The sequence below is a fragment of the Myotis daubentonii genome, chromosome 18, assembly GCF_963259705.1.
Source record: "Myotis daubentonii chromosome 18, mMyoDau2.1, whole genome shotgun sequence".
NCBI lineage: Eukaryota > Metazoa > Chordata > Mammalia > Chiroptera > Vespertilionidae > Myotis > Myotis daubentonii.
Genome location: NC_081857.1, coordinates 16,797,378 through 17,085,735, shown reverse-complemented (window position 1 = coordinate 17,085,735; position 288,358 = coordinate 16,797,378). Strand labels below are relative to the sequence as shown.

General features: G+C 39.8%; 1 protein-coding gene and 2 pseudogenes across 5 annotated transcripts; 2 read left to right on the top strand and 1 right to left on the bottom strand.

Annotated features, from left to right (window-relative positions):
- The first annotated feature begins 21,424 nt into the window (after positions 1 to 21,424).
- LOC132221098 (ribosome biogenesis protein BRX1 homolog) lies at positions 21,425 to 26,880 on the top strand (annotated as a pseudogene).
- A 91,387-nt stretch (positions 26,881 to 118,267) lies between these two features.
- On the bottom strand, positions 118,268 to 269,081 carry KCNK2 (potassium two pore domain channel subfamily K member 2). 5 transcript variants are annotated; one of them, XM_059675621.1, is made up of 8 exons: positions 210,030 to 210,157; positions 206,551 to 206,861; positions 190,648 to 190,765; positions 161,354 to 161,514; positions 158,945 to 159,131; positions 146,087 to 146,226; positions 120,064 to 120,415; positions 118,268 to 119,557 (listed from the first exon to the last, which is right to left on the bottom strand). In XM_059675621.1, exons 1-7 carry the CDS (start codon positions 210,073 to 210,075, stop codon positions 120,098 to 120,100), a joined length of 1,281 nt encoding a protein of 426 aa, XP_059531604.1. In that variant the 5' UTR covers positions 210,076 to 210,157; the 3' UTR covers positions 118,268 to 119,557; positions 120,064 to 120,097. The 5 variants fall into 5 exon arrangements, with proteins under 5 accessions (XP_059531604.1, XP_059531605.1, XP_059531608.1 ...); XM_059675622.1 differs by lacking the exon at positions 210,030 to 210,157 and adding an exon at positions 268,983 to 269,081 and having other exon boundaries at positions 118,268 to 120,415; XM_059675625.1 differs by lacking the exon at positions 210,030 to 210,157 and adding an exon at positions 210,900 to 211,192 and having other exon boundaries at positions 118,268 to 120,415.
- LOC132221360 (5-azacytidine-induced protein 2-like) lies at positions 137,620 to 139,072 on the top strand (annotated as a pseudogene).
- Positions 269,082 to 288,358: the final 19,277 nt, after the last annotated feature.

The following is a 288,358-nucleotide window of genomic DNA, read 5'->3' as shown; positions in this document are numbered from 1 at the left end:
AATGATGCTGCAGAATCTCACACATGCCTCTTTGCACACTTACTAGTTAGTTCTGGAGTGGATTTCTAGGACTGGAAGTGACAAGACATAGAATATGTGCAATCAAAAATCTAACAAATGCCACAAAACTGCTTTCCAAAGTAACTGCACCAATTCACTACTAGCAATTATGGAGAATTTTTCCCCCCGTTTAGGCTCAGCAGCATTAGACATTATCACATTCCCTCCCCCCCGCCCCCCCACATTGGATTGTTTAAAAAATGGTATTACATTCTTGTTTTAATTTCCTTTTTTTTCCCTGATCAGTGAGGCTGCAAGTCTTCTCATGTTTACTAGTTATTTGGGTTTCCTTTTTTAGAATTGCCTATTTACATTCTTTTTCCATTTTTGTGGACCTTTAGAATATAAATTTAGAAGAGTTGTTTTTAAATGCTGGGTACTAACTTTATGCTTGTTATATAGAATTTAAATACATTTTCCTTTTCTGTTGTTTGATTTAAAAGTTAATTTATGTCATCTTTTAGCAAAAAGTTTTCATTTTGATGTCAAATTAATTTGTTCTTTAATATTTTGCTTTCATTTCTTATCTAAGATGACCTTCTTTATTCCAGAATTATAGATATATTTATAATTGTCATACACATTTTCTTATATTTTTAATTAATATAAATATTTAATTATAATTAATTCTAAATTGAAAAATTCATATTTTTAATTAACTTGTTTTGTCATTTCTATGAGGTAGGTATTACCTTTATTACTTTTTAAAGCTAATACCCAGATGATCCAACTCCACTTATTGAATATGAATCATTCACTCAGTGGTTTGAAACACCAACTTTCTTCTTTATTTTTTAAATAAAATCTCCATGTATATGGATCTATTTCTGGTTTCTTCTGATTTATTGATATGCTATTCTATTCATATTTTAATACCAGTCAGGTTTAATTTCCCTGTGTTGTTAATATGTTTAGATATGTTTCCATAAACTCCTTTCTTCTTTTTCAAAAATGTCTGTGATATTCTTATGGTTAAGGGCTCTTTTATTCTACATTCACTTTTGCATCGATCTATAAAATTCCTTCAAAAATCCTGCTGGAATTTTGATTTGGATTATATTAAATGTAAGACTAACTTTTGGAGAATTATAATAAATTTCTTCATTTATTCAAATGATCATTTTTGTCATCCTGGACAATTTTATGGTTTCCTTAAGAAAAGTCTTCCACATTTTCAGTTTATTTCTATTTTAGAGGGTTTTAAAAATATTTTTTTCTTATTGTCTTAATGCTCTGGCAAAACATTCCATTACAGTGTTTCAATTAAGAAGTGATAGCAAAGAAAAAAAAGTTTTGCCTTGTTTCTGATTTTCATCAAACATTAAGTATGATGTTTACTCTTGGCTCTTGGTTGTTTGTGAATACCTTTTATCAGTTAATGAAGTTTATATTAATTTTCCTGTTGACTTGGGTTGTAATAATTTGTTTAGGCATATATATATGTAGTTGTGTCATGGGCTTTTAACTGCTGCGGCCTCAGGGAGAAACTTTAAGCCTTGGGCTATGTGGTCTTTTGGACTTGATGGATGTTGCCACATCCTTAAACTATCCTGCTTCTCTGAGTCATCTGCCTATATTCTTGGTCCCTAACTGGGGAAGACACCTCAGTGGCTTGCTCATTTGTCCATGATAGATGTGACGATGGAGAGTTGAACTGCCTGGCTAGTTGGATCACTGGAGAGCTTTTGAACCTGGCCCTTCCCTGTGAGGGTTTAAAATTCTGGTCTTTCTTGAATTCTATCCTATTTGTCAAACAAGGAACGCCTTTGGATAGTTAAAAATGGATTAAAAGAAAAAAGTCCCTTTTGTTTTCTTCTGTCAGTGATTCACAGATTTTTTAAAATTCCATTCTCGTAATTAATGGTGGGAAGAGGTCTAGCAGCACATTTTCTGTGCTTAAATAAAAGCAGAGTTCAGGAGACCTGTGAAAGGGTTTTATTTTTATTTTTCAAATATGTGCACAGCGCATGCCCTAAAATAGACCACGTGACCATGCAGCAAATACCTAATTGCCCTCTGAGAAACTGGTAAGCATCTTTGTTCTGCTAAAATCACATTCCCCTCACTTCTGTTGTCATTCTGTTAGCTAGAACGCAGTCATGTGTGATCTATAATAATAAAAGCATAATATGCTAATTAGACCAATAGCTGAATGACCTTCCAGATGTCCTCTGGAAGACCTTCCCCGATGAAGCCAGGGCTGCAAGGGCTGAGCCCCTTGCACAAATTTCGTGCATGGGGCCTCTAGTATGACTATAAGAAACGCTGCGAAATGCAACCCAACTGGTTGTCGGGGAAAAGAGGAGACAGGTTTTGGTGAATAGCCAGCAGACCCAGAATTTAAATTTAAACTCAAGTTTTACATGCTTTTTAAATTTATACCTTAATTCCCTTTATTACTTACTAAATAGAATCCGAATTTAATTTGGCACAGAATAAATGCTGCCACAGAGCGAGGCCGACCCGGAGCTCATCCTGGCCAGCCTTCATTATTTCTCCACCTTGCAGATGACTGCCAGTCTCCCTCCCAACTGCCTGAATCCCCAGGCCTCTGCCATATTTCTGTTTTATTCTCAGTGTTCCTGCATCCAAGACCTGAGTCGGAGCCTTGTCTTGAGCCAAGTTCGCAAGATTAAGTTTCCCTTTGACCTCCATTTTAGCCTCCCCACGGCTCTCCTCAGCCAGAGGCAAGGCCGCTGCTTCCAAATGGGCTCCTCGGAGGTCACTCTCGGCCGATGGTGACTGGAGGTTGCCAAGACCACATGGGAGTGTGCCCCTCCCCCCCGCGATGTGGGCAGGTGTCCTGTTCCAGTCCTTCCTCATGCCTCCTGCATCATGTTTTGGATAAACTGCTAGACCCTGCTGGGAAGTCCTAGTTTACAACAGCCTGCTAATCTCGGAAACCTGATCTTAGAGAGAGTCTGGAAAAGCTGTCGCTTTTTAATTTTGCCAAGGTGCAAAGCACGCCAGCTCACACGGATCACAAGTGAATGGTTTATTGCCCTCCAAGATAACCCCACCATGACCTTGGCTAGCTTGCACTTTGTTCAGTTAAAGATACACCAAGGTCAACTATGTTTATGAACTAGCTGAATAAAAAGTGTCAGTAAGTACATACTTAAATATTAATATTTACTAACCACTGTGCTACTGAACTAGCTACATTTTTTTTAATCTTGACTGTCTTTTCAGTCAATCTCGTGGTTATTACTAGTTATTCTTGTCATTTTAACTTTTTGAAATTGTAGCACACACCCTCAATTTCCTCTACAATCTTTTCACTGACTATAAAAAATGAGATATATGAAATACCCATAAGATGTGAAAGTTTTCTATTTGTTTTCATTTTTTTGTTATTGTTGTCATAAACTCTCATTTGGGTACATTGAAACAGGGAGCAAAAATTAATCTAAATGATTATCTCACACAATTTGAGATTGGGTGCATAATAGGACTAATTCTAAACATAGAAATTTCTTTGCAACTTCTAACATCTTACAGTTTGAGTTTAGGAGAACAAATCTCTTGGTTTCTAGGAGCCACAGTAAACCAAGAGGCAATGTCATCAACTGTGTGTTGCAAAACTGGGAGGTAAAAGCATCCCAAGTACTGTCCAGCGCTTAGAATGAAGCCCTTGTTGGATACAATTTAGGGTTAATATTTTACATTCTCAGACAGTCACTTAGGTACTCTTCTTATGCAGCATGGTGCATATTTTTGGTCTCAGCTATGCCTATGTTACTATTAAAACCAGGGGCTATGCCCTAGCCGATTTGGCTCAGTGGGTAGAACATTGGCCTCTGGACTAAAGGGTCCCGGGTTTGATTCCATCAAAGACATGGGCCCTGATTGCAGGCTCAGTCCCCAGCAGGGGGCGTACAGGAGGCAGCAATCAATGATTCTCTCTCATCATTGATGTTTCTATCTCTCTCTCCCTCTCCCTTCCTCTCTAAGATCAATAAAAATATATATAGTTTTAAAAATCAGTGGCTATGGCCCTGGTTCTTGCCCAATGAATTGCCATTTGTCTTCTGGGTGCTTACCATGTGCCGGGTGGCATTTTCCTGCTGTCACATGCCCCATCCATCTGTAAGGACTGCTCACTAAGTGATAGTTAGTTCAGCTCTTTTATGAGGTTGGCTTTGGTATCATTTATTAAAGACATACTTGGCTTTAATGTTTCTTAAAAAAACAACTGACCCTGGTCAGACATCGCAATTTGAAAAGAAAGATCCAGGTGTGACGTAATTTGGAGGTAATTGGCTTTAGGCAATTAGAATAGTAGGTGCCACGGCTCTAAGGGAAGAACAAACTTGGCATGTTCTATGAACAGAAAAAAGGCCATAAGGCTTGAGTTAATGCCCGAATCAGAGAGAGAGACAAGGTTGGAGGGCTTGTCGGGGACTAGCACACTTTAGGGCTTCTAGACTAAGGTAAGGACTGTGGGGATTCATCTCAGTATAAGGGGAAGGCACTGGAACAATGCTATGTGTCTCAGTGATGACATTTTTTCCAAAACATCAATTCCTGATAACATAGCTTTGTAAACCATTAAGTTGTCTTGGTAAGGAAAATATACTCCGAGCCAGTATCCAACATTTAATGGTAAAACTGTAGGCCTTGATTGCCACTATAGTCAGAGACGAGACAAGGACATTACCATCGTTATTTAATTTTATGTTGGAAATTTTAGCTGCGTTAGGACTTCATCTCCAGCAACAGCCTCAAAGGGAAGACCCAGCGGATTTGGGGAGCATGATGTCTGATAATGCCTTTCTGTCAGGTATCCGGCTCTGCAGACTCACTCAGTGCAGCCTCCTCTTCTGTTAGCGTTGAGACACTTATTTTCTGTGTGGGGTTCCCCTCCTTGCACTGTGACCGAGAAAGTGCCTCCAGGCCAAAAGCTGTGGTGATCTTCGGGCTCACCTTGCTTGTTTCTTTTTTCTCAGGTGACTTGGTCCTGCATTGTCTGTTCTGCACCGTCCATTGTATGGAAAAGAAGTTGTTTAACATATTTGGTCATTTTTTCGGGTGTTTACTTGGGGAGGGTAGGTTTCATTTTAGTTACTCATCATGGCCAGAATCAGAAATTAACACTAAGTTTTTAATGAAGGGTAGTAGTATTCTATTCTCTAGAGCACAGACCCTTTAATGATGCTCAAGGTGTGGTCCACAGCTTATCTACATCATTATCTCCACAGTGACCTATTAAATGCAGATTCCTGGGCTCTAACTCAATCTTGGGTATTGAGATATCTGATTTTGAAAGCATCCTACGTGATTCTGGACATTTTGAGACTCTGACTTTGGTCTGTCCTTTACCTTCTGCAAGAGACATTTCCACCATTAACCCATCTTGCTGAGGCAAGGCATGTAGAATATAGAGCTGGATTTGATTTATTTATACATAAAATTAAATTTATTGGGATAACATTGGTTAACAACACTACATGAGTTTCAGATATACAATTTTATGATATATCATCTTTATATTCCATTGTGTGCTCACCACCCAAAGTCCAGTCTCCTTCTGTCACCATATATTTGACTCCCTCCACCCTCTTCATCCTTCCTCTCTGGTAACCACCATATTATTGTCTGTGTCTATGAGTTGGTGTTTTTTTGTTATTGTTGTTCCTTTGTTGCTTTTTATTTTATATCCCACACATGAGTGAAATCTTTCAAGGTTCATCCATGTTATCGCAAGTGGCAATGTTTTATTTTTTTATGGCAGAGTAGTATTCCATTATATAAATGTACCACATCTTTATCCAATCATCAGTTGAAGGACTCTTAGGTGGTTTCCATGTCTTGGCTATCTTGAATAATGCTGCCATGAACATACTTACACATGTCTTTACGAATAAATGTTTTCAAAGTTTGGGGGTAGAGCTGGGCTTTTGAAGAGCTCAGGCAAAGCTGCTCATTTCCATAGAAAACAGTGCTCTGAATGCCATGGCAATGGGTTTATTTCTTGAACTTCCAGAACTATGGACACTGACTGTGTGTTAGATGTAGAGGTTACATTTTTTCATTCATAAAAGACAGCACATATTCACCAAGATCACCTGCTCACCGTGACACTGAAGAAAAATGTCCTCAAAGCAGCATGGGGTGCATCGACTTCTGAGTGGTGCACAAGATGATTGCAGAAAGTGCCCACTGGCGTTTTAGAGGTGATGATATGGGAGAAAAACTTGGTGCGGGTGAAAAGAACCGCTCAGAAGACCCTTCTAGTGCCAAAGCTTTCTCTTCTGCCCACTGCATTTTCCTTTTCTGTTCTTCTTTACCCCGTTTTAGTCAGTTACAGCGTTATTGCCTCAGGGCTCCTCCTTTTGAACAGAACATGCCCAGAAAGAAGGCATTTCAATAACAAAGAAATAGTGATAGAGTTTCCTAGCAGCAGTAACAGGCTTATGAGGGATATTTCATCTGTGAGTGAGTGTGTGTGTTTGTGTGTGTGCTCTAAAGTAGCTTCTTGAGGTAATTCATGAGAATTACATTATTAGGCGTATTTCCATAATAGAATACTAAACATGAAACAGAAAAAAGTACAAAGAAAATAAAATTGAAAACATGAAGTGCATCAATGCTTATATGTTTGTACACAAATAAATAATAGCAATAATAGCATATCTGGAGAAGATGGAAAAAATGACATGCTATATCCTGTTAACACTGGTCATCTCTGGAAGGTAGAGTTTTGGTGGGGAGGATGTTCCTCTCTATAGTTAGTTAGTTCTGTAATGTTTGAATTTTGTATAATTTGGATAATCAGAAAAATGAATAATGAAACTCAAGGGGACTGTCAGCTTTGCCTAAGTGAAGACTGGTGATCATAAATCAAGAAACATAAAACACATCAGCTTAAGTGTTGAAGTATTTTCAACACTTAATGTTGAATTTGCTTTTTATTTTAAGATTGTGAAGCTGAAGAATCCAAGTTATATTTTCTGTTTTATAGACATTGATCATCTTCCAGTGACTTAAGGGGAATTTCACAGAGAAAGGACACTTGTAGAGCGATGGATGTGGGAGAGAAAGGGAAGAGATGATAAGACGCAAGGGTGTGTTCCAAGAAATGAGTATAGGATTGGACTAGGGTATTGAACAGTTTTGACAAAGGGATCAATAATGATGACAGCAACAAGAGCAATCACTGTTGCTAAACAGTGTGTGAAGCACTTCCCTCATTTAATCTTCACAGCAACTGTCTGTGGACCCTTGACCTCTTTGAGTCTCACATCTTTCTTTGTCAAACGGGTACCTTAGCTGTCTAGTGCACAGGCTTGCTGTGAGAACTAGATGACACGATGGGTATGCAACACTTACCATAGTATTTGAGACTCAGTAGGACTTGTTAGCTATGGTTAGCATCCCCATTTTATAGAGGTGGGAATACAATCTGCAGTTCAAGAACTAACAAGCGGCAGCGCTGATACCTGAATCTGGGCTTGTCTGTTCCCAGGTCTGCTTCAGCATTCATGTAAATGGTCTACATTTTGGAGTTCTGTACACACTCCCCGAGTATCCCACCAGTTTGGACGCTTGTTTTCAGAGTAGTGATGTACAAGCCTGCCCCAATAAGACCTGGGTTGTAGTAGATATACATATTGGTGATGTGTGCGTGATTGGAAACATCAACAAAAACAGATCCCACATTTTCTAAAGTCAAGACCATGTTCTGTAGGTCGAGTTTTTAGGTTGAAGTGCATTTTTATTAGAATGATACCCACGCATACAGTGTGCCCATCGGGTTTCAAATGCTAGAAGGAGAGAACAGCATGCTGCCCCTGTAGTGACTCTGGCACCAGAGTGACAGATGGCTCAGTCCAGGCCCCCGACGTCCTGGCATAGTCTGTTGCTTTCCTGGTGTAGTAACTTTGCCAGTGAAACGGGAACTGCTCCAAGGAAAAGCTTATGAGATGGGGCAGGGCAAGGTGTTGCCTTTGCTGCTGCTGATTTGAAAGGATGAGTCAAGAAAAGTCACCTTGACCAGGGAAGTTCTGGGAACTGAAGCGGAAACCGAAGAGACAGAAGCAAAGGGGAAAAGGAGGCCTGGCCTGTCTTTGGTCAGAGGTCAATGATCCTGAAAGCTGGGCTGCCTGGCCAGGAAGCAGATTTTAAACAGGCAAATCCATTGTCCTGTGTGCTTTGATGGGAAATGCAGAGCTCAGACTAGCTGTGTAGGGTGGTGCTGACTGTAGTTCCGCTTGTCCTAAATGAAATTGATTTCCTGCCTTTGCGTGCTAGAGAGAAAGTCCTGGTTAAGTTATTCAAACTGAGAGAGAAAAAAAATGTCCCCTGAAGGAGCAGGGAGTGGAAATGAGGGTGTGTTGAAAGGGGAGCAGGAATGGAGCACACAAAGCAGATATTTCAGAATCAGGCCCCTATACCTGGCCTAGAGCGAGAATCATGATGGGAAGATAAGCTTTACTTGGTTGGTTGTAACTCAAAAGCCAGAACAGGTTAGTTTAACCTACTTACCTCTTATGTCTGGCGCCACCATCTGCTCTGAGCCATACTTGCTGTGGGACACAGTGGTTGATATATCACTTGGTATGTACCGTACCTGTCTGTCCATAGTTAACAGGATGGAATTTGAGGCAGAAAGCAAATTCTTAAATTCCAGTCACCTATCAGGTGGGCTTCTGTTTGTTTGCTTGTTTTTACCAAATCTCTGGACAAAGGAAATCTTGAACTTGTAAAAATCACAGGGGGATGTTTATCCACTTAACCAATAGGAAGAACCTGGTTCTCTCACCTCCAGGTTGCAGCCTAGAGGAGGGCCCTCAGTGGAGCCCAACTCTGTTGCCATCCTGATCTCAGATGTCCAGCCCCCAGAACTGTGGGAAATAAGTCTCTGTTGTTTATATGCCACCCAGTCTACAATATTCTGTTACAGCAGCCCCAGACTGACTCTTTGTTGTTGTTAATCCTCACCTGAGGCTATTTTCCCATTGATTTTTAGAAAGGGAGGAAGGGAGGGAAATGGCGGTGTGTGTGGAGAAATAGAGAGAGAAACATCGATATGAGAGAGACACATTTATTGATTGCCTCCTGCACCACCGCACCCCCCTCCCTGACCAGGCCTGGGGATTGAACCTGCAACCAGGTACATGCCCATGACCAGAAATCTAACCCTTTGGTTCAAGGGCTGACACTCTAACCAATGAGCAACAGCATCCAGGGCAAGATACTCCTATTATGCCAACACGTAACGATGAGTGTCTATGCAGGTAGGGTAATCAAATTATTTGGGTAGGTTGCCAGCTATTTTCACTTTTCTATATGTTCTAGTCCAGTAATGGCGAACCTAGGACACGCGTGTCAGAGGTGACACGCGAACTCATTTTTTTGGTTGATTTTTCTTTGTTAAATGGCATTTAAATATATAAAATAAATATCAAAAATATAAGTCTTTGTTTTACTATGGTTGTAAATATCAAAAAATTTCTATATGTGATACAGCACCAGAGTTAAGTTAGGGTTTTTCAAAATGCTGACACGCTGAGCTCAAAAGGTTTGCCATCACTGTTCTAGTCATTTTACAGTAAACATGTATTAGCTATATAAGTAAATAAATGAAAACCTCAAAATAACTTGTACTAAGGGGTGCCTATAAAGAACAAAAACAACCATGAGCAGTTGTCCATGTCTCTGGACCTTAAAGAAATCTGAGACCTCATTCCCCTCCCTCTCCATCCCCCTCTAATGCCTCCCCCCCCCCCCCCCCGCCATAGTAACACCCTGTTTCCAGTCAGCTCTCAAAGAGCACACCTATGCAAAACATGAGAATGGAAAGGATGGTCATGGATCTCACTTTGATTTTATAGGAGGTTTCTGTTCACAAAAGGCATTATGATGAGAATGATGAGACATGATGAGAATGACCTAACATAAAAGAGGGTCTTAGGGTCTGTTAATCCATGGCATGTTCCAAGAAGTTTGGAATAATGTTTCAGAATGTCGTTTTGCTTCTCCTTTGACGCAGCGGACTAAATCTTTGCTAGAGTGCAGGCCCCTGAGTTGGCTGTCCTTGAGGGGAATGAGGACTGTGCCAGAGGCCAGTGGGAGCATTTTGCTTAGACATCTTAACACAACTTTACAATTATTTGCTAGGTAGCATCCTTGAGTAACATATAATATGACTGTCTCCCAGCACTGAGTAAGGAACTAGGCAGCTTGCTGGCAGCATGGTCCAAACCACACAGAGCTTGTGAGGGGTCCCTGTGTGCAAGATCAGTATGTGTCTGTGTAGTGCATATACGGTACTCTTGACTTCATATAAAAAGAGTACATTCATATCAAAAGACAGATAGCACTATTGTTTGTCTTTATTAATTGTGTCTTATAAACTTTTTGATTTTGTGGTAACTTGAAGCATCAAAAGATACTGATAGAAACAAGATTTCTTATACCATCTAAGAAACCTAATCTATGGCAAATTAAACTAGTTATTTCTCTCTGAGACTTTTCTGAATATTACAGATGTATAATTTCACTTGAAATGAAACAAAAACCCATTTTCTAGAACCTCTCGAATTCTAGGTTTTCTGGCTGCTTTGGTCTTATTTCTTGTAGGAAAATAAGATCACCATTGCTGGAAATGAACAAATAGATGAATCCATTAAAACTCTTTCAGTCTGACTGGCATGGCTCAGTGGATGAACACTGACCTATGAACCAAAGGTCATGGTTCAATTCCCGGTCAGGGCACAAGCCCAGGTTGCCAGCTCAACCCCCAGTAGGGGGTGTGCAGGAGGCAGCCGATTAATCATTCTCTCTCATCACTGAAGTTTCTTTCTCTCTCTCCCTCTCCCTTCCTCTCTGAAATCAATAAAAATATATATTTTAAAAAATCTTCCATGGCCGAAACCGGTTTGGCTCAGTGGATAGAGCGTCGGCCTGTGGACTGAAGGGTCCCTGGTTCGATTCCGGTCAGGGGCATGTACCTGGGTTGCGGGCATGTCCCCAGTGGGGGATGTGCGGGGGGCAGCTGATCGATGTTTCTCTCTCATCGATGTTTCCAACTCTCTATCTCTCTCCCTTCCTCTCTGTAAAAAAAAAATCAATAAAATATATTAAAAAAAAAAAAATCTTCCATGAAGCAGAGTGACATTGTTTCTCTATTACAAACAGATAACTAGGTACAGCACAAATCGCCATGCTTTTTGCCTCGCTCGCCAGTGGTGTGGAGAAGGCACCATCCCTCATCCGCTCTCTCAGGTAGCAGCTTGAATCTTTCCATCTTATTAAGACCACAGAGAAAGGCTTCACTTTGGAAGATTCTGAGAGAATCACTGTTGAAGAGCTGAGTTTGAAGAGCTTTGGAGACCAAGGATGTCATCACTGTCAGCCAATGGAAAACTCATTTGATCCTCTAGAAATATGTATTTATTCTCTTTGACTCTTCTTCTCCAGTGGGTCATTTGTAGCAAAAGACAAATTCGTGGGTGTCTAAGAGAACAGAGAACAAGGAAGGATACTAATCCATGCATTAATGCATTGCTTTCATCTGGCTCTACAAACGACTTACCATCCCACTCGATTTTCCCTCTGGGAAATGGGAAAAATGCTTCCGCTGGCCTCTGGCACAGTGCTGGGCCCCTTCAAGGACAAGCATCTCAGGGACACACCTGCACTCTAGCAAAACTGTGTTCACCGGAACAAAGGGGAGGCGGAAAGACATTCGGGAACATTCCAAACTGCTTGCAGCACGCCATGTGTTAACAGACCCTCTTGTATGTTATATCATTCTAATCAGCATGCCTGCCAACGCCTTTTGTGAACAGGAACCTTGGTAACTTTAGCAAGGGGAAGTAATGACATCAACAGCTTTTACTAGACCTCAAAATATATAATTGTTAGCAGCATGACAATTTTTTATATCAGTAACAAAATGGATATTTTTTGGTAAATAAATACAGGAAACTGCTTTTACATTTATGGGCAAAACAAGAATTAAAGCAATCAGAGATATGCCAAACATTTTCCTGGAAGATGGATTTTTAGTTGTATGGACAAAGGTCATGCAAACAAAGCAAAATGAACATAATATTAAGGCAAATTTCTAGTGGAAGGAGTTGTCAAGAAGGGTCTGAGGTTTTTACCCTACTTACAAGCTAACAAGTTTGCCTGACACAATTTCATGGATGCTGCCAGAAATTCCTGGGTCAGAAATGAAGGCCTATTTATTACTTACAGCTAAGCAGTAGTCAGAGTATCTGCACTTTTGTGCTGATTCTTTGAGGCCCTGTTCCTATAGGGTGATGCAAAGAAGCCAGGGTTCAGAGCTAATCTGTCTTACTTCCCACTGATCTACACTACAGTACAGTAATCTGATGAGAGAGACCTAAGGAATTAATGATGTTCACGCTCTTGGAATATCTAAAGCAGCTACCTGTCAGAGCACAGCCTAAGTTGGGGCTAGTAATCTGCCATGGATGTGCATTCAGTACCTCCACATTGGCCAATAGGATCATATGAGTTTCAAGTGTACATTTCTATGATACATGATCTGTACATTGCATTGTGTGCCCACCACCCAGTATCAAACCATCTTCCATCACCATATGTTTGATCCTCTTTACTCTCCCATTTCCCACATCCTCTGGTAACCACCATACTGTTGTCTGTGTCTATGAGTTTCAGTTTTATATCCCACATATGAATGAAATCATGTGGTTCTTAGCTGTTTCTGTCTGACTTTTTTCGCTTAGCATAATATTCTCAAGGTCCATCCATGTTGTAACAAATGGCAATATTTATCTTTTGTTATAACGGAGTAGTATTCCATTGTATACATGTACCACATCTTCTTTATATCTTGGCCATGGTGAATAATGCTGCAATAAACAGGGGCACATCTATTTTTGCAAACAGATGTTTTGAAGTTTGCTGGGTCATATGGTAACTCTACTCTTAGTTTTTTTAGGAACAGCCAGACTATTTCCATAGTGGCTGTACCAGTGTACATTCCTACCAGCAGTGAATGAGGATTCCCTTTTCTCTACAACCTCTCCAACATTGTTATTACTTGTCTTTTTTATAATAGTCAATTTAACAGGTGTAAGGTAGTAATTCACTGTTAGTGGTTTTTTTAAATCCTCACCTGAGGATATTTTTTCCATTGATTTTCAGAGTGGAAGGGAGGAGGAGGGGGTGGGGAGAGAGAAATAGATAGAGAGACATCGACGTAAGAGAGACACATCAATTAGTTGCCTTCTGCACTTGCCCCAACCAGGGCCAGGATCGAACCCACGACCCTCTGACCCCTGGGCTGATGCTGTAACCACTGAGCAACTGGCCAGGGCTCATTGTAGTTTTGATTTGCATTTCCCTAATAGCTGGTAAAGTTGAACATCTTTTCATATATCTGTTGGTTGTTTCTATGTCTTCTTGGGAGAAGTGTCTATTCAGGTCCGCTGCCCACTTTTTAATTAGATTATTTGTTTGTTTGGTGTTGAGTTTTATGGGTTCTTTATATATTTTGGGTATTAATCCCTTGTTAAAGCTGTTGTTTGCAAATATCATCTCCCAGTCAATTGGTTGCCTTTTTGTTTTGTTGTCAGTAACAAGGTTTGAAAATGGTACAATTAAGTCAGTCAACTGGCTGTTATAGAGAAGTCAACTAGCCAGTTTTGGTTTCATGGAATGAAGTGATTTGAATCATGGTTTGCTCAGTTACAACCTCCCCAAGATGAAAGCCAATAGAGGGAATTAAATAGTGATCCCAAACCTTTACTCTCTTGGCGGTTGCATTGCCTAGGGCAGTACTATCCCTTTTAGAACTCCCCTGATTTCTTTGATGAGAGAGATTCATTGTCAGAGGATGAGGCTGAATCAAATTTTTGGAAAATATTTATTATCTCGCTTTGTTAAAATCTGAAATTATAGATCCAAAATTGTATTTGTTCAAATATGTTATACTCTCTAAACCTAAGAAATACATTAGTTTGTAGTAAATTCCAGAAGTAACATTTAAAGTCAGGGAATTAAATGAAATGGATAGTGACATTTACATCCATGCTGGGAAGCTGAAAGAATGACAATAGAAAAGGCTGGGTACAGATTTCCTGGAAGGTACCTGGAGCATCACAGTGAGCACTATTCAGCAATGGAAAGTGGTCATAGACTATAATGTACAGCAAATGAACAGAATTTATAACATGGACCTGGCTGATGCTCTCTTTTCTCTGCCTTCACGACGGTATATCTTCCTTCTGCAAGGCACTGCTTGCTCACTCCAAGTTTTCAACCTTGATGAGTTTCAGGTTAAAGTGGCCCATCCAGTCCAGCATTATGCATTCACACAGCTGACCATTGAAGGGACCATTTCTGCTGCCACGAACACACTTTTCTCAGAAGAATTCTTTGGGCTGGGAACATGGCTGAAAATGACCCCCCAAAAAGCTTTTGTGCATTTTGTGGCTTAGAGGTGGGACCTACATGCCAAGTGCAAGCCCTTGACTGAAAGAGGCCAGATTCCTCATTGAGTCCTAAGCCGTCTCTCAAGGGGATTTACCCAGGTGTTTGGGGGATTGTGCTGATTCACTATAAAGAGGCAGAGAGCCTGAGAGCCATCCTTGTTTCAACATCTGCCTTCTTGTGTGGTCCAAGTGTACTGTCTGTTCATTTTTCCATCTTCACTTGTGCTTCCTGGAATTTGAGTTCTGATACTTGCTTGGTTAACTCCCTGTTTACTGATCAGGACAGTATTCTAGAAGTGTGTTATATGCTTCAACTTTATCTGTGGTTCTGATTCTAAATATTAATTATCAATAATAATTAGAAATAAGTAAATCTGCTTTGAACACTACAATTCTGTAATACAATTTAATACACTTATTAGCATCCTTAGAAATCTTTTAAACACATAATAATTGGTAGTATTCTTTCAAGTCTATAGCATAGGATAACATATAGACTTAGAAATGTCCAGCCTCTTCCATGGCCACCAGGCCCCCACATTCTATTTTTCAGCTGTGATGATCTCCTTTAAGCTCCTCAAACAGGTTTTATTTCATCCATCTTAGAGGGTTCTTCCTCTGAAAAACCTTTCCTGACCATCTACCCATCTTTCAGATCTGATTTTTCTCATGGCCCATACTGTGCCCATCATAGACTTTATCACTGTGTATTATGGTAGTTTGATTTATTTTCTTCCTCCCTTATGCTTCATAAGCTCCATGAGGACACTGCCCACTTGCATTTTATTCTTTGCATTATGCCTCCTATCACAGCTAATGCTCATCATTGGTAAGTATCATTACATATTGGGAGATAGGGTGAATGTTTGAGAAGACCTGTGTTTGAGCCCAGGTCTCCCTACTTGTTGACTCTGTCAGAGAGTTTCCTCATCAGTAATAGTGTTGAAAATATACCTTGCTCTGAGGGCCACATGAGATCACACTTGTAATCTCTAAAGATGTTATTACTCAGTCCTCTTGTGTTTTGCATTCATTTGCAATGTTAATTTGTACTGCATTTTAGCACTTGTTTGAAATTATTTCATGTGTAAATGTTTTCCCCCCTAAGGAAACTATAAGTAATAGATAATTTCATTTATTATTTTTATATAAAATGTCACCATCCAAAATTAATAGGCATGTCATAAAACAGGACCAAGTGAATGGAAGCTAAGAGATAAAGGATGGTAGAAATAGACTCATAAATGATCCAGGTATTTGAATTGCCAGAGAGTCTCTAGTCTTTAAAATAATGGTAATGGATACATTCATAAAGATGGGGGAAATCTTGAAGCTGTAGGTAGAAAGTTGGAAAATATGAAAAAAAAATCAAATAAAAAGTTTAGAACTTGAAGTGATAATAACTGAATTTTAAAATGTAGGGATTTAATAACTGATTAAACACAGCAGAAGAACTGATTAGTGAACTAGAGGATAGTTTTTAGAAAATATTCATATTGAAGCATCCTGGAAAAATTAAGGACAAATGGGATGTGGTGAAAAGATCTAACATATCAGAGCCCCATAAAAGAAGAATGAGAAATGACCAAATTTAAAGAGATAATGGTTAAGAATATTCTAAACCTGATTACAAATATCAAGACAGATTAAAGTTCACAAATCCCATATGGAAGAAAAATCAAAGAAAAGCATACATAGGCACATCAGAATACAGCTGCTTTAAGAAAAAATACATTCTTAACAGCATCTAATCCCAAGAAAACAAAGACACATTATCAAAGGAATGTAAGAAGACTTAAAGAAGTCTTCTCAGCAGAAATTATTAAAGCTTGACAACAGCAGATATAATTTAAAAGTCCTAAAAAATGATTGCTGACCCATAAGTACATTTTTAAAAAAATGATGGCGAAATAAACCACAACAAATAATTTTGAGGGAATGTGTCATCAACAGCCACATACTAAAAGAAATATCAAAGAAAGTCCTTCATCAGAAGGAAAATTTTCCCAGCTGAAATCATGACAATGCAGGAAGGGATGAAAAACAATGGAACAAGTAACTATATGAGTAAATCTATATGAATATTGACATTTTAAGACAATTAAAATGGTTTTAGGCGCTTTCAAATAAATGTCGAATTTATATATATGAAAACTACATCATTTTAGGAGTGAGGAAAATGGAGTTAAGAAAAGTGAAAAGTACAAATTTTAGACTCTAATAAGCAAAAGATGTCTTTTGTGATAATTAAGGTAAACACGAACAATATAAACATATATCATTACAAAGTGAATAACAATTAAACAAAGAAAGCAATACTTTATTAATTTAAAAGATGTAAGAAATTAAAACAGAGTTTCAGAGAAGCATTGTGTGTAATAGCCCCAAGCAACTCAAATGCCCGTCCATGGGATAAGATAAGTAAATTTGCATATATTTCCACAAGCGAGCTATGAACAATGAAAACTTCTGTGATACCATAGTTAAATCTCACGAACTATTGAGTGAAAGAAGTCAGACATATACGTATATGAGCCCCTCGAATGACTCCACTTATTTCAAGTTCAAAACCAGTGGAAACTAATTTATGGTGATAGAAGTTAGATGAGCATTACCTTCAAAGTGGTAGTTACCGGGTTGTGACACAAAGGATGCAGGCAGTATTTCATATCTTGATCTGTGTGGTAGTTGGCTGGGTGTGTTTCCTTCTGTAAAAATTCTTTGAGCTGTATATTTAAGATTTTTGTATTTTTTGGATGTATGTTGTACTTATAAAAAAATGCAGGTTATCCTTTCTATGTTAGTCATACCTGCAGGAATAGGCTTACTAATCTCTATTTGTAATGGAAAGTGGTTTAGCATTTCTATAAATAATAAATGGGCTTTGTTAACGTATGGTAGTAGGATTTGTGTCATTTTAAGATATGACTAAATCTAGTTCATTAGAATATTCATCAAAGAAATAAGCAGAAATATTTAATGCAGTGCACATATTTTCTCCAATAATAAAAGGAGCAATTTATGGGTTTGGTTTTTTTTAGCACATGAATTGTTCACTTGTTTCCCATATGTCTGTCAAATTTATTTGATTACTTCAAACTTATGCAGGGTTGCTTCAAGTTTATTTATTTTATAATGCCTACAGGAAAATGCAATAATCACAACTCAACTCTAAAATGATGGTTTTTGTCATCTGTGGGTTAGTGGCTGGCCATCATTTTGCCTCTGTGTTATGGCATGCACGGGTCCCCGCATCCGAGCTCTGTGTCACAGTGACCCAGAGGACCAGATGTCTTCACTCTTGCATAAGCTGCACTCCGGCTGAGCACCTGCTCCTGTCATTTTGTTCAGGAAAGTTGGCCATCCAGATAATTAATTATGTAATTGGTAATGTGAATACTGCTTTCTATAGAAAGTGATAGGAAGAAGTGAAAAGGGAGGGAGCAAAGTTTTGGTTGACTTTAGGAGGGAAGAAACTCCCAAAACGCATTTTTCCTTAGAGCATAAATCATCTCCCACCCACAATCTGCTTAGTTACCGCCCCCCTTTATTCTAGAACTCCCATCTAATTTAGACTTGATGGATTTTGTGGAAGTCTCCTCTAATCAGGATGGTTTCTCTGATTTACAATTCTGGCTGTTGCAGGCTTTGCTCCAAGATTCCAAGAGAGACAAGACTGAATATATCAGAAAAAGGAGGGTGTGTCTCAATTAAATGAAATCTTTGCTCCTTCTACACTCCGTTATAAGAAAAGACTGTGTAGTCAAATATGAACTCTCCAAGATTATTTTTTTGCTGCTTTTTTGGCATAGATCAATTTAGCAGCTATCACGATGCCCAAATGTATATTTATCTTACAATTCTAAGTTTTGGGTTTTAGTAAACATTTTTTTCTAGATGAGTGTTAAAATAACATGTAACAGAGAATATTACAGAATAGTCATTGAGCCACAAAATTCAGCATAAATGAAATACGGTTCACAATTCTCCTCCATCCTTTAGACAGATACACACAGCAGTGGCATAGGGAAATTGTTTTCTTATATATAATGCTGTGGTCAAAAAACATCTCACCCAGCCGGCATGGCTCAGTGGTTGAGCATCGACCTATGAACCAAGAGGTCAGGGTTCAATTCCTGGTCAGGGCACATGCCTGGGCTGTGGGTTCAATCCCCAGTGGGGCATGTGCACGAGGCAGCCAATCAATGATTCATCATTGATGTTTCTTTTTCCTTTTTTTAAAATATATTCCATTGATTTTTTTTATAGAGAGGAAGGGAGAGGGATAGAGAGTTATTAATATCGACGAGAGAGAAACATTGATCAGCTGCCTCCTGCACACCCCCCACTGGGGATGTGTCCACAACCAAGGTACATGCCCTTGACCAGAATCGAACCTGGGACCCTTCAGTCCGCAGGCCGACACTCTATCCACTGAGCCAAACCGGCTAGGGCTCATCATTGATGTTTTTATCTCTCTCCCTCTCCCTTCATCTCTAAAGTCAATAAAAATATATATTAAAAAAAAAACACATCTCAACATCTCATCACAAGCAACACCTCATTGCCTTTGTTAATGAAACTGAAATTGAACTGTAGGATAAAGATTTCCGTCTCTGTTGTAAGGCTAAACCTGCTGCACACTCTTCTTCACCAAGAAGACTATCAATAGAGCTGCCTTAAGCTTCCTTCTGTTCCCTTAGATGTAATTAGACACACAAGTGGAGGAGCCTAAAATTGAGCTTTAATGCATCAGAGGCAACTTTTAAAACCAGCTTCTTCTTTTCCTCCAAGGGCTAATTTCAGTGTTCTCTATTATGGGGTAGAAATTCGGCTCATGAGCAAGTTAAATTCACTTGCAAAAAAATAAAGCTGCATTTTTGCATTTCTCTCTTGTGACTTTAAATTTCAGACCTTTGTACTTAGTAAGGAAGAGAGGCCACAGAAGAAAAGAAAGGGAAATACGGTTAATGTTTTTGAAAATCAAGTAATCACAATAAGCTAATAACAACCCTATGATCATCAGCATTTTATACTCAGAGATTAAGTAACTTGCTGGAGGTCCCACTGCTAATAGGAGGTAAAGTCTGCCTGCAAACCCAGGAAGATGAGCAGCAGGCTGCCTACTCAGGACCCCGAACTGTCCTGCTTCTATAGGAGAAAAAGGAAATGGGTAGAGTCAAGGGTAATTTTAAAAATATAAGGAGAACGCACATTTTTGGAAATAGAGAGAAAGAACTTAGAGATGAAGGAAAAAATGGGAAGGGCCATGGAGAACTAATGAATGAGGTTCCCAAGAGGCAGGAAAGGAAAGAAATAGAAGCTGGTGAGAAGCCACGGTACCTCTTCCCTTGGGACAGAAAAGAAGAAAACACAAAACATGTGTGAAGACAAAAGTGCTTGGAATGATGAGAAAGCATCATGTAAGGGCCTTTTTTGGTTTGTTTGTTAATCCTCATCCAAGGATATGTTTCCCAATGATTTTTAGAAAGAGTGGAAGAGAGAGGGGGAGATACAGAGAGAGACACGTTGATTGGTTGCCTCCTGCACCCTCCCTGAGAACGGCCAGGGAACCTGCAATCAAGGTACGTGCCCTTGACTGGAATTGAACCCGGGACCCTTCAGTCCGTGGGTGGATGCTCCCAGTGGTCGGCAAACTCATTGGCCAACAGAGCCAAATATCAACAGTACAACGATTGAAATTTCTTTTGAGAGCCAAATTTTTTAAACTTAAACTATATAGGTAGGTACATTGCTATTAACTTAATTAGGGTACTCCTAAGGCTTAGGAAGAGCCACACTCAAGGGGCCAAAGAGCCGAATGTGGCTCGCTAGCCGCAGTTTGCCGACCACTGCTCTATCCACTGAGCCAAACTAGGTAGGGCATGTAAGAGCCTTTCTTTAAACGGCTTCCACTTTTGTAATAAGAAGGGAACGTGCACTTTCTGAGAGGGAGATAAAGGGTGACAGAGCTGGAACAAAAATATGTGGATGGGGGATGGGTGGGGGGAATAAAGTCCTATGTGACATGTTTGTGAAAAGCTGCATTTTTGTGGGTATATATTGCTATTTTTAAAAGTCTGACATCTTAGTAATTTACTTTTTTTCCTGCAAAAAGCTTTATGTTTCTATTTGGTCCAATGCATGGGAGAGGGCTTCAGGGTGGTTTAAAGAATGGCCAGTAGTTTCGGGGAGAGGTTCAGGCACCAGGGGAGGCAGAGGGGCCCCTCACAGGCCTCGGGGCTCCCCAGGCTCCTAGTGTTGCTGGAGGCTGAGCCTTTCCTAGAGCCACTTGCCACCCGCCCCCCCCCCCCCCCCCTGGGGCGCAGCCTGCGGAGGGAGCCAGGTGGGGCCCATCTTCCTGATGAGCTCCCCCTCCTCACCCGGAAGCAGCTCTGCAGGACTTTAAAGCTGAGCGTCCCCGGGGCAGAACCAGGGCTTGCAGGTCCACCAGGGGCCTGGTCAGGTTCCTCCCCAAGGCCGGGGTGGCCTCCCTGGCGCCCCGAGTTCTGCCCACTCATCTGGGGAGGCCTCAGCGCGTCCTGGGGGACAGTGCGGCCACCACGCCGGGTTTGCAACTTTAAGAGACACTTGGAGTCCTCGTGCTTCTCCGCCATCTCGCCCAGAGAGAGGTAGGTGTGGGGGGCCGCAGGGGCAGGTTGGCCAGGCCTCCACCTCAGTGGAATAATTCTGACGAATTTGGGAGCTCATGGTTGTTCGGCAATAAATAAAATTAAGTCAAGAGTTAAGGAGTTAAGGTAGAAAAGAAATCGGTGTGTTGGCCGGTCTTGGAGGTGGTTCTGAAGGTGGAGAAGAGTCTGTTCTGTCCAAACACGGTTGAAGCAAGAGACTGACCAGGGCACTCAGTAATTTACATGTTTAGATTGAGTTAAATGATGGGGTTATTATTAAGTGTTTATGCAACGGTAAAAATGTGCCAAGTGAGAGCTGAGGTGTGCTGTGAGTATTGGATTCCTAACACTTTGATTTTAAAAAAGGAACGTTAATAACTTTTTTATATTTAATACATATTGAAATTATAGTATGTCTGTTGGAGTCAATAAAATATATTGTGAAAAATTTAAAAAATGATACGCAGTCCGTAGTTTTCGACACATCCCAGCCTGTATGAGGTTAAGCAGCCATATTAGGGAGCTAGACAGCTTCTGTTGAAAAACAAATTTTATTTTAGTGAGAAGAATTTCTAAACAAAGGAAATATGACAGTATCCAAATCGATACTGGTAATTATAATCAGAATGTCCGTCTCTACACAAGGAAACTAAAGAAGAGAACAAGTCAGAAATGTTTTCTTTAAACAAGAACATCTCACTCTCATTATAAAGATTTCAGCCTCAAATCTCTTTCCCCAATCCCAAGTAAAAGTCTTCAAAAGATTTCTTTAAAATTATAAGAAAAGTCCTGGCTGGTGTGGCTCGGTTGGTTGGGCATTGTCTCGAGTACCGAAGGGTTGCCAGTTGATTCCTGGTCAGGGCACATGCCCGGCTTTCAGGCTTAATCCCTGGTGGGGGGTCAGCAGGAGGCAGCTGATAGATGTTTAGCTCTCACGTTGATGTTTCTCTCTCTCCTTCTCCTTCCCCCCATCTCTAAAATCAATAAAATATCTTTAAAAAATAAAAATAATAAAATTAGTCAAGAGAAAGGATTATTTGAAGCTGAATGAGTTAGAGGAAAATGTTTGAATTGACATAACATTATCACCTCAACATTCTACTTACAGGGACAGTTCAGAATTTTTAACTGAGGCTTAAAATATTTGGCACAAAATAACTACATGTTCATGCATGAATGCTTGTTGCACTTTGTCTTCTAAGGCTGCATTTAAAAACATATCTGAAGTGATGTTTTATTTAAAAATTCTCACTATATATTATCTTTATCTTATATTAGTGTCCATCTTACTATTTTATAATAGTAATTTTTGTATTCATTTAATCCTCCAATAGTTAATCAGAATGTGATTAATATTTAAATATGCATTCATTTACATTTTTACTTATTTTTTAAATTTAAAATCGATTATATTTTTAGTTCCATTTCAGCCTTAAATATACTCTGAATACTGAATACTTTTAAAATGAAATACAGGTTTTGGCATAGTATTTCAAAATTATAATTACTGAAATGCTAGTTTATCATTTTACTGCAGTAATGTAATCAGAGCAGTTGGAGAGACTAGCACTAAAACGACTGATTGTGATTTTCTGTCTCTGCTTGAAGTTAATTAAAGACCAAGGGATCTAATAAACTGAGGGCAGAGGGAGGGGCATTGAGGCTGGGATCTAGTTAAAACATGCTATCACTCTCAGCTGGTGAATCAGCCAAGAGCCAGATGGAGGAATGAGGAACACGTTGAAAACTTGATGTGAATAGTGGTTTGTGACAGAGAATTAAATGCTTAAAAAATGATGGCGGAGGTTGAAGGAATGTATATTAATCAGGGTCTCTATGAAAGGCTCCTAGAATAAAATAGCTAAACTGGCCTGTAGGTGAAGCAATCATCCTCTACCATGATCAGGAAGCTGATGGACCAGGATGGGCCCCTAGAACTGGGGACATCAGGGCAACCTGCTGTAGCTGCAGCCTAGGATCAGCAAGTGCCTGTCCCTACTGATCAACTGCCTCATGACTGCCCCGTGACTGGATAAGACACAGGAGAGTGGCCGGAGGCTGGAAAAGGGGGCATCCCTGGGCCTGTTCTGTCCAAATACTGTTGAAGCAAGAGACAGATCCGGTGCTGGAACAGGGATTCCAGTTGCCACAACCACTACCAGTTGCTTTCAACACCCACAAAGAAAATGACTGGACATGACTAAGCCCTTGCAGAAACACCTATGTCTTCATGTCTTTGAAGCACAGGAGCATGGCCTCTAGCTCACTTCTGCTTCATAATCTTACATGAATGGATCAGAGGCAGAACCAAAATCACGTCCAGAACTCGGCTGTGAGTATGGGAAATCTTATTTTTAGTTCTGAACTCTCTATAATTCAAGAAGACACAACTAGCAAGAAACACAGTAGAGCAAACCAGTCATCATCACTAAACTGGATGATAAAACTTCACCATAATGAGTTCATGTTAAATATGGATTGGCATGACATAGTGGGAAGTTACAAAAAGAGACCTATGTCCACTTATATATAGTATCTAAAGTAATCAGACTCATAAAAACAGAAAGTAGAATGGTAGTTGCCATGGTGGAGGGGCGGAGACAGTGGAGAGCTGCTCAGTGGTATAGAGTTTCAGTCCTGCAAGATCAGTTCTGGAGACTTGCTGTACTGCACTGTGCTTCTAATTAATACTGTAATACACACTTAAAAATTGTTAAGAGAGTATAATTTATGTTTTGTGTTCTTACCACAATAAAACACAACAAACATTTTCAAAAAGGAAAAAGAGATTTATATAGTTCAAGAACTTTGCAGTTTCCTCCAAATTTGGGCATTGATGGTCATTACTTGATATGATGTATGCCAGTTTTCCTCACCTAAAATTCATATGTCAAATGTATTAGATTTATCTTGTGATCATTTGTTAACCAGGGAACTTATATGCATATATGCATAGCCCATGGACACAGACAGTAGTGTGGTGAAGGCCTGGGAGGGCGGGTGCTGGATGGAGGGGGGCAATGGGAAAAAAGGAGAGACATCTGTAATACTTTCAACAATAAAGTTAAATTTTAAAAAAGGATAAAATCACCTAAAATCAATATCTATAAAAGGCAATATTGGATTATCTCATAATTTTAAATAATTGTCCTCAAATTCAATTAGAATCCCTTCCCTAGAAGTTCTGGTTGGAAAAACACTGAGTGCTAGTATCATAAATATTTTACCTAAACAGTTCCGGTTATACAGAATTTAAAAGATTGAGATAATATTTCCACAATAAGTCACCCTACTAGACAGATACAGCAGAAGAGTCTTTAAACTATTTGCAAGATCACTAATCCATTGTGAAATTTGCCATCCTCTTCTTTGTGTTTTACAAACATGTTTGAAAATTTAAATTACACAAAGAGTGGAGAATGGCTACAACAGAAAAGCCATATTTGATCTTTGTACATAGATACTTATTGTATGTGTAAAGGGCCACCTATAGCATAAAATTAGAACCCTTCTGGAGATTAGAAAGGGCTATAATTCCTGCAATCTGCTGCCAGCTCCAGGAAAATAAAAGCCCTTGTAAGTTTCATATCAAGAATTGTTTTAGCATTTTGTGGGTTTGTTGTCTGTAGGCTTGTGGGTTAATTTTTGAAGCGAGAATAAGGGTAAACAATTTTGTTCATTGTATTGTGAAATTTAACAAATATCAAGGACTTGAATTACTCTGACATTCATAAACCTTGCTTAAATTTCTTAGAATTATTTGTTTTCAATTTGTGATTGATTTCTTGAGTTTCTGCTTTTTCCACGGATTCATTTAATGGCTTTTAAAGAGAAAGATTATCTTCCTACCCGTCTCTGGGATAAAAGTTCTTAGCGTACTACAAAGGAGAAATGACTCCCCAGCTGTTTCCTGACCTCACCCCCTCAGAAGTTGGGTTTCTAAACAGAAGGTGTTTCAGTATGAAGACATACATTTTGTACGTGTTTCTTATCTCAGCAAAAACTGACTGCAAAGGTCAACTTCAGGGCGATCTCTTCAAACCCACTGGATTCCCTCACCCTCATGTTTTTTTCATTCTTCTTTATAGATAATTTGATCATTTCCAGAGCTGAGCCAGACAATACAGAGGCTCTGTTTGAATCACAGGCCACCTCTTGGAAAGAAAATGAAAAATTCTGTTCACTGTATGGCATCCAGATATCTGGGTGTGTGATATGGGGAAGCAATCCATCTGGATGGTGCTCTCCGTGCCAGGACTGTGGGTGGCAGCAGAGACAGAGAGAGAAGAACCAGGACACGGAGGTCAGGGATGAGAGGTGGGGCATATGAGGAGGAGGGAGGCAGCGCACAGCCAGTTATTCAGTCTAATAGTTGGGTTTTGCTTTGCTGAAGTGCAGGCTAGATGCCTGCAATGTTATCAAGCACACACGAAGGATTTTCAACTCTTTTTTTAACAAATGAAAAGTCAAGAAACTACTTTATCGTCAGTTTTGTTCGGTATTTCTTAAGAGTCTTCATATTTTCCTCAAAAATCAGCCAAAAGGTAAATTTGGTAATTTTTATCTTCAGGGAATTGGCCCACTTCAGCTAAGTTATCAAATGTGTGGGCATAGGGTTGTTCATAGCATTCCTTTACTATCCTTTAAAAAAATGTACTAACAGCAAAGGCAGTGACGCAAGACGGTGGCCACCAAGAGGGAATGACCTGGAGCCTTGGGGTGGGGTTCAAAGGAAGAAGCTGGAAAGGAACAAAAAAAGATGACCAGCCACAGCTAAGCAGCTGGACTTGGCAGAGGAGGTGGAGGGAGAAGACGGAGACTGCACCCCAGGCCCCATTTGCAAGGGCAAGTGCAAGTGCAAAAAGAAGGAATGGATTCTCCTCTTTTTTTCCAGAGGAATACATTTCAGAACAAGACGTTTAATGCAAGACTTAAGAATGTGGATGCCTCAATCTAAAGCAGATACTAAAATGGATCGTAAAGATAAGTTATTTGTGATTAATGAGGCCTGTGAAATGTGAAACTACATTAAATGTTTCTATTTTGAAGCTAAGAAGAAACAAAGATCTCTATATGTGGTTTTCAAATTCACCTCATAGACCATCTGTTAAGTTTCTAGTTCAAAACATCCATACCCTCACTGAACTAAAGATGACTGGAAACTGTTTGAAAGGTTCTCAGCCCCTTTAGTCTTTTGACCTTGCTTTTGATGAATTACCGCAATAAGCTTTGATAAAAGAACTCTTAAGTCAGACCTTCAGTACACCCACCGCACTGCCATCCCCAAAGCCAGTCATTTGCAAGCCACGTGTTTACTTTCACTGTTTTGGATAATAAGATATCATTTCAGAACTTTCAGATCATAGGAGAAGATGCTGCTCTTATAGAAATAGGGTTTCATTTTGTCTTAAATCTCATAAAGATTTTCCAGGGAAGTTTTGGAGTACCAGCTTTATATGAAAATCCTCACTACCAGTCACCAAACATCCATCGGTGTGGCATAAGACCCATCACAGCTGCAAAATACAAAGGGAAACAGCAAGTTAAAGAGGCAGAGAAACTGAGGGAGAAAGAACCAAAGATGATTCTTCCATATGAACCCACTGCAGATGTTTTTGTTACACCAGCTAAGGAACAACAGATAAAAGTACAGTGGGTAAAACCAGAGCCAAAAGTTGATTGGAAAGCAAGAAAGAGAGGGGTTTTCAAAAGGCAAAGAGAGATGAAACAAGCTGAACAGTGGGAATGCAAAATGAATCCCTGGATAACTAATTTTTCATTTATTTTACATTTATTTTGTATTCAATGTATAAATAGTTTCATTGTTCAGGACTCCCATGCATCTAGTTAGTGTAGCAGTTAAAAGAAAGAAAAAATTAAAGTCTCGTGGCTTCCAAAAAAATAAACCTTTACTGAGGAATAATTGACAAATGTAATTGTATATATTTCAAGTGTATATTATCCTTTTAATGTCTATGGACTCAGTAATGACGATCCCTCTTTAATTTCTGATGTTGGCAATGTGTGTCTTCTCTCTTTTTTTCTTATTTAGACTGTCTACAGGTTTATCATTTTAATTGATTTTTTTCCAAAGAACAAGTTTTTGATTTTATTAATTTTTCTCTGTTGTTTTTCTGCTTTGAATTTCACTGGTTTCTGTCCATATTTTTATTCTTTTCTTGCTTTAAAATTAAAATGTTCTTTTCTAGTTTCCTAAAGTGGAAAGTTAGGTTACTCATTTTATCTTTCTTCTTTCTTAGTGTGTATGTCCAATGTTATCAACTTTCCTGTAAGCACTGCTTTAACTGCATCTTCCAAATTTTGATAAGTTGAGTTTTCATTGGATTAAAATATTTTATACTTTCTTTTAAAACTTCTTTGACCCACCCTAGTTAAAGTTATAAACTTTAAAATTTAATACTCCTCATCTCTTTCCTTGCTTTACTTTTTCTCCCCTCTCCACTACTTGTAACCTGCTAATATACCATGTAATTTTTTATTATGCATTTTTGTTGTCTCTCTGTTAGTATTTGACTTCCACAAGGGCAGAGTTCAGGAAGCTTTCTCAGTTTTGTTTAACGATGTAGTTCAAGTATCTAAGCCTGTGCCAGATATACAATAGCACTTAATACATGTTTGTGACTGAAGTGGGGAGGAATTTTAGTACAAGCTTGACATATAGAATGGGAGAGGAAGAAACAGTGCCTTTGACCAGGATTTATTTAGCTTTGGATATTGCAATTTTTAAAATCTTTCTTGTTGAAAGTATTACATAGGTCCTCCTTTTTCCCTCATTAACCTGTTCCAGCCGGCTCCCATCCTCCCCCTCTCCCAGCCCCAAGCCCTCACCACCCTATTGTATGTGTCCATGGGTTTTGCATATATGCATGCAAGTTTATTGGTTGGTCTCTTCCCACCCACTCTCCCTTGCCTTCCTCTGAGGTTCAACAGTCTGTTTATGCTTCTGTGACTCTGAGTCTATTTTTGATCATCAGTTTATTTGGTTCATTAGATTCCACATATGAGTGAGATCATGTGATACTTATCTTTCTCTGACTGGCTAATTTCGCTTAGCATAATTCTCTCCAGGTGCATCCATGCCGTTGCAAATGGTAAGAGTTCTTTCTTTTTTACAGCTGCATGGTATTCCATTTTGTAAATGTACCATAGTTTTTTGGTACATTTACACAAGTGCCATCTGCTGATGGGCACTTAGGCTGTTTCCAAGTCTTAACTATTGTAAATTGTGCTGCTATGAACATAGGGGTGCATATATTCTTTTTTTAATTTTATTTTTTTGTTTAAAGTATTGCAAATAGTAGTACATATGTCTCCTTTTTTTTCCCATTGACACCCCCCCCCCCCCCCGCCAGCCTCCCTTTACCCCCTGGCTATATATTCTTTCTGATGAGTGTTTCAGGTTTCTTAGGATATATTCCTAGAAGTGAGTCAAATTGGAGTTATATTTTTAATTTCTTGAGGAAACTCCCCATACTGTTTTCCAGTGTGGCTGCACCAGTCTGCATTCCCAACAGCAGTGTACTAAGGCTCCCTTTTCTCCACAACCTCGCCAACATTTGTCGTTTGTTGATTTGTTGATGATATCCATTCTGACTGGTGTGAGGTGATATCTCATTGTCATTTTGATTTGCATCTCTCAGATGATTAGTGACTGAGCATTTTTTCATATGTCTCTTGTCTGTATGTCCACTTTGGAGAAGTGTCTATTTAGGTCCTTTACCTATTTTTTAATTGTTTATCTTCCTTTTGTTAAATTGTATGAGTTCCCTATAAATTTTGGAGATTAATCCCTTATCAGATGTATCTTTGGCAAATATGTTCATGTAGTGGGTCTCTTGTGTTGATGATGGTTTCTTTTGCCATGCAGAAGGTTTTTCTTTTCATGTAGTCCCATTTGTTTATTTTCTCCTTAGTTTCCATTATCCTAGATGTACCCGTAAACATATTGCTATGAGAGATGTCTGAGATTTTGGTGCCTGTGGTTTCTTCTAGGACTTTTATGGTTTCATATCTTACATTTAAGTCTTTTTTTTTTAATCCATTTTGAGTTTCTTCTTGTATATGGTGTTGGTGGTTGGCATATTTCTTAATATTTTTTGCTCTTTAAATACTACATGGATTTGTGATAAATTAAACTCTGATGTTTGTGTGAAGATTTTGTGCCCATTTGATATCATCTGATCACAGCAGAATATCCCTTTAATAAAGTCCATCAGGCATGTCCTTGTGTCTCTAGAATCTAACTGATTACAAATTCTGGCAACTCTGAGTTAGAGGTCTGTAATTTCCAGTTAAACCAAAAAGTTATGTACTTTGTGAATCACTGCACAGAAATCATATTCTTATGTCTATAAAGAAAGGAATTTATATAGTGTGATTGATCAAGGTATTAATTATGTTTGGGCACACACAAAAAATGACATGAATTTTCTCAGGTGATGTGGCTGGCCAAATCCATTAGGATATGGGATGCCTGACTGAAATCCTGAATGGCCAGAATTTGAAGCAGAGGCTTATGCTTTATAAAAGTCCATCTATTGCACCCATTTTGCTTCATTTCTCTGCCACAAAATTCCATTTCATGGAAGAATATGCTTTAGTGGATATCCAATAGATATTCATCATCACTACAGGTCCTTACCCCCTGGCTGGTGTGGCTCAGTTGGTTGAGCATCAGCCCATGTACCAAAGGGTCACCGGTTTGATTCCTGATCAGGGCACATGCCTAGGTTTTGGGCTCGATCTCAGGTTGGGGTGCGTGCAGGAGGCGGCTGATCGATGTTTCTCTCTCACATTGATGTTTTGCTTTCTCCCTCCCTCCCTCCCTCCCTCTCTTTCTCTCTCTCTCCCCTTCTCCATCTTCTTTCCTTTCTCTGTAACATCAATAATAAAATAAAATGAAGGTGCTTATCTAAGGCATTGTACCGATGCTGTTGATGAAGAGTATCCTGGCTATTTACAGGCATACATTTAAATAGAAAGGTTATAACCTGAGAAAATACCAAAGCATCTTATACTTTCATACAACTTGCTCAACTAACTCTACTCTTCTATCTTGCCTTGCTCCAGGCAGAGACTGTGGGAAAGTTGAAGATAAGCCTTTATAGCAGGGGTCTTCAAACTATGGCCCGTGGGCCACATGCAAATACAAATATTGTATTTGTTCCCGTTTTGTTTTTTTACTTCAAAATAAGATATGTGCAGTGTGCATAGGAATTTGTTCATAGTTTTTTTTAAAACTATAGTCCGGCTCTCCAGCGGTCTGAGGGACAGTGAACTGGACCCCTGTTTAAAAAGTTTGAGGACCCCTGCTTTATAGAATCCAGGATGGATATGGTCAGGGGAAGGAAATGAGCTTACGTATATGGATAGAATTCCTGTTCTACTGGTCATGATCTCAGCTCCATTTCCAAGAGTCTTGCTCATGGATGGATGTAGAGGATGCTGTAGAAGACTGCACATTGCAAAACTCTATTTCCAAGACTCTTTTGCAAGGTCGCTTCTAGTTGGGTCCTGCAAAGAGGGGGGGTTGATAAGGAAAACTGGATGCTGGGAAGAAGGAAAATGCCTCCCTCCCCCTGCTTCTGGTGGTGTTCGGACAACAGCTGCTGTGGCATGGGGAGTGTGGCTCTTCAGCGGTAGTGTAGGCGCCTGGATTCCTGTTCAGCTGTAGTTGCGCCCTGTTGATGTGCAGCAGCCCGTAGGCACCTCTGTTCACACCAGATTGTGGTTTAGAAGCAATAGTAGCATCCTGACTTTTAATAACCCGTTTCTTTCTACTCTTCCAGCCCCTCAAACGCCTTTGTAGCCAACTTTCTTCACTAAATCATTTTCTTTTTGACAAATTGAACACAATTTTTATTTTCTGATTAGTCTAAATTTAAGAACACATAGTATGGATAGTGATCCTAGAACACAAGTCCTCAAAAGTGGAATCTGGGATTTTTTATTGACCAGATTGTGCTTGATCATGAAATAACCTCCAATGACAGAGGAAAATGAAATACTCAGAATCTATGGCTTATGGTGGCCTGGAATAAATTGCCTCTTACATGAAAGACTTCAGGAGACCAATTACCTGCTGAGACTAGAAGTGATGATTGCAAGGATTCTAGGTTTGCTGGCTGCTTCTGACTTCACCTGAGAGTTACAGAGAAAACCTAAAATGCTAAATATTGTAAACTCTTAGCTCCATGCTTAGTCAGACAACCACAGATCTTTACTGATGGCTCAGGAAGAATCTCTAGCTACTATAGCCTCTAAACTCAGGACAGATGCATTTGAGAATCAGACCCAAAATTTGTTCCTGGCTGCTGTAGGATTGCAATGTAAACAACATTCACTGCTTTACCAGGTCTCTTACATAAAAGTTAGGGTGCTGGTTGGTAAGGGATGGGACCTTGGGAACTGGACTAGTAGTGGGGACATTTGAGAGTACTCAAATGAATCTAAGAAACTTGAACCCCTAAAACTACCTGAGGGTCCTTTGCTTTCAGAAGCAATGCCGTCTCCCCTTTCTGAAGAATATCTTTCCCTTGCTTGAAAAGCCAGCAATTACCTCACAGGACTTAGTTGCTCTTTCTCCTCCTGATCTTTTCTTAACACCCATGTTTGCCTCTAGTCCAGGGGTGGGCAAACTTTTTGACTCGAGGGCCACAATGGGTTCTTAAACTGGACCGGAGGGCCGGAACAAAAGCATGGATGGAGTGTTTGTGTGAACTAATATAAATTCAAAGTAAACATCCTATCTAATAAAAGAGAAAAATGGTAATTGGTGTACGACGATACCCTTTTCATTGGCTAATCAGGGCTATATGCAAATTAACTGCCAACTAAGATTGGCAGTTAACTGCCAACAAGATGGCGGCTAATTTGCATATGTAGGCACAATGCAGGGAGGCGAAAGGGAAAGCAGGAAGAAGCCCCCTGCCACTGACAGTGATCGGAAACCCAGGGGGGAGCTAAGAGCTGGGGGGGCAGGGCAAAGGCGGCCCTGGGGCCGCCTTTGCCCTGCCCCCCAGCCATGATCGGAGAATCAGGTGCCTTTTCCGCCCTGGCCAGTGATAGCAGGAAGTAGGGGTGGAGCCAGCGATGGGAGCTGGGCACGGTCGAAGCTGGCAGTCCCGGGAGCTAGGGGTCCCTTGCCTGGGCCTAAAGCGAAGCCCACGATCGCGGGGCCGCTGCAGCTGCGGGTCCCCGCTGCCCGAGCCGGACACCTCAGCCAGAGGCGTTAGGCCTGGGCAGGGGCGGAGCCTGCAACCGCGGGGAGCTGGGGGTCCCCTGCCCAGGCCTGACACCTCTGCCGGAGGCCTCAGGCCTGGTCAAGGGGCTGATCCGGTGATTGGTGATCGGACGGTGATGAGGGGCAACTCCTCTGGCCGAGGCATCAGGCCTGGGTGGGGGGCGGAGCCGGGGATTGGGGGGATATGATGGTCCCCTTGCCCAGGCCTGAAGCCTGGGTCAGAGGCATCAGGTGTGGGCGGGGGGTGGAGCCAGCGAAGAGGGAGATGGGGGTCCCCTGCCCAGGCATGATTCCTGGGCCAGAGGCCTCAGGCCTGGGTGGGGGCCAGAGCCAGTGATCGGGGGGAGATGGGGGTCCCCTGTCCAAGCCTGACACCTCTGGCGGAGGCGTCAGGCCTGGGCAAGGGGCCGATCAGGCGATCGGAGGGTGATGGGGTTCTACGCCTCTGGCCAAGGCATCAGGCCTGGGCTGGGGGCAGAACCAGTGATGGGGGGAAATGAGGGTCCCCTGCCCAGGCCTGACGCCTCTGTCAGAGGCGTCAGGCCTGGGCAAGGGGCCGACCCTGCGATTGGAGGGTGATGGGGGTCAACGCCTGAGGGCTCCCAGTATGTGAGAGGGGGCAGGCTGGGCTGAGGGACACTCCCCCCCCCCACACACACACCCAGTGCACGAATTTCGTGCACCGGGCCCCTAGTCATTACATAAAAGGGTATGGTCTTTTATTTTTTTAGTTTTATTCATTTCAAATGGGCCGGATCTGGTCCGTGGGCCGTAGTTTGCCCACGGCTGCTCTAGACCCACAATTAGAAGTAGACCCCAGAATATATCAAGGGATTAACATTAAAAGAATGAAAATATTTTGCCAGTTTATACTGGAAAAAAAACAACCCACAAAAAACAGTAACAAAAACTCAGAGCATATGTGTACAAATGGTTTTTCAGTGGGACTGAATGTAATGGGCCCTCTTGTCCAGTGGGGTCATGGGATCCCAAATGGCTGAGGCAGAGGCCAAATAGCAGGGCTTAATTGCAACGTATATTTGCATGTGGGGCTACAGTGACAATCAGTACAATTTAAGAACACGAAAACTTCCAGAGCAAAAGGCATTGTTAAACGAACAAAGCTTAGGACATTTCTCATCTGTCCAGTGGCTCTTGGTCTTCCCCTCGAAGACAGTGGCATTCCAGAAGCTGAACAAGCTTATTGACTTGAAATAAAACATGATGTTCTCTTCCAGAATTGTAGAAAAATGAATGAGTACAGAATATCATTTATTTGGTCTTTGATATTTCTTAAATCTTTGAGATTTGCTACCATCTGTCTGCTGTTATCAGGGACAAAAAGAATGACTAATAGACAAAAATATTAAAGTAAATACTTGAAAATTTGATATCTTCAAATATTATATTGTGCTAGTCTGCTTGAGCTATGATGATCAAATATCACACACTATGTGGTTTATTTTTTAATAGTTTTTGATTTTTTAAAAAACAGGAAGGGAGAGGGAGAGAAACGTTGATGTGAGAGTGCAACATCCATTGGCTGCCTCCAGCATGCTCCCTCCCTGGATTGAACCCACAACCTAGGCATGTGCCCAAATCTGGACCAGCAACCTCCTGGTGTATGGGGCAGTACCCAACCAACTGAGCCACACTGGCCAGGGCACAAACTAGGTCGTTTAAACAATATAAATTTATTTTCTCCCAATTCTGGAGTCTAAGATTAAGGTAAGAGCTCTCTTCTGGCCTGTAGATGGCTGCTCTGTCCTCACACGGCCTTTCCTTTGAGCTATCTGGGGCCTCTTCTTCTGAGGACACTCATTCTATCAAATGAGGACTCTACCTTTCGGACCCCATTTAACCTTAATGACTTCCTATCTTCAAATACAGCCACACTGCGCATTAGAGTTTCAACATATGAAGTTTGAGGGTACACAAACACTTAGCTCATAACGTATATCTATTATCAGGTTTGTTGAGCGGTTTAGATATACACACACAATGCAAGTATACTTTCTGAGAGTAAATTTTGTCCTACCTTAAATGACATCCTTGTCTACATCACTGTTTCATGATGTTCTGAGACATATATAATCATTTTCAGGGTTTGGATCTCCTCATATGTAAAAGACACTGGCAAAGTACATCTCCAGTCCCTTGGTGGTTATGACAAATTATGTTACTGTCTGTTTGAAGATGCTCAGCCCACTGAGCATTTGTTCTAATATTCATTTCACATGTTCCTTAGAAACATATGCAAGGTCTGTATCTTTCCCATTTTTTTTCTCCCTGTGGAAGCAGCAAAGTGTTGACTTTGCAACCTAATTTATTGACTCCAAATAAGTTTATCAAATTTATTTACTCCACATAGGTAAAATTGGTAAAATTGGATAAATTATTTAACAGTTCTGTGCCTTATTGGCACAACGGGAATAATAATAGTCCCCACACTGTAGTACTGTTGTGAGGCTAGAGATAATCCATGTTGAACCCTTAGTCAAGGGCCTGGCACTGTCTACCACTAATGTAAGGGCACAGACATAAGATGTAGTTGAAACCATTCACACCAATTAAAGTATTCTTTTTAAACAAGAAAGCTTTGAAAATGGAATAGGGCTTAGTGAAGCCAAATTGCAAATTCAGATTTTGATGCTCTATTATGGTATTTCATCCAAGTTAGCTGCTTTCCCCCATTCATGGGGATTTCAAATTTAAGATCTTTATTTGTTCCTAAGTCACCTAGCTTTGACCTCTTACACAGACCTTTGTCTGAACAGGCCAAGGAATAAGAAGATCAAGGTATTGTTGTAGATTTATTTGTGATTCTAAATCCAATGGCCATTAGGCCTCCTTCACCCTCCCCTCTTTGCAGGTGAAGTCACAACATTCATCACCCACTCCACTAATTTTTAGGGCAGGTCATGACTTTCTCACTAAATAATCTGGATTCGAAGGCCAGGATGTGGTTGTTTTCAGGTGATGGCTGAATCGGCTGCTGGCCCGCGCCAGCCTGGAGGAACTGCAGTGTTACCAGTCTCGACCTTTTATCCCCAGCAAATTAATTCTTTTCTCTGCTAGTGAAATTGAAAAACCATAGCTACTAAAATAAAGAGTTCCCAGTCAAGCTGCCCTTCTGTCAAGTACCTTAAATTTTAGCTTTGCTCTGCTAACAAGGTGACAGGCAAGGTATAATTAGCACTAATCGCATGCTTATACAGCCCCGTCCCACCTCACCCCTGGATAAAAGTCCACGGAGTCCACATTTTAATAATGAGCAGTGAGTAGTAAGGTGTGCAACTCCATTTAGGGAGTCAACGGTTTAACTCAGATCACTCCTTCGTAGCTTTCAGGTCCTGCTTCTGGGAAAAGACTTGGAGCAGGCTAGCATTTGAAACTGTTTTGAAAATGACCTTGTTTCTGTCTCCTCGCTCAGATCTCTCCAGGGAATATTTTGTTCTAGGACATCATGCGCAAGCCCATGGTGGGTACTCCCGAAAAAAAAAAAAAAAAAAAGAATGGCCTTCAAATTAGAATTCTCAATTTCCCAGAAAAAAAAATCTAAAAATGAGTAAATAAAGCAAAAACTTTTAAAAGGGGAGAGTTTTCTTTCTAACACTGTAATGTAGCAATGCTAAAAACTTCTCCTTAGCCCACCTGCATTCCCACCCTACTTCCCCAATGGAAAATCTATTAGAGAAGAATTCAGATCTGGTTGATGTTGGATCAATGACCTCAACTCCATCTGGGGACCTCCATGAACTCAGTTTCACCTCCCAACTGGCTTCTGTGTATTACTAATACAGGGTTGCTCTGTGTCCAGGATGTCTTTAGCCAATAGATCTTTTTTTTTTTTTCAGTGCAAATGCATAACCACTAAACACACTGTTGGGTGTGGGGGGATAGTGATAATAAAATGAGTATGACACAGTTTCTTCCTTTAAGGAGCTTAATCCAGAGGAAAGCAAATCCTAAGTGACTGTCCAATTGGTAGCTATAATGTGCACTGACCACCAGGGGGCAGATGCTCAATGCAGGAGCTGCCAAGCTGTCATGACGTGGCAGCAGCAGTTCTCTCTGGGTGAGGCACCCAGAACCAGAGATGAGGGAGCCCTCTTGCAATCCGGGACCCTGAGGAGAATGTCAGAGAGCCTGTTTAGGCCTGATCCCGCAGGCCAGGCTGAGGGACCCCACCAGTGTTGACATAAAGTCCTTGCTTTCCTAGAGGTTACATTCTATTAAATGAAAAAATTATTTATTTGACCAATTATTTCTATTTCTGTGGTTGTTCTGAGTCCATATAAATGGAGAACATTGGATATTTAATCTTACCTAATAATAGACAAACATGTAAATTGACCGTACCTTCGCTATGCTAACCACCCAATCAGGAGAGTATGCAAATTAACCTAACAAAGATGGCGATTAATTTGCATATTTAGGCCTGGGGGGTGGGAGCAGCAAAGCCTCCCAGCCTTGGGGCTGGCGGAGCAGTGAAAGCCTCATGGCTCCGGGGCTGGCTCCAGCTGGAGCCCGGCCAGAGCAAAGGCCTGGGTGCCGGGTGCCAGAGGGAAACTGGTGCCAGCAGCCAGGGGAAAGGAAGGCCTATTGCACAAATCTCTTCATGCAACAGGCCTCTAGTATTCTATAAAAAGCAGAAATAAATGCTATGTCTTTATGATTCATAATTGATACATATGTTAGATTAGTTTAGATACTCAAGGAAATCATCTGAAATGCATTATTAGCCTCTGGCCAAAATCGAGGTTACCATGAAGGTATACATTTCTACTTGGTCTTAGGTAAGTGATAAAATAATACACCTTAGACCAGGTAAACAAACATTCCTGTTATGGGCTGATTTGTGTCTACAAACTCATATGCTGAAACCCTAATCCTCAGTAACTTAGAATGTAACTATATTTGGAGGTAAGGCCTTTAAAGAGGTAGTAAAATAAAAATGAGGTTATTAAGTGAGCCTTAACCCAATATGACAGGCATCCTTATAAAAAGAGTCGTACAGAGGGAAGACATGTAAAGAAACAGGGAAGAAACCAACCCTGCCAATGCTGTGATCTCAGACTTCTAGCTTCCAGATTTGGGAGACAATATATTTCTGTTGTTTAAGCCACCTGGTCTGTGGACACTGGTATGCAGCCCTAGCAAACTCATACAATTATGTGAATAAGGGAAGATTATGTGTTTTTTGTGTTTTTTTTGTTTTGTTAATCCTCACCTGAGGACATTTTTTCCAATGGTTTTTAGAGAGAGAAAAAGGGAGGGGAGGAGAAAGAGAGAGAGAAACATTGATGTGAGAGATACACATCAATTGATTGCCTCCCCAATGTGCCTGACCAGGGCCAGGGATCGAGCCTACACCAAGATACATGCCCATGACCAAATTCGAACCTGGGACCCTTCAGTCTATGGGCTGACCTCTATCTACTGAGCCAAAACAGCTAGGGCAAAATTATGTTTTTAATAATTCAAAAGACGCTAGACTGTGCTTTGGTAATAATCCCCTGAATAGCTATATGAAAAGGGGCAACCCCACCAAGGTATTTACCAGTTGAGCACTTTTATGTGAGCATAAATTAAAAAGAAAACCTCTAATGTGTTTGAGTCATTATGCATCTCAGAGTCTATTCCTTATAGCATATAGGCTACTGTAATGAATATAAAATGGAAAGGAACATTCTAAATAAAGAAACTAGTTAAGGTAAAATCTATGACTAGTTTCTTTCAGTGAAAAGAAATCGTTTCCAGGAGATAAAATTTGACTTACTGATTCCCTATTGATGTCTTCCCTGAAGCTTTATCAGACTCTTGCAGTGGTTCTCAACCTTCCTAATGCCTTGACCCTTTAATACAGTTAGTTCCTTATGTTGTGGTGACCCCCAACCATAAAATTATTTTCATTGCTACTTCATAACTGTAATTTTGCTACTGTTATGAATCGTAATGTAAATATCTGATATGCAGGGTGTATTTAGGCGACCCCTGTGAAAGGGTCATTCGACCCCAAAAGGGGTTGCGACCCACAGGTTGAGAACCGCTGTTTTAGAGGCTTCTGTTACATTATAGGTCAGTGATAGTGAAATGATGGTTAAGGATTAACAGAAAATGCATTTAAGTATGAGAATGGTATAATGTGTTCTCAAAGAACCCAATTCAACATGCCTGAGCTTGTATTTGGCTGGACATGTCTGCTATGAGCAAGAACAAAGTGATTATTAGTTCTCAAGAGTATTATTTTCAGGTCATGGAAAAAGTCAAGGGTGACGGTCCAACTCTCAGTGTGCTTTCTTGTCCCATGAAGTGTTTTCATGGCCAGCATGCTCTCCTGGTGATTTTGACAATACTTACTTTTTAAAGATGAGGTCATTTCAAAACTCATTTGCATAATAGAATCAACTTTCAAGATCATTAATGATAAATAAAATTTTAGTGATAAAAATCCAATTTCAATAATAAGGGTCCAAATTGATCAAATTATGATTCCTGTTATAAAACACACACAGGGTTGTTTTTTCTTTAGATTTATAAAAACACTGGATGAAGAGGCAGAGCTGCCTCAAACAGATTGTCAAACTGCAGCGGGAAGGCCGGGGAGGGTTGGGGGGCAGGAGGGAGGGGGGTAAGAGATCAACCAAAGGACTTGTATGCATGCATATAAGCATAACCAATGGGCATAAGACACTGGGAGATAGGGGAGGCTAGGGGACTGTCAAGGGCGGGGGGGGGGGAAATGGACACATATGTAATACCCTTTGTAATACTTTAAGCAATAAAAAAAAAACAAAAGAAAAAACAAACACTGGATGATAATTAAATTCATTTATTCTTCCTAATGAGAACATTTTATACTTTGGCTTTGAATAGCGGGTTATTACTGTCATCTCACTCATGCTCTGCAATCTGCCTATAAACGGAGAAAAGTGGGTGGGTTAATTTTATAGATGAGAAAGCTAAGCCCTCCAGAAGGGCTTTCCCAAGGCCCCACAGCTGGTAAGATGTAGGGGCCTTTTTCTACTTATATCATTGCTTTATATATTCGTCTGTGCATTTTATACCTTTCAAACAAAATATCTGCCAAACAAAATAAAGAATTAAGGGAGCTACATACATGTCCATTGGATTTGGGAACTTGAGATTGAATCAATAAAGCATATTAGGAAGCAGAACTCAATTGTAGCTTTATAGCTCACCGAAATATACACGCGGCATGTGTTCAGAAGCTGAGACAGTAAAATGAGCTAATACATGTAAAAGCATCTGACACAGTGCCTGCCATCTCTTAGGCCCTCGATAAAGACTAGTTGGAGCCAAGTCCTGATAAAATATTGTGCATAAAGCCATCTCATCAATTCCTTCACTTTCTTAAGTAACTCATTTGCAGAAGATAGACTTTTTGATTGTTTATCACTCCAGGTTCATTATTCAGTGTGAGGAGAAGTTAATAAAGTGAAGCTAAAGGCGGAAGAAAGAAGACAACCTCAGACAATAGGGTTATTTTCTAGGTCCAGAAATATAAACAATGACCAGGCAGCTTTTATAGTGTGAGAAGCAAAGAGAAAAATGTTTCTCTGGAAACAGCAAAATGTTAGGAGGCCCTATTATTAACTCAGAATTGTGAATTGTGACAGAGGTATTTCTAATTGTATGGTTCTGTTGGAATTTGAAATATTTTAAAGAAGCAAGAATACAAATGTCTTTCTCATTCCCCAGTGACTATTTTCTTCCAGAAACTGATTTTTATTTTATCTTTAAACATTTTTATTGGTATCTTCATCTCATAGCTACTACTAAACACTCACTAATCATTGCAATTACAACGGCATTGGAGCAGAGTAGAAGCCCAGGCATCAGAAAGGGGGACTTGTAATCCTGGCTCAGCTATTTACCTGTGTTACCTTCTGTAATTCCTTTACTTCAAGGAGGTTTCGGCTTTTACAACTGAAAAATGAGGAGCTTAGATAAGGTGACTTCAAATGATTCTTCCCAAAGGCTAATATTTCCAGACCAACTACATTTCCTTATTTTGTGTCTGCATTGTTTTACAAATATTTTGAAGGCTTTGAAAGGTCTTTCTTTTATGGCATTAGATCCTATAATCAACAAAAACTTAATCATTTTCTTTTTATTGACTCAGAAGTGAAATGTCCAGGGCATTTTTGGATGGCTTTTTGCTTCCTCCCTCCCCTCCCCCAGCCCCTCCGTCTCTTGATCTTGCTTCTCAATCCTCTAATTTCTGAAGGTTTTTTCATTTTAGCGCAATAGCAAAATTTCTTAGTATCTTCTGTTTTATTTCATTTGTGTTTCTCTGATTTGGCCTTCATAAGTCCCCAGCCCTCAAAGAAAAAAAGGGGAACCCAGTAGGGAGCAAGGGTGCCCACTGAGTATCTATACAAATGGAAGGCTTGGGGAAATGCCACTGTACACATCCCATGTAGCATACTCTCCCTGTAACTCTTTGAATTCACAATCCAATCTCTTGGGATAGATCACAGGAATGCTGGTGCTATGCTCCTTTATGGGTGAGAGTAGCACAGCATACTCAACTGCAATGAAGAGGATCTCTAGACTTTGTCGTTGTTTTTCTTCTTGTATTAAAACAGTAGCTGTCTGATCACTTATTATTCAATGTGAAATTCAGTCCTGAGGCTATTCAGGTTTGATCTAGGACCTCTTCCTGCAAGTGGTTAGGGGCAGAAAGCTCCTGCCTCTTCCATTGTTCAAGGATCTTCTTTCAGTGACTCATTTTCATTTCAGTGAGGTAATAATTCTGATAAATACCTCGAAGAGTGTAGCTTCCATTCTGAATTTGTATGCTAGGTTAAATGCTAATCTCAAATCCTCCAATTGCTGCCTATAAAAATACAACTCCTTTGTTGAAAAAGGGTTCTGAAGGGTTGCTGGAATCCACTAATACTGAGAAGTACTCCACTGCAGCCCTACTTTTTTACAGCACTCCTTTTTCTTTCACCCCATCACTCACACTAAAATGAAGATTTAACATAAAGATAAGACTTTAAAATTATGTTTTAAAATCAGAAAATCTAGCCACACCGGGCTCTAATTTCCACATAGCAGTCAACTGTGGCTAAGAAGTAACTACTTCCTTTAGTCAAAGAATCCATTCTTTTGCTTACTATATTCCCACCGAGCTGCCTACATGCATTTATGCTTTGGTTCTTGCTGGCATTTATTTATGTTTACAGCTTCTCTTCTACAGCATAGACTACAAACTAAAATGAAAATCCAATGGTACTAGTCTAGCATAGGTGCAACTATCAACCAATGGGCTCCTAGTAATGCTAGAATGAAATAGTAGAGTTTTAAATTTTATTTATGTATTTGTTCATCCATTCACTCAACTGTTATGTGCAAACAGCTGTGTTAGCTGTTGGAATAGTGGTGAACAAGATTCACAATCTTCTTGGTGTAAGATTGTGAAACTAGTGGGAAAAGCTAGATGTGTAAATAAGCAATTAGAGAAACTAGTGGGATAAGCTGGATGTGTAAATAAACAACTAAAATGTGATAAGTGCATTGATAAGAAAATATGAAAAATGTACTTGCAAAGTGTTCTTAAGTCTATAGGAAGCTTTCAGAAAATAGAAAGAAAATCATGCAGTTGTGACAACCCAAAGGAAGGGGAAAAGGTGTTTCAAAGAATGAGGAACAGCAACAAAAGATGCTGATTAATTAATTATTAAGTAATTAATGAAATGTGTTGATTGAATTTAGCAAAAAAGATGTCTTCTTAGGAGAACTTGTTGAGACTGGATTCTGTGGAATTGTATAAAGACAAATCAGATTATAATGAAAGTTGAATTGAAAATTAGGAAATGAAGACAAAAAGTGTAGAAAACGCTTGCAATTCTGTCACGGTCATAAACCAGTTCATACTGTCACCTTGGCTCTGGGAAAAAGATGAAAGCTAACAGTTTTGAAAATTTATTTCAAATTAGTGAGGCTTCAAAAACATATTTATTATTTCAAATCATTTTTCTGTCCTATTGATTATGCTAAGTTAATTGTTTTTGTAATCAAGAGCACTCCTAAAGAAAATATTTTCTTGTCTAAATAATTTTAGTGAACCTCAAACTGTACAATTTGGCTTCACTTCACAGATTTTAAAGAACATCAAATCTCAAAGCAAATTTTCCTTTGAAAACAAGCAAGAAAAATTACAGACGACAGAATCACTCCCAACACCTGTAGTGTACACCAATTAAGTAGATGTTCCTTAGTGTCATTTGAACCTCCTGTGAATGATGTTGGACTAGGTAGATGCTGTCTTTATTGTGGTAAAACTACAGGGAAAATAAGTTATCCTCATTTTCCATGCTTTTCGATCCCCACCTTCTCCTTCCCTTTTTCATAATTACTTGCCAAATGATCTCCAGTCAACCGAATTATCTTGTCTTGATCATGCTGTCCTTTTTATCCAGTCTTCTCCACCGATTCATGCCACTTCCTTCTTCAAAGCCTTCCTTCATCTGGGATTGCTCATCTGGGAAACTATCAATAGATTAACTCCACCAAATCATATGTATGCTTCTGCTTTCTGGTGCTTTAATCATATTTGGAATTCAATGTTCTAATTTTTGTGAATTTTATCCAGACTTTTTAACATATTAGCACATGGTGTCATTATTATTATATCATAGAAAATTCACATAGATTAGTTCATTGAAGCCATTCAAAAAGATAGCTAGGTAATATATACATATATATATTTAAAAGCTACATTTTATTTTATAAGTCACGTCATGGTTTTATGTTATGATCCTTGCATAGATTTAAAATACATACATAGAATAAATATAAATTGTATATATACAATGCAGGAAAAATTATAATTAGGAAATTTCATGTCAAATCAATTTGTCACTAATGATGAATCTTTCAAAGAATATTTTAATATAAAACCTGAATCAAAAAATGAATAGTTAATTAACCTATGTATTTGAGGCAAAGTATTGATTTTATCAGTTTGCTGAAATTTAGGCAACTTTTCAATTAGCAATTTGCAGTTAACACTAAAATGGAAGAAATATTGAATTTGGACGATAATTTTTACATATGTGTTTTAATGGAGTATATTTTACAAACTGCAAAATTACCCATTGTAACAATTCAGTGACATTTAGTTATTTGTTTTATATTTATTTATCTTTTGTTGTGGTTCCGTTCTTTCTTTTTTACATTCTTTGTGTTAAGCAAATATTTTTTAGTGTTTTCACTGTTGAGTTACTCTGTTGATATGTATTTTTTTATGATATCATTTGACTCATTTGCTTACTAATTGCTCTAGGGATTACAGTATGAATCATGACTTACCAAAATATAATTCCAATTATACTAACTTAATTCTGATAAAAAACATTCTTTAATACAAGATATCTTCCTCCCCCAACTTTCAGTAACTATTATTGTAAAATATATCCATATATGTTAAAAGCTCAATAATACAGCACTGCAATTACTGATTTACATCTATCTTTTAAAGAAATTAAGAAAATAGGAAAATATATTTGTTACAACCTCTATTACAACCTACATATTACACCAGGTGGTAACCTATTTCTTCCGTATAGGTTACCACCTGGTGTTACCTCCTTGAGGATTTAAGGATTAATTTCAATATTTCTTATAAGCCAGGTCTGCTAGCATTTGGGAATATCTTTATTTTCTTTCACTGTTTTTTTGTTTTTTGTTTTGGCTTATAAACAACAAATGAATTTCTCACATTTTTGGAGAGTGGAGGTCCAGGCTCAGATGGCCTCCTTGTTGTATCCTTGCAAGGCAGAGGGCAGGGAGAGCTGCTTTCACTTTTGAGGAGTAGTTTTGCTATCCAGAATTCTTCCATGACAGTTTTCCCTTATCAGCATTTTAAAAGATAAGAATTTTATTGATATATAATAACATACCACAAAGTGCATCATCTTGAAAGTACCATTCAAGTGGTTTTTAGTATGTTCATAAACTTGTGACTTGATCACTACTATCTAGTTACAGAAAGTTTTCACACAAACCTATGCCCTATGGTCCACTACACACCTAGGCTAAAAACCTCCATATTCATTAGCAGTCACTCCCCATTATCATTGTTCCCCAACCCCTGGGAACCACTAATCTACTTTCTGTTTTTTTTTTTTCGATTTGTTTATCCTGGATAGTTGATGTAAATGCAACAATGCAACAGACGGCCTTTTGTGACAAGGTTCTTTCACTCACCATGATGTTTGCAAGTTTTATCCATCTTGTGGAATATATAAGAATTTCTTTCCTTTTTATATACCCACTAGAGGCCCAGTGTACGAATTCGTGCACAGATGGGGTCCTCGGCCGGTGACTGAGGCTGATCGGGTACAGTGTTCATACAGTCTACAGTTGTGTATAGTATTGTCCTAGACCTTCACTCTCCACTCACTCAGTGACTCAGCCAGAGCAACTTCCAGGCTGGCAAGCTCCATTCTTGGTCAGTGTCTTATATGTAGGTGTACCATTTTTTTCTTTTATACTGTACCTTTTCTATGTTTAAATATTTATCATCGTGTTACAATTGCTTATAGGTTTTAGTACAGTAACATGGTCTCCAAGTTTGTAGCCTCGGAGCAATAGGCTGCGCCATATAGCCTGAGTGTGCAGTAGGCTATCCGGCCTGGGTTTATGTCAGCGCAGTCTGTGATGTCCACACAATGATGGACATATACCATCAATACTGTAGTATGAAATATGCTGTTATGAATATTCATGTAAAAGGTTTTGTGTGGATATATAGTTTAATTTTTTCTGGGTATCTAACTGGGAGTGGGATTTCTGGGTCATATGGTAACTGTATGCTTAGCTTTTTGAGAAATTACAAACTACATCCTAGAAGTGTGCCCACCCCCCTCAGGACTTTGAATATATTATTCCACTGCCTCTGACCCCCATTATTTCTGATATTACATAGTACAGGTAGCTAAGTTGTAATTTTGCTGGTTTTATTGTTGTAAAGATTTAATGTAGTTGATTAATTCAAGAAGTTTTGTTGGCTAATCTAAACAGAACTGGGAATAACAAGGTGCATAATGAGTGTAAGTGGTTAGTTGAAATGAACTGAAATTAGCCAGAGTGCTGAATTAGATGAAACAAGTACACAACAGAACACTTTGTAGGCATAGAGTGCCATATTTAAGGAAAATTACAGCACTCCACAGCCTGAGGGTTTTTTTGTTTTTTTTCCCCCTTGACTTTCCATCATTGGGAACTTAGTCATCAGAGGTCAGTCTAAACAGGAGAAAATTTAAATGCATACTTGGTGGATCTGAGGCAGAGTGGTGTTAGAGAAGAACTGAATCACAATTTCAAATAAGAATAATAACTGGTTACTCCAGGGTTACATTTGTGGTCCTCTCTCATTGACGGAAGCAGATAATTTATGTTGCCTTCTGGGTCTACCATCCTGTTCTAAAATCCAAGGGGAATAGTTCCTCCTGGTGCTTTTAGATGTTAAAAAGGGGACCTCAAGACTTTAAATTCCAAGGTAGTTAAGCACCTATTTAAGTTGAATGGAATATTTAAAACATACTAAAATTAGAAAACATCAAATAATTAGAAGAGCCCTAGCCGGTTTGTCTCAGTGGATAGAGGATCGGCCTGTGGACTGAAGGGTCCTGGGTTTGATTCTGGTCAAGGGCACATGTCTGGGTTGTGGGCTTGAACCTCAGTGGGAGGCAGCTAATCAATGATTCCCTCTCATCATTGATGTTTCTATCTCTCTCCCTCTCCCTTCCTCTCTGAAATAAAAAAAATAGAAGAAAAGCCTAGGTTGTGTAGTACTGACAATAAAAGAAACCAGATCATTCAAAGGTCAATGGAATTGCTGACAGCACCGTGATATAATACAGCCCGCCTACCGGCACCATTAAACACTCAGGGGAGCAAAACTCCTTTGAGGGAAGCACATGAAGACAATAGATCACAGCCAGCTTCTGAAGCTGCAGCTGCTTTCAGTCTTCTAGAAACTTTGAAGTTACCTTTGATTTTTTTAAGTCTTCTTTTTATTTTTAGATTCCCCCCTTCATAATATCTCTGGTGTTCATCCTTTCTATATTAAAGTTCTCCAGAGACTTGGAACGAATAGGGTATACACATAGAGCAATTTTAAGAAATCAATTGTGTGATGGTGGGGACAGGCAAGCCCCAAATCTGTAGGGCAGACCAGTGGGCTGGAAATTCAGGTCAGAGTTGACATTGCAGCCTTGGGTCTGAATTCCACAGGGCACCAGGCTAGAAACCCAGGCACAGTTTCTATGTTTTCTGCTTGAGGACAATTCTTCTTTGGTACATCTCAGTCTTTGATCTTGAGGCCTTCAACTGACTGGATGACGCTCACCCACATCATATAGAGTCATCTGCTTTCCTCAAGGCCTACTGATGTCAATGTTTTAAGTGTTATTCACACCTAAAAATATCTTAACAGCAACTCTAGCCTAATGTTTGACCAAAGAATTGGGTACTATAGCCTAGCCAAATTAACACACAAAATTAACCATCAGACTTTACTTCCTATTTCTATATCTATCTTCAACTTAGGCTTTCATCACCTCATACGTGAAATTATTAAATCAGACCCACACCCACTGCAGGCTAGTTTTCCTCCATTTTTCAACTCACCTTTCTTACGGTATTGCCATATTCCTATAATACTTTTTTTCTTAAAGTTCTTCATTATCTCACCCAGGCTACTAACCTGATTCCCAGCTACTCATGGACTCTCTCCTCACTCTATTCATGGTGATTCCTTCTCTTCTCCATGTGAGTGGCTCATTCTGTGCTGGTCTCATTATAGTTGGGCTGCCATGTTTCCTCCTTTAACTTTCTAATACTCTCTCTACTATGGTTTATTCAAATTATATCTGCTCCAATTCCCCTGGTGATCTTGTGTCTCTGGAGCATGTTATCCATTTGTCACTAGTAGCTTCTGGTTCGGCAGTTAGTTGTCCTCTAGTTGTTTGATATATGTTATTTTTGTCCTCTTAATGAAATTGTAAGATACTTGAATTAGGAATTGTGTTTCATTTTTCTTGTATGCACCACATCACCTGGCACAGTGCTAACCAGTGGTTGCATGAAGGATATCATTTGGTCATTAATTGATTTTGGCAAAAGAAATCTGTAACATTGTACAATTTAAGCTTAAATTATACATTAAAAATTGCAGCTGGGAACTAAAATAATATATAATTCTAGGTCCTACCTTTGGATTACTGAATTAGAACCTCTGAGGGTGAGTCCAGGAAACTGTATTTTAAACCATATTTTTAAAAACTTTCCCAAGATGAATTTGATTTTGCAAGTGTGAACACTGGTATTTAGGAATTACTAGAAATATTTAAAATTAGTCTTTTTAAAGACTGGCCCCAGAAGGCAACTAGGTCGCTGAGATTGAAGCTTCTGATATTGAAGAGTTGGGGCTCTATTCTGATTCTTCCAGAAAGCTCAACCAGGTTCTAAATAGAGGAGTGCCTGGGATATATTAACCTCCAAGGGAAAACTAAGCAAGCCTATATAGGAAAGCCTTCCTTCAGACAAAGTTCCTGAAGTTTTCAGGATGTCCAAGGAGAAATATCCACTCTAAGAGAGCACATCTATCCCTAATTAGTCAGGAACCCTTTAAAATTCTGGAGTTCTACACAAGGTAGCTCTTGGTACAAATTTAATGTCCATTAAAGGAACATATCTACATAATTTTATTAAAATAGTCTAAACACTAGGCATTTGCAAAGTATAACTGATTTAATAATCTTTGAAAGTGAAATTGACTTGGTATTATGATTTAAAACTTTATTTAATGTTTTAATATAAAACTTTTTAATGTTTTATTCAAGATACGCCATTGAGTTATGAAAAATGGCATATATTTTATCTTGAATATTGAGTTATTCTAATCAATAAAATTACTTTTATTAATTACTCTATTGAGAATCATATAGGATGTCAATTTATTAAACTAAAGGTAAGTCAATAAAAATTAGATAATTAATGATATATGAAACAATAAATGAAAATTTATGACTTCACATAAGTGGCAGCTGATTTTGATTACAAACATGAGTAAGAATGAGACCTAATAATTAACTTGTCTTAACTGTAGTGTAATATGATAAGCTTACCATTAATATGTTGAAATGTGATTAGGATTTATTACATTCATTAATAGTTCAGTTACATAATATAATTTATAGAGGACAGCTGGAGCAATGTTATTAAAGTAAGAGAGAGGAAAATTATATATATCCAAATGCCAGCATTGGAATTGAAGCTACTAGTAATAACATTATACACTTCTCCATAAGGGATTTCCACTGGCTAGCTATTTTAGAATAGCATTGTTATAGTTAGCTATAACACCATCTCTGCTGATCTCTTGGGCTAATGTTTATAGCTTTTTTTCTTTTCCTTTACTATATCATTTCACTCCTTTAAAGAACATGCATGGCAATTTTAATATTAGAAAGATATAGGCTTTGATTATAATAAACATATGTTACTGGTAATATTTAAAAAGACATATATATGTACACACGGTGGAACAAAAGTAGATTTATAGATGTGAGTATGCAAAACAGATTATTCTTATTTATTAATTATTGTATCATTTTCCATATGATCAACTGTAAACCTACTTTTTCCACCCCTGTTTGTATATTCCCTACTATATATTAAGTAGATACAGAGAATTAAAGTGAGTCAGGTATTTTGGACCTGTATTATGAGAGGAGGAACTGCTTTGCACTGGGGTCACAATCAATGGCCCTATGGAAAATGTACAGTAAGATGACTGACTCTCCAGAAGTTTCAAGAGGGAGTCTGTGGATCTTCCATCTTCTGGGAGATGATGTGACCTCACCCTTTATGCTTGGATATTATTGAAGCACACTAGGGAAAAAAGTGACCTGACATTAGACAAGACAGAAATGGAGAGGTGTCCAGGGTAGAGTTAAAGGGGGAGAAAAGAGATAAACAAACATGTGGGCACATATATACATATATAGTTCATCATGTGATAAGGGCTATGGAGAAAAAACAAGTCTCTAAAGGGGTTTAGGGACCTCGATGTTGTTATGTACATAGTTTTTTATAGGGTGGCTAGGGAAGGTCTTTCTGGGAGGATGGCTTTACAACAAAACCCTGAAGGATGTGAGTAAAATAAGGCATGCAGACAAGAAGCAGAATTTACTGGTAGAGGCAACAGCAAAATGTCCTGCTTAACATTGAGGAACTCCACCAGCCAGTGTGGCAACAGCAGAGAGAGCAAGGGGGAAAGTTGAAAGAGATGAAATCAGAGAGGTAGCATGATTCTAGATTGTGTAGGACCTTGGGAGTCAGCACAAGGACAGAATTCTGGCTGCAGTGGGAAGCCATTTATAAGGTACGGGGGCAGCAGGGAGAAAGTTATCTGACCTACAGTTAATAGGATCACTCGGTGCTGTGTTGAGAATATCTACACTAATAAAAGAGAAAAATGGTAATTGGCGTACGACGATACCCTTTTCATTGGCTAATCAGGGCTATTTGCAAATTAACTGCCAACTAAGATTGGCAGTTAACTGCCAACAAGATGGCGGTTAATTTGCATATGTAGGCACAATGCAGGGAGGCAAAAGGGAAAGCAGGAAGAAGCCCCTTGCCACTGACAGTGATCGGAAACCCAGCCATCGGAAATACAAGCCCCCCAGCCATGATCGGAGAATCAGGTGCCTTTTCCGCCCTGGCCAGTGATAGCAGGAAGTAGGGGTGGAGCCAGCGATGGGAGCTGGGCACGGTAGAAGCTGGCAGTCCCAGGAGCTAGGGGTCCCTTGCCTGGGCCTAAAGCGAAGCCCACGATCGTGGGGCTGCTGCAGCTGCGGGTCCCCGCTGCCCGGGCCGGACGCCTCAGCCAGAGGCGTCAGGCCTGGGCAAGGGGCCGATCCTGCGATTGGAGGGTGATGGGGGTCAACGCCTGAGGGCTCCCAGTATGTGAGAGGGGGCAGGCTGGGCTGAGGGACACTCCCCCCGCCCCAACACCCAGTGCACGAATTTAGTGCACCGGGCCCCTAGTGTTATAATAACAAGGAAGGGCAAAGCAAAAGCAGAAAGAGCAGTCAAAAATTTCTTGAAATAATTTGGTGAGAGATTAGAAGGGCGTAGATTCTGGTGGAAGTAGTGAGAGGTGATAGTTTCAAATGGTTTACTGTCTGATTGAATGCAGGGTGAGAAAGAGAATGACCCCAAGATTCTGTCCTCAGCAATTAGAAAGATGTAATTGCCATGAACCAAAATGGAGAAGGCTGCAGTGAAAAGTTATGAAGGAAGATCAGAAGCTGAGTTTTAGGACATGTCCATTTTGAGATACCTGCTAGGCATCCAAGTAAAGAGAGTGAATAAAGAATTGAATTTGAGACTAGAGTTTATGAGTGATCAATAATAAATGATGTTTTTAAAAGCATTTCAGCTTGCCAACTTTTTATTTTACCTATTTTCTTCAGCCATTTATAGAAAAACACATTAAAAAATTTACTATTAGTGGAGGCTTTTTATGTACAAACAAATTTACAAGTACAAGTGCATATGCTCATCATGATACCCTCCTGTGGCTACCATTTACTAGCCAAGCATCTCCAGGCAAAGTATGCAGTATTCATTGCATTGCACTCAGTTTACCAAGTTAGTCCTCACGTGGTATCCATCAACTCCCCCCCCCCCCACTTCTTGCCAGAGGACTGGAATCTTAAGGTTTTTCTTATTAACATTTTCGTCTTACACATGGACAGTGCTTACTTTAAAAAAAATCACAGATGAAGAATAGTTTCATTCCTTAGTCCTGGACTGTGGCACTAACTCCTGTCATAAAAGCATTTATTGTACCTTGAAAATGGTAGGAATCCTGCTGCCAGATTTTGGTTTTTTATACTGTTGAATTTCCAATGTGCGTTTGGATGGTTCTCTCTCTTAATAATACCTATTAATAATTCCATCTCAAGCCAAGTCCCAGAAATTTTGCCAGCTTCCTCTTCTGTTCCTTGGACTTTAATTTTAGTTGTACTTTAAATAAATTATTAATGGAAAATTATTTTCTTGGAAAGAAAATTGGTATGCCGATCTATGCCTAAATTTGCCATAACTATTTCAGAGCACACATTGCTACACAGATGATGCTCCAGCCAGGGTTGACTTACTCAAGTTAGAGTAGCTGGTCTAGAAGGCTCTGAAAACTTCTATTTAGTTTTTTATCTGCTTTGAAAAACAAAGAATTCTATCATGGTACCAATTATCCAATACATTTTTATGGACTATTAGGGGTGAAATATTCCATACTCTTCATCTTATAGATGTGAAAGATAAGATGCTGATAAGTTAAATTATTTATAAAAGAGAACAATTTTTCAATAGAACTACATCTCTGACTATGACTCAATAAATGAGGCCCCTACCTTGCATTGGCTTTAGAACCTTTTTTGGATGCTATAGAGATAATTTCTAAAAAATAAAAAAGGGGGGGGGGATTGAAAAAGAAAAAGATGCCTGAAGATGAGGCTATGATTTCATTCCTCTTCCAGATTTGCTAACATTCCAACTGAGTGATCTCAGCAGTGTTTATTATTTAAAGGACCTCTTGTTGTTGACATTTTTTTCTTTGTTGAGAGTCATTTTCTGAACCAAAATAGAATAAAATAGGATATCTACATCATGTGTATTTATGTGCGCAAGTGGCATTTTAGAGTTCTTTTGAAAAGGCTGTTTTTAAATGTTTTTCAAGAAGTCAGAATGGTCATGAAGGAAAGTCAGGAAGCAGATGGTATATTCATGGAGACCACAAAGGAATGCAGAATTAACATAGGGTAAAGGGAAAAGTATGCATACATACATACAACTGTAGAGGTAAGAAAAATGGTTATATATTCTCTGTGATAAAGTATATATCTCAGTCAAAACATGGGGCAGGGCAGAATTTCTCAGCCCTAGACACACAGGAGAATCATCTGGGGAGCTTTAAAAAATCTAGTACCTGAACCGCCCTCTACCCAAATACATCACTGTGAGATAGGGATGGGATTTGGGCATTAGAGCATTTTTTTAAAAAAGTTCTGCAGGTGACTCTGACAGGCCAACAGGCTGACAGGCTGAGAGCTAGCAGAAAAGGGCAATAAAAGAAACACAAAAGTGTAAATGTTTGGAATGAAAGAATAGCAGCTCATTCCTCAACTGCAAAGATAAAAATGGGCCTGTCTTAATCTCCAGAGAAGGACTGAGTTTCTCTCTTGATTTTATAGGATATATTATTTTTCCTCACCAAACAGAAAACCTAGAAGATTTTGAGCAAGTGAACAGGCTCTCTGGGGGCAGTTAATTCTGTACCACTTTGGGGAGAAGTCCTTTCCCAAACTACCTCCTCTTTTATTCCCAATAGCATGGTTCTTCTCTGTTTTCTAGGCTTTTACCCCCTTTAACACCCTTAGCACAGGCAGGATTTACAGTCATTGCATTCTTTTGGTATCTAGTCTAGAATATCATTCATAAACCACTTTTGCTTTACCTGGGCATGTATTGCTTTTAGCTTTGCTGAAGAAAGCATTTTCATTCATTCATCAAATATTTAATGAGTACTTACTATGCGCCAGGCACTATTCTAGATGATGGGGTGTAACAGTGAAGAAAATAGAGAAAAATTATCATCATGCAGCACTTAACATTCTATTTATTCTTTTACTTATTTGATTGACATATGCATAGGTTTGTACTTTTATAGCTACCTGGAGAAAAATCTCTCAATAGTTGCTCCTGAATATCTTACGGTGGTTGTTTTTTTAATCAGAAAACTTTTCATTTTGTTTGTTGATCAAAAAGTGTTTCCTTGGTGATATGTGGGCCAGAGTCACTCAGGTCACCTCCCATCACCCATAGCCAAGGAGGTAGAAGTGGGTAAAGTAGGATAGTGATTGAAGATTTGACTTTGGGTGTTGAACACACAATACAATATACAGATGATGTATTATAGAATTGTACACTTGAAATTTATATAATTTTATTAACTAATGTCACCCCAATAAGTTCAATAATTTTTTTTAAAAGAGTCTATGCCCGACTGGTGTGGCTCAATGGTTGAGCATCAACCCATAAACCAGGAGATCATGGTTTGATTCCTGATCAGGGTGCATGCCCTGGTGTGGGCTCGATCCCATGAGGACATGCAGGAGGCAGCCGATCGATGATTCTCTCACCATTGATGCATCTCTCTCTTCCTTCCTCTCTCTGAAATCAATAAAAACATTTTTAAAAATTAAAATTAAGAAAAGAGTCTTTGGCAGAGAGAATCAGACAAGGTCTGCTTAGACAGGCTTGAGTAATTTCAAATTCTAAGCTAGATCTTTCAGGGAAAATGAATTTCCAGAAAGGGATTTTCCTAGAAGTGGCATTACTTTAAATCATACTTACATTTACATGCAGTAGGCAAGAAAATGTTACATAGCCAACAGACTTTTTTTTTAAATTTCTGAAACTATTGCAGCTAAATGTGAACAGGCATTTTTTGAAGAGTCGTGTTGTGTTTTAGCTGCAGGAAGGGGAAAGCTTTGAAATAGAAATGGGGCAAATTAAACCTCTCAGATTCAGGGTTTTAAAATATGCTATGAGGATAGTGGTTCTCAGCTGGGCACCTCATCCCGCTCCACTCAGGTCCATGGAAATAAATAGTCCCTGCCCTTATACAGAAGGCAAGGCAGAGAGCAGGGCAGCCTCACTGTAAAGGCGAGTTGAATTGAACAACTTGACCCCAGCAATCAAGGTAGCAAGGAAGATGACATGACAAGGAAGGAAGGAGGGAAGGTCGCTGATTCTGCTGCCACCTGGTTGGCTCCTGATGATGGGGGAGGAGGACGATGTCTGTGAGGCCTTTGGGTGACCTGGACCTGTATTAGAAAGTGTAAGTTCAGGGCAGTGAGTATAGCAGCTTTGTGGTATGAGGGAGAGCTGAGCTCAGAATAATGTAGTGAGATGTAAATTGTGAAAAAGCTAGAGATAAAAGAAAGCAAGAAAAAATAATTACCATGAAAATGGTGCCTCTCCACTGAAAATGCCTTGAATTCAAGAGTGTTCTTTTATTTACCTTTGAGTTTTTGCATAGTGCACAAAACAAAGGTGCACAGTGAATATTCACAGAATAGATGAAGAGCAGCAGCAAAGATGGCAAGAGCTGAAACAAGCTGCACTCTGAACATGGCATAGTATTCGTGCAGCTCAATATTTGGACACCAGAATGAATGGCAAGCCCCTGGCAATGGCAGGGTGGCCCCATCCTAATGACCCTTGAGGGCAATTTTGAATGTTATGTACGAGGTACTTTCCATCTTACTTCCCAACCTAAACCCTCCATTTACAATGTGGCTCACCTACAGGGAAGAGATAGACACTGACTTAATCTGCGTAGTTAGAGTTTGCCTCCCAAAAGGTGATGAGTTCCCAGAGAAACCTGAATGCGTAATCTTGTTTATTTGTGCATCTTTCAAAGAGGTACCAGGCTCCTTGAGTTGGGGGTCAGATCTCATTTATCCTTATCCTCCTCCAAATGTTTTGAGCAATTTTGAGTACATAGCAAGCATACTTATTGAGTGAATTGGTAAATAATGAATAATTGACTCTAAAACAGGAATAATGACTATAGTGAACTTATTATAATTTTTAGTACATTTTTATGTTTACCCATGGTATGATTGATTTTTCCTAAAAACTATTGTTACAAAGATTTCAAATAGAAAGTCCTATCGTGTAGTATTATAGTAGAATAATGATCTGAATCCAGAAAGGCCCATGTAGGCATTAATCAAAATGCTGGTTTGCTGCAACTGGGCTGAAAAACAAAAGCCCTGGTGGAATAGCTACACAAAGATTTTAACAACAGGGACTCTCATATTAACAGCACCAGAAGAATAGCAGGTCATTAAAAAAGTGCCTAAATTGGCTTTTCCTGCCTCTTACCCATTGGTTAGAAATGTGAGGATGCTATATAAAAACTAGAATTTCATCAGGAATGAAAAGCCAGAGTGTCCCTTTCCAATTACCCAGGACAAAAAAAAGGAGTTCAGCTTTCATTTCTGTTTTCCATGTTTTCAGCCAGTGAAGGTACAGGACAGCTCAGAGGACACATGCTTTAATGCTGTCTTGGGTAACTTTTTCTCATGTATAGTATATGTAGTATAGTGAAGTAAGCATGATATAGCATAACAGCACAGCATAGCATAGTGCAAATAGTGTAGTAAAGTATAGCATAGTGTACGATAGTGTAATATAGTATAGTATAGCATAAAATAGTATAGAATAGTGCAGTATCTTATAAAAGGCTAATATGCAAATTGACCAAACGGCAGACCAACCAGTTGCTATGACACGCACTGACCCAGACACTCAATGCAGGAGCTGCCCCCTGGTGGTCAGTGTGCTCCCACAGAGGGAGTGCCGCTCAGCCGGAAGCCGGGCTCACAGTTGGTGAGTGCAGCAGCAGTGGCAGGAGCCTCTCCTACCTCTGCAGCAGCACTAAGGATGTCCGACTGATGGCTTAGGGAACAGGTCTAAGCCCATCAGTTGGACATCCCCCAAAGGCTCAGCCTGTGTGGGGCTGAGGGACCCCCCACCCGCTGCCGAGTGCACAGATTTTGTGCACTAGGCCTCTAGTTGTATAATATAGCATAGGATAGTATAGAATAGTATAGTTTCAGTTTTCCCTCTATATTAAGTGGAGGCAGGTGATATTTAATCCTCTCTCATGGTCAGTATGTTTATGACAATTATGGTTTTACTTTTGAAAAATTAATCAGATAAAGTATGTTGGCTTTTTAAATTCTTAGTTTGTCTTCCTTCTTATGGTTCATCAACATACCTAGTGGTGAACTGGTGGAAAAAGGAGTGATATTCTAGAACTTGACTGATTTCCTTTGGAAGCATCAATAAAGACCAGTATTGGCTATCCACTGCACTGAGGCAATACACTAAGTTCTTCAGTAAAAGTGGAAAGCAAATAAGAAAAAACTTCAAGGAAGTTTGGAAATCTATAATTATCAAAAACAATGCCGTGTAGTCCAAGTACATGCATATTAAGAGGCTTCATAATTAACACCCGATTTGGGATAAGATAGACTTAGTGAGGGAAAGACGCGCTGGTAGAGGTATCCTGTGAATCCTCTTTTGACGAGGTCAGGAGTATGCATTAGGCAAGAAGAGGGACACAGTTTTGCTAGGTAGAGGCATTGCATGTGCAGAGGCACAGAGGCACATACATTGCATTTAAAGATGACGAGGGGAGGAGTAAATTTCAGCCATTGCTCAGTCATTTGGGAAAATATAAGAAATGTTCTAAGCCAGACAGAGCTCCCTCATTCCCTGTGCCCGGTGCTGGCACCCCTAGCATTCCGGACGGATATGCAGCAGTTACAATGATGTCATCTCACCCAAGCTGCCCTTTTCAAAGCATCTTCATGACTGGACAAGAGAATGCACTTACCACTGCCAGGGCTCAGCCAGCCCCAAATCCCCTCACTGATCGCGCACACTGTCTGCAAAATATGCAAACAGATGCCCCGGTTCTTTCAAAATAAACACATGTCGGAGACAGAACCCTTATCAACTGCTCCAAAATTGCATTTTCACCTGAGTCTGTGGAGTGTGTTCCTCTTGTTTAGGAGGAAATTATTCTGAATATTGTTTAGGGGCTGTCTGTCATCAGAACCAGTCTTTCCTTTCCTTCCTCCCTCCCCAATGATCTCATTTGCTACCTCTACCAAGAATTCACCGCATAAGTGACCAAGTTACTGATCTAGTTCTGCCTGCTTTCAACACGATTGATCAAGAGTTGTTTCTCAGCTGTGCCTCCTCTGCAAGGAAGTGGCTCTAGCTCTGTAGGTTGCTTGCTTGGAGCACCAGAATTTGCTCTCTCCAATAGTGTCAGGAATCAGGATCATCTTCTCCAGAGGATTCTGAATTGTAGCATCCTATCTCATTACAGAAGATCTTGTTGGGGGAGGAAGGGAAGCAGTGAACAGAAAATGTATGGAGCCAGAGTCAGGGGTTAGTAGAAGGAGCTCTGAGCTGAAAAGGGCACTTGCAGTCCATTACTAACAGTAATAACTAGCTGCCAGGCAAGTCCATTCTTGTCTCTGGATCTTATTAAAAAGTCTGTAAAATGAGAGATTTGGACTACATAATTTTTTTAAAAATATGTTTTTATTGATTTTAGAGAGGAAGGGAGAGGGAGAGAGAGCTAGAAACATTTTTTTATGATGAGAGAGAATCATTGATCAGCTGTCTCCTGTGGACTGAGCCTGCAACCTGGGCATGTGGAAATGAACCTTGACCTCCTGGTTCATAGGTTGATGTTCAACCACTGTGCCACACTGGCCGGGCTGGACCACATAATTTTAAAAAGATGTTCCACCTCTAAAATGTTATGACTTGACTTCTTTCTAGGTAACAAGAAAGCTCCCAGAAAACAGACTCATTGAAAACATGTATTTGTTCTGAAGTTGTTTTTGAATTTTCCCATTAGTGCCCTACAGGTACACGAAGGAGCAAAATATTTGGAAAGAGGAGACCCAGGGTCCCTCATAAAGGTCTTGTGATTTGCTCTAAATGGGTCCTATTTAACATGCTTTCTGTCTCTCCATAGAGGCAAAGTTATAAAGAGAGGACTCAAACAATATAGTACAATTTCTTTTTAAATATGCCTCATTGTTTTCTAACTGTTCTGTTGGAATCATATGCCTTACCTGGAAATTGAAGTACTGTTATCGTTAAGAAAAAATGCTGCTTTTCTATCCTCTGACAAATGTTTAAGAAAAATAGTTGTTTACCCAATCAGCAGCTGAATTCATTATAAAATGGCATGAGTAATTATGGCAATTTAGGAATCTTTCTTTCTTCCTTTCTTTACTTATTTTTAGTTCAGTGGTAATTGCAGATAAACTGGTATAGAAAATGTAACATGGAACCAAAACAACTGATACAGTGCTACATGTACGGGAGGCCACGCTGAGTTAGAAATGGGAATAAAAAATCTGCTAATAGAAGTGTTTTTTAGAAAAGATATATGTTTTTAATGGACTTTGAGCCAGCTGTAATGAAATATCAGGGGGAAAAACACTTAACCTCATTACATCTCTAAAATTAGTCTCAATTTGTCCTAAGTATAGCTAAATATTCTTAGGTATTGGTGCCATCTTTCTCTGTAAAATAGGAACATGGAACTGATTAACTTTATACAGTCTATACAAGAAGACGGTTACAAAATGTGCTAGTAACTATTTATGAAAAGAAATACTGACCAATGCAAGCATTTACAAACAAGAACAAACAGAATCCCAAGCAGGTTGAGTTCTATCCAGTGATAGAACCCTTACGTTTATCTGAGTTAAGCCAATTGCTGGTTACTAACATCAGCCATTCACAATAACGTAAAGCCAGTTGGGTGGTTTTTCCAATGGGACACTAAGTCCTAGGTCTATTAAGTGATGGCTGGTGTGTCCTAGCTTTTGTTACTTTAGCTATGTCTTTGCTATTGCAAATCATAAAACTCAAAGAAAATCTCAGATATGTTAAAATAAGTTACTTGATTAAGTTTAAATCATTTGAAATATTTAATTGTTTAATTAAATAAATGAATAGCTAATATACATTCATTTCATATAAGAACAAAAATATACAGTGAGCCCCTCCCCCATCTGCCCAATTCCTAGCTCCACTTTGTCTCCAAGTAAATTCTGAAGCTTAACCAATTTTTAACTGAATTCATACAAACCTGCTTATGTGCTTAGACAACTCACTTTGTCCTTTTAAACTTGTTTTTATAGAAATGTTGCTTTCTAGTGAGTATGGGAGAGAAAAAATACTGCAGAAATAGAAAATATCTTGCCCTGTTAGCAGTGAAAATATATTTATTTTTATAAAGAAAAGAACAATTCTCTATTAAAAAATACCTCAAACATTGTCTTCTTAGCAATTACACAGTTGGAAATAACTGACTTAACAGGATAACAGGAAATTACTAAATCTTGGCAGAGGAGTCAATCACTATAATTGATTTTATTGTATATCTGTTATGTTATTTTTATAATGTTTAGTAATCATTTACAATTAGAAGCCTATTATGAAATTAACTTTAGCTGTTGGGAAAACTGTAGAATGATATCCGAAAATACAAACAGCTATAAGCATTTGTATTCCATGATTTTTAAAATGCACTGCGATTAGTCTTGATAAGGAATAGGGTTGTGTCTTTGTTTTTGAGGAGCCAGAAGTCGAAAAGACTTGAGCTAAACATGGTTTTAGAGGTATGGTGTGGTGTGTATTTGCAGTGTGGACGGTTTAAGGTTATATAAAAATTGGTTCCAGTGCCTTTATTTTGAAGCAGGCAAAAGGTAGTCTACCGGTTTGAGGATAGTGCACCTTTCCTGGAGGTGCCTCTTGCCTGATTCTGGAGAATTCATGCCCATTGGAGATTGTCTTGGCTTAGATAAAAATACATCTTAAAGTTCAAATTGATGAACCAGAAGGTTAGGTTTCTTCTCTATGATGGACCTGTTTGCAGAGGACTTTCATTCTCAGGAATCATTTGAGAGAAATCCTGTTGACACCTTTGAAATTAAATAAAAAATCTGCCTCTTCCCTGCTTCCACCTCAGGCCAAGGGAATGGGTTTGATCCACTTGAATGTTTTCCCCTTTGCTTATTCTGCTTTGGAATGTCCTTTAAGTTAATTCTTCACAAAAATAAGATCTTTTTGTTTATTCTTGCCTTGTTCTGTATTTAGTCATAAATCTTATTGATCATTTATTCTTAGATTTTATTTATCCTTCTAGATTTATAGCTAATTTTTACTGATAATGCACTTGCCTTGCCTTTTATCCTGTATATTAATACTTTATATTATTTAACATTTTTATCTCACTTCATCGTTCTTTGCTATTCTCCTTTTTATTTTTCACATTGTATTTATTTTTCCTATTCTTTATTTTATATTTTTATGTTGGTTTTATAGTATTTGATCTTACTGTTTTAGGTAGGATTTTTTCTAGCCAATTAGACTTATTTAATGTTTAATAGATTCTTTGATATTTAAGCAGGAAATTAAAAGTAGGGACTTCTTTTCTTTCATTCCACATTTGGCACTGAACAGATAATCTAAAATTGTTGTTTTACCTAATTTCTTATTATATATAGCCTAAAGACTAATTAGACTAGCTCAGTAGATATATTTAGTCTCACTTTTTTGATTCATGTTTCAAAAATAACTATTTACTTGGAGATTAAAAATATTATGACAACTGAATTGCGGTTTTTGTTAAATAGTTGTTTTTGGTGTATTGTTGTTTTGCTTGGTACCATTATTCAAACTGAAAAACAAGTTTCAATTCTGGAAATGTTTGAACATATGGCCTCACCAGAATAATTCAAGTTTATTATAATAATCTATGAAATTGTGAGCTAATGTGATAAAGTGGGGGAAAATGGTTACATTGTCAAAATTATAATATTTAAGCATTTCCCACAAGAAAAAAATGAAAACTCTTACACAGTCAGGGAAACTATGTAGATTTTGTTTTTTAAAAAAATAGAGTTATTGAAAAATGGTTCATGGACCAAGGATGGCACATGGACCCTTTCTCAAGGGTCAGAGTTCTCATTTTTTCATACAGTAAATAAAATGCTTAGCATACTGTTGAGATTCTAGCACTATAGCAATCTCAAATAAGTATATAGAGTATACAATACTTTCAGCTCAGCCTTTGATTGTCCAAACAGATTTTTAAATGATTTTATCTTTATTTTAATAAGGATTTTATTGCCAGCTTTATAGGATATTTTAAAAAAATAACTGGGAGTTGGATTTTTTTGTTTCTAACATTTATGTCAATTTCTTGGGAGTTTAACTTACCAATTGCATATATGTAAGTAAAGATTTAAAAAAAATATATACAGTTGTGTAGTCACCATCACTATCATGATATGAAACACATCTATCATCCCCAAAACTTTTCAGTCAATGTTCTCCAACCCCTCACTCTCCCATTAATCACTCACTCACTTTCTATCATTGTAGTTTGGCCTTTCTAGAATTTTATATAACTTGAATCATGTGGAATGAAGTCCTTTTAATTTAATTCTTTCACTGAACATTATGATATTGATAACCGTTCATGTTGTTGATGATCAATAGTTTACTTCTTTTCCTGCATGAAAATGTGAAAAATAAGTCAACAGAGAAATGTAAAAATGCATACTTTTTATTGACAGTAAACATTTTTGAACAACTAAACTGAAGAGTCCAGAAGTGTTAACTCATAGTCCTTTCAGCTAAAGCATTGACAGAAACATGAGCTCATTGTTATGCAAGGAAATAACCAGAAAGTTTAATTGCACTTAAACAAATTCATCTTAATTTCTATTATTCCTCCAGCATAGACCTGTTTGTTTTTTGGCACTAAATTCATTTTAAAAGGTCTCTAATGCTTCCACTATGTGTATGTTTTGCTTCTAAAGTAGTTAAATAGCTTTTAATAAATTCTTCCTGGAAAAGAATGGAAAAATGCTCTTCCTGGGACTATTGACAGAAACTCAGTCACCCTTTTCATTGTGTATCCTGCTGTTCTTATTAAGTAGTAGAGACAACTATGCTTACCTACACTGTATTTGTTTTATAGTATAACATTTGCTGCTGCTATTGACTTAACCTACAGTGAAGGTACATGTCTGGATTTCATAGGGAATGAAATTGTTAGTCAAGCTGCACAAATGCTATTAAAACAAAAACACACAAAGTTATTACAATGAGAAAACAATAGGCAAGTGTTTATTCTTTCATTCTTAAGTATACTCAAGAGCAATAATAGTGTATGTTCAGCCCTAACCGGTTTGGCTCAGTGGATAGAGCGTTGGCCTGCAGACTGAAAGGTTCCAGGTTCCATTCTGGTCAAGGGCATGTATGGTGGTTGTGGGCACATCCCCAGTGGGGGGTGTGCAGGAGGCAGCTGATCGATGTTTCTCTCTCATCGATGTTTCTGACTCTCTGTCCCTCTCCCTTCCTCCCTGTAAAAAATCAATAAAAAAATAGTGTATGTTCACACAAAATCATGTGTACATGATTGTTCAAAGCAGTTTTATTCATAATAGACCCCAAATGAAAATGACTTAAATGTCCATCAATGGTTGAATGGATAAATAAAATGTGAACACTACTCAGCAGTGAAAAGGAAAAGAAGTGAAGTAACAAGACACAAAGAGTACATAAGACATGATTCTATTTATTTTAGAGAATTCAAACTAATTTATACTGGCAAAAATCACATCAGTGATTGTCTGGGAAGGGGTTGAAACATGAGGAGTTGGCTACAAAGAGCCATGAGGATCCTTGTATGTGTGATCAATATGTATTCTGACTGGAGCATTGATTTCATGGGTGCATAAATCTATCAAAATGTATCTGATTGTACAACTTAAATGGATGCAGTTTATTGTATGGAGATAATATCTCAATAAAATTACCTCCTTCATGTTTTAAAAAAAGTAGTGTTTAAAAACAAGAAAGGGTTGGAGCTCCAGTGGCGCAATCGGTTAGCGCGCGGTACTTATAAAAACAAGAAAGGGGAGCCTTTGCATATGAGAAAATGAGAAGTCTTGACAACAAACAAGTAAAACTTATAAGAGAAACAAATGGGAACCGATAATGGTAATCCAGGGACAGGAACAATAGTTCACGGTGAGAGGGAGGCTGTACTGGATGCATGCCATCCATGTAGCATCACGACTAGGGTCTCAATGTCTGTGTAGGTGGAACCACTCTCTCCGTGATGCCCACCTGGCATCACACAGTAAAGGTACTATAAAAGTACAGTTGAAGTGTGATCTTCTAACACCTTGCGAAAAGGAGCCAGCATTGGTTGCCTGGAAACAACCATACCCAGTTGCTCAAATTTGCAGCAAGATATGAGGCTCCATTCTACTGCAGGGGGAGGAGCAGATTACTCACGCACAGTGGGATTCAGGCCTATGCCGCCGGTGCAGGTGTAGGCCACAGAATTGCACCAGCAGCAAGGAACCGGAACCCTAAGTGTGGATACCCAGAACATGTCTAGTTCAGAGCTGTGTCCCAAGCAGACTGTCAGATTCACTTACAAGTGAGCTACAAATGTAGAGCAGATTTCCAAAATAATAATAATTTTAAAATGAACAGAGTAAAAGTACACAAGATTATCCCTAGGGTATGTTTAGGGTGTGAGTGTGTGTGTGAGGGTCAGTGTGGGATGGGGATGGCGGGGGGGTAATAAAATAGTAATAATGAGATGCCTTAAAGAAGAGGAAGAAATAACCCCCAAAAATATGGAGAAAAGAAAAATAATAAGGTCTTTTTAAAAAAGACTTAAGTAAGAGAGAATTTAAGAAAGAAAAGAGTGGCCAGATGTTGACATTTTCCTGGGCTCAGAATTGAGTAATATTTTCTCTAATATACCTCTCTAAAGTATGTTTTCCATTAATATGTCTTTATTACCATCTACATAATGATGATTCCCTTATTTACATAAATTCTCATATATTTATATACATGCTTATATACAAATAAATTTTAATATTTATTATATCTGGCTTCTCCTCTGAGTCACTATATTAATTTACCTGTGATTTGAATCTATCTGCAAAATATGTCCACTTTTCTTCCCTCCACTGCTCTTTCCTGGGTTAAACCACCATCACCTCTTGCCTTGATTCTTACAATAGTCTCCTCACTATTTGCCCAGTTTCCACTCTTGCATTTCCTGTCATTCTCAACACAGCAGCTAGCGAGGACCTTTAAAAACATTAATCAGAACTCTCCTCTTTTGGGCTTACAACCCTCCAATGTCTTACTTAGCAAATATTTCTTACGAAGGAATAATTCATTTTCAGTGTAAGAAGGTCCTTACTGGCTCTCAGAAGACAAAATTATACAAAGCGAATCCATTAGGTTGAACTCAAGAGATTGAAACAATATTTTAAAATGTCCTTTTTTTATATCTATGAATAGTAATTTAGGGTTATGTGAGGTAAGCAGGAGAATAGCTTTTTCTGCTGTCTTCTTTGGGATTTGGGATAGGACTGGGTGGTGGGTGTGGGTGTTGTATTACTACCATTGAATGCAGCTCCAAATTCTGAAACAATACATTGAAAAACCTGTGTTGTTTTTTTCTTGGCAACTCCCAAGTTAGAGAGTGTGGGTGGCAGTTGATTTCCCATATTCGTTCACTTGGTGCCAAATTCCTCTGGGTTTGATTTGATCAGATAGCAGTTTAATTGAGGAGGGATAAAATCAAGTAAGGACAGAGGCACCATCAACCTGGTGTGTTTTTGTTTTGATTTGTTGCAAATATAGACATCAAAATATTTATTTGAGAAAATGTTTTATTTGTGGTGTGATTAGTATCATTTGTGGCTCTTTTAGAGTCTCTTTAACCTCTGGGGTCTTGTGAGAAACTCTGAGCTCTGATTTACTTCTTTACAGAAAGTTCAAGGTCAATATGTCATAGAGCAGAAGACATTTTGGTTGAATCATTGACTCCTTATGTTTGACACTGAGAAAAGTGTCATGCAGGGGCGATTTGTTGTCCAGAAGGTGTCCTAGGAGACGGAAGAAAAGAGAGTAGTCGGTGTGGCGAATTGATTGCAGTAATGGCCCCATTTTTTTTTTTTTTTTTTTTACCAATTCTTATAACCTTGCTCTTTGGCAGCACCCTTCCATAATGACTCACTTGACTTGTTTTGACCAATGGGACAAAACGATAGAAAATGTGACAAGGAGAGACTTGAAAAACACGGCCTAGCTGCTCTTAAACTTTGCCGCTATATGAGTATGCCCAGAGTAGCCTCCTGGAGATCAAGAGACCATGTGGAAGAGATTGCACATGCCCCAGCCAACAATTAGCCAACCTCTAGCCAAACCGGAAGATGACACCCGACTGCAAACACGAGTGACTTAGATCCGCATGATAGTAGAGCTGAACCCTTCCCCTCCCCCCCCAGTTGTACATCCATTCTAAGGAGGGGGAAATAATCCAAGGTCCACAGAATCGTTTATCTACTACTATAAACCATCATATTGGTAGGCATTCTATAAGTTGGAAACCAGATTTGTCTGTGGGAACATCCAAGTGCTTGGGAACTATTGTAACCCTCTGCAGGGGAGCTCCCTAAATACCTCTTTACTGACTGATGCGAAAGAGCTGGGATTGTTTCAAAGCTGTTTTAATTAAAGTGCCTTTATCTTTTCTAAGTTTAGTGGGAAGCTCTTTACCATGAGGCTCTTTCCATTGTGGTCTAATTTTTGCATGGCCTATTTTTTCTAACAGTATTAGAATGACTCCCTCCAAGACCTCACTATAGATGACAGAAATAACCTCTACTGAGAAGACGAAATGCTGAGTTATAGCTTACAATTTGATGCAATATTTACTAAGAACCATCACAGTATTTTAAATTCAAGAAGTCAGGTCTGAGGTTATGGAGGTAACTGGAGACCAAAAGAAAAACTTTATTAACTCTGAAATTGCAAATACCTTAAATCGTGTTATCTAACAACACAGTGGAGCACGGGTTGCTGGGAGAGCAGTGGCTGATGGATCAGCCTGGCACCCAATAAAAAGGAATCCCACAAAATGGAAATAATAGTTCTCATAAGCTACTTTGAGTGAGCCACCAGTAGTTATTTTGTTTTTCAGTGAAATAAAATGCAATAAAAACCTTTAAAAGAGTCACACCCAAGCATCTTATAGACATACTAGAGGCCCGGTGCACGAAATTCATGGACGAGTAGGGTCTCTAGGCCTGGCTGGCAATCAGGGCCAATTGGGGCCTTCCGGCTACCAGCCGGGGCCTTTCTTCCCTGGCTGCCAGCTGGGGCCTTCCTTTATTCCACGCTGCCCCCTGGTGGTCAGCTCATGTCATAGTGAGTGATTGAACTCCTGGTCTCCATGTCGAACTCCAAGGGGACACTTTGCATATTAGCCTTTTATATATATAGAAGGTACTGTACACAATGCATAGAAGGTAATCTAGAAGTGACAGGTATTTTCCATTAATCTAAAAACTCAGTCTAGGAGGTCAAAATAACAGAAGGCGTTGTGACATGATCTTCCATGTCACATAGGACTGAATATGTGGCTCATGAGCCTTTTCATCCACAACTGTATACGCTGACTGGGTAAAAGTCAAGTGTGTTAGGAAATTAGCTCATTATTCAGACAACTGTCTGGATGGTGACTACTATGATACTGGAAATAGTACAAGTCTTTCATAGTCAGCCTTTCTATGGAAGGAGTTTTCAAATCCCAACTTTTATGATCAAAAGCTTCTGTTTCAGAGATGCCAAAATGATCCAAATCATGTCTGTTCTCCCAGGGCAGTGGTTGGCAAACTGCAGCTCACGAGCCACATGCGGCTCTTTGGCCCCTTGAGTATGTCCACGAAGTTTCAATCACACTGTACGTGCACGGCCGCACGTGGTATTTTGTGGAAGAGCCACACTCAAGGGGGCACAGTTTGCTGACCACTGGTCTAGACTCTAGAAGAGCCACACTCAAGGGGCCAAAGAGCCGCAGTTTGCTGACCACTGTCCCAGGGCATAGGAAACTTTGCTGGGATTCACTGGGCTCAGACCATTTACTTAGGGACTCTTTAAGCCTCCTCTGAAGGGAAGATATACTTTAAAGCAGCGGTTCTCAACCTGTGGGTCGCGATCCCTTTAGGGGTTGAATGACCCTTTCACAGGGGTCGCCTAAGACCATCGGAAAACACATATATAATTACATATTGTTTTTGTGATTAATCTCTATGCTTTAATTATGTTCAATTTGTAACAATGAAAATACATCCTGCATATCAGATATTTACATTATGATTCATAACAGTAGCAAAATTATAGTTATGAAGTAGCAACGAAAATAATTTTATGGTTGGGAGTCACCACAACATGAGGAACTGTATTAAAGGATCGGGGCATTAGGAAGATTGAGAACCACTGCTTTAAAGAGTGATGCTTCCCATGCTGTCCTTTAACCACTGAGCATTTCATTTTTAATCTTCCTTACTATTTCGGTGAATTTTGTTTTGCCAAACCATTTCTCAGTGTTTTTTTTGTTTTTCTTTGCTTTTTGCTAGTTTTGTTTTGTTTGGTATTGCAGAATAGAGAGAATGGCCAAAAGATGAAGGAACACGCTAGTACTTATTCTTGCTCGCTTGTTGTTTGATCAGATCTCAAGTGTTCTCTTGGTCTCTCTTCCTTCCTTCCTCCCTCCCTCTCAAGTGAGTGCATTCTCTCTCTGGGAGATAATATGGGAAATTAATGAAGCAGAGGAAACAAATCTTTAAAAATCCAGAAATGTCCAATTTTGTGTATATATTGAAAAGTTGGGAAGAAGGACAAAAGACAGGAAAGTTGTGGGTAGTCTTAAGAATTGGAGAGAATTTGGGGGAATTTCTCCATGTTGAAAGGATACAGAGCAGCTGTGACTATGATACTTGCTTGGCAAGGGGTTTGGGAATTGTGGGGGGAGCAAAAACATTTTTGAAAAATGTCACTATGCTTTATAAGCTGGATATTTTTAATTTTCTTTGAGGGATGCCAGGACACTAGGAATTCTTTTTTATTTACATTAGGTTGTACCTATTTAAAAATGACTTTACACAGTGATTGACATGCCCGGTGTAATCTGGTAATTGTTGAGAGGCAACAAATAGGAAATGGTTTTAATTCTTTGTCCACTAAAATATTTAAATTCATTTCTGCTGACTTTCATAGTCTTTAATTAATTTAATTATTTAATTTGATTTAAACTTCATTAATGACCTTTTAGGCTGATTCCATAGATTTCTACTCTGTTATTAAAACATCTAGGCTAATTTTAGTCCTGCTGAGCATGTCAATCCTATATCTACATTAGGGCTCATTTCTTTTCTTTTTTTCTTTTGGCGTTTAGCTTCTCCAGAAAAGGAGAATTAATTAGGAGGAAAAGAAGTACCAGTCACATTCCAGCAAGAAACAGATACTACATTCAAAATAGTATACATAAAAGAGAATTTATTCATGAGATATTTACAAGGGTGGCTTTAGGGAACCTCAAAAAAGGATAATGCATCTGGCTTAGTGGCAGCTACGCCTTTACCATTCCTGCAGGGACAAGGGAGAGTCCAGTGTAGTTACTGGGGACTAGAAGGAACGAGTTATCAGGCATTAGATTCATTCTGAAGTATTTCTATTTCCTGAGACCTTTGGACTTTTTCCTGTCTATATCATGAAAGGGAAATTCTGGTAGTTTGATCTCTAGAAATTTAGGCCCTGATTGAGTCCACATTTTGATTATTTAACCCAGCAAACTATTAACCCACTCCCTGGGTCACAAAATAACTCTGAATCTCTGGTAGAAGGGACATATGATAATGATTTTTTCTCAGTCAAATATATGTTATATGTCAGTTGAATTAACACCATTGGAATCTACCTTCACACATGCTCCTTGGGGACTTATTGACATTGATTGGTACTGTCTTGTGGTTATATTGATGTAAGGATTGTCTTCTTCCAGAATAGGCCAATCACTCAGACCAGGCAATGTCTTACAGGCTAGAGACAATGAAAGGGAGCAAAATGTGTCCAGACAAGAATGGGCATCAACTCAAGAGTCTGCTCATTAACGTAATTATATCTTAACAGTCATTCTTCTCTCCCTTCTAAGGCAGAGTGCTTCTGGACAATCTGGATCATGAGATGATTGAGGCAATGTCTTCAATGTTGCTCCATAGACAAATCTGGGTCTCCCTTTAAACATTGTTACAATAAGGTCAACTGGAGGTGAATGTCAGGAGGAGGCTTATTGCTTTCCAGAATAATGAAACTCAAATTCCAGATGTTTCTGGAAAGCTAGATCATGATAACAGACTTTGTGCTTCTAAAAGTATTGCTCAGTCTCTGCTTTTGTGCTTTTCTTGTAAAAAAGACGCCCATCATACTTTGGTTTCTCTTCAGATCGTAAAAAGACGCCCATGTGTTCAAACATACAGGCTTTAGCAGTTGGCACAAAATCAAAAGGAAATGTTTTCATTAGTATGTGACCTCATAGAGGCAAAGATTAGGCAATCATTTTCATGCTATGGGAATTCTCAAGGTGCCTAGAATTTCACCAGGAACACAACGGGTTTTCAACAAATAATGACAGTTGATAAGCATGGCAGGCTGAGCAGAGAGATGGTTCTTGGATTTGCACTTGAGGACTCCTGGGTAGTCCAAGTAGCTGTGATCACTCCTCGTGTATTCTCTATTATATGTTCTCCCCTCCTGGTGCTCAGGTTATTATGAGGGTCATTCATCTCCACACTGCAAAGGGACCTTTAAGTCCTGATATTATCAGTTTAGTTCATAATTATGTTTGTAATCCAGGAAAAGCCTAATTAGCTCACTCATCCCTCCATCTGCTTCCTTCCTATAGTTAATTCATATACTTCTACAGTTCCTATTGCCTATTGCTCATCCTGGTAGCCAAGCTTTTCCACTTTCCCACCCACCTAGCATTTTCAATTTGATCCTCTACATCTCATTATAAGTCTTTTAACCCACTAGATGGGCCACAGTAGAGGCAGTTCGCCATCTTGGCCTTTATTACCTGCTATTGCTTTATTATCTATTTGATTTGAATTTGACAGTTTGTTCATTGAATTCCCTGATCATTTCCTGACTTCTCTTAGCTTTGGATCTGTAACTCTTCAGTTTTCCTCCTTGGATTTCTCCCCCTATTCTTTTCTTTTCTTTGTATTTCAGTTTGGGAAAATTTTACCAACATATCTTCAAGCTCATGGATTCTTTTCTCAGACATGTCTAGTCTACAAATAAGACTGTTCAAGGCATTCTTAATTTTAGTTACAGTGTTTTTAATTTCCAGCATTTCCTTTTGATTTTTTTCCTAGAGTTTCCATCTCTCTGCTTACATTACCCATCTGATCTTGCATGTTGTCTACATTTTCCAGTAGAGACCTTATAGTCTACTTACATTCCCTGTCTGATAATTCATTTTCAAATGATGAAATTCATTTCAAAAATTTCAAATGATATATTTTTTTTATCTGAGTCTGGATCTGCTGATTCTTTTGTCTCTTCCAATTGTGCTTTTATCTGCTTGTTAACATGCTTTGTAATTGTTTCCTAAAAGCTGGACATGACTTATCAGGTATTAGGTACTGAAGTAAGTTGACCTTTAATGTGAGATTTTATGTTAATCTGGGAGGAGTTGAGCTATTTAATTTTTGCTGTAGCTATAAGTTCCTGAGACTTCCAATTGCTTTATGGCTTTATTTTCTTATTTCCCCTGTTGTTTGGAGCTTCTCTAGAAACTCTTAAAAAGAGGTGATGTCTCACCTGGCCAGTGTGGTTCAATCGTTGAGCATCAATCTATGAACCAGCAGGTCACAGTTCGATTCCTGATCAGGGCACATGCCTGGGTTCTGGCATCCATTCCTGGATGGTCAGGCAGGAGGCACCCAATCAATTATTTTCTCCCATCATTGATAAACATCTCTCTCTTTCCCTCTCTCTTCCTCTCTGAAATCAATAAAAATATATTTTAAAGAAAAAAAAAAAAGAGGTGATGTCTTGCTGCTTTTCTACCTGAAATCCACTGGAGCTACTGAGGTAGTGTAAGGTGTGAAGAAGAAGTGTGCTGGTCTATAATCTTGTGATTCAATCTCAGTCTTTCCCTGGGCCTGTGGCCCTGGGCTGTGACCATCAGAAGCTTTCTTACTCCACCTCACCTGAGCAGAGACAGGAAGGCTAGAAGAGGCTAGAGCTGGGTTATTCCTCTTCCCCCAGGGATAGTCCTCTTGTAAAAGTCTTTCCCCTTCATAGTAGGTCTTGGTTATGGAGAATGGCCTGGGCATATTTCAAATATGGGTCATATTCTCCACCCACTACCAGAACCACTAGGGGTTTGGGATTTTTGTTTTGTTTTGTGTGGTTTTTTTGTTTTGTTTTGTTTGTTTGTTTTTGTGTTTTTGGCTCTTCACCATGAGAACCTGGTGGTATTTCCTGAATATAAAACTCATGAAGAGGTGGTTCCTCCTGAAGACTATGCTCCCCAGGAATGTTTGTTCTCACACTAGCTTCTCGTTCTCAACCTCTACCAAATTTGACAATATTACCATTCAGGGGTTTCAGTATATGGCTCCTGCAGTTTTAGGTCCAGGTAAACAGATATCAGCAGTGATTCTCCATGTTCTCCTATCTTTCTAGATTTCAGAGTGGCAGTTTGCCCTATGACCTCAGTTCTGTAGTGCGCCCAAGAAAAGACATTGATTTCAGTTTAACTTTTTTCTGGTTGTAAGTGCAGGAATGACAACTCCCAATCTGTTTATGTGTGAGAGCTTGGTAAATGAGAATACCCTATCCACAGAGCTTTGAAAGCTCCCTCCTGCCCCATGATCTTGGTTTAGTGTTTGGGTACTTTGTGATCCCTCTTTTATGGCAATATCAAAGTTAGTTCAACTAGGTTTGCTTGCTTTTTTTTTTTTTTTTTTTTTTTCCTCCTGGAAATATTTGCTGAATCTCTACTGCATGCCAGACACTGTTTCAGGTTATGGAGACATAGTGTGAACAAATATGTGAGATCATCTATTTGTCCTTTTGGCCAGAATTCTTACATAGCCCTGTTCCTACCAGCTCTTTCAGGTTAGATCTTGCCACATTGTCACAAAAATATATCACTTGTTCCTCCTGACTCCATCCACCAGGGTATTTACTTTCCTCTGTTCTTCACAACCTACCCAGCCTTTGGGGCCCAATGCAAAATCTACATTGCTTAAGAAAACAGACCTTTTCTACATAAAGTGACCTTTTCCTCTTTTGAATTCTTATCACTTTGTATTTATTTATACATTATCTGTTGGGAGATTAATAATATCTTGAATTGGGAGTTGCCTTTTTAAATATCATCTGCATCTCAGACTTCACATAATTTCTAAGCACTTGGGATGCAAGAACATGGTTGTTTTGTAATATAGAGCACACAATGGGCTACCATTGAAGCATTCAGTCATATCCATCCTTGTAGGTCATAAAGGCCAAAGGTTTGATTGGGGTTCTGTGCTGTATGCTGATGGCCATAAAAGTGTGAGCCTCTCCTTTTTCTTCGAGAGCATGCACTTTTTACAGAGATCAAGCTCCATGCTTGTTACATCATTTTGAACAATTCCTCAGCCTTTTGCCATGTACAAGAAGTACTTGATGATGAAGCTATCAGATAATATCTGAAAGTATGGATTGTGTCTCAGTCAATCATTTCATTTGCAAGACAATTTATGCATCTGCACTAAACAACTTCAACTCGTTCTTGTTAAAAATAACTGTATATTTTATAGGCATTTCTATAAATACACCCAATTTTATAATACTTCCTGTAAATAACCAGTGCGGTTTCTGCACTATCAAACATGGAGACACATATGTGTCCTGTACCATTGCCTTGGATTTGCTAAGAAGTGTTCTTGATGAATGTGTGGAATGCCCTTTTTCCAGAGTCAAACATCTGGTTTTGGCACCCATTTTCAGGCCAGCCCCATGCTCAGCACAAAAATGGAATGTACTGGATTTGCTTGAGTAGAAATTGCTCACGCAACCCACATTTCCAAATGCAAAGGCTATTGCAAAATTCATTTAAGTTGATACTAGGTGTGACATGGAATCAAGAACAATATCCTTTTTGCTAGCTCTAGATTTTTTGCTAGTGCTACCATCCCATATTAATCATTGTGTCACAAGTCTCTGTGTGTCAAGGGAAGACCTAATTTACCAGCACTATCAAAAATAGCAATTTCCATGTCAACAATCAGGAGAACACTGGCATATTTTAAAAATTGCAGCAGCAGCTAAGCTTAAATTTTTAAACTGTTGAATGTTATTATTACTATTAAATTATAATACTAGTAACATTATTTTAATATTATTTAATATTTTATTAACCCGTGGTTAGATGTAAATATAGAAAAGGCAGCCATTTGGGGTTTATGCTTAACTGTACTATACATTAGACAACTGTTTACTTAAAGGGTAACATTATTAAACCCTTTAGCTTACTATAGTGTAGTACTGAGTTGTAAGTTGCTGGAGGAGAGTTTCAGCTGTATCCTAGAGCTCCTACCTCCTACTGTAACTTTTTCATTTTTCAATAAATATTTATTGAGGACTAACTATGTGTCAGTCACTATAGTAAGTGCTAAGGATATAGCCATGAATTAAACAAAGCCCATATAAAAGTCAAGCAGGAGCAGGTGAGACAATACAAAATAAATGAACAGATAAATATTTAATAAGTAATGTAAATCAAACTAGAGTGAGAGTCCTGGCTAGCATTGCTCAGTGGTTGAGCATCAGTCTATGAACCGGGAGGTCACAGTTCAATTCCCAGTCAGGACACATGCGGGGATTGCAGACTGGATCTCCAGTGGGGGGCATGCAGGAGGCAGCCAATCAATGATTGTCTGTCATCACTGATGTTTGTATCTCTCTCTCTCCCTCTCCCTCCTTCTCAGAAATCAATAAAAACATATTTTAAAAAAATAAAGTGAGAGGATAATGACATATGGGTGACATCTTAGCACACACCTGAATAAAGAGAGAGAGAGTGCAGAGCAAATGCTCTGGTTCAGAAACTTGTCCAACCTCTTCCACCAGAAGCCAGGAGAGAAGTGTGGCTTCAGCAGAAAGAGCAGGGGCAAAGGTGATGGTTAGCTGGACAGCTGTGATGAGATCTCGTAGACCAAAGTAAAGGCTTGGATTACTCCTAAGTGTGATGGGAAGCTATTGAGGGCTATATCCCTAGAGCTTAGCAGATCCTAGCAGAGTCACCCTAATAATAAACGTTCATTGAATGGCAAAAAAAGAGATGAAAACTCAATGGAACATTATTCAAATCAGCACTCAATAAGGACTTTAGCAGGACAAAGTGAATAGGATTATAATATCGCATTCTTTGCTCTATATCCTCTACATTTCTCTTTTACTATGTATTTGATCTTTCTATATGTCTAGTAATTTTCACTGCCTGAATAGTTACACTAAATTCCCCCTTTCAGCTACAACAGTGAGACAAGATTTTACCAGCATCAGTCCAGTTGACTTGCTATAGAAGGACTTGGACTCTGTTCCCATGTGTGCTGTAACACTGGCTTATAGTTTAAGCCCATTATTCTTTTTTCTCTATTCTTTGTTCTCTAGGACACAGCAGAAGTTCTCTGGAGTCAAAGAGGATGCAAGTTGTCTATTTCCCTTTGTCCAAACCAGAGGGCTTGCCATGTTATTCCTGTTATCAAAATTGATTTTTTAGTTTTAATTTTATTCTAGGTATCTAAAACAGAGCAGGCAGCCAAAATATATTTTGACATTCTTACCCAACCTACAGAGGAAAATATAGGCATGTAATTTAGACAGACAAAGGCTGTAATTGTGACTGCTGGCTCATGTGTGTGGGGAGGCATTAAGTGTGCGAGCTCTGTAGTGACTTAGGTGACTTTGGGAAATTTGCTTACGTTTTCTGTACTTTAGCTTCCCAAGTGGCAAAACATGGAAAATAAAAGTACTGTATTTACTTCAGAGTTGATACAATAATTAATGAGTTAATGCTGTATGTATAAAGTACTTAGGAAGTACCTAAATTACAATCAGCACAAAATAAATATTAGTTATTACTATTATTATACTACCCATGTGCCTTTAGAAATTGCTTAGTGTCTGTGACCCTCATCTAAAAATTAGGGATTATCCATAGACCTACCTTACAATATTAATAAGAGCAATCAATGTGATGATATGTGAAACAGCTAGCATAGTACCTGACACATAACGGTAATAGTAATACTAAAATTATTTGAGGTGGTTTTTAGAGAAACTTATATTCAGGATATGGCTCTTATGGTTCTTTCATATATAACAGTAAAGCTCTTCTGATTTAGAATATTATTAAACTAGAGGCCCGGTACACAAAATTCATGCATGGGTAGGGTCCTAGGCCTGGCCAGCGATCAGGGCCGATCTGTGGGGCAGTCGGGGGGCCCCTGCTGGCACCCGCCTTGGCTGGGCTGGGGGAAGCTCCTGTTTTGAGCGTCTTCCCCCTAATGGTCAGTGCACATCATAGTGACCAGTCGTTCCACCGGTCATTCTGCCATTTGGTCAATTTGCATATTAGGCTTTTATTACATAGGACACTAGACTCTAAAACCTACACCATAGGCTCTTGTCCCTATTTGATAATGTATGTTGAATGGTGGATGCAGAAATGGTTAAAATGCATTTGTTTACAATTTAAAAATATCTGACTCAATATATAAGAACAAAAGGAATTACCTCCCAGAATCGGCCATTGTCAGGAAAGTGGGTTCGGCATTGCTGCATTCTCTAGCTCATGGAAATGGTCAGGGATGCAGGATCCTTCTCCCTTCCACTTGGGTATTTGCCAGACTTATCCTCAGGTCAGCTATCCTTGTGTCTAGAAGATATGTCACATCTAGAAAGGAAGCTGGGAAATATATCTCAGAAGTCCCCAGTAGACTTACCTTTATATCGCATTGGTTGAAACTGGGTCATCTGCCCTCTGATAAGTTCATCACTAGCAAGAAGAAAAGGCTCACTGTGACTGGTTTATACCAAATCAGGATTTGCCTCTGGCGTTGGGGTAGGGTCATTCTCTAGTGAGTCCTAGGGGTAAAGTGGTAGACCCCTGAACAAAACCAAGGCTCTGCTCTCAAGGAAGAAAGGAGAATAGGAGGGAGGGTTGACAACAGTGTCTGCTATAAATGACCAACAAACCCTGCAAAGCTGCTTGACTATCTTCTAAAATGCACTCATGCTAAGACCCTCTGTTTTTATGAATTCTAAGCACTGACTGACTGAGTATACAGTAGCTATTCTGGTGTTTATCATTCCAGACTATTACACAGAGATGGTTTCCAAGCCTTGGATATCTTCAAAGCAACCTTGTCTTTTTAGATACCCCAACACAACCAGAAGTTGCAAAGAATCTTCCGTGTAGATCAAGAGTTCTGGGTCAGAGACTTTCTTATAGCCGGTTGAGTTGGATTTTACCTTCAAATCACGTTTCCACAATCCAGGCTGCCAGTGGAACGTGGATGCCAATGTGGAAGGGAGAATTTGTTGTGAAGCTTGTCCTTTTTGCATTTGTAGTAATAGTGCTTTAAGTGGCCAGGAAAATGCTAGCCTCGCTCTTTCTTTATTGAATGCAGCCTGCTATAAACTAATTTTACTTTCCCCAGAGCTGTGTTTGATTTTCATCTGTGTTGGTGCCTCAAATAAATGTCCAGCAGGACCAGCTGGAGAGGATTTGATACCAACAGAGATGACTTTCTAAAAGAGTAGTTCATTGTGAGAAGCAATGAAAGAGTTAAAAACTAAATAAGGAACTCTTCTTGCTGAGAGTACAAATTGTACTATCAGCACCAACCATGCACTGCTAAAAGAACACATTTAGCAAGAGAGCATGAGAGAACGAGAGAGAGAGAGAGAGAGAGAGAGAGAGAGGGAGCGCCTCCAGTTGAAATTTCTATTATAAATCTTTTACCAAAGGTGTTAAGTAAGATGCTGAATAAAACCCATCTTAAGTGGGATTTTTTTTACTTAGTACTTAAATAGTAAGTAGTGGGTATTAATACTTGCTTACATGGACCTAATTTCTGTAAATGAGAAACTTATTCTTCCTTATCTACTATAGTCTTTCTTCTGCCATCAACATTCTAGTGTCTTTTAATATCCATTATTTGTTACCAAGTACAATAATCCTTTCTCTGTTATCTTTCTCAACCTCTGCAGTATTTGATTACTTTTTTCCTTCTTGAATTTTTCTCTCTCATCCCCCTTTGGATCTGGACTAAATATATTCAAACTGAAAATGTCAATTCTGCATTATAAATGGAGTGTTGGAGCCCGTGGCCACTGTAAGCCAGTAGAGGGTCAGAAATAAGGGGTGATTTCTTTTTCTTTCTTTTTAAAAATATATTTTTATTGATTTTAGAGAGGAAGGGAGAAAGAGATAGAAACATCAATGATGAGAATTATTGACCAACTGCCTCCTGCACGCACCCTACTGGGGACTGAGCTGGAAACACAGGCATGTGTCCTGACTGGGAATCGAACCGTGACCTCCTGGTTCATAGGTCAACACTCAATCACTGAGCCACACTGGCTGGGCAAGGGGTAATTTCTAATTTATATATAGGCATAAGCAATGTGAGTCTACTCCTATGCCCATCGTCCTAAAAAACAGACTCTTTTTCTTAGGACCGTAGGCATAGTAGTCAGAGATGTAGGCAGCAAGACTGGAGTTTTGTTGAGCTCAATCCGGAGAAGAACAGTTGGATCAATGTAATGATCAAGTGCCCAGGGTAAAGACATAAGAAGGATGAAGGTAGATGGACCAGAGGAACTAGACGCAGTGGTTCTCAACCTTCCTAATGCCACAACCCTTTAATACAGTTCCTCATGTTGTGGTGACCCCAACCATAAAATTATTTTCGTTGCTACTTCATAACTGTAATGTTGCTACTGTTATGAATCGTAATGTAAATATCTGATATGCAGGATGTATTTTCATTGTTACAAATTGAACATAATTGAAGCACAGTGATTAATCACAAAAACAATATGTAATTATATATGTGTTTTCCAATGGTCTTAAGCGACACCTGTGAAAGGGTCATTCGACCCCCAAAGGGGTCACGACCCACAGGTTGAGAACCGCTGAACTAGAGGGTAATCAGTAAAGCAGAGAAATCTCCCAAGTCTCAGCAAGAAATAGACACGAGAGAAATATGAATATAGTTCAATTAATTGTCAAAATACTTACTTTTCTAGAGCCAGAGAGAAAGAAATTCTTTCATCACAGTCCACGAGTGTTTTCTCTGTTTATAAAACTGGCAGCTCAGGTGTGTAGGAAAGTTCTGAAGAGTCAGATGCCTGGGAAACACAAGTGGTTAACAAGCCTGGGAGTTGTGCCGCATGGCCCATGAGATCCTGGCCTCTCCGATTTTACTCAGCCTATTATTCCTGAGGATTAATCATTCATTTTCTATGCCTGACTTGTGTCATCTTTTCTCTGCCATGATATAATAGCAGGTCTTCTGCCCTCCTCTCTGCTTGGTAATTTCATTCACTTTTCTGATTTCAAATCTACGTATCTGCTTCCAGCTTCACACCTAAGCTCCAGTTCTGCACTCTGAAACGGCTATCTCCACTGAGCTGTATCTAGATACCACCATCTCAAGGTGAGTTACCCTTCTTCAGCAAAGCTAAACTTCCTGATTTTCCTATTTCTTTCATTGTCAGTCACCATGTCATGAAACCTCACTAGTCTTGGAATACCTTCATTCTTACTCTTATGCAAAGATCCTGCTGAATCGTAGACATTCTGACTTCTCCACCTCTCTCATATCTGTTTCATCCTCCATCCCCAAAGCCATTACCTTAGTTCAGGCCCTTAGTTCTCATGTAGTCTTATTATTCCAGCTTCCAATTGTGTTCTTTTTTTCCTGCTCTGTCCTCCATAGCCCTGTCATATTAATTTTCCTAAGGTATATTTCTGATCATTCCCACTAATGTTCAGAAAACTTCACTATCTCTTCATCACCTCTGTCCATATTGTAATCCAGGCCATCGGTTCCTCACATCGGTTACTGCAGTAGGCTTTGAATACACTGTTTGCCACCTCCCGTCACCCTGACTCCAATCCAGGTGGTAACCTGTGACCAGAATGATTATTTCTAAGATCAGGGGTAAACTCGTTCGTTTCCTGCTTATAGCACTTCATGATTTTCTGTTTTAACATAGTTTTGAAGGCCTTTCACAATCTAGCCCCTATTTTTATCTGATTTCACCTCTTATTATCAGTGGACAACTGTCCCATCCCCTGTAACCTTTTTAGAATACAGAACAAAGACGTAACTAGTAGCAGATGGTTCCCCCGTATCAGACAGGGCAGCTCATGTGGGTAGGCACCCGCTTCCTCTTTAGAAATGGGCTCCAGGCCACTGTGTAAACAATGCCTGATGCTCTTTTTCCATGATGCCAGAAACCATGTCGGATGAAAATGAAAAATTCAGTCAATCATCTGGAGGCATCCCAAATATCCAGATGTTTGGCATCCTGGAGACAAAACAGCCAGATGATTCTAAAATAAATTTTCACTTTCCCAGTTAGAATGTGTTTTGATGTCCGGTAGTTATCAAAGGAGCAAACATGCCCAAGTGACTTTCTTGAGAAAATGAGTTCCAGGTGGAATTAAAAACACCAAAAGGCTGAAGAGGAGTGAGAACTGTGGTTATTGCACTTGTAAGACTCTATGAACAATAAAATCATCTGAATTTGTTGTAAATCGTTGTTAACAATGATCCGCTTTGGTACTGGTTGATGCTTCCAGCTCTAACTAACTGTGTCAGTAGCTCCCACAAGAACTTCCACAGACACTCACATTCATTAGGCATGAGTCCACATACAGTGCTCTAATATGACTTGAATGCTTTGTGTGTACAAGCCAGTTTAGTTACCTGGGAGAATAAACATTATATTAAGGGTTATTATGACTGAAGCCGACATTTCTGGACCTGTGTTCCATAGCCAAGACAATCTGAAGTGCTAAAGAAAGGCTGTGGCAAAATAAATAATTGTTTTTGAGTCACCTGAAGAAGAAAAATAAGGAACAATTTAATATAACTCACAAATTGATAAGAAAGCAGGAAGATGTGTTTCAACTTCTCCGAGTGGTGTTGGGAAGAGGCTTGAGAATTGTATGCAGGAGGTTTATCAAGCACAAGAAACACTAAGAAGTTAGTGAACAACCCCAGGGAGAACCAGTGAAGGTAGTTTAGAATTTGTGTCTGAATGTATTAAAAGTGAAGTTTATTTAAAATTTAAGTTTACAAAGTCAATTACTGAAGCCCTTTAATGTTCTACAGCTATTTATTAGTGATTTAATGCTATCTGGGCAAATACACACTATTAAGGGAATCAGTTGTAACCATTTGTGACTTGGAGAACCCTTGGTTAAAAAATGACTGCTGTCGCCCTGGCCAGTTGGCTTAGTTGGTTGGAATGTAGTCGCGTACAGCCAAAGGTTGCGGGTTTGATCCCTGTTCAGGGCCTGTGCGGGAGGCAGCCAATCGATGTTCTTCTCTCACATCCATGTCTGTCTGTCTGTCTGTCTGTCTCTCTCATCTCTCTCTCCCTCCCTCCCTTCCTCTCTCTTTAGAATTAATGAAACATATCTTCCAGTGAGGATAAAAAACAAAAAAATAAAGAGGTTGCTGTCTTATATGCATGGTCTCCAAGCAATGTGTGTGCAATTACTCAATGTTTAAATATGAAAAAGTTTCCATTGCAAAATTATCACCAGTTGCTTGAATTTCATGGTGAGAATATCTTCATCAAGCAGAAAATTAATGGGCACATTTTTGAGGTAAGAGATTAGTGATGTACATTAACGTGGAAAATCAGCAAACACAAACAGAGGAGCCTATATAGGGTGTCCCAAAAATAACTGAATAATTATAAAGACAGTGTTTATTAAAATACATTTCATTTTCAAAATTGAGCTATCAGCGGTTAAAGTGTGTTTACATTTTGGGGGGACACCCTGTATTATGGTTGAGCAGCAACGATAACAGCAACAAAAAACCCCTCTCAAAGTATAATATAATCTAAGCAGAGAAGTGGTAACTCATTAAATTGCTTTCTACTTTATAAATGTTAGGTTGTGTAGGAAATCACATTATTGTGCTGTTTAAAACAATGTAGTATTTTTTTTCTTTCCTACATAGAAAAAATGGTTGAACAAATATATCTTGTGTGGCCATTGCTACGATTGCACTTGTAATAGCATCAGTCATATATCCTTTGGCATTCACCTGGCAAAGGACCTTTGGATATTCTTTCAGCTGTAGAACTGCCTGGTTATGGTGGAGAGTCTGCAGGTCTGTCTAATCTATGTATAGAGAAAAGCTAGTATTCGTGGAAACAGAACCCTTGTTTTATTAAATCTTTACAGCCTTAGGTCTTGCAGAATTTTGTAAATTCTAAGAAACAACATGTAGCTCTGCTTCTATGAGAATAGAAATAATATTTTATTCTTTTAGAGGCAAGGCAAAAGTTGATGGCTTCCTATGGGTACAACTTGTTCCTTGGGAATCAGGATGTAACTGGGAGAGCTGCTAGTTTCCACAGATATTCTGTCCACTCACGCACATGCACAGGAGTAATTAAGGTTCTCTGTGGAAAATTCTTTAGCACATGATGTTGAGACCAAGCCTACGGAATATATACTCAAACATTTGGTTATGATTAGCTACCACTAGCATACAATAAAAATTCATTCAAAGAACTAGGGTGCGTGCTGAGCACAAGACTGATAGTTCTTTAGAGTTCTGTTCTATTATTAAATTTCTTCTGCTTCCATATTAAACTTCAATTAAATAGTCTCATTGGTTCATTGGAGTAGGTTTCCATTCAAAATGAACATTTGTCAGCAGATGCCTTTATAAACAGCTGTGGTTTTCTTTGGGTATATACAGCGTCATTATCCAGACCATCTGGCCATTTTGCTGATGGTGTTTCTTATTTAGTCCCTCTCTCTGACATATAGTTTATTAACTTTAATCTCCTTGATTTCTTTACAGAGAACTCTCTCACACCTCATAGAACAAAAAAAAGTAAACTGACAATTATAAAGGTTACAGAAGATGAATAGACCTTCCTAAGGGTTGCTCTATAGCATGGTTACTTTTCTTCTTTCTCTTTTTATTATAAAAATGTAGCCTGGTTATAGAGAAAGGTCAACTTAATAACAGAGCAAACTGCATTAATATTTTTAAAAGAAATTCTTTCCAAATTTAAATATTTTCTGGGATTTATTTGTTTGATTTATTGTTTCTTTGATTTTAGAAACCTTGGCCACTTCTCAAATGATTAAGAAACAACAGCTTTATTTTTTCAGTGCTTATCATGCTAGCTCATGCTTTTCTTACCAGTGTTTTTATTCAGAATGGTATAACAATGGGGAAAAAAGAGAGGAGAATGAAGGTGTTTGCTTTAAAAGCTCCATCCATGAGTAGCATAGGAACCTAAGAGTTGTACCCTTTTTAAATTCAGATAAAATAAGTAAATATTTTAAATGCAGGAAGGTATAAAGAAGTAGAATTCACCTTAATGTGAACCCAATATACAACAAGTATGTTGGTAGTCAAAGAAAAATGTGTGTGTGTGTATGGGGGGGAGGGAGAGGATGTAAGTCACATCCTTATCATCCTCTTACTATGAATACATAAATTATTATTAAATTTTTATATTAAAATAATATAAAGTTTTTAGCAAAATTATATTAGAAAGCAAATAATCAGCAGGGGAGGTGAATTAGACAGAGGTGGTAGTCATTCTCATTAACAAGCAACATTATGACAAGTTGGTTTGCAGCATCAAAACTGTCCATTTAAGTTTCTTTTTTCTTAATGATCAGAGGTGCCCTGTTATCTCCAGTCTTTATTGTGTTTTGTGAAGTCCATCACAGAATAAGAACTTTTGACTTCCAAAAGCAAGTCCACAGCTTTATCTCCCCAAATCCTCCATATCAAAACCATGTGCTATCTTGGGATTGTCTTTCTAGATGTGAAGGCTCATCATAGATTTGCTGTGATGATCTCTAACATAAAATCTTTTGTAAGCCAAGCAACTATGGTATCTGCTGCGATCTGTCCACAAAAGTATGCTGGAAATTTTACATTGAAATAGTGACAAATTCTACATGTAAAAAGTGTTATCTTGTTACTGATGTTAAAAAAAAATGAACAGAAATTTAATGAAAGATAAGGTGATATGGAGCCAATGGTAATTTACATCTTCTCTTCAGACAATAGATCTTAAGTGGAAAACTTTTCATTCATTTAGGGATATGACTCTGCATGGCCCTGAATTGTTCTCTAGGAAAGGCTCTCTCCTGATAGAAGAGAAATCATGAGCTAAGGGACTAACATGCCAACTTTTCAAATGGATGGTTCTATCTAGACCAGCCGTGGGCAAACTATGGCCCGCGGACCGGATCCGGCCCGTTTGAAATGAATAAAACTAAAAAAAAAAAAAAGACCGTACCCTTTTATGTAATGATATTTACTTTGAATTTATATTAGTTCACACAAACACTCCATCCATGCTTTTGTTCCGGCCCTCCAGTCCAGTTTAAGAACCCATTGTGGCCCTCGAGTCAAAAAGTTTGCCCACCCCTGAATTCTAGACTCTTCATGATACTGTGATTTAGGATAAGAAACATACATGATCTTTGTCTGGTTTCTGGAACTGAGCTCCTAAAACCCTTGGAATTTCTTAAATGGTGAGAACTCCAACCATGTCTTTTGTTGTGTTAATGAGTCACCTTTGGAAAATACTTAAAATAGGGCTGGTTGCCAGGAGAACCAACCTGTGATTGCAAGGTTGGGACTATCAGTTCCACCCCCAAACCTCCAGGAAGTTGGAGGGGATACAGATTTGGTTTAATCACCAGTGGTCAATGATTTAATCAATCTTGCATACATAATGAAGCCTCCATAAAGAAACCACAAGGACTGGCTCCCGGGAGTTTCTGGGCTGGTGAACACATGGAGATTTGAGGAGAGGACATAAAAAACTGTGCTCTTTCTCCACACCTTTCCTATGCATCACTTCCATCTGGCCGTTCCTGAATTATATCCATTTATGATAAGTAACCTAGTGAGTAAACTTGTTTCCTGAGTCCTGTGAGCTGCTCTAGCAAATTAATTGAACTCAAGCAGGGGGCTCATGGGAACCCATGATTTATAGTCAGAACCATAGGAGACAACTTAGGCTTGCAACTGATTTCTGAAGTAGAGGGCAGTCCTGTGGGACTGAGCCCTTAACCAGTGGAATCCGATGCTTTCTCCAGGTAGGGTCAGAATTGAGTCAAACTGTAGGTCACCCAGCTGGTGTTGAGAATTTTTGATGGTGTAGGAAACCCTCCCACCACCAGAATTGGAGTCAGAATCATCACTCCTTACAGATCTTTTCTAATTCCCTTATTCTGTCAATGGCTCACAATTCTTTAGTCCCGCAGGCTTCAAATTGTGCTATAATTTTTAATCCTTTTAATTTCAGTTGCAATTAGTTAACAATTCCTAATGAATCTTGTTGTCATTGTGTCATGCATTGCCCTTTCCTAACTTTGCTTTCCAAACCTCACATCTGAGTCCTACCTAATTGCTGAATCCTCCTCCTACTGCAATATGCGCCCCACCCCCACCCCCCATTCACGGGTGAATGCCTGAAGCCGCAGATAGTACCACACTCTATATAGAAAGTACTATTTGTTATATACCTATGATAAAGTTTAAACTACTCTTGTGCTTTGGGGAGCATTAATAAGTACTTGAACACAAATACTGCAATACCTTGACAGTTGATCTAATAACCGAGATAGCTATTAAGTGTCTAACAGGCAGGTAAAGTATACAGCATGAATACGATGCACAAAGGGATGATTCACTTTGGCGTGGAGCAGGACTTTATGAGATTTCATCACAGTACTCAGAATATGCACAATTTAAAACTAATAAATTGTTTATTTCTGGAATTTTCCACTTAATATTTTCAGATCACAGTTGATTACAGATAACTGAAACCATGGAAAGCAAAACCATGGATAAGGACACTACTGTGCTGATAAAATGCTAATTTATCACATCACCCTGTACTCAAGAACCTTCAATAGTCCCCTGTTGTGTGATGGCAAGTTTTATTTCTTTGCCTAGCCATCCACATTCTCCTAAATTTGTCCTCAAATAATCTACAGCCATTGCTTCCATCTCCTCACAGTGAAGTTTTGCTCTGTATTCAAGCTCCACTTGTCAGCCATTCCCACTGTGTTCTCTAAGGTGACCTCACACGATCCCTTGTTCTCTGACTGTTGGGTTTGGCCTACAGGGAGTACTATTAAGGAGTTTAGTGTAAAAGACACTTGCCTTTAAAATAGATCCCAAATAAAATTGGGTTTTCTCTATCCTAACCAGAATCACAGTGAATTATATAGAATTTCAGAGTAAAAAGAGTTCATAAAATTGATATATCACAACCCTCTTCCAAAGCAAAGCACCCTTTAGAGTGTCCCTAGCTTATGTTCTCTCTTTTCCAAGAATTTCCTTGCAGCCTTCAGCAGCTTCCACTTTTAGAAAGTTCTTTTTTATATCAAACTTTCAATCTCTTCAGAGTTATATTCACTGTCCCTATCTCCTACTATAGACCTTTAAAGCTAAAAGTCCAATTTCGCTCCTTACTTCAAACATTTTATGATAGCTATTACTTTTCCTTCTCTTCTCGAAGCTGGAAATTTTAAAAGTTGTGTCTGAATGTATTTTTAATCTCCACAGAGCATGTTGACTCAGTCTTCCTTCTGGTGCTCATATGAGAACACTAGTTTGGTAGGTGCCCTTGCTACTGTGTTAGGTGCCTGAACCCTCTGTCATTTGTGAGCTCCTTAGAATCAGGGGCTATGTCACTGATCTTTGTATTCCCAGTGCCTTGCCCAGTTATTTCATATTATTAATTTTTAAACAAATAAATCTATGAATCCAGTTACTCCTCTTTTAATGCTTTGAGTGTACACCTTCCTCTCAGAAACAAATGCAGCAGTTCAGATGACATCTGAGCAGTGTTGAAAAGACTGAAGCCAAACTTGTTCAGGATGGAATATCATACTCCCTGTAATGCAGTTTGAGATTACATTAGCATCTTCCCGCAACCATACCCACTCTTGACTCATGTGAAATGTATCTTAAATTAAGTTTAAGTTCTTTTTTTTTTTTTTTTACATATTATATCCAAATGATAACCTTCCTAATATGTATTGGTGCAGGAGCTTTTCTTTTTCTTATCCAAATGTAAGAATTGATTTTATCTATGTTAAATTTATTCTTGCGGAATCTATCAAACCATTCTTTTAGATCATCTTGGATTCGGATACTATAATTCATTATATTTGTTATCCCTCCTACTTTTTTCTTTGCTAATTATGAGCAAGTCTTTATGATTCTTTCCCCAATGTACTGATAAAGGTATCAATTTATTCATTCATTTATTCAGTGACTATTAATTGAGCATTTAATAAATGCAAGCACTATTCTAAGTGCTGAGGATTCAGTGGTGAGAAAAAGATGGTCTCAGCCCTCATAAAGCTTATATTCTAAGGAGGTAGTTTTCCAATGTTAGCATATATCAGAATAACTGGGAAGGCTTATTAAAATATAGATTGTTATACATATAGATGTTAAATATAGAATGTTACAATATAGATTATTAAAATAGTGCCCACCCCCAAAGTTTCTGACTTACTAGGTATAATGTGTGTGCGAAGTGAGATTTTGCATTTCTAATAAACTTTTAGATGATGATGATGCTGTGGCCTCAGGGCCCACACTTTGAGAACCACGGTTCTAAGGAGAGATATACTTTTAAATACTGGCCGGGCCAGTGTGACTTAGTTGATTGAGCATTGTCCTGTGTACCAAGAGGGCATGGTTCAATTCCCGGTCAGGGCACATGCCCAGGTTTCAGGTTTGATCCCCAGTAGGGGGCATGCTGGAAGCAGCCAATCAATGTTTCTCATCAATGTTTCTATCTCTCTCTCCCTTTACCTTCTCTCTCTAAAAAAACAGTAAAAACATATTTTAAAAAAATTTTAATGCTGACTTACTTGTAAACAAATATGAGTTCAAGAACTGAGAACAGGTCCTTGCTTATGGAATATCCCAATGTTTCTTTCATTTTATATGGTATTTGTAAATATAACAAAAACAGTAGGTTGACAATTAATTATGGTAAAAGCAATTATCTACTACATTGGGGAGGGGTCAAGGGCATACTAATAAAATAGTCAAACTTCTCTTGGATAAATCATTCAGTTAATTTGATTGAAATTATTTAATTTTATTAACAAGAATACTTTTTAGAAATGACTATTGTATTGATTAGATAATAATCTCTCAAGTGTTTTGTTCAGGAACTAGTAAATCTTGAACATTCTACTAATATAACTATAAATAAATAAATGAGGATCAGAATGACGAGTGATTTTCAGATAAGTGATCCATTGATAAGTGGCAGAATCTGGACTTGAACTCAGATCTCCAAAGGGGTACAGATTCAGCTGCATATTTAGAGCAGTGACGGCTTATTTCTAAGTCATTATCAATCTCCAAGTTGAATATGTGAGTTGCCCAAAGTTTGAGCACTGGTGTTGCTTAGTTGTTGAGCTTCGACCCATGAACCAAGAGGTCACTGGTTGCTTCTCGGTCAGGGCACATGCCCGGGTTTTGGGCTTGATCCCCAGTGGAGGGGGTGTGGGAGGCAGCTGATCAATTATGGTTCACTCTCATCAATGTTTCTTCTATCTATTCCTCTCCCTTCCTCTCTAAAAATTCAACAAAAACATAATTTAAAAATAAATAAGTAAAGTTTGACCACTTACTTTCACAAGCGCAATAAGGCTTAAGCAGCTTGTGAGATATGGAGAATGATACATCTGAATCCCTTGGGAATTTCCCTAAACCTCAGATCCTTAACTATTTTTTGTCAGAAAGCCAAAGAATTGAACAAACTCCTGTTAACAGCTGGGATTTGGCCGACTGATTTAATGAAAATTCATGGGCTGGCCCACCCAGATAGGATCAGTTTGGCCCAGCTAAAATGTGCTCCGTCGCTGCGGACTGCCCAGATAGAAGAGGCACTGAAGAGATGCGTGGTGATTTTTAAAGGTTGCAACACAGGGTCCTTCCTATTGCCTGCATTCAGGTGCCATGCGTCCAAAGCGATGATATCACAGACCTACCACAATGGTTTGTTTGAACCATCCAGTGTGGTATTCTGGGGATAAGCCTAATAATTTGTAAATCCGCTTACTAACCAATGACCTAAAACCTGCCTACACACTGTCAAAACTTCTAACATTTATTACTTCATCAGATGAATATTTCAGTTCTCAAACACCCAAATGATTTGGCTTTCTTTATGTCAATTCTTACATTTTTTTGAAGTAGAAATATTGTAAGTTTTTGTGGTTTTTAGTCCTTGCCTATTTTGAGCCTGCTAATAGCTCTTCCTCCATTATTTTACAGATAATTTATCTACCTTGGAAGTCTCTTAAGTTCCACAAGGATGAGGCTTCTTACTATATATTGTTTAAATTAAAGTGAAGTGAAATCAATGTTACGTTAAAACTGTCGCACCCCTAACTAAATGACTGTAAGAGTCTGGATGGTTGTATACATTCAGAGGGGGAAGAAGTGGTTTATATGCGCAGTGACAAAGTAGGCTGCTATGGACTGAATTGTGTTCCCCCTAAATTCGTATATTGAAGCCTGCCTCCCACCCCCCAATGTGGTAGTGTTTGGAGGTGGAACCTTTGATAGGTAATTAGGTTTAGATTAGTTCGTGAGGGGTGAGCCCTCTTGATGAGATTCGATCCCTTATAAGTGTAGACACCAGAGAATTTGCTCTCTTTCTCTTTCTCTCTCTCCCTGACCTGTGAGGACACAGCAAGAAGGCAACTGTCTATACGCCAGGAAGAGAGCCCTCATCGAAACTAACTATGCTGGCACCTTGATCTTGTGCTTCTAGCCTCGAGAACTGTAAGAAAATAAGTGTTTGTGTTTTAAGCCACCCAGTCTGTGACATTTTATTATGGCAGGCCAAGATGACTAAGACACAAAGTTCTTTAAATTAAACTTTTAAATGAATTAAACCAGGGGTCCTCAAACTACGGCCGGCGGGCCACATGCAGCCCGCCGAAAACATTTATCCGGCCCGCCAGGTGTTTTTGCCGCCGCTGCCTGTCCTGCTTAGCAGCCGACTCATCTCGGGCCCACAGTGCGCATGTGTGGAATGTCTGAGGGACAGTGAACTGGCCCCTGTTTAAAAAGTTTGAGGACCTCTGAATTAAACCATCTCAACTAATAACACTCTTAGAATTTTTCTGCAAATAAAACAGACTTCATTTGATTTTTTTTAAGAGCCTAATTGTTCTTGAACTTTGGAGAGTATGAAGACATGATCTGATTGTTAATTTTTATTGTATATCATTACAGATACAATCTTTAGAAATAAACAAGATGACTCTAAAAGCAGTGTCCAAACTCACTAGCAGTGAAAAAACAGTGGGAAAACATGCATCCCTTCTCCTTTCTTCTGCAAGAAAATCATTGACATCCAGAACAATGCCCAGAATCATAACTAATTAACTTGGACATGCCATTCTTGAAGTATATAATTGAAATGCTCTAAGTACTCCCCTGAACTACAGCTGTGTCTTGACAGAACACGATAGGAAACTAAGTTGTGTAAAAGATTCCAAGGGCTTAGGAAGATATTGATTGGCAGAGAACCAAACAAAGCCATCCTCTGAGTCAGTCAGATGTTCAGATTTCCAGTAAAGGTCCCACAAACAGCTACCCCGAGTGCACTGACAGTCAACTGCCAAAACAACAGCTCCTCTGTTTTCCAAAGCAGTACTTGTGTACAATCCATAAACAAACTGTCAGAGACGTTGTACATCTGGACAACACAGTTGCAAAGTTAAATTTGGTTGGAAAAAAAGCTATACCCCTGGTTTTAATTTGGGTGGAATTTTGATCAGGGAAAGAATCCTATTGTGGGCACTTCTAACGTTTCTATGGACATGTGCAACAATGCTACGAACTGCCAAACAAGAGAAGGTTCTGATAAATAAAAGTGACACTTGGAATGAAGTCAAGGAGAGATAGAAGGCTTTGTTTCATGGGCCGTTTAGCAACATGGACAAGCAACATTCATTGTCACTTATAGACTTGGGGTTTTAAGATTCATCTTATAGAAATAACGTTCTTATGCATGCTCCTAAAACTTAGGTCGGCTGCTACCAAGGGGGTGATGCTGCCTGGTCCATAAAAAGCACTGAGCTGTTCCTCCTGCTTCACAGAACAGTGGCCAGTTTCTCACTGTTAGAAAGGAGTAGCCACCATTTCCAAAGAAGTCCAGATCCTCTAGCACCTTCACTAATCCAGAGCATCTGGAGCATGAAAACTATCTACTGAATCCTTCTCTTATTCCTCATATCATTGAGGTCCATTTTTTTAAATCCAGTGTCTCCAAAGCAATGATATCAGAAAACCAAATATCTCTTTCCACCCCAATCCTTTCTAAGTGAAAAAATTAGCTTATTCATAATGACAGGACTCACTGGAGAATATTTGTAATTGAGGAGAAAAAGGAAAGTGAATAACTTTTATGATGTTGCATAAATGAACCCATATAAAAATCAGATTCTCCCTACCATGCTCTTAATCTTTCCTACTTCTCCCCTGAGTAGGCCATGGTCCACTTCATAATACAGCTGCCTTCTACTCTGTTGTTGAAATGGACTCTTGATAGCTTCCATCTGCAGTTAGGACCACCTCTGAAGTTGCAAGTTCAGGTTATTGTCCGGGGAAGAGTCGAAGGAACCTTTAACACTCAACTACTAGGTGTCATCCCTGAACACCTATCTTAGCAGCTTTCATCACCATTCTGACATGTGGCTAGGCTAATGTGTTTCAATAACATGGGGAGGAGGGAGTATGCTTGGGGTAAAGTTGGAAAGATAAACATTTTAATAATTTTGATGATAATGATATCTAAGACTTATTGAGTGCTACTCTGTTCTAGCCTAAAATTAATAAGTGTTAATTAATCTAATGATGCAAATACATATTACGAGGTAGGTCAGATTGGGAAATTGAGAGACAAAAAGGTTAAGTAACCTGTTCATGGTCACACAACTCTTAATAGTGGACTTAGCATTCAAACCCAGGAAATTTAACTCCAGATTCTGTGTTCTTCATCTCCACAATATATTGTTTCTTTTTAGTAGTATATTATTAATTCACAGAATAAAGCAAGTGACTTAACAAAATGACTCTAAGACGTTCTCAGCATGGTTATTGAATTCTATAAACTCAAAAAATCCTTTTTCTTTTGGCAAATTTACAGTGAACACTTGAGATAAGAGGACTTGGAGAAAGAGAGAGAGAGATCAAGCTGAATGACACATTTCTTGTCCAGACACGATATAAACTAATAAATCACAAACAATTCAGAGGACATCCTCATGCAACTCTGAGGGTATTTCAAGGAACCTCCCCATCTGGAATCGGTGCTGATTCTTTTCATATTGTATTTCCCTAAGGATGACTCACAGGAAATTGAGGTTTCAGAAATATGTTGTGTTTTTTTATGGCATGTTTCTACCTTCACTGCAGAAGTTTTAAAGATAGTGATTTTGTGGTTGTGTTTTTCCCCATTATGTTTAAAGAAAATAACTCACTTTTTCAATTATTTTTTACAACTTCTCTAATCATAAAAACATTTACGCTTATGTGACAATAATAATGATTGATGGTGATGATAATCCTGTTGACTGTGGTAAAAATATTCCAATAACTGAGGGTAAAAAGATTACAAAAACAATAACTCCTGGATAATAGATAAAATTGCAGTTAAAAAAATAGTTTCTGGATAACTGTTTTTTATAGAGCTATGCTACATATTCTGAAGATTATAAAGATACATGGTCTGCTGGAATAGTTGGAGGTAGACCAGTTGTCTCCAGCAGTGTGTAAAGGTGATAGTCATGAAAGCAGACACAAGGTGCAGTGATCATATATTCATTCGGAAATTATTGATTCCAATTGGAGGCTCACTAGAGCCCTATGGAAAGGCAGCATTTGAAATAGGTCTTACGAGATTGTATAGACTTTGTAAAAAAAAAAAAACACAACGAAGAGTAAAGAAGATACTTGTAAAAGTGGAGAAGGTGGAGGAGGGTGCGTGGAGAAAGCAGCCAGCTTGGAGGTCTTCCTGTTTTCCCTCCCTCCCTCCTTCCCTCTTTCTGTCCCTCTTTACCCTCCCTCCCTCCCTCCCTCCCTCCCTCCCTCCCTCCTTCCCTCCCTCCCTCCTTCCCTTCCTTCCTTCCACACCTTATACACCACTAAATATGTAAAGAACCAAAGAAGAGGTTCACAGATTTCTCCTCAGTACCTAGGGTGGTGCCTGGTGCATGTGATACTCAATAAATATTGTTGAAAAAATTGGGTATATTGGGTATAAATGGGAGCTGAGATAGGTGAACAATTCTAATTTGTGGATTAAGGAAAAAAATTGCTATATCACTTACCACATGGAAGTCAGTTAAAAAAACAATTACGAGGGCGGGAGGAAACCAAGATGGCGGCATAGGTTAACGCCGGAGATTGCTGCCTCGAACAAACACTTCAAAAAACAACTAAAAGACGGAATGGACATCATCCAGAACCACAGGAAGGCTGGCTGAGTGGAAATTCTACAACCAGGAGGAAAGAGAATATCATACCCAGACTCAGAGGAGGCGCAGTGCTGAAGTGAAATACTAAGGTGCGGAGTGCACGCGGAGCGGGCTGGAGGCGGAGGGCGCGGTTGTTGTTTTCAATCGGGAGGGAGTTTCAGACTCTGAGCTCCAGATCCGGGCGAGTCTCTTGGGACCCAGACTCAAACGGGAGAAGCGGGACTGTCTGGCTTCGGTCGGAACTCGAAGGCAGCTTTCTTTCCGAGGTTTGCAGCGGTTGCTGGGACTCTGTGAGGCAGAGCCCCTAGGGACGGAACTGAGAGCAGCCATAACTGCTCGCTCTGGCCCGCCCTGTAGATCCCCGGGGACCCGCCTCGCCCAAGCCCCGTGCAGAGCTATTTGCCGGATAGCCGCAGGCAAACGCTAGATTAGCACCGCCCTAGAGATCCAGCACAGAAGCTCTCCCACTGCAGATACAGCTGACTCTCATAGCCAGTTAGCCTGGAGGTCAAATCACCCCCGGTATTGCAGACAAAAATCAAGGCTTAACTACAACAAGACTGCGCACAAAGACCACTAGGGGGTGCACCAAGAAAGCATAAAAAATGCGGAGACAAAGAAACAGGACAAAACTGTCAATGGAGGATATTGAGTTCAGAACCACACTTTTAAGGTCTCTTAAGAACTGTCTAGAAGCTGCCGATAAATGTAGTGAGATCCTCAAGAAATCTAATGAGACCCTCGATGTTATGATAAAGAACCAACTAGAAATTAAGCATACACGGACTGAAATAACGAATACCATACAGACTCCCAACAGCAGACCAGAGGAGCGCAAGAATCAAGGCAAAGATTTGAAATGCGAAGAAGCAAAAAACACCCAACCAGAAAAGCAAAATGAAAAAAGAATCTGAAAATACGAAGATAGTGTAAGGAGCCTCTGGGACAGCTTCAAGCGTACCAACATCAGAATTATAGGGGTGCCAGAAGATGAGAGAGAGCAAGATATTGAAAACCTATTTGAAGAAATAATGACAGAAAACTTCCCCCACCTGGTGAAAGAAATAGACTTACGGGTCCAGGAAGCGCAGAGAACCCCAAACAAAAGGAATCCAGAGAGGACCACACCAAGACCCATCATAATTAAAATGCCAAGAGCAAAAGACAAAGAGAGAATCTTAAAAGCAGCAAGAAAAAGAAACTCAGTTACCTACAAGGGAATACCTATATGACTGTCAGCTGATTTCTCAACAGAAACTTTGCAGGCCAGAAGGGAGTGGCAAGAAATATTCAAAGTGATGAATACCAAGAACCTACAACCAAGATTACTTTATCCAGCAAAGCTATCATTCAGAACTGAAGGTCAGATAAAGAGCTTCACAGATAAGGAAAAGCTAAAGGAGTTCATCACCACCAAACCAGTATTATATGAAATGCTGAAAGGTATCCTTTAAAAAGAGGAAGAAGAAGAAAAAGGTAAAGATATAAATTATGAACAACAAACATGCATCTATCAACAAGTGAATCTAAGAATCAAGTGAATAAATAATCTGGTGATCATAATAGAATCAGGGACATAGAAAGGGAATGGACTGACTATTCTTGGGGGGGAAAGGGGTGTGGGAGATGCGGGAAGAGACTGGACAAAAATCGTGCACCTATGGATGAGGACAGTGGGTGGGGAGTGAGGGCGGAGGGTGGGGTGGGAACTGGGAGGAGGGGAGTTATGGGGGGGAAAAAGAGGAACAAATGTAATAATCTGAACAATAAAGATTTAATTTTAAAAAAAACAAAACCAATTATGAGCCACCTATTGTGTAACTGCAAGAGATAAAAGGATGACTCTTAATAGACTCTGAGACATCTAGGACAGGAACCATGTTTTTATTCATTGATAGACATTTTATTTAGTACCTATGCTGTGTCAAATGCTGCATTAAGGATTGTGGCACAAAAATAAGAGATACAGTCCCTGCCAATGCTGTGCTTATGATTTATGGGGAAGAAAGATAAATTAATGTGTATGCTGCTGCTGATTATTAGATAATACCTACTGTACTATGCTAGGCAGTACAAATATATTATCTGGTGTACCCACCCTCTGAGGCAGATATTACCACCATTTTACAGAGGAGGATATGAAGCTTAGATAGGCAAAGCAACTTGCACAAGAACAGATAAATAGCTTGTATAAATGGTAGAGTTGAGATTAAAATTTTCAGACTCCCAAACATGTGCTCTTAACTGTTCATTACAAACTTTAGTGGTTGGGAACAGTCACTTCCCAGATTGGTGCCTATGTTGAGCCTTAAAAGATGATGAGGAGTTTATAAGGAAGAGAAGGAGTGCGAAGGATATTTGAGGCAAGTAAACTAGTGGTTTATAAAGACTAGGGCACATGATGATTTGGGAAAAGCTCTGAAGATATGGTTAGAGAAACAGAAATGAGCATTATATAGGAAGCTGGATATGTAGGCTCAAGCCATGGCTCACAAACTTTGCTGAACATTAGAATCAACTGGGAAATGTCTAAAAAATATAAAAGACTGGGCACCTGTCCAGACCAGGTGAAATGAAGTCTCTAGTGGCAGGGTCGGAATCCATATTTTTGAAAGGTCCTCTGGTGATTCTAGCACAGTGCTAGGGTACAACCATTGAGCTGAAGTGGTAGGAAGCACTGAAGGACTTTAAGCAAGAAGTGTGGTAGAAGGGTTAGAAGGGCCTAGGGCACAGGCAGGGAAGTCCGATAAAAGGGGGCTAATGAGAAATGATGAGGGCCAGTTAGGGGCTATGGAAGGAAATGAGGGGCATTATGTGACAGATGACTAGGGAGTAAGTAGAACACTCGGGTTTAGTAAGTATAACACTCAGGTTTTGGTATCCATTGGGATGCCCAGGCTGGATAAGGTAGGAAAGTGACTCTTCAATTTCTAGCTGGAATGACTGTATGGAAATTAATGCCATTTATTGAAATAGCAAATACAGGAGGAAGGGCCAGATTAGGGGAAAGATGCTGAAGCCAAAAGCCTGTGAATGAGACTAACAGGAAACAGAAAAGTTACAGAAAAGCCAGGGGATGTGACACCACAAAGGCCAGGAGAAGAGGAGCAAGTTGCCCATATGCCAAATGCCTCTGCAGTGGGGAACAACATGATTTAATAGAATTCATCGGACCTAGAATATTCTGTATGTCTAAACAGATTCCTGCTCTGGATTTATAAAAGGAATGGGGACCAGAGCAGTCCTAGAAGAAGTACCAGTTATAAAGTCAGTGTCCTCAGCTCCAGACCCATCCTTCTACACTCTGCTTTGTGAGCCCTGGGCTGAGCTCTGCAGACCACACTGACTTTGCCAGCTGCTCCCTGTGAGACTCTATCAACAAGCAGCAAGCACTGGAGGGAGACTGCAAGGCTGCAGAGGAACAAGCCACACTCTGTTCCTCCTGAGGGCAGGCACTCTGAACATCACTTCATATTGTTTCTTCACCCCGCATAGCAGTAGCCAAAATTTGTTTCTAGGTTTTCCTACACTTGGAGAATCAGCTTTAGCAGGTCTTCTCTTAGAAACACCATCGAGAATGTTCTGATGCCCCCTCTCCAGAGTGGAGTCCCATGCCCAGAGGGCCCTTTCTCTGGGCTCAGATATACCAGCACTAGCTACGCATCATCTCCTTTTCTAATGTCTGCATTTCAGGTCCTTAGAGTCCCTACCTATGTTTTAATAATTCCAACCTCTTCCCTTTGTCACCTCAGCCCGAGGGGTGGTAGCTACATTCTATAATAGATATCTTAGTGTTCTACTGCCAAGCTTTCCTTTACCTATGTACGAACTTTATAACTAGTTAACAGTTCTTTATATGTAATTTTCTTGGTTCAAATAGTAGTGTTGTGTCTGTTGCCTGAATGAACCCTTACATAGAAATTGGTTCTAGGAGTCAACTTAGGAATCAGATCCTCAGTTATTTTTGGATTAGTTGGTCATGTTCTTAAGCTTGAATGTAGTATTGAGTTCCTTGCCCATCGGAAATAGGACTCTGATAGCCCATGGCACGTAGTCTCATTACAGTTAATCAAGTCGCTACCTGTGATTGATTGTGATGAAGTATTTACTGAAACAAGTGCCTTGGGAAATGGGGACTCAAGTTGTTACTACACTTGACTCTTATGGGAACAAGAACACCTACAAGGAGTGTGGAATGAGAGGATTTTAGTGAGTGCATTGTTTACAGAATGGAAATGATAAACAGGTCTTTAAACTTTCATCTCAAGTCATGGTCAGAGAACACATCACATGCAAACTGTACACAAATACTCTAACTGCACCCTCCCAGGAGGGCCCATAAGACAATCCTTTCACTAAGCTTTTGAGAAACACAGACATATAAAAAGTACCTGCAACTTTGTAAAGATCTGTGATGATTCTCTTCAGTAAGAGAATGCCTAAACTGCCAAAAGCAGAGACCAACACTCCGTATCATTAAAGCATCATCCCCAGAAGATACCCAGCTACCTGGTAACAGACTCATGACATTGAACTCCTTCCCACATAGCTACAGATTTGTCCTCACTGGCATAGACATGTATTCTGGACATGGATTGTCTTTGCTCTCCATCATGCTTTTCCTAGAGCCACCACCACTCATGAACATACAGAAGGGTTGTGTTTGTTTGTTTGTTTTTCATCGGTCATGGTATTCCACACGGAATTTCTACAAAAAAAGGAAAAAAAGAAACTCAGTTTTCCAAGGGGAAAAAAAAGGTAGCAGTGAACGCATACCTATTGGATTAATTGATTTTGCAATATTCCCTCATCACTCCGAAGCACTGGCTTAATATAATGTTGGAATAGCACATGGAAAACTCAGCAGTGGCATCAGCTGGAAGGCACTGCTTTGAAAGGAATGGGGCTTTATCTTGCAGGATACAGTGTGTGATTTGTATCAGAGTCACTTTAGGGTGCCATAGCCAGAATACACAGATCTGGGAACCAAGGGATGAAAGTTGGAGTGACTCCTCTCATTGTTACACTAAATAAGCCACTCACAGAGTTACAGAGTTTTTTATTCTTTTCCCTATAACTTTGAGAACTGATGGTTTAGGAATTTGGTTCCTAAGCAAGATATTCTTCCACCAGAGGAACAATGGTTCCACTGAATTGGAAGGTCAGACTGTCACTTCACCATTTTAGGTGCCTTGTGCCACTGAATCAACAGACACAAGCCAACATTACTCTACTGGCTAGGAGGCTGGGGTGATTGAACTCAATTTCTATGATGAAATTGGACTGTTCTACAAAGGGGGCATGAAAGATTATGTCTGGGACATAGAAAATCTTGGAACACCTCTTAGTAATTTTAAGTCCAATCATAAAAGTTAATGGAAAACTATTACAATAATGGAAGACAAATTCACTAAGGATTTAGATCTTTCAGGAATGAATTTAATCCCTTAACCAGGGAAAGAACCTTGACCAGCTGAGCTGAATCAGTGGAAATATGGAATGGATATTAGAAGAAGGAAGAATAGAGTATTTGAATGGGACCATGGAAATATGGAATGGATATTAGAAGAAGGAAGAATAGAGTATTTGAATGGGACCATGACTGAATTCAAGGAATAATATGTAGAGCCCCCAAATGAATACACTAGTTATTAGACTTTGTATCTTTTCCTTTTGAGGAGAGGATGGTAATGTCTCCAATTGTAAGAAAGATAGTTGTGTGCTCATGGGGGGGGGGGGGGCATCTTTAGATGTATAAAAGTGAAAATATGTGTAGAAGGTGGAGTGGATGCTAAGCAGCCAGAGGGGTAGACTGTGTCAGTTACTGCCCCTCAGCTCCAAATCCACACTTGCACAATCTGTTCTGTGATGCTGGGCAAGGGCCTCCATGAACGACATTTCTGCTTTGTCATGGGGCTCTATGTTAGGCTCTGCCAATAGAGGGCGCCAGAGGTAAATTATGAAATTACTAGTAGGTAAAGAAATGGAAGAGAGTTGCTCTTCCTGGCCGCTTCCTGTGGGCTATTTATCTGCTTGTCATTTCCGTGAGAGTTACCCCAGAAAAACTTCCTATCCCAGAGTGGGAGTTCCTTCAAAGAGCAGCAGCTGGACTCAGTGTGCTGTCTCTTGGAGACTCACAGAACCAGCTCCCTCGTGCCTCCCCTCAGAAACTTCATCTGCCAAGCTGCTCCTCCTCAATGGAGCTTCTTTTTCAGGTTTCTAAGTTTTAAGAATTTCATCATTATCCTTTTAGGTGTCAGTGCTGGGGTGGTGGCAGTGACTCCTTATAAAGTTCTCTTTTTACACTTTCTTTTTCTTTTCTTTTTTTTTTTTTTTACCTGATTTTGAGAATCATATAATATGTTAACTTCAACATGCAACTACATTCCAATCTACACTAATAAAAGAGAAAAATGGTAATTGGTGTACGACGATACCCTTTTCATTGGCTAATCAGGGCTATATGCAAATTAACTGCCAACTAAGATTGGCAGTTAACTGCCAACAATATGGCGGTTAATTTGCATATGTAGGCACAATGCAGGGAGGCGAAAGGGAAAGCAGGAAGAAGCCCCCTGCCACTGACAGTGATCAGAAACCCAGGGGGGAGCTAAGAGCTGGGGGGCAGGGCAAAGGCGGCCCTGGGGCTGCCTTTGCCTTGCCCCCCAGCCATGATCGGAGAATCAGGTGCCTTTTCCGCCCTGGCCAGTGATAGCAGGAAGTAGGGGTGGAGCCAGCGATGGGAGCTGGGCACGGTCGAAGCTGGCATTCCCAGGAGCTAGGGGCCCCTTGCCTGGGCCTAAAGCGAAGCCCACGATCGCGGGGCTGCTGCAGCTGCGGGTCCCCGCTGCCCGGGCCGGATGCCTAGGCCAGAGGCATCCTGCAGGGGCAGGGGAGGAGCCCGCGCGGGCAAGGGGCCGATCCTGTGATTGGAGGGTGATGGGGGTCAACGCCTGAGGGCTCCCAGTATGTGAGAGGGGGCGGGCTGGGCTGAGGGACACTCCCCCCCGCCCCACACCCAGTGCACCTAGTATAATTATATTGAATGTAAAGAAACAGATCTTACAAGACCAAAATAACCCACAGGCTATGAGGTTGGTTTTACTTTTTTGTTTAAACAAATGTTTACCACGATGGCTTATCAAGTAAGGCAAATGCTGTGAATATAAAAGCAGCAGTTTGCAACATACCACACCTAGAACCCAGAGAGGGTGAATTAGACAGAAAGGTATTCATTCTAATTAAACAATACAGACAAGTTGGTTTGCAGCATCAAAAGTGTCCATTTAAGTTTCCTTTATCTTTTTTGTTTTGTTTTTAAATATATATTTATTGATTTCAGGAAGGGAGGGGGGAAGAGAGAGAGAAACATTAACGATGGGAAAGAATCATTGATTGCCTGCCTCCTGAATGACTCCTACTGGGGATGGAGCCTGCAACCCTGGCATGTGCCCTGACTGGGAATTGAACCGTAACTTTCTGGTTCGTAGGTCAACGCTAAGCCACTGAGCCATGCAGGCTGGAAGAAGTTTCCTTTATCTTAACGATCAGAGGTCCCACATTGTCTCCAGTCTCTTCGCTGTGTTTTGTATGAGCTGCGTCATAGAATGGGAACTTTTTGGACTTCCAACAGTGGCAGAGCACATTATCTTCCAGGTCAAAAGCATCTATGATATTGGGGTTGTCTTTCTGAATGTGAAGGTTAACCATAGCTTTGCAGAGATGATCTTTAGCATAAAATCTTTTTTATCCTTTTTTTATTGTTTAAAGTATGACAAATAGTAGTACATATGTCTCCTTTTTTTCCATTTGACCTCCCCCCAGCCTCCCCTACCCCCCGGCACATGCCCTCACCCCCCTCCCAGTGTCTTGCACCCATTGGTTGTGCTTATATGCATGCATCCAAGTCCTTCGGTTGATCTCTTACACCCCCCCCAACCCTCCCCAGCCTTCCCGCTGTAGTTTGACAGTCTGTTCGATGCTTCTCTGCCTCTATATCTATTTTTGTTCATTAGTTTATAATGTTTTTTATTATCCATAAATGAGTGAGATCATGTGGTATTTTTCTTTCACTGACTGGCTTATTTCACTTAGCATAATGCTCTCCAGTTCCATCCATGCTGTTGCAAATGGTAAGAATTCCTTCTTTTTTATAGCTGCATAGTATTCCATTGTGTAGATGACACACAGTTTTCTAATCCACTCATCTGCTGATGGGCATTTAGGCTGTTTCCAGATCTTAGCTATTGTTAAGCTGTGGTGCTATGAACATAAGGGTGTATATATCCTTTATGATTGAAGTTGGGGTTGTCTTTCTGAATGTGAAGGTTAACCATAAAGTTGCTGAGATGATCTTTAACATAAAGTCTTTTGTAAGCTAGATAACCGATTGCAGCTGTCCCAGCACAATGGTAACTGCTGTGATCCATTCTGCTGAACGCTGAAGGTTAGACTCATGGTCTCATCACTTGCAAGGCACATGGACAGGGCACTGAACACAAACAGACTAGTGGGACAGACCAAGTCAAGGTGCAAAAGCACCCTTTCATTTTCATATTTATCCACTTTATTAGATAAAAATTTGTATTGGGTTTTCTTTGCTCTTGTTTTTTTGTCTCTTGAACGGGCCTCTACTGATATGAAACCTTAGAAAGTCTGCACTGAATTCTACTAGGAAGGGCAGGGAAATATGGAAAGGAAAATAAGATAAGGGAAGCTGAGAGAGAGGAAGACCCATATTGGGATAAATTAGAATAGCTGGGAGAGACAAAGAAACTCGGGGGCTGGGGTAAACATTCTGTGATTTTTTTAAAAAAGCCTTTGAGGAAGGAGGCAGATGTATCTAGTTTTGCTGCATGAAATCCCTCTCTATGCCCTTTCATCCAAGACTGCAGTAGAGATTATATTACAGTTCATCTTGGCCATTTGGTTATGTATGTCGTCTCTATGCAGCACTTAGCTGAGCCGGAACAGATGAGACAGCTTTATAGTGGTTATAGTTTGGAGCTACTATGTGGGAATTGGACCTCATGTCTATTCTCTGCAGCATCCCAGGCACAATAATGACCCCAGAACTGAGCCAAGAGGGAACTTCCACTGTTATTCTGGCTCCTCCACTTTTGGAGCAAGGGGGCAGGGATAGAGGCAGCATGGAGTGGAATGGTCCTCTGAACGCTAGAGGCACATTGCAAAGGCAGAATTATTTCAAGTCAGGGCTTCCATCGTGTGGTAATGGAGTACGGAGAATTTGACTGTTTAGTGTTATATGTGAGTTCAGTAAATTAACCAACTCCCAAAATGTGATTGAGATGTAAATTTTTCTGGTTAGTTTTTCACCCAGATTTCAACAGATTTATAAGTTTCTTAAGAAATTGATCACCTCTGGAGAGAACGAGAAGGTTTTTGGCAAACATGTTTCAATTAATTAATTTCAAGATTTTCCTCCTGTTTTACCAACTGAAATGGACCTCATGAATGTGCAGCTAGTCTAACCAAACTTTGGATCCCTTAGTAGAGGACACTTGTTATAAAAAACTGACAATCATGGAAGGAATAAAACACAGGATGTAAGTAAAGGTTGAGAAGTTCTATAATGGCAATTAAACCATGAGATTAGAAAAATACGGGAACTTCAGTAGACTGTTGCAGTGTCCAGAACTAGGAATTTTTCAAAGCCATAAAAATCTCAGTTTTGGGGTGGCTAGCATGACCCTTTTTAGAAGAGACTATGGTTGAGTAGAGGGTTTATAATTACACATCAAAAAAGACAGCCCTGGCCGGTGTTTCTCAGTGGTTAGAGTGTTGGCCCCAGCACCAATGTTGCAGGTTCAATTCCAGGCTATCATCCAAAAGACCCTCGCATTTCTCAATACCTAAACTATGTCATGAGCTATGCTTGCTATAGGAACTGAAAAGGATTCCTGACTGCAAAGATCAAGGTGCCAAGTGCAAAGACCAAGGTGCTGAGTGCAAAGAGCAAGATGGCCATGAACCATAATGTGCAAAAAGGGCCAAGTGGAACAGAAGACTAACTATCATGTCTAAAAGGATTTAATCACTCCAGCCACAGCCTATAAGTACAGAAGACTCCTCCCAGTCACGAAGAAGTCACCCTTCTCCACTCCTTGATCAAAGAATAAAGTTCCTGCTCCGCTTTTCCAAACTCAGTCTAAGGCTGAGGGTGAAAATTGGGCTCCTTCTTGATGTAGGGCCGGATTAAAGAAGCAGCAGGAAAGCTTCACTACATGGTCTGTGTTGAGTGGTCCTTGTATGTCTGGAAGAGCCAGAGCTACCCTCCAACAGCTCTACTTCAGATCTGCTAAAAGAGTAGGAATTTGGGCTCTGGAAGGATCTGGGTTATTCTCCATGGGTAGTTCCCCTGAGGCATTTTTGTAAAAAAGCATTGCTGGCACCCCCTGAGACTGGTGTACCACAGGAGTACCATGACTCAGCAGCAGGGCTTTCTGGAATTAGCTTAGTACCGCGGGACAGCCAGCTGCTGTGGAGTCTGACAGATCTGGCATTGGTATGTGGCTCTCCTGGTACATTTTAGGCATTCATTTGTTATTACTATCCTGGCAGTAGCTATTGAATGATGAGAATGTAATCCTGGGTGAGGAGAGGCAAGACTATCTGTAGACACCCAGGCTTACCAAGGAACTTGACCTGTGGAATCTGATGCTCATTTGTAAACTGGACTTTTGAAGAAAATATTCAACCCAACAGGCATTTGGGGACAACCTACCCTGGTGAAGGCCCCTTCCAAGCCTCTGAAGCATAACAAAAATTAATAACTGTGACAGTTTTTTCCTGCACATCATTTTTAAAAATCTGTATCAGCTCCTTTAAAAGTCTGCTACATCTACTTCTTCCACCTGCCCGACTCCCTCTCTTCTCTACCCCACTTCCAAATGTATATTGTTGTAGATGAACAAAGTAAAACAAAGCACCTGTCTTCAAGGAACTATAATTCAACACCTGAAGAAAATATGCACTATTTAAATTATGTGTGGACTCCCAAGTAAAGAAAAACATGTTCTCTGTGAGAAAATTAGAAGATATTCCTATCTCAGAGCATCATCACAGGACACATATCAGTAGACCAAGATTGTTTAAGATCTTTTCCCTTTTCTCTTTGTAGATCTCAAATATAAACATCTCTTATTTCCAGTGACTCCTGGCTTATACACAGGAAACTCAATCAATCTTGACTCTGTTCTTTGGACAAGGTTTGAGGGGTCATTACTAAGTATACTCAGCTCTTAAGGTAGACTCAAGACTGATAGAGCTTTAGGATGGAGTCACAAATATTTAATCAACTACAGTTATTTTTAGCTAGCCAATGTTTTCCATTCAACAGCATTGGATCAACCTTAGGTTTCTCCCTAAAATTTCAGAAAGACTTATGAAAGCCTTGTAACTCTGGAACTCTATGAGCAAATATGAATTGTTTCACTCAATCGGATAGATTAGGGATTTGCCTCTTACTCTTACCTAAACATTTATTGGACTGTGTAATTTAAGCCAGACCTGTGTGTTTGCTCTAATGTCATTTATTAAATATAAGTGCATGCTTGCCAGATGCTGTACAGCTGTAATGAGCATACAGGTATTTACAGGGAGAAGAGTTAAAGCATTGAGAAGCTCTGAGAATTTAAATAAGTTAGAGCAAGCACAGAAATCAATGTAAAAATTGTGAAAGTTTGCTTTAGCTTCTGAATAAGGCCCCTGGCCATTTCATTATGACAGTCTAAGAGGAAACAAATATTGAAGTCTGGATCAGCCCAAAGCATAACCCAAAAGGAATTAATGTACCCCTGGCATCCTCTTTCCAAGATCATACCATTTTCCCCCATAAGTCAAGATTTCTGCTGCCCCCAGGCCTTACCCCATGTGGTATCCCACCTTGGCCAGCTCCTATCCTCTGGACTGGAATTACTTTCCAGGCTATGACAGAATTTCTGTCTGCTCTCCCTTTCCCTTTCCCTTTTCCTTTTCCTTGGAATCTTAGTAGATTCTTTAATGGGCTTTTCAAGTGTTAGTGGATTATTACTATATATGTTTCTCTCTGCTCCACTCAATAGTTTTGGGGAAGTATATAATTTTTTTCTTGAATATGATATCTATAATAATAAAAGGGTAATATGCTAATTAGACCAGATGTCCTTCCGGGCGTCATTCTGGAAGTCATTCCAGACATCCTTCTGGATGAAGCTGGGGCTTGAGGGAAACAGCCCAGGTCCCAGGTGCCGGAGGGAAGCCGGTGCCAGCACCCAGGGGAAGGAAGGCCTACTCTTGCATGAATTTTCATGCATCGGGCCTCTAGTAAATATAAGAACAATGCACTATGTATGTTTTTATATGGCTTGTTTTTTTTCATATAGGCTTATTACTATAAATTTGGGGTATATGATACGTGCTTGTTAAATAATGATTTTTTTATATTTAACATTCAAATGTGTACTGTCATATTTTCCCATATATTTGCAATGCTTTAATATTTATAATATTCACATCATATTTGACTGAACTTTTCTACTTATAATCTACTAAGAATATATTTTATTTCCAGTTTTTTAATAATAGCATTGTAGCAACAGTTCAACTTTGAGCCTCACCTGAAATTTAGGGGGGTCTAGTCGTGTCTTGCTCACTGGTGTTCTGTGCCCCACAGAAGCCTGTCTGGATGGGGGCCTGGGAGAGAGGTGCAGCATGATGATTTTAGCATAGCAATAGAATGCCAGGATCAGAAAGGAATACTGACTTCAGTTCAGCTTGTTGGCTGTCACTCAAAATCTATACCCAGCTCAGCCAGTGTGGCTCAGTGGTAGAGCACTGACCCATGAACCAGGAGGTCAGCATTCGATTCCCAGTCGGCGCACATGCCCTGGTTTCAAGCTTGATTCTAAGTAAAAGCCGGGCAGAAGGCAGCTGATTGATGATTCTCTCTCATCATTGATATTTCTTTCTATCTCTCCTTTCCCTTCCTTTCTCTAAAATCAATAAAAATATACTTAAAAAAGAATCCATACCCAATCAAAATGTGGACTCATTTTTGTATATGGGAAGTAAAGGGCTGTAAGTAAAAACTAACATAATTTTTAAAAAATTCAATTTCTCAGTAAACTATTGAGGTCTTGAAGTAAAATTACTTTTTGGGATATTCTCCATTTTGCTACCAAAAAGTGTCACAACTTAAAGAAAGAGTCACAGATGAGTGTTTCATAAAAGCAGCAGAGGTAACACCTAATGAGAGATAGTGGCGCCCAGTGAGAGACACATAAAGCAAAGACGAGGCTCTCCTGGACACTTGTTTGTGGGCACATGGGAGACACCTCTGGGAATAGCATTTGCCAGAAGGTGAAGAAAAGACCCCCAGAATTTCAAGTTCTTACTAATGATGGGACCCCATTAGCTCCTGTGATCTAATGGTGACTGGGGAATCTGGTTACATAATCAACACTTCTAAAACATCTTTGTATTTACCTATTTTTTTTCTCCCTAAAATTATTTCCCCGGGCTAATATCCCAGAAGTGAGAAGAATGTGTAAGCCCTGGGGTCACATTTTGTCTCTCATGAAAATACATTTACTTCTGGGGTTTTCAAGAGACAGTTCCTGTAGGAGACCAATGGGAAATATATTTTGGGGTAAATGAGACTTCTGAAACCACTAATATTCCACGCTATATCAATCTTCATATTCTTCATTCTCAGAGGGCTGGCACTAATTAAAGTCTCCCCTTACTAACTTTAATGGATCAAAGGAAGAAATATGGCTTCTGAATAGATGTAATTGGATACGCTGTAATTACACCAACGTATTTGAGATGGTTGCATTTAATTTCGTTTCAGAATCAGTAGACATATAGATTCACTTGAAAGATAGAGGTACATTTTATTTATAGTCAGCATCACCCTTGGGCTATCCCAGAACCTTCTCTGCCTCTGGGTCAGTCTTGACTTGTATAGTTTTTTCTTCTCTAATAATATAGTCCCTTGGGATCTGAAATGCCTTACTTGCAACTGAGCAATGAGATCAAGTAGAATATGATTCTTAGCCAAAGCAAAACTCTACAAATAATCACACAGAGATTTTAATCCATGCACTTTTTTAATTTAAATTCTTTATTGTTTAAAGTATTACATGAGTCTCCGTTTTCCCCCATTGACCTCTCCCCAGCCACTCCCACCCCCCAGCACATGCCCTCACACCTCTACTGTCTGTGTCCATTGGTTTTGCTTATATGCGTGCATTCAAGTCCTTTGGTTGATCTCTTACCCTCCCTCCTCCGGTCCCCCACCAGCCACCCCTGTCTTCCCTCTGAGGTTTGAGGGTCTGTTCGATGCTTCTGTGTCTCTGGATCTATTTTTGTTCATCAGTTTATATGTTGTTCATTATATTCCACAAATGAGTGAGATTATGTGATATTTATCTTTCTCAGACTGGCTTATTTCACTTAGCATAATGCTCTCCATGTCCATCCATGCTGTTGTGAATGGTAAAAGTTCTTTCTTTTTCACAGCAGTGTAGTACTCCATTGTGTAGATGTACCGCAGGTTTTTAATCCACTCAACTGCTGATGAGCACTTGGACTGTTTTCTAACCTTAGATATTGTAAATTGTGATGCTATGAACATAGGGGTACATATATCCTTTCTGATTGGTGTTTTTGATTTCTTGGGATATATTCATAGAAGTGGGATTACTGAATCAAATGGGAGTTTCATTTTTAATTTTTTGAGGAAATGCTATACTGTTTTCCACAGTAGCTGCACCAATCTGCTTTCCCACCAGCAATGCACAAGGGTTCCTTTTTCTCCACATCCTCGCCAGCACTTGTCATTTGTTGATTTGTTGATGATAACCATTCTGACAAGTGTGAGATGCTACCTCATTGTTTTGATTTGCATCTCTCAGATGATTAGTGATTTTGAGCATGTTTTCATATGTATCTTGGCCTTCTGTATGTCCACTTTTGAAAAGTGTCTATTTAGGTCCTTTGCCCATTTTTTAATTGGATTGTTTATCTTTTTGTTAAGTTGTATGAGTTCCCTATAAATTTTGGAGAGTAAACCCATTGGCAAGTATGTTCTCCCATGCAGTAGGCTCTCTTGTTTTGTTGATGGTTTCTTTTGCTGTGCAGGAGATTTTAATTTTGATGTAGCCCCATTTGTTTATTTTCTCCTTAGTTTTCATTATCCTAGGAGCTGTATCAGTAAAGATATTGCTGTGACATATGTCTGATATTTTGCTGCCTATGGATTCTTCTGAGATTTGTATGGTATCCTGTCATATGTTTAAGTTCTTCATCTATTTTGAGTTTATTTTTGTGTATGGTGTAAGTTGGTGATCTAGTTCCATTTTTATTGCATGTATCTGTCCAATTTTCCCAACACCATTTATTGAAGAGACTGTTTTGACTCCATTGTATGTTCTTGCCTCCTTTGTCAAATATTAATTGAATATAATTGGTTGGGTCAATCTCTGGGTTTTGTGTTCTGTTCCGTTGGTCTGTATGTCTGTTCTTATGCTAGTACCAGGCTGTTTTGAGAACAGTAGCTTTGTAATATAGCTTGATATCTGGTATTGTGATCCCTCCAACTTTGTTCTTCTTTCTCAGTATTGCTGTGGCTATTCTGGGTCTTTTTTTATTTCAGATGAATTTTTGGAGAGTTTGTTCTAGGTCTGTGAAATATGCCATTAGTATTTTGATGGGGATTGCATTGAATCTATAGATTGTTTTGGATAGTATGGACATTTTAATGATGTTGATTCTACAAATCCATGAATGTGTAATATTCTTCCATTTATTTATGTCTTTATCTATCTCTTTTTCAACATACTATAGTTTTCTGAGTACAAGTCTTTTATCTCCTTAGTTAAGTTTACTCCTAGATATCTTAATTTATTTGGTGCAGTGGTAAATGGGATTTTTTTGTTTGTTTGTTTCTCTTTTTGTGATTTCATTATTGGTGTATAATAAAGCCATAGATTTCTGGGGTTAATTTGTATCCTGCTACATTGCCAAATTCATTTATTAAGTCTAGTAGTTTTTGGATGGAGTCTGTAGGGTTTTCTATATACAATATCATGTCATCTGCAAATAATGACAGTTTTACTTCTTCTTTTACAATTTGGATGCCTTTTATTTCTTCTTGTCTGATCACTATAGCTAGCACTTCCAGAACTATGTCAAACAGGAGTAGTGAAAGTGGGCATCCCTGTCTTATTCCTGTTCCTAGGGGAAATGGTTTTAGTTTTTGCCCATTGAGTATGATGTTGGCTGTAGGTTTGTCATATAAGGCTTTTATTATGTTGTGATATGACCCCTCATTCCCACTTTGCTGAGAGTTTTTATCAAGAAAGGGTGCTAGATTTTGTCATGCTTTTTCAGCATCAATTGATATGATTATGTGATTTTTATCTCTCAATTTGTTTATGTGATGTATAACATTTATTGATTTGTGGATATTGTACCAGCTTTGCATCCCCAGAATAAATTCCACTTGGTTATGTGTATGAACTTTTTAATGTAATGCTGGATCCCATTTGCAGAATTTTGTTGAGGATTTTAGCATCTGTGTTCATCAGGAATATTGGCCTGTAATTCTCTATCTTTGTAGTGTCTTTATCTGGTTTTGGGACTAGGGTAATGCTGGCTTCATAGAAAGAGCTTGGAAGTGTGCCTTCCTCTTGAATTTTTTGGAATAGCCTGAGGAGGATAGGTTTTAGTTCTTCTTTGAATGTCTGTTAAAACTTCCCTGTGAAGCCAACTGGACCAGGGCTTTTGTTTGCTGGAAGTTTCTTATTTTATTACTGCTTCAATCTCATCAGTAGTTATCTGTCTATTCAGGTTTTTTTTATTCTTCCTGATTGAGTTTTGAATATTGTATTTTTTTCAAAATATGTCCATTTCATCTATGTTGTTCGGTTTGTTGGAGTAGAGTTATTCGTAGTATTCTTTTACAATCCTTTGTATGTCTGTGGGGTTGGTTGTTACTTTACCTCTGTCATTTCTAATTTTGTTTATTTGGGTCCTCTCTCTTTGTTTCTTGGTGAGCCTGACTAGAGGTTCATCAATCTTGTTCATCTTTTCAAAGAACTAGCTCTTGGTTTTATTGATCTTTTGTATTGTTTTTTTTGGTCTCTATATCATTTATTTCCCCTCTGATCTTTATTATTTCCTTCTGCTTACTCTGGGCATTTCTTGTTGCTTGCTTTCTAATTCTTTAAGTTGTAGGGTTAGATAATTTATTACCAGTTTTTCTTGTTTTGTTTTGTTTGTTTTTTTTTAGGTAGGCCTGTAGAGCTATGCACTTCCCTCTCAGGACTGCTTTCACTGTGTCCCATAGGATTGACACTTTCCCTATCCAATTAGAGCAATGCAGCTGTATTCCCTCCCCACCATTAGCATTTTCACCCACCAATCAGAGTCGCTTCATTATGACCACTCAGGACACTGTTTTTTGGCCAACAAAGCTATAAGGATTTGGAGTCCGCATTTGCATAAGGACAACCAATCAGGGGTGAGGGCAGGGTCTTCTCTCTAAATAAGTTAGCTCCCCTGTGGCTCAGGGGGCACACTTTACCATTCCATCAAAAACTAAAGACTGTGTTTATGGGCTACAGCCGTGGGCAAACTAAGATCCGGCCCGTTTGAAATGAATAAAACTAAAAAAAAAAAAAGACCGTACCCTTTTATGTAATGATGTTTACTTTGAATTTATATTAGTTCACACAAACACTCCATCCATGCTTTTGTTCCGGCGGTCCGGTCCAGTTTAAGAACCCATTGTGGCCCTCGAGTCAAAAAGTTTGCCCACCCCTGGCACTAGAACATCAAAGACATCTCAGCAGAGCAGAGTTGTCTAGCAGGAGAGGAACCTTGCCCCAGGGCTCCCTCATCTCAGGGCCACCTCACAGCTATGCTGTTCCACAACACTGCTGTTTCATAATTGACCTGTAATACTAGCTGTGCCACAGCCATGCTGATGTCACAGCCATGCTGATGTCACAGTCATGTTGCTTCACAATTGAGTTGTCTACACTGAATAAAGTTTCATTCTTCACCACACCCCCAATTGGGTACTCCTGTTGGCATTGAGTTGATGCCAACAACCATAGTTGATATAAGTATTGTTAGAGCTTTAATGGTTTCCACTCAAAAGAAATGTTGAAGTTCTAACCCCTAGCATCCATAAATGTGACTTTATTTAGAAATTGGGTCTTTGCAAATGTAATCAAGTTAGGATAAGATCATTAGGGTAAATTCTTGACCCAATAGGACACCGCTATCCTTTATAAGAAGAGCAATTTGGAAGGCAGTCAGGTGAAGACAGAGACAGAGATTGGAGTTATTATACCACAAACCAAGGAGCACCTTGGTTTACCAGGAGCTGGAGGGGATGTGAAAGGATTTTTCCCTAGAGGCCTTGCAGGCAGCATGGCTCTGCCAACACCTTGATTTCAAGCTTCTTGCCTCCAGAATTGTGAGACAATACATTTATGTTGTTTTAAGCCACCAAGTATGTGATACTTTGTTATGGGAACCTTAGGAAACTATTACCAGTATCTCCCCAGATAATCTCTTGTACATCTAACCTCATTTTCACATTTGATTGGAGGAAAGAGGAAGAGCAATAAAATGACTCCAAATATTTTCACCTCCTCCTTAATATAAAAATCTCATTACCCTTACTGGTTATATCACATGTATTAGTTCTTCCATTGGTCTTCTGTGAATCTGAAGATGAAAGAGATCTGACCTCCTCCAAATCTAGCAGTTTCTTGACATCCATTGTTTTATGTCTTGCATTCTTTTTTTGGTATATATCTTAATGAAATTCCAGTTAAAAACTGATATGTATTATTTTTAAAGTGATACTAGACTATATCTGATTCCTTTTTTTTATTGATTTGACAGAGAAAGGGAGAGGGAGATAGAGATTGAAACATCAATGATGAGAGAATCATTGATTGGCTGCCTCCTGCACACCCCTCACTAGGGATGGAGCCCATAATCAGGGCATATGTCCTGACTGGGAATTGAACCGTGACCTCCTGGTTGATATGTCAAACACTGAACCACACCAGCCAGACTAGATCTGAATCTTTATAATATTTTCCATAGAACTTAATGTGTGACATCCAGCAAAAGAAAGATTTATCTGTTTTCAAGTAAATGAGAATGGCATTAATATGAGGTTCTGGGATTCTGGGATGGTAAAATGTGAGAGAGTGGAGCAATCTGTTTAAATCTATGGTAAAATTTGGTACATTATATATATATATATATTGGAATATGGGAGGATGAATTTATAGATTCTTTAAAATAAAAATTTAAGTTATATATATATGGTTAATTCTTTTGTCTTACTCAATCCAGTTATGCCTTATTTTGACTTGTGGTTTTTATTGAGCTATCCACATTCTTCACATAATTTCTTAATTATTTCAAGAAAATATCTTTAAAATGACTGGCCAAGAATTCTAGACTGTGCCCATGAAACAGAGGGCAACTCCTTGGCATTTACATTGTCATTATCACTATGCCTTGCCCATCTGAGCAAACTCACCCAAACAAAATTTAAACACCATTCTTGATGTGTTTTCTCTGCTAAGAGCAACTGTCACAATTTCACCTGAAAGCTAGAGAAGCATTTAACACTATAATATCTGGCTCTGCAGATTTGTCAGAGTTTATGTTTAAGGTGCATACCAACCTCTCATAGTACAATTGACACACCCTTGTTTTTTTACATTGGACAAAAAGGAGTTGTAGATCTTTTTAGAATTGTATATCTAGTCATAGAAAATATTTCCTGATGATAAAGTATATGCATATAGCATGTAAGAAAGTCATACTTAAATATTGAGCAAGGCAGAATGCATTTCACTTATGGGAAATCAATATAAGCTATACCTCTAATGACCAGTTTTCCTTTCTTTTTAGAGATTTACATTTTTTAAGTACGTATAATGGTTATGAACTATCTGAGAAGATCTGTCCAAAAACTTTTTAATATATTTTCATTGATTTCAGAGAGGAAGGAAGTGGGAGAGAGAGATAGACACATCAATGATGAGAGAATCATTGATTAGCTGCTGCCTCCTGCATGCCTCTCACTGGGGACTTAACCCGCAGCCCAGGCATGTGTCCCGACCAGGAATCGAACTGTAACCTCCTGGTTCATAGGTTGATGCTCAACCACTGAGCCATGCCGGCTGGGCCAAGAATTATTTTATTAGTTCACATTGTGAAAAGCTTGAACTTCTACCTGAAACCAAAAATGATTTTCTTAAATATGCAATGACGTCCAATTGGTTTAATCATGAGAATTGTTGTCTAACAGATCTGTGCATATATTGCCTTCTGCTTTCATTTTGAAGATTCATATACTTATAATTCCTCAACAATTGTCCAAGGGAATGCTGTCCAGAGGTTCCTCGAGGGGAAATAAAAAGAGTATAACATAGCAATTCCCCAATTATGTTTCATTCTACAGGATTATTAGCTATGGTAATAGGTATTATGCTCAAAGCTTCTGTGGTCAAGTAAAGAAAATGATGGATTAAAACCATTTGTGATTTTTATTCAAAATATGTCCAAAAATAGCACTGTACCTTCCTGCTTGCTCTCTTTCTCAGGCTACCCATTCTTTGGGAAGCGAGCTGCCATGTTATGAGGACACTCAGCAGTGCTGTAGAGAGGTAGGTGTATGTCCTGAAGAACTGACTCCTCCTGCCAACAGCCATGTGATGGAGCCATCTTTGAAACAGATTCCCCTGCCCCAGCCAAGCCTTTATGTAACTGCAGCCCCGGCCAGCAGCTTGACTGCAACCTCTTGAAAGACCCTGAGCCAGTCTATGCAAGGCAGGTAAGTCATTCCTTGTCTTTAGAAACTTGATGCGATAACAAATGTTTGTTTTAGGTTGCTAAGTTTGGGGGTAATTACCTATCAACAATAGGACTTCTCAAAGCCTTTATAGTTTACTGATGTTAGTTGTGGATCTTTAAGTGAGTTGGATATACTGTATGATGTATCCCTTTTTTGTTTGTTTTTTTACCACAAAACATTCTTCCCCTCCCCCTCCTGCCCCCAAAGAATCCTGAAGGGTAGTGTTTCACTAAATACTTTTGGGAAAGACTGATATAGAGCTTTGATTCTTCACAGTCATGTTAACAAGAGATCAGATTCACTTGGTTACGTAACAATTTCAGAGCAGTCAATTTAGAGAAATTTGGAAAAGCCCAGATGCACTAGACTGAGTGGTGCACTGAAGTGAAAAGCATTTCCAAATCTTTGATCTTTGGAGCATTTCCTGCAGTGTGCAGAGGGCATTGCTACACGTAATTGGCAGAAAATTATCAAGATTTGATTAAATAGATATTTTTCTGCAAAGAGCTGTTGCCAAAATAACTCATGGCAATTAGAGTCCCTCATTGTAATGTTGGTCATGTTCCACTGCCCATTGCAAGAAATTTTCAAACTATAAATGTTAAGCTTTTATAATTCAGCCTTGCCATGTGGAGGGCATTCACAAATTAATAGGAAATGTACTTAATTCCTCCATGGAAACTCAGCCTCATTTTACTGCAGGAAATTGCTATTTGGATTTGGATGAGAATAGGACCTATTGACTACCTTATTGCAGGAGGCTTCTTCAGGGAACTAGGGGGAGAAAGGCTCAAAGAGGATTTACAGGAATCTCAGGGTAAAAGGGTTTTCAGAAAGGCTTGTTCTTAGGCCACTGACCCCCAAAATGCAGACTTAGCTAATGCAGGCTTGTGGCAAGCATAGCAGATGGAACTGCTTACTAGCTAACCACTTCCATTGGCTATGATGGTTGCCCACAGATGGACACTGTAAGAATTTCAGACCACAATGTCAAAAATGGCTTTGATTCCGTTTAATCTAATCATGGGAGCTCTCTAGTGCTTGAATTCAAGTCCATTCAGAAGGAATTGCAGGCAACTTACCTACTTCTCCTCATTCTTTGGTTTCATTTCCTTAGTTTGAACAAATTTTGGGGCTAAACTGAAAAAGTTTCACTTTTCACTTTGGCTGCCTAGAAACTAAGCCATTGGGGTGTCCCAAAAAATGTATACACAGCTGATAGCTTTAGATTCTATTACATTTTGAAAATGAAATGTATTTTAATGAACGCTGCCTTTATAATGTGTATACATTTTTGGGGACACCGTGTGTGTGTGTGTGTGTGTGTGTGTGTGTGTGTGTGTGTGTGTGTATAATCGATTTTAGAGAGAGAGAAACATCAATGTAAGAGAGAAACATAGATCAATTGCCACCGTACCCAGGGATCGAACCTGCAGTACTTATATATGTGCCCTGACTGGGAATCAAACCAGCCACCTTTTGGTGTACAAAATGATGCTCCAACCAACAGAGCCACTTGGCCAGGGCTGCATTAACGTTTAGAATATTATCATCAACACTGACTGTGAAGACTTCACTTTGTCATTATTAATGTGCAGACTTCTAATGTCAGTAATTCCCACATTCATTTCCCTACATGGGATTCCTGGCCTGAGTGCATTTGAGTATTCTAATTGCCCACTGAGGGTTTTCACTTGGGTGACTCCATAGGTGTCTTAAATTCAAAGTATCAATCTCCCCTTCAAACTTTCTCCTTTTCTTTCTGTAGCCCATGCCCCTAATGCTAACAAAAGGCCCCAGCATCCATCCAGTGCCCTGGTATGGTTCAGACCGAAATTCCTCTCTCGGGGACCCCACAGGTCCCCCGACTTTCTGCCGTGTGTCTCAGCTTTCCCCTCGGCACCTATTCCACACTTTCGCCAGAGTGGTAAATCTAAAAGCACCAATCCATCCACATTATTCCCTATTTTAAAGTTGGAGATCATTACAGGCCAAGAGCTATACATGATCTTTCAGGCCCACCCATATGCAATGTCATGAGGGAAATTGGTATCATGGGGGAAACTGCCCTTCTCACAGTCGACATGCTGGGATTTTCTGAATGGAGTTGCAGGCTAGAGCTTAGACACAGGTGCTAGCACTTGGAGGCCTCCTTACTAGGGCCTATTGAGGCACTTTTCTCCTCCCTGACTCAGCAGCTTTCTGCTGCTAGCCCCGCCCCCTTTTCTTTCTGCCTCAGCCTCCTGTCCATAAAAAGGCCAGAGCCTTTTGTTCAGAGCTCCCTGCAGTTAGCAGACTCCTCCATGTGTGCTGCATGTCACTGTCCCACCCATGCCTGCCATCTCCTTGACAGCAGATGTTTATTTGGCTGAGTATATCTAGTGATTGGCACATTAAAGGCTCTTAAAAAATATTGACTTAGTAAGCCATTTGTTTGCACATACAATGTAATCATTGAAGAGACTCATATACTTGGCTAATCTGCTTGTACATATCTAGGCCGGGGCAATATTAAAGTCACCTTTCTCAATGCATGTAGAAACCCTGAGTTGGTGCACCTGACTGAGAACCAAGATGGGTTCGTTAGATGTAACTCTGAAATATTTGGGCATGATAAAATTTGAATATGGACCAGACATTACCACTTACAGATGCCTGTTTTAAAAAAAATTTGTTATAAATACTACCCTGAGGATATTTTTCTAGTGATTTTTAGAGGGAGTGGAAGGGAAAGGGAAAGACAGAGAAACATTGATGTGAGAGAAACACATCGATTGGTTGCCTCTCGCACACTCCCCCACCAGGGCTGGGGAACCTGCAAACGAGGTATGTGCCCTTGACCGGAATCGAACTCAGGACCCTTCAGTCAGCAGGCCATCCTCTACCCACTGAGCATACCAGCCGGGCTTATTTAAATTTTTAAATAAAAATACAGAAACAGCCTAAAACAGTCTAATGCCATAATATTTAAAAGTCTAAAGTGTTTTCAAAACAGTATAATACAAATCATCTACATATTACTCAGTATTAATGGGATAGTGTGAAAGGGATACTATCTACAAAGTCAGGAATCAACTAAATGAAAACCAATGTTTATTCTATGAGTTAATTTCAAAATTATACCATGTAAGTGACTAACATTCTCTGTTGGATACAGTTCAAAATATTCCTAATAATGGATTTCTTCCCAGACGCTTATAAATTTGTTTAAGCGTGAAAAAGCTAAATTTTATTTGGCAAGGATAATAAATGTGCATTTTGCTCTTTACTAATAAAAGACATACATTTAGTACTATTAGCAAATTTGTTTTGCAATTAATTTCCAAACAGATTTTCAAGATTAGATTATGCTTGAAAAGCTCTGATAGTATATATTGTGAGCCAAAAGTTGGAAGTAAAAAATAATGAAACCCTTGCTCATAAGGAGTAAGAGTATATAATGACAAACTGCAAGTCTGTCTAGTTAAAGAATTGGCTTTGACTTTTTTGGTCAGCTAATAGGAGAAATAATTGCTGTTTGTATCCTATTTACTACTAAGCCAGTAGAAGAGGACAGATAAATGTTTGTGGAACAGAGAAAATTTGGGATATGCATACACAAGAATTCTTCAGATGGTCACAATATTTAAATCCCTGTTTTCATCTTCATTCCTTTGTTCATCAAGTATTTTTTGATCATGTACTATATGTATAATTTTGCTAGTATCTGGAAATAACTTAGTAAATTAAAACCAATGAATTATGTTCTAGTGGGAAAGACAGATAAAAATCAAATAAGAAGAGTGATGAACATCTAATCGTGACCTAAGGAAAGGAGCAGAGTTTTTTAAAAGAATATTATAAAGGTACCTGAATTTATATCAGGGATGGCTTATCAGAGAAAGTGACACTTGAGCTGGGTTCTGAAGGGATAAGTAGGAGTTTAAGTGAAAAAGGAGCAAAAGGAGAACAAGTATTCCATACAAAGCATCAGCATAACCTTGTGATAAATGAGAGAAATCCAGTGGGACCGCTATACAGAGCACTGGAGAGTAATACGAGTCTGAAAGGATGGCATAAAGTAGACGAAAGGAAGGCCATGTGAAGGACTTTGTCTTACTCCTAAAAAAATGAAAAACTAATAGTGGATATAAAACTGAAGGGTGTCCGGCCAGTGTTGCTCAGTGGTTAAGGGTTGACCCATGAACCGAGAGGTCACCAATTCAATTGCTGGTCAGGGCACATGCCTGGGTTGCAGGCTCTATCCCCACTAGGGGGCATGAAGGAGGCAGCCGATCAATGATTCTCTCTCATCATTGATGTTTCTATCTCTCCCCTCTCCCTTCCTCTCTGAAATCAATAGAAATACTTTTTTAAAGAAGATCCTGCATGTGTTTAGTGAGTGTAGTAATACTGCATCAAAAATATTGAAATTTTTGAATAAAGGAGCCACTCAGCATAGAAAGCAACGTCCTGCAGTTCTATTTAGTCAGAATCAGATCTAAATTCTCAGCAGCAAGCAGGAGACTCAGAAAATGCTGACTTTAATTACAAACTTTATTTGTCAATACAATTCACAGTTTATACATGGTGCAGTCCACCATATGAACTTTCAGAACAGTTACTGAGGAAATGGGTGTAGCTTTCTTTCTTAAAGAGCCTGACCTTCTAAAATTTCAGTTAGAATTTAAGTTTATAAAAGTACCTTTAACAAATTAACTGAATATTTACATTTTGTAGCTTAAATTTAAATTTTGGAAAATAAGCATCTATTAGGATTTTTTTAAAGATCCTGGGTTTATTATTAAGACTCTAATATGAATGCCAGTTATTTAGATACGCCCCCCACAATAGTAAAAGAAATGTTTTGCAATTATATTTAGGGAAGTCATTTTCTTTCTGCATTTTCAAAAATTATATATACAATGTACAGCAGATCTAAGTATGAAAATAAAAGAAAGAGTAGCAAGCTATTGGGTGCCTTTACCGAATTTCTTCCGAATTTTGGAAACATCCAAAATGTTACAGGCTATGAAATGAAATTAAAAGGATTACTGGCCTTTCCTATCTAAACAAAAAACTCTCAAGATTTAAATTGTGCTATAACAGCCTTTTCTCTAATGTCAGAGATGAATTATGCCTGCAATCTGCATTTTCCTTGTGCAAAATCACAGTGATCCCAGTTTCAACTTCAGTCACCACTCCAGAGATACACCCAGGGGAGGCCAGGCCTGTGCCCAGCCCTGCCGGCTGCTTCGCCTCCCCTTGTCTGGCAAATGTCACCCAATGAGAAATCATACAAGCTTTTCATACACCAAAAAGCAAATGGATGCTGGCAGTGTAATGTTTATTAGCAAGTGCTCAGAACACATGGTTTTGCTCTCTTCATCAAAATGGTAATTCACATCAATTGTCTTAAATTGCCTCCAATAATATCCGTTTTTAACAGTTTTCTTCTGTCAGATCACATATATAGATATATATTTTTCTTCTTCCACCTTTAAAAATGTAGTTATTAATAAATGATAAATTCCAAATACTGCCAGGAAAAAAGAGACTGGGAACAGCCAAATGTACTGGCCTGGTAATCATTACACTGTGTATATGTACCACTGGTACCTGAGACAAATAAATACTCAGAGGGGCCATCTGTGCACCTCTTTTGCTGCAGTGCCTTCTACGCTAGGGTTTCTGAGTGTTGCTTCAATATCCATCTAATTTGGCATCTAGTCCTTCTTCGGGCATCACCACTTCAGTCATGTTACACGCTGTTTCCAGCAAGGTATGGCATTCAAATGGGAGTCGTGGGGTAAAGGACTGCAGGTGAGCCTAGGGGTGGGGCGGGGAAGGAGAAACCACATATTAACTAGAGAGGTTCTGTTTCTTCGTAAGATAAGGCACTGACAGAAAATTTCTTAGGTAAAAGGCTGCATAAGAATTTCTTGCCATTTACAAAAAGAAATGTTGTCATCCATACATGGTCCGTATCTAGGCTCAGTTAGGTAGACCCTGAAAAGTTAAGGACTCATCCCTCGAAGCTACATTATGACCAGAAACAATTATAATTCATTCTGAAGCCTTATGGCACATTAGGAAAAAGGGAGAAAAACAGTCTGGGCACAGAAAGGCATCAGACACTGCTTGTTTTATTCCACTGGTCAAAGAAAATAGACCGTACAAGCATCATCAAAAAGATAGTGCTGGCTCGGAATTCCAAATTCTCTTGATGGTAGATGACCGTGATGGGTGTATCTATTTTCCCCCTTTTGGAGTTCATGCACAATTTTTAAAAATGCTACCAGCAACAGTCTTAAAGAGCATATAGAAGTCCTCACCTATGGCTATGCCTAAGGCTCTTCAAAGAGAGGGCTATTTAATGTTTTCAATAACGGCAATTTCCTCCCCTGCACAGTGTGGCGTCAATCCATTCAAATAGATACTTTCAGTTTTCAATAAGGGAGGCAAGACGTCCCTCTCGGTGGCTAGGTGGTTCACGGACAGGGTCCTCCTACAAGGGGTCAGCTCCTGGTTGTGGTTCCCAGCCAGTTCTGCAGAGAGCTTCCGCTTAATGGAAGTGGCGCGCTGGAACTTGTCATATATCTCCACACTCAGCCGCCTCCTGGTTTCCTTGAACTCAGCCGTGACATTGGCTGTCCACTCGGCAGCATGGGCTCGGAACTCTCCCACCTGGAGCACAGAGGCAGAGACAAGACAGAGACACCAACATGAGGGTGAACAGTGTGTGTGCTTTATCTTCTGGCCGTTGGATTTGGAGGGAGGGTTGTTAAACAAAAGACTAGCCTGTTGTAATGCTGGAGGTCTGAGAACTGATGTTATAAGACAAGATGTGCTGACCAAAGTTTCATTTTATATAGTACGGCTCTAAAAAGGAATCTACTAGTATGAATATAAACTCTTTCAATGAAGTTGTGCATGAATCCTGTCGTTGAAACTTCAGATAATGTAACAAAAGCAATCTCTAACCTTTTAAAACTTTAGGAGTTTTGTTTTTTTATCTGTAATTTCAGGAAGTACTTGGATGTAGAATAGGCAGGAGCAGCAGCAGGGCAGAATAAAAGCTTGGGTGTGAACCCAGGCGACCTGGCTGATTCTGAGAGCACGAAAGCTGTTTACTCGGGATACAAATTCAGGTTTTAGAGACCAGAAGTGGTGTGTGCAAAAGCTTCGTATCCACCTCATACTGCTCATCTATGACATGTCTACTTCCTAAATAAGCAATAAAATATCTTGTTTTTGTCTTCAGGGGAAGCGAGACTTGGCAGGGCCATTTAGAGAAAGAGCAAGTCCAGGGAACCGTTCCTCCGTGAATGCTTGTGGAGTTGGTGAGGGTGCTCAGCCTGTCTGAGCTCTTGTTCCCTCAGCTGTAGAGCAGCATCGTCACGGTGCACACCTACCAGGATGCTGGGCTGATGGGCTTCACCCCTTGTAAGAGCCTGTGGAGTCATCACTGTGCACTTCTCTTTCAAGGGGTAAAGAAAAAACATTGCCCTGCCAGTCGGTGTGGCTATCTGGTTGGAGCATATTCCCGGTCAGGGCACATACCTAGGTTGCGGTTCAATCCCCAGATGGGAGGCAACTGATTGATGTTTCTCTGACCTCTTTCTCTCTCTTCAGTAAAACATATCCTAGGGTGAGGATTAAAAAAAGAAAGAAATTGCCAAGGCCTAAGCTTGTGCACAATGTTTCCTCACAACTCTGTAAAATTGTCTGCACTCTTGTGACTTAAAAAGAACAGTGCCTAACCTCCTGGAAATTTTATAATCCTTTTCGTAGCCAACTAGACTTTAACAATCTAGACTAACTTCTGCAGGAACCTCCTATTGTGGAACAACTCTCCCATCCCTCTGTTGCTGGCATTTCTGCTTTCAGCTTAAGGAGCCCCACAGAACTCATTTTCTAAGTGACATGGGCTCTTCTTTACTTGGTGAGCACATAACTATAGCTCTGTTTTCTTTGTGTTGTTTTAACCTCTGATGATTTTTGTTTTAAGCTTTGATATAGCTGCTGGTTTCTGCTATGGTCCGAATGTTAGTGTATGCTCCGATGGGAGGGTGGGGCCCTACTGAATGGGATGAGTGCCCTTATAAAGGAGGCTCCAGAGAGCTCCCTAGCTCCTTCCACCTGGTGAGGACACAGCGAGGAGGCTCTGGCTATCAACTGGATCATGCTGGTGCTCTGATCCTGGACTTCCTGCCTCCAGAACTGTGAGAAATAAATGTTTTCGTTTATAAGCTACCCAGTCTGTGCTATTTTGCCATAGCAGCCTAGTCAAACTAAGCTGGTTTCTAAATATTTATTTACTGAAGATTTGAATTTTAAGGGAATATTCATGTGCCCTGGTCAGAATGGCTCAGTTGGTTGGGTGCCATTCTGGGCACCAACAGGTTACAGGTTCAATTCCCAGTCAGGGGGCACATGCAGGGGTTGCAGACTTGATCCTCCATAGGGGGCATACAGGAGGCAGCTGATCCATGTTTTGCTCTCACATGGATGTTTCTCTCTTTCTCCCTTTCCCTTCCTCTCTAAAAATCAAACATTTTTAAAGAGGGGATATCCAGGTACATATATTTCAACATGATCAGTGTACATGCACTTAGGTAATCATAGATGTGTGTGTACACAAAAATGAAATGGAAACTGTTCAAATATCCTTAGAAGCTGGCACACAGCAGATCAGCTCTTCCTCATCTATCCATAATCACATATACACACACATTTGATGATACACTTTATTTTAAAGAGGTCTTTTATTTTCTACTTGTATTCTCTTAACAAGAAATAATTGCTTGTTGTCTGCATCTGGTTCTAAAAGCAAAGCTGGAAAAATGAGAACTTCATGGCACACATAATTGGAAAGATCAAGGGAGAATGCAAAGAAAGAGGTGTTAAATTTATAGCAATTTAGCCTGAAGATTCTCACTGCTCCTGTAAGGGACCCTGTCCCACTATACTTTGGCATAGAAGAGATTATTGAATGTTTCTTCCTACTTTTCAGGGACTCTCTGGTTAGAAAAGCATAGGCAGTATCAGTCAGTATTAAGAAACACTGAATCACTCCATACCCACTTATAAATACCCCCCAAACATTTCTATTGTTTTCTTGTTTACCTTGCTGTCTGCTTAGAGTACCAGTTTTTGAGTCCAGAGTCTAGAGCAGTGGTTCTCAACCTTCTGGCCCTTTAAATACAGTCCCTCATGTTGTGACCCAACCATAAAATTATTTTCATTGCTACTTCATAACTGTAATGTTGCTACCGTTATGAATCGTAATGTAAATATCTGATATGCAGGATGGTCTTATGCGACCCCTGTGAAAGGGTCGTTTGACCGCCAAAGGGGTTGCGACCCGCTGGTCTAGAGCATATGCAATGATGTGTCTGGTACTGAGAAGGCCCTTGGTAGAAAATTGTTGAATTGCACTGAATAAATAAATGCTATCTATAGAATTTTAAAATAATACCTTTGCTATAAAAAGTTAAGTGATTCAGTTGTTTCTCTACCATAGCAGCTTGGTCAAACTAATTATTAAAGACTTATAATTGTAAATTGGGCTCAAATACCAAAAGAAAACCTGATTGATGTGGTCTTGAACAAAAGTTACTTTTGGACATGTTATTAAATTTTCCTAGTTTACTCAATAAGCAGACAGTCCTGACTGTGAAATTTGAAGTTTATAATTAATAATTAATGAAAAATTTTAAATCCCAACTAACCTTTATTAGCACCTTACCAATGATTTTTAAAGAAGGAATTAACCTGTTTTATTTGAAAATTCAGGATTTTCTCAATGTAAAAAGAACAAATGCTAATTATGACTATTATTTGCATTTTCTATGAATAGCTTTTCCTAATAGTAAGGTTAATATAATAAAGGGAACAGAAAAGAATATAAATTTTTGTTTAAATAGGACTCTGGCCCAGCCAGCATGGCTCAGTGGTTGAGCATTAACCTATGAATCAAGAGGTCACAGTTCAATTCCTGGTCAGGGCATATGCCAGGGTGTCGGGCTCAATCCCCAGTGTGGGGTGTGCAGGAGGCAGCTAATCAATGATTCCCTCTCATCATTGTTGTTTCTGTCTTTCCCTCCTCCCTTCCTCTCTGAAATCAAAATATATATAAATAAATAAAATAGAGTGTGAAAAGTATAAGAACCAGCTACTATATTCAGTTTCCACCCACAAACAAGTGGTATACCAAAAATAATCTCTGGCCTGAAAGACATCCATCAGAGTAAGCCCCTACATCAGGGCTTAAGTCCTGGGCACTATTAGAACTGATAGACCGAAAATTAGGTCTCCTGCATTGGTTTTATGTGGTTACCAGCCTTTACCTCCATGTTCTGAAAGGCCACTGACATTCCCTGGCTCTGCCTCCCTTTTTTTTTTGTTCATGGTCTCCTATCTTTTTACCTTAAGCATATCTTCTTCTTATTCATAGTAACAGACTTTGCTTATCTAGAATTCAAATGTGAATCTATTTATTTGAAGGTTTTCTATCTCCTCTAACTAAGTTTTATGTGTATCCTCAGCAACTGGAATACACCTTGTATGAAGCAGACTCATAAAATCTGTGAAACGCATAAACACATCATTGAAAATGCATGTTGTCTGTAATCTCACACCTCAATGAAAAATTAGCAATAGTGTTGGCACAATTGGTTTTCTTCTTCGTATACTAACCTTTCTTCCTCTTCAATTTTAATTGTCATTATTTTTTCAAAAGTAGTCTTATAATAAACATTGTTTTGCAAATGCACTACCCCAACCAATTTTAGTCTTTTCCCCCTGTTAGTACCCCTTATTCTACCTCACAGTTGATGTCAGCGGCCTAGCATTGCACAGGATGATGGCTATAGCATGCTACTATTGGTGAACTTTTTGGTGGTTTCTGTTGTTGACATTGGGGTGTATTTATTTTTGCTATTGATAATAAAACTTCAGTGGATATTCTTGCACCCATATCTTTGCTAACGTGTCCACGTATTACTAGAAGTAGAAATGCTGGTTCAAAAGGCAGAAATATTTTCAGATTTTGAGTACAATGAAATTTCTATCTAACTGTCATTGTTTTCTAACTCAGTGTTTGTAGTAGCCCCAATATTTCCTCTTTCTCTCCATGCTGATGCTTCCCACCCCTTAGTCACTTAGTAGTTGTCTCGGTTATCAGATTGACTGTTGTGATATAACAGTGCCTGTGTTCAAGTAACCCTTATTTTACTACTAATGGTCCCAAAGGACATGAGTAGTTTAAACTTAACACAGGTATGTATATGTAGGAAAAAAATTGTACATATAGGGCTCAGTCCTATCTGTGGTTCAGGCATCCACTGGGGGGTTAGAACATATCCATCAGGGATGAGGGAGGAGTGCTGTATTTGGTTTACACTTGAAAGAGCTTCAACTTTTCTTTTAAAAAATAATCTATTTTTATGCAGATCTCATCATTGTCTTTGATGTGAGCTGAATAACTTGGATAGAGTCTTTTCCCTAAGGGACATTGTCAAGAGAATCTGAAACAAAACTGAACATTTAGGATTTCATGGCTACTAAGTAATTTTCTTCACCAGAAATAAAACTAAGGAAAATAAAACTGAGGTTTATCTCATCTTTGACCAATGCTGTTTCCTGTACCTTTGACAGTGGGATTTTAATTTACTTTTCTCAGATGCTTATATACCTTAATGACTTGAAGAAAGTTAAATATTAAAAGCAAGCGGGATAATTATCCCATGTTCATGGATTGGAAGAATCAACATAGTTAAAATGTCCATTTCACTCAAAACAATATACAGATTTAATGCAATCCCTAACAAAATCTCAATGTCATTTTTTAAAGAAATAGAATGAGAACTCATCAGATTTGTATGGAACCACAAAATATTCAGAATAGCCAAAGCAATCCTGAAAGAAAAAAAAAATGAAGCTGGAGGTATCATGCTATCTCAACTCAAAATATACTACAGAGCTATGATAAGCAAAACATCATGGTATTGGCAGAGAAACAGATACACAGGTCAATGCAACAGAATAGTGGGCCCAGCTATAAAACCACACATATACGGACAGATAATTTTTGACAAAGGAGCCAGAAATGCACATTGGAGTCAAGATAGTCTCTTCAATAAATGGTGCTGGGAAAACTGAATTGCAGTTTGTCCCCACATACAAAAATTCAAATTAAATCAAAGACCGAAACATGAGATCCGAAACTATTAAGTCACATAGAAAAAAAAAAAGGTACCAAACTTATAGACCTGGGTGGGAGAGAACATTTTATGGGCTTGACCCCAAAGGCAAAGGAAGTAAAGGCAAAAATAAATGAATGGGACTATATCAAACTGAAGAGCTTCTGCAAAAGAAATGGACAACAAAACAAACAGGCAGTCAAACAGATGGGAGACAATATTTGTGAACAGTAGCTCTGACAAAGGTTTAATTTCCAAAATATATTAAGAACTCATAAAACTCAACACCAAACAAATAATCCAATCAAAAAGTGGGCAGAGGACCTGAAAATACACCTCTCCCAAGAAGACATACAGCCAATAGATACATGAAAAGATGTTCAACCTCACTGGCAATTAGGGATATGCAAATTAAAACTACAATGAGATACTACCTTATACCAGTTAGAGTGGCCATTATTAACAAGACAAGCAATGCAATAACAAGCATTGGAGAGGTTATGGGGAAAAAGGAAACCCTCATTTACCCTTGGTGGCAATGTAGACTGATACAACCACTATGGAGAGGAGTCTGACAATTCCTCAAAAAATTAAAAATAGAGCTACCATATGACCCAACAACCCCACTCCTGGGTATATACCCAGAAAACTCGAGATCATTTATACACACAGATATATGCATCCCTATGTTCATTGCAGCATTATTCACGGTGGCCAAGACATGGAAACAGCCAAAGTGCCCTGTAATAGAGGCCTGGATAAAGAAGACGTGGTACATATACACAATGGCGTACTACACGGCCGTAAGAAAGGATGAAATAGCGTCATTTACAACAACATGGATGGACCTGGAGAACACTATGCAAAGTGAAATAAGACAGAAAAGCTAAGAACTATATGATTTCACTCAGATGTGGAATATGAAACACAAACAGCGGTGTGATGTTGCCAGAGGGAGAGGGTGAGGGGATAGAGGGGTCCTCAAAGAGGTGACAGGAGATTTGACTTTGGGTGGTGGACACAACAGTGCAATATTCAGATTTGTAACTTAGTAATCCACACATGCAGCCTATATGTTCATGTTAACTAATGTCACCCCAATAAAATTTCAAAAAATTTAAAAAAATAAAAGCAAGTGATGAGTTGGAAACATTAAATCTGTAAAAGTAATTTGAAGCCTACTTTGCATTCTACTTTCAGTGGTTGACTAGACTATAATTCTTGATAATTATCATTAATTCATTTTCTGAAGTATTGACATTTCATTGTATTGTTGAACTGTGCTGTTAAAAAGAACAATTCAAACTATTCTCTTTACCGACCAGGTTAATAAAAAAAACCCACTAAAATAATTACTAAGTGCCACATTATCTTGACAGAACAGTACATGATGTTTTTCTCTGGTATTCTGGAAAGTATATGTAATATTCATAAGGTCTTAATCTAAACTGCTTTTTTTAGTTAGCAATTTCTCTACTTCTTAATGCTACACATATTAACATAACTATATAAAGATTAAGCACAATAGTTTTAATAAAAACAATACTATTAATACCATGATTTTAAATAATATCTTTTAAAATTTGAAAGTATTATGCACCATGTGGATACACAATATTATGAGGCAAAGCGGCAAAATCAAACATCCACTTGTTGTAAATGCAACGTCTTAATTTTTGTCATTGTAGTAACACTGTCACTGTGTCACTAAACATCCTTGAAATTCTCCCCACTGGTCTGGTTTGGGATTACTTTAACAATCCATTTTATGGAGCTCAGCTACCTTATACAGCAGCTTACTGTATTGTAAAGATGGGAATATTAAAATTCATGAAGCAATATAAAATAATTTATATACTTTTTATGAAATTCCACATACGCTTATGTAATTGAGTTATAGTAACTAGATATTTTCTTGTCAGCACAATGGAAATTCTATGATTAGGGGTGGGGTTGAGGGGGTAATCATCTGTTGTTTCAGTTCTTAAATGTGTATCGCTATGAAAAATATATCACGTCAAAAGTAATAGCTGAATGAAGGGGTGTGTTGACACCTTAAAACATTCTGCACAAAATATATTCATTATATATTGAATAAAATCCAAATGTTTAATGATATTTCCAAACTTACTCAGGAAACCTAGATTTAATAGTTCACCTATAACAAAAGGGCATTTTATGTTCACTGCAGGAATACGTGACCTTACCACTTAAAAAATGATTTTCTTTCCTCTCTCATTTTCCTTCCTAAACAAGTCAGCCCCAAGACAGGGGGTAAGCAGAACAAGGGAGGCAGGGCTGCAGTGCCAGAGTGGACTGTCAGAGCTAGACCCGCACAGGGGACTCCATACAGGGCATGGCAGCCCCCGCCCCCCAAGAGAGGCCCAGCATATAGTGCTGAGGCCCAAGCATGGTGGGAAGGGCATCCCTGCAGGGTAGGGGTGGTGGTGGAAGTGGCAGTTCAAGCCTGGCTACATACAAGGAGACTGAAAAAAAAATATATATATATATATAATGAGAATAATATCAATTACTGTAAGAGAAAGGAATTACAAATATAAAAATGCAGAAAACTAGAAGGGAATTGGAATTAGATACCGGTATGATCTCAAGGTTTTCAAGGTATATAGATATAAATGTAGATGGAAATATTTATGTGCGTGAATATAAAATATATTCCTTGGCTCTACTTGCAATACCAGGGAGAAGTGACAACCCATTAGCAACAAGAGCCCATATCTTCATTTCTAAATACCACCATCCACTAAAAGAAACCATAATCCCTTGTAAAAACAAATAATTCCAGGGCTGGGGCAGAGAAATCGTTTGAATTAAGTTGAGCCCAAAACATCATCTTGTGTCAAAAAGTAACAAATTGCCCCCCAAATTATGGGATATACCAAAAGACAGCTTGAAGGTCTCTCACTGGCGAAGACTAGGGCAACTTGAAGATCAAAATAAATTATAACAGATTACAACCCATAGTTTTACAGCCAAAATCCATGAGTCTGTACTGATGAAACTAACTAAATAATAAATTGAGAGTTCAATGAGGAAAGAATAACCATAAAATCATTAAGTACATCCCCACAAAGTATGCATTAATTTTACAGAGTATCTATACAGTGAATAAAATTAACTGCTTTTTCTTTTGAACTATTCACCTGGATTTTATCAAAGTATTTAAATCACGCATATTTATGCATAAAAATTGAGTTCAATAGGTAAACTGAAGGTGATTGTTTTCAAATTTAAAGCCATTAAGTCCAGTTTGTAATCATGAAATGTAAGCACATTGGAAATTCCATTGCAAGCAGGTGCCAGATATGTATTCTTTTATTCTATGAAAGTCAGAGGAAAAAGTCATTTTGGCACCTAAGGCTAAACCAGTCTCTGAGCAGGTGCACTCCCAGCAGTGGTGTCAGGACAAGCTATAGATGAGCAGCTGGGGAGTTCTGGAGTGTGAAGAAGAAGATGAGACATGCCTATAAGGATGTGAGAAAAGAACAAGTCTTCACTTTGTTATTCTTTGTTGCCGTTATTTTCAGAGGTTCGTGCATTGAGCTCTGGAAATGTTCTCTATCAGTTTAAAAATATCTTTATCATACTTAAACTTTGCAAATGGAATGTGGGAGAAAATATTCAATATGGTCTAAGCAGATCCAGGAAAATTATACTTCCAACTTTGTTTTCAAAGGGGAAATTGCTTCCAGAGGTTTCTCTCACAGAGTTAACTCTCCCATGTAGAATTGCACAGGTGTGGGTGGTCACCATATACAGAAAGCATCTGAAATAATTGACAATCCACGTATAGCTGTTCACTTTGAAAAAGATGAAATGCAGGAAGGAGCAATAGCAATATAAGGGGCAAAGACGTTTTCCAAGTACTGCTACAGATAGGGGAAAGGATTAAGTAATGCCAGTCTCCACATTTAATCCACTGCCTTTGCAATTAGCCTTTTACCCTTCTCCTCTCTAACTCTTGGAAATGATATCAATTAAGGACGATGAAATTCTGGGAGGAAAAACACAATCTACAGCACGAGCACATGAGCAGCAGCTTTGTTTTAAAAGATTACTGCCAGAGACTCTTAGTCTGTATTCTGTAATATAGAATATAATCTGTATTATATTAGTCTATAGCTGTGCTGTCTACTTCAGCGGCCACGGTCACACTGGCTATTAGGGACTTCAAACGTGGCCAGTCTGATTTGAGATTTTTTTTTTAAGTGTAAAATATATTCCAGATATGGGAATTTTATTATAAAAGCAATGTAAAATATCTCAATTATAAATTTTATAGTATTCAAAATAATAGTTTAGATAGATGGGATAAAGTAAAATGTATTACTAAAATTAATTTCACCTGTTTCAGAACTTTTTTAATGGGGCTAATAAGAAAAGTTACAGACGTGGCTTGCACATTTGTGTTTTGCATTATATTTCTATTAGACAGTTTGGTCCATAAAATGCCCTTCCATTGTACCATCTTTATTTTTATTTATTTTTTAATCCTTACCTGAGGATATGTTTTTATTGATTTTTTTTTATAGAGAGTAATGAGAAACATTGATCTGTTGCCTCCCATACATGATCTGACTGGAGATCAAACACATAACCTAGGAATGTGCCCTGACCGGAATCGAACCTGCAACTTTTTGGTGTATAGGACGATGCTCTAACCAATTAAGCCACCCAGCCAGGGCGTTTTTGCCATTTTTAAATTGAACCACACAGAATTATGCTTTTATGAATGTCTAATAGAAGCAACCACCAACTTACACCATACACAAAAATAAACTCAAAATGGATAAAGGACTTAAACGTAAGACAGGAAGCCATAAAAATCTTAGAAGAATCCATAGGCAGCAAAATATGATGCATATGTCATAGCAATATCTTTACCACTACAGCTCCTAGGACAATGGAAATTAAGGAGAAAATAAATAAATGGGACTACATCAAAATAAAAAGCTGCATAGCAAAAGAAACCATCAACAAAATGAGAGAGGCCACTGCATGGGAGAACATATTTGCCAATAATATATCCAATAAGGGGTTAATCTCCAAAATTTATAGGGAACTCATACAACTTCACAAAAGGAAGATAAATAATCCAATCAAAAAAAATGGGCATGGCCCTAACTGGTTTGGCTCAGTGGATAGAGCGTCGGCCTGGGAACTGAAGGGTCATGTACCTTGGTTGTGGGCACATCCCCAGTAGGAGGTGTTCAGGAGGCAGCTGATGGATGTTTCTCTCATTGATGCTTCTCTCTATCCCTCTCCCTTCCTCTTTAAAAAATCAATAAAATATATATATATTTTAAAAATGGGCAAAGGACCTAAATAGACAATTTTCTAAAGTGGACATACAGAAGAGACATGAAAACATGCTCAAAGTCATTAATCATCTGAGAGAAGCAAATCAAAACGACAATGAGGTCCCATCTCACACCTGTCAGAATGGCTATCATCAACAAACAACAAGTGCTGGCGAGGATGTGAAGAAAAGGAACCCTCGTGCACTGCTGGTGTGGAAAACAGTATGGTGTTTCCTCAAAAAATTAAAAATGGGACTCCCATTTGACCCAGTCATCCCACTTCTAGGACTATATCCCAAGAAATCAGAAACACCAATCAAAAGGATATATGCACTCCTATGTTCACAGTAGCACAATTTACAATAGCTAAGATTTGGAAACAGCCTAAGTGCCCATCAGCAGATGACTGGATTTAAGAAACTGATATACCTATACAATGGAATACTATGATGCTGTAAAGAAAAGATTCTTACAATTCGCAACAGCATGGATGGACCCAGAGAGCAGTATGCTAAGTGAAATAAGCCAGTCTGAAAAAGATAAATATCACATGATCTCACTCATTTGTGGAATATTATGAACAATATAAACTAATGAACAAAAATAGACCTAGAGACACAGAAGCATTGAATAGACCGTCCAACCTCAGAGAGGGTGGGGGTGGTTTAAGAGATAAAACAAAGACCTTGTATACACGCATATAAGCATAACCAATGGGCACAGACAGTAGGGGGGTGAGGGCATGTGCTGGGAAATGGGAGTGGTCCAGGAGAGGTCAATAGGGAAAAAAGGAGACATATGTAATACTTTAAATAATAAAGAATTTAAATTATTTAAAAAAGAATAAAAGCATTATTGGAAAACAATGCGAAACCAAAAATCCCCCCCACTTGATTCAACAAGTCAAAGAAGCAGAGAGGGTTCAATAATGCAATGTGTTTGTTCACTGCACACGAAGCAAGTGCTCAGGGCCACCTCTGCCAGACCCAGGAGAGCACTGCCAATTAGTTCTACAGAAACAGGACTTGCTCTGTCTTACACTCATGCCATTGAATTTCCATGAACTTGCCCAAACTCTAATGAGGCTGCCTAAGAAACAGGAAGACCAGACAGGAAATAAAAGAAGGAACGGTGGAAATACCAAGAAAGTGACAGCAAGGCAGGCTAGCTCTCAGCCTGGTGTCCTACAGGGGGATCAGACATGCCCTGAACCTGACTCCCCAGCTGTGTCCAACTGATGGCTTACAGGTTTAGAATTTAGGGAAAAACAACTCCTCTAAGTGAAAGGATAGGACATAGGAGGCATCCATTGTGAGAGGAAAGTCAAAGAACTATATTTTAATATTCCTTCAGCAAATGCTTCTGACACTGTGTGGCAAGGCAGCATGACAGCAAACATGTGTCCAGCCCTCGCCTTCAGCATGGGAGCTGCCCAGAGCATCTTCTCAGATGACACAAATAATAAAGAGAGACAGCGAAATGGAACCCCTTCCCTTCCACACTCATCTCCTCGGGCAGGCTGACTTTCACATACAGCCCTTATGATATCACTTTATGCTTCAGAGAGCACAATTTGACCTACTTCTGTCTGTATCCATTTAACAGCTGTATTATAGTGGGTTTCTATTATACCTTGGTCTGGTTATTTTATGAAGCCTGTATTATACCGAGTAATAAAGTGGTAAGGAATATTCAGGAAGGTGAGAAGGCGGGGAGAAGCAATGACAAATTCAAATCCCTCTCCAGGCATCTTTCCAGAGTTACTTATTATTTTTGATATTGACTGCAAACCCAGCTTCATTATCGCTCACATTAAACCAGTGCTCACACTGGGGAGTGAGATGGAACTTTGCCTCAGTTTGATTATAACATCTTCAGGGCTCATCACAAAGCTCTCAAAGGCTTAAACTATTCCCAAGTTCCCCCCACTAGCCTCCTTATCTTCTTTTCCTCCAGAAGTAAAAGTTGGTTGCTTGTACATTTTGAATAATGGAAGGTAGAAAATTCCATGAAAAGAGATAAAAACAGTCAATTAACCAATTCATTTTTCTCTAGTTTAAAAATGTCCTCAAAATGCTAGACTGTCCAATAGGGGACAAGCCACACATATACCCAGCTACCCGAGAGCTCTAGAAAATACGAGAACCTCATACTATTCATGGATGCCAAATGTGGATAGACAAATGGGATGTATTTTTAATAGTAAACAGGTTCCAAGAGGCAATGATGAGCCATGTACATCTAAAGTTGTTTCTGGCTCCACTGGAAATGTAAAATGAGGGATGCTTGCAAAGACTCACAAATAGACAGTAGGAGAATTAAGTTAAACATAGGACATTTTTCGAATATTAAATTCTAGAACTTTCACGTTTCTTAAGAATTTTTGAAACAACACTTTTGAGTTATGGGCTTTCAAATTATAAAACTTGTAATCAGGAGAGCCTGACAAATCAGCTTATTTGTCATGGTAGGGATTCTAGAGGCAACTTCAAAATACGTTTCCAACACTTCCTCTGTTTATGTTAAGGAAGTACTGTTTCATGAGATTCAGCTTTAGCATATTACTATGTAACAATAACTATCATTTCTAATAATTCCATAGCTATAATGCTTATGAAATTGGGGAAGCTTTTTTGTAAAATTGAATCTGCTTATTTAAAATAAGAGCCCAGCTGGTGTGGCTCTCTCATCATTGGTGTTTCTACCTCTCTCTCCTTTTCCCTTTCTCTCTGAAATCAATAAAAATATATATATATATATATATATATATATATATTTTAAAGCAGGTTGCTCTATTTTACTTCAACTCTCACCTGATGTTTCTATTTATATAAAACCACTAGCAATTCTTAAGATAAATGAAAATATTATTTCAAATAATATACAGGGTGTCCCAAAAAATGTATATGCACTTTAACAGCTGATAGCTCAATTTTATAAATGAAATGTATTTTAGTAGCACTGTCTTTATGTGTATACATTTTTGGGACTCCTATATCTGCAGATAATATAGCTAAATCTATCAGAGATTTGGAAATTAAATTCAGCAAATATGAGCACAGTGCATAAAGTTTAAATCTCCCAGATGATGATGATGATGACAGTGATGTTAATTCTTTCCTTAAACTACAGAAACAATGTTTATGCAGTTTACTGAATTATGTGAGGACAGGAGAGATTATAATCTAGAACAGACAGCCCCTTAATCTTCGTGGTTTTAAACAAAGCTTAATTTCTCACTCCAGCTGACTGCCCATGCATGTCAGCAAGGCTACTGCTCATTGCGGTTACTGGGAGACCCAGCTGACACAGCACCCTGATCTCCTATGGTCACTGTGCCAGAAGCAAGGAAGCTCTTGAGGGGCTCAAGGCGCAGTTCAGTTTTCTTCCCATTTTCTCATGTCAGCTCCGCCCACAAGTCATTGGCCAGAACTATTCGTATGGTGCACCAACCACAAGAGAAAGAGGAAATGCAATGCTAACAAGTCTGGAAGAAGAGAGAAATGGAAATAGTTCATGAGGAAGAACAAGGGTTCTCTGTCTTGATGAGAAGAGATTGTGTGTGTGTGTGTGTGTGTGTGTGTGTGTGTACATGCATGTACATACACACATATTATTAATAGGAAGCTGTTCTTTGGTTCAAATCAGTTTGAGGCAGGAAGAACTAAATTTCCTTACTACAAATAGGGCGCCATCCACTGAACACTAATGAAATCCCCATACTTTGTTATAAAAGATGATCCAATAATTCCTGATTAAATGTCAATATTTCCCTCCTACTCTCAGCTCCAACTAACCACAAACAAACTAATACTCTTTTAGAAAGAGCCATCTATGAAGAGGAACTAAAAACATTCATTTTGTTGACCCATCTTTGTAAATACACTTGCTTGTGTTCTCATCAAACATAGGCTTAATTTTTTTTTTTTTGTACAAAGTGATTGATTTTAGCTCAGAATATAGGCAAGCACAATACTCTGGCTTGCTGCAGAGAGTCCAAAAACAATTTTAAAAGCAAAGTTCATAGTGGCTGCTTTTTCAAACACAAATTCTCAGGACAGATGGCAGTCTCAAAACAGTCAAAAGAGAAACATAACATTATATCTTGATGTATTAACTCCCTATAATGTGCTCTCTAGCTAAAGAAAATGAAATTACTTATATAAAGTGCTTTGAGGCAAAAACTATTAACTTACTTTCCTATTATGAACAAATGAATTGAAAAAATGACTCTTGCCATTACCAAATATTGCATTCTGTGAAATACTTGAAGCAAACAGAAGCCATAATTTATAAATAGTGAGAATTCAACTTAAAGATAAGAAAGAAATCTTCCCACATGTGTTTATTTTTTAAAGTACCAACTGAAATATTCTTTCTTGGCTTCATAAAATGAAAATACAAATGGATTCTACCTCAGTCACAATCAGACACCAGGAAATCTGTGGCTCTAATTCAGGAAAAGACTTAGGTCATCGCAATGGGTAGATTTAAGAAACATTTCAGGTAGAAACTAACTAGTTTTTAAGTCCACAGAACATCCAACATATTGAAAATTCCTATACCTACTTCTTTTCCTAGGCCATTCTGGACTCTCTGGGTTTGTGATGAACTTCCAGCAATAACATGCCCTAATGTTTTCTTGTTTGCATTTACTTATTTCAACCGGATAAGATTTTCAGACATGTAGGCACTCACAGCATTTGATACTCATGAAGAACAATATCCTACATAATAAAAGCCTAATATGCAAATTGGCAGACCGGTGGAATGACCGAGGGAACGACCGGTCGCTCTGATGTGCATTGACCACCAGGGGGCAGATGCTCAACGCAGGAGCTGCCCCCAGCACACAGGGCAGCCAAGGTGGGTACCAGTGGGGGGGGGGGGGGGGCGATTACCCTGCCAAGGGAGGCAACCAGTGGTGACGGCAGAGGACGGGGCTGGCAAGCGGGCAGTGCCAGGCTCGCCAAGGCGGGTGCCGGTGGGGGGGGCCCTGACTGCCCCACAGATCAGCCCTGATCACCGGCCAGCCTAGGGACCCTACCCGTGCATGAATTTCATGCACCGGGCCTCTAGTATGATGATATAGAGATGATAATCTTAGAACTTTACAGGATTAGGTGAATTGTGACAATATTTGATACTAATTTCTTCCGAAACCCATGAAGAAAAGAACAAGCATTTAGCACATCCCACTCTCTACCAACTGAATCTCCAAGCAGTCTCATAAAGGAGGTTCAATCTAATTTTTAAGAAAATGGAGACTCAGAAAAATTAGGTGTTTTAATGAAGTTTATAGAACTAGGAAATAGTTAAGATAGAATTATATCTCAATGGCCTCCAAAGCCCAGGCGTTTATTCAGAAATCATAAAAATCATCTCTCTTCATTTGAAAGAATATTAAAACTTTAGGTTTTAAGATTCACTGATTGTATGGTAACACAATTCGTGATCAAACTATTCATAAAGCTCTTCTTTGTAGCTACATAGTAACAGATGGGTTAGACTGGAGTACTTCTAATATGTTGATATTACTTATGTATAAAATAAAAAGAAGAAGAAAAGAATGACAATAATAACAACAACACGACCAATTCCTTTAGCCTTTGGAAGGCAGCATAGCAAACAGTCTGGAAGGCTGGGCGGAGGGGTCAAGCCTTCTAGGATGATTACTGATCCTACCACTTACCACCTACCAGCTGAGTGAACTAAGCAAATCACCTTACTACCTCCTCGTGCTTCCATTTCCTTATTGGCAATTATTACTTGACCGCTGTGGACTTTACATCATTATCTCAATATTTTTAAAGAAATAAAGTCTATTCTAGAAGAAACGTATTTCTGTTTTACCGCTCTCAAATCCTATTTTTGGCGTGTATTTTGACTTTCCTAACATTTGACCCTCAGTGGTTCATAGTCCACAACATAATACTGAGATTATACAGAGACGTAACCTGGGGTCTTGGGTCTACAGAATGACGGTTCATAAAATTCACTTGGACATTAGACATGCACTCATGTGTGAGAGTTACTGTGGCCTTACAGCATAATATACGTCTTCTATATTATTTTATTTTTATTCTCCTTTCCTATTGCCTATTTACCAAATAAGTAACAACTTGCTGAGCCGAGTTTGAGACTGGAAAGGGAAGGAGCTTTCTCTTTCACCCAACACAGACCACTGGGTGAACAAAAGTCTGACTCCTCTGACCTGTTGTTCCCCCCAGCGCAGAGGGATAGAAAACAGAGGCCCTTCCTGGGCGCTGAGCTCGCGGGTGGCGGCAGCCCCCTTCCCGCCGGTGCTGCTCACCTCCAGCTCCCCTGGCCACCTTTCCCTGCTCTGGGGTGCGCCCGGGGCAGGCAGGTCTGAGCCTCCTCCCGCCCAGCCTTGGCCCCTCGGCCTGGCTTATGGCTCCTTCCGACCCTCCGGGCCCAGACAACTGGCCGGTCCTGGCGCAGCCAAGCCCAAAGCAATGGGAACCCCTCTGCGGTGTACCTTCGCAATGCAAGCAGCAGTGTCTTCCAGGAAACCGAAGCCCGTGCTGGGGAATGGACCTTGGGGCCCTGTGTAGCCTGACCTGGGCTGTCATGGATACGCTGGTGAAGGTGACGTCCGCATTCTAAACCACAAAAAAGCCCACCGGAGAGACACGGCGACTCCCTCTCAACACACTGAGATGAGTCTGTTGCCTCACATTTTTGCCCTTGTCACTGCACATGAAGACATCAGAAAACGACTCAAGAATTGAGAGAGAGAACTCTTTCCTAAAGAAAAGAGTAAGGTTTTTGGAAGAAAAGCGTACAGGCGCTCTATTAGATGAAGAAACAAGTTCTGTGGGATGGGAGCAAGTCCCAGTAAATAAGGCCTATCATGCATATCGAGAGGTTTGCATCGATAGAGATCATTTAAAGAGCAAATTGGATAAAATGAACAAAGACAACTCTGAATCTTGGAAGGTACTGAATGAACAGCTGCTGTCTAAGGAGGCAGAACTCCAGCTAAGAACAGCGGTGGAAAGTCAGCAGGAGATGAGGCATTTAGATCCACCTTCATCACACTGGGAGGGGGAAAGTTGGGTTGTGACCTGAAGATCCATGGCTTGGAACAAGAACTAGAACTGATGAAGAAAGATTGTCAGTCTCAGAATAGAGCTACAAAAAGCCAAACAAAGGGGTCAGGAAGGCGATCTGCAGAGCAGAGATCTCCAGAGACTAAGCGTTTCAAGTGATGATATGCAAAATGTATACTGGGAGCTGGAGAGAGAAATGTCTAATTTTCATCTGGTGACTCAAGTACAGGTCGAACTACTGAGAAAACTGAAAACCCCAACTGTAGTCAAGAAAGCCTGTGCCCCTGTAGGACTCATGGAAGAGCTTGGGAAAGACAGCACAAAACTGCACTTGACAAATTTCACTGCAACATACAAATGACACCCCGTTTCCCCCCACCACCACCACCACCACATCTTCCCATTTACCAGGAGACGTGAAGATTTTATCAGAGAAAGCAATTCTCCAATCACGGACAGATAACGAGACACGCATTCCTCACAACTTTTCAAACTTTCAGGAACACTACTCGTATGGCAGAAATTCTTTGGAAGATAATTCTTGGGTACTCCCAAGCCCTCATAAACCAAGTGAAACAGCATTTGGGGAGACTTTTAAAAATAAAACTTTGCCTTTACCCATCCTGCCACCCCCACATAACTTGGATCAACGTAATCAAAACTGCCTTTATACGAATCAATTCTGAAGAGATCTATGACTTGGTCATGGGGTTGCTGTACCTCCCACAAGGATACTCTTGGGAAATTATTTAATAAACTGAAAGCAGGTTTTGATTAAACTTTTGCAAAGTTCTTCAATGTACACATTTGCACATACTGTAACATATTATGTAGTTGATTTTCCAGTATGAGAGCACAACCCTCCAACTTCACATTTTGGCTAAGAATCAAAAATACACTACTAATAAATTAATAAACTTGAGGTGTTTCAAAAAGACAAAAGAAAACAGAGGCCCTTTATATATGCCTTATTTTGAATAGCCCATAGTGACATGGCTTGCCTCTATTTTATTCTTACCTACTGTACAAAAAAGAGTTATATGCATTAAAATATAAACCTGTGAAGTCTAATGATCATTGTATATTGTGCTCATAGTCCAACTCCAAATAATCATTCATGATTACTATCTCAACAAGAGAATAAGTAAATACTAAGGAAAAATTGGAACTAAAGAATAATTCTCCATCCCCCAAATATGTTAGAAATCAAAGCAACAACTACAGAGCCTGATGTGCTCTCTGAAGATTAAAGAAAAAAAGGGAGGAGGGGGAAATAAGTAAAAGCCAGCTATTTTAAGAACTAATCAAAGACTAAGTGCCTTTATATTCAAAACTCCGTTTTCCATCTCTAACGGAAAAGAAAAGCAAACATTATAAAGATCCATACGAAAAGGAATCACCATGTAACCCTTCTGATACAGAGATCAGCCCCAACTACCACAGGTGAAGACTTACTCCCAGAACCTAACACAGCACTCATGACAGAGTCCTTAGTATGTATCTTTTTAATGAATGAATAATTGGATGATTTAGGGATGAATTAGACCTTAAATAATCTCCTAACTGGCCTCCAAGCCTCCAGGCTTTTCCCTTTCCTGCTGCTTTGACACTGTCATTCCACAGCTGACCCCTCCACCTCCGCCTCACAACATCCATATGTACCATGTATTTGTGCCTAACAGTACCCTGGGTCAGGGCTGCTGCCTTGCTCAACTCCAGGGAGCACTATTCACAGCTTTCCACTTTTTGTGCTCCAAAGGATCCCACTTCCATAAATGCTGCTCTTTGGGACTGTGCTTGAGGCACCTGCCCAGAGAAGTATCTGAGGATGTACCCACTCCATTGCACAATTGCAGGGGACAACATTTACAGAAGTGACATCCCTGGAGCACAACCTCACTAAAAATTCCAATTACTTTATTTCTCTATTTTATGTTATTGTGTCAGCCTTTTCTTGGATTCCATTTCTTCCCCACAGTCTTTAGCCATTTGGATCCATTAGTTTAACTGTCTTTTCTTCAAGACCTCAACTCCTTTGACCTTCCAACAGACCCCTACTGTGAATCAATTTATTAGACAATGTTTTGCTGTAACAGTCCTTTATAGTCTCCACATTCACCCTCTTAAATGAAGGTGTTACTCCAACTTCCAAAGGTAGCTCTTTTGTGGACTTACTATACAAATCTTCATTAGGTGAATTCATCTGTACTCACAACTTCCACTGTCATGTATGTCATGATCACCCCAGGCCCCCAAACTATTTCTCCAGCTCCCATCCTTCTGACATTCCAGGCATGCATATCCAATCATCTACACCCGGATTAGCCACCTAGACGTCCAACCATCCATCAATCAAAACATGTCCAAAATCTATCATTTTCTGTATTTTTTAATACCAGCCAAAGCTAGAATCATAAATGCCATCCTCTCTTTCTCTCTCTTTTTTATTGATTTCAAAGAGGAAGCAAGAGGGAGAGAGAGATAGAAACATCAATAATGAGAGAGAGTCATTGGTCAGGTGCCTCTTGCATGCCCCAAACTGCAACCCAGGCATATACCCTGACCTGGAATTGAACCTGACCTCCTGGTTCATAGGGTGACGCTCAACCACTGAGTCATGCCGGCTGTGCCTCCCTTTCTCTTTACTGCCCATAGCTAATGAATCACCAAACCCTATTCCTTCTGTCCCCCAAATACTTTGAAATCCCTACTTTCATCTCTGTGCCAGTGTGATCAGGCAACAGATCTTTATTCCATGCAATCATCTCCCAACTGATTTCCTGCATCCTGCTTTGTTTCTAAGCCATCTTCCTCACCATTGACAAGGTCATTCATTCCTCTCACTTAAAGTCCTTCCATGACTCCCTGGGGTTTTCAGAATAGTATTGTTTCAAATGACATCTAAAGCCTTTCATATTAAAAACACTTCTCCCATAAGAAATAATGATAAAGTGATGCACAACAACCTTCCCAGTGCCCAGCCACAACCACTCTTTAATTGCCCATCTCCAGACACGATAGCCACCAAATCCTAGCTTCGTCACTGGAGTGACTTTCGGAGAAGACCAAATGCTCTCTGGCCAGGTAACCAGTGGAAGAAAACTATATCCCTCCATATTCTTGGGCTCCTTCATAGTGCAGGGGCCAAATATCAGTTCTTCAAGACTTCTTGGCTAGTGCTTCACAAGCAAAGGGAGGTTTCCTAATATGACTGAGATAAGGTCAACGTCCTAAAGTGAGCGTCCGCATGTGCATGGACACCTCCAGACAACTGGTTAACAATTGATGCTTGGCTCGGCTGGCGTGGCTCAGTGGTTGAGCGTCAACCTATGAACCATGGTTCAATTCCCAGTTAGGACACATGCCCAGTTGCGGGCTCAATCCTCAGTGTGGGTGTGCAGGAGGCAGCCGATCAATGATTCTCTCTCATCGTTGACATTTCTCTCTCTTCCTCTCCCTTCCTCTCTGAAATCAAAAAAGCAGCGATGCTTGGCTATCCACCCACTATGGCCAGCTGTAGGGCCAGGACACCAGCATGTTGTGATAGGGGCTGTGGTAGTGTTTGTCTCACAAATGGACAGGAACATTGCAAACACTGTGGTATGTGTACATCAATACAAGAACTGTACAAAAATCCAGGCCTTTCCCATGTGAGGAATGTAAATGATAGCAAAATGAACTATATTTATGCATAATAAGGATGCCTATTCCCTGCTTGCTTAGGAATTTACCTTCTGAATTTTGTGACCACGTCTTACTTTTATTTCTCCTGCGTCAGTTATTAATATCACTGTATTATCCAGAATACCTAAATAATCTTTATTTTCTAAATGGAAACATCAGTTCCTCAAAAGAGGGTACATGGTTCTAGAAAAAGGTAGTCATATCAATTCTTATTGTTACACATGGACCTACTTTCCATTAGAGATTTAAAAATAATGAAACAAACACTTTACAGAAAGTCGTTTGTCTCCATAAAAAAAATATTGAGGTCATTACTATTTTCCTTGAGGAATGCACATCAATTGTAATTATATGTGACACTTCTAAAGCCTTGCAGTATCGTTCCAACTGATTATCTCCTCTCCAACTATGTCAGAGGGGTCAGCCACACCAACATGTTTTATTTCAGCATGTTCATCAGAAGCTATTTCTCCTTATTTCTAAAGATAATATTTTCATTAAAATTAGTCTTCATTGGAAACAATGTATTTTAACATAAAAACAATTAAGAACACATATGATTGGTGCTATGTTTATACTTAAGCAATATATCATATTTGTTTTTAAACTATAACCTAACCAGATTATGTTACAAGATTATTTGTGGGTGTTTTTTTTAAATTATGTAAGACTGGGATTTATTATTTGTCAAAATCTTTTCATTCAAGGAAAGCATGTGTCTTAGCATTTTCAACTGGAGATTTAATGCTACTAGTATATATTACTTTGTATTTTCTTATGTTTTGTAATAGTTACATTTTTAAATAGGGAGGATTCCAAGTTATCAAAATGATCTGGCATTTTCATTCATCAAAATTAAAAACTAGAAATAATCTTGTTGCTTCTAAACATGTAGGGAGTATTTAAAACTTGGGGTATCTGGAACGATTTAGGTTAGAAGGTAAGAAATACAGACCGAACGGTCATGTGGCATGGTTCATCTATGTAAAGATGACAACTAGGATGCATTTAGTTGGTTTTTATTTAATTATGCCCTTTAGTGAGTTATTTCAAAATGAAAATGATCTAATAATCTTATTTCAAGAGTTGTAGAAATTCTAGTAGTATTTCATTTATAAAACTTTGGTCCTGATGATTTATAGATAAATTATAAATTGTCATTCCCTCCCTTTCTTTACATTTTCTGTTAAATTTGTGACCTGATTTTGTCACTTCCCTAAACAGCATTTTACAATAGAAAACACGCGTCTGCCTGAATTGACAGTCCCATTTCAACTGGCTCAACTGTCCGGTGCAGCTGCAGCTCCGGAGTGTTCACATGAACGTGTTCATGGCCTTCACTCCCATGACCTTCCTACAGATGCAGCCACCAGAACGGATGTTACTCACAAGGCGAGGCAGAAGCCAAAAGGAAAAAACACTACTACTTTTCAGTGTTTAACAGCATGAAAACAAAATGATACATCTCACACTTTTGGTTGCGAATCATGAAGATCACTCATAAGTAGGCACACAAACTTGTTTTTCATGTGAAATAAACCAATTTATGTAGAAATTTAAGTTTATTTCAAAGAATGCTATGATGGCCTGAATTGCAGTCTCCACAAATTCAGATGTTGAAGCCCAAAGCTCCAATGGGACTGTTTTTGGAGATAAGGCCTTAAAGGACATGGTTAAGGTTAAATGAGGTCATAGTGTGGAGCTCCGATCCAACAGTCCTGGTGTCCTTATAAGAAGAAGAAAGCCACCCGTGCACTCTCTCCCCACGCGTGTGCGCAGAGGGAAGGCCGCATGAGGACACAGCAAGAAGGCAGCATCTGCAAGCCGAGGAGAGAGACCTCCCAGGCACCAGACCTGCTGGCACCTCCAGCCTCCGAATTGTGAGAAAACCCGTTTCTGACAGCGCAGCCTCCCAGTCTGCAGTGCTTTGCAATGGAAGCTGGAGCACCAGTACAGATGGCTATCTCATTGCTCTGAGGAAGCTCCGCACCACCAGTCCTATCCCCAAAGCACTGGTTTTTAACAGACAGCTTTTGAAACATTAATCAAATATTCCTGAATGTTTAATTAAACAGGGCAATGTGATGCAGATAAAATTTAGCCCTGTTCTGTATGATGTGCCTTAGTGGCTTTCAAACTGTGATCCACAATATTATTAGTATGCACATATGTACATATGTATATAATATGTAGAAATGTATGTTTGTATATAATATGTAGAATGTTTATAATATGTGTATAAGATATATGTCACAGACTTACTTTTTCTTAACTATAAGAGATATATTTTGTACAGTTCTATTTTATTTAAAAGATAAAGGCATGTGCGTGTTTCTAAGAAACCATTTGAAAGAAAGCCAGTTGATGGCTAGATGTTTGAGAAGTTCTCCTTTTGGCTATGTCATCTAAAATAGTTCCTATTTACAATTTCTTTTTTTCCTTAGAATCTCAAGATCCTTCAAAGTACATTGAAAATACATTATAGTGAAAATAATCACAATTCATTCCTGCGTGCGCGCTCTCTCTCTCTCTCTCTCTCTCTCTCTCTCTCTCTCTCTCACACACACACACACACACACACACACACACACACAGAGAATGAGCTTGTCTAAGGCTAAGCCAAATAAGTTGATGTCCTATACCAGTGGTCGGCAAACTCATTAGTCAACAGAGCCAAATATCAACAGTACAACGACTGAAATTTCTTTTGAGAGCCAATTTTTTTAAACTTAAACTATATAGGTAGTTACATTGTTATTAACTTAATTAGGGTACCCCTAAGGCTTAGGAAGAGCCACACTCAAGGGGCTAAAGAGCCGCATGTGGCTCGCGAGCCGCAGTTTGCCGACCACTGTAAGTAGAACTTTTCACATGATTTAAAGTAGAACGTCAAGCAAATATTGTCTTGCTGATTTGTTCCTAATAAAAAGACTGGTTTTATGGTGCAACTAAGATATAGATGAATGCATACAGACTGAACATGTGAATGCCCAACTGAGAAATATAGCATCCATGAAGGGAACTACTGGATAACTTATACTCTTTCTAATCACCATGGGTACTTTCAGTATTTATAAGAAATCATATGACTTGAGGATTTCTAAATAAAATTGTTTTGTCTGTAGAGATGAATTAATTCTATCATATCCTATTTTCTATTTCTTTTGGGTGTGTGTTTAAAGATCATTGCTTGTATCAAAGATTTTGACACTAATGTCTCTTGGCTTATGAACAACAGATAATGAATTGAAGGGGACAATTAAAGAAAAACAATGGGTGCACATTTTATAGACTTGTTCTCTGAAAAAAATTAGTAAAACTGGCTAACAACCAGAACAAAAAAACACAAAATTCATACTATTCTATCACATTCAAACTAACAGGACTTCTGGACCTAAAAATATTGAATCAAAATTTAATTTCAGAGCTCTGTAATTTCAAAATCAGATTTAAATTTAAAATTTTCTAAAATGTCATGAGTCAAAATTCGGATATTCATTTCTATATATACAATTGTTCAAAATATGTAAAAGTGTATGTTTTTGAGCAGCTAAAATTAGTAATTAGAAAATTGGCCATAACACATACAACTTTGGGGCATATATGTGTTTGTATACATCTGGATTCCCACACATTGATGTAGATGTAAAAAAGGAAATACTTGACTAAATTCAATATTCCACAGTACATTCACTTTTGCATGCTACTGATACCTTGACAAAAATATTTTCTATTATACTTTTCTCTTATAATTTTCTATTATACATATTTTGAGAGAAAAACATGAAACAAACTAAAAAAAGAACTAATGAAAAAAACACTTTAATTACATCCTTTTTAGCAGAAATTACCCTAAGCACCTAGATAGCATCAAGAACATAGGAGTGTTTAGTATTTGGTAAGTGAATGAATTGTAACTCACATGATAGCTGTGTAAAACAAACTCATACCAAACATAAATGTTTAAAAATTAAATAATATTTAAATACTGCTTTAAAATATAAATGTAAAAAAAATGTTACCGTTTATTAAATTAGCTAAATAGAAGTTTTTTGAAAACCTCTTAATTCTTACCTCTTCCTTTGTCTTTTTCGAAATCACTCGGAGCCAGTCTCCAATCATGCTCAGGACAGCAGCAAAGTAAGCAAGTCCTACGAGGATCCAAAACCACACGACAGGCTTATAGAAGTCTAGGTATTCAATATCGGATCCACCTGTGAGGACGAAAACAAAGGAGAACAAAATAACTTTAAATTCATAAATGTTAACAATATGCTAAAATACGGCTTGCAAATCAGCAATTTTCTTGTCAATTGACCCATGTTATTTCCTTCTCATGAAATTCCTTTCCTTCATGCAATCCTTATCTATTTTTTCAACAACCAGTTTAAATTTCATTAATTCTCCCGATCATATTTTCTTGTTCCTTGTTTCTTTTTTTACTTATTACAATGTGTCTTATAATTAAGTCTAGCACTTTACTCCAAGGTCTCTTTCCACCTCCGTTTTAACAAAGAGAAGACAGAGATGATATACATTAATTCTTTGGTATACATTTAATTGAGTAAAATTACCTTATTACCAACCAATTCATACTAACCAGTCAATACATGCTACCCAATCAATTCAATGATAACCTGGACAGAGAGTGGTTCTTATTTTAAAAATCATCAATCCAATAGATTGATAACAAATGGCAGAGACAATGCCTTAGGTCTCATTTAAACAGTAATTTGCAGGTAATGCTGTCATTCTCTGTTCTCTGACTTTTTGGAATTCCCATGTTTGTCATAAATTTATATCTCTAGCTCTCAAGAAAAAAAAATGACAAAGAGCGCTTTTGCTTCATTCTAATCTTTACTTCTCCATCCATTTGGTACAATAACTGCACCTATGAGAATGTGAATACATTTGAACACATCCCTCCTTCAGCACATTTTAATGGGACTCATATTAAATCCCAAACACTGAACAGTGATTTTTTTTTCCACAAGAGATGGAAAGAAAGCTCGCTCTTAAGAAATTCATAATTTAGCCCAAGAAAGCCTCACATAGGCAATTAACCATTATGGGATATATCCAGTGACAGCGAAAGAATAAAATTGTGCTAAGAGAAGACACAGAAGAAAGGATTTTTACTTCTGGAAGGAGGAAGGCAAGTAGACAGAAAATGAGTCTTAAATGATGAGGATGATGAGGATCAAAACAGAGAAAAGTTTAGGTGGAAATGTGTGGCATATTCAAAAGATATTTAGTAGCAGCTAAATATATATAAATGAGTGCCAGGGAGTAGATGGGTAGAAGAAAAGAATCTAGAAAAAGGAAGTTGTGTCAGGTTGCAAGGACTGGCTCCTGACACCAATGGGGAGTAGGTAAAAGTGGACAGAAAGGTAAGTCCTATATTCATGTTTCACTATATGCACAGAAAGATCTAGTGGCAGAAAGGAAGGGCTGACAGGGAAACCCGTTAGAAAGTTTTGTTCTAAAGGAGCTAAGAAATTACTGTGCCCGAGTTGAGGCTGGAATGGAAAAAGGCATTTTGGAGACAGAATCATCAGGCATTAACAACCAGTTAGTTGGTGTGATAAGTAAAAGGAAGGCTCTAGAATGACCAGAGGCCCTCATGTGGGAGATGTGCCAGCAACTGAACAGGAAACACGGGGGAAGGGAGAGTGACAAAGAAGAGAGAAGCAACCTAAACTGGGACATGATGGGTTTGACGTGCTTGAAGTACAAACAGGTGGAGATACCCAGTAGGATCCTTATCTTTACAGGATCAATAGCAGAGAGACTGGGATGTTTAAACAGGGGCCCATCCAATCATAAAACAGCTAAGTAGCCACTATTCCAGTGATGGCGAACCTATGACACGCGTGTCAGAGGTGACACGCGAACTCATTTTTTTGGTTGATTTTTCTTTGTTAAATGGCATTTAAATATATAAAATAAATATCAAAAATATGTCTTTGTTTTACTATGGTTGCAAAGATCAAAAAATTTCTATATGTGACACGGCACCAGAGTTAAGTTAGGGTTTTTCAAAATGCTGACACGCCGAGCTCAAAAGGTTCGCCATCACTGCACTATTCATTAAAAAACTAATATAATGCCCTGGCTGGTGTGGCTCCATTGGTTGGAGCATTGCCCCATGCACCAAAGGGTCCGGGGTTCGATTCCTGGTCAGGGCACATACCCAGGTTGTAGTTCGATCCCTGGTTGGGGCGCATGCAGGAGGCAACCAATAAATGTTTCTCTCACATTGATGTTTCTCTCTCTCTCCCTCTCCCTTCTTCTCTCTCTAAAAGTCAATGGAAACATATCCTTGAGTAAGGATTTTTTTCAAATCAAGTATAAAATTTTGACTGTAACATTCCTTTATCTAAATTAAACTTTGAATTGCCTGCAATGACATTTTCAAGTATTAAAGGGTCAGAGTAAAAGAGACCATTTTTCTATCAGGCAAATAAACTTCATTTAAGAATACATTTCAAAGTAAATAATGTTCCTTCAAAATGTTGTGAAAATTGTTTTCCTTGTGCAGTGTTTTTTTAAAAAACATCTTTTCTGGAAAGGATTATGGAGGCTAAAAGCATCTCACGATGGTTAAGACTTGGCCCTGGGAGATGCAGCTCTACGGATTCACAAAAGTGACTTAAGAAATGTGTGTGGAAACTTGTCACATGATAGGCTCACTAGCGAATTCTATTTTTTAAATGTTTCCATTTCAATAAAACCAAAATGACATTTTTTCCGAGTACTTTCTCTTTCAAAACCAGAAAATCTTCATCCAAATAGTTGTGACTCATTTAACACTTTAATTCACCAAAATGTTGATATGAGGAGTCAGATCAAGCTCAAGATGACTTTTTATAAATCTTCCTTCTTATAAACAGGATGTCACAGTTTGAAAAGAGTAAATTAGCTTAATCTCTAAAAGGTTTATATTGGGTAAAATGTTTACCCCACATGTTTCAGCGGATTCTAAGCCACGGTCGAGGGGACTGGAGGGGGCAATGTTTTCCCATTCTTAATTGCCACTCTTAAGATGAAATGCCAGCAGTCAAAAGATCTAGGAAAAACTAATGTATATGGAGTATTGTCAAACAACTCCCAAATCCTGGCCACTTTCTGACAGCTGAGACTTATGAATTAATTTCCACCTTATTCAGTTCACTTGATCCAAGAATCTTACCCAAATTAAATTATCTGCAGATAAGTTGCTTAAAAGAGCTATTGGATTTGCTTTAAATTAGAAAACATTCAAAAAATGTCTTGGCTGTTAGAAGTATTAATTTTAATCTGGCTACATTCAGGAAACCTGTCCCTGGGTCTCTTGCTAAGTAAGGATGCAGGGTAATTTCTCTGTCCTGGATTCACTCCCTGTAAGCCCCTTACCCCCAGGTCCACTCTGCCACTCCATAATTTTTTCCCCCTCTTTCCACAGACTCCCGAGACGTGGCCTGCAGGATGCTACAGCCCTCTGTCCACTTTTGGGATCCTCACCCACTTGGCAGGAACAGTCACCTCACTGCTGTTTTCTTTGTTGCCACCCAAAATATGCACACAGATCCTTTCCATTTTAAGAGCTTTTGGCTAATCATTATAGGAGAGTAGGCAGATGGCAATAAAAATAGCAAAGAGGGGTGGAAGCACACAGGTTTCAGGAATCTTATAAACTTTTCCAAGTAGTTAAAGTAACTCTCTTCCTGATTCGCATATGATATGTGACAGCCTCTTTTAAAAGTCGCCATTGCTCTCTGGACGTCTTCCCCCTGGTGCTCAAGGAAGGAAACCAGCCACAGCCTAACCGCATCCAGCAGATTAAACTGCAGGTGCCACATGTAGCCCAGGAGAGGCGTGGGCTGTCAGTAATGCTCGGGACTCAGTCTCTCCCCAGATGTGTTTCCTAAAAATGTGAGGGAGGCTGCATTCCCACTCCTGACATTTCCACTGACTTAGGACAGGGCGATTAGTAAAACCATTTGTCCTCAGATTTAAGCCATAACTCCAGCTGCCTTTACAGCAATTTAAGCTAATAATTCTTTTTTTAAAAAAAAAAAAATTAAATCTTTACTGTTGAAAGTCTTACATATGACCCCCATTTTCCCCCCATTGACCCCAACTGCCCACCCAGGCTTTTACCTCCCTATTGTCTGTGTCCATGGATTACAGATATATGCATACAAGTTCTTTGATCGCTTCCCACCCTTCCACCCCTCCCCCACCTTCCCTCTGAGGTTCCATAGTCTGTTCAATGCTTCTATGTCTCTGGATCTTTTGTTCATCAGTTTCTTTTGTTCATTAGATTCCACATATGAATGAGATAATGTAATACTTGTCTTTCTCTGGTTGGCTTATTTCACTTAGCATAATACTCTCCACGTCCCTCCATATTAAGCTAATAATTCAAGTTGCCATCGTCAGGAAGTGTCCCCACTTTTCAACAGAAGACAGTCTCAGTAGGTAAAGTAACGTGTCAGGTCTCCCAGGAAGGGAGGCAGCAGAGCTAAATTCAAACCCAGGCCCGCCTGGCTCCGTATCCCAGGCTTTTGCATTGACCTGGTTGTCCACGTTACCTATGATGCCATCCTTTATCCACCAGCCTTATTTGCCCACACTGAATGGTAAACACCGAGCTGGGCTGCAAACACTAAATCAAACAAGGCGTGCCTCTTCTCTTGAAGGGTCTTGCCCAGAAACCAGGTGAGTCTGAAGGTAAGCATTATTTTACCAGAAGCCTCCTCACCTTGCTTCTGTCCTCATTCCAACAATTTCTAACAGTTGGCCCTATTTAAAGAACTTGCCTACACCATGCCCTCACCCCTTAAATTTAATTTTCTTTCCCTGTGATACTCCTGACTCAGAGAATACTACTTATAAAAAAATGATGATGAAAGGAGACTTGACTTGGAGTGGTGAACACACACTATCATATACACATGATGTATTATGGAATTGTACATGTGAAACTTGTATAATTTTATTAACTAATGTCACCCCAATAAATTCAATAAAAGTTTTTAAAAGAAGATCTAGCCTGAGAATCATCTAGCCATTCTGGGCTAAGTTATCAACATTATTTCTAAAATGCTATCTGTATTTTATGTTTGCTTGACTTTATTTTTATTAATCAAAACCATCCTGCCTTAATATAAAGGGAGAAAAAAAACTTCCTGCTTTAGTATATGTTTCCTTTTTTATAGTAAAGCAATTTAACTGAATAAAGTGTTTTCTCCATGCTTCAAGGACTAAGAGGCTCTTTCAGTAGTGTTATAAATTCTATTTTCTTTTTTACAAATGGAAATATGACTTTTGTATTAAACACTAGCTCACCCACTAAACAAAGCTTCTCATAAGCCATTGAGTCAGAAAAACACAAGGTTACAAAAGATAAACCTGTCTAGCATTTGAACCTATATTTTGGGAAATTTCAATTTCAGCATTCAAGACATTGTCCATTTCCTGTTCGGCACTTGGTCTAAAATTAGGAAAACTGACATTAGAACATCTCACGACCATAAAGAAAGCAAGTCCACACACTGCCTCACTCACTCATCCTTTATGAGGATGGAAATTTATAAGGTGGACACAATTATCATCCCTAGAAATTACTGTTAAGACTCAAGATAGAGCAATTTGGATTTTTTTCATCAAATTTAGTACAATTTACTGCCAACCTCCCTAAGCCATAACTATTAATCATTGAATGATTTCCTTTTTTTTTTGTCCATATGTTTCCACAATGCTACTAATATATCCATTCTGAATCCTGGAAGTTACATAACTTCTTCTCTACAGTCCGTAGGACTTCTGAGCCATCTGGGTCAAATCCCATTTAATTAATCATGTAGATCGCTATCAGTTCTCTCATGAGTTCTCTGAGAGCCACTAGCTGAGTCAGGGTGGACCTGACTCCTTGTAGAATTTCCTACACTATCAAACAAAATAACTACCAGGATCGGTAGCTCTTCCTGCATCTCACACATTCTATCCATAGGAACAGGCAATCATTATCACTAAGTGCTAAGCACAGTATGGAATATACATGTGCTCACTATATTGCTGAATGAATGAATGATATAATACATCTGGCAGTCACATAAACCCTCTCTTTCCAATCAAAGCAGTTTTGGGGAGCCATTGCAGTGGTGATGGTAGTACTGACTGTTCTTTATCAGAACTCTTCCTCATCCGGTACTTTCCTTGTTATCCACTGGATTCCTGGCAAACTTTTATTAGAGACCAGCTCCATAATAGCAGTTTTAATAACTGGCCTCTGACATAGTTGCAAAGCTTTTACGCATCATCAGGAACTGTTTTCTGCAGGGTTGCTATTAGAACAAACTGTTTTAAACAAAAATTTTTAAAAAATCTTGCCGTGGTTTTTCAATAGAGATTTATATGTTTTCATGATAAAAATCCCCTTTCATTAATTAGGCAAGCTCTGAGCACTCCACTCAATGAGTCATGTTTCGGTTATAAGGGAAAGCAATGGTGTGGTTACTAAAACCTACTTTTTCAACAATGACTTTGAAAATACAATTCTAAGAAAACTTAATTGTTAATATGAGATAAACAAATATATTTTTCCAACTCAAAAAAAATGTGATGCCAAATGACTATACAACTGTGAAAATTTGTACGAAATAATAAAAGTAAATGCACCAGAAGAAGAATCTGACCTGGGAAAGCCCCAAGTTATATTTTCTATATAGAGGAACATAAGGTACAAAACACAAAGTGAGCTTTCAATAACTACGTGTGAGATGAAGAAAATATCATTATTCAACTAAATATACTAAATTTCATGGATCAAAATTCCCAAAAGGGTATATTTGAATAGCTAAATAAATGTATGTTCCAATGGTAAATGTGTTTTCATAATATCAACCATGAATATTTCTTAGAATATCTAAATTTTTGGCAAAAACTTCTGCTTTTTATTAATAAAATAGGTAATATGAGCTCACTGCTTTGTGAAACTATAAATTTGCATCTGGCTTTCATTCAGTCATATTATCTCTTATGAACACGCCTGGTTTACTAAAAGGAGTATTTTAAGGACTTCTTAGGGCACCTTCTAAACAGTTCATGGAAATACATTCTTGTCTTGCATGATCCACTCTAACCCTAGCAGTATATATTAAAGAAGTCACCAGCTTTGAAAAATATTTTAAATTGTGTTAAGTTAGGTAATTAATTTTACTTTTCTCCAATTTTGAAGAACAACCAACTATGTTTATTCGTGTGTAAAAGAAAGGTCCTTTTTAGCCCTAGAACATTGAGCTCTAGAACACTGGGCCATCAGAAAGAAGCAGACAACAATCACCAAGATAGCCAACCAGCCGCTAAAACACACCCCTTGCATAAATATAAAATTAAAATTCACTGGGAGCACCCTTGCCAGTGTGGCTCAGTTGGCTGGGCGTCATCCATCACCAATAGGTTGCAGGTTCGATTCCCAGTCAGGGCACATGCCCAGGTTGCAGGCTTGATCTCTGGTAGGGGGCATGCAGGAGGCAGCCAATCTATGTTTCACTCACATCAAAGTCAGTCTCTCTCTCTCTCTCTCTCTCTCTCTCTCTCTCTCTCTCTCGCTCTCTCTCCTCCCTTCCTCTCCTTCTAAAAATTAATAAAAAATATATTTTTAAAAAATTTGCTGGGAGGGCTCTTCCTGCAGAAAAATTAGTGAGTGCTGACTTCCTCTATTCAGTCACATACACAGAGAAACTTAATGCTATGTGGTTTTGTCGTGATGCGTGGTCTCTAAATGCTTTTGATTCATTATCACCGCAATGAAAAGGTTCTGAGCATGCACATTTAAATATATTTTCTTATGAATTAGAACACTATTATGCACTAATTTATATCATGCATTATATGACATGTAAGGAATGAGGCCTACGAATACATAGAATCAGGAGTTGTCCTGTGTTCTCCCCATGGTAGAAAGTCTTTTTGCCCGGACTTTCTTGCTCATTCCCTGGGGATGAGCCCTCTGCTTCAGCGTTCTGGTCTGAAACACCACATGCTCACTTGCTGCCCTTGGGATGTTCCTAATAGTTACACCAAGGTTACAACCTGTATCCTAAACATTTATACATCACCCTCTAAAATTTACTTTTCTTTTCATAACACCACAGTTTGAATTTGTCTTCCAAGAAGTTCAATACAACAATGTAACCGATCCCTAATCCCTGTCAAAGGACTTGCAGGCTTGAGAAGAGCACCAGCCAATGAGGGTGCATCACAAGAGGTTCAACTTGCTTTTCTTTGGAGGTTGAAAGCCCAATAGAAAGATGAGAAGTTTTAAGTTACAGCAGTGCCTCTTGTTTTTCCCAGCAAAAAATGCCAAACTGAAGTGAAAACACTGCCTGCAGTGACATCTAATAGCCAGAGAGAAGGTTCTAAAAAAGTAAACAGCCAATAGTCCCAGGTGGGGGACTTGCCTTAACTCCAGGGCTAATTGTACTTTAGAGTCTCAAAGCACCCAGAAGCAAAGGCTATTTTTACGTCGAACTATATGAGGCAATTCTTTCCCAAGGTCCTTTTAAAAAACTCATAATTTTTGTTTTTCCAAAGACTTTGGCAAAGGGCACACATTTCCTACCCAGCCTTTGCCACACACCTGCCCTCATCCACATTCTCATTCTCATTCCAAAAACGCTCCCCGGGCAAAAGGACCGAGGCCGTAAAGACTACAATACTAGGAGCAGGGCTCCACAGTCTCACAAAGACCAAAATAGCTACAGCATACATCAATTAAGCAGGCAGAGATACATCAAAAGCTGGTGTCAATCTGCCTCTTCTCTAATTTATCTTTCTCAGCATTTGCTAATGATTAGTAAAGTGTATTTCTACCATTTTTCGTTAATTTCCTCTGTAAAATTAAAGTAATGAATTCAAAGAGGGTTACAACAAAAAGAAATCGCAGTAATAAGATGTTTACTAGACTAAACTCAATGCCATGCAAATACCATTTTGTTCCCGTTCGCCCACAAAACGGCGCCGTGGCTCTAAACTTCAGGGTCGCCACTGATCCACACACTTCACTCTGCAGGCAGCTGAGACTGAATATTAACAAGCCCACATGAGCTAGCCAGGTTCAGAGTGTTGATTTCTTAAAGTAAGTTAAAAAAAAATTGTTTTTCATCTTCTACAAAACCATAAAGTAAAAATATTTGTCCTTTTTTTTTCTGGTACTCTGGTTGCAAATATCAACATTATTTTAGGATTCCACCCACATTTCTTTTATTTATAATTTTTGTTTCCTTAGAGTCTCAGACCATGTGGTCCCTATACTAGATTGACACAGTCTGCTGATGGTTGAAAATAACGCATACACTGTATTATAGCATTGAAATTTGCTAAGAGTGTAGAACTTAATTGTTCTCACCCCCAAAAAATAAGGGACACATATGTGAGGAGATGGATGTATTAACTAGGAGGCGGGAATCCTTTTACTAGTACAATGTCTATGTATATGAAAATGCCATGATGTATACTTTGAATATCTTACAATTTTATTTATCAACTGTATCTCAATAAAGCTGAAAAATAAATAAAATGGTGCATTACTATAAAAATAAACATTAAAAATAAAATAAAATACAAATACAATGTTGTTCGCCTAAAAATATATCCCCTAAAGATATATCACCTAATACATATGTATTCTAGTGATGAGCCCTTGTTAATTATGTTTATAAAGTGGTACAAGAGCCTAAGGTTAACATGCCATGAGTGTAAGCTTTGTTAGCATCAGCGTGTCTCACTTTCTCCTGTATTCACACACTTTCCACTTCTGCTTAAGCCAAGTAAATAGCTTTGATGTGAGGTAGAAAAATGGGTGTTTTAGGACAGAAGCGTGTAGTAGATGGAGGTACAAATGTCTGAGCTTCTTCTCTCCACATTAACCTGGTTAGAAAACTCTAAGATCTCCAGCACAAGAGTGTGTCCTCCTGCCTCAGGGCCTCCATCCAACCCGCAAATGTGCACACAGCATTTTTGACCAAAGCAAAGTGTCACTCATGAAAACATCCTCATCTTCAAAGATAGACGTTCCCCAAGAAGGCAGGCTTTGCCAGGATACTGTAATTAGCCAATCAATAAAAAACATACGAACTATCAGCCTTCTGTGAGATTTTATAGAGCACAACATGTTCTACAAACACAACATGTTCTCTTTCTGAAAACATTTAAGTGAGAAGTTTGGGTCAAGAAAGAGCCTTTTCTGATTCTCATTGTTGGAGGTCTTAAGTCTTAGCAAGCATCGCCGATATTAAATGCCCAAAGTCCATTTAGACTTCTTTAAAATTGGAGCAACTGTCTGTGTTTGAACAGATGAAATAAAAACAATAAAGACAAAACTAGGAGTGCCCAGAAGGGAAACTGTCCCAACCGCTGGTCTCCCTTGTTTAGGAGCCACGGTATTTTTCCAGGTGTTAATAATTAAATTAGAGCGTGGCCACTTGTTAAACTTATGAGACTACAGTTTTTTATTTTTAGTTAAAGGTTTTGACTGCTGTAAAAATGTTATTTTGAATATATTTTAAATCGTAAGATTAAAAGAATTTTTTGTGCACTTTTTTTTCATTTAATCGCAATGATTTTCAAGTTTCTACAAATAGGGTAATTGTAAAGCATTAAGCATTTACTTGTGAAAAAAATGTATATATTCTCATTCCAAGAAATATAATGAGCGAAGTTGAATAAATGCTTTAAAGTTTACCATATTGCCAATGGTTTCACAACCGTTTTCTTGTATTTATTTATTGATTAAGTAAAATAAAAATGATTAAGATTAAAAACAACAACAAGAAAACAAGAAAGGATAGTAAATAGCCAGAAAGTATAAAACTCTCCTAAAACTAAATTAGGCTGGTGAGTTTACTCTGGAAAATTTAACGGCACATTCCTACTATAGCGTTCAGCATGTTTTTCTAATACTTCCAACTGATTTTTTTTAAAAGAATGGTTTAGATTTTCAGTAGCTGGTCAAAATGATCCATGACTACTTTAAATTACTTTTACCACAATTATACTTTACTTAAAACTGGAGTTAGAACAATATTAAATAATATAACAGGAAAAAGGAGAGTGGGAATGACAGAAATGTAAGTCCTAAGAGCTACAACAATAAAGCAAAAGCAAGGCGTCCCGGAGCTGCCTCTTGCTTCAACAGTGTTTGGACGAACAGCCCCAGGGACGCCCCTTCTCCCAGCCTCGGCCACCCCCCAGCCTCTTATCCAGTCACCACCTTCAGCACCACCCTGGGACCAGCCAGCACACCGGGTTTTTTCTACCTTAACCCCTTATGCGAACAACCATGAGCTCCCAGATCCCTCAGCATTATCCCACCGAGGTGGGGGCTTCGGTGAACCACCTGCCCCCCCCACTCCCCCTGCCTCTGCGGCCGCCCACACCTACCTCTCTCTGGGCTTCTATCTGGACCCTGAGGATGTGGCTCTCCAGGGCGTGGGCCGCTTCTTCCCCAAACTGGCAGAGAAGAAGCTCCAGGGCTCTGAGTGCAAACCCAGCGCGGTGGCCGCACTGTCCCCCAGGACGCGCTGAGGCCTCCGCAGAGGAGTGGGCAGAATTTGGGGCGCCAGGGAGGCCGCCCCGGCCTTGGGGAGAAACCTGACCCTGCAGGCCCTGGTTCTGCCCCGGGGACGCTCAGCTTTAAAGTCCTGCAGAGCCGCTTCCGGGTGAGGAGGGGGAGCTCATCAGGAAGATGGGCCCCACCTGGCTCCCTCCGCAGGCTGCGCCCCAGGCCGGGCGGGGCCAGTGGCTGTAGGAAAGGCTCAGCCTCCAGCACCCTAGGAGCCTGGGGAGCCCGGAGGCCTGTGAGGGGCCCCTCTGCCTCCCCTGGTGTCTGCCTTGTGCCTGAGCCTGTCCCCGAAACCCCAGCCATTCTTTTAACCACCCTGCAGCCCTCTCCCATGCACTGGATTAAATGGAACAACAAAGCTTTTTGCAGCAATAAATAAATAAATAAGGAAGCAAACAGCAATTGAAATAACATATATAGAAAAGAAGAAATTTTAAAATGAATAAAAAAGTGGACACTTTAACAAAGGCCTAAAATATTTTCCCGAGAACTAAAAATTAAAGACGGTAAATATCTTAGAGAAACAAGTTCTTAAGTAGCTAAGAATATCTACATTTTGCAGGTGTTTTTTAAACTAAGATATGAAAAGGCCTAAGAAAAAAGAGCAAAGATAAGTTAAACTCAAATTTTTGTACCTCTAAAAAAAAAAAAAAAAAGGAAAATTAAGAGGCAGATATTTGGGTTTGAAAAATAGGGTGGGAATATAAAATTCTGAATAACCTGTAATTAAATCTCTTTCTTAGAATAAAAAATAAATGTCCAACTGCACCAATCTGCTTACCTCCACTGTCATGGAATGGCTTTTTTTTTTTTTTTTGGCTTTGTCATTGTTATGGATTAAAATGTGTCTTCCAAAAATACATGTTGAAGTACTAACCCCTAGTACTTTGGAATGCAACCTTATTTGGAAATGAGGTCCTTAGAGATGTAATTAGTATGATGAACTCACACTAGCCTAGCATTAATCCAATATGACTGGCATCCTTCGGACACAGTGAGCGAGACACGGAGAAAGCCATGGGATGATGGAAGCAGAGATGGGAGTGATGGGGCTATCAGCCAAGAAGCAACAAGGACTGCTGGACAGAAGCAAGGAAGGATTCTGACAGAGTCTCGGAGGGAGCATGCCTTTGCTGGCTCCTTGATTTTGAACTTCCAAGAGAGAATGGATTTCTTTTGTTTAAAGCAACCCAGTTTGTGGTACCTGGTTATGGCAACCTTAGTAACGAATACAGTCACTGTGTTGTGCTGCAAACCCAAGTGAAAAGTCGAAAGAAGGGACACGGGTTAGGAGAGCAGTGGCGGTGCCAGGAAAAACTTACCTGCAACATAGTCACCAAATCCAATGGTTGTTAAAGTGATAACCACAAAGTAAATGGCGTCCAGAGCACTCCAGCCTTCTATGTGCTTAAATATGATAGCGGGCAGAGCAACGAAGAGCACACAGCCAAACAGTATAAATATGATTGTTGAGATGATGCGAATCTTGGTCTGACTAACATTCCACTTCTAGGGAAGAGAGCAAGAGAGTGAGAGAGAAAGAGAAATTGACTGAGATTAATTGATTATTGGCATACGCACAAAGCTAACTTATGTACACTGTTATCGGCAAATTAGCAAGTGGGAATTTTATTTTATTCCCTTTTATGATTAATTTTCCATTGTCTTTATAAGTAAAGTCAAAATTGGGTATCACATAACTAGCTCAAAACATCCAATGCTAACAATGATACCACTTTAGTCTTACAGAGCTTACAACAGGTAAATTACTCTCCCAAGTAAATCACATTTGCTCTTAAAATACAAATTTCAGATTTACATCATCCTTTTGTTTACCGGAACTACTCTTAAAATATTTCTAGTCTATAGGCATACAATTGATTGTGGGATAAACACAATCTAGAAATATATGAAAATGGAAAAAAACTGAACTATGAATTAAATATTTACTACTGATCAAATTATTCCTTCTCAATCCTATCACATTTCCAATCAATATTCAGTTGATTAAAGTGGATGTTCAGAGACTTAAAGTTCACATTTCATTCCCAGATGAGCCTGATGAACTCTCTCTCTGCCTATGGTCTTAAACTATAAAACTAAATATATCAAAGATGATATGTAAATAAGGATAAATCTTCCACACCTCTAAGCTACAGCTGCCATCCGAGTACCCACATTTTTTCACCTCCTTCTCTTATCAGGAATCTCCACAGTGTGACATTAAATGACGACTGTACAGACAGCAGTTTATCTCCAGGTCTCTTTTTGAGATTAATCACCATGAATTATTCATCTCTAACTGAATCTGTCCTTTCTAGGTCACAGGCCCACCATAGAAGAATCACTGAATGGCAGAGCTTGAAATTTTTCTAGACATAAAGGTCAATGAAACCATAGAATGGAAAATAGAAAGAAAAGTTTCGCTAGTCCAGCGTCCTTATCGCACACCTGAGAGCTAAGTGAATTCACATTTGTAAAGTTCTCAGAAGTGTTTAGTGCTAAATGCTGAATCATGACCCCTGGACTGTATCCCCTAACAGGGCACGGAATTTGTCTTATGCACTGATGTAGATGCAACACAAAAGACACTGCCCAGCATCCAGTAGGTGCTTAAAACTCTGTTGAATAAATGAACAATTCAGTACTATCAAGTTCATGCCTCTAATCCTACCTCTCAATTAATATAAATACAAGATATTTTTATATCAATATAAGAAAAGTATAATACCATAAAGAGGATAAAACTCCTGTTTGGGAATAACCACACCTACTCCACTCTAACAGTAAAAATATTTGAGAGTGAACTTTGAACTTAAATATGAAACATAATAATGCTAAAAACTAGAACTAAATTGAAAAACCATACTCAAGAGTCTTATTTCATCCATAGAGTTAAATGTAAAATGCTCTGACAATTTTGTGAAAATATGAAAATGTCATTTAATAATAACTACAATGTATTTGGAATAACAGTGACAGTAGTAATAAATCATTTATAACCCCATCCTCTCACACAATCATTTTCTTTATCCAGAATTTTCTTCAAGAATAGAAGTTTGTACTCATGATGTTATTGTTTTTTACTTAAAATTGTAACAGAAGCATTTTCATTTTATTTTTTTCTATTGAATGTAATGTGGCCATGAACATCTATATATATATTACTGTTGGTTCTACTGAATTATATCACTTTGATAGATTTCTATCAATGACATTACTAAATTAAGTTGTATGGTCATCTTTATTGTGTTTGTCATATATTTCTATATCCTTTATAGAAGAGTTATATGTTTACAGTGACACCAGCAATGAACAAGGGTACCAAAACAATTTTTAAGTAATAAAATACTGCCAGTCTTTACTAGTTCTGTTAAACTTTAACCTATATTATCTCTAACTCTCAGAGTAATGTTTCATTGTCAATAGTTCTACTCACATTAAATAAATTGCAAAATATAGCTAGGAGACAATATATCTAGAATTTGAACTAGGGCTGTCAGATTTCTACTTTTTAATGCATATTTTAAGAGTTTTCTCATGCATTAATTTATTCATTCAGATAAGTATAAAAATAACTATACAGTGAGTTACATGCTAATAGGAGTACATATAAATTGTTATGGAAAATCCAATAGTGAATGTATAGCTGCTCTGAGATAATGGAAAAAGTGTAATATTTTAATACATTAAACAATAACCACATGTAGTTAAAAGGCTATCATACTTACAATAAACGTATCTTCCACTTTTGCAATTCCTTTCCCAAATATGGTCCCTAGCTGATCTCCAACTCCAGCCAACAGAAAACCAAAGAGGGGAATTCCCAGTAAGGCATAGATGATACAGAATATTTTCCCCCCTTCTGTGCGTGGTGAGATGTTTCCAAACCCTAGATAAATTTAAGAAAAAAAGAATTCGGTTGTTTATAAATGAGTACTAGTTTAAAACACATGACTTCAAGGTCGATTCAAAAATTCCTAAATATTATATCAATCACAGATTTCAACTAGTTTAAGAATCGTTTTGTATTACATAAACTTTTAATATACTTTAATATAAAATACACATAAGCAAACATTTCAACAATCTACAAAGTAAAGCCATTGTTCCAATTAAACTAGATAATGAAAACTGAGGGGGTAACACATGTAATAAAGCAAATATTTAATTAAATGTACTTCTGTCTCTCTATACTTAAAATCCTGTTAGCTACAAGGTTTTCATTGCCATTTACTAAGAGTGTATTGCTTTAATGGGCCACTATTTGGTCACGTTAACCATACATTTTTCTCCCCCTAATATTTCCATCTTTCCCTTCTTCCTACTCAGGCAGTTTGGTGTTCATTGCTAGTCAACTCATCTACTGACGTTTTTGTTTTAATGTACGTATCTAATTTTCAAGAACTTTGTGCCTTTTGTCATTAGCCTGCTTTTATGAAATGAAAATAATAATTATATTCATTTCTTTGTTTGTACCGTGTATTAACTCAATTCCTTGAGCGCAGTGCTACCCTCCCTTTTTTTAGGTGAATTTCTTCAAGTGTTTGCGAATTCCTGGCTGTATTTTCATACTTGTAAGCACAGTACAACACTAGATTGGTTAGTATTTGTGGCTGCAATGGATTTCCCAGTCTCAGTGAGAATCATGGTTGAGCTGGTGGTCTATGTAAGATTCTCTTTAAAGGAGCCCTGGTTGAAGTAGACTTGTGTTGGCCAGAAAGAGGGGGACTCATGTCTGGCCAGGCTCTCCTAGTGGGTGTGCACTTCACATAGCTCCTGAGAGAGAAGGGTCTCCTAATTCCTCATGATGGCCGCCAACTCCCAGCCACCAACTGCCCTCTAGCCTGCTGCCTGCTCTGGGAATATCTCTAAACTTAACTCTGAAATGCTTGTATTCACATCTTTATTCTGGACGTGAAGACTGGACACAGCTACAAAATTCCACAAGTGGTGGTTAATTTATAGGCTACTGGCCCTGGGCTCCCTTCTGCTTCTAATTTTGGTGCCTTCAGAACAATTTTCTCTATGGAATCCTCTATTTTGCTTCTATGGGGGACGTGGGCTCCCCAGTTCAAAAAGAGTTCATTGTCAATCTGAATCTATACTAGTATGCTTCATATCATCCTCCAAATCCATCCTATTGTGGTTCCCTCAATTTTTCAACCTCCAGCCACTTCCCTGCCTTCAATCACACTATTGAATTCTTTTCCCATTATTTTTACATGTTTTTTGTCATCTCAGTGCAACTTTTGGGGTATATGAGGTAAAATGCATGTTTATATCAAACAGCTGATAAAGTAAATTCATGTTGTACCAGATAAAGAATTAGATGTGTGCATTTAATGATGTTTTTTAAAGTGGTAAATACTGATCATCTAATAAAACGTCCACAGATTTAGAGTAAGATATGCAAACATCATGATTTTTTAAAGCATTTTACTTGAAAGTCTAAGATTATCTGATTGAGAGAGAAATCGGGATGAACAGCCTGTAAAAGTTTCACAATTTACTGTAGCCATTTCTGGATCCACCGCTCACTATATGTGACCCTGGGCAGATTATTTCCTCAGCTGGTGACAGGGTATGATTGTTATTATTATCTACTTCATCAAGCTGTAAACACTAAGTCAGCTGTTACATGAAGAGTGTTTAGAAAAATCTATTATACGGTATGCGCTCAATATACGTATGTGAGGCACGGTGATCATTATGATTATCATTATTATTGAAATAGTACCGGTAGGAGCAAAAAGTAGCCAATCATGGATTTGACCCATGTATTTAAGAGCCAGTAGAATGGGGTCACGATTACACAACGCTCTCCACTGCGTTCTGAAATGTTCTGTCAACCGTGGGGGCCACCTTTGGAAGGAGCATTGGCAAACAGCACGCAGAGAGGAAGGCAACTTCTCACCCTAATGGTTGAAAGGATGAAGGATGGAGAGGATGTTTATGCTGAAGAAAAGATGGAGAAGGGAAGAATGCAGACCAGCTGCTCTCAACTATCGGAATGATTAAAACATGGGAAAGGAAAGAGACCTACTGTGATGCTCAAGGCAAAGAACAAAAGGAAAGGATGCAAGCTACAGAACGTGAGCTCATGCTGGGGTAACTACAACTAAAACGGTGTAAGTGGCTGTAAGAGGCAGGCAGTGACATTTGGCATTGCTGTTTGACATTTTGGACCGAGCAGTACCACCATCACATTTTGCCACTGTCCTCTTAAAGGACACTGTTTTTCCTGTTCCAGGATCCAATCCAAGATTATGCATTACATTTAATTAAAACATCTTTTTTACCAGTAGTTTTTGTTTTTGTTTTAATCTCCTGGAATAGTTCCTAAGCCTTTCTTTGTCTTTCATGACTTTGATGTTGTTTAAAGAATACAAACCAGTTACTGTTATTTAATTGTGTCTGGTACATCCTCACAAACAGATTCAAGTGATACATTTTTGGCAGGAATATCACACACGTGATACTGGGTCTTTCTCGGTGCAGCACAACCAGAGGCACAGGATGGTTTGTCTTAGGTGATGATGTTGACCTTGAGTAGTTGGTTAAAAATGTGTCCACTACATTTTCCCATTGAAAAGTTACTATTTTGACCTTTGCAATTAGTAAGTCATTAAGGGGGAAACACTTTGAGAGTATGTAAACATTCTGTTCCTCAAACTTTCACTAATTAGTTATAGTATCTGGAAATAAACATGTAAACAGTGCTAGAAAACAAAATGTTGAAGATAGGTGAAGGAGTAGGATAGTAAATGAGATAATAATAATTTCACATAGAAGATAAAAAGCCCAGAATTACTAACAGATCCCAGGATGCGGAAAAAGGAATCAGAGGAGTGAGCAAGGTTGTTGTCCGTCCACTGTCTTGTTCTGAGTGGCTTCAGAAACCTCCATGGGTTGTAATGGACACAGAAGTCCCTATATAAGAAGGAGGAGGGACTGGAAGCTCCTGAGTCAGGATAAAGAGCCTGCCACGGCTGGCCCTCAAGACCTAGGGGAAACTGGAGGACCATGGGCTCTGATGTAAGGAGTCCACACATTTAGCTAATTGACCTCCCATCTGCACTTATCTGCTCTTGAAACGTTCTCTATCAGAACAGTATGTGCAAAGGGTCTGTCCAGGGCACATGCAAAAAAGGCCCAGAAACCCTGTATCGAGGCAGGTTAGTATAAAGCTAGGAAAATTCCTTGGCGAGTGGAATGGGGAAACGGACAGTTAAAGAGAAGGCTGGACAATTTACAGCCAGCTAGTAAATCACAAGGTGCTGTCTTCCCTAACCAAGGACACTCAGAAGCAAATGGTTTACATCTTCCAGACCATGCCAGGGCAGACGCACCTCGGTCCTACTCCCTTTCTGGTGACGTCTTTGAAAGTAAAACTGACCAGAGAATGATCCTGATCCCTCTAAATGCTCATTTTGATGCATGAGAGTGTCAAAGAACACATCTGGAAAGCGGATGAATATTCTGATTGAGACCTCCCCTAAAATTCCCCACCAGATAAAAACCCTTAAGACAAAGGACCCAGAGCAGCTGTCCCTTGAGTATGCCTGTGCCTGCATCTCCTCCCCAGCCCTACCGCCCCCTCACTTCTTCCCTCAGGCATGTATCTTTGCTTTCTTTCTCCTAAGCTCTAAAGCTCCCAGCAGATTTGCAACCAGGGGAGCAGTAGGCAGTGGCAGCTGGTTCCGGGCTATACCCTGAACCTGTCTCCAGAGTCCTCCTTTTGCTCATGTACCTTATTTCCTGAGTCCATGCAGCCCAGCTGGCTCATTTCTTCTGCCTCTGAAACTTTCTTTCTAAAGGGCCAAGGCAGCTGTGCCTAGGATCGCTCCTATTGCTATGATCTTGCTTCTATCTTAAGCCGTCTTTTCTTTCACTGTCCCCAGCTTTAATAAATGTACCCTCAGAGTCACGTGGACTCATGTGCATAAAGTCAGGAACACACACATTGCAGACCACCTGGGTCCTGGTCCCTTTCTGGGGACAGCATCAAGGTTATATGGAGAAAACAAAGGCCATCCCAAAGGTTAGAAAGTCAGGGGATGTTTAACCAGAACCACTAGTATTTGGACCAGTGTACTATTTCTGTAACACTATCCAAGAATGGAACTCAACCACTTCAACCCTGTCCTATATTCTAACATCAGTAAGGGAAGCACCAAGAACAGGAAGTCCTTGGCACTTGTCAAGGTGGACTGTTTTGACATCAGTTCTCTGATTATTCCAGAGAGCCCTGCTAAGGTCCAACTGTTCTTGATTGTCTCTCCCGATGAATAACCATGCGGCCCTACCTCAGGGCCATTACCCTATTCCATCCCATGTCCTCTTTTTGCACAAGAGGGTCAAATTTTTTTAAAAAATATTTTTTTAAAATTCTGACTGTGGCATTGCTATAGATTCTATTGTTTAAAAAATAAAAGCCTACCTTTCAGAGGGCTCCATTTGACCTACACCCTGCTAGTTAAAAGGGCGTAAGAAACCAGAGCTCTAGGTTTTCATCCATTACTGGTTCAGATTTGGCCCGGAGGCGACTTGGACATCTTCAGATAAGCTTATGGAGGATTTCCTCAGGAAACCTGCTTACGTCCCCAATACAATGGACCCAAATCAAAAGAGAATTCTAGATAGAAGGAAATCTACCCTTCATTGATCAAAAAATTGAGACCAGTCCCTTGTGGCATCTCCGTGCTGCATTTTTATCATCTCCCTAACAAAGTGAGCAGAAGGGCGCAGGAATGAAGGAACCTGACCTGGTTCTCTGAATGTATTCTGCTCCACCTTATAAACAGTTGCATGGCCACCATTGTGCTGAGCTCTGTGGTTGAGCCTGTGCCTCAGGGTAGGCATTCCTCATTCAAGCACCTCTCCCCAGCGCACACAGAGTGGCCTAGCAGTTTTCTGATGTAAAGGGAACACCTGCAGATCCCCACACATTTCCCCACACTTGACAGAATCAAGTGGCTATTGGGAGGAGGGAGGGGAGATTTCTCACTGTTTTTCCCTTTCTCTTCTCTGTATAAAGTAAGAGTAGACTTCCCTCCAAGTTTTACCACATGTTCTAACCAGTGAATACCTGCTAGACACTAGTTAACTGACTTGATATGATTAATGGCTTTATGAGTCACAGGTGAAAGGTATCCATTAACTCTAAGCAATAGTTTGTCAAGCTTTTAAAATATTAATCTTTGTGACTGTCTGGCCAGTAGGCCGCATCTTCATTGCCCAGAGGTTTGGCAGACTATGATAACAAGATGAAAAAGAAACAGCATTAAGTTGTGGTTTCCTTTAACTCCTTAATGAATGTTGTTCCCCCTTGAGAATGCAGCTATCAGCTTATGGCTTCTCATATGCATAACAAGAGAGTGAAAGGAGTGTCGGTCATCCGGCTTCCAAAGAGCTCCAGGGACTAGGGTAGAGTGAGGAATGATGGGGCCTGGCCTTGGAGGAGGTGGGGTGGAGCAGAGACCAGAGAATGAGACCTGGGGGTTTAGGGGTGGGGTTCATTGGTATACCAGGGTTGGCTTGAAAACCAATTGTTAAATTTTCAGGAATTCTTCAAGTCAGCTGACTTCACATTAGTAACTTGAAATCAGTTACACTAGGAATATTTTACACTGCAGAAATTAGCATGTTCTACGACTGAGGGCTTCCCCACCCCCTTGCCACCTACTATTTATCAATACGTGACAGAATATAACAGGGTCAAAGTTAAGAAACTGTAAGTAGTCTGTGCCATTAATTTGGATGGAAGCCCAGCCAATACCTGTAAGTCAACTCTTGGCATTTATAGGAGTACATCACACAGAATAGCTATCATCTCTTCTCTTCTTCACATCACTTTCAGGGAAGGACCTTCTGTAGGCAACTCCTGTAAGTCCATTGTAAGCGGATCATCTGGCAGGAGGCCCCTACCTGCCCCTGTCTGAACAGTCCCAAGTGGATAGTTCCATTTTCTGACGGAATTTATTGATACTACAGATAAACGATGCCCTCCTTCAAGCACTGCAAGCATTGGTAATTATTTAACTTGTCCTAATTTAATTAAATAAGGGAGCCATTAGACTGAGGTAGTTCTAACTAATACCTTAGCAGCCTACTTAAGCAAACCTAACCTAGAAAATGCTCCAAGGTTAAGAAACCAAAACCTATGGACAACCAATCACAAACAGCCAACTGGAATTTCCCAAATAAGGCACCCCCTTAAGCGACAGCCAATCAAAGAACTTCTTTATAAAAATCTTTCCCTGGCTCCTGTCAGTGGGTCCCTTCTAACACTTCCTGTTTGGTATGGCCCAATTCAAATCCACTTTTGCTCAAATAGACTCTTAACATTTTTAATATGCCCCACTTTATTTTTTAGCATTTGCAACAATCCATTTAATAGCTATCTGATTTCAGATGTATATATATTTTTTTCAAGTAGCTTGCCACTTACCATAATTGACAACCAATAAATATTTCTTGACAGGCACATAAACCTAAAAAAGCCTCACAATATTCTATAAAGAGGGTAAAGATAAAGAAAAATATACAGACAAATACAGTGTTTCTCTGTGGGAACTCATAAAAAATTAAAAAGTTCTCCTTCATTAATAAATAAATGTACTATCTTTGCATTCAAAATAACCCAGTTTTTACATTTTACAACTTAATGAAATGATTCTAAAATGCATCTGCAATAAAATGAATAATAATAGTCAATAAATGTTTAAAAGGAAGACTAATGTAAAGTTTACTGACAAATTAAAAAGATGCTATCTATAGTTTTAATTAAAATTATGTGGCAAATTACTAAATGAAAACAATAGAAAACATAGGAAAGGTTCCCAGCATGCAAATGAATTTAATATTTTATAATATTACCAGATCGATTAAAGTATCAAATATTTTTAATATGATCCAAAAATATTATACCAAAAAGATAGGAGAGTAGTTCTCTAAGCATAACTCCCAGGACAGAACAATAAAGAAAATGAAGGATACATATGACTACACAAAAATATAAGAATGCTGTATGTGAAAAGAAGGGCAAAAATCACTCTGTAAAGGCCAGACGTTTTTGCTGCGTCAGTGAAGAAAGACCCAAATGTTTCTAACTAGTCCTAGAAGGATCTCTCTTGACCAAAGAGCGAAGCTTCCATTTCATTTTTAGGGCTGAAGTGGCCTGAATTCGTCATGTTTGCACCTGTGATTTGAGATGTTCTAATTCAGTCTTTCACAACAATTACTTAAACCTTAGATTATTACTTAAGAATATACCCATTAATGGAAAACTTCAAATATCCATATTGATAAAACCAAAATACACTATTGGTTAAGTGTCCATGGGATATTTACCCTGTCAAATGGCCAAATTTCACACATAAGTTCACTTTCGTTGAAAAATATCAGGGTAACCTTGTAATAAGCGATTATTTGGACAACAGTGGCCTTTCTACCCTCTGCGTGAGACTTACATGAAGTAAGTAACATAGTTAAACTGTTTAGACTTGCTGGCTGCAGCAACATACATACTTTGTACTGAAGGGTTCTATGTGTCTACTTTGCATTTCATGAAATGACTCTTTTAGCCAGCTTTCAATGTGGAGGTAGGAGTTTATGGTTACTTTTATTAACAATAGAAATGATAAAAGCAACAATAAATTAAAGTTGCATTTACATAAACCCTTTGGAAGTTAAAGACATTTTTTAAAAATCTAAGTAATTCTGAGCAAAAATTTAGGATGTAGGACTCTAATACCCCAATTCCATGAAGAGAAGATTTGGGTAAGACAAAAAATGCATACTATTATTTTACTCAGTTCAATTCTACATCATAAAGTATGAAGCTATACATAGGAAAGAAGGAATACAATATCACCAGAGCAATTTGTGTGATTAAATTCGGTTCACTGAAACACTTATCAATAAATTCTATATGCCAATCCCTGTGCTAGATACTGAAAACACAAAAGACAAAGAAGTCACTGCTTTAAGAAATTCCAAATTATTAATAAAGTCGACTAAATATGCTCTCTACCAACTTTTCTTTAAACATTAATGAAGGTAAGCACACAAATGGAGAAAGATTTGCCACACCAAAAACCAAGGATGGCAATATGTGCGTGAAAAACATTCCCACTAAAACACCGGGTTGGCATAATGTGGGTCCTATGTTTATTTTGATCTCTGAAACAGCCAGCCTCCTGGGAAGTGGCCAAATTAGGTCTATTCAAATGTCGAATCTAGAGGCCAGAACTGCTCTCAAAATGCAGCATTTAAGCTCTAAAGGTAGGACAGTTTGAGTTCTGAATAGTACTGTCCCTTTAAAAATAATCAGACTAATTTGTTTCATGTCCCTCCCGACAGTAATTCAGGTGAGTGACTATCAGATAACTATAGTGGCAGCTCATTTTGCCTTGCCACTCTCTTTGACTGACTTTTTTCTTTAATATCTCATGGGTTGTCTTACAAAGGGTTTCTTAGTGGAGTATTTGTTTTCATAGAAGCCTGCCCCTTTCCCAGCCCCTACCTCCCACATCAGGAGTGCTGGGGAGGCCCCGGAACGCTGTCATCTGAAAAATACCCTGTTTCAATACTCTTGGCCTCACCAACACTATCTTGTTAGGTTTACATCAATCACCACAGGGCCAGGGTTCTCAAATCTCTCCCATGCCCAGATCCAAAGGCCATACAGCTCTGAAGGCAATGAGGAGACACCCTCACCACCCTGATGCCTCGATTCTCCTTCCGGCTTCTGAAAACTTCCACTGCCACCACCCCAAGTCATCAAAATAGCCTGACTGTGGTCTTTTCCCAGCCCAATCCATCTCGTAATAGTTCATTCTCCCTAAAGCACAGCTTTCGTCCTGATATTCGGTAACTTTATAAATGTCCCAAGGTCAAGTCAATGTATAAGTTACCACTTCATATTTCCCAATTGTTAGAACTTCTAGGAATATCAGACTCATCATCACTCACTGAAAAAAAAAAAAAAAAGCTGGACTTTTCTGATTCCTCACATTTTTTATGTTGTTTGCTCCTTCTAGAATATGAAATTGGGGAGCAAACCCAAGCAAGTGATGTGTCCTGACGCTCCACCCTCACTAGCCTCAAAGTAAACCTGCCTCTGCCAAATTATGATGCAGGATGACCTTGATTAGAGGACCTCTTCTGGACTGACTATGGTATTACTACTATGTTACTATACTGTCATTACTACTAATAAAATAATTCTCACTACCAGTAATAAAAGCAGTGGTCAACAGGTCAACACTATTATTTATTGAACACTCTCTCTCTCATACTACATGCCAGATATAGTGCTAATCCCTTCCTAGGCACACCTAATTTAACTTTCACAACTCTATGAGATTTAAGTACAACTAATTATTCCCACTCCCTGCATGTGGAAGCTGAGATTTGTTGAAGTGAAGTACTGTGTTCAAGATTAAACATACTAAATGCTAAGGCTGAGATTTAAAGAATAAGCATTTGGGATCAAGACTATAGATCAGGAGTCCTCAAACTACGGCCCGCGGGCCACATACAAATACAAATATTGTATTTGTTCCCGTTTTGTTTTTTTACTTCAAAATAAGATATGTGCAGTGTGCATAGGAATTTGTTCATAGTTTTTTTTTTTTTAAACTATAGTCCGGCCCTCCAACGGTCTGAGGGACAATGAACTGGCCCCCTGTTTAAAAAGTTTGAGGACCCCTGCTATAGATACTCTTCCTCAAACTTAAAAGATTGTCTTAATTATATAACCACAGAGTAGGTATTCATACCTATGGCCCTACCATCCTGCCAATATCTGCTGTTTTTCCTAGTCACACTGGGAAGGAATGTAGAGGTGCATCGAAATAAGTGTGTCCATTAAAGTAACTAACTCAAAGGGTTGTTTTAATATTTTTTAAAATATATTTTTATGTATTTCAGAGAGGAAGTGAGAGGGAGAGAGAGAGAGATAGAGACATCAATGATGAGAGAGAATCATTGATTGGCTGCCTCCTGCACGCCCCCTCACTGGGGATCGGGCCACAACTCAGGCATGTGTCCTTGACTGGAATCAAACCGGGAACCCTTCAGTCCATAGGCCGACACTCTATCCACTGAGCCAAACCATCTAGGGCAGGTTGTTTTGATATTTTATTTTAATGTTAACATCACCAAACTTCCTCTTGGCCCAGAAGCCACTTGATTGACACAGTATTTCACAAGATGTCTCCCTTGCTATCTTTAGTTGCAACTTACATAATAAAATCCTACACCACACTTGTAAATTTGCAATTCTTTAAGAAGTGACATGTTTCTTGCCATTGTTTATTGCATGAGCTTCTAGCAAACATATTTTCCTAACAACATACAACTGCAGTTAAAGGTGGAGGGGAAATTCCCTTGCAAAGGAATTTTGCCAAAGAACAACAATAATAATTGATCTGCATATTGTTTCCTTACCCAGCTTTTTCTTCAATGCATTGGTTTACATCCTATCCTCTTTGCACCTATGCAGATATGTGCTTGGTAAGTGGGGGGAGGGAAGGAGATAATGAAAGGGGAGCAGGGGTAACAGTGCATTTAAAAAGTATTAGGCCACCACCCAGTGTTCCACGGGTGACAACAGCCTCTAGCAAACATGACCTGGGAGAAGTGAAACAGCTCATCTCAAGGCCCTTCTCAAACCCCACAGGCCACTTACTGTGAGAGCATCTTACTTTTCTGGATTTGATTGTGTTTAAAGATGTGCATTTTTAATAAGATGTGACCACTAAATGACCACTATTTTATCTTCAACTGAAGCCAATAAACAGATCTGTTCAAGATGTAATGAAATAATCCTGTAGAAATGGCTGTAAATTTACATGCTATTAAACTGCCTCTTACCTGATTCTGCTCTCATCCCAAGATAACATAAGCTTTCCCATGTATTGATAGAGATTGTAAGTGTGGAATCTAAACTTTTATGATAATGCATCTCCTGAATATCACACTTTAAAGGTTACTGTTCAAAGAATTTTCCTATAGGAACCTCAGTGTAATTTGATGTTATACTCCTGATCATACTTGGCATGAAACAATAAACCATAAAAGCAATAAATAAAACAATGCTATTGATTAGCAACAATTCTCTCCTTGACCAAATTTGGGTCAGACTCTTCTGAGCTCTCTTTTTCTCTAAGCCTTGTGATGCTGTGGCCCTCGTTGTAGAGTCTACTTCTAGCAAGATTCCTGCTAAATTAGTTTAGCCAGGATTCCCCATCCTCAATATCTGATCACCCTTGATATCTAATCTGCCACCACCACCCAGGTGATATTTGATCTGCCTTATAGGTCTTAAACAAGAATCCTATTAAGTTATATTAAACAAAATCCTCCCTTATCCTAAGGCTTCCCTTTAGTAATTTTCAACCTACTGGCCCTATTTGCTTCTTGGTTGTAAATTTCCACTTTGCCTGGTTGGAGAGTTAAGTCCAATTCCCCTCCCCTTTAAGAAGATTCCATGGCAGTGGTCCCTACTCCTTCCATGATAGTCCTGAATAAAATCTGCCTTTCCATTCTTTAACGGTATCATTGAACACTTCTTTCTTTAAGACTATGAGCAGTAAAACGATAAAACTCACCTATTATCAAATTGCCCTAAAAGTAATATAATAGCAATAATAAATGCAAAATTCTTTTTTAAAATTTATTTTAAAAAGTTGGATCTTGGTGGATATTAATCTGAATTATCAAGAAAGCTATGCTATTTTTGATTTATAATAATTTTCCTCCTTTGCAAACAGGCTGATTCAAATTTATTTTCAAGAAAGTGCTATTTACTTTATAGCATAGTGGTTAGGACTGCAGGCTCTTGAGCCCAAATATATTGGTTTGAATCCTCGCTTTGCCATTCTGCCACTGAGAAAGTTACTTTTTAAAAAAAATCTCTTGGTGGCTCAGTTTTCCCATTTTAAAAATAAAAATTTAATTCCTTCATGTGTATGTGAGACAACACACACCAAGGAATTAGCATGGTGCCGGGCACACGTGAGTCAATGAGTGTTAGCCAGCTCCCGTCACTTTCTTGACCTTAAATAAAGCATGGCTCAGGCACTGCCTCTGATGCTCAGAATGTGTCCACTGTTGATAAAAACAATGCTGGTGATGGTGATGGCGCTGCTGATGCGGCTCCCTTTCCCCCCTGAAACATCTTTACAGTAAGGAGTTGAGCCAACTTGCTTATTCCTGCTTTTTACTTTGCCGATTATACAAGGAATGAACACAGCTATTACTTGATACCAATCAAAATATCCATAAGGCAAGTGCTCCAAGTTACTGTAATTCACCTTTATTGTCACAGCCAAGCAGGCATTGGCCTCCAGCAGAAGACTGCATCCTCCATCAGCAAGTGGCAAATGTAATCACTGCATCCCAGCCACACCTGCGATTTTGGAGGAATTACTTTGACACACCTCAGACGACTGCTGGACCGTATCTTATCTGAGATGACCCATTATTTTTCTATATTCATAATGCAAAGCACCAAGGATTGAGGGAGAAAAGGCACCTAAATTTTTTAAAACAAAACTGTAAAATGTAAACGTTGAAATGGCCAATAGAATTCTAATCCCTTCATTACCCATTTATGGAAATCTGAGGCCAAGAAAAATGGAAATATTGGTGATAGTTAGGTAGCATAGGTTAAGGAGATAAAATGCGAAGTTTTCAATTGTTGAGTGTCTATAGTTAATAAAATTTAACTTGAAATTGGGGGGTAAGAAAATACGCTTGCCCTGGCTATTTACCTTGGGGCAGTAATTCAGAACTCATCAATTGTTGTCAGTGTCAGACAGGAGTGGAGAGAGTGACAGACAGCCTACTTGAAAGATGCATAATTATGCTGACACTGAACTTGATGATGACAACTGAGGTTGAGCCACCAAAGCCATTAAGGGTCACCGATTAAACTCAGTTTAAATTCAACATCCATTAGCGTCCTTCTGATTCATCTCTAGTCTGAGATTAGATTCCCATGCATTCTTTGATTTTATATCTTTGATCTGATTTATTTGTGTACCTTATTTTTTATAAGGTATGTTATAGAGGGACATTAGTAATGTACATTTTACATGCTTAAAAACTATATCCTCAATAAGAGTAAGGCCATAGCCTCCATATCCTATAAGGCTTTCTCACACAGTGTAAAGGCAAATATACTTTGCTTAATTCAATATTTATAACTAAAAAGAATCTTGGAGGACACATCAGAATCCAGTGCTCTTCAAGCCAACTTGTGCAAATTACTTGTGCATTTTCCAAAAGTAGCAATGGCATAGCCGCTAGAAAGGCGGAGTCTTAGTAGTAAGTCTCCAACTGGTAGGAGACAGAGATGAATAGGGATCATCAGTTCACTTAAAATTACGGTAAAACCCACATACCTACTTTTCTCAAGGTATGGTGCAATACCAGGGGTTACAAGCGCCAACATGGCAGCCAGGATCTGAGGGTTTAAAACCCTGTTAATGCCATGTACTCACTGCATAACTTAGGCACATTATTTAACCTCTCAATACCTTTATTCACTTATCCCAAAATGGGAATAAAGACAGCAAGTACCTTACAGAGGTCTTGTAGGGATGAAAGCTTTAGATATATAAAAAGCACTCAAAACAGTACCTGGAACATACTAAGAGCTACTATTAGTTTGTTATTAAGCCTGTCCACATTGAATTAAGTAGAAAGAACTTTTGTGGCCCCCACCCCCAATCTATGTCCACAAATTAGAAAACCAAATCCAAAATGGGGGAAAAAAAGCAATGTAGAAAACTCAAAAATAAATATCTTTTAGATTCCCAACTGCCACTCCCAGCCTATTTTCCTGGTCTACTTTTCCCCTAAAGCTATAGTGTAATTCACAAATAGCATGCTATATAGCTTACTTCCTTGTTAAGTCTCTCATTAGATTTTTGTCTATTTATCTGATGTACTCCAACCACGTAGAAACTATTCAATAGTCACTCAATAAATATTTGCCAAGTAAATGACTCTGAAAATGGTATCACTGCAGGGCCCAGAATATGTTTTCAAAGCACAAAGGAGAGAATAAAACATCATATCTACAATCTGGACCCTAAAAACCAACAACAACATCAAAAAAATGAATTCACTGGGATCGAAAGACAAAATTAAGTAAAGAAAAAGAGATGTATATGAGAATAAAATATGAAAGAAAGCTAAATGTCCAATTGAAAAATTAAAATCTATGTTCCAGATAATTAAGGAGCAGAATTGAAATAATAGAAAGTCTAATTAGAGCTGTAGCTTATAGAATATAAATGATTTTCCAGAATTACAGAAAAAAATAAAGGTAGAAAGAATTTTAAGAGGCAAATGATATATAAAGAAAACAAAGGAACAACATAAAAATTGCCAATGTCCCTAAAGGTGGAAAAACAAAATCATTATAATCAAATAATCAGAACTATACATAAACAAGGGTTTTTCTAAAATAAAACAAAATAAATGAAACCAGCACAAGATTAAAAGAAAAATCTCTCATCTAAAAAAAAGCGGGGTGTAGGGGAGGGGTAGGAAGGGGAGAGTTAAGGAGAACAGGTTACCAATTAAAGCAGAAAAATCAGGCTAGTATCAAACTCCTCCTGTGTAACAGCAAGTGACAAAAGAACAATAGAGAAATATCTACAGTTGCAATAGGAAAAAGTTGCAATCCGAGAATTTTATACCTGACCATGTGTGCAAAAGGAAGCCAATTGCAAATATGCAAATATTTATTCCACTTGCATTGAAAAAATTGAGAATAATATAAGTCAATTGCGAGATAAATCCTCATAATAACAAGGTATTACTATGGCATGCTGCATTCTTTCTCTCCCAGTTTAACTGACACATTTTGGATCTTACATAACAATTTAGATGACTGGATCGTGTTGTCTAGAGAATAACTGAACAAAACTTTTTTTTTCTGTACAAAAGTAAAGCAGCATGATATAACTGGTAGCTGTTATAAAAGACAAGTATATTAAGTAATGACTTTCTGTATCTTTGAAGTTCAGGTTAAAAAGCCTACTTTTATTTTTAGGGTGTTTTTTTTTATTGAAAGACAAATAAGTCATTTAAGGACAGATATCTTATGGCCACAAGCTCAGATTCATAAGGATCATGGGTATTATTATATTACATATCTCTAAAAATCGGCCATCATGATATGATACAAACTATATCAAGCATATATAGGAAAATCACAATAAGAAAACATGGGCATATCTAGTTATATTCTTTTTTATACATTTCTGGATTTTTCTATTAATCACATATTTCCATATATAAGGAAACAATTTATATGATAAATTTTTTGATAAATAAAATTTTATAAGTAAAGTAGAGTAACAATCATGATTTTTTTTAAAAGCATAGGAAAAGGACTATGAAAAAGTGGTCCTGGGCCCTGGCCAGGTGGCTCAGTTTGTTAGAGCATCATCCTGATACACTAAGGTTGCAGGTTCAATCCTTGGTCAGGACACATACAAGTACCAACCAATTAATGCATAAATAAGCAGATCAACAAATTGACATTTATCTCTCTTTTGCTCTCTTCCTTCCTTTCTCTCTCTCTAAAAAACAAAAAATAAATAAAATGGGGTACTAGATAAAGGAAAATAAATACAAGTATATTTATTATATATGTTATATAATATTTAAATATCCAAAGAGCATTATAGTGACAAATAACTAATGATCATCAAAAAGGCTAACGATATGAAATGTTCTTTTCTTTTTACTGAATTTATTGGGGTGACATTGGTTAATAAAATTATACAGTTTTCAGTGTACAATTCTATAATACATCATCTGTATATTGTATCGTGTGTTTGCCACCCCAAGAAGATCTGACATGCTCTTAAATTGGAATAATATGCAGCTGCTAAAACAATGAAGCAAATCTTCAGGAAGTGATAAGAAAAAAAATTCCAAAATATATTATTATGTGGAAATAGTAAGATAGGGTGGGTTTCACTTGTATAAGGAAGGACCATGTATATATTAATTACACACATATACATATATACACCAATGATTTCTAGAATAACAGCATGAAACGGTAATAGTGATTGCTTCTGTATAGAGAATGAGAGACTGGGGGTCAGCTGCAGGGGATTCTCCCTCTATATAAGGGGTCCTTAAAAGAGTATACAACATTTCAACAGCTGATAACTCAATTTTGAAAATGAACTGCATATTAATAAACACTGACTTTGTAATCATTCAAGTCTGTATACATTTTTGGGGAACACCAAAATAAATAAGTAAATATATATACTAGAGGCCTGGTGCACAAAGTTTGTGCACAGGTAGGGTCCCTAGGCCTGGTCAGAGATCAGGGCCAATCTGTGGGGTGACCGGCAGGCGATCGAAGGGCCCCTGCTGGCACCTGCCTTGGCTGGCGTGGGGCCTGCTGGCTGGGGGTAGCTCCTGCATTGCGTATCTGCCCCCTGGTGGTCAGTGCATGTCATAGCAACCAGTCATTCTACCGGTCGTTCTGCCGTTTGGTCAATTTGCGTATTTGGCTTTTATTATAGAGGATATAAATGTACATATTTAATATTTTTATTGCATTTGAGAGAGAGAGAGAGGGGAACATCTATGTGATTGGCTGCCTCCTGCACACCCCGCACCAGAGACCTTGCCTGCAACCTGTGGAATGTGCCCCAACCAGGAATCAAACCAGCAACCTGTTTGTGCATGGGATCATACCCAACCAACTGAGCCACACTGGCTAGGGCTGTCACTGTATGTTTTTTATCCTGCTTATTTGTTTCTCATTTGTTTGTTTAATTATGTAAACGTACTCATTACATTTTTAAAGTAAAATTATACAGCACTTGATTTTAAGTAAGCACATCATTAATTGCTCACTATTTGCAAGCCCAATGTTGCCCTATAAAAGAATGAGATTTATTTTCTGTATTGACATAGGCAAACACCTATCCAGAGTTGCCTTGATTTATGTATCTTTCCCAAAGTTTCCATGAATTTTGAAAGGCAATTAGCACTGCACATCTTCAGACTTTTGGCAAATAATTGTAAACTGGAACCAGAAAACATGGTATAAAAGACAAAAGAGTTTATTAAATGTGATTTCCAATCAGGTCTAATTTTTCTCCCTATAATTACCCATAATTAAGAATGTCTTTATCATAACAACCTGCTATTATCATAAATCCATAATTTCCACTCTCTAATTTATACCCCAAAGAATATGTTGACTTATTTTTCTGGCACTTACATTTCATTTTCTTGAAATTTTTTCCCCAAAGCCTGAATTTTTAAAACCCAGAATGTCCTGGATGGAGATTGGACTTTCATGTTCTAAACTATAACATTTCCCATCATGTTTACAGAAAACAACTCAGAATCTGCAGGAGCTTGGGACAACTGAAAGAAAATGTTTGACACTATAATGTTACTCAGAACTCAACAATAGGAGATTGTTTTATTTTTAGAAACAGTTTCACATGGTTTCCTTTTGAGCTCTATCCTCAGGTCTTTGTTATTATTTAATCTGCTAGCATCTACCTTAGCATATTGCAACATGATATTTTCTCTCAATTTGTGAAGTGCCACTAAAATTTCATTTTTCATCACTCCGAAAAGTAGACTTATTCCAGCCAATGGTTTTAACCCCCTTTGAGGACTGTGGACGCTTTTGAGAATCTGATACACACTGTGGACCTTCTCTCCAGAAGATATAATCTTAAGCCCTCAAAGCTTATCCACATAACTTCCAGGGTTTACAAAAATTAAGCCACAAAGCTGATTTCAATCTTCATTGAACAATGTCGAGAAATGGAGAAATACAGCAAATTCTTTTAAAAAAAGAGTCAATATTATGTACATCGTAAACATTGTTAAATATATTGTCCTTTTAGTTTTCATAACATCCTATGAGACAGCAAGCACGTGTATTAATATTCACCTATTAAAAAGTTTAGACTAGCCCCATGAAGGAAACCACTCAGAAACGTAGTTCAATGATGTAGTCAAAAATCACACAATGAATAAATATTAGACTCAAGACTCCAATCCACGTCTTCTATTCACAAACTGCATTCTTTTTCCTTGCTTTAAACGCTTTCCTTTAGTCCCTGGTTGGCAAACTTTTCCTGTAAAAGGCCAGATAGTAAATATTTTCAGCTTTGCAGGCCCTATGGTCTCCGTTGTAACTACTGGGCTCTGCCATTGTAGCAAGAAGATAGCCAAAGACAATACTAAAGTAGATGGGTGTGGCTGTGCTCTAGTGATGACCTACCAGGTGGCAGGCTGGACTTTGCCCACTGGCCACAGCTTGCCCACCCCTGCAGTGTTTTGCCTCGACAGCAAAAAAGAAAGTCAAGTTTTTAAATGTATTTCCCTGAATGGTTTGAATGCTTTTACCATGATTTTGACCTTATTAAGTGAACGTTACTAAAATGTGAGTGAAATCCCTAACTAATACCATCAATAACAGCAAATTCTCTGCAAAAAGAAGCTTAAGATTATAACTTTACATATTTATTTTTACTTGGAGATAGTTTCCCTGGTGAAACCACTCTATAGGAAGGTAGTTCTGGGCCACAATCTCCTTCAATAATACACAGAGCCAACATTACATGTGAAAAGTAAAAAAATATCCTATTGCAGTGATGGGGTTAAGGAAACAGTTTGGAAAGCAAATTAAATATTTTCTTATACTGTTTCATCAGTTTGAATATCAAGTAACCCGGAAGGAGGGCATTCAAAATTTTACAGAAGAATGTATTTTCTTTCTTTGTTAATACCAGCAATATAAATAAATGTGCAAAAGATAATATTGGCTTGTTTTCACAAAAGAAAAATGACTCTAATAGTAAAACCAGCTTCTCTAAATTGGTATACTGTCATTCAGTGTACAACCTATTTTCACGTACATAATCCTGTTTAACCTCCACAACAACTCTGACTGTGAGAAACACTAGGCCCATTTGACAAGTGATAGAATTAAAGATAATGGAACTGCGATTTGCTCAAGAATACAACCCTAGCTCATAGCAAAGACAAAAACCTAAACTTACATTTTCTGAAATGAAATTTGACATTCCTTCAACTGTATCACTCCTTAAAAAAAAACAAACCAGGGAGGAATATTTTCATTCTAAGCTGTGCTAAGTAATAGTAGGCTAAGTGGCTGCATGAATACATATAACACATTATTTAGGTGTAGGAGCTATTACCTACATCTATTTTTATGCATCAAAATAAGTCACAGCATAGTTTCCATTAAGGTATCTACAGAAAGCACTGAAATTACCTATTAGAACATGTGTTCTTTTTGATCAGAAGCTATTTAGGCAGATTATGACTTATTCCATACCCCTTCTTTTCTTTTTTTCTTCTCTTGCTGTTTGCCTGTGGGAATTTCCCTCTGCTAGCATCTTCAATAAGGGAAAGCTAAGCAGAGAGGGGAGAAGTATAACACTCAACTACACTGGCCCACAGGTTGTTTCTGTTTTAAACATAAAGTTGAAAGGGGTAGAAGTGTAAGATTAGTCATTAGTAGGCATTTTTGATGACCTGTGACTTTGAATTGTTCCTCCTGTCAACATACGGTGGGGCAAAAGTAGATTTACAGTTGTGAGTAGATGAAACACAGAGTTTATTCTGTTATTATTATTTATTTCTTTATTATGGTATTATTTTCCATGCCAACAACTGTAAACCTACTTTTGCCACATGCTGTATTTCCCCCAATGGGATGTCAGAATCAAGAGTTGGCTACATGGAATTCCTTTCCATTTGGAGTTGGCCTACTCTGCATTGGACTTTATGTGCACACAAACCACAATACTTACACATGACCCTCATTTGGCACAGGTACTTCTTTTGTAAACATTGTGCTGTATTTACAGTACCACATACATAACAATGCCAATTTTCCAAGAGTAACATTGCACAAGTCTAAAAATTTATTTTTAAAAAGGACTGGGAAGGAAACAAATATGTAGCATAATGACTAGCTGAAAGCAAGGCAGGCCCACACAAATGTTATGACATTCCTTCCTTATCAAAGGAAATACTTGCGACAGTTACAAAAAGTATTTTTCTGATACTCATCTCACCTAGTTATAATCACTTCCAGAGCCATACCTGCATAGCCAATGGTCAGTTCGATGCCCTGTAAAATCTATAATTTATGACAAATGGTGCTAGATTTCAGTGGTTAGGAAGGGGGAGAAGACAAAGCAAAAATAGATTGTGTGTGTATTCAGGGCATTAACTTCATGATAATTCTTTGCTTCCAATCTTGGAGTAATTTCTTGATCACAAAATCTGACAGTGATTGCTTTCCAGAAGATTACATATGTTACTGCAAACTTTTCAGAAGTATGCAGAAATATAGTGTGTTTTGTTTCAGAATACAAGCAATTCCTGACCTGAACACACCCAAGATGTGTGTGACTCCTGATACCATAGCCAGCCCTCCTCTCACTGGGAGTTCCAGTTTCTGTTAGATCTATGCTCTCTTGTTCTGTGTTCTTCTACTACAAAACAGAAGAGGAAGGAGGAGGAGGAGGGGGACAGGGAGGGAGGCAGGGAAGGTGGATGGGGAGAAAAAGAAGAGGGAGGAGGTGGGGAAGGAGGAGAAGGGGAAGGTGGAGGGGAAAGGGAAGGGGAAGGGGAAGGAGCAGCCACTTCCTCACTCCTGAGAAGATTATATCTCTAATCCTTCCAACCAGCACAAGATTCTGGGATTCTGAGTACCAGGTGCTCTGAACTGAACCTCTTTGTGACTGATGTGACATACATATGTAATGAGAAGAGAAGATGACTAATCTATTTCATTATTGCTTTGGAGTCTACAACACTATTAATGCAATAATTCAGTTTGATTGCCTATCAAATATAATTTTGAACTCTACAAACTTAACTACCATTCATAAGACATATTCTCTGAGAAATGCATTTTAACTTACAAAATAAGTAAACCTCTGTGAATGGCAGGAACATAGGTTGTTAATATCCTGAGATGGGTTTTTATTTCCATTTATTTAAGTGGATGGGAAGAGAAACTGGGAATGAAAAACCCAAAATGATTTCTTAATTTCAATGTCGGTATTTCAAATGCCCAACACCAGAGTCACATATTTTGGAAAAAATAAACACACACTTTAACAAACTGGCATAAAGAAAAATACAGAGATTTCAGTAGGGGTTGGAAGTCACCTCGAAAGATTATCTATGTTTTAAGCTACCTCACAGAACATTAACTTTCCTTTAAAATGGGTTTCCAAAATCCAATATGCAGTTTTCTGAGACTGGCCAAGAGACCAGTGAAATGCCACAGAATTATGAGTGTACTAACGTAATAAGGTAACACCCACCCACCAAAGTTGCAATGACATCACCCCCTGGGAAAATGCTAACTGGCAAATTCTACACCACCGCTTCAAGTGTATTCGTTTCCCAGTTCAGAGAGTGGCTCCTTGAGATCACAGAATTGAACAATTTCCCGCTCACCCTCTAAGTTGTAGTTTTGTGTTTTTTTTTTACCAAATCCAACAAAAAGGTCCTGGGCTCCCTGCTGAAGAATGTATAAGGCTCTACAGCTTGCAATAACCCTCTGCATTTCCAAAATAGACCTCTTCTAAGAAGATAAAAACCCAGATAAACTGTTTGATACAGTTACTCCAAAACTTTAATTTTTTTGTTTCGTCTTGTTTTTCTAATCATTAAGCATTAAGCTAAACGGGCAAAATAGGGGTTTGCAGTAAATCTGTGACAATTGTTGTAACAGCTTTAGCAATGCAGCCTGGGTAGAAGCAAATTAAAAGTCCCCATGGCTGGACCAGAATATAGAAACTACATAACTGAATTCAATCTCCACACTCAAGTGGTAGAAAACGGGTGCTTTGTAACTGTGAGCACAGCTGGTCCAAGGGAAAGCTTCCCATAGGACTTCACGTGATGCTTTGGGACCTCAGAGCTGCTGTACACACGGTGGTGCCCTTGTCGTTATGCATTGTGACAATCAGAGACCACGACGGTGGAGGGATAAGTTTGGGCAGATCTCAGCCCCAGCATTCCAATTTGCTTCCCACTGGGGGAAATTTTATCATGGTTAATGCCTTACTTAATCACATTACATTTTATTTCTATCTTCAAATTGACCTCAAAATAGAATGCAGTTGTCCATTACATCATTTTGACAATAGCCTTTCCTACAGTATCAGTGATTTCCTATTAGCTTTAAAATAACAAATTTAAAACCCGATACCCCTATGGCAGTATTCTAGGAAATAAGTATATCTCCATCAGGAAACTTTCCTTTTTATATCATGTATCTGTCCACTGTTCACCCTCCTTAGTTCAAGTCAACATCTTCTCTCTTGGTCTCCCTGCTTCCCCCTTTGCCCTCTGAAAGGCAGCCTGACCCAGGTCATGCCACTCTTCTGCTTAAATCATTCATGGTTTCCCACTGAACTTACAGCGTTCCCGTGACCTACCAGGTCCTACACACCCTGGCTCTTGTTAATCTTGCTAACCTTGCTTCTTCCGGGATCTGCCACAGGGACCCATCTGCAGTCCTTGAATATGCCCAAATCTGCCCCTCTCAAGGTCTTTGCCATTGCTGAGTCCTCTGCCTCAAATGCCTTTGCCCTCTTCTTCACCCCACTGCTTTCTTTCCATCGCCCAAGTTTCAGCCCAAATGTCACCTGCTCAGATGTCTTAAATAGTCTCCATTAGAACCCCTCCCACTCCCTACCCAGTTCCACTGTCTGCTCCCTATCGCTGCACATGAACTTCTTGTGCAGTGTTTATGGCCATCGATAATGGTCTTGTTTTTCAATGTGCTAATAATTGGTTGTTGGCCTCTTCAACCCAAATGTGAGCCCCTAGAGGGAGCCTGCCCACCTGTATTCCTCGTCTGTCTGAACTAAAAAATAAACAAATAAAAACTGAGGTGGGGGGAAGCTACTAAAATGAAGCTTCATGATATAACACAACATATAACATCCTGGCCATTGTTTTTCCTCCTTTCCCTTCACAGGATCAAGTAGCGCTCGCTCTCTATGAATAACAAGCTTGCTGCCTAAATAGGCACTTCAATATTCAGCATTTTGACTCCTTTCTCTTCATTGTATTGGCCACCAAGGCCTGTTGATTCTTGCAACTACTTATTTTAGCATTTTGTCCTACTCTCATCCTTCAACAGCAACTCTAATCACCCCAATACTCTCCTGCTCCTTCCATCGGTCACAGAAATGACCTCCTAATTGTCCTCTCAGATGTCAGTCTCCATGGATCCTCTTTCTGACAAATGCATCTTCTAATGCCCCTTTAACCTGTCCTTCCACTTGCCAAAAAAAGAAAAATCCATGTTCTGACTTACAGTAGGTCCAAAATTCACAAAAATCAAATTATATTCAACTATATTTTTCCCCCCTGAGTCAGTCAATAATATTTCCCACTATTCCTTTAAATAATTCCTCTGGTCTAGTCAAATGCTGACTTTTCTAATGCTCAAAATAAATCAAGTTCATTCCTCTCCTTGTATTTTCACTTAGCCACATCACAGACTCAGAGGCTCTTTCCCCCCCTTCATCAATCAAAACCAAAACTTTTTCTTCAAAGCAGAGTTCACATCCAATTTCTCTAGTTAAACCTTTCCTTCCAGTTCCAGCCCACATAATATTTCCCTTTTCTCAACTCTTATAGCACTTAAACCATGGTTCCGTGTACGATGTGAATATACTTGTTTCTGTTTTTCTTCAGTTATTTCATCTGTGCAAATTTTACCTTGCACATTGGACTGCAGGCAGACCGTGTTTTTACACCCCTGGCAGTGGCAGAAGTAGCACTGATTCAACAGGAGCTACTTACACCGACTTACTAATTTACATGGTCCTGAGCATGAATCCCTTCAGTGACAAACAACAGTTCTAGATAACTTGCAATTCCCTAACAGAACATACTGTCTCTGACCCCTGATCTAGCCTACATGAACTCCCAACGCCTCAAATGTTTCCTTTCCACCTTTACTCACCTGGAAAATTCCTAGTTATCTTTCCAGTCTCAACTAGGACACTCATTAAGGAAAGTATTCCTTGCCCCTTTCCTCATCTACCCCAATATCTCTGTAAAGTGTCACTCCTACCCACTTCCATTAAAAGTTCTGAAACATACCTGACACGCTATAGGGTAAATGATTATTGGCTCCTTTGGCCCCTCAACTGGTCCTTGTGCAACTTAAGCTCAAATAATTGCTCTTTTATTGTTGCAGTAGCAGAGTGATGTTGTTTTCTTATTTGTTGAGTCAACAAATGAACAAACAAAAATTTAGTAATGAAAGCTATTGAAAGAGCTAAGAATTTAGTATCATTGGTATCACTTCAGCATTATGTCATGTCTAGTAAGCCACGCTTCATACCACTTAGAATGCCTAGTTTTTTATTCCAGAAATAATTATCAGGCACCCACTATGTGTCAGACATTGGGAATACAGAAAAGATTCAAACACATCAAATCCCTTAACCTCACAGAACTTGCATATCTGTGATGAGAGAGGCAATGAAGGATGGTTTTTGCTCCAACTGAGTTGGAAACCATGGAAGGTTCTGAGCAGAAGGTTCCTTTCTGCAAGGATCCTGCCACTGAGACAATGCCGGCTGGGACCAAAACGGTAGTTAAATGGTGGGTCTCCTTTAAAGGCAGAGCCAACAGAATTGGCTGGTAGTCCCAAAGTGAGGAGGGAGGGAGGGAGGGAGGGAGGGAGGGAGGGAGGGAGGGAGAGAGAGAGAGAGAGAGAGAGAGAGAGAGAGAGAGAGAGAGAACAGTAAAAAATGGATTTTAGTCTATACAACTTTGGAATGGAATTTGTGAAGGGTTTGGAAGGGCGTGATTTTGGAAAGAGTATATAGACATATGCAGAGATTCTCTAAAATTAGTCCTTAAATTTTAACATTCCATTTTGTGTAATTGAACTCTCCTTGGGCATATTTCCAATGAACAGTAAGGATAACTTTGGCCTCTAAGGCAAATTGATAATATTGAATAGAAAAGTCTTGGATAATTGCAGCCAATGCAGCTCCCTGAAGCACTACCTGTACCAGGCACCTTATAAAATCCACTGCAATTTATTCTCCAAAACTGTCTCAAGTTCTAATTTTGTTTTTTTTTTAGACAGATTATTATTATTATTATTTTTACTTTAGAGCAGAAGAGAAAGGGAGAGAGAAAGATAGAAACATCAGTGATGAGAGTCATTGATTGGCTGCCTCCTGCATGCCCCCTACTGGGGATCAAGCCCGCAACCCAGGCATATACCCTGGACCCTTCAGTCCACAGGCTGAAGTTCTATCCACTGAGCCAAACCGGCTAAGGCTCAAGTTCTATTTTTAAATGGCTGATACAATGCAACTAGTGCTAGAGGTTACAATTTCTATGATTGTTCACACAAGGCTCACACAATTATCATTAACATTATTAGTAATTGCATTTTTTCATTTTTAATTTAGGATTGTTTCACTTAAGTTTGTTAATTCTATGCTGTGTTTCAGTAAGAACAATACAGATTCTATATATGTGGCTCCAGTCAGATATCCAGTAGTACAAATTAGCTTCAAGTTACACATACTGAAAAAAAGAGGTTGAGTGAGCCGGGGGGGGGGGGGGGGGGGAGGAGGAGTAATTACATTTTAAATTTTCAAAAGCCAAAATGTTCACTGAACCATAGATGATAATCTAGTCCAGGGGTGGGGAACCTTTTTCCTGCCAAGGGCCATTTGGACATTTATAACATCATTCGCAGGCCATACAAAATTATCAGTTTAAAAATTAGCCTGCTCTATTTGGTCAGTTAATTAATTTACCTCTAACGCCTTGGCAGGGCCAGACCAAATTATTCTGTGGGCCATATACGGCCTGTGGGCCAGACATTCCCCACCCCTGATCTAGTGCAAGGTCAGAGTAGGTGGCCTTGACCTGGGAGTAAAAGACCATGAAATATTTCTGGATGACCTAGAATGACTTAACTCACCTAAGACTGAAGCCTGAGATAGAACAGTAGGAGATCTGGGCTGTCAGGCAGCTACCTAAACAACCTAAATAATCAGTTACTGTGCTTAATGGCTATCATTTGGGGTAAGGCTGGTAATAATGGCTTATTTTTTTCATGTGTTGAAGGATATGTCTGCAAAACTTACTGAATTTGGGATTCAAAAAAATGAGACTGTTTATAAACATACCCTGCAACAGGAAGGCTGTATAATGACCGAGTCTCCTGTGGAATAATTTAGTGGTGGTCATGATGAGTTATAACTTGGACTTTTGAGTTGTCACTGGGCAGAAACAAACCATTCTCACTCAGTCTGTGAGTTTTTTTTCCCTTCCAGACTCTAAGTAGTTTACACAATAAACAGTCATTTCCATAGTAGAAATGACCAAGATGCCTACGCGCCAAAGTTAACCTGTTATTATGGTTAGAAATCAAGGTTGCTATTCTTCCAGATTTTCACAGCCACACAACTTTTGACTTAGCTAATGGAAAAGTAAGAGTAAACATAGTTCCTTGACCTCTTGACGAAGGCAAAAATCAACATGCTAAGGTATTTATTTCACTGGCAAGTGATCCGGCACAAAGAGGCATTCCAGTGGATTCATAATGACAGGTCACTACAGATTCCTCTCAAAGGGAAATTTTAAGCGAGAGTTCGTCCATAAATTGTCCGTGCTTTCTTCTTTAGGGCTTTGATATAAAGTACTGATTTGAAACCTTATATACTTGATTTGTCATTTGTCAATGACACCAAAGAAGAAAATGACAATTTTTAGAAGTTTAATTCACACCCCAAAATCAGAGATCAAGCCCAGGAGAGGCACTCTCATCACACGCATACGTGGACGGGCAGAACTCGGTTTTGCACATATATTTTCTTTCACTTAAAATTCCTTCATAACTGTGATGGCTCAGTTTCCTTCCTTATCTTGAATACTATGCTTTAAAATGACCTCTTTCCATTAAACCAGACAGCTATAACTCCTCCTGGTCCCCAAGCCTGGCATTTATGTCCTCTGGGTATTTCTTGGGCACTGAATGACTAACAGAAGAGAAGTCATCCACACGTACCCATTCTGCTGCCTAGAAGGTGCTGGGTGTGTGCATGCTCAAGCTGAGGAAGAGATCACATTCCACTATGTGACCCTTTATCATTGTAACAGGTGACATGATTAAGAGGCAAAACAGCAAGGGTTTAAACTTTAATTCTTTTTTGTAATCCTCACAGTTCAGTGTTAATTATATATATATACTAGAAGCCCGGTGCATGAAATTCATGCGGGGGAGGAGGTCCCTCAACCTGGCCTGCACCCTTTCGCAATCCAGGACCCTTCAGGGGATTCTGACTGCTGGTTTAGGCCTGATCCTACAGGGATCCCACAGGGATTAGGCCTAAATCGGCAGTCAGACATCCCTCTCACAATCCGGGACCGCTGGCTCCTAACTGCTTGCCTGCCTGCTTACCTGATCACCCCTAACCACTCTGCCTGCCTGCCTGATTGCCCCTAACTGCTTGCCTGTCTGCCTGATCGCCCCTAACTGCCTCTGCCTCTGCCTCGGCCCCCACCACTACGGCTTCATCTGGACGGAATGTCCGGAATGATGTCCAGAAGGTCGTTTGGCTGTCTGGTCTAATTAGCATATTATGTTTTTATTATTATAGATACTAGAGGCCCGGTGCACAAAATTCATGCATGGGTAGGGTCCCTAAGCCTGGCCGGCAATCAGGGCCAATCTGTGGGGCAACCAGCATGATTGGGAGGGCCCCCCACTGGCACCCACCTTTGCTGGCCTGGCGCCGCCCACTTGCTGGTCCTGCCCCCCCACTGCTGCCAGTCGCCTCTCTCTGTGAGGTGACTGGTGGGGCGATTAGGGGACCCACACTGGCACATGCCTTGGCTGGCCTGGGGCCTGTGGGCTGAGGGAAGCTCCTGCATTGAGTATCTGCCCCCTGGTGGTCAGTGTGCATCATAGCAACCAATCGTTCAGCTGTTTGGTCGATTTGCATATTAGGCTTTTATTATATAGGATACTAGAGGCCTGGTGCATAGATTCATGCACCAAAGGGGTCCCTAGGCCTGGCCTGTACCCTCCTGCAACTCAGGACCCCTCGGGGGATGTCAGAGAGCTGGTTTTGGCCTGATCCCCGCAGGCCAGGCCAAGGGACCCCATTGGTGCACGAATCCATGCACTGGGCCTCTAGTATGCATGTAAGATCTTTGGTTAATCTCGTTCTGCCCTCCCCCCCTCTCCCCTTTCCTCTGAGATTCATCAGTATGTCCCATGTTTCCATGCCTGTGCATTGAGTGTCTGTCTCCGGGTGGTCATTGTGTGTCATAGCTACTGGCCGGTCAGCTGGTCGCTTAGGCTTTTATATATATATATATATTTATATATACTATTGGAAACACAATGTATAAAAAGAAAGCCCTGAAGTAGTTAAAATAGACATGCATGTAAGAACAGGAATAACCTGTTAAAATGTAGAGTTAAAATCTATAAATTGAAAACGCTGATATCAAATCATTTTAAAAAGTCAAAATTGTACTCCAACCCTTTGTTTCTAAAACCAAAGAATCAAAGATGCAGGAAAATTTAAAACTATTTGCCCTCCCCCACCACACACACACACACACACACACACACACACACACACGCACATCATAATTTCAAGCCATTGCATGAAGTTCCTACCCATTAGTTGAACGACAACTGCACTGCCCTGGAGTTTCAGTGTATTGTAAATTTAACTCAGGATTCTGAAACAATAACTAATTCATTTCCATCATTCCTTTGTTCAAACCTTTAAACCTTCTTTCCAAAATTAATTCACTAAAATCTAGTTTTCTACCTTACAAAGACCATTTTGATCAACTGTAAAAAATAAAAAATTCAAACAAATGAATTTTAGCTCACAAGCTGTACCAAAATTAAAAAACAAAATAAGTTGTCTCCTACCTATGGTGGTAATAACAGTGCCAGCAAAGAAGAAGGAACTTCCCAAGTCCCAGTGACTGATTTGATTGGAGGTGTTTCCTAACGGTATAATCCCTGCATTTATTGCTGCCACTATTTGCTGCAAGTTTAAAAAGAAATTCATCAGTACACATGAATCACATGGAGGCATCAAACAGCATTTTTTCCACCCCAGATGACTAATTAGACAAGGAGTTTCAATTCTAAGGTTTGCTTTTCCACTTAAAGTATACAATATAGATTACAACTTTATACTAAAGAATTTAATAAATTCAATTCTATTTGATAGTAAGTGAGTGGATCTGCAGGAAGCTTATCATATTGTATCAATATGCATTCATATCATCCATTAACATATATAGTGACTTATTTACCTTAGCAACTAACTGTAGCAATGCATTTTTAGTAAACATCACAGAATTAAAATATCAGATGGTAAACTACAATTTAAATAATATATTTAGCTTCATCAAAAACACAAATATTTCCAAAGTCCTAATCATTTTGAATGTTAAACATAAGTAGCAAAGCCTGGGAAGTGTGAAGCTATAGAGAACATATATCAATGAGGTCCAACAAAACAGGCTAAGATGAGATGGAAAATGCAACCACAATTCACTACTCTCTAAGTAAGTCCATCTATACTTGGGATTCTTAGAATCCATGGATCATGAGGATCTAGATGCTGCCTTGAGTAGTGCAGCTAGACAGACAGATGATGACATTTTAAGCCCTTCTTCAATCATCAGATTTGGGGAGGGAATGGGGAGTTCCACAAACACTAAACATAGAAGGGAATATGAGCCCGACCCCACATAGCTCAGCGGTTGAGCACTGACTATGAACCAGAAGGTCACAGTCCCCTCAAGCTTGATCCCCAGTAGGGGGCGTGCACAAGGCAGCCGATCAATAATTCTCTCTCATCATTGATGTTTCTATCTCTCTCTCTCCCTCTCCCCTCTTCTCTGAAATGAATAAAAATAAATAAAATAAAAATAAGGGGAATGTGTTAAGAGAAAATGTGTAGTAAAAGAAAAACATAGAGATTGTTCAGATAAGACATTTCTGTTGGAAATATAGTCTTAGAAATCTTCATCACTTGACTTACAGATTTTAAAATTAGAGGAAACTTCGTTTGATAGGCAAAAAAATTTAAAGACTTAAGAGGTAAAGTGATTTATTTAAGGTTATATAGTTTACTGGTGAATGGGCAAACACTACATTGTACTAATATTTGGAGGCACTATCCAAGAAATTACTGTCAAATGTGATAAAGCAAGTAATCCAGAGCTGAAATACAGAATAAAGTCTCATTCATCTAATTTATTTTCATCTATAAATTAAAACTACAGTAGTTGTATGTAAAGTTAATTGAATTATAATTGTTTACATTAACTATGACATATATTCACTGCAAAATTAGAAAAATACAGAAAGTTAAAAAGGTATATTATGAATAAAAACTATTCATAATTCTAGAATCCAGAATCCAGAGATAACCACTATTAATTTATTAAGGTATCTTCTCCTGGTATTTTGTAACCCTTTTTACATAATTGGATTTATGAAATATATGAAATGTATTTTCTATTTTTAATCATTATTCTAGATGCAGTTTTTCCTTGACATTACCATATTTGTTATGGAAATGTCATTTCTCAATATGTAGACATTCTAAAATGTGTCTTATTATAAAAATGGTGCCATGAACATTTTTGTGTATAAATACTTTTGCATTTCTGCATATTCCTCGAGAGAGGTTTCTAGAAATAAAATTGCCACATTAAAGATTATGAATATTTTAAGCACTTGATGTATAGCTATCCAAGAAGGTTATTACAATTTATCATTTCTTTCCCCAACAATTTATAAATGCTTAGCAATATTATTACCTCTAATATTAATATTTTATCTTCACCAAACTGATAAGAATTATTTCATTTATGTATATATCCTTTATGATGAGTGAGGTTGAACACTAATACTTCCTTTATCATATATTCAACGCACACAAATATACACATATCCACGTATATTCACAGTATAATGAAACTAGTTTTGAGTTAATTGATTTTCCTTATCTGACTCTATATTGTAACTTTAATATCAGATAAGACAGGTCTACCTGATTATGCTTCTTTTAAAAATGTTTTTTGCAGTTGCTACCTATTATTCTTGCACAAACTTTGGGACTCTTTAGTTAAATTTTATACAAATTTTCATTTCCACAGGCTTACCAAATCCATTGTTTGGATATATGTGAAATCTATAAATTAATTAAGGAGAATGAACACTAGTATAATAATAACACTTCCCATCAAAGAACATGGTATAAATCTCCATTTACTGAGTCCTCTTTAATATCCTAAACTAGAGTATTTTTATATACTTCACATAGGTCTGTAAGGTTCTTCTTAGGTATATTATTATTTCCATTTTAAATTATAACTGGGTTAATGCAGTATATTGCTCATTCTCTGCACCAGCAGGTCTCAATTTTTTAAAATCTCAAAACCACTTTACCGTCTCAAAAACTATTGAAGACATCAATGAGCTTTTGTACATGTAGTTATAACTATTGATATTTACTGCATTTGTTTGAATTTATAATTCTTGAAATGTTTTTATTAATTCATGCAAAAAAGAACAATAATCCCATTATATATGAACATAAGTAACCAACTTTTATGAAAAATAATTGTTTTTCAAAACAAACATTTAGTGACAAGAGGGGCATTATTCTATAATTTTATAAATCTCTTAAATATCTGGCTTAATAGAAAACAGATTCTAATATATATTTCTTCTTTCAATATGCTGAGAGAGAACAACACATTGCCTGCGGAAAACTCATGAGATAATCAGACTGGAAGGCAAAAAAGATCTTAGTACTACTAAGAAAATAGCTTTGAGCTCATCAATATTCTGAGATGGTCCTGGGACCACATCTTGAGAATCGCTGCTCTATACTACTTCAACTCACTGCTATTATTATTTCTTTTGTTTTATTGCTTTTGTTTTCTACCAAAATAAGCAAACTTATAGTTTACAAATAAGACATTTTATCTCAGCATCTTTCAATAACTATGTTTTATTACTTTTCATCTCTTATTACATTGCCTAGTATTTCTAAAGCAATGTTAAATAAAAATGATAACAGACTTCTTTGGGGTTTTTTTGTCACATAAATTTCTCAATGACGTCAGCGTTTTATCATTAAATATATTGATCATTCGCAAGAAAATGGTATTTAATTAAATAATTATGAGCAGACAAAAAAATTAGAAGGACAGATACACTTAAAAATGTAAAATGGTAGTGTTTAGGCCAGATAGCATCTCCCCCACCCCTCAATCCCCACCCCAACAAAAAAAAATGTAAAATGTCTTTGGAAATATCTTAAGATAGGAACACACACTTTGTAAGCACAGGCTCAGTGATCTCTAGCCTTATGATTCCCAGGAAAAATGAATATTTCCAGTAAAAATCAAGGAAGAGGGTTGGGATTTAGATTATAATTGCATCCAAAGTGTATTTTTATATTTTACATTCATTTATTCAAAAAGATAATTAATTGCTTAAGGTATTAGGCAATGGGGAAGCAAGAGAAGTAAAAGCATGGGCGATATAGATGAGAAAAAATAAGGCATATCTTTAGACTCCACCCCACTAAGTAAATTATTTTATTGACTAGAAGCAAGCTAATTCCTCCAACAATTGACTTAATATAGTTTTCATGACCAGCACCATCATCTTTTAGCCTGTTCTTTTACTTGTCTATGATGAGGTGCGACATTAACCAGACACTTGGATAAGGGCCACAAATTATTTAAATGCAAAATAAGCAAAAGTAGACTTATAAACAGTATGCCTGGCAATGTGTGGGTTGTAAATAGTTATCACAGAGCTGTGATTATTGCAACAGAAGCTTGAGATGGAACTGAGAATATGTCAAATCACTATGAGAATGAATCTACCATGAGGTCCTTTTTCTGGAATATTCTTGTAAGTTTATTTTATATTTTTGTACAAGTTCTCTTGGTCACCACCCACAGGAAATTGAATGCCCTTGGCAAGTGCACTGTCATAGATCTAAGAGTCTGCAGTTTCAACATAAATTCAGGCCATTAGATCATTTAACAAATACCTTCATTAGAACTGTTTCTGTATATGCCATATAATGTGACCAAACAATCACTTCATCAATAATAAAAATTCACTTTTCCATTAAAGGCAACTTTTGTGGAACTGAAGTCACGTTGACAACTGATGACTAAGTTGAATTGTTTAGGTTAGGGTGAAGTAATGTTGGGTCCTATGCATTTAATCCTAATATATTATGATTACCTGAAGGGCTTCCAAACTTAAAATCTACAAAAGACCTAGTAGATCTTGGTTGGATTTTCACTCAGTTTTGCTCTTCAGTTTATAGTCAATAATAGAATGCGCACAGGGAAAGGAAGTTGAATCATAGTCAAGATTATGAGCTTATACTTAGAGTTCTAAGAGGCTTATACTCATAGAGATGATAAAAGTAATTACTCAAAATTATTATGAAAATCTTAGTTTCCACGACAACGGCTTTAGAATCAAAGTTCACAGCATTCTACTGTAAATTTGTGCATTCTTGAATTGTAAAAAGTTGATGTCTCGCCGAAACCGGTTTGGCTCAGTGGATAGAGCGTCGGCCTGCGGACTGAAAGGTCCCAGGTTCGATTCCGGTCAAGGGCATGTACCTGGGTTGTGGGCACATCCCCAGTGGGAGATGTGCAGGAGGCAGCTGATCGATGTTTCTCTCTCATCGATGTTTCTAGCTCTCTATCTCTCTCCCTTCCTCTCTGTGAAAAATCAATATTTTTTTTTAAAAAAGTTGATGTCATATGTCTTTCTAGAACTATAATCAGCTTTAACACCAAATATTGTTAAGACACTTGCTTGTAATCATATGAAACTAGCACAGGCTTGGAACTCAAGAAAATTACTGACAATCATAAAAACGTTCCCATGAGTTCAATGCATGAGGTAATATTTCTGGGACTATTGATAATCCAACAAAAGAGCAAACAAATTCTCGAAAGCTACACCATATTAGCATAATATCCCACAAGTATACTCAAGTGCAGTTCTCAGCTAATGATAATACTGGGTTGAACCATATAATATTACCAATATCTAAGAACTTTTTGGCGAACAAAATGACAATTTCATATTAACATGCAAAATAATAGTACTGATATTTTCATGAATAGTGTGTTAAACATGCTACATTTCATTGCAGTGTGGTATTTATTACTGGAGCATTAAAGCTAATTCCCATAAGCAGGAAACTTCATAGCAAAACAATCATGACCTTAGAGTTCTACTGTGAAGAATATATACCTATTAGTTTAAGTAAAACCCTATATGGCTAAGAATGCTATTCTAGGAAAGCATGGATTACCTAATCCTTATGGGATATTCAAGTTGTGTCCAACTTTGCATATATATGAGAAATCAAGGGATATTATCTAATATTTAAGATGATTACATTTTACAGAAGTAACTTTGTATATTCCTCTTTTGATATCAAATATTCTATACTAATATACATTCTAGCCTCCAATTTGATAAATGAACTTGAGACACATTCCATATAACTTTGTTTGTCAGAAATTCTGTAGTTATATGAAGATGGCATTTATGGTTTTTATTTGTTTATTTTGGCCTAGAAAAAACAGAGGCATCTACATAAATACAAAAAGAAATTCCACAATTATATCCCATAGTTAAATGGACTATTGTAAGAATTGAAAAAGGTGAGATTTTTCCAAATCTAACATCAGTAATCTTTTTCTTTCTACAGTATATATTTCTCATTTCATGCAGAAAAAAAGATGAAGTAGTACATTTGCATATTTTATACAGAACACAGGGGATTAAATATGCTATATTTAGAGTCTACTAAAGGAGCACATTTTCAAGGTTTTCCCAGAGTATATCTTTTAAGTGACCAAGACAACATGCAATAACATTTTTAATCTATCAATTATTTTCATAGTTTCTTTAAAAGACTTTCAAAGTCCTGGACCATGTTTCCAAGTAATAGATGACCTAAGTTTAACCACACATTAACTAGAAATTCTTATAAGGCACCCTTTTATTTATTTTTTAAGGCACCCTTTAAAAAAAAAACACCTCAAAAGACTTAATTCTTATAACGTAGAAAGGGTAGCATTTCCAACAGGAAGCAGTATCTGCACAACCATCTTTGGAAAGCAACTCAAAACATCAACATCTCGATTACCTTCCCAGGTCTGTCCTCCTATTGGGGATTACGCATTGCATGTCAAAGCTATTTTTATACAGACTAATGAAGTGCACACCCTTTTTCTTGCTCTTTTGAAAGTGCAAATTGATTTCCCATTAATAAAAACAAAAGCTTAAAGTCCAAAACAGGGAACCACAGAATTAGTTAGAGGTGGACCGGAAGCAGGAGGCGTACTGCTGGGTGTAGGGCTGTATCCCTTGGTTACATCCACCTTGGAAGATTTTTTTCAATCATAAAAGTAATATACATAGTACTGAACATTTGGAAAAAGAAGAACTACAAAATCACCCACAGTCTGTAAAAGAGATATTTTTTTTGCAACCTGCATGTATTTAACTTTTAGTTTTGTTAAAGGTTATAATCATCAAATCTGCTTTCAACTATTTTCATAAAACATAAGCATGTTCCAAGGCATTTTGAAGTCATCCATATCTCACTTCATAGACATCTCATTGAATAGCTACAGGTAACAGTTTACTTAACCACTTCTCTATCACTGAGTGAATTTGTTTAACGGCATCCAAGGGTCATCGGTGACCATCTTGCAAGTTGTTATAGAGATGGTTTATATATCAAACGAGGACTGAACTTGAAACATTGGAATTCTGCTATTCTGTGAGCCCTGCATGGAATGACACTGTGGTGCAGCGGGCTAGCACATGGTTGGGACCCCCGAGTCACTGCAACACGGAAGGAGCCAGAAAAATACACGTGAAGCCAGCATACCGAGACCTGCATTTCCCCAGCTGTACGTGCTTTCATGAGTTTTCCTAGATCCCATATTATTGTATGGTATACTAATAGTCTATCAGAATATTAATCTCTATCTTTCTGGCCCCTTTCATCTCAGCATAAGTTGGGGGATAAGATTAATAAAAGAAAAGAAAAATATGGAGAGAGGAGGTTGAGTGAGAAGTCAGAAAGAAACAAAAGGGCATAGAGAAGGGAGAAAGATAAAGGTTGCTGAGATAACAAAGAGACAGTTCTACAAGCATAAGCTAGGAATTAATAGGACGCACAGTCACTCTATCTAGGAAGTTCTATAAAAGAGGTTGTCCTTAAAATAGGACTTGTGTGGGCAGAAGACTGAGATCAAGGAGACACAGCATCGAAGAACACGGTACATTTTTATACCATTTAGCCTAAGGCCAACCACACTAACCAGCATTTATTCATGCACTGTTTCTAAGGCCTGACATTCTAAACTGATGGAAAAAATAGCCCAAAATGGAACGAGGGAGTTTTACTGTCAATTACATGTATCCATAGAGTCCCCAAATTTGGAGATTCTGTTGGCTTTTTCAATAGAAAGCCACTGATTTTTGCTCATCTGATTTTCCAGTACACATAAGCATATATTTCCACAATAGCTACAAGTTTTAACAGGTTTCATGGGTTTTAAAAACAAATGATTTTTTCCTGCCCTTCCTAAATATGTAACTAAAAGATCATAACCAATCTCAGCCTCTGTACACACACACACACACACACACACACACACACACACACACACACCAGAGACCAGTTAATCTGAGTTGTATTTGAGTACATCTAACTTTTCACAACCCAAATTAGTCATTGATAAAGGTCAAATATCACAATACTAAAACATTCCAATACTATTCTAATAGACACTTCCTCTGCTTCAAGCCCTGTAAAATTTATGTATTTCTCACTTCCACGGAGTTGACTCATTGCCATTAAATAAGCCTACAAGAAATGTCTGTGCTTTCAGGTTCCAGGTAGAATTTCCTCACACACTACAGATAAATGTACTGATGACTTGCTAACATTATGCAGAGAAAAGGAAGTCTTACAAAACTGTTTAATATGTTTATATTTCTTGGTTCAATGTCACCCAATCAAGACAGCAAAAATAGCATATGAATTACTTCCTAAAATGTAGTGATTCATACTCTTTCTGTCTTAGCGTCTTAGCTTTCCTCCAAGTTTCCCCATCGTTCTCAATTACACACCCATACACTCCCCAGTTAAAATAAATACTGAATTAGCTGAAATCTACTTTGTTGAGAAACAGGAACATGATAGAATTTCTTATACTTCTTCAAGCCGAATGGAATGACAGGGCTACCTTTTGACAAGTGTCCAATAGCTACTGCACAAAAATGCAATTAAACCCTTCCCTCGGGCACCTCTCAGACTGACTTCAGAGTGTCACACCACAACCATCAGCACCGAAAACGAGCCTGGCATCTCTCCCCATGTTTTCTGCATTAGTCATTCACAGATGCTGTATTATTCATCTTTATTCACACAAGGATACCAGTCCCAAGAGCAGTTCAGGGCACAGCAACCAACCTATGAAGATGCCATTACTGGAGCCATCTTTTTTTGGTATTGATTTCCTGCCCTTCCTAAATATGTAACTAAAAGGACATAACAAGGATTGAAGACCTCAGCTTCTGTACACACACGCACAATAAGCAAAGAGACCAGTTAATCAGATTTGTATTTGAGTAAATCAAGCATTTCACAGCCCAAATTAGTTATCAATAAAGGTCAAACCCAAAACCTGGCTATGTGCTCTGACAAGGAATTGAACCAGCTACCTTTTGATGTACTGGACAACACTCCAACCAACTGAGCCACACAGGCCAGGGCGCTACAGTGATCTTTAAGGGATGATGGATCTCATGACTGGAGAAGTATCAAGTTGGAACATCCTTAGTGATATTCACTTCTCTCCTGCCCTCAGACTCCCTCGAAACAACAATATATTTATGCTGGTGGAACGAGCAGGATACATTTAAACTGGGCAGAGAGAGAGAGAGGAATGAAAAGTCACAGTGAGCAACATGGAGTTTCTTGAGGACCCGGGAGATGCATGAAGGGGGAAGAGTGCGCGCATCAGGAGGTGACTGAAAGCATTTGAACTTCACTCACTGTTTCACTTTTACTCACCACTGTGCTTCTATTGAGTGTCCTCTAGAGTCTACTTGGAACCAGCACTGTAAGACTGAGGTGCTTCATCTCATAAAAACAACCCAGTGACCATTATCAATATGGTATCACATAACAGAAATCAGGTACATAGTATTTATCTTCCACCAAAGCTGAGGCACAGAGGGGTTAAATGGATCACTAGTTCCAAGAAAGTAAAAATAATAAAACAAAAATAAACGCAATAACATTTAAAAAAAAATTTTTTTATGGTTTCAGTCTCAGGTCTTGGTGCTACAGTTCAGCTATATCAGAGCCTTGGTTGCCTAGCTTGAGGCATAGCTATTGCTTGTAATTTATTTCTGTGTGAAAAACACTTTAAAGGCTCCAAGTAATACATAAATGTATAATTAAATTTTTTAAAAGAATCCATGCATAAGTTTGAAAGTGGGTGAACATCCTGTTTATTTTATCCACATGTGTATAATGTGTCCCAAATGGTCACAGGACTTATCTTTTATGACTTTGTCATATACAGCCTGTGTGTTTAGTGTTTGAGCTAACGGCTCAAAAATTATTTGTGTCATGTTTGGGCTTAATGATTTCTAATTATATATAAAATTACTATCATGAATTTATAGACTACGGTACCAATTGACTATTACAGAGCATGGTAAAGAGAGGAAGACTTGGCATTAGCATTTGACAGAGCTGGTCTCTCCCACTTTGTGACATGTCCTCACTTGGCTCATAGAACACCATGCTCTCTGATTTCCTCTAATCTCCCTGACCACTGTCTCACCACCTTCACCTCTGAGTCCCTGGTCCTGTCCTTCTCCATCCATCCACACTCCTAGGTGATTTCATGTAGCATCACCAAGATGCTCATAACTCCCAAATGTATTCTTCACTCTGGACCACTCTCCTGCCTGGGTGTCTGAAAAGCAACTCAAACCAATCATATGCCAACTTGGACTCCCGAGCTCACCCCTGAAACTTGCTCCATTTGAGTTGTCCCCATCTCATTAACTGGCATCTTCATTTTTCTAGTTCTTCATCCTTGATTTCTTTCTCTCACACCTCACCTCAAATCCTGCCAAGTTTATTTTTGAAATCTCCCAATTTGATCACATCTCATCACATCCACTGCTTCTGTCCTCACCCAGACCATCCACCATCTCCCCACAGGGTTCTTGAGTGGATCCCCAACTGCATTCTAGTCTCCCAGGACAGACACTGTGATTCTTTTTTTTTTTTTTAAATATGTTTTTAATGATTTCAGAGAGAGGAAGGGAGAGAAAGAGGGAGAGAGATAGAAACATCAAAAATGAGAGCCCGGCTGTTGTGGCTCAGTAATTGAGCATCAACCTATGAACCAGGAGGTCACAGTTTGAATCCAGGTCTAGGCACATGCCGAGGTTGCAGGCAGGATCCCCAGTAGGGAGTGTGCAGGAGGCAGGCGATCCATGATTCTCGCTCATCATTGATGTTTCTATCTCTTTCTCCCTTTCCCTTCCTCTCTGAAATCAATAAAGATATTTTTTTTAAGAAAAAAATGAGAATCATTGATTGGCCACCTCCTACTGGTTGAAAGCCAAGATCAGCCAAAAGGGATGCCTCCTGCACCAATTAGCCAAGTTGTGAATGCAAAGAAAAAGTTTTTAAGGAAATTAAAAGTGCTACTCCAGTGCGCACATAAATAAGAAAGTGAAAGAACCTTATTGCTGATGTGTAGAAACTTTTAGTGGTCTGGATAGATCAAACCAACAATCTTCCCTTAAGCTAAAGGCTAATCCAGAGCAAGGCTGTAACTCTGCTCAATTCTATGAAGACTGAGAGAGGTGAGGAAGCTGCAGAAGAAAATTGTGAAGCTATTTTGGTTCATGAGGAATAAGGAAAGAAGCTGTCTCCACAACATGAAAGTGCAAGGTGAAGTCAAATAATGACGATACAGCAGCCACAGAAAATTAGCTAGAAGACCCTGCTAAGATAATTAATGAGGCTGGTTACAGTAAACAACGGATTTTCAATGTAGACAAAACAGCTTCCTATTTGAAAAAGATGCCATCTAGAACTTTCATAACTAGAGAGAATTAGTCAATGGCTAATGGCTGGCTTCAAAGCTTCAAAGAACTTGCTGACTCTCTTGTTAGGGGTTAAATGCAACTGGTGACTCTAAGTTGAAGCCATTGTTCATTTACCATTCCGAAAATCCTAGGGCCGTTAAGAATTATGCGAAATCTACTCTGCCTGTGCTCTATAAATGGAACAACAAAGCCTCAATTATAGCACATCTGTTTACAACATGGTTTAAAGGATATTTTAAGCCCACCGTTGAGACCTGCTGCTCAAAAACACAAAATCCTTTCAAAATATTACTGCTCATTGGCAATATACCTGGTCACACAAAAGCTCTGATGGACATGTACAGTGAGATGAATGTTGTTTTCATGTCTTCTAACACAACATCCATTCTGCAGCCCATGGATGTAATGTCCACATTCAAGTCTTATTATTTAAGAAATAGATTTCGTAAGGCTTTTGCTGCCATAGCTATTGATTTCTCTGATGGATCTGAGGAAAGTAAATTGAAAGCTTTGGAAAGGATCCACCATTCTAGATGCCATTAAGAATATTCATTTGTGGTCCATGAGAAGAGGTCAAAATATCAACGTTAATAGGAATTTGGAAGAAATTGATTCCAACCCACATGGACGACTTTGAAGGGAGACTTCAGCGAAGGAAGTCACTGCAGATATGGTGGAAATAGCAAAAGAACTAGAATTAGAAGAGGAGCCTGAAGAGGTGACTGAATTGCTACATCTCATGACCAAACTTGAATGGATGAGAAGGTGCTTCTTATGGATGAGCAAAGAGTGGTTTCTTGAGACAGAACAAACTGATGGGGAAGATGCTGTGAAGATGGCTGAGATGACAACAAAGAATTTAGGCTACTACAAGAACTCAGCTGAGAAAGCAGCAGCAGGTTATGAGGGGACTGAGTCCAATTGAGAAAGAATTTCCCTTGTGGGTAAATGCTGTCGAACGGCGTCACATGCTACAGAGAAAGCAGTCGTGGAAGGCAGGGTCCACTGATATGGCCACCTTCAGAAACCACCTCCCTGTTCAGTCAGCAGACCTCACCATCCTGGCAAGCCCCTCCGCCAGCGAAAAGATGGTGACTCACTGAAGGCCCAGATGATGGCTAGCAGTTTTTGGCAATAAAGTGTTTTTTAATTAAGGTATTAATGATGTATTAAGACATGATGCTATTGTTTTAAGACACTAGTCTATAGAATATTGTAAACAGAACATTTACATGCACTGGGAAATAAAAAAATTGTGACTTGCTGGTGGATCCATTTATATATATATATATATATATATATATATATATATATATATATATATAATTTCAGAGAGGAAGCGGGGGGGGGGAGGGAGATAGAAACATCAATGATGAGAGAGAATCATTGATCAGCTGCCTCCAGCATGCCCCACACTGGGGATCGAGCCCAATACCCAGGCATGTGCCCTGACAGAGAATCGAACCATGACCTCCTGGTTCATAGCTTGATGCTCAACCACTGAGCCACGCTGGCTGGGCGGGACTGGTTTCCATCTTGCCTGTTTCAGAGAACTGATGGGACCCGGCACAGTCTAGTTGCCTGGGGGACACTGAGAACAAAAGCGAGCTGGACTTCTTGCCTCTGCTCCAGAGGGCCCATGGTACAACAGACAGAGGCCACCACAGCTTGGCAGCCTGTCCATCGTGGGGCAAGAAAAGAGTGGAGCGTGCGTCCCACATTCTGGCTTTTGGGGGGCTACCCAGAGAGATGGTTTCTGTCTTGCCCAACACAGAGTACAGACAGGATGCAGCCCCCTCTGCACACCTGGGGATGGACCACTGAGAATAAAAGTGACTTGAATGGCTTCCAGCAGCTCCAGAAAACCTGCAGTACTGCGGACAGACACCAGAGGTAGCAAGAGATTACAAGCCCCTAAAAAAAAAAGAGAGAAACTGGCCAATCCATGTAATTGGGAATTGACATGCACAAGTCCAGAGAAGGTGAATCCATGGCAAAGGTCTGAGAGGCCTCTCAAGCTCGGCTAATTGGTGAAAGTCTTTCCCCACACATAGTCAGTCGGTAAAGATTGAAGAGGTGGCTGTTTTTTCAAATGGATAGATCACAACGGAAAGAGACAGGGAAGCATGGCTCAATGAAAGGAACGGAATAAATCTCCAGAAACAGAGTTATAATGATATATGTATTAGTGAGGTTTTAAAGGATAATTAACTAGGAAAATAAATGTGCAAAACACTTTGAAATTTATGAAAATCAGATGAGTGAAATGTAATTCTAATATATGATTACTGGCTCATTGGCCTTCCTCCCTATTAAAACATTGATCTTGGTCCTTGAAGCCACGCCATTATAAAGATTTATTTTATCAAAAAGAGAGAGAAAATAATTTATTAAATCCAGATGCTTACAAAGGTGATTGATGTAACAATAAATAATGGGCAACTTCTGCGTTGAAAAAATACTAAATAAGCACAAAAATACTCAACCAGCAGTGAATCTTAATGAAGCTAAAGTGGATTGCCTCTGAGGGGCAGAAAGAAAAGAATTAGGTCAGATATTGAGCTCTGTTTGTTGGCTTCCAAAAGCAATGTAGCAAAAATGACCAGTCTCCACCTCCAGATGGTCTCCACCTGCCATGACCTTCAAATTGTTTGCACGATCCTAGGTACTAAATCTGGGTGGTGCCGAGGAGTGGGATCATCGAAATCAGTTTCCTCCAGCAGTGCCCCGAAACCCCAGGCCTTGTTCTCCTGTCCACGACTAAACACATCTCAATTCAGAGTCTAAGAATCAGATATATTTCAACCCCCAAAATGGGATGGAGTAGGAGTATGGGATAAGGGGATAACAACAGCAAACAAAGCCAACATTCTTTAAGCACTTAAATGCTTTACTTGAATTACCTCTTTATTCTTCACAGCAACCCTATTTTATAGGTATTCTTTCCTCAGTCCAGAGAGGTCACTTAAAGTTTAGAGAGAAAAATTACTTGCTCAAGATGGCACCTCTAAAAAAGGACTCAACTGCAGTTTAAAACACATCTATTCCAAAGTTCAGGCTTTTACCACTACTCTGAGCTACCTCCAAGACAACCTAGGGCTCTTCTTCTTCTTCTTCTATTTTTTTTTTAAATTAGAGCTCTTCTTCTAACACCCAAGGGACATGGGGATTCTTCAGAGATTTTTAGTACCTCTTAAGATTATGAGGCACAAAGAGAGTGAAGTGATCGAGATCTTATGTAGGAACAGGCAATGGAATGGGTGGAACAATGATATTAGCTGTCAGGTGTACTGTCTACTGAAAACATTGCTATCATCTAAAAATAACAGAGAATTCAGTATATAAGTATATGAGGAGCCTTTTTCAAAATTTAAGTCAAATAAGTGAGATGCAGAAGTGTCTGAATGTGGTAGGAGCTAAATGAGGGTCAGAGAATATTAACTTTGATAATTTTGAATAAAACTTGAATAATAACTTGTATGTGTATTCTACAAATACAAAGGACTACGAAGGGCAGAGGTAGCATTTGGGAATCCATGGCCAAAGGAAATAAGAGAGGAAAGGTCTTAGAACACGAAACTGGATTAAAACCAATAATAATTTCTTCCCTCGGTCTGTTTCAATTCATTCAAATGATGTAAAACCAACTATAAGATGAAGAAGAGTGTTTTCAACAATCATTCAGATCTCCCCTTAAAAGAAAGTTCTAGGACTTTCTTCTTGACCAGGATTCTTGGTATGGCTTATGTTTCATGCAAAAAAAAAAAAAAAAAAAATCTACAACAAAAATATAGCTATCTCCAAGGAGCCTAACTGAAACTTGTAAGTCACTTTGGGATTATATTTTAAAACAAAGTGTTTTTCCATAAAGATACTATTCTGCTTTTATAGAGTAAATTAAAACTAAATTCGTTTTTATTCAAGAATTCTATTTTTCCATACAGTGTACATTGCTTTTAGTTGGGGTTCAGAGAAGCAATGATTAATCACTTGTCCCTAGGTACTTAGAAAAGGCAGTTATCAGTTATATTGGGCTAGATGAAAGATGGGAGTTACAACTTGTTAACCTCGAGGGGTGCCAAGCTCAGAGGATCACACCACAAACTCCTCTTTTTTATCTTACGATGGCCACTGCCACAATGAACCCAGCTCTCCTGCCTTATGTTTTCCTCTCAGTTGCCACAGCAAATTTTCTCAGGCGGCAATGTCCACTTAGCCAGAAGGACGTCCAGCAAGTAACCCCAGGTCCACAGGGGCCCACTGGCAGTTCTAAGGCAGGGCAAAGGGACAGAGAGCTGGGAGAGGCCAGGACAGAAATAACAGAAGAGCAGGAACAGAAGAGGGTGAGAAGGAAGAATGGGAGGGAGGCATAAAGGAAAAGGAGAAGAAAAGGTGGCAGAAGTAAGAAAAGAGGGAAGACGTATCGAAAGGAGACCGTCTACAGAGAAGAATTCTATGCGAAGGAGGAAAGTGGACCCGGGGCCCGCACAGGCAAATCAGGACAGCTTTGTGCTATGAGTTGCCTCCTCTCGCCCTGAGTCTTTCTCCCCCCACGGGGGAAGCAGAGCAACAACCCCTCTGGGCCATTACCTGGATGAGCTCGTCCAGCTCGGTCGAGTTGACACAGGAGTGCTGGGAAATGAAGGTCTGCTTCTGGATCACGATGGTGGTCCTCTGGGAAATCTCGTGAGGCTGCTCCAACGCTTTGAACACGGTGGCTCCGATGATCAGGTAGAGGACAACCACCAGGAAAATCGTGGAGACCGTCTTCCATTTCATAACATTAATGGCCGTGTCACTCTCCGCCCGGGAAGCAAGCACGGTGGGTTTCGTGGAAAACGAGAGCCTGGGCTTGGAGTTCTGAGCGGCAGATTTTGGATCCAGCAAGTCAGGTGCCGCCACTGGTAAGAGAGAAGGAGGGTTAGGCTGGAGGAGGTCAGTGGGGTAACGGCTGGGCTTGTCTAAGGGGTGGCAAAGGTTGACGGAATTCTGCGCTCCTGGTGGAAGCTCTGGAACCAGAAAGGCACCCAGGAGCATATAAATGGGTTCAAGGGAAAGGGGCTGGGCCTTCGCTCTCTGCTGCTATTGGGGATCCAGATGGGAGGGGGAAGAAAAACAAACAGGAGTTGGACCAAGAAACTTAAAAAAATAAAAGCACGCCCGCCCAGCTAGTGTGGCTCAGTGGTTGAGCAGCGACCTATGAACCAGGAGGTCACGGTTCAATTCCCGGTCAGGGCACATGCCTGGGCTGCTGGCTCCATGCCCAGGGGAGGGCGTGCAGGAGGCAGCCAATCAATGGTTCCCTCTAATTGCTGATGTTTCTCTCTCTCTGTCCCTCTCTCCCTTCCTCTCTGACATGTCTGAGGTCTTCCTAATGAATTTCAAAATTTGCATCTGTCCACCATGAGTCAACAAAGACTTACTGAACTGCTAAGGGTTGCTGATGCTAAAGTAGATATTCGAATACTCATGAAGAAGGTTCCTGGATACTCCCCTTCTCTAGCATGTAACACTCTATACCACAGCAATCAACGTAAATAACGTTCTCTACTTTTGCCTTAAAAAATTCATTATAATAAAGGAATTGTATTATAAGTGAATTTATGACCCAGACGCTATTGCTCAAAGTAAAACATTAGTAATTTTCTGGTAATACGTGATGATGGTAAATACACCACAGTAGCCCAATCATTTCTTTTTGCTTAAGCATTCTCTATGCTTTGTTATTCAATCTCTGACATGTGTATAAAAACAAGAATATCGCTACCCACTGTGGCAAAATCCTTGGTGCAGCCAAGACATGACAAGTTCCTTCCATTTCAACAGTGAACATTATCAAGAAAAAAAAAGTTTAAAGCCTTGTCTCACACCTTGGACCCTACATGCTCTGTACAAAGCTAATTGCTCCATTAGCATGAATTTCTGTGTTCCCTTACAAATTCCCATATACTCTGAGGTGACTCTAAATCCATTTATTATTCATCTGAGCTGTTCAAAAATATCATTAATGGATTCCTTTTTAGCTAATACAAGAGATACTAGCCTTCTACTTGCTAAGGGGAAAGTAAGCCATCTATTACAATATATTTGATTGGAAAAATAACATTGAACCAAAAGGGGTAATAGAATGGCCAACAAAGAGGGAATTTTAAAAAGCCACCACCTCAACTAGAATAATCAACTTGTTGTCCGTAACTGTAATAGAAACAAGTGAAAATAGTATCTATCATACAGGTGTAATAAAATGATATCCTAATCTAAAAGACACTTTGGGGTAAGTATTGGGGAAATGCCAATGGAATTGCCCCCAAATGCCCGACAGGAACCTGACATTACTTGAGGAGGAGAAGGAAATACAGCAGAGAGTGTCAATTTTCACATGGCTACATACCTTGCCCTCTTGACTACCGCTGAGTTAAATTTAGGACGACCACAGTCTGAATTCATAAACTAAGTCTTCAGTTGCCCATCAAAAAAGAAGCTTTGCAAACAAAGCTATTTGGAGCACCAGTGCTAGGCAGTGTTGTAAAGTGATGGCAGATAATAGAGGGATCCTCAACCAGCAAAGCTCTGAGTGGTTCTGGCTTGGAAGAGAGGAAGCCAGCGCTCTGACGGGGTAACAGTACCTGTACATACGTGCGATCGCCACACACGGTCCTGACAGCAGTGAAGTAGAGGTATGTACACGTTTCTACCCTGTCGACACTCCTCTGCTCCATAAAGCCCCGAACGAATAGACACTTTTAACATCTCATGTTCGTAAAGGCAACTTCACTCAAAATTCACGCTGGCTATGTGTTTAGAATTTTCATTTTTTTAAAAAAAACAACACTTTTTAAATAGAAATGCTGATAATAGCTAAAATCAGTCATCTGCTGTCTAACCGCCCCACCAGGCCTCCACGCTGCCTTATGAGTTTGAGTGAAAAATAAAGGTCATAACCTAAAATGTAGCATTTTTGGAATAAAAATTAACAAGATCACATAGAAGCTCAACATTATGTCTCTCTTGCGGAAGCTCCCCAAGCCTTTCTCGGCAGTGCTCTGTTCTCTCCTGTTTCTGATTGTTCACATCAGTGGTGTCCAGTCTGCAGAACTGGAAAACACCAAGACTATGTACCTGGATGCTCCCCAAATCCCGTCCCTAAATCCCCACGGCAAACTAAACGTCATTATAAGCTTTCGGAGGAAGGGGACAGGTACATTTTTAAAAGTGCGTGCGTGTGTGTGTGTGTGTGTGTGTGTGTGTGTGTGTTAAGCTAATACCTTTCCCGATGGAGTTTATTTTAAGCTATTGCCGTATCTTTTAATTAGCAGAAATACATATGATGCACATTTGGCAGACCGAATGGGCAGGAACTGGTGAGATAGCAAAATGAAAAAACAACAGCCTTTCCTCTCCGTCTAATATGAGAAACCCTCCGGTTTCCATCTCCAGTCCTTTGGGGTATGATCAGCAAGAGAAGCTACTCAGCACAAGGAGTCAGGGGCTGGCCCCCTCCACACGCTCTGGGCACCACCACTGCCTCCCTCCTCTGCCCCCAGCACATCAGCCTCCTCTCAATCCTGCTCTCCCATCCTCACCAGGTATGTCTTCTTCGCTCTGCTCCCGGATTCAATGGGCGACCCAATACCAGGAGAAACGAGCTTTTTATTCAGCACCACCGCCTGTCCCACCACGCAATGGGCAATGGACAACGGGCAACAAGTGTGCCCAGGGTCACCACGCGTCCTGCCTGTCGGTTGTTCCCTAGGGTTGACCCTCCTCCTTCAGGAAACTAGTCCCCCGCCTCCCACCCCCAACACACACACACACAGACAAGGTGTCTCAAACCCATTCCCAAGGCAGATGCAAAACCTCCAGGCACCTGCAGGAGACATGGGAGAAGCAGCAGGAGAGGAGCAGGGGATAGGTTTGCCTCCAACCCCAGCATATGACCCAACACCTAGGAGGGGAAATGAGGGTGGGAAACGTCCGCTTGCAGCCAGCGGGGCATCAGCAACCCTCCCCGGACCAGCTGGGGCGGGAAAGCGCGGGGCGGGCGGCGGAGGGGGTCCCCGGGGTCTCACCTCCTGCGCTAGAGCCGGCTTTCTCCGGCGAGGCGCTGGGCAGCATGAGGCATGCAGCATTCGAAACGCTTTTTTTTTTTTTTTTTTTTTTTTTTGCAAAAGATGGACTTGAACCTTTTACACACACACCGCGGTACTCACTTCTTATTCAGAGACGGGCTGCGCGCTCCGAGCTGCACGGGCAGGCATTTTCCCCGGCTTTGTTTTACCAGGTGGGGAGCGCGGGCTGGACGCGGGAGGGGGTGGGGGTAGCGTGAGAAGCCACGAAATCGCGGGAAGGAGGGGACGCCCGCGGGCTGGGCAGAGGGCGAGGCCGAGGCCAAGTTGGGCTCGGGCGCCGCCGCCCCCGCGCGCGCCTGCGGACGGGCCCGGGTCACCCGGAGAGCGCGGGCGACCCGGGTCCCGCCGGCCCGCAGCCGCCGCCGCCGCGCGCTCCGCCCCGGGCTCGGCGCTGGCCCGGCCCCGGCGCGGCGCGGGGGCGGTCGGTGCGGCCCCAGCGGCCGTGCGCCCCGGCGTCTTTGTGCGCGAGCCTCGCTCAGCCCCTCTTCGCATGTCTTTGTGCGTCTCCCCCCCCAACCCCCCCCCCCCCCCCGCGAGCCCTCGGTGCCCAGCGCGAGCTGCGGCACCGGCTCGGTCGCCCTCCTCCGCGGCTCTCCCCTCCAGCTCGCTCTCTCGCCCCTCGCCAGCGCTTCTCCCTCCTTTCGGAACTCCCTCCCCTCCGCCCCTTCCCCACTCCCTCTCGCCGCCCCGGGCTCGCCTCCCCGCACCCCTTCTAGCCCAACCCTCGCCTGCAGCGCCCCAGCCTGGGGCTCCCTTCCCCAGCCCCGCTCGGCCCGCCTCCCCGCCTGGGGACGCAGCCCCGGGACTCACCTGCCGCCTCTGCTCCTGTCGGGCCCTGGCTCTAACCCTGCCCCCTCCCCCGATCCTCACTCTCGCTCTCCGGCCCGCGGGGCTCCACCGCTCTCCTGCCCGGTCGGGATGCGGGGTGTAGAAACCAGCGCCGGGGCGAGAGTCCCCGGAGCCCTTGGCCCCCAAGGGTTGTAGGGAGAAGTACCCCCTTTGGCGCCCTGAGACCCCTGGAGCGGGGGCTGTCGGGAGGGTGCTGGCTTCCTCTCGTCTACGCCTGGGAATGGGTTAAGTCACCAGCCACCCCCTCCTCGTCTCTAAGGTGCTTGAGCTGGGGAAGGGGCTCTGCGCAGAAGGTTCCGAACCAAAAGGATGGGGAACGCACCGGGAGCCAGGGTGAAAACATCGAGGGATGCAGAGGGGATGGAAGAAAAATCGGTTAGGCTCTCAGGAGCAAGACCCCTTTGCTGGGGGCAGGGGCTGCGAATGTTCTCGGCGGAGCAGCGGGGTGGGCGACCCGGGACTTCAGTCTGACCGGCGCGCCCGCCCGCCCGCACACCTCCCCAGCGAGAGGCAGACCCCGCCCAGGCTCGCAGACCGCCGCGCGCGGGGGCAGCTGAACTCTTGGGGACGCGACGCGTGCGGGGAGCCAACCTGCAGAGGAGGGATCCGCAGAGTTGAGGCTGCAGCGGTGGCAGGCGCGTCTTCTCCCCACACGCAAGAAGCGGCGGAGCTTCTGTCCCTTGGTGAACTCTTCCTTTCCCCTTGGGCAGCCGGAATCCCCGGCTGACCTCCACCCTCCCACCTCCAGGCTGGGGGAGACCGTTTATCTCGCAGAAAGGCTGCGTGGCCAGATTGGAATCTTTACCCGGTTACAGGGGAGGCTCCTAGCGAAAGCTATAGACGTGAGAAACCGGTGAAAGCTACAAGCCCCGAAGGAGGTCAGGTAGAGCAGAAGGACTCCTGGTTGGGAAAAGAACAATGTCATTCTTTTGCAAGACTGTGCCCACCAGTGACTAAAAACGTCAAGTTATGTTTCTCGATTCCCAAATAGAGTCAGCACCTCTTTCTGCTTGTAAAAAGGACTTGCTTGGGAGGAATTCCTTCGTGCTGGAATTGAAACACGTTTTTCCTCACTTCTGCTCTCTAGAGTAATATAATCGGACGTGCTTTCTAAAATGTGGATCTGGTCCTCCCACTCCCAGTCCCAAAACCCTTTCAGACTCTCTAGGTCACATATAATGTGCTTCCTGGTCACTTCGATTCCTGGGTACTGTCACTCCCCCCCACACCTTCCCCATCCTTTACCCAAGCTTACATGACCAAGACACTATCAGTGCAGTTCTTCAGAGAAAACAGCTCAACAGGGTGTGTGTATAAAAGATTTATTTTAAGGAATTGGCTCACAGGACTGTGGGGCTGGCAAATCCATCCGAAACCCCTAGGGCAACTCTGGAAACTCAGTTGAGTTGATACTTCAGGCTTGAATTTCATCCTTTCTGGGAAACCTCCGTTTTTGCTCTTAAGACCTTCAACTGATTATATAAGGCAGTGGTTCTCCACCTTCTGGACCTTTAAATACAGTTCCTCATGTGGGGACCCAACCATAAAATTATTTTCGTTGCTACTTCATAACTGTCATGTTGCTACTGTTATGAGTCGTAATGTAAATATCTGATATGCAGGATGGTCTTGGGCGACCCCTGTGAAAGGGTTGTTCAATCGCCAAAAGGTCGCGACCCACAGGTTGAGAACCGCTGCTAAACTCAGGGAGGGCATTAACCATGTCTCTCTATCCCCCATAGTACCCACAATAACCAGTGACTGACACCAGAAAGGTGTTTAATAGACATCTCAATGAAAGTGTGATTGTTGCCATCACTCACCTGGTCTCCCCCCAGGTGCTTAGAACCGGAGTGTCCTACATGTAGAGGACAGGAGATGAACTTACCACCTCAGCATCGTTTTCTACCTTGTTACAGGCTTTTTGTTCTCTCGGTGAAATGGTCCCAAACACTGTGGGTATTCTGTTTGGGGATGTGTATTTTGGTTGTCTGGTTGTTTATTTTACTTTTGCCCTTTTGTTCAACAACTTGGTGATTCTTTTTATGTTCCCTCTGGGTCTTTTGCAAGTTTAACCACGCCTTGCCAAGCTCTGGTCCTCGGTCAAACTGGCTAGTGCTTACTGCAGTGGGGGGTTAACTCTCAGTATGTATAATGAGTACTTCCCTTTTCCCAGACTCATGGGATGTAGGACTTGCCACCAATCCCCATGCTGAAATGCCACGTTCCCTCCTTTTCTTCATCAATTCGTATGTAGCAGTTGTCTTCCATGTTCCATTTTGCATTATTCTCACATTAAGCACATACGTAGGCAGTGTGGGGAGGGGTGGATTTACTTTACAGAAACATTAAAACAAGATTTTAAAAACGAATTTCAAAAAGTGGAACATTAACAGGGATCACTCCACCAAGCCAGCCTCAGCCTCGCAGATAATTCAAAAGAACCAAGAAACCAGTCATCTAGCCCTGCTTTCCCCTGCAGTCCAGTCCCTGCACAGGCCCCTCAAGTAAGTACTCCTGCCCCTTTAAGAGCCTCTGTGCCAAACACATATTTACTCATGGTCTTTGGAATAAGAGTCAAAAAAGGAAGTAGACTAGTTTGCATATCATTGTAACGGGAGAAACAAGGAAATGGGATGGTTTATCCTGTTTAATTTTATGCTTGCATTACTCAATACATGTAAATTCCATCAAAAGTGGAACAGAAAGACTGGGTAGACTCCATTTCTTTTCTGCTGTAGGACACTGGACACCCGTGAACTTTATTTCATATGTTGCCCTCATTCCAGTGCCCTCAGGGCTGTTCATTTTGATTTCTGACTTTGGCCTGCTCAAAATTTCATAGTTTAAAAAAAAAAAATGAGCATGCCACAGTCTTCCCCATAATTCCAATCAGACCCGGAATTTTGACATCTGAGTGACTTCTGTGGTATCCTAACTCTACCATTTCTGAACCATGTGAGTTTGAGGGAGTCCCTTAAGATCTCTGGCCATCAGTTTCCTCATCTACAAAATAAAGATAATACACTGTCCTCACAGCAATTGTTGTAAAAATTAAAGTGAAACAATATATATGTCTAATATTGTAGATACTCAAAAGAGTTTTATTCGCTCTTGTGCTTGACCTAACCCATGAACCAGGGGGCTCCTGGCCAAGCAAGACCACCAACAAATTCCAAGTCTATAATCAATCTTGCCATTTCTTTGATATTCTGGAAAACAAAATTGCACAGGTCTAAGATAAGGAAGAATAAATCACACTCATCAACTATTTGCTGAATGCCAACTAGGTGCCAAGCAGGAGTTCTGTGGCTAAAATAAGGTAGGTTGCTGCCTTCACTAAGAGGGAAGCTGCTAGGCCTTGCTGTTTTTTCTCAGTGGTTAGAGCACCAGCTGGCAGACTGAAGGGTCCCAGCTTCGATTCCTGGTCAAGGGCACATACTTCAGTTTCAAGTTCAATCCTTGGCCCCGGTCAGGGCAACCAATCTATGTGTCTCTCTCACATTGATGTTTCTCTTTCTCTCCCTCCACTCTCTTCCCTTCCTTTCACTCTGTCTGAAAATCAATGGGAAAAATATCCTCAGGTGAGGATTAAAAAAAAAAGGTGCTAAATAAATACAAATTTCAAACTTGAATACAAGCAATGAAGAATACAGGGTACTGTGATAGACTCTAATGTTGGAGGGTAGGGAAAGACCTGGCTAAGAGGTTCTAGTTGCCTGCAAACTCAGGCGGGGGGCCGGGGGGCGCAGGAGGGACAACAGGACAGGCAGTACTTCAGTGAAAGCTTCCCTGATGTGGTCTGAGGGCACTTACCTTCCCCCTCACAGCTTGTGGAACCCTTCCCTGATTGTGGGTGCAGTGTGTGTCCTGGGTCTGAACCAATGCAGTCATGATTTCTCAGTCTCTCAGTTGGTTTAGGCAAGGATCTGTAAACCATGCAGCAATGGAATTTATGCCAGAGTTTCTGGGAAAAGAGACTTTCATGCTATGCCACTGACCTTGCACCCAAGAGCCTTGTAGGTTTTTATGCCAATAACAGAGAAGAAGCTATCTGAGAATGGAGCCGATACAGAGCAAGCAGAACCAAGATGAGCAGATCCAGGTGACAGCATTTGCTCAGTCCCCTATATCACACCACACCATAAGGTGCACACATTTCTGTCTGGATAGCCAGTTTGTGTTGAGATTTGTGTTGTTTCTAGAAATCAAGAGTCCTATTCGAAACATCGCAATGCATAGAATTGGACAAGGTGAGAAATAATTTGCCTATAAGTTAACCCGCAGTGATTCCTGCCTCGTGATATTCATGCCCTTAGGTTATGCCCTCCCCTTGACTGTGGGCTGCTAATGAATAGAATACAACACCAGTGATGGGGACATCCCTCCCTCCCATGATTCGGTTATAAGAAGACCTTGGCTTCATTCCTGAGTGCACTCTCACTCCCCCTTGGATGGATACCTCCGATGGAAGTCAGCTGCCATGTCAACAGGCAGCCCTGAGGAGGGGCTCACCTCAGTAAGCCTGAAAGTGGGTCTCCTGAGGTCTCCCCATAGCCGTGTAAGAGCACATGGAAGTGGATCCTCCCCAGCGGAGCCCTGAGATGACTGCAGTCTTAGACAACACCCTGAGTGCAGTCCCTGAGCTAGAACCACCCAACTAAGCCTCGAAAACTGTGAGATCATAAATAGTTCTAGTTTTCAGCTACTAAGGCTTGGGGTCATTTGTTATGTAGCAATCCTACATAATAAAAGGCTAATATGCAAATAGACCAAACAACCAGTCACTATGACGTGTGCTGACCACCAGGGGGTGCATGCGGAATATGGCGGGCATCAGCAGCAGGTGACAGAGTGTGGAACATGGCGGGCGGGCGTTGGCCGCGGCAGGATGGTGGAGCAGGTGAGTGGGGTGCCAGGCCAAGGCAGGGCTCTGGTCACTGTCATCGGGGCAAGCCTCTGGTAGTTATCGAAAATTTGTTGCTCCTGCATACCGCGGTTCCACGCCATGGTCCCACCCAGCGCTTGCACCTGCAGCCAGCACCAGAGCCACTGCTCACACCCACTGCCCGCGGCAGGTCCTGATCACTCAGCACCGTCAGCGGGTGTGAGCGGTGGCTGCCAGCACCGATCGCCCCTGAGGGCTTCTCCACCTCCCCCTGCTCCTGAGGGGCCATAGGGGCAGCAGCCGCCAGCTGCACCCGCTGACAGAGCCAGCCCTGCTTACACCTGTTGGTGCTGGCCCCAATCACTCTGCACCGTCAGCAGGTGCGAGCAAGGTCTACACCAGTGATGGCGAACCTATGACATGCATGTCAGTGATGACACGCAAACTCATTTTTTGGTTGATTTTTCTTTGTTAAATGGCATTTAAATATATAAAATAAATATCAAAATATAAGTCTTTGTTTTACTATGGTTGCAAATATCAAAACATTTCTATATGTGACACGGCACCAGAGTTAAGTTAGGGTTTTTCAAAATGCTGACACGCCGAGCTCAAAAGGTTCGCCATCACTGGTCTACACCATCAGTGCCTAGGCACAGTGGCGGCTGGAGTTGGGCTGCCGGCAAACAGGGGAACAGGGGCCACAGCGGAAGGGGCCAGGCTGGGGCACGGAGGATGGGCTGAGACCCGCCCCTGTGCCCACCACAGCCTCGTGGCCCACGGTTCCTTTTGAGGTGCACAAATTCGTGCACTGGGCCCTAGTAGATAACAACTTCTAAGAGTTAAATTCCAATCAAGCTTATAAAGATTTTGGCCTGAGCTATGCAAATTACTTTAAGAAGGCATTCCTCAAAGTATTCATGTCCCTAAAATTAGATTGTGCCAATTAGAAGGGAAGTCGGACATCACTGGAAGAACAGAAAAGGAAAATAAGAGGTAGATGTTAGCCATGCCTATCCAACCATGGTCTCTAGAGCAACAAGTCGTAAACTTGAGCCTGCATCAGAATCGCCTGGAGGGTTTGTCTGACACGGGTTACTGAGCCATGCTCAGAGTTTTTGATGAATCCTCTTTAGGTTGAGACCGGAGGGTTGACATGAATAACAAGTTCCCATGTGGTGCTGTATTGCAGGGAGCACACTCGGAGAATCCTGGATGAACAACAGAATTTTGGTTCATTGTGCTCTGATATCTCACAGTTACAGAGGCCAGTTAGGCACTGATGAGAAACTGGGCCACTGGGCAACTCAGGTCCCCTGCCAACTAGTTTGGCATATCATGGCAGGCACTCGCACGTATCAAAGGGGCACAGTTCAGAAGTTCTCTCCATTCACAGTACCACCTACCTGCAGTAAGTCATTGATGGTACAGGAAATGTATTTCCTCATTCATTCAACTAGCACTTATTAGGCACCTTCTGTGTACCAGGAAGCATTTTTTCTAGCACTTAAGGATGTACACAAGCAACAAAGATATACTGAATTTCTGTAATCATGAGGTTACAATGAGGAAAGAATGACACTGGTAAAATTATGTCTATGTCTATTTGGTAAACATCTTTGAGCTGCTGAGATTTCTAATTAAAGCACCTCACCTTGAAATATTAAAAAATGCCATTTGAAACCTTAGCAAAATTTATCATAGTTGAGCAGTTCATTTTGTAAAAAATAAAGTCACCCTAAAATACAAAACTCAGCAATGTCATTTTAAATGGCCTTATGCATTGATCCCTTTCAAATAAGTGCATATAAGAAAACATGAAGAAAGATAAGGTTTTTCAATGTAAACAAGAATCTCTTTTATAATGGTATTTCTTAGTCCCCATGTGATTTCTTTTTCGTTTTGAAAACTCATGTAAGTCAAAAATCCCGTCTTTTACATATAAACATGGGTGCTTTAATCAGTGCACACACAAGAGTTTATTAAAAATAAGCTAATATTCATATATAATTTTGTTCAACAGGGAATAAGATAATGAATAAGGGCATTGTAAAAAAAAGAGAAATTCTTATAAAATGGCACTCTATTATAATAGAGTAAATTCAGGAAAGATTAGAATTTTCTTAGTTTACAGAGAGGAAATTTGGCTCCAAATTTCCTTTTCCCTTTCAAAGCTGAGTATCACAAACTGTCACTTGGAAATGAATATTTTGCTTATATGTTTTTAGACTTTAGACATTTTCCACTTCTGGCATCACAGGTAAATTCTCCACTAACAATGAACTAACTCATTAGATAATTTTTTAAGTCTGCCAATATTAGTCTGCCAATTATATCAAATATGATACTTTGTATTAAAGTCCACCATAAATCCAGAGAGAATTAGAGAGTTTTCCATTTTTCTTGATTGCTTTCATTACCTAATGAATTTTCAGCACATCCAGTACTTTATTTAAAGCATATTTGTTGTGAACATTTGCCAGTCCAGCATTTTGCCTTCACCTAAGACCACAAATTCTGAAAGCAATGAATGTGGCTTTGTAAAGAACAAGTCAATTCAATTTCTCTTCTAAAATGAAGGCACAATACATAAAAGCAATGAAAAAGCAAATAGAGAATGAGAGTATTTAGAAGCAACTAAAGACATTTTTGGATGGGTTCAACAACCAAGGATCTTAATTTCACCATGTATTAATCTGGATTTCCTTTATATCTGTTTTGTATCTATAATTAAATGAGCACTTGCAAGTGCTAAGTTTTTGGAAGAATTGAGATAAAAATCCATGCACCACCCAGGGCGTATTTGTTTTAGAAGAAAACCCAAAAATATAGAAGAAAGCAGAATTTCGTGGAATTCCAAATTTTCTTAAGATGGATGTGTGATCTCCAAATTCTATGAAGTGATCAAGGCCGAACTGCCACCACCAACACCCGTCCCCAGGAACTTTCTCCAGTGGCCTCGTCTCCACTGATCTCCATTCTCCACACTGGGGCTAGATGGATCTTTAAAAGTAAAATCTGGCCAAATTGAAGTCCTGATGAAACACACACATACGCTTCCAACTGCCTTAAGGATAGAGATCAACATGCTATGGGCAGCCCAGGGCCCTGCATATCATTGTCCTGTTAATACTGATGGTAACAACATGAACAGCAGGAATCAAACAACAGATAGAATCAAACATCTATGGAACCATATGTGCCAGCCATTCTTGTAAGACTCTTTCATTTACTATCTCACTTAATCCTCATAATCACCACGTAAGAACTATTATTATTCTCGAAAAGTTATATAATTTCCCCAAAGTAAGTCAGTACACTCCACTATAGAGGGCCCACTTCATCAGGTTCCACAATTTCCTGCCTGTAGTTCAGCCACCAGCTGGGTTCCAGTTTCTTGAATACACCCTACGCTTTCTTTCCTTAGAGCCTTCGCACATTATCAATCCCCTCACCGTGGCTGTGCCTGTTTCCCTCACTACTGGAGAGTAGCTCCTGCCCATTTTTTTCAGACCTCGGCTAAAACACACCTTCCTCAGAAAAGACCCCAGAACCTCCTAACTTCCTAACAAGACCAGCCATCCCGCCCACATGCACTCTCACTGCATTCTGTACTTGCCCTTCACGATTTTGGCCACACTTGTCATTAAATTGACTTGTTCAAACCATTATTTAGTAACTGCCTGTTAGGGCTGCTGAAACAAAATACCAAATACTTGTGTGCCTAAAAACACCAGCCTCGGTTCTGGTGTCGAGGCTGGAAGTCGAGGTGTCAGCAGGGCCAGGCTGTCTCAGACAGCTCTAGGTGAGAATCCTTCCTGGTGGCTTCTAGCTTCTGGTGTTTGCCAGCAGTCCTTGGCATTCTTGGCTGGCAGATGCATCACTCCAGGCCCATGGCCATCTTCTGCCTGTGTGCCTGCACATTGTTTCCCTCTATTTGTGTCTGTCTCTGAGTCCCAGTTTCTCCCCTTTTAAAAACACCAGTCATATTGGCTTAGGGCTCATTCTAATGCCTCATTTTAACTTGATTACCTCTGTAAAGACCCAATAAGGTCAGATTGCGAGGTACTGGGGCTAGGACTTCAGTGCACCTTTTTGGGGAGATACAGTGCAACCTATAACATTGCCTAAGAGATTAAAACAAGTTCCAAGAGAAAAAGTACCATGTCATCTTGTCCCTTAGGCACATATTATACATAATAGGCACAAAACTAGATAGTTATTAAATGAATGAAAGCCCATATTTAAGAGGTATTATTGAAAGACTCCTGCAGTTAATCAGGACTCAGAAGCTCAATGCTTCCAGCACCAGGCAATAACATAAACTTATGAAATGGGCCCAGTGAACTTGAAGAGGTGGTCTAGTCAGCTTTGGTTGATTATTGCCATGAAAAAGCATAGGCCCAAATGTTTGTGAGAAGTCAGATATCCGCATTGTTTTAGAAGGCACCTTTCCATTTCAAAATGAAGGCAGCTCAGTGTTCAAAAATAAAAAATGTTGGTGGCAATAATACATGTCTACAGGATGAACATGGTCTCGAAGGCCCTTGATGGCAGCCTCTGGGTTAAGGTCACATCAGAAGCCCTGTGAGGTCACATCTACAATACAATGCAATGACTCTTTTGGGCAATGATATGTGTGCAAACCTCTCACCTCAAGTACAATCTAGGGTTAGGGGGCCGAAGCACTTTCCTCAGCGCAATATTCAAGATGTCAAAAACACCATAATCGAGATAAACATTCTAATACAATATTTTAAACATTGATATTAATGCAAAAAAAATCCACAATGAACAAAAGTTCAAAATTTGAAATAAAGACAGGGCCGATCTCACCCTATACTTGAATGTGTTGGTCTCACTCGCTTTACCCCACCCCTCACCCTGCTGCCCTATTTCAGGAATACTTACCTTCCCTGCTCCACCACACATGGGACTCCCCCTGCATCAGCTCCCCTCCCCTGGAGCTCCAGGTCCTGGGCTACGTTACATAAGAAGCAGCCCTTCACCACTCAGAATGCTGTGCCCACACATGCCCTGCACTGCCAATGTAATGAATTAACTTACACTTCCCGTGGGTTCTCCAGGATTACAGGGAGCACCTGAGACTTTTCCTAAGCAGCCACTGAAAATACAGACCTTTTCACCCACCATCACCACAGACTCCCCCATGCGATGATTAACGTGCGTGATTAGGTAACAGCAGAGGGCAAAATGTTAACTCGTGGTTGTCACAATCTCTCCAGGCTTTCATAGACCTTAAGAGTCACAAGACACATCTACATCACAGCAGGACTGACATAACCAATTCTGCAAATAATTCTATGAACTGTCAAAGCACCCATTGGGAAAACAATTCAAACTAGCATAGGACCTGCAATACTACATAATCCCTGAAACTGTAATTTAAGTTAAAAGCAGGATATGATGAGGAAAGTTAAGCTTGGCCCCAAGTTCCTGTGCAATCTGCTCCTTTATACTCTTTTAGAAGATAAAAACACATGATTAGACAATTAATGTATTTTGATCAGGACAGTTACCTGATCATATATCCTGACAGCACTCCTCTGTGAACCTTCCCTGTTCTTTACTTCTGAGAAATTTGATCACAATTGCTGTGTGTCCTGATTTAAGCTCATAACACCTTTTACATTTGTCTCTATGTCTGGCTTCCTCTACTAGACTGAAAGCTCTCAGAGGGCAGGTATTCCATCTGAATTCTTTTTTATTTCTTAGAACACATACTAGGTACTAAAATGTCTGAATAAAATACCACCACTATCACAACACACAAAATCACCAGCTTTTATGACGGTCAAAGGATTTCATGGTAACTCTGACATTTATCATCAAAAAGCATTTAAATCACACCAAGGTATTTTTGTTACAATGAAAGTCACCATATTTCTTTCAGGCCCTTCATTACCCAAGTCATCCTACTATCATGAAAGTCAGCATAGTCATTGGTGAAGATTACCAGCTGCCTAGATTCGGGTCCAGGCCTAGTCACTTCTTAGCTGTTCCTTGTTTCCTAATCTGTGAAATAGGGATGAAAAAAATATCAACCTCAACTTGTTAATGGGACCTCAAAGAGTTAATATTTGAAAACTGTTCAGAACAGTGCCTGCAATATAGTAAGAACTCAATAAACATCAGTCCCCATTAATACTCTCATTCCCATTGACAGCTCCGAATCATGGAGAGAAGGGAAAGGAAATTGGGTCTGAGATAAGAAGGGAAACAAAAAAGGAAAAGGCCTATTATCTGCTAAGGCTTGGCCCAACAAACACGGAAGCTGACTTTTAGGACCCAAATCAGCAATTGGGATTCAGGAAGGAATCAGGAAATCAAGGCTGCAAAAAAGGGAGTCAAATTCCAGCCTTTCTGTTCTAGATAGAAAAGGACTTTGCAACTCAGGCAACTTCTTTCGAGGGCAGGGAGCTGGTCCAGAGTCCCTGATGTAGGAGAAGTCCCTACCAGGATACAGCCAACAAAGGATGAATAAGTGGGATCCAGTTAAGTTAGAAAAAGAGACAATCGCTGGGTTCACAAGGCTACAGTGGGGGCCCAGAAACAGGCATCAGGTTCTATTCTCACCATTATAGATGCTGTGTTGCCACTTTCTCTACCATGCACATATTAGCTCTCCCTTTGGCTGGCCCCAATAGTTTGGACAGTTGCTATCTGAAACTGTCCCTTCAACTGTGTTGACTTGAATTTCTATCTCCTTAGCAACTATGATTGCTTTAAATGCTCCTGGGTTTACTGTCTCCCCCTTTTATTGTTATCAATGTTGTTTTGTGTACACACATAAGACTCTTCCTTTACACAGCATATTTTTGATTAAAGTAAAACTTTTGCTCACCCCAAGTTGTAGGTTGATGTGGAGACAAATGCATGCAAATAACATATAAACACAATAAGGGCCCCAGGAATGAAGTTTTCTGTTGAGCCAACGGGGGTAATGTGTATTCACTATTGTGACTCAGATATTCGGCCTGCACCCTCTTTGCTGATTTATCAAAGATCTCTTATTACTATCACCCCAGTATCACACTATGCTCATTTTAATTAAAACTGAGATGTCAAATATTTACTATTCTATTTTTAACAATTATTGATGAAAATCTGTTAACATTATTGCTGACCAAGTATACCTATAAATAGACCATACTGGCTTTTCTCCTGTTTTTTGTTTTGGTTTTTTTGTGTGTGTGTTTTTGTTGTTGTTGTTTTTTTATCTACCCAACAGCGGCAGGCTGAGTTTTGTGGTGGTTTTACTTTGGATGAAAGTTGAGTAGAAAAAAAACTTTAGTGTTTTCCATTAATATTTTCTCAAGAAGGGGAACCAACAGTATGTTGTTTATATTTCAGCATGCCCTGCCAACCTTCTTGGTAATTAACTGTTGTGTTTCTTTTGCCTGAAATAATGGGTGTCATTCGCACCATTTTCATCCATGGCATCATATTCTTTCTATACTGTATCTGTGTACTTTGGACAGCGTAGGTCTTAACTCCAGGTGTCTCCCTTCTGCCCTTCTGGCCTCAAATACTGAGTTTGGGATTAAGTGTCCCTTTCCCATGATCCCATAACACATAGTATATATTGAGTAAAAACTGAACCATCACTATTGCTTATGTAGAAATATACTAAAAACTCCAGAGGTCGGGCAATACAAATATGAAAAACAGACAACCCTGTCTATAAAGATTTGATTATCTATCTTGGAAGACAATATCTCTATGAAAAATGGGATTATAAAGCAGACTTGGAAGGGACCACAAAGGAAACATCTGCTAAGGTACATAATAAATATTTATTTAAATAAATTACACGGGAGCCCTTGCCAGTGATATTCTGAAGACCTTGGAGAATACGATGTTAACAATTCGTTTGAAATATGAAATAAGAAAGTAAGCTATTTTTTTAAAAATCAACTCGTGATGATTTCTTTGTCATTAATCTTGTGCAGATTTCCTCAACATTGTCTAGCAAAGTCGTCATCAGAGAGCCAATCATTCTACTTTGATACCATGATGCATAACATGATTGTGGTGACCACACTTCACTGTGGGTATCTGTTACATCTCTCATTGCTGGAGTTCCTGGGGGTAGGGGCCGTGTCACCTTCATGTCTGTGTCCCCAATGCCTAAGAGGTAGTAGTTTCTTAATAAAGGCTTCTTGAAATAAATTCAAGTAATCTCAGCAACCTCAGAGCCTCTTTTCTATAAATTCTGCAATAGTTTTATTATTAAACATTCCAAAAGTATAGAAAATTGCATAAACCTGAATTTTTAAAAGCACTAACATTTTGCCATATTTGCTTCAGATATATTTTTCTCTGTTTTTGAGGGAAAACAGATTTCAACCACAGTCCCAACTCATTCAGCCCACACTGTTCCTTTCTTCTGTCTCCCTCTCCCCAAATAACCATTCTCCTGGAGTAGATGTTCATCCGTGTGGTGAATACAAATATGTCTTTCCAATGTATGTGTGTACTCATAAAAATATTAAAATATAAAGTATTTTAAAACTCACATAAATGGTATCATGTTATGTGAATTCTTTTCAATTACCTCCTCCCCTCCCCCCCCATTTAAAACGTATGTGGTTACCCTGGCTGGTATGGCTCAGTTGGTTGGAACATCTTCCCATACACCAAAGGGTACTGGGTTCAGTTCCTGCTCGGGACACATGTCCAGGTTGTGGGTTCAATCCCTGGGCTAGGGCATGTACAGTAGGCAACAAATCGATGTTTTTCTCTCTCTCACATTGATATTTTTCTCTCTCTTGCTGTCTCCATAAGAAAATCAATAAAGAGCATGTCCTTGGGTAAGGATTAAAACATTTTTTAAAATTTATGTTGTCAAGATTTATCCATGTTGAGATATGCAGAGCTTTTTCAGAGGGACCCATTTTCCTGGTCCTCTGTACTATCCTAAAACTAATACTTGGCCTTAAGTAATAAAATGAAAGACAGTCCTATGAATATGAGGCAGAGAGAGAGGAGCAGAGAATCTCTTTCATGCCTTTTCGCCCTGTCAGACGACCGTGCCCAGCCCTCTCTACAGACTACTGCATCGGGTCAAAAAAATCCTGAGTTAAGAGCCAGGGTTTAGAAATGACAGACAAGGAGTGATCTGTGCACACTGGCCCGACGATTCATGCCAAAAACAACCCGGCAGTCACCAAACTCACACTCCGCGTAGAGCACTTGGCAAGGAAAGAAGGTGGGGATTTCTCTTTTGAAATTTCAGAAGAGACATCTTTCCTCTCAACTGTTCTTCCAGGCCACCTTAGTCCATGGGTTGCTAATGCCAGGCGTCTTTAAGCAAGTCCTCATATTGCAATACCTGCAAATTTATAATCCCTCATCACCTTCAATTTTCAGTTTCCCAGATGAAATAATAATCCAATCTGTTCCATAAAACACAGCTGATATTTAAACACTGTACCATAACACTGCACAACCCACAAACACAGTAAGTAAAGAGAGTTTAAAGTGGGGGGGGGGGGGGGGAGACGGGGAGGAACCATAGCAGAAAGAGGAAGCTAGACCTTTTGTATTAGAAACTACCAAGGAATTCAAATATAAGTAATACAATTACCAGAGATGGACTTCAGCCTGGACACTTGAATATTAAACAAGCCTGCCCTGAATGAAGCTGAAACTTGGCCTTGGTGTTTGAGGAAAACAGAGTGGCCTCCGTTTCCCAGCCTCCTGGGAGAGTGGACTCGGGAGTAGTTTGGTATTCTTCTTCCCTGGCCCAGCTTCCCGCTGTACCTGAACAAGCCCTGGTTTTCCGAGTAATCTGCATCCCTGCCTAGAGCAGCTGGGTGCCCAAACCCTGCGCTCCCTAGAAATTACTGGGCAAGTCCCAGCGTGTTGGAATCACCCAGGGAAGCAAACGCTGTTCTAGAGTTTGGATTCTGCAGCCTCATCACCAAGGTGATACAGCCAAACATCCGGTGCCAAGGGCTTGGCCCCTTTCTGAATTTTCTGCACTACATGAAATCCAGTTAATTATTTTCTTTGGTTGGATCCATATTAAACACACACACACACACACACACACACACACACACACACACACACACACACACACGGAGGCAATTATTCATAGCACAAAAGCTTTTAAAATGCAAAACTGACATACCTTTGTCTCGCTTATCAGAAAATTTCAGCTATTTCAGGTAAAGGCGGAACTTTAGCTTGAGTGACTCACGTAGAACCTCATTTCACTGATTCCCTTTGCAGAGCACATGGGAACCTAATCGATTACTTAGATTACAACAAAAAATGCTAATAACCTGATAGACGACTGATTTTTTCCCCCTCAGTCATGTCATTCCCCACAGCATGTTATTTTATCAAATGTTAGGACTCTACTCAAGGAGATTCAGCCATGAGACCTTCCTTACACCGTCTATGGGCCTCTGGCCACTCTGATCACCTTAGAGCTGTCACCTTTACAAATCTCATCAGCTGTTCATTGGGGTTTTCCCTTGAAAATATTGTGAAGGGAGAATTTTTCTGATGCCTGTTTTTTTTGTGGGGGGGCGGGGGTGTTCTTCCTCCATTTCTATTTGGCATCCTCTCCCCCAGGTTCCTAATGCATCCCAGGACCCCGGTTATAATGCTCCATTGGGGCAATGAAGGCTAGTGTATCATGCATTGTATGTTTTCTCTAACCTCCTCCCAATCAAAAGGAACCTGGTCTCGTGCCACTCTTTCAGTGGGTCCTGAGTAAAAACTGACTAGCTGACCTGGCATGTCAATTCACCAGGGGTACTTCTTTCAGGCAATGAAGGTGCATTACAAGGAAGCTTTCTTCACAGCGTTGAAAGGTAACATTTTCAACCATTATGGCAGGTTGATAAAGTGATTTAATCATCTGCAAGGATGGCTTTTAGAGTCTTTCAAATCTTAAAGCATCTGGTAGCTTATAGGAATGGTCCAAATAATTGTTCATGAACAAAAGTCTCACTAAGCCCAACAAATTGGAGAAAATACAGCTGAAATTAAAGAAGAGTCTGTCTATTTTTAAGGTAGTTTAAAGAAATACTCCCTTCCCTTGCTTGGCTCCCAGAATGCTGACAGTAGGCTTAAGTCACTTCCCTAGAGCGAGGATTAGGGAATTCCTCTGTGGAGAAGCTGACAGCCCGAGAAGAAAAGTCTGTAGCTCGCTATCTGCCTGATTCTTATTGTGAAGCTGCCACTCAGAAACTCACCTCCCCACAAGATCCCCCACCACGCACACACATTGCTATTAGTTCTCATATAAATGGGCCACCAGGGATTATCCAACATAAGAGGAAATCCCTTAACAACCTGGAAAGATTGGAACAATAGAAAACCAAAAATGTCAGACAACAGAGAGCAAAATAAATTTCCCGAGAAACCATAACTATTATTCTGAGAGCTAAGGGAAGTAACTAGGTGAGGTGATCGATATGTTAATTAGCTTGATGATGGTAAATATGTCACCATACAAATATAAAACCATCACGTTGTATACTGAAATATTATATATGTTTTTTGTTAGTTGTTTACACCTCCACAGAATTGGGGGGGGGGGGGAATAAACCTGTCTTTCTAAGTGAAAATTCAATGACATAAATTAATAATCATAAAAAGAGAAGATGGTCTTGGTCATTGGCCTGGGTCTGTGGAGCACAGCAGTCATGGCCAGCTACATCGCGCTCTCCAATGCCGCCAAGATGCCCATTTGGGGGCTGGGCACCTGCTTAGGCTATCAACTGGTTTTTTTTAAATATATTGTTTACTGATTTCAGACAGGAAGGGAGAGGGAGAGACAGAAATATCAATGATGAGAGAGAATCATTAATAAGCTGCCGCCTGCACTCCTTCCCCCCCCGCCCCCAAACACACACACTGGGGATCGAGCCCGAAATTCAGGCAAATGCCCTGACAGGGAATTGAACCATGACCTCCTGGTTCATAGGTCAATGCTCAACCACTGAGCAACACTGGCCTGATATAGGCTGTCAAGTCTTAACTGGAGGCAGGTGACTCCAGCTGAGGGATCACCCAGGGTCCACTGGGGTCAAGTCCGGGGTAGAAACTTGAACACTGTTGGGTGTGGGTCACTGACAGTTCAGTAAGCCACAACACAATCAAAATGAAGCTGGGGAGAGTTATCGGGACAAGGGAGAGAAATTACTCAAACAGCTATGTTACTAAAGACAGTAATGCCAGCAAAGAGGCAGTATAGCAAATTGGTCAAAACAGACTCTGAACCAAGTTTCTATCACCTATCTGCTTTGTGACCATTTTGTTCCTTTTCTTTTTATTCTCTAGAATGGAGATAATAATAATACTTTCCTCACAGGGATGTTATGTAAATGGCATAACTGGTGACATATAAAGGGGTTAGAGTTGTGTCTGCTTGCAGTAAGAGTTCAATAGATAAGAAGTATTATTATTAACACAGTTACTCTCAGAAAAGGTAGGAAAAGTAGCTTTCAAATGCTCATGGCATGTTGAATGGAAAATCCAAAATGCCAGCATGCATGGACCTGTGGACAGGAACTGGTTAAGCAAGATGAACATGTTACCTCATTATTTTTCACCTGAATTGCTGCAGTAATTCCAAGTTGGTGCCCTCGCTCCCACCATATATCTTTTTCATCTTTTCTCCCTGCTGTGGTCAGAATACTATCTTGCTGAAAACCTTCCGGTGGCTTCCCACAGCCTTTGGAAAAAATTCAAGCTACTGGCAAGAAATAAAGGCTCTTCACTTGTACGTTTCTCCAGTTTCATGTTCTATCTCGCTGCTGCATGACGACCCTTATCCCTGACCTTATTACTGCTATATTCCTTCAAACAGGCCAAGGTTTCCTATGCTTCACTTCATTTGCATGAGATCTTCTCACTCTTTGACCCAAATCCATCTGGCTAACTTCCACTCAACTCTCAGAACTCCTTCCAAGATTCCGCATTACCTTCTCTGTCTTTTCTTCTCTCTCAGGAAACTTGCTGGATTCCTCCTCCTCCTAATACTAAGTTCACCCTTTTGTTTGTGGGGAGGTTTTTGATTATTGCTACAATCTCCCTGCAAGTAGTTAATCTGTTCAGATTTTCTATTCAGGCTTGGTAGGTTGTATGTTTCTAGGAATTGATCCATTTTTTTCTAGTTTGTCCAATGTGTTGGTGTATCTTTTAGAATTCTTATCTGACTATGTTATATTCGTTGGTTTTTCTGGTGTGTTCATCCTCTTTTGAAATCAGGGTCTATATCTTTCACTTCTTATATCTCACAATTTCTGACAAGTGTCCAACATGTAGTGAATGTTGTAATAAATGTTGGAAGAATAAAAAAATGCATTTAGGATCACCAAAATTTGCTTTAAAATACCAGAAGATTTAAAAAATAGATCTTTGGCTTAAACAAGCCTCCTGTGATTTTATTTGTACAACTGCCTAACCAACAATCACTTAATAGTGCTGAATGGGGGATCAACCCATCGCATATCTAATTATGAACACTGGCTTAAGGATTTTATTATGTATTTCTGGCTTAGGGCTCTTATGGAGTCTGTGTTTGTCCTATCTACCTCCTCAGAATTGCCCTTTTTGAAGCTTAATACCATATTCATTTTTCCCAGTGTGTTCTACCTACATAGAAATGTTGTAGAATGACTACAGTATTATTCACACTGGGCTCATGAGCTGATGATGTCTCATGTTTATATCTCAAGGTGTTTAAATAGATCTGAAGTGGTACTTTTAAAAAAAAAAAGGTTATAGCTATTCAGACCATTACCAGTTCTCTTTGTTTATTGCCCAGAACTCACCTCTTCTCTTTTTTAAAAAAAATATGTTATTGATTTTTTTACAGAGAGGAAGGGAGAGAGATAGAGCGTTAGAAACATCGATGAAAGAGAAACATCAATCAGCTGCCTCCTGCACACCCCCTACTGGCGATGTGCCCACAACCAAGGTACATACCCTTGACCGGAATTGAACCTGGGACCTTCCAGTCCGTAGGCCAACACTCTATCCACTAAGCCAAACCAGCGAGGGCCCACCTCTTCTCTTTAAATTAAAGTTCCACACTCTTATCTATGTCTTTGGTTTCCAGCATAATGTTTTGATTCCCTGAGAGTAATTTCTGACCTTCTGAGCAGGTTTAGATAATTTGTCAGAGCCCTGTGTAGTATTTAATGTAAACCATGTATTGGCTAGAGCAGAAAGATAGGATGTTAGCATTAAAATCATAATATTGTCTTGCAGATTATTAACACCTATTTTTATACTGGAAAATTACTTCAAACTGTCTTATAATTTGTAATGTTTAGAGTTAAAAATTAGTGTTGAATTAAATCTCCTAAAACGTCAAGATAATTTCCTTTTAAAAAATAAAACAAACACTAATAAGTCCTCTTTTCACCTACTCCTTGCCTATCTGTTCCCAAGGAAACAACCTGAGCTAGTGACTTGGTTTTAACCCCAATAGTTAAAACTAATTACAAAGACAACCTTTTTTTGTTATTGGTATTAGAGAAAAAAATTACTTCTGGAATATTTTTAAAGAATTTACAGCCCTTTTAAATCCATACAGTTATTCAGATTAACTCAAAATATTTTTACAGAAGGCCCCAAGAGTTAGCGCTTTGTGAATTTATTAATTTTTAATCCACAAGACTGTTTGCATATCTGACAGACTATCATAATATTTTAAAGCGGCATGAGTAATTTTTGAATCATAAAAATCCCACATCAAAAAAAAGGAAAAATTCATTCTTTGAAGATTTTTTTATACTCTTAAACATAGAAACATGTGATGTCATATTTCTGAGTAAAAAAATACACAAAAATATAAAAGAACTTTTAACGAGAACGTTGAGACTTAATTTGAAAAATAAACTATATAATTGCTGGAGAAATCACATGTATATCTAATTTCAGAATTTTAAGTCTGTCCAACCTCATTTCTTTTAGGTAGAAGCTGAAAGCAGATGCTTCAGAACATTCTGGGAATCAGCAAAGGCCATCTTGTTTGGAGGTGATAATAGACGGTAGCAGATGAGTCCAAAATACTAAACTGTCAGGCTCATGTGAGCTAGTTAACAAGCTACCATAGCTTGACTAATGGGGTATTATGCACAAAGTTTTATGGATAAACACAATATTTATTACAAGAAAAAAACCCACATTAGATCTGTGGTCAAGTAAATCCTAAGATATACGTATTACTTACTGAATGTTACTTACACTTTAAAATTGTTTTTGAAGATATTTTAATGGCATGGGGAAATGTTCTCAATATGATTAAATAAATATTAAAAATGCTTAGAAATTGAGCATAGTACATAGCTATACAAATTAGCTACTCTAACATCCACTTAAAAAAGAAAGTTAAAAAAGAATATACAACATGCTAACAATATTAGATTTACTGTATTAATATATGATTGTATGTAAATCAACTTTTTCTAATATGCATATGTCTTCTGTAATCAGAACGCCTATACCAAAATTAAAATACATGTATACAGTCTTCTAGTTGTATAATCACGTATTCTTAAACTGAATATTTAACATAAAGAGCTACATCTTTCCAAACTTATTCTTTCATATTTTTATATCCACACCAACAGTGATAAACTTAAGAAATCAGATTCTGTGCTAATATTGTTTAGTCTCATATTTTCTGGAGAAGGTAATTTGTATTCAGTGAACACCTAAGGCGTCAACATTGTGGAGTGGGTTACACAAGTAACTCAGTTATGTAGAGAAAATACAGGCTCATAATTTTCTCTAAAACTACTCTGGTCTTCCTACAATCCCTTACCTGCTTCACAGCATGAGAAAAAGAAAGAGAGGGAGGGAAAGGAAAAAGGGGTATCAACTCTTGACCACTCTGGTTCATATACCTCGAGTCTTTTTCCTCTGTTCAGTTTGGGTCAGGTCTTGCCTGCTTACTCAGCCTCCCCTGAGCACTTGCTGGCTGGCTCTGCAGACCTCCTGCGTCTTGCCGGGCCTGCAGGGCTCAGGCCACAGGGAAACTGAAGCCAGGTTTGCACACTACAATCCAGACACCCTCTGTATATCCAGATTGCAGTACCCAAGGCCCTACTGACAACGATGGTTTGTGCGGTCAACTGTGCTGGAGGCCCTAAGCTCACTTCTCTGTGTTGCACTAGCACCCTCCTGGGTGGGGGTGGGGGGGCGGGGGGGGTATCTCATCACAGAAGGGGCGCAGGGCCAGAGAACTCTGCCGTGGGTATTCCCTAGGTTTCTGTAACACACCCTTCTGCAGTCCCGGGGTTCAGACCAAAGCGGGGTGAAAAGGATGTGTTTCTGACTTTCTGCCTTCCGTATCGTCTATCTTTCTTCTTCTTTTCTAGGGCTAGCGCAGAGGGACTTTCTCTTACCTCCCCTTTTTGTCTAACACAGATTGCCTGTAAATAAGATTCTGTGACCTAGTTTGCCCAGGTTCAGCATTTTAAACTGTTAGATATTTAGAAAATTATTTCCCTTTCAGCAGTCTCTGCCTTTTAACTCCACTGATTTACGGCAACATTCTGTTTTAAAAGTTATCATATATGAGCTGTACTTTGAAAGCCCATGTGTGTGTGTGTGTGTGTGTGTGTGTGTGTACACACACACACACACACACACTAGAGGCCTGGTGCACAAAAATTTGTGCACTCGGGGCGGGGGTGGGGGGTGTCCCTCAGCCCAGCCTGCAACCTCTCTCAGTCTGGGACCCCTTGGGGGACGTCCACCTGCCGACTTAGGCCCGCTCCCTGGGGGATCAGGCCTAAGATAGCAGTCAGACATCCCTCTGGCAGCCTGAGAGCCCTCGGGGGATGTTCAACTGATGGCTTAGGCCCGCTCCCCACAGGGACATCCTTAGTGCTGTAAAGGAGGTGGGAGAGACTCCCACCACCGCCGCTGCACTTGTAGCCATCAGACCAGCTTGTGGCTGAGCGGAGCTCCCCCTGTGGGAGTGCACTGACCACCGAGGGGCAGCTCCTGCATTGAGCACCTGCCCCCTGGTGGTCAATACGTGTCATAGCGACCAGTCATTCCACCATTAGGGTTAATTTGCATATTACCCTTTTATTATATGGGATTTTTTCAAAATAGTGTTTTGTTATTTTTATCACTACTGACAGCATATTTTACTCGTCGTGAACTTATATAATTAGGAGAAGGATGGAAAGGCTTTCTGAGTTAATGGCTTGAATAAAATACTGGTTACCTATAAATAATCTTTTAAATTTTTTCTTTATTTATTGATTTGAGAGGAAGGGAGGGGGAGAGAGAGAAAGAAAGAAAGATAAAGAGAGAGATTTGCTGTTCCCGTTTTTGATGCATTCATTGGTTGATTCTTGTATGTGCTCTGACGGGGGATGAAACCCACAATCTTGATGTATCAGGACAATGTTCCAACAAACTGAGCTACCTGGCCAGAGCCTACCTGTAAAGAATTTTAAGGATTCTGTATTCAGAGGCTGAATTATATACTTAACATGTTTCTTATTGAGTTTCTGTTAGATACTGGACACACTCTTGACACTGGGAAAAGACTGCAAACAAGGCAAGCAAGGCCTCTGATCTCATAGAGCTGAAATTCTGGAGACAAGGAGACATACCTATATGTTTATCCATACATAATACACACATACACCCACACACACACACACATACCAGAAAAACAAACGTGAGAACATGCTTGTGTGATCCAGGAGACTGGATGGCTTTTACATGGGGTGGCACGCTAAAGCTGCTCAAAGAGTGACTTTAAACTAAATCTGAATGACAAGACGGAGTCTGGAATACAAAGATAAGAAAGAAAAGAAATAGCCATTCAAAAGGGCCTAAGGGGGAGAAGACAAAACTTGGCAACTTCAAGAAACAGGAGAAAAACATCTTCAGTGTGGCCTGAGGGTAAATGGCAAGGAGAAAAGTAGAATGAAATTGGCAAGGTCAACAGGGGTGATTATGTACAGCCTTGTAAACAAGGAGAAAGGGTTTGGGTTTTACACTCGTGCAAAGGGAAGCCATTGGGCAATTTTAATGGGGGAGGGGGATAATTTTATCTTTGGAGAAAGACTGAAGAAGACAAAAGTGGAAGCAAAGGTTACAGAAATCTGGGTGGTCGCCAACGTGGCTTGGGATGGTGAGACCTTAGGATAAAGAAAGTGGATTTTGCCCTGGCCAGTGTGGCTCGGTTGGTTGGGCATTGTCCCACGGGAGGTTGGTGATTTGATTCCTGGTCAAGGGCACATGCTTGGGTTGTGGGCTCAATCCTCGGTGAGGGGCATGCAGGAGGCAGCTCAGCAATGTGCTCTCACATTGATCTCACTCACCTTCTCCCCTCTTCTCTCTCTGAAATCAATTATTTTTTTAATGGATTTCTGTGCATGTTTCGGAGGTAAAGTGAACAGGGCTTAATGATGGGCGAGGGAGAGAGAAACCGAGAATAATTTCTTTGCTTTTGGCATTTTCTGGGAAGATATATAGAGTTAGAGTGAGCATATGTGCATTCCAGTTCTGCATAACTATGGTCCTGGATTCTGTCATCAATTCAGTTTCATCTCCTGCTACTAAAAGGCGCACGTGTAAGATGCAATTCTGTCCCTACTGGAAAGAAAAAAGAAGAGGGCGAATAGCACAAATGTGAGGAGTGAGCACCTCTGCCAGCCAGTGGATAGGTAAATGGAAAGTGATTATCTGGTGTGGGGACCTGGCCATGGGAAAGAGAAATAGGTAGTATTCCTTAAAGACAGATGGGGGCAAAGTTTCCATTGGGTTTACCTGGCATCAACACTAATAAAAGAGAAAAATGGTAATTGGCGTACGATGATACCCTTTTCATTGGCTAATCAGGGCTATATGCAAATTAACTGCCAACTAAGATTGGCAGGTAACTGCCAACTAAGATTGGCAGTTAACTGTCAACAAGATGGCGGTTAATTTGCATATGTAGGCACAATGCAGGGAGGCGAAAGGGAAAGCAGGAAGAAGCCCCCTGCCACTGACAGTGATCGGAAACCCAGGGGGGAGCTAAGAGCTGGGGGGCAGGGCAAAGGTGGCCCTGGGGCCGCCTTTGCCCTGCCCCCCAGCCATGATCAGAGAATCAGGTGCCTTTTCCGCCCTGGCCAGTGATAGCAGGAAGTAGGGGTGAAGCCAGCGATGGGAGCTGGGCACAGTCAAGGCTGGCAGTCCCAGGAGCTAGGGGTCCCTTGCCTGGGCCTAAAGCGAAGCCCACGATCGCGGGGCCGCTGCAGCTGCGGGTCCCCGCTGCCCGGGCCAACGCCTCAGTCAGAGGCATCCTGCAGGGGCAGGGGCGGAGCCCGCGCAATCTCGGCGCCCCCCCTCGCCCCCCCCCCCCCCGCGCTGCCACTGCAGGTCCCCGCTGCCCGGGGCCGGATGCCTAGACCAGAGGCATCAGGCCTGGGCTGGGGGCAGAACCAGTGATGGGGGGAAATGAGAGTCCCCTGCCCAGGCCTGACGCCTCTGTCAGAGGCGTCAGGCCTGGGCAAGGGGCCGATCCTGCAATTGGAGGGTGATGGGGGTCAACGCCTGAGGGCTCCCAGTATGTAAGAGGGGGCAGGCTGGGCTGAGGGACACTCCCCCCCACACACACACCCAGTGCACGAATTTCGTGCACCGGGCCCCTAGTCTGAAGAAATAATCAATTTTGATCATGTTCACATTTCCCCTTTTTTACTTCTCAGGCTTCGTTTTCATCTCCTATTTTTACATTTTTTTACTTTTTATACTTGTTACTTTTTGCTCTTTATCATCATTATCACATCATAATCATCATTATTAAGCCAGTACACCTTTATGGTTGGAGTTACTTCTCAAAACCTCCCTGGGGGAGATATGATTAGCCCCTTGAAAGCATCCTTAGGCTTGGAGAAATGAAGCAGCCTCTGCAAGGTTAGGGGTAGAAAGTGGGGGAGCCAAGTGTGAAAACAGGCTTGCCTGCCTCTGCGGTCTATAGTCTGTGTCCTCAACCTATTCTCCAGTGCTCTTGGCTCCTTTCTCCTTCCTTCACACTCACTGCCTTCCTCCTCCTCCTCCTCCTCTTCTTCCTCTTCTTATTCTTCCTCTTCTTATGCTTATTATTCCTCTTCTCTCCTCCACTTCCTTCTCTTTCTCCTTCCTCTTGTCATTCCATGGCATTCTCCTGGACTATTTACCTCCCTTCCTTCTGTCTCTTCTCCTTCCTTCTACTTTAGTCAGACTGCCTTGCTTGGTCCCTTGCCCCTCTCTTGCTATTACTAATCTGAAATTTGATACGGTTACAAATAGAAAATACACATCATGAATTATTAGAGCTGAAGAAACTCCAGTGGGAGAGTCAAAACTTAAAAGCAGGTCCTTGCAGCTTCTACTCCACAAAATCCTAACATGTAAATACAAACCAAGGCAGGAACCATCCTTGTTCATTGTCACCCACGTGGGTCCTGCCTCAGCTCTCACATCCAGAGCTGTGCCATTCGTAGAGACTACTAGCTCTGCCTGACCTCCAGTCAGCCGGCCTGCACTTCTGGAAACTTTGTCACGCACCCAGCGAGGGTTGTAAGTGCTGAAAAGATATATCATATATCACACACTCTGAGCTAGACATTTAGCTCTTATGACAAAAATTTTAACTAATTACTAATATTATTCCTATTCCACTGATGAGTCTCAGGGACAGTAAAGATGGTTCCGGGAGTTGGATCCGGTTCTGTTCTCTCCACAGCTTGAGTGAGCTTTTAAGGCACATCCCCTCTTACAAACATGTTATAAATGCTACTTGTTTACGACAGTTTTATACATTAAAACATTTAGGTAACTAAGGTATTATTGTCTTAACCTGTTTCTCTTTTTCTTAACAAACTTTCAGAAAGTCATTAAGCCAGAACTGCATGTTCAGTCAGCACTTTTGATAAACACTAGTAATAAATAAAGTTGCTAGGAAACTAGCTACTCTAGATCTCCTTATGCTCTTGGTTTTCCATGGTTTTTAGTCTTCAAGTAACATGGCACAGTTTAAGAAATTAGAGTGATTTAGCTTTCAGGTGGCCTTAGGCTTTAAATGTATGGTTTAGGATTTGCAACCCCTAAGCCATTGTATATAAGAAAAATTTCCAGTAATTTGCTAAGCTGCCAAGCAGGAATCCTTCAAGGACAGTGCAATATATGATCCCTGGGTTTAGATTTCCATGTGAACTTGCTGCAGCCATTGCCCAGGTGTACCAGAAAGTCAGTGGCTGGTGACAAGAGTTCCTGCTATATGCCCAAACAGCATTCCCACCAGATACAGAAATCCAACCAGAAGGAAAAGGATTTAAACTGCAATGAATGGAGGGTGGGAGGGAAATTTGGAGAGAAGAACGACTAGAAATATTATCTTTCTTTATTCATTTAGGGGAAAGTAAGACCCGTAGGAAAGACTGCCAAGGGCATTCTGGGGCCTATTTTATGTCCTCATACTAAAATCAAAGCTCTTCAAACAGTAACCAGGCAAGCTCTTCCTTTTCTCGGCTAGACCACCCAAGCTCCAGAGAATACACCTGTTACCACGGAAGCAGTTCTCTGGGAAAGCAATGAGCAGTGCAATCAATATTTATTTATTAGTCCTTTCTCATAGTTTGAGGAACTGGTATGTGTCTTTGTCTCCCTGAAATGGGAAGACATTCTGAGTATGCAGTGAGGATTTCTTTCCTTTTTTTAATTTTAAAATTGATTTGAGAGAGGAAGGGAGAGGTAGAGAGAGAGGGAAGGAGAAACATTGGTGTGAGAGAGAAGCATCAAACATCAGTTGCCTGCCGTACGCACACCAGGGACCGAACCCGCCACCTGGGCATGTGCCTTGGCCAGGAATCGAACTGGTGACCTTTCAGTGCACAGGACAATGCTCAACCGACTGAGCACACCAGCCAGGGCACAGTGAGGATTTCTAATCACAGATAGTGACTGGGAAACACAACACTTGTCTGAAGGAAGTATAAAGACACCCAGACACTGAGAAATCTTAGGTCTTACTCTATTGTTTTACTCACGAATAATGGTAATATACTTTAAGAGATGATGCGCCACGGACATTTCTTAACATAATATGAACAAATTATTCATGGTCACACTTTCAAAATTCTGTTGTATTTTAGATTTAATGCTAAATTGTGATATTTGTGTAATATCCTTAAATAAGCAGTTCATCTAATTCAATTCCCTTGAAATTTTAATTCCATGTTTACTATTCAAATGAGTGATCTAACACTTGAATCATATGCTCAATATTCCTATTATTGATTTGAAGATATGGTTTCTTAAACATTCACAGTATTCAGTAAAGACAAGTAAAAACAAACCTAGTGCTAGAAAAAAAATGAAAAATGGTTTAAAATACATGTGCATAGAGAATAGTCTTTCTGAACAAGACTTAATTGGTTTGTGTAGAAAAAGACCAAAAGGCCCTCTCTTTTAACTTAAAAAAAAAAAAGTCTTCAATCAGGTAATCATTTTCTAGTCTCCACACATTTTTTTGTGGTTTGCGTTATGACTTTGCATATCACATTCTATTTATAGAAAGACACACTAGGGACCTTGACCCAGGACTTGCAGACTTTTGCTCATGCGCAATAACTCACAGTCGGTGCCTCCATGCCCCTGGGTAATCTCAGAACATGGAGGGTATACAACACAGCCCACAGGAGAATCAACCATCTCAAACATGCACTTGGAACATGTGGGGGGAAGCTAAGTTACACTGAACAGAATATGGCAGCTTTTATACTCATGTGATGAAGTATGTGTTCCTTGTGGAGGGATGGTGCCGAAAACAAAGCCACTTTGAGACCTTTCAAAAGCTTTTCAAACTGGCTTGGGGGCTTTGGCAGTCAGAGCTAACCGTTTGAAAGAGAAATCTCAGCAACCATAGATTTCTTTAATCATGGAATTAAAACTAGCAGAAATAGCAAAGCTCCAAATAACATAGTTTCAGCTCAAAAATTACAGACTTTATGGTGTCTATGTTATCATTCTTTGAAGGTGGAGAACCACTTTGATTTACTGAGAAGAGACACCTTTGAAAAGTCATGATTCTTCAAAAAATGCCAATAACATGAAACCAAAGCACAATAGTCAACCAATATCTATCGAATGCTTTCTTTCTGTGGCTGTCAGCTAGAAACACCACACAGAAGAGGGAGGATTCATTTACTGTTCCATTTTCCATTTCCTAGAATTTCCAGTTACAATTGGGATTTGAGTTCAAGCATGAAACATCACTTTTTTTTTTCAGGTGAATTTTCCATTTTATAAAACACATTTAACACCTTTTTCACGTGCGGTTATAATTTGCCTTGTCCATTTTATCTTTTCACACCCGTATTTATTGAGAGAGAAACATCATTTTTTTATTGTTATTTGTTTTTTTATTGCTCACACATTTTTTCATTGCTCATTCCACAAATTTCCCAGTGTCTAACCTCACGTCCTCACATATAGCAGGGCTTCACACATTTGTCAGTTGACTAATTGACTTCTGATACCACCCTACAAATCACCCAGAATGCCTAGGAAAGGTATGTCATTGTCGCTATTATCCAAGGAGAATTGCCAGGAGACAGGTAGCATCTTCCTGCTGGAGAGGAGCTTTCCATGTCTCTCCATGGATTTGTTCATCTTGCGTCCATTTTATAGACCGGAGCCTCAAGCTCATCACCAAATGGTTGAACCTGGAAACCCTCATGCCAAAAATTCCTGCAGGTGAAGCCATGAAAAGCTCTCATCCCTCTGGGCTGGGGGGAAAACAAGAAACCTATTGCTGATCTCCTGAATCTACCCAGTCAGACAACTGCAACCTAACTACCACTTACAGAAAAGAAAGAGAGGAATCTAGCACCATGGCAAGAACTCAAAGAAATACCTACAATCATCCTCATCTACAGCACACTCCTTAATTCTACATAATAGTCGTGATGCAAAACTTCATGAACATTATATAGCACATTTTATAATCACATGATGAAGTATGTGTCCCTGGTGGAGGGATGGTTCCAACAACAAAGCAGCCTTGGAGACCTCCCAAAAAGTGTTCAGGTGGGCCTGGGAGCTGTTTCTTCTCCCATCACAAAATTAACCCCTAGAGTGCCGGGGAGCGCGATCGCGCTACTCCTGTCTTTCGCCAAAAGTGCCGGGAGCGCTATCAAAGCTTCGAAATGGCGTCCAGTTCCAAGCCTGCTTTTATTAGTGACTAGGGGCCCGGTGCACGAAATTCGTGCACTGGGTGTGTGTGGGGGGGAGTGTCCCTCAGCCCAGCCTGCCCCCTCTCACATACTGGGAGCCCTCAGGCGTTGACCCCCATCACCCTCCAATCACAGGATCGGCCCCTTGCCCAGGCCTGATGCCTCGGCCAGAGGCGTAGACCCCCATCACCCTCCGATCGCCTGATCGGCCCCTTGCCCAGGCCTGACGCCTCTGCCAGAGGTGTCAGGCTTGGACAGGGGACCCCCATCTCCCCCCGATCACTGGCTCTGGCCCCCGCCCAGGCCTGAGGCCTCTGGCCCAGGAATCATGCCTGGGCAGGGGACCCCCATCTCCCTCTGATCGCTTGCTCCACCCCCCGCCCAAGCCTGACGCCTCTGACCCAGGCTTCAGGCCTGGGCAAGGGGACCATCATATCCCCCCAATCCCCGGCTCAGCCCCCCACCCAGGCCTGATGCCTCGGCCAGAGGAGTTGACCCTCATCACCCTCCGATCACCAATCACCGGATCGGCCCCTTGACCAGGCCTGAGGCCTCCGGCAGAGGTGTCAGGCCTGGGCAGGGGACCCCCAGCTCCCCGCGGTTGCAGGCTCCGCCCCTGCCCACGCCTAACGCCTCTGGCCTAGGCGTCCGGCCCGGGCAGCGGGGACCCACAGCTGCAGCGGCCCCGCGATCGTGGGCTCCGCTTTAGGCCCAGGCAAGGGACCCCTAGCTCCCAGGACTGCCAGCTTCGACCGTGCCCAGCTCCCATCGCTGGCTCCACCCCTACTTCCTGCTATCACTGGCCAGGGCGGCAAAGGCGCCTGATTCTCTGATCATGGCTGGGGGGCAGGGCCAAGGCGGCCCCAGGGCCGCCTTGGCCCTGCCCCCCAGCTCTTAGCTCCCCCCTGGGTTTCCGATCACTGTCAGTGGCAGGGGGCTTCTTCCTGCTTTCCCTTTTGCCTCCCTGCATTGTGCCTACATATGCAAATTAACCGCCATCTTGTTGGCAGTTAACTGCCAATCATAGTTGGCAGTTAACTGCCAATCATAGTTGGCAGTTAATTTGCATATAGCCCTGATTAACCAATGAAAAGGGTATCGTCGTACGCCAATTACCATTTTTCTCTTTTATTAGATAGGATGATGATGTTGCTAGATATGTCAATGTAGTAAAGGTTTCCTTAAGTTTTTGAATATGTCACTTCATTTCCTTGCGAGTCACAATTTTTTCCCCCCTAAACTGCTGTAAAAATCAGCAAAAATGCCTTGGCAATTTTAGCATAGTTCCTAGGATATTGGCTGGCACTCAAAGGGTTAATGGCTAATAAACCCATTCGTTGCTGATGTCCAAAACCTAGGAATTATCACTGATTGCTTTCCCGCAACATCTAATCCAGGGTTTCTCAGCCTGGGCCCTGTTGGTGTTTGGGGCTGGAGAATTTTTGCTGTGGGCCTGTCCTCTTCGCTGTTGGGTGTTTGGCAGCATCCCTGGCCTCCACAGGCTTTCACATCCCAGTCATGAAACCAAAAATGTCCCCAGACATTTTCAAACATCCCGAGGGGGAAGGGAGGGAGGAAGGGGATGGAAATCACTCCTCCTTGAGAACAAATGACTCTAACAGCAAGTCCTGAAAGCTGAAATTCCAACATCTATCCTAAGTCTAAATGTCTCTTCCAAAACCCCCCTCCATCTGCCCCAGACCGAAGTCCTCACCACTCACTCGGACCACGGCAACAGCTCCTCACTGTGCCCCTCCAGTCCACTGTCGGCTCTATCGTCAACACGATCTTTTACAAACCTCAGTCAGATTATATCGTTTCTCTTCTTCAAACCTTCCAATCAATGGCTTTTCACTCCACTGGGAACTGCTCACCATCCAGCCCCCCCCACCCCGCACCCCACCCTCCTGCCTCCCCCCGGCCTGCGCTCTCCCCTGTTCACGGTTCTCTAGTTTCTCTGGCTTGGATGCTATTTTTCACACATGCCAGGTTTTCCCACTTGAGGATATTTATACACACTCTCCTTGGAATGCAGACTCTTTTGTAGTATTCAAGGTTTGTTCAAATATCATTTCTCAGCAGGTTCTTCCGGACCGTCCCTATGTAAATAACTCCCCTCTCCCCCAAATACTATATGCCATTCCACCTGCATTAATTTTTATTGTAGGCACATTCAGCATCTCTATTTGAACTTACATTACTTTTCATTTTTTACTTGTTTTACCTAATATAATGTCAGCTCCATCACATGAGGGCCCTTGTCCATCATATTTACAGCTATAAGACCCATGGCCGAGATAACTCACTTGGGATATAGTAGGTACTTAATAAATATTTGTTGAATAAATGACTGAATAATGTGTTTTCTGTTGAAGGTGAGCATATTGTTTTCATATATCTTTTTATCAATTTCAGAGAGGAAGATTACACACACACACACACACACACACACACAATCAATGATGAGAATCATTGATTGGCTGCCTCCTGCATGCCCCTACTGGGCATCGAGCCCACAACCCGTGCATGTGCCCTGATCTGTGATGTAAAAGCTATCATTTCCACATTGTGAAAGCAAAGGGGGGAAGTTTGATGATTCCAAATGTAAAAAAAAGAAAAAAAGAATTGTCAGAAGAGTTGGAATAGTTTTGAGAGCAATTTGGAGTTTTAATGCATTAACAGAGGGAGCCCTGTTTTTGCTTAATTTATATATTGTGAAGTCATAAGCGAGGTCTAGCCTTAGGAATCTATATTCTGTCATTTGAGAGATGTGTGATCTTGGGCAAGTTACTTAATCTCTCTAAGCCTCAATTCCTATACCTTGCTAAACCCATCTCTAAATGAAGATAATAATCGAAATTGCTTCACTCAGTTGCTTTGAGAATTAATTTATTTGAAAATCCAAAGAAATCAAAGTTCTGAGCTTTCAAAATTAATGCAAAATGCTCAGCACAATGGTCACATGGTAAGTGTTCAATAAGGTATTGTTTTCATTAATATTGTCCAAACCAGCTATTACCATAGGAATTGATGCCAATATATCTGTCTATATTCTGAGGAAAATCTCTTTATGGAGAACATGAAATTATATTTAATTTTCCTGCAAGTTGAACTCAAGCACCATTTTTCTGTCATGATGCTGAAATTTCCACATTTGAAACTTGTAAGGAACCATATTCTTAGCCATTTTAAATCTTTTCTGGGCTCTAGCTAAGACATTTGGAAATGAAGTTTGACTTGATTATCTTAGATAATTGCTAGAAAATCACTATAGAGATAGATATTAGTTTCTCTTTTGCTACAAGCTTAACATTGAAATTGACCCACAGTGCTCAAACTTCAATATCTCCTTGGATAAAAAACCATATTGACAAGCAAGCAAAGTCAAGGCTCAAATTTATATCACATGGTAAAGTCAAAAAATATATCTTTTGATATATATTTTACTTTACTGTTGCCTTCATTTTTGTCATGTTATTTATAGAATTTGAATTTTTATATAATATAAAAGGACATAATATTTTGTTTATATAAAAGAGCACAGGATTTTAAAAGGCTGAGAAAACTGATCTGAGCCTATGAATGTGGTACTAATTCAACATCACCTGTATCTGTTTATTCTAAGCTCCGCTTCTTCGGACGTTGCTGCATGTAGTTATTTGCCTGCGATCCTTCAAAGTTGAAAGTACAAACATCAGAATGAGTATTCTATAGCAGAAAATACAGCCTCCCTACATTCCATATTTTTATATACTAAGATCAGATTTGACCTTAGTCCAATATAGTTCCCAACCATATCTAAAACACCTGGAAAATATTAAATTGATATGTATATATATAATCCTTTAAGAATTTTTCTTCAATGATTCTCTGTGTTTCTCTCTCCCCCCCTCCCCCAAGGGCCATCTCTAGAAAATATATTGCTGTTATATTTCTCAAATCATATTTTCCAAATCAAATCCATTAGTTAATAGAGACTTCTATTCACCTCAGGGGACAATTCCATTAGGCTCTATTTTTCTGGGTATGACCTAGAATGTACAAGTCTGAGTATAACGTAAAATGTAAATGCTTGTTAGTCAGTCCTGTTTTATAACCAGTTCTCGCTATACTAGAATTTCCCATGAATCCTTGAATTATTGATATGTGTAATTCATCAAACAGAAAGCTGTAGAATTCTATGTGTTTCATTTGGAGCTCTTTTTACAATATAATAGATGTTTGTGTTTTGCCAATGGTGAGTCCTTCAACAAGGTAATTACTACAAATCAACTGTACTGTTATTAGCATCAAGGGACATATTCATGGAACACATCAACACTTGTAGAAGTCATGCATTTGTTAGTGTGGCAAAACTAGGAACCACAGAATGGAAATTTTTATTTATAGGTTAGAGCCCAGGCTAACCTACTGGGAACACACAGACCACTTTGGATAACTAACTACTCAGGGGCCTTTTAAAAAATTACATTTATAGAGGTGACATTGGTTAATAGGATCCAAGGGCATTTTTAATTTTTTTTAATTTTTTTTAAACAAGTACTCAAGGCCAAACTACATATAGATTGTAGGAAAGGACTTTCAGATAATAATTCAAGGGCAGAATTTCAGATACTATCTAAATTAAGCCAAGATTATATGTATATTTTGAGTCATTTCATATGCATGTAGGAAAAACCCAAGATATTTATAATCCTTAAAAATTATTTTCTCATGTATTACTCACAAGGTCATCCTTTGATGAACAGCAACAAGCAAGATTACAGTTCTCTTTGAATTTTAGTTTGCAAAGGAAAATTGTCACTTTCAGAAAAGAGATTAAATCCCTCCAGCAGCTTCTACAGGGACATAATTAATGGCACTAAGACCCAGACAAATTACTCCCCCAGGCCATTACTGTTTTACATGAGACCACAAAGGTTTATCTTATTGGTAGTACTTACTGCATTATAGTTTAGCTAATCCCCAATTTGTCTTTAACTCTGTTCATCTGTTAATAAATCCTTGCCAACTCACCATCAACAAACATGTACACACACACACACACACACACACACACAAACATACACGAGTTAACTCCTGTGTAGCTAGTTATAGAACACAACTATGGCCAACCAGGATCCCCAATTATGGCTCAATTTTCATATCTCCCCATCAAAGTGTGACCTTTTGTAGACCTACTCTTTCATGATACTACAGATTAATCAATTAATTTAATCAACTAACTGATTACTTTGCCAAACAATCATACCTTCTAGTACTCAACCTTATAAATATTACTATTCTCACTTTATAATTTAGAAAATTGAGACTCGGAAAAGTGGCATTCAAACCTAGGTCTGCCAACTAAAAAATATCATGTACTTTTAACTATACCATTCTTTCCACAGTATATTTTAGGATAATAACAGGTGTTTTTGTTCAAATAAATCAGGGGAATTAACAGTCTTTTGCACTGTAGGAATTCCCAGAGCTAATGAGTTTTACAAATCATAAAGAGAGTAATACTTACATTATTTATAACATGTATTAATATGTAGTCACCCCTTCTCCCTACTCAGATTATCATATAGAACTAGTATTTTTTTAATGCACTTTAGGAAAAATTGCACCATGTGTTTTCTCTATTCATTAATTTGTTGTACTAAAGATCCTATACATTTTGCAAACTTGTGTTCCTTTCCAAGTCAGCAATATTTTCTTCTGCTATTGATCATCTTTGTCTTATCCTCTTATTATCTGCATGTTTTGAGAATTCTTATTATACATCTATCTTTTCTCTCATCTTTTTCATTACATTAATATTTTTTGCCTCATTTATGGATTCCTTAAGTTTATCACCTATCTTGCTAACTCAGTTTTGGGAGGTATCTAACTTGCTATTTACTACTCAAATTTTATTTTTTATTGTGGTAAAATATACATAATATAAAATTCACCATTTTAAGTGTACAATTCTGTGGCATTAACTACATTCCAATTGTTGTGCAACCATCACCACCACCATTTATCTCCAAAACTTTTTCATCTTCCCAAACTGAAACTCTATACCTGTTAAACACTAACTCTCCATTCTCCTCTCTTACTAGCCCCTGGAAGCCCCCATTTCACTTGATGTCTCTGAACTTGAGTACTCTTAGACCTCATATAACTAGAATCAGAGCATTTGTCCTTCGGTGACTGGTTATTTTACTTAGCATATTGTTTTCAGGGTTCATCCATCCTATAGTATGTGTCAGAATTTCGTCCCTTCTTAGGGCTGAGTAATATTCCATTGGATGTGTATACCATGTTTTGTTTATCATTCATCCATCAGTGATACTTGGGTTGCTTTCCCTTTGGCTATTGTGAAGAATGCTGCTGCGAACATGGATATGCAAATATCTGTTCAAGTCCCTTCTTTCAATTTGGGGGGTATATGCCCACAAGTGGAATAGCTGAGTCAATTCCAAGTTTAATTTTTTTGAGGAATTTCCATGCTGTTTTATAGATCAGCTGCAACATTTTACATTCTCACCAATAGTGCACAAGGATTCCAATTTCTCCACATCCTCACCAACATTTGTTTTGTTTTATTTTTGTTTGCTTACAACAGCCACCTTAACCAAATACTGGTTGTGGGATTTGGAAAATTACTGTGGTTCATGTTGTCACCATCTACCATTAAAATGGACATTTAAATACTGGTTATGTTAGCCCATGAGGGAGCATATTGGTTTGCCATATGTTCGTGGGTACCCAGGAGAGTATGTGATACATGCTGGGTGCTTAGTAAACATAGATTATATAGTAAGAGATTAGATTAGATTCAAGGAGAAAGCCTGGAATGGAAAGAGAAGTTTGTATTTTGTCCATTGGTTAAGTGGAGTCATTATAAATTTAGAAAAAAGTAAATGAGGTGAAAAAAGGATATTTGTTTTGGGAAATAATTTTTCCAAAGATGAGTCCAAATAGGAAATGGTAGGACCAGTCACGAGTCCATGAGAGAATAGAGTAAAACCAACCCAAGAGGATTTGATAAAAGAAAAGAAGTAAAAGTTGACTCTAAGTTTAGCATCTTGGGCAATTGTCAAGCAACAGTGCCATTGACAGACACAGACAATAATGTGGTGAAGGACTAGGGCAATAGGAAGGGTGGGGAGAGGCTAGAAGGGGTAAATGGAAGGGGGGGGGGAAGCAACACATGTAATCTATACTAATAAAAGGGTAATATGCTAATTAGACCGGGAGACCTTCCAGACAAAGCCATGGTGGCGGGGCTGAAGCAGAGGCAGTTAGGGGTGATCAGGCCAGGAGGGGAGGGCAGTTGCAGGTGATCAGGCCGGTGGGGGGTGGGGAGGGTGGCAGTTGGGGATGAGCAGGCCAGCAGGCAGAGTGGTTAGGGTCGATCAGGCAGGCAGGCAGGTGAGCGGTTAGGAGCCAGTGGTTCCAGATTGCGAGAGGGATGTCCCGCTGCTGGTTTAGGCCCGATCCCACCCACAGGGATCTGGCCTAAATCAGCAGTTGAACATCCCCCAAGGGGTCCCAGATTGGAGAGGGTGCAGGCCAGGCTGAGGTACAACCCCCCCCCCCACCATGCATGAATTTCATGCACTGGGCCACTAGTACTTTCAATAATAAAGAATAAAAAAAAGATACTTTAAAGTTTAATGTAAACATAAGGCGTTTTTACTTTCTACCCTCCTGCTATGATTTTTAGGCGAATTAGCTCCCTTGGTCTATCTATTCTATTTCTGCTGATGTCCTTTCTCATGGTTATATTTTGGATAAGAATGTGCTCTTCTTTGTGTTAAAAAAAATTATCAGGCTCTTTTGACTCCATTCCTGACCCATCTTATAAAATTATAGCTCCTATAGGAACCTTCTCAAGTTTGTTTTCCTATCCATTGTTTCCTGAACCACCACCTCCAATAGAACACCCTCTTTGGATCAGCCATGCCCGCAGTGTAATTAAATGATTTCTTCAGTACTTATTCCTTTGTCTTTATGTCCTCCCTAGGAATGTCTTCATAAATATTGTTTGTGAAGCTGTGATCTCCCACAGAAAATAAGACCATTCTCTTAGTATGCTCTTGGAAAGCCTCAAACCTGATATTGTAGACAAAACCATGTTTAACAGGCTGTGCCCCTTGCTGATTAAGTTACATGCCTCAGAATAGACTTGTGAACTCCGTGATTTATCTGAAAATCATCAATGGCACATTCTTTAGTTTTAAAGAATTCAGCGCACAGTTTTGAGTGGAAATATCTGTTTACAACTCAACATTTTCAGCAAAATAATATCAAAGTTTGACTATGTGTAATTTTCTTATGTCCATTTTAATGGTACATGGAAACAACATGAACCACAGAAAACATCCAAATCCCATTTTAGGCAAAGGGAAAAAAAAAGTTGGTCTTTCCCATCACCTTGGATCAGAGTTATAAACAAAATTATACATTTAAGTTTCATTTCATTTCATATTCTCTGAGCTCTTCTCACCGGCTACCAGTTAGCACATAATATGAGCCAGACACTCTGTTAAGCTCTTTATATGTATTATCATATAAATTATACTATCATATTTAACTTTTGGAAGTGTTTTTTTTTTATTTTATTTTCAGTTTACAGATAAGAAAACTGAGGTTTAGTGAGGAAAATGAGTTACTCAAAGTAAATCCCTAAGAAGTGGCAGAGTCACTTACTTTAAGCTCCAAAAATGTAACAAGATAGCAAAATGGAAAGTGGCATAATCCTCTGAATATTTGGTTCCTGGAACACTGACCGCTGATGCTGAACATCTAATAGTTTTCTTAGTTCCACTAGAAATGAGATGGCAGATGAGGAAGGAAGGTGTGAAACATACAAATGCAAAAATACAGAAAGACAAGCCCTGGCCAGTGTCACTCAGTTGGCTGAACTCCATCCCCGGCACCAAGAAAAGGTCCCCAGTTTGATTCCCAGTCAGGACACATACCCAGGTTGCGGGTTACATTCCCAGTCGGGTATGTGGGGGGCAGCCAATCAACGTTTCTTTCATACATCAATGTTTCTCTCTCTCCTTCTCCTTTCCTCTCTCTCTAAAATCCATTAAAAACCAAAAAACAAGAAGACAAGCCTGGAATCAGAGGTCCAAGCCTTGTTCAGACCCGACTGCTTGGCCAGCTCTGAGTCAGGAGGGATGGCAGAGCTGTCCACCCAGAAGACAGTCCTCTCTTGTCCGCAGAGCACAGAACCTGTGCAATCAGCAGTTTCGGATCAAATGTTTTATTCGATCCTCCAATGGCCTTCAGGGGTTGGCATATCTGTGGATATTATTCTTACCTGGTATAGTGCTGGCAGCCACTGAAAATTGATAGCTGGCTGAATCCCAATTAGACACGAGAACACTGATTTGCCCAAGACCTCACAGCTAGCAATAACCACGCTGTGTCTAAAACGCCAAATGGCTTCCTATCGTCACGCCAGTTCACTTCTAGTGACGGTGACTCCCCCCTTCATTAGCAGAGACTTCCACTAAGTGGGTTGATCTTTTGTTTATATTAAGCCCAGGATCCCCCTTAGTCAGACAGTTGTGTACGTGGAGGCCCGGGAGGGTTAACTGTCTTTGCCAGTATCACATTCTGCCTAGAAGCAGAGCCACATCTGGTAGAATAAGAAAGTATAATATCTTCCAAGTCTAACAGAACCTAGGTTTATATTCCAATCTTTCCGTAGAAACCTGGACAAGCTATATAACTTAAGCATCTGCTTGGTCATCTGTAAGTAATAATAGTACTTTCTTTATAGGTTTATTTTAAGAAGTAAAGGTAATTGCAAATATTATGGAGTATTGATTGTGTGCCTTGCCACAAGCCGGTAAGGTGAAAGAGTGCTGTTTTTCTACCAGAGAAGAGCGAGAGGCAGCGCTAGGTTAATTAGCTTGGCCAGCATTCCATAATAATCAGAGTAAGTGAGGAGTGTAGATTCAACCCCAGACTATTTGGCTCAGAAGCATCATATTACTGTCATCTACTGTAAAGTCCTTCGCAGAGGAACTGGACTTATTAAACACTCAACTCAGAGCTCCTTCTGTCACACCATGGTTTCGCCAAGGAATGACATTCCATAATGTTGTGCAAAATGACTCAGCCGGATTGCTCAGTCCCTGGTTAACGGCAATGTGCTGCAGAAAATCAGTTTTCCTCGGAGGCAACAGACAATGATAGAAAGAGCCTTCATTCATTCTTCCTCCGTCCAAAACACTCCCATCTCAGGAACCTTAGAGCAGATGAGCTCTCCAGAGTATAAATAACAAATTATTAGAAAGCAAATTGTATGTGATGGTAATAATCCAAGTACTAAACTATTTATAGCCTAAAAAGAGAAAAGCACTTGTGGAAAGAGAACTTAAAGAGAAAAGTTCCAGAACAGTCCATTAAATAGAATTGTGTGTGGTTTCTGACAATAATTTCTAAAATATCTTGAAGTAGCCTGGCCAGTGTTGCTCAGTGGTTGATCCCCAGTCAGGGCATACTTTACAATTTAAAGTATAAATTTACTTTTCTGCAATATCCAATGCTTATTTGAAAATTATTTCTAGTTTGGATGATAATAGAAACATAACCATGGATGGATTTTATTAGAAAACTAGAAAAGAGTATCCCAAATGGAGACTCCAAGAAAATTAGTATATAATTCAGTAGCTCCTGTGACAAATGGCTGACCAAGCTACCCTTCATCTTTCAAGATTAATTTTGTTTTCGAGTTTTATGAGCACATGAAATTGTCCCCACCTTGCTGGAAGAATCATAGTCTAAGTTATGGGTTAGCTTGTTAAAACAGGAGTATATTCAGATCAGAGTAATTGTGTGTGACCCAATGCAGTGGATAAATTTAAAAACAGAGCATGACACTATTTTTAGCTTTATTGTTTGGGCAAAACTCACACAAAAGGCTTATAGATAGTCTTAAAACAAAATGACTAATTACTAATTTATGTCTGGTTTTCCTCCAGGAACAAATAGTAGGCACCTTTTCATTTCTTCTACATTATCTGTTCAACCTAATTTCTACCCTAGCTGAAATATTATTTCTTTTCTTTGATGGCATAATTGTTTCCATGGCAACAATCAAAGATGTGAAAGTATTCTCTGCTGCAGGTGAAAATAATCATAACATATTGATAAGCCATCTTAAGATGCCATTTTCATGTAAATGGCCTTACAATAGAAGAGAGAGAGAAGCAAAGTGGCATCAAAAAGCAGAAGGGCTTGGAATTAAATACTTTTCAGAATTTTCAGTGATAAAGGGTCAAACTGAGAGTGACTGTCAGATAACCATGCCTCTTGATTAGATATTGTAAATAACAAACATTTCTTTAAAACTTACTGAGAAACAAAGGAAAAAGCTTCTTATTTCAGGAGGACAATCAACTGATTCAGTTTCTCTGTCACTTTGGGGATGGATCAAATATATGGAGGTAGAAAATAAGAAATGATTCTAAAGCTCGTTATAGTACAAAAATGGGAGAATCTTTAAACAGAGCCTTCTAGACAATGTTCACAAATTTAAATTTAAAGAATAAAATTTGGCCTAGCTGGTATGGCTCAGTGGATAGCGCATCGGCCTGCGGACTGAAGGGTCCCTCATCCCATTCCAGTCAGGAGCACATGACCAGGTTGTGGGCTCAATCCCCCTGGCAGGGGGGTGGGGGCATGCAGGAGGCAGCCAATCAATGATTCTCTCTCATCATTGATGTTTCTCTCTCTCCCTCCCCCTTCCTCTCTGAAATCAATAAAAAGATATATTTTTTTAAAAAGAATACAGTTTGGACACTGAAATGAAACACACATCAGCTCTGTTTACCATCAACTCTTAAGTAACCATTGTCTCCTGAGGGACCAGCAACAGTTGGTACCAGCAAGCAAAATATGCTCGGCGGGGGGGGGGGGGTCGGGGGGCAGGTGGTGGGGGGAGGGCGGGGGGGAGGGGCGTAGAATGAGTAAATGAGTAGTGACACTAAAAAAAACTTTTATTGGACAATTTATATAGAAGTGAACACAAGGCAAGTAAGATCCATCAGATATTTTCATAGCAGACCTTTGAAGTCTAGCAGACCTTTAAAGAATATAAAAGACTATAATATATACTATTTCAGACCACAGGAAATATGGAAAATTCCCCAATTTTATATAAAGCAACTACAAATTAAATATCAAATATTGATTGAAATAGATCAACCTGACTCAGGAAAGTCAATGCAAAAATTCTAACTAAAATATTAACAAATAGAATCCAACTACATATCAACAAAAGTCCCAAACTGACTAAGTAGGGCTTATTCTAGATATGCAAAGAGAGGTTTGAATTAGAAAATGTATCATCATAATTTAGTGTTTCAGCAAGTTGAGGGAAAACAACTCGTATGACCACATTAATAGATATTGAAATGACATTTGACAATATTACCAGCGAATCTCAATAAAAATCTTTAAGTGTGATAGGAAAAGGTAACCATTGAAATATTTACTAAAGCTAAAAGTCAGAAGTAGTCTCAATTTCAAAATAAATAAAAAGAGACGAATAAAACTCAGGAAGTAAGCAGAGTTCTTGTTATCACTATATTCAATATTAGTTTGGAAAGTCTAGTGAAAACATGAGATAAGAAAATTAAGTATTAGGTATAAATATTAAAAGTGAAGAGATAAAACTATCTTTATTTTATTGATTATATGATTGTGTACTTAAAGCCCTAGAGAACTTAAAAAGAGAAAAACTATGAGTATTGATAAAAGAATTTATGGAATGGCTGGATACCAGGAAAGCAGACTAAAATCAATATACTTTCTCTACTCTAGTAACATGTACTTTTAGATTTAAAAAAAGAGGAGCAAACATTCCTTTTAAAATAACAATATAAACTGAGTTGAATAAGAAAGGCACAGAACCTATGTGATTTATGAATTTTTTAATTTTAATCATTTTTGTTTATTGTTTTATGGATTTCAGACAGGAAGGGAGAGGGAGAGAGAGATAGAAACCTCAATGATGAGATAGAATCATTGATCGGCTGCCTCCTGCTTGCCCCCTACTGGGGATCAAGCCCGCAACACGGACATGTGCCCTGACCGGGAATAGAACCCTTGACCTCCTGGCTCATAGGTCGATGCTCAACCACTGAGCCATGGCAGCTGGACAATTTATGAATCTTAATCTTATTAATCTTTGACCAGGGTATAATTTAATTTGGGGGAGAAAAAATATTCACAAAATTACTCCCCAAACTGAATATTTATCCTTAAAAAATTAAAATAATAATCCTACCTCATATCATATACAAAAGATAGGTAAAGTATTATATATAAATATTATTCAATGTTTTATTAGGACTTCTAGGGAAGACCTGGACAGAAGCTAATAAAGAAATACTTTGTGGTAGATGACACTATAAATAAAGGCAGTAAGCAAATAATAGATTTAAAAAACATGTTTGTATTACAAATGACAGGTAAGGGTTTAAAAGCTATAATTATCTGAAGAAAGCTTTAAAAATTGACAAGAAACAGACAGTAGCCTAAGAGAAAAATGAGCAACAGATATAAATAGGCAATTCATAGATGAACAGCTGCAAAAGGCCAACAAATATATTTTTTTAAATTCACTAATGGGGAAATGGAAACTGTTAACAATAAACCATCTTAAACCTATCAGACTGGCAATAATTTTAAATAGTGGTCATACTGTCAGTGGGGATATGTGGAAAAGTATTTTCTACATTGCTGATGGAAATGTAAATGGATACAACTCCTCTGGAAAGCAATCTGGCAACATTTATTAAGATTAAAAATACATAAACCTTTTGACCAAGCAATCTCCCCCCTGAGTACATATCCCATAGAAATACAACCATCAGTAAATAAAAATATGTGAGCCCAGATGTTTATTGCAGCATCCAAGTTGACAAAAATGTATACACACATAAAAACATTATATTAATCTACAGAACACAATATTATTCTTCAGATAATTCAGAGAATAATCCATGAAAAAAAAATTGTTTATATCTGCTAAGCTGAGGGATTTCCAAAAGCAACAAGTGAGAAAAGTAAGATGCCCCTCTCCCAAAATATGTGTATAGTATATAGTCTCACTGTTGTAGAGCAAACAATGAAAATGGCTTATGTGTGTATATATGTGCACATGTGTGTATTATATGTATGTGCTTGCATGTGAGATTTGGTTTGATAATCATCAGGGACATTACAGAATAATACATACAGGGTGTCCCAAAATTCACGCAAGAAGTAATTTTGATAGAAAACACAGGTTTATAATTAAAAATTGTAAATTTTTTATTGATTCATAAAGTATATAGTATAGGGTTATGTATGGAATAGCACATCGGGTAAATGGCCTCCTTGGCTTTGCTGGCACATACGCAAAGCCGTGATCTTCATTGTCCCTGCTCCTGGGCCATAACTGGTACTTGGTAATGCTTATCAAATTGAAGGGATTGAAATCAAAGGGCAACAGATATTAGAATCTGATTCAATAAACCAAGTAAAATTAGGCTTTTATTTTTTTTTGTTGTTGTTGTTAATGCTCACCCAAGGATATTTTTCCATTGATTTTTAGGGAGAGTAGAAGAGAGAGGGAAAGACAGAGAGAAATATTGATGTGAGAGAAACACATTGATTGGTTGCCTCTTGCATGAGCCCCAACCAGGACCCAGGCCGGGGAGAAGCGTGCAACCAAGGTACATGCCCTTGACTGAAATCGAACCCAGGACCCTTTGGTCTGAAGGCTGACACTCTATCCAGTGAGGCAAGCCGGCTAGGGACTTGCTAATGTTATGCTGCTTCAAGTGTTTGGAGTAGAAGCAGCAAATATGGGAAGAAGGGAAAAAGCAGAGGGACCAAAAGAACAATCAAAAACAGAAATATTATTCTGAAATGAAAACCTATGGTCACCTCATTTACATAAATTGATTCGCTTCTGTGTATTTGCATATTTTTCTAGCCTGTACCAGCAATATATAGCTGCATGTATTGAGTGTGCTTTTCTATACACCTTCTACATACGAACTTATTTAACCTTCACAACAACCCCATGAGATTCAAACTATCATTATCCTCATTTAACAAATGAGAAAACTAAGAGGTTGAATTACTTTCCTGAATTTACAGGGCTGTTTAGCTCCAGGACTTGGATCTGAACTCGGGCAGTTAAACCCCGAAGCCTTGCTCTGCACCACTAGACACACTGGCTCCTAACCAGTTTACTAGCACGTCCAGGATGTATCATTAAGCCAAATACACACTTGCAATGTAAAGGGTATAATATGATTTTATTTCAGTAAAAAAAGAAACTCCTAGAGGTATATATGTATTTGTTTGGGCCAGAAGAAAGATGTAGAAGTCCAGTCTGCCGGCAAATTTATTATTTCTGGTAGGTGAGAATGGATATAAAGACAACAGTGAGACGATTGTGATATGTATGTATCACAATTGGTCTGAGTCTCTTAAGTGGTATAAAAATTTATGAATCACGGAGATATTTTTTCTCATTTAGGACTCTTTGATATTTCAGTAACATTTGTTCAGTGGGAATTTCAGGCGTGAAAAGCTTTATGAAGAAGGTGCATAGGTAAGATTTTGAGAAGTCAGAAGAATACCATGGGGGAAGCTGAGGGCAGAAAACCACAAGCCATCTTCTAGACATCTTTTGTTTTGGGTGCCCGGGCTGGCACAAGCATTTCTGTATGAAAGCAGTGTTCATAAGCCTCAAGTGGCCTAGGTGTACATGGCCTTCAATGCCAGGATTAGAAGCGCATTGTTCTTTGAGCAAGTGGACTGGGCACCTGTGACAATGGGCCTCTTAACACTGTGAACTAACGCCGAGAAGCTGACGGGAGTGCCGTGCAGACACCTGACACGGCCCAAACCTTGGCTCCCGCTGGCAAACGCTGGCCCCTTCCAGAGATTGCTTTAGTCTGTGTGGCTTGTCCTCTGATCCAGAGGACCCCTCAGGTGTCAGGGTGGGAATGTGTCTGCAGAAGCACTCTCCCCATCAGGTCCCTATACCTACCTGCCTTAGGAAGCTCATGCCATCACTACTTTGCCAGAAGCTAAATAAACGCCCCCATCCACAAGGGGGCACATTCCGTTTCTCCTGCCCACTCTGGGCAGCTGAATAAGAAACTCCCCAGAGCTGATATGCAGCTGGCCCTTCCTCTCACCTGTGTCCTAACAAGAACATCCAAGGCAGCAGGAGTGGGTGTAGTGGATGGGAGACAAAGCCAAACAAGTAAAACAGGACGTCGTATAAAATTTAGAGTCAGCTCTCTGGGAACAAGCATCACATCAGCAACTTCTGTCACCTAAACTCTCTCACCTAGAAAACAAGGTCTTGCAAACTAAAAACTATTTGTTAGAGTTATGATTGCTTTAAACCACTCCCATTAGTAAAACAGATGTTGAAACAAATCTAGGAATTTGGTGCTTATTAAAATACATTGGCTGCTTGATGGACTTTCGCTGCATTGCATACCCTTAGATGCCAACTCTGTAACATGGCCAGGCTCACTGACTAGGGCCTCAACTATTGACTGTAACTGCTGTGGAGTCACTTAACCTAAATTATTGTCGTCGCTCCATTCTCAAAATGCTTCCCTGTAACTGAATTCAAACCCTGAAATAATATTAAAGTGACATATTTATGGCCAGGGGACAGATATTAAAAGGTGATTCATTAAAGGGTCAGTGAACTGACTTGTTCAGCTATGCACACCAGCTAACACAGCAGGGATTCTCTTTGTCAAATAGGGGACATAGAAAGATGTCTTATAATAGAGGGCTGGCTGGAGTCCAAAGAGCCCATGTAGTTCCAAAGAATACGTGGAAAAAAAGACAACAACAAAAATACAAACTGAGCCTTAGAGCAAGTTCATATAATGCAAGATGGATCGTTTGAAAGGAATATACGCAGCTATTTCACAGTAGCAATAGCTCCATTAAAAGGGAAGGCTCACTCCCTTCAGTTTAACAATCTGTAGGCTGTGGGAAGCCGTGTGTAAACAACCATACTATTCACACGTGAATATTGTATAACTGAGCTCATTCTCTTCCTTCCTAGGGATTCTTGTGTGTTCATGGGACTCGACCCCATTGATAAAGCCACTTCCAGACTCCCGGGCTCCGGGAAGGAGAGAAGGACGAAGAAGTAAATCACTGATTTTGGAGTTTCAAAAACCAAAGTCCTTATGTAAACATCACGCTGGAAAAACAGTAATGTATACAATCCAAGGTTCTTTCTTTTCTGTTTTAGAGAACATAAAGGTTACCTGGGCTGGAAAAGGAGAGAAAAATCAGAGAGAGGAAGACAGATAGACGCTCCTAAATCTTGGGAAGGGGCCTGTACCCTGCCTGAGCCTAGGCCAGGGCTAGCAGGGGGAGGATGCATCTCCCCTAGCAGGTTTGGGATTCCAGCAAAGCCTGGGAGCTGAAACCTGCTTCAGAAGACCCCAGTAAGGCAGCACATTTCCTTAAAACGCACTGTGCCCCGCTCAGCACGGGGGTGTTTGAGAAGCAATGACTGCGTACGGTATCCGGCCAAAAGGGGACCAAACGGTATCAGAGAATCCCCTTTGGACCCAGAATGCACAAGGGAACAGCCACACATTGCTGGTGTCTCCTGAGAGGGGCTCAGAAACTGCTAAGCAGACTTGATGCTTAGGACAAGGAAGATACAACCTGTGAGGACTCAGTGATCAGCGATGACACAGCAAATGCTACCAAAGCAGATGTCAAAAGATCCATGACAAGGACATGAACCACAGAAAGCTCTGGAACCTAGAAGCAAACCCGGGATTTGGGAAAACACTGAATTGACTGAAGACCCTTAACAATGAAAAAACAAACAAACAAACAAAACAAAAAAAACCCCAAATTGATCATGATTAAACTTCTATCTGGTAAAATAGGAAACCTGAAACAAAAGTCAAGTTTGCTTACTAGAAAAATCAAATTATATTTCTTAAACATTCAGGTTTATAGACTAAGAATCATAAGCACATCACATGCCTATCTCAAGCATAACTTTTTCACTGTCCAAAGATAGGTGACAATTTCTGTAAATTTAAAAATATGTTCTTAATAGCCAATAACCAACTATCACCTATCAATGAAAACATACATTCTGTGATTTTAAAAAATTATATCATTTAAAGTTATTGAAATGATTAAGTCAAATCTTTTCATCACTATCAAAACGTGTTTGCTTATGGAATATTAGAGTTAGGCAGATCAGGAGACTTATAAAATGAAATTAAGAGGTGATGTCCCATGTATGACATTTTATTTGAGGATTCTTTAATCCCAGTTATTTCTTTGAGTGAATATGGTAGAAACACAGAATAAAGTAGAAAGCAAACTTTCTGGAATTCACACATCCAAATGAGTACATCTTGGATTAATCACACTGGAAAGCCACTAAAGTCTTAGGGTACTAATATTGAAAATATTTTTGGAATCCCCTGTTTGAAGTTGGCTTCTGAGATGGTATATGAACCCCACACGAAAGTAAGTGTTGTCACTAGGTTTTAGCCAATTTACAAGCTATTCAAGAAAGAGAGCTAAAAGCCTTTGTAGTCAGGCTTTATCTTTCATGATTAATATTTCAAAGCTAGATACACTTATCCAATAAATTTGATCCCAAACGTTATTAATGGTGTTCACAGCACAAAACCATCCTTAAAGGATGTCCTCACAGCCTGGCCAGTTTAGCTCAGTGGTTACAGCAGTGGCCCCAGGACCAAAGGGTCGCTGATTCGTCAAGGGTGTGTACTTGGTTGCAGGCTCAATCCCCAGCCCCGGTTGGGGTGCAAATGGGGAAGGGAGTCCCTTGAGTCTGGTGCCTTAGACCACTCGGCCATCCTGACACCCAAGGGGTGCAAATGGGAAGCAACCAGTCGATGTGTCTATGATGACTCCTGTTCAACAAAATCCTCCCACTACATCCAGTTTTTTTTATAATAGCAGAATAAAGATAAAAGGGCTTGTTTTTATCAGATACTTAGGACATAGAAGATTATACTCCAGAGAGCAATAGGTCTTTCTTAGATTGCTTTTTTCATGTTGAAAGAGAATGGAATTCCACAAGTGCTTCTCAGACCTGGCCAGTTTCATCTCTCGCTTGCAGTGGCCCCTAACTCTCTCTCTAACTCGAGCTCACATTCTCCCTCGAATTTCTCATCTCTCATCTCTTATCCCCATCTCTATCTCTAAATCTATTTCTATCTCTATGTCTCTCTGCTTTTGCTCTTGACTCCTCCAATCCATTGGCCATACAGCAACCAGAGTGGTCTTAAAACTGCAAATGTGATCGCATCCCTTCCTTGCATAAAACTTTTCAAAAAGTTTCTATTGCACTTAGAATAAAAGATCAAGTCCTTAGCATGGCCACATAGTCCTGAATATTTTCCCTACCTCATTTTGACCTCTCTCCCTTCCGCCCACTGTCTTCGAGCCACACAAGACTGAGTTCTTCCATCCCCTGGCTGTGCACCTACACTCTCCCCGTTGTCTGCACCAGCTCTTTCCTACTTATCCCTCAGTTTCATAAAGAGGCTTTCCATGAATCTCCAGTTACCTTATTTCTTATCATTATGAATTCATGGATTGAAACATTTGGAGAATTTCAGTTTATTGCAATTATTATCCCACTCAAATTTTCCCAATTTTATCTAATAGTACCCTTTTAAATTTGATGAACCAATAACATAGCCTTATTAGCCTGAAGCGCTTCTTCACTACGTGATATGATAAGATGGTCCCGGTTCATCTCCTCATCAATTTTTAGAAATTTTCCCAAGCAATTTTTAGAAATTTCACAAAGCACTGAGTGCTTTGTTTTTTAAAGAAGTGTGTCCAAGGGTGAACTTAGGAGTCATCCCATTCTGCAAGGGAGCCCTAGTTCATTCATTGTGAGAGTTCACCTCTGGGTCCATTGCTCTAGCCCTTTCGATCTTACCATGAGCCCCTTGCACTTGACTGCTACTGGACTGGACAAAACCCCTCCCAGTTCACACAAAGGACTATTGCAGGAAGTTAAACCTTGTAAAGTGAATAAATAATTCCAGAATGTAAAATTCAGGAGTCCAATATACAGAAGACAACCCAGAGACTTGGAGCCCAACAAAACGAGAATTCACACCCGGGAAAACAGAGATAAGAGGAAAATTGGAAAGAAACTTTCAACTAGTTCTTTTTTAAATGAACAATGAGAGGTTTAGTAACTTACCTAAGTTAACCCAGCTGGCAAGTTCAAACCAGGCAATCTAACTGCTGAGTCCACTTTCACAGCCATTGTATTATGATATACTGACTTCTCACGTTGTTCCTTAACTAAAAGGACTGACGTCCACCATAGCAGTCTTCCTTGCTCTAATCTCAGAGCTTAGACTCTCTTCCTTACACTGATATTCTTATATTTGGCATCACAATACCATCAAAGCAACCTACAATTGTACCATCAAGAAAACAGGAAGATAAATACAGGTTTCCCCTAACTCTGGAAAATCCATCTCTCTGTGGAACATACCTATTATACTGCTCAGGATAGGCATGGAAACACTAAACATACTCTCAGCCGTTTGTGGGGAAATTACCAGATGGACTCCTTATATAAACATAACCTATGACAGGGAGGTGGGGATGAGAGGTGATCTGGCTGGCTGTGATTTCATAACTCACATCATACATAGATTAGCATGTTAAACGATTTTTCTGAGACAGTCTCACTGAATTTTATGAATTACATGTTCCACTTGCTTTTATTTATTACACATGCTTTCGATTACCACCCGATGGAACAGCATTGTGGTAAAGCTGATCGCTAATTTCCCTCTATTAAAATAACACTTTGTTAACATCTTTACATTCTGAGAGTCAGAAAGGAGAATTTTTGACATTTTATGAAGTCAGCATTATCCTGACACAAAAGCAATAGCAAGGCAATACAAAAGAAGGAAACTGCCGCAGAACACCTCTCATGTACCTATATGTAAAAATCCTTAACAATTATTGGCAGATTTAATCTAACACACACACACACACACACACACACACACACCCCCCAAAACACACACACACCACCCTCACAACCAAGTGAGGTTAATCCTGGAAATGTAAGGCAATTTAACATTCAAAATTTATTTTTAAAGTACCATTGATAGTAGCTCAAGAAAATGAAATACTTAGTATAAATCTGTTAATCTGTTTCAAAATTATTTATATGAAAAGGCAAAGGACATAGAAAACAACTCTGAGAGAGAAGAACAAATTTATAGGACTCACACTACCTGATGTCAGATTTACTGTATAGCTATACTAATCAAGATAATATGGTATTAGTGAAAGTATACACACATAAATTAATGAGGCAAAATAGAGAATTCAGAAATAGATCTGAAAATATATAGTCAACTTACTTTGAATACAAGTGCAAAGACAATTTTATGAATAAAATTTTCAACAAATGCTGCTGAAACAATTGGGCATTCATATGCAAAAAAAGTACTTCAACCCATGCCTTATGAAAAAATTAACTCAAAGTAGATAATGAACCCAAATGTAAAACATAAAATTATAAATATTCTGAAAAATAACAAAAGAAAATGCTCATGAGTTTGGGTTAAGAAAAGAATTTTTTTAAAAAATATATTTTATTGATTTTTTACAGAGAGGAAGGGAGAGAGATAGAGAGTCAGAAACATCGATGAGAGAGAAACATCAATCAGCCGCCTCCTGCACATCCCCCACTGGGGACATGCCCGCAACCCAGGTACATGCCCCTGACCAGAATCGAACCCGGGACCCTTCAGTCCGCAGGCCGACGCTCTATCCACTGAGCCAAACCGGTTTCGGCGAGAAAAGAAAGGCAGAGCTGCCTCAAACAGATTGTCAAACTGCAGCGGGAAGGCCGGGGAGGGTTGGGGGGCAGGAGGTAGTGGGGTAAGAGATCAACTAAAGGACTTGTATGCATGCATATAAGCATAACCAATGGACATAAGACACTGGGTGATAGGGGAGGCTAGGGGACTGTCTAGGGCGGGGGGATAAAATGGATACATATGTAATACCCTTTGTAATACTTTAAGCAATAAAAAAAAAAACAAAAAAAACAAATGTGAAATCATAAAAAAAAAAAAAAGAATTTTTTAGATACAACACTAAGAACTTGGTCCGTAAGAGAAAAAAAAAATAGATCAATTATACCTTATAAGAACTAAAACCTGTTTCTCTGTAGAAGGTGGTTAAGCCCTAGCTGGTTTGACTCAGTGGATAGAACGTCAGCCTATGTACTGAAGGACCCCAGCTTCAATTATGGTCAAGGGCACATGCCCAGGTTTCAGGCTTGATCCCAAGTAGGGAGCTTGCAGGAGGCAGCCAATCAATGATTCTCTCTCATCATTGATGTTTCTCTCTTTCTCTCTTCCTTCCTCTCTGAAATCAATATTTATTTATTTACTTATTAATATATTTTATTGATTTTTTACAGGGAGGAAGGGAGAAGGGATAGAGAGCTAGAAATATTGATGAGAGAGAAACATCGATCAGCTGCCTCCTGCACACTCCCCACTGGGGATGTGCCCGCAACCAAGGTACATGCCCCTGACCAGAATCGAACCTGGGACCCTTGAGTCCACAGGCTGACACTCTATCCATTGAGCCAAACCGGTTGGGCTGAAATCAATATATATATATATTTAATAGATGGTTAAGAAAATGAAAGAAAAACTACAGTAAAAATACCTTCAAATCACAAATTCAACTAAGGGCTTATACCCATAATTTATGTGTCTGCAACAAGCAGAAGCCGAAATAACCGCTTGAGCTAAAGCTGACCCAATATACCCATAATTTAAAAAGAATTCTTAACACCAATAATACAAAAATAAATTTCCAGTAAATTGACAAATTATTTGAACAGATATTTCACCAAATAAGATATTCACACTGAAATTAGCACATGAAAAGATAACATTTAAAACAACAGTGAGATATCTTTACACACATACTAGAATAGCTAAGAATTTTTTTTAATCTAACAATCCCAAGTGCTGACAAGGAGGCAGAGTAACTAGAACTCTCATATATGGCTGTTGGGAATTCAAAATGGTCAAGTCACTCTGGAAAACTGTGACAGTTTCTTATAAATTTAAATGTACACTTACCCCAGGATCTGGAATCCTACTTGTAGGTATTCATTTAGCCTACAAAAATGAAAACTTACACCCACACAAAAACCTATGTTTCAAGTCTATTATGCTTAAAGTATATCATTGTTCATAATGACCCCAAACTAGAAACAGTCTGAATGTTCTTCAGTGGTGAATAAATCAACAAACTCTGGTACAGTAAAATTCTGTCCAGCAATAAAAAGAAATAGATGACTGATAGACATGACATCATGGATGAATCACAAATGCATTCCACTAAATGAAAGAAAACAGACTCAAAAGGTTGCAAATTATAATTTCACTTATATGACATTTTAAGAAAAGACAAAACTATAGAGACAGAAAACAGGTAATGGTCCAAGGGGTTAAGAATGGGGGAGGTTTTGACTACAAAGAGGAAGCAAGATGGAATATTTTTGGTCTGAAGGAGCTGTTCTGTATGTTGATTGTGGTCGTGGTTACAAGACTCTATATATACATTTATGGAAATTCACAGAACTAAGCATACAAAAATTAGTGAATTTTACTTTATATATTTTAAAAATAATTTTTAAATATGTATATATATGTACATATATATAACAAAAAATTGTGTTCTGTGAGCAGACTATCTTACCCTGAAGGAGTGGGAATCCTGTATACCTTTTTCAAAAGTAAAATAAACCTTTAAAATATGAAGTAAGAAAAAGCAAGAACTTTGAAAGGGTCACACCACTCATAACTCTAAAATCTCAAGATATTAAAAGTTACTGGTTGCTTTTCCACGTGACTGTTCAATTCATCTTGACCTCTGACCTCGAGTTCCAAAAGAATAAAAACAGCATAATGGAAACAAAACACTTCAGCATTATACTATTTAATGACCTGTAATCACAGCTCTATTAGCTCAGCTGCACTCAGCCTAACCTTAGAAGCTGTTTCTCTCACAGGAGAAAAAAATAAGGCTAATACAATCTTAGCAATGTTCATGAACAACAAGATCTTCTCTAAGTTTTATTCTATTCAAATCAAAATGCACCTAAGCCCTCTATTCCATGATTTCCTCTTTAAGCCTACTTTTTCATGAAATGCCACCAACCAAAAGTAGTATACAGAACATACACCAATCTTAAGGTTTTCAGTGAAAAGAAAATTAGGAACTAAGCTTTAAATAATTGCACAGATAAAGCTACTGATATGGGGGAAAAATCTACATATTTCATTTTAAAGTCACCTAGGGGATAACTTGTGCAAGATACATGGACCCTGCTATTAAACATTTTTCTTTTCCTCTTGTACCTGTAAATTGTGGTTCCTGCTAGCTAAAGTCTTCAGTCACACTAAGAAAGACTTCTGATTATTACACTGAAATCAATAAACATAGCCATGCCCTGAGCCTAAAATCTATGCTTATAAGATCTAGTTTATTAGCCTTTGAAGAGACATGGAGCAGAAGTTTACCTGATGTTGTCACTTGGTTAATTTGTCATATAATATGACATAATATAATAGTGTAGAATATTATGTGTATATATAAAATCCTATATAATAGAAGGTTAATCTGCAAATTGACCGAATGGTAGAACGACAGGTCACTATGATGCACACTGACCACGAGGGGGCAGGTGCTCAATGCAGGAGCTGCCCCTGGTGGTGAGTGTGCTCCCACAGGGGGAGCACTGCTCATCCAGAAGCCAGGCTTATGGCTGGCGAGTGCAGCAGCAGTGGCGGGAGCTTCTCCCACTCCACAGCAGTGCTAAGGATGTCTGACTGTGGGGAGTGGGCCTAAGCTGTCAGTCAGACATACCCCAAGGGCTCCCAGACTGCGAGAGGGAGCAGGCCGGGTTGAGGGACTCCCTCTGCCTCCAGTGCACGAATTTCATGCACCGGGCCTCTAGTATGTAAATAATATGAAATATGTAAAATACAATTGTTCAGATCCATGTCATTTCAGCCAAGAGTACAATAGTAGCCTTGAATCCTTTGTAATATTAAATGAGGAAATATAAACACCTTTACTCTCTTGAAGTGTCTTGGAGATTCTGATCGTAGAGAAGACAGAGAATTCCAAATGCTCAGATTTTCCTGCACATCTGATTGAGGTTGAAGCTCATTGCACTATATCTTTTGTGTGTGTATGATTAGTTGGGCCTCTGTGGATGATGGTACAATACAAAGTAGGAGTTTGAGGTTCTTGCTAAAGTATTAAAGGACTGAGTGAATCATGTATTTCTGGATAAAAATCCAAGATGGTCATGAAACCATTAGACTAATTATACTAGATCAAAACCTCATTAGTTCATAATCCACTTTCTCCTTGGACAATTCTGCTTAAACTCTGGGTTGGTTGTTCATATACTGCAGCAAATGAAGTAAATGCAGGATCCCTCTCTACTTCAAGGGTGAGAAAAAAAATAATATATGTGGAAATGTTTTGAAAAGAAAATGACACTCTATACATGCAAAATATTTCCATCAATAGGCACTACTGACACTCTCCCTAAGACATAGCAACCTTCCATATAGTAAGTCTAACAGCTAGATTGTTATTTCCTATCTGTGATGTGTAAGCATTGCTGAAGCCAGTTTAAGCAGTAGTATAAGAATGGTGGTTCTGCCCAGTGCTTTGCACTTCTATCAAATGGACACAATAAACTAAATCATCAAAACTCCACCCTCATAAATCTTTGACTTTTGCAGTCACCATTGAAAGATGTCATAGGAAATATTTTGAAGATGAACATTTTTAGTCCTTAAACTCTCAAAAAGCCATTCATTTCTGCTGAAACTGACTTTACTGATTACAGAGGGTTTCTTAAGATGATTAGACACAAAATGAAAGGGGAAATTAATAAGTGATAGCCACTCCAGCATTTCCACTGCCTTAATCATCGAGGATTTTAGAACAGTCAATAAAACTGATATCACCTATCACATCTAAAATATCTTTAAGGAAACTTCATTATTTCTAATTCATACATTCTGATTGCCTTACATGTTCTTCTACTGCACTTGTACTAGCTTTGTTTTATGATTTTCTTATATTACGAGCCCACTAGGTGGAGAATAAATATTTCTATTGAGTTACATCTTTGGATAGTGTCCAGCACAATCTAAGAGTATAGCTTATTTTAAACAGCTAGAATTACTAAAACCACAAAGTTAGAAAGGTCATGTAGTTTAGCCATCGTATCGGACACTTGCGACAGGCCAAACTATTGATATAAACGATCTAATTTAATTTTTACAATAATTCTAAGACAGAAAAATTATTAACCCCATTTCATATATGAGGAACCAGACGCTTGGAGTTTAAGTAATTTGCTCAAGGTCACACATTTTAGAATTGGGGGACCTGGAATTCCAATGTACATTTGTTTAACTCAGAATATAGGGTGTCCCCCAAAATGTATACATACACTTGGAATAATTATAAAGGCAACGTTCATTAAAATACATTTTGTTTTCAAAAAAGAGCTACCAGCTGTGAAAGTCTGTGTATATATGTTTTGGGGACACCTTGTATTTGCTTTTCCCTCTGTGATGAACCTCCTCATCTCCCAGTGGCAGGAAGCTCATTACTCTTGACACAACAAATCTTTGGACAGTTCTGACAGATCTTGCTAATGTCAAACAGCTAACTAGAAAAAAATTTACAAGATGTCATAAAAATTCATGCTATCATTTGTCATCAGTAACCACATCCTGAACCTGGTGGGGGGTCTAGGCCTACATTTTTCCTTTGAAGATAATCCTCAAAATCTTAATCATTCTATCATACATAACTTACTTGGCTTTCATATTATAATCACATGCCTTCCCTTTCCTTAAAAAGAGAAAGCCTTAAGACTTCGCTGATGTTGCATCATTTCTTGATTGAGGTCCCAGAGTTCTGCATAATAAATCCAGATGATGTTAGCTTGAAAAAGTGTTCATGCAGACAATATCAACCGACCTTCTAATTTTGAAAAGAACTCACAAGCGATTCCTGTAGAATATCTTATTCTAGTTAGAACTACCTAGATAAATTACCTATAAAATATACCTCTAAGTAGGAGACTACACTGAACTGTTAAGGGATCATTTAAGCTTATCCATATGTTATATATGATTATCCAAAAGTATTTTACCTTGGTGATAACTGTTGCTTAGTTACAGCTTCTATCTGTTCCTACCCAAAAGATCCCACTACCCTTCTAATAAGATGAAATAAAACCACATGCATAGCACTCTTGTTTTGTACTTGTAGTAGCACAAAAACGTGTCCAGTTTAACAAATATCTATAGCAAAAAAATTAGAGTATGATAACAGTGTTATCTGACACCATACAAGATGGAGATGGCATCACTGGTGAATTTACCTTACCTCTCCAGCTCTCTCCCACTCAATACCTTTCTCCATATTTTCTGTTTCTCTCCTCCAGAAACACTTGGCCTGCCTCCAAGAATCTCTTTATACACACGCTTCATAGTTTATTTTCATGCCTCTGACACCTAAAAAAAATGAGCTTCCCCATTTTAGGGTTTGGCCAGTGTCTTGGCTTACCCCTCAATTCTCAGCAGAGGGGGCTCCAAAATTGCTAATTGCAAGTCCCAATGTCCCGCACTAGTGCCTGGAAATATGTGCTAAATAGAAATAAGCTGATATTTTATATACTGAATCGTTCCCAAAACTTTATGATATCTCTTCAAATAAACAATTAGTTTAACAGACTCTTCTTTTTTTATTTCAAAAGAAAAGCAGCCAAGAATAGAAATCATTTAGAATTTGATATAATGTAAACACATTATCACACAGCTCTGTGTTAAACAGAATTCCTTCATACTCATAGACAAGTTTGCAAAGTAAAATCCCGATATGAAATGATTACTGTACAATCAGGATATTTGTCCTGTTACCCAATACCAGCATATATTCAACAATCAAAAACTATCTGTTCAGAATGCCAGGCACTAAAGAGGGACTTAGCTATACTTAATATTTGCATAGGGTCATGCTGTTGATTAGCCTGGTTCACATTCTAAGACTACAACAATATCCCTATGAACTGACAAGTCTTATATAGAGACATCTAAGCAATTTTCAAAAAAAATGACTTACCAAATAAACATGGAAAGGTAAAAATGAAAAAGGTCTTAGTTCTCAAGTTTTAGTTTAAACTCTCAAACCTTTTCTTCCCCACTTCCAAGATTCTAAGTCATCTCTAACCTACTATACAAATAAGATTCATCAAGGAAATAGTTAATATTCTCTCTAAATAAATTACAAATAATGTGTCTATATATAATGTTGCTCTCCCTCTCCATATATATATATATATATATATATATATATATATATATATATATATATATATATATATATGAAAAAATGATTATAGGATTAAGCATAATATGAAACCAAAGTAAACATAGTTTAAATGTCCAGAATCAAAATGGAATAGAATTTATAGATACTTATGGTGATCAATTTTCCATTGCCAGAGTAATACATCACACAATTAAAGGTTGATATATCACGCCTATTGTATAAAATGTGCCCACATTTACATGCACTTTCTTGCAGAGTTGCAAGGTAATGGAAAAAATCTCAGTAACTAACCCTCTGTTGGAACCACCCAATAAGTGTAATTATAGACTTGCCTATAATGAAGACTCCCTGAGACAAGTGCTTGCTTTGAAATCTACTCCACATACTCCAGACGCTGTGAAAACAAACCCAATACTTGATTATTGCGAAGATACTCACAGTAGAAGTTCCTTTTTGCTCGTGGGTTCATCATTTGGGGATGTTTTCATCAGGAGTCATCATGCTTTTGATCTTTAATGCCGTCCTTCCTCCAAAGTTTCTTGTCGTAATTTCCAAAACAGAGTCACTTGTACTAACAAGCCATCGTCCCATACTGTTTCCTTTTTGTGTGTGAGTGTTACCCTATAGATCAATTTCCTGTCCAAAAACACTCAAAACTGAACACACGCTGCTGTGCGCGAGTGAAATATGCTACTCAAACGCTCTGCTTCTGCAGTTGGGTTCGTGAAAAATTCCCTGACTGAAAAGAGGAACTATATCCCAGTGATTCCAGGGAACTTACAAGACAGAACTTTCTTCCTTAGGAATGCGCAGATCAAAACTGCCTCCGTCATTTTTCTCACTAGCTTGCGGGTCCAGTACTCTGACCCACGAAGTGCCCATGTACTGTGTGCAGCCCGAAGACCCTCCCAATTGCCAGAGTAACAATATCCCAACTACATTTTAAAAACGGGCTTAGTATGCTTTGAAGTACATAATGTTTTCCATTCCTGAAAGGACAAAGAGATCTACATTGTCAAAGTTTATTTTTAAGCTCATGTGCTTGCTAAGTGCAGTGGCGAGCAGGCTTTCCGTGCCTGTGGTACCATCGCTGGAACCTATTAATGCAAACAGATGAATCGCTGGCTTGATTCCACATAGGCTTTTATTGCCCCCCCCCTTTTTTAATCTTATCTAAATTGCATTGATTATCATTTTTAAAATCAAGAATGCTATACGTTTTTCTAAGCTTGCTTGTTTTAATTTGATCAGTACAGAAGCAATGTAAGAAAGGCAAATAAGAGGAAGTTTTCAAGTAGCTTTCGCTGACATAAGAGAGTTAGTAATTAGAGGTAGATTCTGTTTCTGGGTGAAGTTTGAGGGATATTTGGAGACAGGAAAAACGGCAATAAGTTTTGGATAAAATAGACAAAGATCAAGGATGAAAGAGAGTGAGAGAGAAGAGAGGAGATAAGAAGAGAGAGATGTCTTGACTATTAACACTAATGCTTCACATATTTTCTTATTGTTGGGGAAGCAGATTGCTCTGGTTTGTATAACCCCCTACCGGTCTGCTCAACCCACCAAAATTAGCCCACATGTCATCTGATACCAGACCAAGACTCATGGGAACACATTATTGCTCTATTAAAGCCATAACAACATACAACTGAGCAGTGAGCCTAGGGTGGCCCTGAGGTAATACAATCCGTGTTATAGAATTTCTAGCCCCGATTTTAAACATCTGTTTTTGATATGATAATAAATGTGATAATGTACATTAAATGCCAGTATTAAAGTAAGATAATCCTTCCGTCGAACTAAAACAATGCATGCTTTTCAAATCACGTAAGAGGGAGAGATTAGGAGGATAGACACTTGTATTTGTGCATATACCAAAAATGACCCTCCCAGGCACAAACACACACGTACACACACACACACACACACACAGGAATAGCGCAGAAACTATCAGTTGCCTTCCTAGAACTACAGTGGGTTTTCACTGAGCCCTTCCTCTGCTTCCTTTTCTGGACATCCCTTGGCACAACTGCACTACTTCGTCAGGGACTTGAGATTGAGGGAAATGGAAGGGGATGTGAAAAATACTACTACTAATTGGACCAGGCAGAGATGTGAGCCCCTGACCGTTGCTTCATTAGTGCCATCTCATGCTGTAATCTGATGGAGTACCCAGCCACTGGCGACTTGAAAAGTAAATTAAATTGGATTATCCCTATCCTGTTTTAGCTTCATGGGGAATTAGAGTTTCTGTATTTCAAGCCCAAAGATTACCATATTATTAGCTGTCAAGTAAATTGGTGCTGTAAATGGTGCAGGAGTCCAGAAGTTGAGGTCCCTCTAAATTGGCAACCTAGAATTAGACCAGTCGATTTTTTAAAAAAAAAGAAAAGAAAGAACTAGCCCATGGGCATTTGATGACCTTTTATATTTGCTTATGAGAAGGCTGACAGGGTGACCTGGAGGATGGGAGGTGTGTGGAAGCTGCTGAGACAAAAGTCACGTTGGGAATGACAAGTGGTTAATTAGTATGATGAGCTTGAGAGAGAAGGATGAGGCTCATGTTGACTGAGCGCTCGTGTGTTTCAGAAAGGGAACTTTGTACAATGGTGTATTGTACAAACAAATTCCACTTATCAAACATCTACTGTGCCCCAGGTACTGTGCTAAGAACACAATTTTGTATGTTAAGCGCAATAATATAAATATGTCCAAAGTAGAAAGGTAGCAAAGATAAGGGAATAGTTAATTATGTTTGGCAAGACTTAAGTTGATGTCTAAGCTGAATTTGGCATAGAAATTGGAATTTGCCAAGCAGACAATAGGTGGTAAGATGTTCCAAACAGTAAAATTAGCTTATGCAATAGTGAGATGAGAGAAATGGAAAAATTATTCTCAAAAACACAAGTAGTGTACATTATAGGGTTTTAAAATCCTAGTGAAATTTTGGAAAGAGCAAGATAATCCCAGACCAGGTTTGTCCATCTTACTCAACCATGTGAACCACCTAAAGAGAGAAACTAAGTCACGTATTCCTTAGGATCACCCCTATGCCTGGAACATAAAAAACTGCCCGATTAACAAATTGCGTTGCCACTCTACCCTCCAGGAAAAAATGGTATGAGTACATCTTGCTCCAATGGTAATCTGTATTCTGCTCTTTCTCCCAGCTAGGAGTCTTGCTCAAAGTATGTCTGAACATCAGGAATATTGAAAATTTATTCACTCCCTTGTTTTCACTCCTGCTGATGTTCAAAGCTTCATGAGTCAGGTGAATGGTATTTGAAGGAGCTGGCGCAAAATAAAAACCCCAAGTGCTCTCTCTTGGTTTGAGCCAAACCCAAACCTTTTGAAAGGCGTGAAAACATGCAGCCACATTGGTGTGGTTTTCCTTTCCTGGGCCGCTCTTCTTCCTGGTGCTGGCCAGCACCACACAGAAGTCTTGTGACATGAGCCATGTCCACGGAATTTTTAATTCTGCCAAAAACCAGAGGGATTGGAAATTTCGTGAGAATGGTTATTCTTAGGAGATTTCCATCCCAGATTCCTAACTTGTGTGGCTCGTATAAGCATCTAAGATGCACTGCCAAACCTTCTGAGGTCCCCAATGCACTGATTTCCACTCACATGTCTGCATGGAGACCTCAAAGTAACAGTGAATGCAATGGTTTGTTGGGAAATACTTTCGAATGCCAGCCCAAGATCCCCCTACCTATGTGGAAATGGCTTTGGAATGCCATGATAAAACAAACATTGGGTTTAAAATGTACCCAGAATATGTTCAATTTTTAGATGAGACGTGTTTACATTCTCCCAAATAAAAATAACCTACTCCAAAGCAGCCCTTCAATTAATGTCTATTCTTTTCCTTCTGCGCAACTTTAAAATATGATAAGAATATTTGCTTGGTATGTTGCTAAGTATGTAACAGCTCAAGCTCTTCCTATAGGCTCATTTCTCCTATAGACTTTCTATGAGAAGACTAGATCATAAATTCACCCTAAATCTCACTAATCAGGATACTATTTCAGCCATTGCTATGTAACACACCTACTCCAAACTCAATGGTTTAAAACAATAGTCATTTATTATTGGTGACTATTTTATGGGTCAGCATGACAATCCTGGTCTCCTCTGGGCTTATCAGCTGCATATGGGTGAGTGACTGCTGATCTTGGCTGGGCTCTTTGACCTGTTTTGGGGTCAGCTGCCTGCAGGGTAGTATAGGATAGCCTAGATGAGACAACTGAGCTCTTCTCCTTGAGTTCTCATTTGTACATGTCTTTCATATCCCTCCACAGGCTAGTCCAAGAGTGGTCTTCAGCCACCATGAATACATTTTCAAGGCAATCAGAGGCGAGAGAGGGAGTGGAAATGTATGAGTGCATTTTAAAGCCTCTGTTTAGGTTAAAATGTTAACATCATTTTGGCCAAAGCAAGAGACAAGGCAAGCCCAGAGTTTGTGTTAGGAGGGCAGCTACTACCAAAAGATGTGAATACAGAAAAGCATGGAAAATGGGGCTTTCATACACAGGTGCAGACTATTACATCTGAAGCCAAGCAAGCCACATATCTGAGGTCCCTGTTTCTTCTCACCATTCCCAGACTTCGGTTCCAGAGGCACACATTACATGAGGTAAGACCTGGCTTCCTCAAAGGTGTCAAGGGGACCAGGTGATAGAACTTTTTAAGTACAGGGGCAGTCAACTTCCATGAGGCAAACTTTGACCAACAGAAAGCAGAAAATGAATGAGAACTGCAAAGAAATGTCAACTCACTTATTTCCTTAATGCACTGTTTAGATGCAGGATTTTCCCATGCTGGCTGTCCAAACAATGCTACAAGTGGTGCACACTGATGGAGTGACTATGTCTCTTTGTGGCCCTTGGTGAAGCTATGGTCAGCATGGTAACACATCATCCTGCTTCCCACTGTTCTCTGCACACTTCCCTTTCCCTCTGCTCTAATTACCCTGGGATTCTCTTCCCGGTAAAGCGTTAGCATGAAAGCCTGTGTCAAGCTCAATTTCAAGGAAATCCAGGTGAGACATCTGTTTGTGTGTATATGTTGTATTAATTTATTTATATGTGTGTAATATATATTACATGTGTATACATATATACACTTATACATATATCATTTTCTTCTATGTAGAGATAAATATTATTACATAATTATATAAAGATGTATATGTTATGTAATTATATAGAGATGTCACCACTGTATGGTGACATTATGAAATAAAATATCAATTCAAAGAATTTATAAACCCAAGAGTTTTTGTTTTCTTTTTATTTTTTTTTGTTGTTGTTATTTTTTGCTAGTGAAAAAAGGAATTAATAAGTTAACTTACAGGAATTAATAAATATGAACTTTGTAAAATAGCCATAAACTTTGATCCTTTAGGAATGTAGGGTTTCAGACTCTTAAAATTAGATATAAATGAGATGAGTACCTTGACGTTTTTTATCTTAAAATATTTTTTAGCTTAAAATAATTTTTCTATTAAATTTAGCGGGGCTTGAAACCAAAGATTTGCTTTAGTGTCTCTGCTAATAACAAACAAACAAATGCTTGATAAGAGAGCAGGGATTGTAGAAAGAAATGTGCACAGGAGAGAAGATGCTATTGTCATGGGGTGAGGTGAAGCTCACAGCCAGGTGAGGCTGAGAGGATTTGAGTACAGGCATCTGAGACATCAGATACCACTTGAGTAGCTAAAAAGCAGAGCCATTTTTCTCTTTATAACTATTCCATTTAACATAACACACAAGTTAAATTGTAGTATAACTCCAACGTTTGCTGGACCAGTTGCCCACAGTAATCTTATTGAGCATAATCTTAAATTCAATGCTATATCTTTGTGAAGCCCAAAGACCCAGCCTTCCTTTCTGCAGATTCCTAATAATTTACATCTTTAAGTATCTGTTTCTTGGCCTCCTGTCTAGAGTCGCAAAGTCCAACCTCTACATCAATTTCCGCTGAAGCACTGTGTGAGTTCAGTAGCTTTAAGGCTTAAGGGATTGTGAGAAGGGACATCTCACGCTGCCTCACAGCTTGTCATCTTGCCCACTCCACTGCACACACTCCCTCCCGTTATCCTATGCCTTCAAGCCTGCTCACAAATGCATTGTATTTTCTCTTGCACACGAGATCCATTCATACTTAGATCTTAGAAGCTCAGCTTTTCCTAACAAAGTTGGGTGTCTGCCTACAAGTTCTAAGAGAAGTCACTGAATTTTTTTCTTCATATTATGAAACAGGACATAAAATTTTTTCAATGAGATTCAATAAAACTATTTTTGAGTGGAAAAAATGTTATTGTAAACACTTTATTTTTCCTAAACTATCACTTGCACAAAATATAATACCCCTGATGGACTTATTCAATTTCCCCTTTCAAATGTTTACATAACTGAAAGCATTTCTCCTTTTTAAAGTTATTAGATTTATATTTTTTCTTATTCTCATGATTTTTCATTAATGTATATACCTCTTCCTACTAGACTGTAAACTCCAAGAGTATAGCAATTAAGTTTAATCTCACCTGACACTGAATCATAGGTACGAGGCATAGATTAATATATTTGTTCAGTGAGTGAATGAATGAATGAAACTGTATATGTAAATGTATTAACTGCATATATAGAGAAAGCGAATTACAGAGAAAAACAGAAACAAAACCCAAGGCCCAGAAAAGTGAAGTGTCTTATCGAGGGTCACACAGCTAATTGATAGCAGAGTGGTTTTAGCAAGATTGCCATGCACACTCTCAGCTCACTTGTTTTCTTGTTGATAGACAGCAAATTAGATTGCATTTACATTGAAAAATGGGCCCAGCCAGCGTGGTTCAGTGGTTGAGCATTGACCTATGAACCAGGAGGTCATGGTTCGACTCATGGTCACAGCACATGCCCAGGTTGTCAGGGCTCGAACCCCAGTGTGGGGCATGTAGGAGGCGGCCGATCGATGATTTTCTCTCATCATTGATGTTTCTATCTCTCTCTCCCTCTCCCTTCTTCTCTGAAATCAATAAAAAAATTTTAAAAGGCACAGTAGGCCAATACTCCTTTTTTTTTAAAATTGCTACTTTAAAATGACCCCTTTAACCCTAGCTGGATTGGCTCAGTGGATAGAGCATTGGCCTGCTGACTGAAGGGTCTGGGATCAATTCCAGTCAAGAGTATATGTCCAGGTTGTGGGCTCGATACCTAGTAGGGGGTGTGCAGGAGGCAGCCAATCATTGATTCTCTCTCATCATTGATGTTTCTATCTCTCTCTTCCTCTCTGAAATCAATAAAAATATATTTAAAAATAAATAAAATGCCTCCATTATTTCCACCGGGTGTTTAGTGAATTAGCATAGGGTCATTCCTGGCATACACAGAAAGCCAAGGAGAGCTGAGTTTCCGCTTCTCAGGAACACATGGGGAAAAATGGGGTGATGGACAAACACTCACAGGGGCTTGTAAAGACAATGAAGCAGGTGTCAGTCCCCTCTGGGACTTCAAAGAGCCCCAGAAATTTACATAAAAATCAACAGCAGGGAAAGAAAATGTGACTTTATTTCAACACATCTTAAAAGAAGTCAGATCGACACTAATAAAAGACAAAGATGCTAATTGACCATACTTTCGCTATGCCCAAGCCACGCCCACCAGCCAATCAGAGCGACTATATGCAAATTAACCCAACCAAGATGGCAGCCAGCAGCCAGGGAGCTGGAGGAAGCAGGAGGCTTGGTTGCCCGGGCGATGGAGGAAGCCAAGCTTCCTGCCTGCTCTGAGCTGGCTGTGGCCTCTGCAAAAGGCAACAAAGTTTCAATTATAGAAGACAAATAAATCCCAGATACCTGCTTCCAGCCAGCCTCCACTGGGAGCTTGGGTGGCTGGGGGTTGTGGCCAGCCTGCAAACAGCCATCAGCCCCTCACCCAGGATGGCCTCACCCTCGTGGGGTGAGGATCCCCGCTGTGGGGCTTAGCCAGCCTGAAAATGGCCCTCAGCCCCACACCCAGGCTGGCCAGGCACCCCAGCAGGACCCCCAACCCTGAAGGGGCTGTGGCCAGACTACAAACAGCCATCAGCCCCTCACTCAGGCTGGCCAGGCACTCCTATATAATAAAAGGGTAATATGCAAATTGACCCCAACAGCAGAACTACTGGGAATGACTGGTCACTATGACACACACTGACCACACTGACCACCAGGGGGCAGACGCTCAATGCAGGAACTTCCCCCTGGTGGTCAGTGCACTCCTACAGGGGGAGCTCTGCTCAGCCAGAAGCCAGGCTGATGGCTGCCAAGACAGCGGTGGTGGTAGGACATTCTCCTGCCTCCTCAGCAGCGCTAAAGATGTCCGAATGCAGCTTAGGCCTGCTCCCTGCTGGCAAGTGGACATCCCCCGAGGGCTGCTAGGCTGCCAGAGGGATGTCTAACTGCTAGGTTAGGCCCAATCCCCCAGGGAGCGGGCCTAAGCCAGCAGGTGGTCATGCCCCGAGGGGTCCCAGACTGTGAGAGGGCACAGGCCAGGCTGAGGGACAACCCCCAAGTGCACAAATTTTTGTGCACCAGGCCTCTAGTTAGATATAAATTTCCACTTGTAATCCGTGGCTGGATATATATTTTTTTCTAGCCTACATTCCTAGGTGGAGCTTCCAGGGTGGTTGGCTCAGGAGTGCAGTAGGGAATGTCTATGGCTCCCGGGCCCATGCAAAATCTGCTACTGCAGACCAAGTTTGCAAAGAGGAGAGGGAAATCCTAAATTCTCATTGGAGGGCCTGGAATTCAAACCTATGTCACTACCCAAGTACTATGCCATTTTTTAAAAAATAGAGACTGCAAATAGGAAGTCCTCTCACATTGTTCGCCCTTAACGTATTTCCCAAAAACTTTTATGTATGTGCCGGCCAACATTCACAAAATGCAGTAAAGTTTCCCTATGCCACACAAAGCAAGGGGAGATCATGCTTCTCTACAGGGTAGAGAGATTACATTCGATTAAAGTGTTAATGTTATTCCCTGAGAAGTTGTTTCCACATTTTAAATGGCAAGTCTTCTTCCCAACAATAACCCTCAACAGAGCCCTTATAGCATACACTCCAAATTAGTGTAGCTGAGGCCAAAGGCAGTTGCTATGAATAGACTTGCAAGTAATCTCTAGCAAGTGATCCCCACCTGTGATTCCATCCTTTCCACACACACCATTTAGAGCTTAGTGCATGGCTTGCATACTCAAAGGGACACCATAAATAATTTCTCACTGGGAAAGATCATTGTGAAAAGGTTTATAATGATAAAAAAAAAATCCTACCAGAGCAAACCTCTCTCTGCTGCTGCAGAGAACAGGATAATTTCTCCCTTGCCTTCATTTTTCTTTCTTTTATACTACACCCTGGATCCTGAAGCCAACGGTATTTTTTTAAAAAAAAAAAAAATCTATAATGGCCCTGCTTTGTAACTTGTTCCATATGTTTGACATGCTTCGTAAAATAATTCCACATTAGTTTCCCCAGCCTAGGGTTTGGATCGTGACATCTGTTTTTTCCTATGGTTGCATGATTTATTTTGGTGTCCGTGTGAACTTGCTGTATAATAGTAAAAGGAATTTGCTTAGATTCCCTTTTCCTGGAATGTCTCCTGGTGCCTTGCAAACCCATCAGACCTCCTATCCACAGAAGATCTGACACAGCCACTATCGAGCCCAGCTTTGCCACTTACTAGTGTATAAGCTCACACAAGTCCTTCCAGCTCTCTGGACCTCAATGTCCACATCTGTAAAATGGGGATGATAACAATAATAACTATTCATAGGCTTTGGAGAAGATTTAAATAAGTTATCATATCATTTCTATGAAACACGTTGATCAGTACCTGACATATAGAAAGTGTTGGTTGCTTTAGTTATTAAAGCCAAGGCACAAAGAAAGGTCTTGAAGACCTATGTTCCTCTTCCTCTAGCACACCTTTGCTGACCTTCGTTTATTCACTCCCTCAACAAGTGGATATTAAGTACCAAAAGATAAAATCAACACTGAGTGCAGCCATCATGGAGACTGAAGGTAAAGGAAGTCAGGAACACTAATCCTATCTTTATTAAAACCTGATATGTTATTTATCACAGATTTTTACTTAATATTGACTGTTAAAAAATATTGCATTAAACCCAGCTGGTGTGATTCACTGCTTGAGCAAGTGCAGCGGCGGTAGCGGGAGCCTCTCCCCGCTACCCTGCAGGTGGGCGATAAGGAGCGAGGAGTCCCAGACTGTGAGAGCCCTGGACTGCCAGAGGGATGTCTGATCGGGCCTAAGCCAGCAGGTGGACATCCCCCGAGGGGTTCCAGACTGCAAAAGGGCACAAGCCAGGCTGAAGGAGCCCCCCCCCCACGTTCACGAATTTTATGCACCTGGCCTCTAGTATAGATATAATTATTTCTTTGTCGAGAGAAGAAACTGATGCCTTCTTCATCATAGTTCTAGTAATTTTCAGTCCTTACTTGTTTTACCTATTCCTTTGACTCTATTCCATTTACTGCAAACATTTCACTTGAAGCCTATTTATTTACTCCTTAATTTATTCAACAGATATTTATTGAGCACCTGCTAAGTATCAGACATCGTTGTAGCATGTGGGATACACAAATGAACACTCTGGTCTTTGGAAAGCTTCATTCCAGCTCAAAGAGAAAGAAACAATGAACAAATAAATAAACACACGGTAATTCAGGTGGCAATAATTTTTACAAAGGCCGAGATAAAGCAAGGTAGGGAGGTAGGGATGCAATGAAAAAAAGGATGGGTAGTCAAGGAAGCCTCACCAAGAAGGTGATATTGCAGCAAGAATATGAGGAGATAGGGAAGTAAGATACCCAGGAGCAGGGTATTCCAGACAGGAAATAAAAGGGCTCCAAGACAGGAACACCCCTGGCATGTGCAAAGAAAAGCAAGGAGTCCACTGGAATGTGTGGACAGGGGCGGAGGTAAGCTGTAGATGAGATCAGAGAAGCAATGTGGCAGACTGGGGCAACGGATGCTGGGAAGTGTTTAGGCCACGGATACAGATTTGGCTTTTCTCTGTGTGAACTGGGAAGCCAGTGGCAGGTTTTCAGCAGCAGAGAGACATGCTCTGGCTTGCTTTTGAAAAGGGTCCCTCTTGCAGTTGTCTTGCAATGAATGCATAAATAAATGGAACAACAAATCGATGTTGCTCTCTCTCCCTTCCTCACTCTCTAAAATCAACCAATAAATTTTAAAAAACATTTTTTAAAAAATGTCTACAAGGAGCAACGACAGAAACAGGGTGACCGCGAGGAGGAGGCAGCGTTGAGATCCTCCAGGCAGGATATGATGACAGAGGCCTGGAGGGTGATGCGTGGTGCAGATGTTAAGAAACAGTCAGATCCTGGAGCTCTTCTGAAGGCAGAGCCAACAAAATTTGCTGAGGGGTTAGATGTGAGTGTGGAAGGAAGAGTCAAGGGTGACTGCAAATTTTACTGCCTTGCTGAGCGGAGCTGCCCCTGACTGAAAGGCAGTATTCTGGTGTGAAAATATTAATGTTGGATGAATCTGGATTGAGATGGCATTAAAAGCTATGGAATATTCACCCAGGGAATAGTATGGAGTATAGGTCGCTGAGCCTGTCTGCTCCAACCTTTCCGAGTTTGGAATGACAAGGAGCCAGCAGAGGGGACTAAAGAGTGGCCAGGAGCTCAAGGGGAACCAGGAGAGCATGTGCTCTCAAGCAAAGTACAAAATCTTCCGGGTAGAGGGAGTAACAGGCCTCCTGTACTAATGGACCAGCGGTTCTCAACCTGTGGATCGCGAACAATGAAAATACTTCCTGCATATCAGATATTTACATTACAATTCATAACAGCAAAATTACAGTTATGAAGTAGCAACAAAAATAACTTTATGGTTGGGGGTCACCACAACATGAGGAACTGTATTAAAGGGTCGCGGCATTAGGAAGGTTGAGAACCACTGGACCATTAGCTTTGTAGGTATATTGCATATTTTTTTCTGGGATACACAAACACACGATGACACAATGACTAAGGTCCAAAAAAAATGCAATCACACAAAACACAGAACCACGTTACTGCATGCTAAATAAAAAATAAGCAATATCAATTAGTATGTACTTTCACAAAATGAGCATGTCCATTTCCATGGTTCCCAGAAATGCATGTATTCTCAAAGACAAACAGACATGACTACACATCATTCAAAATTGTCTCCCCCAAACATCTGTGTGGATTTTAAAGGGCACAATAAAGAAATTAAAGCACACACACATGCAGTCACACATGCACATACACTCACATGCCCACACAAGCAGGCACACATACCCGTAAACACACATGCACATGTACAAGCACATTCTTTCTCATTCTGCCGCCATATCAAGGTTTCAGTGGAGTTTTCCAGATTCCTGCAGTCTTTTACATGAAATCTACCTTTGCTGCTTTTTGGATAATTATTTGTCAGTGATGTGTTGCATCAGCCAGTTTTTGAGCCAGGCCATATTCAACAAATACAGAAGGAGTTGTCCAACTTGTGGCTAGAGCCTGTCGTCTTGCCTTGGTGGTCCTCGGGTGCAGGCATCGCGCAATCATAGGAAGCGCCACCTTCATCTCCAGGGCGTCTGCAGTCGCGCAGCACCCACGTCCACTGTCCTCCCACTGCTGACCGTGCCGTGCCCCTGATGGTTTGTATTTGTCACCACTCACTTTTTCTAATAGCTCTAATTAGCCCGAGTAGGAATTCTGGCTTCTCCTCTCTGCGCATTCACAGAGAGAACTGAAAGCAGGGCCCCCTGGGCTGCACAATTTAGTTACTTATATTGAGGCCATGGATCAGCAGCAGAAGAGGAAAGAAGCAAATCTGTTTCCTAATCACATATCAGGTGGATGTGCTGGGGCCTGGAGGCTGGGCCATTCCTGCTCAGTACTAAAAACTGGGAACAAATGAATTTTGTCTTAGTTTTTAAAATTTATTATTATTATTTTTTCAATTACAGTTTACATTCAGTATTATTTTATCTTAGTTTCAGGTGTATGGTCTAGTAGTTAGACAATCAAAGTGTACCCCCCCCCCATATTTCCAGTCCCCACCTGACCTCATATATAGTTATTACAATATTATTGACCAAATTCCATATGCTATACTTTACATCACCATGGCTATTTTGTAACTACCAATTTGTACTTCTTAATACCTTCACCTTTTTCACCCATCCCACCTACCTCCTTCCCCTTGGACAACCATCAGTCTGTTCTCTGTATCTATGAGTCTGTTTCTGTTTTGTTTGCTCATTTACATTGTTCTTTAGCTTCCACATATAAGGGAAATTATACAGCATTTGTCTTTCTCTCACTGACTTATTTCACTTAGCACGATACTCTCTAGGTCCATCCGTGCAATTGCAAATGGTGTTTTAGTTTTTAAGTGACAGTGTTAGAAAGAACCAGGCCCAAGTTATCTCTTCACAGGACTGACCACTTGTGTCATGTAATGTTTCTGTATCAGTTTCTCACCTGGGAAGTAGGGAACCAAACCCATGGGCTTGTTTGAAAAGTCCTGTTCACTAAATATAATGATCCCCACTCTACAGGTAAGAAAGTTAACATTTTAGGATATAAAAAGAGCTTTGTACCTTGAAAAGTACTTTACAAATGTGTTATTAATGTTACTATTTACCTAAAAGCACCGAAAAGGTCTCTTGCCCTCCGCCTTTGCTCTTCAACTCTGTGAATTAGGGACTTACAGACCGATGATAACAAAAAGGACATTTAACGTCGCAGCTGGGGACAAAGATGTCACAACCCTGGTCAGGGAAAAATAATTTCCTGGGGAAGACGAGGCAATCCTCTCGTTTCGATGGAAGGATGATCAGAGAATTGAACTTCCCATTGTGGAATCTGCGAACCTTCTGCTGATTTCCTCACAGGAAAGCAGTTGAAAGGTGTCTGAAGGAAAGGACAGTAGGACACTCTGGACAGGGACTGCCAGATTCAGATAGCAGAGAGTCCTGGTGCTGTGCTCAGTGACTGTGTTCAGAACGCAAAAGGGAATTCTCAGAGAATGGAAGACCCTGTGACTAGAGTCTCAAATGTGAGTATCTAACAAGCCCCTGGGAGGCTGGCTAGAAACATGGGTTGCTATGTGCCGCCCCTGGAGTTCCTGATTCAGCAGATATGGGGTGGGGCCTGAGCGTTTGCATTTCTAACAAATTCCCGGGTGACCCTGATGCCACTGGTCTCTCCTCTGTACTTGTCTGTGTCCTAATCTCCTCTTATCAGGACACCAGTCATATTGTCCTGAGAAGTGACCCAGTGACCTAATTTTAACTCAATCACCCCTTTAAAGACCCTTGATTAGAACAGTCACAATCCGAGGTGCTGGGGGTCAGGACTTCAACATATGAATGTGAGGGTTGGGAAGGGACACAATCTATCTAATAATAAAAGCATAATATGCTAATTAGACTGGACGTTTTCCCAGACGACCTTCCGGACGAAGCCAGGCTGCGAGGGAAGCCCGGGTCCTGGGTGCCTGCCAGTGGCCAGAGGGAAGCCTGGGTCCAGGTGCCAGAGGGAAGTCAGTGCTGGCAGCTGGGGGAAGGAAGGCCTATTCTTGCACATATTTCGTGCATTGGGCCTCCAGTTTAGTCATAGCAGCCAGTAAACTGAGGGTGATAAGCAAACTCTGCCCACCAGTGACACTGAAATCACAGCAAACCAGGAGCCAGAAAGCAGACCCCTATACACCATTATATGGAGGTGTCCAAGGATGTGTGCGAGGTGGCATGGGGAAATGTTCTAGAGGACTTTGTGAGACTGGGGGAGGATGGCACAGGCTTCCGAGCTGAAGGCTATGGTGGCTCTTTAAGTCACTGAAGTATATGTTTACAGAACCTATTCGTTTAACATCCTTTTAATAGATTAAAGCCCAAATACTTTTTAAATGGGGAGCAAGCATCAGCTAGTGGGTTTCTGAGTGGGGGTTGGGGGGTATTTAAGTAGTATGAATCAGCAAACCTTCTAGAAATTAAACTCATAAGCTTCTGCCCAGGGCTACAGCACTCACGCTGCCCAAGCAGGGTTTCTCAGCCTCAGCACTAAGGATATTTTGGGCAGAAGAATTCCTTGTTGCATAGGTGAGTGGGGGAGGGGAAGGGCTGTCTTGTGCATTATAAGATACTGAGCAGCATCCTTTACCTCTGGCCACTAGATGCCAGTAGCACCTGCCCGCAGCCATGACAACCAAAAATGTTTTCAGACACTGCTAAATGCCCCCTGAGGGAGGGGAATACAAAACAATACAAAATTGTTCCAGTTAAGAACAATTGCTTAATTTGGGCGGCTGTAGCAAAAACTACCATACGCTGGCTGGTTTAAATAACAAACATCCATTTCTCAGTTTCTGACCCTGGGAAATCCAAGATCGAGGTTCCACCAGATTCAGTATCTGGTGAGGCATCACTTCCTGGTTCATAGACAGCCCATCTTTCTGCTGTGTCCGCACCGGGTGGGAGGGAGCAAGAGAGCTCTCTGAGTTGACAGTGGCACTGATCCCATTCAGGAGGGCTCCAGCCTCATGACCTAATCCCCTCCCGCAGGCTCCACCCCCCAATACCATCACCTGGGAGACTGGGTTTCAACATGTGAATGTGGTGGGGCATAAACATTCAGTGCATAGCTGGCTCCGTTTCGTAGATTCCAGGCACATCATCCCATTCTCACAACAATTCTGTGAGAATTATTGATTCAGAATTAATAATTATTGCTTATTGATTCAGAATCACGGGCTCGTTGATATCGGAGCACTTTCACACACCTAAAATGTGCCTCTCTGATTCTCAAATCCCTGCCCTTTTCAGTAGGCTGTCTCCATGTACTAGAATAGAAGGTCAATCACATTTCTGTGACTGACAGTGACTCAGATTTCAGGAATTGGGATAATGAAAATATCTCAGGGCCCAGGCCAGGAGAACAGTTCACGTAGCGGGGAAAGTGAGGCCAACCTTCCCACCCAGCCACGCGCGCCAACAGCAGCAAAGGCGTCTCCGAAGCTCAATCTTCTTGCTGCCGCCTGACAGACATCTGTCAGGAGAAGCTTAAACTGTCAGGGTATGGAAAACACACCAGCCCTCAGTGATTCATCAGGCTGAGCTCAGCTTGTCAGCCTGTCAGTTACGGTCATGACGGTGCCGCCCTGATTGGGGTTCTTTCATCATGAAATACGGGGTGTTAGCAGGGAAACCCCTTGAGGATCAAAGTCCTGTGGCTTCGTGGTGGTGTGGTTTAATGTTTCTTCAATATCAGAGGTAATTCATTGCTTCAGAGGAAATAAAAGGACAGACTATCTGTCTAAAGAATACTCAAAGAAATGGGCTGAACGCCTGTTTGGCTGAGCAAAAGGGGCCCTCCTTTGTTGATACATGTCATAACTGTCATGGAACACCAAAAATGTGCTAGTCTGGGGCCAGGCACAGGACCCTCAGTCGTAAATAGCACATCCCAGACCGCATGTTCTCAGTGGCACGCTGCAGTGAGATGCTGCATCAATTAACTGTAATGCAATGGTCTCAGGGCTTTCATATCAGAAGAAAGGCTCAGAAGCCATATTAGGAACAAAAAGAACAGGGAATACAAATTCAGGGATGCCTTGCTTAATTAAATCATGATATGAGCTATTCAACCTGCTGGTAGTTCAAAATAAAAGAAGCCGACTGGAATGAAATTATAATCCCATTTGAGTCTTCCCCCTACAATCAATTCTTTAGTTTCCATTGCTTCCGTGTTATTCAAGCCAGACAACTTGTTAACTCACCACCCAAAATCTGCATTTTGTCTTGTTTGCAAACTGTCAACCTATCCCAAATAATTCTTTTGCCTATTTCTTATTTTTATTCTTTTGTGTTTACCAAATGCCCTCACTTTCTTCCTGGTTTTAGTTTTCCTTGTAACTATCCAGTGTCCCCCTCCTACTGAAAATTCTCTGCTTCCCTCTCATAGCTTTTTGGGGATGAGTTTGCATTCCTTTTAGCAAAGAGACACTGAGCACTAAACAGAGCCAGGCATATTATTTCGGATTCTGCTACTTTGACCTAACTGTGGCTGCCACAGCCACTCAGGTGAGGTTTCAGCAAGGACTTGCTTTCAAGCCTTGTGTGTGCAGAATCTAAATGAAAGAGAATTGCGAGGGTTGATCTATTTTGCCCTTTCAATGTAAAATGGCAACTTCACTTTGAAGCTGCAGTGCAGAGGGCACCACAATTGATTTTGGGTGTAAACTAATTATAAAGGAAAGAGATTAGAAGTCAACAGCAGGGCTGAGCAAGTTGAATCAGTCAGTGAAGTTCATTTTGCCACAAATAAAGGGCAGGACAAAATTGGAGCAAATAAAGCCGAGTGTTTAGATGCTGGTGTTTTATGAGGGGAAGAGAAACATATGAGCCCTGTTTATTATTTTATATTTCAAATAAGCCAACGTGATGCTTTGAGGTAACAGTGCCATGGTCAGATCATCTCTTACAAGTATTTCTCCCAGCTTTGGGGCAAAGTGAGAGCAATGAGAGAACAGAAGTGTCCATTGCCAAGCCCCAGCTGGTCCAGAACTTAACCAAACTGTCCTGTGCACAGTTTAAATTGGGCTAAGTAATTAAGGTGCTCAACACACCTGTTAAGAGGTTGGAAGAAGTACAAGAAAATAGTCCATTTCCTTCATTTATTTTCCATCCCATTTTTTTCCTCTCCTCTTGTGGGTAACAAAGCAGAGTGCTCCTCAGTCATTTTCACCTGTCCTACAGTAACAAGTAAACTCCAAAAAATTACCAAAAGAAACACATCCTGCCAGCCGGTGCTGCTCAGTGGTTGAGCATTGACCCATGATCCAGGAGGTCATGATTTGATTCCTGGTCAGGAAACATGCCCGGTTTTGGACTTGATCCCCAGTAGGGGGGCACGCAGGAGGCAGCTAATGGATGATTCTCTCCCATCATTGCTGTTTCTATCTCTCTCTCCCTCTGCCTTTCTTTCTGAAATAAATAAAAACATTGTTTTAAATAAATACTTCCTTCCAATACACACATCATCTGTTTCAACCAAACTGGCAAGATATTTGCCAGACATGATTCTTAGGGCTTTACCTACATCTCTGTACTTTGTGCTCTTATAATCCATATGCAAAACCATTTTACAGAATAAGAAACTAAGGCTCAGAGAACATAATTAACGAACCCAGAGTCAGATGCAGCCATACTAAGTTCAAACTGTCCTGAGCCTTCCTCCTGGCATGCATGTGTGCAAATCTGTACTGCCTCTCTCCTCTTGGACCTGCATATACATTCCTTCTGGAATGCTGCTCCTGTTCATTTCCATTCACCTGGTCTTCAAATTTCCTCAGTGTCTCAGCTCAACTGCCATCTCTTTCACAAGCTCAGTCCAGCCTTTCTAATAATCCATTGCTCCTCTTAAATCCTTGGGGGCTTCTTTCCTTGGCATTTAACAAATGCAACCTCCTGTCGTTATCTGTTCTGCAGTAGAGGTTAGAAGCCAACATAAGCTATTTACTCACTGAGTATTTAGACAGTTTTAGGCTATAATACTTTATTCCAAGATGCATGATGATAGAAACAGAAATATTTCATGAACCACTCTATGCCCAAGGGCTAGCCGGGTAACTGACACATTGTAGATATCGATATATTTTTATCAAATAAATACATATGTAGAGGAACACTGAGGTTGAGAAAGCATGAAAGCTATATGCCTACAAAGGAAACGAAGCATCTTGTGAAAGTAATTTATTTTCAACAAGGCCATGCAGGCCCAATTAGGTCAGTATGGGAGAGAAGTCCCACGTGAAGTATGCTTTTTCCATTATTCCCAGCCATCAATCACCAGAACTTAACCAAAATACCTGGGACCTAGAGTTTATAAAGTAGACCATACAAGTGCTGCTTTATTAAGATTTCTGTAAGGCACAGAACACACAAAGTGCTGTATCTTTTCAGCCCAGCCAATAGGCCAAAGCAATAAAGGGGCGCAGAAGGCATTTTTCTCTCTTGAGCAGGGCAGTCACCCAGAAGGCAGATCTCCATGTGATAAGGGAGAAAACCATGGAAGCCTGATTAGGAAGCTGGGCTGAGCTACACAGGGAAAGAGATGGGAGGGCAACACTGCAGATCAGGGCTGGCAAGGGACATCCCCGAAGAACCAAAAGCAGGAAAGAGAACATGGTAGCCTCGCAGGGTGGCCAAGAGACCTGCCCAGTGATGCACAATGAGAACTCATGGACTCCACCTAACAGACAAGAAACCTGTGTCCTTAGCACAAGTGAGACTCCCTCAGAGCTTCCTGAACTGGTTGGGAGAAATTTCAGGAGGAAATGATAGGCCAAAATACACATAGCAGGTAAGCCAGAGAAATATTGCTGGTTTGGTATTTGTTTTTACTATTACTGTGAACTTTTGGGGGCTATTTTGCATAGCCTGAGCACACTTTTGTTGTACCAATATGTGCCCTAACTTACTACAAAACTGCAATCTTCTAGATGTTGAGAAATAGATTATACTCATCTTGGTGTCCCTGAGTTTTACCAAGATTTTCTCTATTAGATTCTACTAAATACATACTTGGACACAAAGGTGGTAATGTCAATAGGAATCTGAAAGAGATCACCAAAAGACACCTTAGTTTTCTTACATAGAGTTATCATTGCTGAATTTTTAAGTATTTTGTTTCTGCTCCAAAATGTTCAAATAATAATATATTCATTCTAGCAATCAATCAAGGACTGCCCCAAAAAG

What these genes read in the sequence shown, in the direction of transcription:
- KCNK2 (XM_059675620.1), bottom strand. Translation starts at nt 210,075, where the DNA reads ATGCTGCCCAGCGCCTCGCCGGAGAAAGCCGGCTCTAGCGCAGGAG. An exon ending in AGCCGGCTCTAGCGCAGGAG is followed by an intron (nt 206,862 to 210,029) that starts GTGAGACCCCGG and finishes CTCTCTTACCAG; the next exon opens with TGGCGGCACCTGACTTGCTG. An exon ending in CACTGTTATTACCACCATAG is followed by an intron (nt 161,515 to 190,647) that starts GTAGGAGACAAC and finishes AAATTTATCTAG; the next exon opens with GGTTTGGAAACATCTCACCA.